Below are 271,861 nucleotides of genomic sequence, written 5' to 3' on the forward strand. Positions count from 1 at the left end.
GCGTGATTTCAAGCTTGTGGATGCTTCACCAACATCAATCACTTCTTCTTTGTTTGTTACTCACATCATGTGTAACTAAACTCTCGTTGTGCTAAGAATTTGATGTAAGTAGCAAAGATTTCAATATACTACCATTAATCTGATTGGTTGTATATGATCTATGCATTCAATATAATCTTTGATTTAAATATTTATTTAATGCTTTTGTCGACGAGCACTCCGTAAACGATATTTTGATTTAGCAAGTGCGAGACATTGACTTGTTGCTTAAAGGGATCTGGTTTAAATCATGTATATATATTTTTTTTTTAGAGGAAACCATGTATATATACTAACTGCCAGACATATGGTTAGGTTTATATTCATATTCAACTATCTGGTCATATCTCATTGAATCAATCGATTATTTGCTTAGCATCAGAAGTTGGTTGGTACAATGGATTTTGCATCGTTTGCCAGACATGGAAACATACGATGAGGGAAATGTGAAGTTATATTTGAATCATAGAAACTTTAGAAAGTATACAATCAATTAAGAGGAACCATTATGTGATAAGTTATCCATGTCTAATCTTGACATAACTTTCTCTTTTATGCTAATTTGTAACCTAAGTTTGATTCCTGGGTGAAACAATTTTTGACCACACTATACTTATCTCACGGCCAAACTCCATATTATCATGGCTACTTTCTCTATGAACCGGAGGTTAAAAGAAAACATTGTTTACAACTTTGCTCCTAACACAACCACATCTCACCTGATATGAACATTGCGATATGCAAGAACCATGCAATATGCAGGGACCAAGGGTTCAAAGTTCAAAGTCTGAACTCCCCACTTATTCATCTCAAAATGGTGAATTTCTAGTTGCTATGCTACTCGACAAAACAAATTCATTTTTTTTAATGTTTTTATTTTTGTAGATAGACGAAATGGCAAAACCATTATAAACTCACACACACAAGTGGAGGTACTAGGGTTCGAACTCCGGTCATGGCATCTGGCCTAACAATTTTGACATTTTGCCAGTTGAGCTAGGACTTCTGGATTGTTTTTTTTATTTAATTAGTACATAGTGTAAAAAATAAAATATATTTTTAAGGCAATTATACAAATATATTATCATTTCTTATATCTTATATGTAGATATATCATATATGTGTCAACAATGTTATACGCGTGTTTGATTCAACGATGATAAAATATAATTTTGACAAATGGATTAATTTTATAAAAAGATCGACAAAAACTTTATTGAATATAAAATAATTTATATTTAAATACAATTATGTAAAGTGGCTTAAGCGATAAATTTATTCCTTAAAAACCTTTGCAAAGATAAAAGTTATAAATTCTAACTAAGTTAAAATCAAATTTGAAAGTAAAATTAATTGCAAACATCTATAATCAATTTTGTCTCTTTCAAGAATAAATCAAACATACTTGTAAGGCTATTAAATTCAGTAAACTCAATTTATCATTATATATTTTTTAATCATGGCATCATTCGCGCGATACTGCAGAAGTTAAAGAATTCAAATATCTATCACTTGTGTCATACCAGGATGATAATATAATATTGTTTTGTCTCGATTTAATTTGTTTTTGGATTTCAAATTTAATTGATATAAGTTTAAAATAAAATTACACATATATATTAATTGTATTCTTTCTACAAACGTGTTTAGGAAATTAATATAACTTTTTTTTTTAAGTTGCATGTTATCAGTATTGCCATTGGATACAAATTATATTGCCCCAATGGTGTTTATTTTTTTGTTGGTACTCTAATTGAGTGAGTGTTTGATTTTTGTTGAAAAGTGGCTCAAAATTAAATTTGGAAGTTCTGGAAAATCATGGTGCGATTTGGTTTAGCAATTTGGAGGTTTTGGTTCGTAAAAAAAAAAAAAAAAAGGTTTGAGGTTTCCTCGGCAGTTAACTGCCGAAGTTTTTAGTTTTTCTCGGTAGTTTACTACCGAAGTTTTCCTTGGTAGTTAACTGCAGCTGGTTCTATAATTCGGCAGTTAACTGCCGAGGGACATTTGGATAAATTACTCGTGTTTCTTGGCCAATGCATATGTGTCAACAACAATTCTCTTGTGCTTTACACTTGGGAACACTTTACCATGTACCCCATCACTTATACCTTCACCCCTAAAAATCATAAAAAATTTCAATTTTGACCCTTTTGTCATATGACTTCACCCTTCTATATCTTTTTTGATAGAAAAAGCTTTTGTAATTAAACACAAGATTTCTGGAAATTGAAATTTAAACCGTGGTTGAACTGTAGATTTCCGTCGATGAAATTACAGTTGTTTAAGTTACCAAAAAAACTTTTTTCGTCTTCAACCTTCGTTCATAATTTCTAATTGTATGAATAATAATCAAAATGAAAGGAACCCAAAACTCACGAAGCTAAAAATAAGCCACAATCCAAAAGTAAAAGAGAATACAACTTTTTCAACCTGGATACAAATAACTAGCACTTAATCGAAAAACGTTTGATTATGATTTACATGATTTGTCAAGGCTGTTCATATTTTCCCATGAATCTAATAGTTTTTGCTTATTTTTTTTCACGAAAGATCTACCATCAAATTACTAAAGGGACAAATTTGGAAATTTATATGATTTGCAGAGGTAAACATAGATTTAACCTCGTGAGTTTGAGTTTGTGGAAGATTTGTTGTTAATACATCAATGATCATGGAATAATTTCTTGATTGAAGGTTAAGTGAGGAATTCTGGGTAACTTTTAATTAGTAGAAATATTTTGTAGGGGTGAAGTCAAATTATAAAAAGGTAAAATTGGAATTTTTCATAATTCGTAAGGTGGAAAGTATAAGTGTAGGGGTATAGGGTAAAATTTCCCATACTTGGTTACTAGATTAGATCTAGGTCTATCATTGTTACTTCTTTTTGCACCATACATCTAAGTTTACTAGGGTGAGTTGAATCCAAATTCACAACAATTAATTTAATTTTTGAGTATTGCCATTTACGACCAAAAGCATGCTATGCTATATTACTCAACAAATTTGGTTGCAACATTAGTGTTCGAAACACCTTAAATAGGACTATCTCATGTGCAGAACCTATGAGAAACCAAAATAGTTATAAAAAGCTATAGTAATAATTATGTTATAGAACAAACAGGCATTAATTTCCTGTTCGTATAGATTGTCAAAAAAGAAATCATGTCATTAGAGTTTGGTAATTCTAATTTTTCTCTGCTAATGAAATCAATGGTATCATTGAAGAAGATATTAACCATTCAAGTAAGATCTGGAGCTCATGAAAAATATACAAATCCTCACACCGAGGGATCCTAAAACTAACATGAATTCCACAAGCTCATCCCTAGCTGAAGACACTGATCTATGTTTTTTCATCTTCAACAAATTTCAAAAGCAGTTCAAGAATGCATATAGGTTCCCCTTCAACTCTTAGATTGGCTCCTAGCAGCATTTCGTCTGGCGCAGCATCCCACAAAGTATATAATAGACTGGTGTTGCACAAAATAAAAGTCAGTGGAATTAATACAAAGCTGAAGAGAGAGTATTGAAGAAATGATTAAGACCATAAAACTATTTATCATATATGGCTACGAGGTAGTTAAATCTCAGTTATTTATAGAATAACACATCACAAGTTATTACCATATTACAAAGAGGCAACAATGTCTTACCAAAACCGCAAACAAAACAACATTGAATATTGCAACAACTCTCCACTCGATTTTCATGTACTGTGCCACGCCAGCCCTAGAACCAACATTGAGAATAACACAATGATAGTGAGATAATGTACTCATCTAGAAAAATATAAACGGAACATGGACAATCAGGAATAAAGATCCTCTCCATCAGTCAAAAGAAATGAAAGACAACATTACATGTTTTTAATGTCGCTAATTCTAGAAATATGTATTTATACACTCAAATACATAGTAATGGATGGAACCGTCTATTTCTTCTTAGAAATGGAGAGGATTGACAATCAGCAATAAGGCATGCTTACTTGCAAGAATCACAATCATAGCATTTGACGGCTCGAGAATTTTTGTACCGCTTGCAATCATGGTTGGGGCTAACTGGTTGAAAGGTCAAGTCGTAGTAGGATGCATTTACAGCAGGATATCCACATCTAAGTTAAATAAATTCCCAGGATATAAGAATATCAGAGACATGTATTGAGTTTCTTATCTGAAAAATAAACTATATTCTAAATTGAAATAAACTTGAGCGGTTATTATAAATAAGGGAATTCTTCGGAAGGAAAGGAGAACCTACTCAGAAGGTGGTCGGCAACAGCCAGCCTCAATTGGGGTCAATTTAGCTAATTTATATTGTTTCGGAGTCTGCATAACCCCCAGATTGGAAAAAAGGGGTAAATAACAAGTTTTGTGAGTGTAGAAAATAACAGTGAATTCAATTTTCTGGAGTAGTATAGATAACACACCTTATATCTTTTGGACAGGTTATTGCAGTCTTCAGTTTTGACTAGACAAGCCCTCAATCGCTTCCAATTATGAGAATTGTTTAACTAAAACAAGAAAAAACCAAGGAAATGAATGTTGCAGTGTCGCTGTGCACCATCATTTCTTTATGTTGAGAAGAGTCTTACCTCTTTGAGAAACCAAGAGCTATAATCTTGAAGTTGATACTCCTTGTACCTAAGCATATAAGTATGCTGTCATTTATCGAACCAGACTATGTTATCAAGAATGAAATAATTGACTCCTTACCTCAAGCCAGTGACACTATGACCTGATCCATTATTAGTCACAATGAATCTGAAAAAATGGTAGAAAATACATAAGAATCAAAACAAGTAACCAAAATCAAAGAAAATAAGTCAACTTTAAAGGACGACCAAAACAACAGATAGGACTCAATTTATGAATTCATGGCAGAGGCAATAACTAAAAGCAATTACAAGAAATGATAATGTAGAAAGCGGAAATAACTGTCAACAAACTTGCACACTTACACCAATACCGTGAAGACCAGGATTCCCACCAAGATGAAAAACAACATGATCAGATACTGCAAGTGCAATGTCAAGGACAATTCCCTTAATCCAAAATTTCTTAGCAGAGTGTTTGGTTTTATGGTTATGAAAATTGATTTTAATTTGCAATTGTTCACATAAAAGTGAGTAGAATCATAAATTTGAGAATAAAAACCATGTTTGCACGCAAAAGCAACAAAGTCTAGTTTCAAGTTAGAACTTAGAACCAATTCTAAAGGAAAAATCAATCATAAACTCCCAAGGATACAACCCATAACAGCATGGAGCTTCTTTTCATGGCACCTAAGAAACCAACAATGGATCTGTATGGTACAAAACAAAAATGTGTTAGAAGACGATAAAGCAAGAGAAAAAATTCAAAAGAAAATAAGGCACCAAAATCATAAAGAAAGTGAAAAAACTGACATTAAGAATATAACAGCTCCAATGCTTAGCACAGGTATAGTGAGAGACTTTCTGCAGGCATCAGGACGAGTGCTCATCCACACCCCAAATATTATCACAACTATGGCCAAAACCTGCACAATGAGAATGTTATCAACATGTAGCACTCACAGTTCAGAATGAAGACATGTCCGATGTCCAGCACATATGATATGTCTAATATAACATCGACACAATGCTGACACAAACAGTTACATTAAATCGCATTTTTTAAATTAGAGTGAAGACACAATTTGGTTTCTCACAATTTTCTCTCGGCCCAATACAGTCTCCAACAAAAAATAATACTCGTACTAGTCTCTGACATTTTTATATCAATTAGTCCATATCTTATAGTAAATTAGGGACTAATTTGTTCTCCGTAAAATAAATTGCCACAAACTAATGTGGTAAAAAATTGTGAGAGACTAAATTGAGCATTTACTCTTAAAATCATTATTGGTGTCTACATGTGGTGTGGGTGTTGTCTCTTGTCTTAGTGGTAAGCACAACATCAACAAAAAATGCTGGAGAGTTCAATTAATTAGTACCCAAAAATAAAAACTTGCTAGAAATAGAAAGGGTTAACAGAATGAACAGCAAGTACAAAACACAAAGTGGGTTTGCAAAAAGAACAGCAAGTACAAACACAATAAAAGCAATGGAAAATGGAACAAACCCAAATGATTTTTTTTTACCGGTTTTGAAAAATTTCAGGCATTTCAACCAGTGTAAGGGAAATGCAACCTAAAATTAACAGTAAATCATAAAGAACATCATTCACAGTAGAAGAAAAGGAATACTTACCATGGTGAGAAAGTTGATCCATCTAGTAACAAAGGTGCTAGTTCCCATCCCCATTTTTTCAGAAGAGGGAAAGGGAAAATTATGAGCTAGCTAGAATGTGTTTATTTTATTCAAATGATTGTTTTTTGTTTGTTTCTAAAACAAGAAATGGAAATTAAAAAAGAAAAAGTAAGAAGAAAGAGTTACTGTTTGATGTTATGATATGAATGAATATTTATGATGATGGTGACGCACACGGTGTGTTTAATGTAACTTTGTAAGCCAAAGAAAACCCAACACCCTACGACACAGCATCCTATGCACACCATGCCGATGAGACCGTAACATAACCATAACCGTGACAAGTAACACCAACATCCAAAAAGCTGTCTTTTTTTCAGTTGATCCGGTAGTTTAGTGACTAAAACTTCACATTTTTTAAAATGAAAAGATAGGTTGTCTAAGCTTTGAATTTCAATCTCTACATATATTACTCTACAAATCACCTGACTCACGAAGACACCAAAAAGTTGTCTTTAATGGATAAATATTAAATAAATCTAGTAATTCAAACTTGTGAGCCTAAACATTGGGTCACAGTCACACATTCCACTTACAACGTTCACTTGTTATTCAAATGTTGGTTTTACTGTTATCAATGAGAAAGAAACAAAAACCAAAAACAAACAAGAAATAAATAAAACTACTCCCTATAGAGGAAAGATAAGGAAGATGGTGATTGATTCAAAATGTGAATATGATCTACACACTAGATTCTTGTTTGTTCAGCTAACCAATCGATACACATGTATGGACAAAACTCAATTCAGACTAATTAAATGCCGGATATATAGGCTACAATTGCATAAACCTGTACTTCCTAGGTTTTAAAAATTAATTTTCGTTTTCTTAATATACTTTTTTTTTAAAGAAGTTTTTTTAATATCCTTTTTTTTTTTCATTTTAAGTAAATACTTTTTTTAGATAAATGTTATTTAGTTTTTAATATATCAGTAATGTTAACTTTCCTTCATAATTTTATTGACATGTTTCAGATGCATGCATTGAGTATCATTAGTTAGAATTGTCAAGAAGATGTTCTTGCTTTAAAATACCTAGTTCGATACGACAAACAGGATACAAAATATTTTTTCTGTTTTCTTGTCTTTTTTACAATTGACAGAACATTGAGTTTTTTCATAGGTTGCACTAAAGTTTGTTGAATCGTCAATCAATTTTAATAACAGTTTACTTGATAAGAGATGACACTTCTTCAAAGATAAGTCATACACTCACTCTCAAACACTCCAATTGCTTAAATTGAAAGCTCTAAGCCTGATATTTGTTTTATCTTCTAAACTTCAGTAGAATTTTAAGGAGAAAAATTCAAATAATGACTAATACCGACTCTGGTAGGGATGACTACAAATATTCATTATTTTAGTCGAATTGGTGGCAATAATCGCACACATTAAATGTGGAGAAATGCAAAATTGCAAATTTGAATTGCACTTCGATACTTCACATAAATAAAACTTGCTGCTATCATGAGTTATACTTGTAGAACGACTACATATTCTATTCTCCAAACTTGTTATAAAGTTCTAAGATGTAATACAAATTTGGTTATTAAATTTCTTAGTTTTTATTTTGTCCAAAAAAGTATGCTTATAAAAATTTAAATTTATACTACAATCATTTAATATTTTATAAGAAAAATATGAATGATAAAAAATATTGTATCCATCTCACAATGAATGACTCATTTATAAAAAATAAAAAGTTCTCTCAAAATGAATGACTCTTAATTTTTCAATTCAACATTAGTTATTTTTTTCTTCTAATTATATACTCTAATTAATGTTATTTGCATCATTTTCAAGTCAATATTTTTCATTTTATATATATAAAGTCATGCTAACAAGAACCTAACAATTATGAATACACCAACACTTAATAATAATTTGGTAAATAATTATACATTATTTTTAATCGATGTGAAGTAATCAAATGAGATACTTATGAGACAGAAGAGATAATAAAATTTCATGTATGTAAATCTTCACAACTTGAACCTTGTCATTAAAACTTTCTTTGAATAAAACTATGTTGTGAGGATGAATTTCCAAACAGTTATTTTGTTGATTTTTATTAGTAGTAGTTTCGAAAGCAACTAATTTTGTGAATTAAATGAACCGATAGTGATACTTGACCAATTATTGGTCCAACTAGCCCGACAGTTGCTAAATAAAATTTTGTTGGGAACGAGTCATACCCTTTTTATTTGTTTATTTTGATATAAACTTAAAAGGTCTTGTACACCAATGTCCTAAGTGCACTCTTTAAGAACTCTTCATCAAGAAAATATTTATTGAAAAAGTTAAATAGTCAATTTTTAATGTATTGAATTGATCAATTTCTATAAAAACTTGTTATTTAAGGTTGTCAAAGAGTGTCCTAAGAACACTCATTAGCATTTTCCAAACTTAAGTAAATTAAATACAAGTTTCAAACTTTGGTAATAAAAATCTAATGGCTGGTGAACACAGCAAACAGAGTTCAATCAACTCATTTTCTTATTAGCCAAGCCTCTGCACAATGCCAGCCTTAATTTTATATGTGCAATTTACCAGAGAGATTATACTACATATATGCAGTAGTTGTTTCAAGAATTGCTACTATTTCATAATATAATATACTCGACCATGAAGATTAAATAATTTCTCAAGTGGTCGCTGTGCACAAAAAAGAACAGAAATATATGACATCATTTTAACCTAGGAGCACGGATTCCACCCGGCCTTTTTTTTCTGGGAAAGAAAACTTCGACCCACGCCACAAACCTCTTGTATAATTAACTTGAAGTGCTCCTATGATTGCAGCCAGCACTCCCCAAAAGAATGTACAATCACCAAAAATCAGGCAATGACTTGTTCAGAGGCACATGCCACAACTATTCTACTCTATTTGCACATGTCATAATAATTGATTTCATCATTTCTTTATCCAAAGACGTTTGAACCATCACCTGCTCAAGATGATTACTGTTTAGGATTAAATTATACTATGCATGAGTATGAAAATAGGTGATTTCCATCAATAGCCAACCAGCAGTTAGAAGAACAAAGATAAGAGAAGAAAACAGAAAGAAAAAATCAAACCGCCAAAAAGCATATACAAATAAGTGAACCTTTCATTGGAAAAACCTTAGATGAGCTGTGTTTGAACATATTTGAGAAAACCAAGGTCGGATTGTGCTTGAAACATGACTTTGGTTCTAAACTAAAACCTTGGAGTGTGGAAATGAGGAAAAAAGGTTGTTTTTCTGTTGATTTGGGCCATGGTTTGCAAACAACAATCCACAAATGCATTGTTTTGATTGAACGTAAGCAACTGTAATATGCAACAAGTGCATTCTTTAACACCCATTTATTGAAGAAATTCATCTACATTCCAACTAAATCAAGTGAATCCCACGTCATCTTCATCCAATAAAAAGATTGAGTTGCTAGTATTTCTAACATGAAACTCATTTAAAAAAGCAATATCATGAAGTGTATATAACTCAAAATTCGTCATTAATATAAAAGAGAAAAAGGAATACTAATGAGAGGGGAGACAATCTTGAATGATACAGCAAAATATGTTTAACAAGAAGCTAAAACAGACTAAGACCAACATTACCTCTTGTATTTTGTTTTCTGATCGGGCAAGCAACTTGTACTGATTCTCAAATATGGATGCCATATAAACCTGGAACAAAATTTGGTTTGCATGCACATAAATCAAGAACTTGAGTTTGCTAACAAATATTAAACTGTTTCAAGAACCAAACATTAAATAGCTTTCCCATACGTTATTTATGAACATGGAAGGTTTCAAAAAAACTAAAAAGAGTTAGTCTACGCATTAGCCAATTTTTTTTAGAATTAAAATAATTTATACGTGTTTTTCAATAGTCTGGTAGTGACAGCTCAAAACAAGAACAATTAATTAAATCTTCAAAGGGAAAATGGAAAAAGAATAATTTGACAGAAATGGTTTTCTAGTTGAATAGTAGAACAGGATTTATATATTTCCAACTAAAGCTTATAAGAGAACCATATTATATCTGACAGTTGATTAATTTTAACATTTCATAAACCATATGTGGAATCCATGATTCACAATGCCAGCTCAATCAACAGAATAAAAAATGAACTAATATTCTTTCAAGTAAAATAATAAAATGCAAATCCAAATATGATTCATTATATTATGCAGAGGTTTGAATATGTGTCCATACCTGAAATGTGGGAGCTAAACCAGGGCTCCTGAAAAAACGGCCTTTTGAAACTGACTGGATGCCCTCAATTTTTTGCAATTCTTTTATAAGAGATTCGACTTCAGACCACTGTCCAAAAACGAGCATAACATGATTAATCATTCGAAGCCACAAATCAACGAGATAGTAAAATAAATGTTGCATATTTATCTTTGGTTCATTGTAGGGCAAGAATAATTATTTATCTACTACATCACAAACTGCGTCTGAACGAAATGATTGATTGAAAATACTATGCACGGAATGCAGGCATAACCAAAGGGCCAAAAGTCAGAACTTGAATAGCTTGTTAAAAAAAAAACAAAAGAACTTGAATAGCGGAACCAAAATGCGGAAAACATTCATTATTTCAAAACTATATTTTGATACTGTACAGCAAATTATGTACCTTCACAGACACTGAACCGGTTTAAAAAATAAATAAAAAACTTGATTTATCAAATGCTGGAAAATCCGCCTTTATTGCGGTCCGCCCCTAGTCGCCTAAATTGGGGCCTTAGGTTTGCCTTCATTGCAGCCTCCAACACCTTCATTGTGTTGGCTTTGAGGGGGGTGGACTTAGTCCCACATCAGATAGATGGGACTCTTGAGAAGAGTTATAAAGAGGAGACACTCCTCATCTTACAAGCTGGTTTTGTAAAGATAAGTTAGGCCCCAAATTTCAACATCCAACAACACATCGGAACCACTACTTTACTTACTTTTACCCTCCGAGTTTTTTACAAAATGTGGTCACAAACTACAAAATGTGTACACTTAGGTATCCCTGTCCCCAAACCCAATGGAGTTCTGGTATCCCTGTACCAATACCAATTCCCAACAGAGGTGAAAATAGAACCCCAGCCCCATACACGACCGGGTTCGGGTATCCCCGCCCCACCCCCACATGAATTTTGACAGCATTTTGTAAAAAAATTAGGAAAGCGCAAACTTACGCCGTTCCAACAATCTGATTTTTGTAAACCAAAAAAAAAGAGAGAGAGAGAAAACGACTTAGTTAGGACACATCTTTAAAATAAAAATAAATATATGAATGTAATTTAAGGGTTTGTTTCAGGGTTTCTAATTTAATAGAGGTAAAAATGTAATTTTGATACAAGCCGGGGCGGGTTTGGGGTGAGCATTAGTGTCCACATTACCGCCCCCGTCTTTTTAAATCGGGGAAAACTCAAACCCTGTCAATTCAAGTTTTCCCCGTCAAAGTTGGGGTGGATACCCATGGGTACGGGTTCTGTTGCCATGCCTACCACCAAGGTGGGTCTTACCATAATCCAAACTCACTTAACCAAAGGCAATGGAGTATAAGTCGCCTTGCCCCATTTTCACACTTCACATAATCAAACCCACTTTATTATCACCAAACTTCATGGGAGTGCACTTGACCATTTAAGCCACACCTATTAGTTGTATTTTGAACTTTATTCAATTCTTAGTTATTCCCACACAAAGACCCGTAGATTTATCACTACCATCAGCAGAAATGACCAAATTCAATCTAGCAGCTTGTTATTGACTGATAGGCCCATTATTATTAATAATAGATCTATTATTAATTCGACGAGCAAACGTACACGTGGGGTAGAAAAGGGAATAATAGAATGGACACTAGATAGAGAGGAGGGTAACTATAAACGGTATCTGTGAATTAGCAATGTGTATTGACGAATTGGCTGGGAAGCTAGGTTGGCTCTCTTAGAGTTCAGATTATTATTCTTTAGTTTTATTTCCATGTCAGGAGACATCCTCTGGTTGTAAGGCTGTTTTCCTTTTAACTCAATAGTCAATATACATATTTCTCTATCTATCCGTTTGGGTATCATTCAATAATTTTTTTTATTTTGCAGGGGTCTGCTCCATCCTTCCAAATAAAACACGTATATAATTTTTTTTTTTTTTTTGTAATATAGACAACACAATTATTTAATCAATTCAATAGGTCTATGATAACACGTAAAATGCACTATTATTTTAGCTCGACTTACACATTTTTTTATCTCGATTTTATAGATTTTTGCAATGTTATGCTGGTATTGTGTGTCTATTTCAGGCATTTGTCGGTTAAAGTTCTTTTTTTGAATTTAAATTTACTTCTATTTTCATGTAAAGATTACCTCTACATCTGTTTGAGCTGCTTCCAATCTCCCATCAAAGGGTTCATGGTCTCCAACTACAGACTCTAAGGAGTTCATCAATGGATCAGGCTGCAATAGGAAGGCAATGATTCATTGAATTAAGAGTCAAATACTGCATAGTTTACATAGATTCTGCCAAAATAACTATATAGATAATTACCGTGACCTCCTTTAATGATAAAAATATGCGGCCAAGAGCAGAGTTTATCTGGTGAACTTTTGCCTCTACAGCCTGTACCAAACAGTAGAAAGATAAACACAAAAGAAGTAATATATAAAAACATCAGATTTCATGGGTACTCAATTGATTCCATCCATATTGAAAGCGCCAAGCCAGTAATAGATTGCAAAATAATGGAAGCAAACCAAATATATTCTCCTGCACTTCATTAAAGTCCAATTTGTTTGTCCTTTTTTCTAAGCAAAAATATTTTTTAAATGTGTTGAAGAGAATTATAACTAGGTAAATTGCTAGAACTAGAAGATATGAAAATGTCTTATAATATCTCAGTATTATTTTAAAGTATCTTAAAGTGTACCGTATCTCAGTCCAATCGATACAAATTTCTAGTGTGTATCTATTTTGGACATGAACCTCATGTTAAATCCCGGTTCACAATAAAGAATCTTGATTCATTCCATTGAGTTGCTACTTAAACTTAGTGTAGTCAGCCACTTCTTTTTGTCAACTTTGTATAATCATCCACCTTTCTTTTGTCATTTGATTTATGACTTGAATCTTTAATTATGATGAGGTTTGAATATGATATACTCCCTCTTGTCCAAAATATAAGCAAAAATTTACATGTATTTGATCTAAATTGGACCAAATACATGTAGCTTTTTACTTATATTTGCGATCAAACGGAGTATCAGCTTACAGTTAAGCTATGTCACTTGTTTTCTCTTAACAATATCAAATTTTTATTAGTAATGTATCTTACAAATCATAATAAGACTGGACTCACGATTCGGAAAACAATTCTTATGTTTCATGATTAATGAAACAGTTCTTATGATTCACGATATGAATCTCAATTTGATAACCATTATCTTATGCGTTTTTTAAAAATACGTGTTTACGAAAAAACTATGTAAGTTCGTTAAAAGCAAAAACGTGTGAAGAAAAAACAGTTTCAATTCTTTTCTCATTAGCAAAAAAGTAAACATATTAACTTCTCCAAAATAAATATAAAATATCTTAAAATAATTGTATTGTGGAATAACATTTTTTGAAGTTTAAACAAGCAAACTTTAATTTGTCACCCCGTCAAGAAGTAATACCTGATCAATCTTAAAATAATTAGATGGGTCCAACGTGGAATCCCACGATATTTCTGATTGATGAATTAGTGCAGAAACTCCTTCAACCTACATTAACAACAGGTCAATATTTAGAATTTTCTACCACCTCTCTGAACTTGATTCCATGAACGAATATCCAGGCACTAGCTAAATACAGAGACTGTGGCACAAAAATAGGCTAACCAAGGAACTTCTACTGGCTTAAATGATGCAAAGCTAAACATGTTTGTAAAAGTGAACTCAATTTACTGAAATCAAATGTTTTATATACCTCAACAAAAATTCCAAAGTAAGTTATCTTTTGGATGCGGCATTTCACAATATCACCAACTTGAAGTCTAGCCTGCCATAAGAAGCACAACGAATCTGAATACCACTTTGTTGCATTCAATCTAAAACACCTGCCCTGGGCTAATTCAAGAATAGTTATGTCACTAAAGCATTTACCATGAGATTTCTCTTCTTTTCAGTTAGTTCTTCGTTCTCTTTTGCTTTTAGTGAAAATATGAGCCTTTTCAATTTCCTGTCTGATAGTAACACGTATGCTTTGATTTGCTGCAAAACAAAGTATTGGCATCTCAATATTAAGAATGATAATATTAAAGTTTCACCTTTTGCAGCAAAAATAGATAAATTTATTTGGGTTTTGTACTTGTGTTCTGAATACCAAACCTGTCCAATAAATGATGATAAGAACTTGATTTTCTCTTGGTCATAAATCTTTAACAGATCTTCCAATTTCATATCTGGTGAAATTTTATCTTCAAGTTTACCATCATTCTCCATATGTGAAGGTGAATCAGCAGAAAAATTACTATTTTCAGCATCATAATTTGTCACAGTGACCAAGTTTTGCTTGTACATTGATGGATCCAAGCCCTTCTGTCTTACCCATGACTCAAAAGCTAAAAATTTCCACTTAGACAGAAGATTTCGGTATGGCAGAAATCCTACCAAGGTACCAAAAGAAACCTGTAAATGGTCAATCCAGTTCAGAAGATAAATAAGACAGACTAATTTTTATCTATAAATGAAAGTCCCTTTTACTGATTTTTAAGTACTTACAACGAAACCCTTGACATTGCAGCTTACTACGTCCACATCAACTCTATCTCCAGTCTTAATCAAATCTTCTGCCTTGGTCCAATCAGTATCTTCGCCTTCCTACAATATCAAAAAACAAAAAGGTAAATAAACATGGAATTTAGGAAAATAGATGCATTGCTAATGTCTCATATAGATATGTAAGTAACTAGGGTAATCCACAAAATCTGACCAGAATATCTAACACATCAACAAGATTTCCTGATTCATCACTGTTTCGACGACTTTCAGGATCAAGGGAAGCAGTCTCTTCTCCAACTGATTTTGAGGTTTGTTTCTCATATGGATCTAATCTATAACAAAATTACATTTAGGTAATGAAACATATTTGCAACCATAATCTGAAATATACAACTGTGAAATTATTATCATATACCTTTTTGGCTTTCCTTGTATTGCAGCTTCTACGGACAACTCCGTCTTAGAACCAACTGAATTTAAATCAGATGGTTGATTTAAATCAAATTGTTCCTGATGGACCTCTGATTGTCTCTGCTTCTGTTGCTCTGATCCCTAATTAATCAAAGCATGAAATAATTTAAAAACTATGCTTCCGTTATCAAATTCCATAATTGCAACAAAGATTGGCACCTACATCAATTGGGACCACGACTCTCACATCTCCAAACTTCTCTTCTTCTACTTTGTCGCCTGCTCTTTGTGGCTGTTGCAACAAGGTTAAATTTGTGACTTCATCACTTGGCTCTCCAAACTGCTCTTCTTCTTCTTCTTCTTCTTTGGCACTTTGTCTCTGTGGCTGTCCCAACAATGTCAAGTTTGCGACTTCCTCACTTGGCTCTTCAAACTGCTCTTCTTCTTTGTCACTTGCACTTTGTGGCTTTTCCAACAAGGTCGAATTTGAGACTTCATCACTTGGCTCTCCAAACTGCTCTTCTTCTTTGCTACTTGCTCTTTGTGGCTGTTCCAACAAGGTCAATTTTGCGACTTCATCACTTGGCTCAGCAAACTTCTCTAGTTCTTTATTAGAACTTGGTCTGTGTGGCTGTTCCAACAAGGTCAACTTCTCGACTTCATCACTCGGCTCTGCAAACTTCTCAAGTTCTTTATTGCAACTTGGCCGGTGTGGCTGTTCTAACAAGGTCAATTTACTAACTTCATCACTTGGCTTTGCAGACTTCTCTACTTCTTTATTGCAGCCTGGTCTGTGTGGTTGTTCCAACAAGGTCAAGTTACTAACTTCATAACTTGGCTCTTCTTTCCGCGTCTTCAACTCACTTTCAACATTTTTACCAATTAACGATCCAGGCTTTCTCAACAATGTCATGTCACTAAACTTCTCCTTCACTTGTCCACTCTGCATTTTAAGAGAAAAATTCGGTTTCATTCTCAACCTCGAAGACATGTCCACATCTTCATCCCCGTCTTTGTCCTCATTATACAGGGACGGCTTTCTCAAAATAACAATAGGAACATTACTTTTTGTAACATTCACCGGTTTCCTCAGGGCTTGATTAGGTTTCTTAATCTCCATTTCAACATTGTTATCACTATCATCAGAATTGGGTTTGGGTTTTGCCCAAGGTCTTTCAACTTCAAATGGAAGTTCCTCAATATCCACAACTTTACCCTTTTTTCTTTTATAAAAGGATTTCTCAATATCAAGATAAGATGCATCAGGGTTGGCCTTTCTTCCCAATACCTAAAACAACAATTATATTATAAAGTTTTGAAACATAATCATTTGATTCATTCCAAAAAAATAAGTCTGTAAGGTTAGGTCAACTGGCAATGCTTATATGCCGATATTATTAGGCAGTATATCTTCATGGGATTCGAGCAGTTATGTGTCTGAGTTTCAAAGTGATGTTTATCACTTCGTATACAGATAAAAACAAAAACAACAAAATTGAAAATTAAAATAATATGCACCTTGGCAAGGGTGAGTTTAGGGTCTTCACCAAGTAAACGACCGAATTTGAGTTCCATGAGGTCGTAATTATCGAGTTGAGGGGTATTTTTGTCTTCATCGCGTGAAGATGAGGCAAAAACCTTGTAGTTTTTTCTCTGGTTCAGAAAAACAGTTGTTGTTGTTGTTGTAGTTCTTCTTCTAGTATTTGATGATGATGAGAAGAAAGGAAATTGAGTTGTAGTGATGAAGAATGAGGATTTACTAGTTAGAGGAAGAGACCCCATTTCGGTATATTATTATTATTATAACAACCACAATTGCTATCATCAATCAAACCAACTTCACTTTTCTAGTTGGATGGAGATACTCACAAATACAATCACAACACAGGGTTATCTCGGTAGCAGTAGCACGTGGTGACGTGGTTTCTTGGCCTTTTATTTTTTTATTTTATTTTAAATATATCTTTCTTTCTTTCTTTTTTTTTATAAATAAAATAAGTTGTGTAGTTAATCAACTAATCATCCAAATATGATTACATTAATGACATGATTAGCTTTAAGATAGTTCTCTTGTTGGAGGAACGATTAGAGGAAGAAGTTTTTTTTGTGGTTACAACTATTTGGACACATTATCATCTAACATATTTGAAGAAAACAAAGATAGGAATAGAAAAGAATTAAATAATTGTTGTAAATTTTTAAAATAATTAAAAGATGGTAAATGTTTTGTTGTAATTCGTGCATTGAATTTGTAAGACACAAGTATTAAGAGAATATTTCTATTTTTAGGTTGCTTAACAAGTACTATTAAGAGAATATAACGTGTATCCTTAAAAAATATATGTTTTGATGTGTGTGCTTAAATATTGTGTCTAAATCATTGTGATAAAACAAAGAATGCATCTTCATCCCAATTTATGATAGAAAGATTGTCTTTCTATTGAGTTAAATAAAAAAGTGTTTACTCAGGAAAGGAAAGAGTATAATGTAAATGACAACAAATTATGACTACAATGTATACTTAATTTGAAGCAAATAAGATATTGGATCATATAAAGAATAAAGTACATATGAAAATGAGTGGGGCATAGGTAGGCATACATCACAGACTTTGGCTTCTAAAACACATCTACTACATAACATGCCCCCAAAGAACATAACTTATTTATCATCATCTAATGTTTGTTCATTAACAAATTAATGAATGAAATATGTGATAGCATAATTGCAGGATAACCCTCCCAAATGATATAATTCCACCAGAACCAACCACCCAATCAAAATGTGGGATATGTTTAAGGCAAATCAACCATATATTCTGAAAGATATCATACAAAGATGCAACCTTGTTGAGTTACTACTCCTTCAACTACTACACCTCTTGTGTAACAGCAGGATCTTGTTCTTCCTTTGTCTCTGTCTCTGTGTCTGATGCTGGTGCTGATTCAGTTTTCTCTGCTGCAGCTTGTTGCATTTCTTCATTTTTCTTTATTGAAGCTTGTTTAGAGAGATAACTATAGCTACCTTTTGCCTTAAACAACTGAGAAAAGTGTGGTTTGCAGTAGATGAATCCATCAAGAGCAGCATAGGATGAAGGGCTGAGAAAACATCCTCCATGTGTACACCTAAAGCATGACTTGTGGTAAAACTCACCTTCCACTGTCAACTGTCATAAACAGAATTTCACAATTAAAGTATCAGAAATGTTTTTTAGACATCAGAATTTGACTCCAGACATTGTGACATTTTATACGCTTGTCGATTTTATATAAAAAAAATTCCTCATAATCTAAACACACTGAAAACCGGTGTATTATATACGGTATCAGTATAAGTTATCGAATTTTTGTGTCCAAATCCAGCGTTGTTGGAGTATATATATGATCAGAAAAAAGGGCCCACTGAAATCATGGTATGGTCCAGCAGTGTTTGATTATATAGTTCTATTGTTTTAGTAGTACAATAGTATCTGAAATTAACCCAAATATATACCTTTTCCAATGGATATACAGTTTTCTTGCATGATGAACATTTATCCTGAGTCCCTGAGAAGAAAGCAGAAAGTTTGCTTGGGGCCCTAGGCTGTAAACATATGAAAGAAATTATATTATATTGTAAATTGAAGACATACTAGAAGAACAATATTCAAACAAAGTAAATGAGTGTTGTATCAAAAGTGAATAGAATACACACCAGTTCGCTGGGCTTTCCTGCTGTTTGAAAATCATGAAACAAATTAAGATTAAGTGATTATTTAGCCCCAAAAACAGCACATAAATTCCTATTATTATAATTTGGTATAGACAAGTATATAAAAAAAAGGATCTTATTACCCGTCTGGGGTTTCTTGGCGGCGAAGGAATCCTTGAAAAGCTGCTCAGCGTGAGTCTTGCAGTATAAAACTCCTTCGATTGATTGATAGTTACTCATCTGCAATGAAAATTAAACCATTTATGTTATTATTAGTGATTATTTGTATTTCGATTTATTTATTTTTACAAGTAAAAGTTTAGGTGAGTTGAATATGTTGGCCTAGAAAAGTACTTATATTGTCACAATCCCATGTCGTTTAAGATTATGCAAGCTCCTTCTTAAGAAGATCATTGAGAGTATAAATTTATATACCAAAAAAATTAAACATGGATAACTATTTTTTGTCGACATGCAATTGATTATTTTTTGCTTATACTTGTGTTTACATAGTGTAGTCCCTATCATTTTGTGTTTCATAAAAAATAAAATAAAAAATACATGTCTTTAGATGCAATTTGACCCATCTTTGATATATATAAAACATAAACGAGGGACCATATAGCAAAAACAAATTGGTAAAACCAGAAAACAAATTAAGGTACGTATGTATACATACCGCGAGAAGGCCATTGCATTGATTACATCTGAAGCAGTTCTTGTGAAAAACATTACCATCAGCAGATAATGTATCAACCAAGTGAACAGTTTTATCACAAACCTTGCATTTCTGTTGGGTTCCAGTGAAAGACATGGTTATCAATTTGTTTAATAAACTTCCCCTCTATCTCGTACTAGCTGATTATTGTTTCTGTTGGAATTATTGAAAGCTAGCACAGAAAATGGTGAGGGTTCGGCTAAAACACCAAAGATATTGAGCTATATATGGTTCAAATAACATAACTATAATATTGTGACCCTTTGAAGTTGCTGTGGTGTGCGAAATTATAGGTCTAGAAAAAGAAAAAAGGATGTGAAATGGGTGGAGAAGGTGTGCACACCTATAATTTTGCAAGCTTCACTGCCTTCAGATTTTGCATGGACACAAATATATCATTGTCTAATTGTAGCTCTCCGAGTCTAAAGGACACATGAGACACAAAGCTAACTCTTTGACCAGGTAATTTTACCCAATGATATGCATGATGCATGAGCTTATTTAGTTTGCTTAATTGGATAGTTTGTGAATATGCTTGTATATCTATGTTTGGCAAATTAGTAGTGAAAAATAGTCCCTAAACTTGCTTTCATTAATTCCTAGCACAAATTAGCAAAATATGTTTCAACAATACCTCGAAGAAACATCTAAGATTACCACAATCACATGTTTTCCTCCACATAAATTGATTTATCTACATTTGCGAAATTCAAACACTATTATAACATTATATTTTGCTAAACTAAATGCAAGGCCAAACCAACCATGAGCCGTCAAATCCTAAATGTTAGAAGAATATTGTTTATTTTTGTTTCAAGCATCAAATTTTAAACCTCACTCACGTCCCCTACAAAAAAAAAAAATAGTACTATCAATCATAAGTAATAAGGCTTTGGATAAATCACCACCTTAGTCTAGCACAAGTTGTTGAGTAAGGACATTAAATATAGAGGATCCTAACTCCAAGTTGTTAGTGTGCAATGTGTGAATGTTATGAATTCCAAAGTTACTAGTTTGATTTCTAATAATAATAAAAAAATATGTTGGATAAATCAAAATATTTCCACGTGTATCTGCAAAAGGTCAAAAAAGCAGGATGTGATACAAAACATCATGATATAATGCCATATGAAAATAAGGAGGTATAACTCAATAACAAAATCCAAAATAATTCTAAACTTTTATTACAAGATGAATAGTAGATTTAATCTCTTGAGTATATGAACTTCATTAAGTACTTTATTTCAATTAATTCAAACTATCGTAGTATTTGTAACCCACTTGAGCCTTTAAAAGAAGGGAGATCTATGAGGTATTCCCTTTCTTTTCCTTTTTCCCAAAGAAGGTCCAGAAGTTCCCTCCTGTGTTTCCTGATGCTGAGGAGGACCCTGGATTGAAGGTCCTGAGGAGGACTCAAGTGGTGTTGTGCTAACTGGATCCTCAGACTCTGACTTTTTTGAAACTGCTTCAACCTGGTGAAAATTCAGATAAAAAAGATCAAACAATACTATTCATATATCGAATGTGCGATGAAAGAGGAAAATAAGAGGTTGTGATTTTCAAATTATAGTCATCACCTTGCAAGAAAGGGCGCAGTAGCGATATAAATCAGGTTCATTCAACTTTTTGTTGCAAACTTCACAGGAGTCTTCAGCATTTGATGCTATCTCACTGAACTGGCGAGGCTTCAAAGAAATAACCACTTTCCTGTTGCTTTTGTAAGTCTACGTCCAAAGAGGAATCAAAACCAACACGTGGTAAAAAAAAATTGGTTCTCAGTTGAATTATCTCACAAGTCTATATCTAACTGTGTCATAAATTTTGATGAACAAATTTATTGAATCAGAGTTATTTGTAATTACTAGGGTGTGTTTGATTTGCTAAAGAACAAGGGACTGGATTTTTTTTTTAAGAGAACAGGGGACTGGATTTGACAACATTTCTTGTACCCTGTTTGATTTAGAAACTGATCATAGCACTGGACAAAACAGAGGGGAAGCGACTGGACAAAAACATGAATTTTTGTCCCTCGCTAACCATGGGACAACTTGTCCAGGCAGGGGTACTGACTATCCAAAAAACCCTTTTCATTTTTCAAACATAAAAAATGTTATTTCTCTATCTCTATCCAGTACTGCTCTGTCTTCTTCTGTACTGTCATGCACTGTTCTGTCAGTAATTGTTGTTTTGCAAATCAAACACACCCTTAAGCTAGTAAAGTCGTTCTATGAAAGAGAATCTCCCAACAATATGAAGGAAAAATAGTGCATTTAAATCAATTTGATGCATTTCACAAGCACAATGATCTCTTACAACTTGCTACGTGAATTTAAGCAACTATGATTAGCAAAAGAAATTCATCAAAAGTGCATAAACTTGCTGTGTTTCACATAGTAAAATTTAAAGTTAAGCTATTAATCATACCTGAACTTCTGAGCAATCAAAATATTTTTCCATAGCACTCAGAGCAACAACATCCTTGTAAATATGTCTATATATTTTCAGTATTTTGTGGTGGCGATGAACACCAGATGATATACAATATTGGCAGCATACCATATTGCAATCTGTACAATACTTTTTCAGCTCATTCCTACGAATTTGATGAGTAGAACATGAGCCAAAATAATTTTCTCTCAAAAGAGCCTCAAGCCAAATTGGTTTTTCAACATTACTTTGGGTTGCCTCCTGCAAATTAAACCATGTCAGTAAAATTTATATTGAAAGTTACAGAAAATGAAAATAAATGTTCATCTTGTTCTCTCTTAGCTAATTACTTTTTAAATATTTAATTTTTTATTTTCATTTTCTCAAGTATTCATGCATATATGTTAATTAGCATACATTGGAAAAGAATGTCATACATTTTGATACATCATTGTGTTCAAAATATATTGTATGTTTAATATGGGTGCCTCCTTAACTCATGTCACCATTAAAACAACAAAAAAACCAGTATTTAATTGTGAGCCAAACACAAATAAATATAATTTATACACAAACCAAAATTGATACTTCCATATTGCTACATGTTTCTTCAATTGATATAAGCTCGTGAGATCTTGAATTATATTAATATGCCGAAATTCCAGGTGATTTCCTGTTGAACTTGAGAATTACTACAACTAGAGGATTAACTAAGCTAAAAGGGCTATTTTGAAAATAAATTATGCCAGCTTATTTCGATCATGATTTATAATGAATTGGTTGGAATGAGATATTAATCAATCAGAACTAGTGTGACAACAAGCTCTAAGATTTTCAAAGATAAACATGGTAGAAACATCTTATTAATGGAGCAGATATTCCATGTAAAAATATGTAGATCATCCAATATTGCGAAGAAATCTGGAAGATAAAGATGCGTAATTGCAAAATCATTTCGATTTATGCCTAATAAAGTACTTCGTATTCAAATGAAACAACACACACACACACACACATGTTGTAATCAAAATTTAAGAGCTTATCTATATCAAAAGAACAGCTTATCGCAAAAAATTGCAATATTTTTTGAGAAAATGAAAAAAGAGTCACAGAGACCAAGGAGTTTTAATTGAATATTGCACCATTTAACACAGAGGAAGTACACGAGCAAAAAATTATGACCACATACCATGCTCATTTTTGTAGAAGAAGCAGCACCCGTCGTTATCCTCTTATACAGATTAAAATTTAAAAATAGGTTTAATATTTGAGAACGAAAAGATGCTCGATGAAGAATTCAGATTTCAATCGCGATCGAATCTGACTAAACGGCCAAGCAGTAGAGGAAAAGGAGAGAAAGAATAACCCTAGGCAGCCATTTTGATACGAGGCTCAGTTTCTGGACAAGAATGAGTTCATATACTAAGTGCAAAAAAGGAAAACCAAATTTGGTAAAGTCTACGTTGCTAGTCTCAACATCAAAAAACAAAATGTCATAAGCAGAGTTTTGATACCGGCCTCACTTTTTGATTATGAAAAAGTTCATATACTTGTACATAGGGTTGTACACAATGAAAAATAAATTTTGTAAAGACTAAATGGATGAAATTGATCAAACTATTCTTCTTAACTTCTTTTTCATATTCACAAGTTTCTAGTCTCAATTTCATAAAAACAAATGCCAATGGAAGAGTTATGTTTCATCATTAAGATCATAGTTACTATCCTTCCATAGAATGATATATTATGAAATCTAGAAAGAACCATTGCAAATTTCTCAACAAATGGCCAACAGAAACAATCTTTATATTTTTCATAATATATAGGATCACAAGGCTGAGTGCAACAAGGCCATTAGCACCGGGACTCAAAGTTAGGGGATCTCAAATTTGGGTTAATATGTTACGGGCCCAATCCACACATCTACTCCCTCTCTTCTCATGCGAGGAAAATAGCAAGCAAAACGAAAAAAGTAGGACGACTCTTTTAAAGTAGCTAGAAGATTGATATGAACTTGAAGTTGTATTTTGATATTATTTATTAAGGCATTGCTCTTTTTGAGCTTTTGGCGTTTCTTTTTATAAGAGACCCATTTTTTAAGACTAGAACAGGGTCTCTAAATTGTTTGAGATTACCCTGAAGCAAACACATTGAGCTTAAAATTTAGCATTAAAGGATGCAATAGGTTTTCTGTAAAACGCCATTACAATCCCAAGACTTGGTATACAAATTTTACATTTTTCGGAAGACCCTAATTTACAATAAACCTACATTGAATTCTTCGTTAAACCTAGAAATAATATCCATGGAAATTTGCATCGATTATAGATTAATTCAAACAATAATATCAATGATCATGTTTTAGTTATTGTTCAAAATCTAACTAACGAAATTGGATTCCGCTAAAATGAATTGAAGCAAATATACAAAAGATTATGAGTGAAATTTTACCTTGGAAACAGAAATCCATGAGAAAAGGAGAGTGAGCTTTGTTGAGAAACGTCATTGCACTGAAGAAGAAGAAGAAGAAGAAGAAGAAGAAACGATGCGACTATCTCATACATAGCAGGTGAAGTGCGAGTGGGTTCGAAGATCGTAGTTGACTGTAATTCATTTTTTCAGTGTGGAGACAAAAAAAAAAAAGGACATGAGACCCACTTTTGGTTGCTTACAAGTTACAATAATTTATTTATTTTTATATAAAAATAAAACTGAAAAATTAAGGCAATGACTGTTAACAAGAGAGAAACCAACATTATGACATTTAAGCGTTAGGGCATCAACACAAGAGTTTGCTTTGTGATTAACCTAGACGTTCCAATCTCATGAAGAAAAGGTTGAAGATGAATGGTAGAAGTAAATTGATTTTGTATGATTGAATTAACTTTTAGGATGACATGAGTATTTCTCTAGTCATTTGACAACCAAATAAAATACAATAACTTACAAGGCAAGACCATGGTCATCTTTATGTGGGAGCCATCCACGTTGATTTTAACAAATCGGGAAGAAGGTTTATCCATTGACTATTGTGGCTAGTTATATTCTCATCCCGAGATACAAGAGGGAAAATTATCTCCTTCTCGATCTAAGAATCCATATTAACCACCTTGGAAGTAATGTAGCTACAAAGTTCAATCTCTCTAGAGAATACTAAGTTATTATGGTCTTTCTAGAGAGCTCTGACCGACACAACAAAGAAGATAGATCAATTGGTGTTGCTAGCTCCAATGTTCTTTGTCATGATGTTACATTCAAGCCATGGTTAAAAAATTTAGCCAATTGTCGTACGTGATGAAGTGATTCTAATACTGTTGAACATCCTCAAGACCTAGAAGCATATACATGATGTTTTCAGGTTGAGACCGACACCTAGGGCACAAGTCACCGTTTGTTATTCGGAGGCGAGCTCTTGTTGCATTTGTAAGCAATAATCCATGAGCTAACTTCCAGATAAGATTATACAAACTACTGATAAGATTGTAAGTTGTTTTTAAACTAACATTTTCGTCATTACAAAGATCTCAATTAGGGATATCACTACCTCAAGTGATTAAAGCGTTCAACTTAAAAATTAAGTTGCATATAGAATCAACAAGTCAATTAGCAATCATATCTCAGTTGAAATTCTCATTTATCGCATAATTTGACATAGAGTACTTGATTTCTCCAGGAGGGACGAAATCCTTGTAATGTTGTTAAAGTTAGTGTTTGAATACATTTGTGTAAAATTGAATTGAATTATAAATTTGTGTGTGAAAATCAATTATAGAATAAAAAAATATTAATTTTGACTCCAAGTAGAATCAATTTTGTGGCAAAATCAATTTTACTTGAAAACACAACCAAATATGTTTGAATTAATTTTATAACTCCATAATCAATTTTGACAACTCTAAAAGTATAACCAAACATACACCAAATTAAAGGAGACACACTCTTGTGTAAGGTCAGGTCAGAGATGATTCTACTTTTGTGAGGAGAAAGTTCAATATCTTTCAACCTTAGTTAATTTTCCAATTTATCATTAAAAATTAAACATATAAACGAAGTTTCATTTGTTTTCAAATGCAAATTTCATTGTCCATCTTTTATTACCAACAACTATTTAGGAAAAAAACGATACAAGAAGCAAAATTTAAATTAAATGTATAACCAAAACAAGCAAGCTAATGAAAGTTTTTCTCTTGCATATTTCTAACTGAAAAACCTTAAACCGCTGAAACATCCAAGAAGTCTTCTTGGCTGATAGCCACGAGTACGAAACTTTGCAGCTGTCTCCTCTACCTTGAGGATTTCTTCCCCTTTTTGAGCTTCTATCATTGCCTTTTTCTCTTCTGCTGATTTATGAATTTCACCTATTTTGTTTTGCATTACTTCAACATATTCACTCTTCTTTCTGTCCAATTTTACCTGTGATTAATTTATACAAACTTTCATTTAAAATTTGGTTCATATAACTATTATTGAAAGAAGAAAAAATCAATCAAATTGATGCAAAAATTGAGCACATCTGACCTCAATTCCTTTGAATTTTGCTTCAATTGATGCTTTCTTATCATCCTCCCACAAATCAACAGCAGATTGCATCTTATATGCCCTAATTGACATTAATTATCATAAGAATAAGAAGATATCATTCACCTAGTCATTATAGAAAATTGAATTGGATATTATTAAATTAATGTCTAATATTGATATTCGAAAGCTTTTATATCTTCCTTTTCTAGCACCTTACCTATTCTCTACTTTTGTCTTCTCATTTTCTTCCCATGCTTTAATTAAAGCCAATCTTTTCTGCGATTCAACCCTTGCTAGTACAGCATCTAAAGGAACTAAAAATTGAGTTAATCATCTCTCAAAACAATTTAAATGATTAAATATAAAAGGGTTAATAGGTATTTACCCTTGTAATATAGGTCATTTTTGGTTTTCCCCTATAAAATTTTTATTTTTATTCACCCTGTAAAATATTTTTATTTTGATATACCACCTTAATAGGCTAAACAAAAACGAAAATTTCTTGAAAAAAAAATAAAATTGGTTTTTGTTTGGCCTATCAGGGGTAAATCAAAACAAAATTATTTTACACGGGTGAATAAAAATAAAAATTTTACAGGAAGGAAAACCAAAAATGACATATATTACAGAGTATAAATATCTATTAACCCAATATAAAAAATAATAAAAAGGGAAAATAACCTCGGTCAACTGAGTCCTTTGTATCTGTTCCAGCAGCAGTAGCTGCAAAACATCAATAAGGAACATTGGTAACAAAAAAAACAAGAACACATGACGGGTTGAATTAATATATAAGTTTAGCTTGTCCCCATAATTTTACTAAATTTTCTATATCTTGCTGATTTTGTGTTTAATGAATTACATACTTAATTTTGTTTCTGAAAAAAGATATATAGTACCATGAAAAGAAACTTGTGCAGTTCATCCAAATATGATCCATATAATTTTTTGCATTGATAAATAATTAAAGTTCAAAGATTCAAAGGTTCTTCCACTTTATAGAGAGAATTAAATATACGCATGAAACGTTCGGTAAAAAAAAATGCATGAAACGGACGTCTTTAGAAATAATAATTAGATTTCTCTCAAAAAAAAAGAAATAATAATTAGACAAATCCTAAGTATCAAGTAAAATAATAAAAGCAAACCAATGCTTTAAACAAAATACACCAAAATAAATTCATACATCTTACACAATCAGTCTAATAACTAAGTAAAATCTTTATCAACTTGAAAGGAGAAAAAGAAAAAAAAAAACTTTCCCATCCGAAAAAGTGGAATTTGATACACAACTCTACAAAATAATTAGCAAGATTATTTAGGATTGTTTTTGTCAATTTCATAGGCTAATCTGACATCATCATACAACTTCATGAATCAAAATAAGGTTTCACTCCATAAAAATGTATATTTTGGGGTTTTTCTTAGAGGACATGTATATATTGGGTTGAAATTTTGCTTTGCTTTATCTTAAATTAAATAGTAAAGATAAATGTTCTTATATTAATATATTTAACAACCAATGCGATCGATAAGACGAAAATTGGATTAATTGAAAATTAGAGAAATATAGATATTTTTTAGATATCAACTAACTAGAAAGAAAGAAATAAAATGAATATGGTAAAAATGGCGATCAACGGTCAATATTTAGAAGCAAATTAAGCAAAAGGATGAATAAGGATATGAATATGATGAATGCAATTATGAGATTCAACTATTGTCATTTTGATTTTGTCATTTAAAAAAAAAAAACGTATATGATGAATGTAATTGTTGTGATATGTGTAATACATACTTTGATCAACTGAAGAAGTAGCATGATCACTCACGACACGCTCTTGTTTAACAACACTGCTTGAAGTTCCTTCGTTCCCCGGTTCCTTTTCTTCAAGGAAGTAGGAAAACTCTCGAGGTTCAGATTCAGATTGAGGTAGTGGAGTTAGGGTGTCAACTAACTCTAATTGTTTGTTTTTCGATTCTTCCATAATGTATTTCTAGGGTTACAGCATTAGAATTTCTATTAAACTTAGAATATGTTTGTGATCACACTTAAATAGAGATGAAATTGTTGTTTTTGCTTACAGCAAGCCAAGCTGTTTGGTCACCACTCCAATGGCCTCAAAGGTTTATGTAAGAGACATTGTGAAGACTCAAACGGGGTCCACTAATAGACAGTTATGCGGATATTCACTGCTTTGTCTTTTATTAATTATTTCAAATATTTTTACCATATATTTTCTATACTTGGGGTTCATTTCACAACTTACATTTTACACTGCTTGTATGCCAACCAAAGTAAGGTATTCAGTTCCATTGAGATGTTGGTCACGAAATGAAATAATTTTTTTTAAGGTATTCATTTTACACAACTTACATTTTTTAATTTTTTTTTTTTTGGTAGATAGACGAAATGGCAAAGCCATTATAAACTCACACACACAAGTGAAGGTACCGGGGTTCGAACCCCGATCATGGCATCCGGCCTAACAATTTCGGAAACCAAAATAGAGGTGATCTAAATCTAAGCAAGGCGTTTGAAGTTTTGGCTAAGACTTATGAAAATGTCATTCAAAATAAAAATTGGTCAAGAATATCATTCAATTTAACCCCTTATATAAACTAACGTAATTTAAAATTAGAATTTTATATTGATTTAAAATTATGAAATTTAGATTTGATTTAATTTAGTTCAATCTTTATCGTATAATATAAATTCTATTTGAATCATTTTTTAAGTTTATTAATTTAATAGCCTCAAAAAAAAGTTTATTAGTTTAATATTTAAAACATTGTAAAATACTTCTTTTATTTTAGGGATTGTAAGATACTTCTAAAAAAAAGAACATTATAAAATAAAGGAGATGTGTTCCTAAATGTATAAATTAAGATTGAAAACTAAAATTAACAATGATGAAGATGATTATTTTTTCAAGAGAATATTGATGTTTATTCTTTGAAAATACTAGGTTTTTTTTAATAAAAAAACCATCACTTTCTTTTAAAATAGGGTAAATTGTTATTCCCTCCGTCTTGTCCTTTCTTTGGTGTTAAGGAGGGCCAAAGTTCCTCTTCCCCTTTATTTAAAATTTACACTCTTCTCACTTGAGATATTGAAGGAGTAGCGTATAATTTTTTTAACATAAGCTACTATATTCTCTTATTGATGGAGTAGTTTATTTAAGATGAACACGTACTCCCTCTCTCCCAAGTAATAAGGAAAAAAAACAATTCACATTTATTAAAAAAACTAAAATATAACAATTTGGAGTATAATTTTGTGTGTTTTTCTAAGAATAAGTTTTAACAGAAGATGTAAAAATAATTTTTATTGGTTATGGAGAAAATGGAAGGGAAAACAAATTTAATTCAATTTCATGTGAATAAGAAAAGTTTTTTTATTTGGAAAAAATGAGTTTTTGAAACAACGTGATTAAATAGGGTAAAAGTTAATCTTTTTTACTTATAATTTAGGATAAAAAATGACTTTTTTTTGCTCAAAACAAGTGACGGGGGAGTATATTTGAGATAAATTAGATAATGATACAATGAATAAAATAGTGGTAGTTAACGAATTTATAATACCAATTGGCCAATTGTAAATGGTGTTAAATCTTTGAGGAATAATCTTTCCATGGTTCTATTCAATTTAAGAGATTAATCTCTACGGTTATACATAAAAAATAGGGTTAATAATGTTTTTCACCCCTGTAATATATGTCATTTTCGATTTTCGCCTCTATAAAGTTTTTGGTTTGATTTGCACCCTTGTAAAAAAAAAATCCAGAAAACATCCCTAGTAGGTCATTTTCAGTTTTTTTTTTTCAAGAAATTTTGGCTTTTGAATGGCCTATTAAGGGTGTTTTCTAGAAAATAAAAATTTTACGAGGGTGCAAATCAAACTGAAAATTTTATAGGGCGAAAACTGGAAATGACATATATTACAGAGGTGAAAAGCACTATTAACCCTAAAAAATATCACATTCACACTAAAAATGTGATCAATTGCAAGGCATCGCTTTGTCCAAGTGAATAGCTTTGGATAAACCTAATTATAATGGATAAAATATTTACTTTTAATTTTTTTAACAAATTAATGAATAAAAAAATTTGATACCTTGTATAAGTATGTAGCACTCATTTTATTATTTTTATTGAATAATAATAATAGATGAATGATAAGGTGTTAACCCTGGCTCTCAAAGAAGAGCCGTTGAGTTTTGAATATGATTATAGGATTGATTCGTTAGTTGATTGAATTGGATCATAGACTACTCTCTTATCACTAAAGAATATAATTTCATTTAAAAAATTCTAAAGACTATTCATCTATACATTATACACCTCCACACACTTTGATGCCGTTAGAACTCGGGATAAGTATAGTTTTACTTAAAAAAATAGTTTGTAAGATGATGAGTGTTTCGTTTATAAATACATGGTCAAACCATTTCTTATCTAAAGTGAAACTTTTAACGCACCTCTCACGTTTAGGAATGGGCATATGCTGCATGACATGGGTGGTTTGATAACGGTGACTTTACCGTAACCGATGCAACATGTCTTAAATAAGTTTTAACGGCATATTACCATTTAAGACGAGTCTAAGTCAACATCACAAAACCGTCTTATAAGATGAGAGATACTACCACATATAAATACATTATCAAATTATATCTCATCAAATTTAAAAGTTTTAACCATTGCTTCACTTTACAGGCTTATAACTTTTGGACGATTGGAAATAATAAACTGAATGCATCCCCTCCCCCACTTCAAACAACAAAACAATGATCATGCCATGTAAATTTCAATATAAAATGTTATAGACAAATTACATCTTACGTTGAAATTTTTACTGTTAGATTATTTTCATATTTTTATCATATAGTATTTTGATACCAATTAATCGATGGTTTTTTTTTTTGGTGAAGGAAGTTATTTAATTAAAAATTATTATTTTTTGTTCAAAGATAAGATGTCAAACTCTGGCGTGTTAGAGGGACATTACGTAATATGCTGAACATGGACCACTTGACATCTAGTCAATTTCGTGGTCGATTTGCACGTATTTGTGTGAAAAGGGATCTTGATAAGAAAATCATTTTAAAGTTCATTGTGAATGTTTTAGGTTTTGTTTTTACTATTGAACATGAAGGATTACATACATATTGCGTGTTTTAGTTGTGGCATTGTGGAAAATATGGCCACAATGCGGAAACTTGCCAAGACCACTACGTGAAGAAGATTGTGTTCACCATAAGAAATGCTAGTTTATCTACGGTTTATGTTTCGAAAGTGTAACAACCAATAAACCTAAATTCTACAAAGAAGAACCCTTTGGCTCATGAGGGAACTTCACATGCAAAGGAGGAAGATATTCCATCATATTTTAGTCCCTCGATGTTGGTCAAAATACATAATATGCATAAGCAATTGAGTAGTGCAGCTCAACCGAAATTTTCGGAGAAAATAAAAATAAAAAGGCTTATTGATGTGTTTAGCCCTTGCAATTAGGCGGCATTTAAAAATTCGTTCCTGTAATTGTTAATCCTGGCATTTTAACCCTGCAATTGTTAATCGTTTAAAATTTGGTCCTTGGACCAAATTAATCACTGCCACGTCACTAATTTGATGACGTGGCAATCACTGTCACACATGAAATTACAATTTTGCCCTTAAGAAGAGGACAAAATATTGAAGAAAGAATTGGAAACCCAGGGGTAAATTTGGAATTTCATGTGGCGTGGCAGTGATTAAGTGGGGAGAGGGACGAAATTTTAAATGATTAACAATTGCAGGGTTAAAATGTCAGGATTAGCAATTACAGGGACGAATTTTTAAATGCCGCCTAATTGCAAGGGTTAAACACATCAATAAGCCAAATAAAAATCATGAATATACTAAAGGTAAAAAGCATGAGGTAGAAACAAATGAATATATTGATATTGGTGTAGTCGTTATATAGATAAAGATAATAGGAGTTGTGATTCGTGTGTTGCATAAAAAAATCATCAGATGAGGGGCCCACATCAAAGCTTGATGGGTTTAAAGTGAATGAAACATCACATTAATATATAATTTTTAATTTTATTTTATAGTGCATATTAGTTTAATTTGATCTATATTTTTATTATTTCACATGTTTCAAACATAATCAATCATTATTATTTTATAATGTTAATTTTTAGTATATTAAATGTTATGGTTTGTGTCAAACTTAAGTACAATTGTATTAATATGAATTTTTTACAATTGTAATTTTGATCATTCGAAAATCGATCCAAAGTAAACCATATTTATTTTGATCGATTTTGATATTTTTAAAAAGGGGTAATTCTAATTTCTAACTTAACAAAACCGCACATGACTTTAATATTTCATTGGAATAGTTTTTGCTCCATAATTTGATCTAAATCGCACCTATTTAACTTTGTAAAAATATAATTTGAAATGTAAACCATTATGTTTCGGGAATTTCTATGGTACACTCACAAAGTGAGATGTACCGATACTCCTGCTTCATAATTTTATAAATTAACGATCATTTTTTATGGAATAAATAGCTATTTGTCAATATTTATATTTTATAGAACATCATTTCATTGTTTATAAGAATTATAGTAATTTTTTTTTACATATTATCATAAAAAATAATGAATGTTCTCGATTATGAGTGATAAAAATTCAAAAAATAAAAATTTTATTTTGTTGACATTTTTGATGAATAAGATTTAGTTATTATAATTATAAATGATAAAAAATAATATTTTTCCTCAAAAAACAACTTATTTAACTATTAATTTAAAAAGTGAATGTACGAATACACTCAAATATTTTGGGTGTACCATAGAATTTTCCTTATATTTCTATTGTTTCCAAACTTAAATAGTTTTTTCTTTGTTCCTAATATCTATAACTTAAATAGTTGTCCGAGCTTCTTCTTAACTTAATTTATACTCCAACTTTGTTAAATAAAATAATACAATATTTGATCACTTAGATTAAATTTATATTTTTTTATCAAGCAGCTTTGTGACTAGAATTCATCTCCTAGTAAAAGACTCCTTATTTGATCTCAAATTCATGTGATTATTGTTCATTACAGTTTTTTTTTTTCTTTTTTCTAAATGCACATAATAAAATACATTTTATTTTTATGAAACATAATAAAATACATATTAGCGGATATATTTAAGGGTTTTTTTAATTTATATCATTGTAGTCGTTAACTCTTTTATAGATAATTTTATTAAAAAAATTATAAATAAATGATGTGTACATGTGAAATTTATTAAAGACTCTTTTTAATTTACTATCATTGTGGAATAAGTAAAGTGTTTAGGTTTCAAAAACTGACCCTTACATATATTAAACAATGTCTTTACTGACCGAGTTAAGTTACGGAAAAAGATTTGTATGTTTTTAATCCTTGTTGATTGGATCACATTTATCACTATACATTATAAAAAATAATAATACATACAAATTAAGCTTTTTAAGGATGATTTTGTTTATCTCTCAAAAAAAAAAAAAGATTTTGTTTAGTAAACATCACCGCAAAACTTACAACTCACATGGCTGTTTTCTATCCGAAAACCATCAAATTATGGGTGCATTTGTTTATGGTTTTTTAGAAGATAATTTATTTTTTATATATTAAAAAACTTATGTGATTTTAAAGTGTTTGTTTAAGATTTTAATAAAACTTACGTCATCAAAATAATTATTTTTTACCTTAAAATAAAAACTATTAGGATTAACTTTTTCTAAAATCTATTTTTTTTTTTAAGATATCAAAAGCAAAATATATCCTTTTAAAGCAAAAGGTGTGCCTAAAAGAGATTAAAATGTGTCAACAATACAAGTAACAAATGCAAAGATGAAAAATAAATCACATAGTGACTAGGCTCATACAAACCAAGAGGTTAAACCACCGAGAATGAAAATCTATGAAAGAATTTGCCATCAAGAGTGAAGTTTGATGCAATTAAGTAGCTGCTGAAAAGTAATCTTTACGTTACAAAAAAAATTCTAGCGCTCCGCTCTTACCAAATAGTTCATATACAAGACAACCAAATTACCTGAAAGTAAGAACAAATATCCTTTTTTAAACATATGTCAAATTGCATAGCATGATCGCCAATGTTGGCTGGGATGATAGAGAATTCTCAACCACCGCAAAACAATATCTCAGACACCACCAAAAAAATCACAATTAGTGAAAAAGATGATTATTTGTTTCCTTTGTTCCTCCTTTCGACATCCTCATACGCAAAGCAACGAATCAGACGGTACCACACCACGGTGAATTAAGTTATCCTTTGTTGAAATTTGTCTATTAAAAATTCTACAAGCAAAATATATTTTTTAAACAAGGAGGTAACACATGAACTAATTAAAACTATTTTTTTTTTTAAAAAGTAATTTTTTGCGTAGTAAACAAACATAAATAGTTTCACTTTTTTAAAAAAATCTTAAAATCTATTTTTTTTCTAAGTTAAAACAAATGCACCCTATAATTCTACGAAAAACTTATATTTGACAGATTTAAACTATTAGTTATATTAAAAAATTTAAACGAGAAATCCTTACCTTTTTTCACGTAAACAGGGTTTTGAGTTTGAACTAATCTATGCAAATATGTTAAAATTTAATTTATTGTTTGTCGGGGTTCTGCAAAATTATTATGAGTGTGCGGCATAAGATGAGGGTATTTGTCCTTCAGACTCATCTTGATGTCTAACCTATCTCTTTGCCTGTAAAAAAAAAAGTTTCACAAAATTCAAAAGATTAATCTTCGTAGTTGCAAACTGATTATAGTTGTTTTAGAAAACTAAATTTATATTCATTTTAAAAATGGCTAATTGTGAGCTTGAGTGTTTTGGAGTTGTGTAGTTTAAATGATTTGAGTTAACGGATAAATATTAAATATCCTGATTCAAATCCGAACAAAGAAGGAAAAAAAAAAATTTAAATAATAGTTAATTTTGTTGGTGCACCGCCATTAGAACTAAAACACTATTCCAAATCGACCAATTTCCACTTCTCCCACTTTGTTAAACCTGAAAAACATGGGACTAAGCCCATGGTATTATTCATTCAACAACAACAAAAAAACCCATGGTATGTATGATGGTAAGAGATCTCTTGCATCCTCCTATTAGTAATAACTTAATATCAAAATACAATTCTTGTTAAAAAAAAAAATGAAAATACAATTACCGTATGTTATATTATATGGGTTTATCTTGATCTCTCACACTCGTTTTCCATCTTTTATATAAAACACGTTTTAATAATACACAGACACGAAATGGCTGGTATGTGACATCAATTTCTTTTATCCCGGAATCTCCCTATAAATATACCTCTTTATCCACCACATAAATCTCAACCTTATTCTTTTTTGTTTCACTCAACTCAACTAAGCAACTTGTTCATTTTTCACAAATTATGACAATTATGGATGTATTTATTCCGGAAGAGTATGTTATTAGGCGAAGGCTTGAGAAGAAGAAGAAGAAGGCATCAACAACATCTAAGAGAAGCTACAAATCACATTCACAAAGGAATGATAACAAAGCAGCTTCTTCTTCATCATCATCTCATTCACCCTTGTCCAACAAAAAGGGTTTTGGCCACCTTGGAGATAATGACATGTTCACTTACTTCTCGGTTTAATTGATTAACTAATTATTCAATGCTTTTATTGCATGTACTAATGTTAGATCGAGTATGCATTTGGATTTAGCTTAGGAAAATGCTAGATATCAAGAATGATTTTATAAGAAAAATTCAAGAATGACATGGCACAATAATCACCTTTAGATTTCAGTCTCATTTATTAATCTTTCATAAAAAAAAGATACATAACATCCACCACCCCATGATTTCCGGCCAGGCTGAGATTTTATTGGTTAACATTAATTTCAGGACTATTTCTTGATAAAATCTAAGGGTGATTATTCTGCCATGTCATTCTTGAAATTTTCTTGAAAAAATCTTTCTTGATATATAGCATTGCTCTTTAGCTTAACTCATTTGTGAAAAAATATAATGGAAGAACTTGCTTGTATTATCAAAATGTCTAGTTATTATTTATGTTGCTGTGTAGAATGCAATGCGTAATTATATACTAGGAGTATTTCACAAGCAAGTTTATTTTTTAAAAGAATAATATTCTGATCATAAATTAGAGCATGGAACTTTCAAATGTATTTTTAATTTCTTTATGGTTGGCGCAACTCATAAGACAAGACTTTGTTTTGTTTTCAAATGAACTCTTTGTTAATGGACAGTGAGACTGATCTCTGAGATACCGATTTTATTTTATTTTTAAAATCTTTGTGTGTTCCGTAAGCTCTATAATTAGACCATTGAACCAATCTCATATAACCAGGACCTAAACGACACATCTACTGAAATATTGAAAAAAATCGGTGTGTTCAGTTTCAGTAAAAAAAAAATTAAGCATTCTTTTCCACTTTACCATGAAATATATAGTTTAGATATCTCTAGGGTTATTTTTGTTGAGTTGATTATGCCGAACCGTGAAAGTTTTGATGTCTCTCAAATTCAATAAGAGTTGATCAAGACTTATTTATATATATATATTTATTGTTTTTTTTTTGAAGGAAAATATATATTTATTGTTGAGTGTTGAATAGATTACCAAGATTATTCAAAGACAACCTACAAAACATCTTGATATATTTGTGCTCTCCAAACATCCTAAACTTCAGCTACGTTTCTTTTTGTCTTATGCCAATAGAAATCGTTTTACACAAACCGATCCAAAGGTGTCCCACCCTGTTTTTATTTTAACAAAACAAAAACGTGATGCCAAACCAAATCCAGTACAACGTGATACACAAATCTAAAGAAAACAGTGGCGCGAATGCAAGCCCAATATCAAGTAACGTGATACACAGCAACAAAGAAAACGGCAGCACAAGTCAAAAAATGTGATCAAAACCGTGAGGGTTAACACAAAACCTAAAGTAGCCAATACCTTAAAATTACGGTGTTATACTTAAAAAAAAAAAAAAAAAAATCATATTTTAGCATAGACAATATTGTTTCAGATTATATAATATGAAACAGTACCATAGAAAAAACAAATTGAACAACAAATCATTGAAGAAATACGGCCTAGCCTTTTTTTTTTGGATGAAAACGGATTGAAATGTGATGAATTCAATCAAGAAAACTTCAAGGGCGACACAATGTTGGGTGCTTCGAATTTGGGGTGTTTTGAAGATTTCAAGGTTAGAAATTCATAATTGTTGAAATGAGAGATTATGAGATTTGCCTATAATATAGATATGTTTCGGATTATATAATTTAAACCATGTTTTTTAAGTTCTGATTATATTTTGAACAAGGTAAAAATGAAAATTCAAGGGGCATGCAAGAAGCTTGGAGGGTGAGAAAAGAAATTCTCATTTTATTGTTTTCGATGACCATAGAATCCAACATTAATGAGTAATGGGCTTTGTTCCAACAGAAAAGATACAGTGGGCTATGCATAAAGAGGATTGCTTTTCTGGCCTCCCAATGTCTCTCACTGAGGCCAGAAAAGCTTTATAACTCATTAATTATTTGCTATATAACTCACGAAGACCTTTTTTTTAGTTTTAAAATATCGGTAGATAAGTCACGAAGATCATTTTTCAGCATGAAGAGATATTTTTCATGAAAAGATAAGGTAAAAGAAAACATAGGGTGTTGTTATGTCCGTGAGTTCAGATATTTTTTTTTCATTTATTAGGAGATAGATAAAAAAAATTAATGGGATCCGCTTGGTATCATTTATAATCCGAACTGCATAGGGAAAAACGAAGGTACCTACATCAAATGATATGGCCTAGCTCGCCAAGTACATGTTGGGCCTTATACAGAACAAGGGGGCAGTTGCCATCTACTAATTGCCCCCCACCTATTTATGAAAAAAATAACAATAGTGCACTCATGTTTGTTTACATTTAGATTTTGGGACTGTGAGTTGGATTTCAATGTGATTTCTCTTCCCTAGCCATGATCCATCTCACCAGAGTCTGTTCAATCCAGACATAAATATTATATATCGTTTCTGAAATGATACCTCATGTCTAAGAAAAACATGTTCACTTTTGCAATTGAATTACATTCTTAAGCAACACATTCGTATGAATGAATTTTAAATTTTAATATTGATTTATTACATAGTATGGTCATATTATTTTTATTATAAGAACATATGTTCATATTAATTCGTGTGATCCTTCTCATTCTAATTATCATAGTCTCTATACATGGATTTAGTTCTTAATTACCCTGCTCAATTCCGGACCCATAACCTTTTCATCCTTATCAATTTTGTTACTTGCTAAATAATTAAAGAAAAAAATAAAGATCAAAGTGAACAAAGGTGTAGGGTTTCTTTCATCACGTGAGAGATCTAAGCCCTTGATTGTATAGCACATGAGAACCCTTTATCTTTTCCCTTTTATTTTTCATCATCTATTCTTTTGGAAAAACACATCTTAGCATCTATTTTTTTTTATCTTCTTCCTTTCTTTCTTTAACATCCTTTTAATTTTTCAGCGCCAAAGGAAGCAAATGGGCCAACACAAATCATGTGTCGTGGAAGTGTGTTAGGGAGCTTCAGGGACCCATTTAAACACTGTGCTTTTATTGCAATTTGGGGCTTCTTGTGAGTATCACTGTGCTATGGCCTATATGGTAGATAATGGATGATGGGGTCGACCATCTTCACGTGACCACCTTCTTCACTATATTGCCTTTCAATTTCATGTCTCTAATCTATGTATCATGTATGTGTGCGCATGCTCACAAACAACACAACCTCATCATGTTTCCTCCTTTAATTTATTGCTCACTCTTAGATAGAAAATATCTTAGTTAAATTAAATTCGATCAAAAACAAGGATTTCACATCTCATCTCATATATTGTTGTCACGTTACTCACATCCTATAAAGTGAAATTAAGGTCTAAACTTTCTAAACCAAATATTTGATCAAAAAATCAAAACTAGCCAGCTATATAATTCTCGGCCCACATGGTGCTTAGATAGTTACTACTATTTGTTTGTTTCCATCTACAGTGCCACTGCCAGGTATATATTACTTTATTTCCTTTTTTCCTCTTCACTAGTTGGTATTTTTTAACCAAAAAAGTAGCATATGAAAAATGTTTTGCTAATATCCCCATTGACGTGTATCACCTTGAGATAAAAAGAGAAAAAAAAAATGTAATAGATGCGATAGATTGATGATGTGATAAGAAGAGAGAAGACATAGAAGAAAAAAAATGATGTGTTGAATAAATATAGAATAAAAATGATATACATATATCATTGTTGTTTAATGATTGAGTATATATTTCGTAAACAATAATTGAGTAATATTGAGAATTATAAGCAAAAGGAGAGTAGTTGACATAAATTATTCATTAGAGTATTTTGTTTGACACTTCATTAACTTTGACAGAAATAGAGACACAAATACTCAATAATTATAGTCCTACTTGCTACTAAAGAAACCAATGCGTGTTCGCTAATTTTTTTTAATTTATATACATAGTATACATACATATAATATATAACACGACGTCCAGATTAGGAAGTTGATAAAGAAAGTTAAACAAATGTTCCCCTCAATTTGATTGACACAATTGTATTTGTATGGAAGTTTGTTTTGGAAGCAAAGGATCTAAAACATAGTCAATGATTCCCGCATGACCGGATCTTGGCATATGATAAAGCTTAAGTTTAATCACATGCAAGAATTTTTGTGCACATTCTTCTTCCCACCAAATAATTTGCTTTATCAGTCACTCACTGCTAGCAATGAAATCTGTTTCATTGATCTGTGAAATGCACACATTAGAGTATATACCTTCCCTACCATGGATTACAATTGAATATGCCGGTGACCATGAGTTGTAAAGGACATAAAGGTGTAATTTTCGAAGATCAACATTGGACTATCAATCTAAATATTAACCACTTCGCCTTGTTCCAAGACTCATGTTTGGGGGCTGTGGACTATCAATATGTAATTAAGGGCATAGCGCCCTCGAGGAGGGCCAAAATAGCCCTAGACGCGTCCTTCTAAGGGCACCGCTTCAGAAGGCTTTTAGAAACACCTAGAACGCTCTAAACATGACATAGGGCCCAAGTTACTTGAGGCCTAAGTCACGCAAAATCAAGCCCAAGAAAGATTATAAATAACCACTCGAGAGCATTTTCAAGTCATGACTTAAACAATTCTAAACCCTAATTTTAGATATTGTATTCACTGCAAATACAAACATTAACTATAGTGCATCGTTAAAAAAATAAAAACATTTTATGAGGTATAACATGGGCACAGAGGAAAACAAAGTAGAGTAACCAAACTGGCAAAACTTTGACTCTCCTGTCAAAATTAGTTAGTATGTCAGTTAGATCATTTGTATAATTGAGTTAGGTGGAGGCTAGGAAATTAACTTTTTCGTGATTTAGCCCTTCCATTTCATTCCTGATTGATTATCAAGAGCATTGGCTATTTTTTTTTAAAGATAAAATGGATCATATTAAGAGCATTTAGAAGTGGCGATGATGAACTAATATTATTAAATTTGTAATTGATAGGTTTAAATATGATAATCGTCCCTGTAATTTGGTCCAGTTTTGATTTTCGTCCCTGTAATTTAAAGATATGTTGAATTATGATAATACTACCTCCGTCCCTAATTATAAGACCTTTTTGAGAATTTTTTTGTCCCTTTTTATAAGACTCATTTGCTATTTCCAACTACATTAATTATTTCTTTACATACATGCCCCTATTTATTATACATCTTTTTCTTCAATCAACATTAAGTAACATGTTGAAAACATAAACCAACTCTCTCTTTTAAAGGATAAAATTGTAAAAGCAATAGTAATTACAAACATATTTAATACAAATATTCACTATCTTAATTCCCGTTATTTTTTCAAAAGGGTCTTATAATTAGGGACGGAGGTGGTACTATTAAAAACTGAACTAATTTAGATGTGCCGATGATGAACTAGTTTTATTTGGGTTAATAGTGCTTTTCACCCCTGTAATATAGGTCATTTTCAGTTTTCGCCCCCGTAAAATTTTCAGTTTGATTTGCATCCTTGTAAAACTTTTTTTTTTCCAGAAAACACCCCTCCCCCATCCAACTCAGCAAATTCGCTTACGTGACGCTGATTTGACATTTTTTTTTCATTTTAATTGACCACGCGTAAAAAAATATTTCCACATCAGATTTTACTTTTAAAATATTTGAAAATAAATTTTAAAAAATAAAAAAAATCATAAAAAATATTAAGATTTTTTCCAAAAAATAGTCATTTTTTTTCAAAAATTTTAAAAATTAGAAAGAAAAAAAACTATTAAGATTTTTTTCGATTAAAAAGATTTTAAAAAATTCTGGAATTTAATTTTCAAAATTAAAAAAAAAGTCAGATTTTTTAAAAAAATTCTGGAAAAAAATTTAATTTTTAAAAAATCTGGAGGGTTTTAAAAAAGTCGTGGAAATTCCATTTATTAAGCTTTTCTTTAGAGGAGGTAGAAATCATAAATCTTATATTTGTAGAATAAAATGATTTTTTTCCAATATTTTATTAAAATTGTGGAAAAAAATTTCCGAATAAAAAATCTGAATTTTTCTATATTTTTATACAGATTTTTAAAAAAAATTCAGAAAAAAAAAATTGACCTCTTTTGTAATTTTGAAAATTTGCTTTTTTTTTATTTAGAAAATTAAATTCCAGAATTTTTTAAAAAATCTGATTATATTTTCTAATTTTTGAAAAAAAAATCTAATTTTTTTTTTCGATTTTTTGGAAACAAATATGACTATTTTTTGTTTTTTTATATTTCGGAAAAAATCTTAATATTTTTTTTGAATTTTTTAAAAATTAATTTTCGATTTTTTAAATTTTTGGAAAAAAACTGAATATTTTTATGATTTTTTGGATTTTTTTTATTTTTTAAAAATAAAATCTGATGTGGATATATTTTTTAAACGTTGTCAATTAAAAAAAATGTCAAATCAGCGCTACGTAAGCGAATTTGCTGAGTTGGATGAGGGAGGGGTGTTTTTTGGAAAGAAAAAAAAAAGTTTTACAAGGATGCAATTCAAACCGAAAATTTTATAGGAGCAAAAATTGAAAATAGCCTATATTTCAGGTGAAAAGCAATCTTGACCCATTTTTTTATGTTAAAGCTAAAAAGTGAAAATCATAGTGAACAAAGTGCATTAAGGGTCCCCCTCGTTGAAAATAATGAATGGGGCCAACTAACTGACCCTATTACGATGGTCTGCTACATCAACATCTTATATATGGTATCCATTTTTGTGTCTCATAATAAATTGGACCTATGTGTCCAACAATCAAGTCTCTCCAAGTTATGAATGAATATTATAAACAGATTATTCATTCATTCAGTAATTTCCAGGGGCAAGGGTATCATACAATTGGAGCAGCCTTGGCTACCCCATTTTCCATTTATTTATTTATTTAACTTTTTCCTTAAGATACTGTATTTTTCTTTTTACTATTTCTAAATTTAGCTACCTCAAATAAGTTTATATATAAAAATATTAGAAATTGGAAATAAAAACCTATCATTTAATATATAAACTTATCTATCTTGTTTTGACCCATTCAACATCTTTAGTATATACATAGAAAATTTTACCACAATGAAATTTGTCAAGACAAAGTTCATAAAAATCTATTTTATTTTTTATTTAAATTTGTTAAGAATTTTGATTAACTTTGCCATTAATCGTAATATTATTTATGTGTTGAATGCGTGAAAGTGAGTAATTAGTAACTGTTGAAAAAATTGTATTACTCTAAAGTAGTCATTTGTCACTCGTCAAATAATATTATCATCAAGTAAATTATAGCTAAAATACAATACTACCAAAAGCCAAAGATTGAACATGCAACCCCACTCAATACGGTTCATCCTCTTGTGTAAAAGATTATTACTAGAAGAAATTAAACATATGAATGACCAACAATAATACCCGAAAGTGATGATATATCCCAATAAGGGAGAATACTTGAGTTATAACTGATCGTTGAATTATTGCCTAGACTACCTAGGCACATGGTCGTTAGTGATTTAGAGTATACCGAGAATGCACTATCGATATAAATTGATTTCACAATCAAAATTCATAACATTGTTTTATAAACTCATTTTGCAACCTCAGTGTAAAGATAACCATAAAATATTTGATTGTAAACTACGCTATTTGAGTATGGTGGATGAGTTTGGCTACCACAACTTAACGAATCAAAATTTAAACCACATCTAAAAGATATATTCACACTAGGATTAATACATCCTATATGAATTCGATTGTCGCTAAACATTAGTGTAAGATGAATAAGGAGACAAACCCGATGTTTAATGTGGATTTGATTCTTCAGCTGCTACTAGTTGGTCAAAACCGAAAATGTAATGTTTAACGCCTCATCGTCAAGGTTACACAACAAGGTCAACATTGATTTGTGTATCCGGAATGATCACAATTGTTTTGTACTACTTGCTAAGACAGTGGTATTCTCGTCTATTTTGCAAGTGGATACCGGTGAAGCTTATGATTTTAAACTGCTCTAAATTTGGTCCATGATTTACAACTTAACGAAGTGAATTTTGAGCTTAATTCCAAGTGTATGGTGGATATATAGTATTTATAGCAATTGATCAAACATCTTAACTTTCGGTGATATTATTTTATTTCGTTGGCATATGTTATTAAACTTCATATTATCTCATGTTGAGTTTGTTGGAAGACAAGACAATGAGGTTGGTCACACTCTTGCAAGGATGATTCCATTTTTAGTTAGTTTCTATCAATATTCCAACATGTAACTTTGGTTTAGAGAAGGAACTATTTTGCCTTTAATTGGATATATACCAACCAATAGGCATACACCCCCCGTCAAAACCGGTGGTGCCATAATTGGCATATCTTCTATCAGCAATCAGTATTCAACAGACAACAAGAACATTGTTTTGTTCGTGTGGAAACAAAAGCTAGTAACATATTACATTGACTTGTATGATTTTCCAAAAGAGGCAAACACTGAAGATCCGAAACACTTACCCTTCCTTGTGATTTGACTGTTCCTGTGCGATTAATAAGAACAGTGTTGCATATACATGATCCAGGTAAAATTGTTGATTGTGATAGCAATAATAGGTTGTTATGGACCCCCAATTTAATTATGTGTGGACTGTGGTTAGGTTTGGCAGTTGTGGTATGTATTGAAAATTGAAATGTACAGTAGACTTTTTTAGAATTGTGATTTTGTCCTTCAATTACATGACACTCCACCTTCTCTTACCAAGAAATCAAATTATTAAAATATAGTATAATTAAAATTTAGGTTGAATCTAATTCAACTCTTACAAATTTTGTTGAATTATAACAAATTTTAATGAAGTACGGGATAGATTATCAATATGATTCATAAATCACAACGTGGTATGTTAGTTATGTGATGATTGATTATATAGAAGAAGGTATAAATATATGAATTGACATTGTAATGTTATAACGTGTGCCTTTAAGGCATGGTCCATTACGATTCGGCATATATATGTCATTTCGAAAATATTATCTAAAGTTTATAGATAGGTTTTTATATAAGTCTACCCATACTTATGAAATTAGTGTGCAAGGTGAGATGAATCATTGTTTATACATAATTTTTAGAAAGTATATTTCTTGGAACATAATCATCTTGTTTAAAAGTGACATGAAACTTTCAAATTTATTAAGAAGAATGTGTTACATGTTGTCCTTAGATTGAGAAGTATATTATGGTAGCTTGTGTCTAGTTTTGAAGTTAGATACGGCTGATTAAGTGATTGATCACTGGTTGTGACTTGGTTGAGCTCACCCCACTCTCTTCATATGATCAAACTTTAAAGCCAAGTCTATTCAAATTTAAATTAAAACCCAAGGAAATAGGCATGGCAATGGGGCAAGGTGGAAACGGGTTTTGTCTTTCCATCCTCATCCCCTACTTCCATATACTTACCTGTTACCCTACCATATCCAACGGAAATGAGAAATTGAATCTCATCCCCATCCCCAATGGGTTTGGATATCCTGCCCCATCCCCGTCCCTGCAGTGAATCAACTTTTTTAATAAAAAAAAAAAGAGTTTTTTTAACCTTCAATGGTAATATTATAATGCATTATCCAAGAATTTGCGCTCATTTTAACATTTCCTTACCAAATAACTCGGTTGCTCCTTTAACCATCAATGAAAGTTCTTATATCATGATAGTTATCAAACCAAATAACATGACATATCATTATCAACCCCCTCAACAAAAACAAAAACATGACCTTTCTACATTCGGGTAGAGTTTGGGTATAGGTTCGGGGTGGGTACATATATCCCTGTTACCCGTCCAGTACCTATATTATGAAATTGGGGAAAACCCAAACTCATATTCAAACTCAGTCAAACGAAAAAATCTGTCAAATCGGGGTTGGTTTGGGCGGATACCCATAGACACGGGTTTTGTGTCGTGTCTACAAGGAAACTGTTCTTATGTAACTGGCTACACAATGGATGGGTGTTTTATGACCGGTTAACTTTTTTTTTATTTAACTAGTACTAAACACTTAAAATATACTAGTACTAGACACTTAAATTAATGTGTCGGTATAATTAACGAATAAAAATGCATTTATATTTAATTTTATGAATGAAATATTTATTTAATATTCTTTAGTTATTTTGTGGGCCCGTAATGAATAAAACATATCATTGTCTGTACATTAGGAAATTTATTTACATTATGAACGGATACACCAACCTAACAACCAAGTCGTGTAATAAATTTAATTCTTTGCTTATAAAAAAAATATGATTTAAGTCATCACTCATCAGCCATATGTTGATTGCCTTCAAGTCTCAACTAATGCTTATAGTTCGATTTTTTTTGGCGGTGAAAGATTTTTTTTGGGGTGAATGCTTATAGTTTAAAGTAAGATTGGTAGCCTAAGGAAATTAATTGACTATATCCATAAATTAATTATTGCACAAATACCTCGATTTATATGAGTGAAGGACCATAAATTAATTGACAATATAATAATCAATATTCAAATATATTGCATGAATATATGATCATTACCATTAGTATCATTTTTTTGGTTTTTACTAATCATTTCATGAAATTGTTTTTCTTTTTCTTTTTTTAAACAAATCAAGATTACTTCATTTCATTAAAAATCAAGGTATTCTTTCAAAATAAATTAAAGATTAAGGTATACAAAGTAGGAGAGACTTCATGAAAAATATAGGACTTGTTTTATAGAGATTTTTATTTTGATTTCATAAGTATTCTCTGTTTTGTAACATAAAGAATACATGATTATTCTAGGTTTTCTAATATAAGTATTCTCTGTTTTAATTTTAATTTTTTTAAAAAGCACATAAGAAATAGTTTTTGCAAAAACAACATAATCTATGCTTTTTCCACATTTTGTACTACTGCAAATAGGATAAGATATTACTCCCTCCGTCCCTTAATGTAAACCCCCTTTATTTTTTTCACATTTCTTAAGAAAAGTTGTCAGTGTAATTAATGCGTCTGTTTGTGTATTAATATTACCAAATTGTCATTTGTTTGTATATGTAATAAATTTGACTATTCATATTTCAAGACAACTTAGTAGTATTAACTAGGGGCATGTTTAAGAAAAAAATAATAAATACCTCTAGTAATTTGAAAAGGAAATTACATTTAGGGACAAAAATAAAATCAAATGGGTGTTTAGACATAGGGACAGAGCGAGTACTATAAAGAGTAAATTACACTCTCATCCCCTCAAAGATGTTTGAATTATACTCTCCTCCCCTCTTATGTTAAAATATACACTACCCTCCCTTGAAAAGTAAAATTTATACTCCCTTCCCTTATAAGATGTTTGAATTACAACCCCCTCCCTTAATAATTAAATATGCACTACACTTTAATCTATTTTAATATAAATAAATATTTTTATGATATATATATATATATATATATATATACATATATATATATATATATATATTAATTTTGAACCACCATTTAAGAAAAACTAATTCATTTCTTTATAATTTAACTGTCAATAATAATTAAATTTAAATATTTTGCTATTGATTTTATAATTTAGAGTATAAAATTAACTTTTAAATAACCATGCTTCATTGTCTTTAGTAATTTTTCACATATTTTAATTTTATTTTGAGTTGTTTCATATTTTATAATAGGGTTTAAAACTTCATGTTAATGAAATTGTGAATAAAAAGTAGCGAAAAATATTTATTCAATTTTTTATTATATTGAAATAGACCCGCAATACTATTTTTCAAAGTGCGTTAGATTATTATTTTTTGCTAGATAATTAGAAATAAAAAAAAAATTGAGGGAGTAAAGTGTAGATTTTAATATAAGAGGGGATGTGGATGAAATTCAAGCTTCTCTTAGGGGAGAGTGGTGAAAAAATTTCTAATATGTTTTGAATAAGAGGTGAGGGGAGTGTATATTTTAACATAAGAGGGGAGAGGAGTGTAATTCAAGCATCTTTGATGGGAGGGGAATGTGATTTACTCTACTATAATTATTTTTTTTTGAAGAAGCTAAATTAGCCCACTTAAATTGACACTAGAGAAAATCGAACCTAAGACTTCAAGGAGGAGCACATTCTGAGGTCCCAGGCCAATACCACCAGGACAACTTACTCTACTATAAATTCATCCCAAAATAGGTGAAAAAAATATATATAGACACCTTAATTTTTTGAACACCTCGATTCTTATTTATCTTTTTTCATATTACACCATCGATAAATATATCGAATCAGATTTTCAATGTATGTTTGATTTTATGTATAAAATTGTTTCGGATATATTTAATTTTAGAATTGATTCTACATTAGTGTGGGTTTGGTTCTACAACGACGAAAATTGATTTTAATAAAATTGATTTTGATATAATTGATTTTGATTAAAAGTGAGTTGAATGCAATTGATTTATATTTGAATATATTTACATAGAAGTGATTTTTACCAATTCAAGTTATTTAGATAATTTGGATCAAAATAGCTTTTGAAAGTATAATTACCAAATTGGACATCAATTATATTATATATAAATGTAAATTTGACAGAATTGTTTTTAACAAAAAATTATAGCAAAATGGAAAAGTTTTTAACACAAAAAAATGGAAAAGTTATAATATATTTTTTTCAAAAAAGAAGTTGCAATCTTTTTTTATTTTTCAAACTTACACCTTTTTTTGGAATATTGATAAACAAAATACATTTTGTATAAATCTATGCATTTTCAAGCCCAAAAATAACAATAACATAGAGCAGCAATAAAACACATATCATAATAGAGGTTGCTGGAAGCTCGGCATCAAAATAAAAAAAGGTTAGAATAGAAACAGAAACAGTTGTTCCATAAGGAGAAAAAAAAACAAGTTGGATATGTGGTAAAAGAGAGATAGAGGTGAGGGCAAATAAGGAAGAAGAAAAGTTATTTAACTGCCATCCAACGGTAAACGTAGAATTGAATTGGAGAAGTTAGGATTTGGAGCTTCTCCTATAATTGTTTTTGGAAGGCTGAATTGATTTTAGAAAATATTGTAGTCAAACATGTTGTAAAATGCAGAAATCACGTTAGAAGTCTGGAAACGTGGGTTTAGAGGTTGCAAACGGCCAATCAAACATGCACTTAACAATGTATGTTTGATTCCGCTTCTAAGGTATAGATTGATTTTAACATGTTTGATTGTAGAGTTGGTTTTGTCATGAATTTTTCTAAAAAATTCATTGATCATTTTTTTTTTTTCCCAAAAAAACAATCAATTTTCACCGTCCCACAACCAAATGCATGCCCATTTTTTTTCTCTCAAATGTATAATGAGTTTTTTTATGTCCATTGATCATTTTCAAAAAAAATATTAATATTTGTTTACACGTCTCTGTTTTGATTGAGCAAAAGTGGCAGCCTAGTGAATGTAACTCAGTCAGATTTGAATTCTATAATTCAAGTCATTGGTACTGTTCCAACGACTCCCTTCATTTATTTTTGTCTGCATCGAAATTCCTTTTCAGATTTTTTCTTTGGTCAAAGAAAAATCAAATTTTCTCTTACTACTAATGGTTTTTTTAATTTTAATTTTAATAGAAATAAAAATACCTCGTTGGAAGTTTGATTCGATACCACGTGTAAAATCTTTAATATAAATATCCGATTGATGTTCTTTTAAATATGAAAATACAAAAAGAATAAGGAATACAGACAACGAACTAATTTTTTAATTTTATCAACTGAGTTAAGCTCACGGGACAAACAACAGACTATAAAATAAGGACATCTACCAGAAACAAAGTAATGTATAATAATGAAATCCACTTGATAAATATATAATAACCTGCCTTCAAAAAGAAAAATATATAATAACCCATTTGGTTCTTTAATTCACCTCATAATATTTTTGTTGTTGAAAATAATTAGTATAAAATTAAAACATCATCATCCAATTCAAAGACTTTGATCCAACAACTATTTATAAGTACCGACAAAATCATACAACAAAATAGTCAAATTACCCAAGAAAAACACATTTAAGGAATCATCGATAGCCATCACACCACTTTCATAGTCTAGCAAAAGTTCTGAAAACAAACAATTGACATAGAGGAGCTTAATGTGGATGATGACGAGGCAAAATCAAGCTATGCATATGTTCATCGGCCGCCTAAATTTGATTGTTAGGAAGTTGAAGAAATTCAACTATATCATCTATCTGATTATACATAATAACAAAATCTAAAATATCTACTTCGTTGCTAGCCAGCAACAGGACATCTTCATCTTCGGACAGATACACTGGCAACAACATAAAACTAGGCACAATATCACCAAATTTAAGATGCACATAAATAACATCCATCAACCGAGTCCAAGATTCTTGAACTCCAAACTCTCTCATTTCCCACAAAACAAAATGTGTTCTCATGTAATCATAATAAAGGCAAAGGCGACCCCTCAAAACAGCAAGAAATCAAGTCAAAAAACCACTAATTGTTGGATGGTAACATTTTCCCATTTATAATCATTACTGTTTAAGTTGTGAAGTGCTAACTAGTTAACACTACCGTACATGAATGGTCCATTGGAAGTTCATGGTAGAAATGGAAAAGTAAGGCAATCAAGAGTCTTTCTCTAAGAACTATCCCCATACAATAAACCCTCCCCTCCATTTTATGTGTTGTATGATCCCAAAAGACAACTGCCACCTTATATATGTCATTCAAATCATCATAGCTGAATCCAAGCCGCATATGGCCATACAATCCAATATTCAAACTTGATGCCTTTTTTGATCTTAACCTTAAAATAGGGTTCCAAAACTTGATAAAAAGTTATCCATTTCGATCTTTTAGCGATTTCTCAACATCTAAACAAACCAAGCCATTAATAGAATCTACTATAAAATAAGAGTGATAGTCAAAACAACAACACTCTTCTTCTAAGAAAGAAGATTGTTCGAGTAATAAACTACGCACTGGGTATGGAGTACCGACCCAAGTATCATACTGGTGATCGAGTGCGGTGAGTATGGTCTGTGTGTTTTTGGGAGATTTTTGAAGGCGGAGTTTTCCGAAATTTGGGTCGAGGATGAGTGATTTTCCGGCGCTTGAAAACGGAAGTGAATATGATGAGAAGCTTTACTGGAAGCCATAAAAGGATTTGCATGATGGGGTCTGGAGGGAGAATCGGAGGAGACGACATTGCCTCCACCGACGATTCACAAACTGATTCACGTTTCTCTCTCTTTTTGATCATCGCCGATCAAACCCTATTTCTTTGGCATTGTAGAAGGAGTGTTATATATTCCTCCCAATTCACCTGATAATTAATTATACAAGGCTCATGCTAATTTAAAGAGCAACTATATATACGAGCAGGGATCAAATTACACCGGTGCAATGTTACACCGCTCAATATCGTTTTATTCGATACATATTTTTCAAATTTGACCGTTGGATTGTAAGTTATATCATATAGATCATTCATGTAAATTTTTACAAAAATCTAAAATCGTTTGATATGTTATTGAGATACACTAAGATTGTCATTGTGAGCTTAACTCAGTTGGTATGAACAATACATAATATATGCAAGGTCCGGGGTTCTAATTCCGGCCACCACAAAAACAAAAAAAAAAGATACACTAAGATTAAAGGTGTTCCATAAAAGAGCATAAATCGTTAATATTGATGTATCTCAATAATATATCAAACGATTATAGATTTTCGTAAAAATATACATGAATGATCTATATGATATAAACTTACAATTCAACTGTCAATTTAAAATTACATAAGGCAAAATTACATAATATTGCAAAAAAATTAACTCTTAAAACTAATATTGCATAGAAATTAAACTTATAATAAATAATCTCACAATAATAATAGTACAACAAAATCTATAAAATCAATTCGTAAGTATCTAAAATATATAAATTTGTCTCATCAATTTATAGCACGGTGTCAATACATTGACCACAATATCTTAATAAATCAAATTTGAAAACTTTATTATTATTTCATTCAAAAAAAAACAAAATTCCCTTATAAAAACTTATTTATCGTTTAGAACTAAGAGATCGATAATTGACGGATCAAATTAGACGTAAGTATCTCATTCATTATTTTCATAAACATAACTTTGATAGCATGTTGCAGGATCTAGAAGTTGGAGTTCGAATCGAGATTCACCTTTTATTTAGAGCCCGTTTGTTAGATATTTAAAAAAAAAAAATCACTTTTAAGAGTTTTACATCCGTTTGTTACATCTTTTAAAAAAAAAAATCAGAATCTAAAAATAATTTAAAAACAGTTTCTCAACAACTCTCAAAAAATATATTTTTTTTAGAGGAGAGAGAAAATATGGTTTAAAAGATTGAACTAATTTTGTAAAAAAAAAATTCATTTTTATATAGCTGTATCCAAACAAACTAGATTATTTGTTTTAAAAAAATGATTTTTATCATAGTAAACAAACGCTAAATAGATTCTGATTTTTCATAAAATCTCTAAATTATTATATGTCAAGATCACTTTTATTTTAATCCATAACGAACGGGCCCTTATTTTAAGAAGTAAATTTTTAACTGTTAAACTATTAAAAAAAATAGTTTGGAGGCAAGAAAGTTGTGGATTATTTCAATAGAGGAAGAAATGACATTTCCGAGTTTGGAGTAATTGTTGATGAATGTAAGAGAAGATGTAGTGTGTATTTTGAAAACTTTAAGGTGAAGTTTAATCGGAAACAAGCAAATGTGGTTGCTCATACACTTGCTAGAGATGCCACTTTATTAGCTAGTCCCTATCTCTTTGATGATGTACCTCTTTGTATTTCGATTTTGATATTTAATGAAAAGCTATAAGCTATTTCCTTTATAAAAAAAAAACTCTATTCATTAAAAGGAGATAATCTTCTCAAGTCTTAAATAAATGAACTTTTATAATAAAAAATGAATTGATTATACAAAGAAGGTTCGAATTGAATAAGGTAAGGCTAGTTTGTTGTACTTGGTAGTAGAAGTAATTTTAAAAAACTGTAGCAAAGAGGCAAAAGACAGAAAGACAGACAAGAGGACACAAAAGCCGTGCTACACAGCAGCGCATGAGAAGTTGATACGAGATCTGCTTCTTCTCTTTCCTTTTATTCTTCTTATTAAACTTTGCTTCTTTCATTTCACTTCATTCTTCCACATTCTACGGAACATCAACATTCAACACTGTATCACCGGAACAGTTCATTTTCCGGTCACCGTCAAATCCTAAGTTTCAGAATTACTTACATGTTTAACTAACTTTGTCGGTGCGAGTGCCTCATTCAAAATGTTCAGATGGAGGAGTGATAAAAACAAAGTCAAAGCTGTTTTCAAACTTCATTTCCATCTCACTCTCACTCAGGTACGGTACTACCTTCACATTTCTTCATCATTCTTTATTTTTTTAACTCCGTATCCGGTATCCGACTCAAGAACCGACTTACCTTGAGACCAATTCAATTGTACATTTGCGGTAGTCAATTGAAGTCTGAACAAAGCTCTGTATGGACTAGTCCAACACAAGAATTGTTCATTATTCATTAAATCAATTTCAATTTTTTTATTTAATTTTGTACTAATGTTTGTATAATTTCAGGTGCTGCAATCTGGTGTGGATTCTTTGGTACTCTCTATAGTTCCTGGAGATAATGGAAAACCAACTACAAGATTAGAGAAAGCCATAGTTCATGATGGAAATTGTAAATGGGAGAATCCTGTTTATGAAGCTGTTAAGTTTAATCAGGACCCTAAGAATGGCAAATTCAGTGAAAAAGTTTATTATTTTGTCATTTCAACGGTATGATTTCTTTTTTTCTTTTCTTTTCTTTTGTTGTTGACTTTTTGGTTGTGTCATGTGAATGTGATGTTTGATTGTGAATTTTTTATATGGTTTCTTGGTTCTATTTTGTGTAGGGATTATCAAAAGCTAGTATCTTTGGAGAAGTTTCTATAGATTTTGCTGATTATGCAGAAGCTACAAAGATTTCTTCTGTTTCTCTTCCCATCAAGAATTCTCATTCCGATGCCGTCTTGCATGTCAGTGTTTGTTCTCTTCAATTTTCTGTTTTTTTTTCTTCAAGTTGTTGAAATTTCTAAGAAAACTAATCAAGAAATTGAGTAGAAATTAGAAAACAATTTTGTGCAACATTGATTTCAGCAGTTCTGATTTTTTGCTTGATGGACAGGTATCTATTCAGAGACTACAAGAAAATAATGATAAAAGGTATGTGGGGATGATTATCTTGATTATTTGACCCTTTTCTGGATATAGATTTTCATTTTGCCTCATACTCAACTGTTTTTTATGACAGATTTTGTTCTTGTTAATTAACATTTGCAGAGAGGAAGAGGAATGTGAAGATGCCAAACAAAAACTCAATGATAGGAGCTTAAGGACCTATTTAAGCACTGGAGATATAGATGGATGCACTAAAAGTGATTCTTCTGAAGTAAGGTTTCACTCATTGGGCCAAAGAATTATTCATTATTGTAAATTTACCTTTACTCAACATATATATTGAACAGTCATGTCCTGTCTTAGAGCAAAAGTTCTCTATTTTTTATCCTTCTTCTATTCTTACGGCAAAAATTATGTTTGAAATTACTAAATTTCGTTTTTCTTTCTAGATTTCACAGGATGTGTCTGCCAGTGCAAACACAAATAGAGCTGGATTGAGTGCTGATTGTAGAACATCTAGTGGATCTGACATTACAATGTCAAGTTCCGATGGAAGCTCTGGACTTGATACTCCCCGAGAACTTGGACTACGAAATACTGGCATCCACCCTGCAACAAATGGTGCTCCTTCAGTCACCAGCCACTCTTCAGAGCTTCAAAATCTTGATGTGGATGGCTTAGCGTCAATGTATGATGTACATCAGAGATCATCACATCTCCGGGACTGCTCAGCTGGTTCAGAACTTGGTCTGAGTATGGACGGTTCAATACATGGCTCTCAAGATGCCCTTCCTCGGGAAAGATCCCATCAAGCAGTGGATATAGAGAATGAAAAACTCAAGGCTGAAGTTGCTGCTTTGGCCAGGCAGGTGGATGTGTCAGACATGGAACTTCAAACTCTTCGGAAACAAATCGTAAAGGAAAGCAAAAGAGGGCAGGAGCTCGCAAAGGAAGTTATCAGCTTGAAAGAGGAAAGAGATACACTCAAGATAGAGTGTGAAAACCTCAAATCTTTTCGCAAACGAAGGGATGAGGCTAAAGTGAGTAGCAGATCACAATTGGAAGGCGGGGATCTTCATACTCTTATTGAAGAAATCAGACAAGAATTGAATCACGAGAAGGACATGAATGCAAATCTCAGACTACAGTTAAATAAGACACAGGAATCAAATGCTGAACTAGTTCTTGCTGTTCAGGACCTCGACGCAATGTTAGAGCAGAAAAATAAGGAAATACATAGTCTTTCCAATAATTACAAACAGACTAAAAACTCCCATGATTTAGGGAGAAATGTCTCTAATTGCGAAACAGACGATGAACAGAAAGAATTGGATGAGCTTGTTAAGGATCAAAGCAGTGCCAAGGAGACACACTTACTTGAGCAAAAAATCACGGATCTCTATGGTGAAATAGAGATGTATAGGAGAGACAAAGATGAGTTAGAGATGCAGATGGAGCAGCTTGCACTGGACTATGAAATTTTGAAACAGGAAAACCATGAATTTGCATATAAGATGGAACAGAGCGAACTGCAAGAACAGCTTAAATTTCAATATGAATGCTCTTCTCCTCCTCCTGGTATAAATGACTTTGAAACACATATCCAGAATCTGGAAAATCAACTCAAGAAACAATCAGATGAATTCTCAAATTCTCTGGCTACCATTGAGTCTCTTGAGAACCAAATCCGCAAGTTAGAGGAGGAACTGGAGAAACAAACCCAAGGATTTGAAGCTGACTTAGATGCAGTGACACATGACAAAATTAAGCAGGAGCAAAGAGCCATTCGAGCTGAGGAAGCTTTGCGAAACACCAGACTTAAAAATGCTAATACTGCAGAGAGGCTTCAAGAAGAATTTAAAAGGCTATCAATGCAGATGGCCACTACATTTGATGCAAATGAGACGGCTACCAGGAGAGCGCTGACAGAAGCAAGTGAACTTCGTGTGCAGAAGAGACTGCTGGAGGAAATGCTGCGTAAAGTCAAAGAAGAGCTTGAATCAGTCAAAGCCGATTATGAGGTAAAACTGAATGAAATTTCCAACAAAAAAGATGCCATGACAGTTCAGATGCAACAGATGTTGTTGGAAATTGACGACAAGTCCATGCAACTTGTAAATCAGAAAAAGCACGAGGAACAAGTTGGCAGGGATTTCTCCGAGGAGATTCAGTTACTAAAAGCTGAGAGTGAAAAGCTTACAGTGGAGATCTCGTGCTTATCTGAGCAATTAAAACAAAATGAAATCTTAAGTTCTGACTTGGAACTTATGAAGAAATCACTCGAGGAATATGAGATTCTTTTAAATACTCGAAAAGAAGAAAGAAATGAGCTTGTGAGTACAGTTGCTTTGTTGAAGAAGGAAGCAGAACGGTCACTTGATGAGCTAAATAGGATGATGCATCTCAAGGATGAAGAGGAGAAAGTGGGTAAACTCTTGCGTTCAGAGTTAGAAGCACTTAAAGCTCAATATAACGACCTGAAACATTCTCTTATTGATGATGAAACTGAGAAAGAAAATCTAAGACAACAAATTTTCCATCTTAACGATGAACTGAAGAAGAAGGACGATGCATTAACCTACATTGAGACTAAAACCATTCCAAAGAACCAAAAAAGTGCTTCAATTCCTCATAACTCCAAAGAAATGACAGATCTGAGAGAGAAAATAAAAATGCTTGAGGTAAATTTTCAAATCCTTTTGGTTTGAGCGGATAGGTCCTTTGAGAAATATGCTTGATAATCAAATGTTAATTCCTCTATAGATATTTTAATCTAGTAATTATCATTTCACTCGACTGTATTTTCCCTTTGATAGAACTAACTTAAGTTTGAGATCTGACAATTGAGCGATGGCATATTAACAAAATGATTTGCTTATGACAGGACCTGATAAAATCAAAGGAGACTGCTTTAGAGGCATCAGCTTCTTCATATTTGGAGAAGGAAAGGGAGCTTCAATCCAAAATCGAGGAACTGGAGGACAAAGTGGAGGAACTCAATCAGAGCATTGCTTCGCCAAAGGTATACCAATTTGTACATCGCAACACTTAAATTTATAAGTAAAATGAAAACATGATGAATTTGTTTAGCATACATATTCACCAAAGCGCATTGATGACTGATAGAAATAAGAGAATGTCAACTATTTTTTCCTGTCATTTATTTCTGATTTGTCTTAGGCAACGATTGATAGTATTTTTGGTTACATGAAGTTTAAATTATAATGTATATCTTGCATGGTATCTTGATTAAGGTTTAATCATGAATTGCTGGTTTATGAATTATGACATAATTGAGCCGTATATCTGCAATAAATATGCATTGTTATGTGCTTCAAACAGGTTGTTGCGGATAAGAGTTTTACTACTACAAGTGACGGATCTGAAGAAGTAAGAGACAAATCAATGGAAACTGAACTGAAAGAGTTGCAAGAAAGATACTCAGAAATGAGTCTCAAATTTGCAGAGGTAGAAGGTGAAAGACAAAAGCTTGTTATGACTGTAAGAAGCCTCAAGAATGCTAGGAAGGGCTAAATATTCCTTCCTGTTATCTTGAGACCTGCATTGTATAGTTGCATCAGTGAAACACTTTCAAATGAATAATTAATGTGTGCTAAGATATATACATCTTATTCTTTTTTCACTCCTTTTCCCCTCCTAAGCCCATCGCAAGGGTACCATATTAGAGTTATCATAGCAGTTTGACAGAGTTTGCAAGGTTTAAGTATTGTTTAGTTACCAATAGTGCTCTTTCTCACCACAATGTTCCAGTAAGATCTGGTGATAATTTTTGTTTTTTGTTTTTGCGGTTATATAATAATATATTCTTTTATTGTATCCTTTAATTGTTATTGTTATAATATACAAATGAGGACATTGCTTTAATTAAATTCAATATGCATACATTTTTTCTGTTGCATTTATTTGCATTATTTGTGTGTGCATTCAAGTGTTTGTTATCCAATACTTTTTATCCTTAGCCTCTATTGGACTAACTTCTCAGCAGTATTAATATTCCAAGCTTTTGAAGGCTTACACTCCCTTTTGACCAGTCACAAAAATCTACTTATTTTGACATAAGAATATACAGTAAGGATGATAATGGTAGACTTCGATACACAGCTCAAGAAAATATAAAATCAGTGGAATAATAATACATACTCCCTCCGTTTCTAAATATAAGCAAATTTTACTTTTTAAGTTCATTCAATTAATGATGTATGTGGTCCATAATATGAACCACATACATCATTAATTGAATGAACCTAAAAAGTGAAATTTGCTTTTAGAACGGAGGGAGTATTGAGCTAACAAACTTCTAGGATTAGTTTGAACCATTGGTTGGAATTTGGATAGAAGTGAGCCGAAGTGTTTTGGTTGTTTTGAAATAAATAGAGGGAAGAAACACTGTATGGACGAACACATGTTATGCTTTAAAAATGGACAGTCTTATATATGCATATAAAAAGGTCACACTAATGAAAGCTGCAATTGTCTATATATCACTTTCACATGCCAGTGTTGTTGTGTTCTAGCAAAAAAACATAAAAAACACAAATGACAAGATGAAAAAAGAAGAGCTACCAACTCCGGTGATGTCTTTATTAATCGCCTGTGTTTCCATTGGAACAAACTCAGGCCTGGTTTTGTGAAATTTAACGGGGATGAGTCGGTAACAAATAATAAAAATTTAGCTTCATGTGGAAGTGTGGTTCGCAATGCTGATGGGAGGTTTTTAGCTGGATATGGGATGAATTTAGGTACTTGCATTGCACTATCACTATGGCTGGGCTATGGGCAATTGCGAATGAGCTTCAAGTGTTCAAGAATCGTGGTTTTATGCATATTGAGATTGAATCTGACTCGATGACAGTCCTATCTCTCATCTCAAATGGGTGTAGTATGTGACACCGTTGCTACAATTTGGTTAGACAAGTTAAAGATTTAATCGAGTTATTTTCATCTTATTCTTTGAATCATGTGCATTGTTGTGAAGCTAACCAAGTTGCTAATGGTCTTGCCAAGTTTGGCCTTAGTTTGCCCCTTAGCATTAGGATTTTTGATGTAACTTAATTCCTAACTTTCTCAAGAGGCTTTTAGTTTGTATTTTTTCTTTCTTTTTGTTGGGGCTTGTCTCTTTATTTTCACCACAAAAACAAACTTAATAACATTTAGCTATATATAAATTTTTTATATGTATTATTTACTGTTAAGAATTTGATTTATGTTTTAAATTTTAATATTGATTTATGTTTCATAACAAGGATCTTATAAGTTCTAACGTGTAGGATCAGATAGTTTTATGTCCAATATTGACAGAAAAAGAAATCTTCTTAAACACAAACATTTGAACCAACAAAAGGCTCAATATTGATGTGCATGGCGTACCAACAATGACTGTGAAATATAGGGATGGACCATTGAAGCATATCTCATAACTGGGGCCACATATATGATGTATATACAGAATTGCAGAAATGCATAGAGCAAGCCAATAAGGAGAATGCATTTTTTGTAGTCTGAAAATGATTATTCACTTTGTCTAGTGGTTAGGGTGGGTGTTCAATCCAAATATCATTATTTTTATGCAACCAATTATTCAGCATATCTTTTTGTCTTATACTTACAATGTGGAACCCTTGCATAGTAGCAAAATTTGGGGTTGCAGTCAAGCCAGCTGTAACTTAATATTAGTTCCTCCTCCTTCACACTTGTGGATTGCCTCTGGTTTCTTATCTCTAACAACTTGACCCAAAATTCCACTGAAAGGGAGAGTGGAAATGGATCTATATACATCATTGAATCGTAGTAGCAAAAGTAGTTTTCACTTGTGGAAAGATTGTTTTAATTCAAATGTGAATAATTAGTCCTGAATTTGATAAGACTTGAGCTAAATAAAGGTCCATATATCCAATATGTAAAGATTTTGAGTCAAGACATTGTCTCAACTCTCACTTCAGCATATTGATTTGAGGCACACATCCTACCATCCTCGTTTTAACTTTGCATTTATGGTAACGGTGAATACATCAATATTTAATAAAAAAAAATGTAGTAAAAATATTACCATTATCTTTCTTTAGCAAACTTCAAGTATTTAGCAATTTCAGACCATCTCATATGGTCTTGATATAACATGAAATGATGGTTTCCAAAACGTTATTTGTGAGTTTGATTTTGAAGGGATCCAATTTCTCATAGCCTAATTTCTTTGCTGCTTGTTTTATTTATTTTCCATTGACATAAAATCCATCGACATAAAATTTGAACATGCATGCATGTCTGGATTCACATTAAGAATGATAGAATCACGGCGAGTCACCACGTTTGGACTAAAGTTGCACTTTGGAGCACATTGTCACTGTGATTTTACCAAACTCACCGTTCATCCAAACATACGTTAAGAGTTACAAAGCCTTTCTTCATGAAAGAGATGTGTATTCGATTGAGGAACTCAAAAGTCTTTGTTCCTTGTAACAATCTTAAGAAATAGTTCAACCAGAAAACTGTAATGATCCAAAATTGAGTTGAGCAAGTTAAGTCATCACGATGATAAGTTAGTTAAGGAACTGGAAATCCAGGAAGCTTAATAAGGCTTGAGGCAAAGGCTAACTAACTCTCAATTTCCTCTCTATGTTATTCTTCTTGTCATTCTTTTACATTCTCACTTGTAATGATTACTATTCCTCCTACTTGTGTTGATCACAATTCCGTTCAATAAAAATAGTAACCTTCTTCAATACTTGTATCATCACAGAAACTCAAATTTTAACCAAACCAAAGATTAAAAATATAATTAATTCTATCTTTTTCATTGTAAACAATATATATATGTATACATAAACATATCTCTCTAATTACATATCCTGATGTTGCTCAGTGAAAATAAAAAAAAATATCCCGATGAAGCTCACGATCTTTTTATACAAACTTAAGCCAAACACTAATTACAAAACTTACAAGACAGCAAACAATGGAAAAAGTGTACAAAAGCGAAAAGTTTTTGAAATAAGGGCCTTCAAATGAATTGTTGCATAGTATGAAGTATCTACAATAAGCCGCATATTGATCCATAGACCGTTATCAAAGCCATTATAAGGGCATGATGCATGATCCGTTCCAGCGGCCAAGTCCAACGTTAGAACATCATTACTTAGAACAACCCCTGACGATGACTGTTTTTGCTTTGCATCTGCAATGATTTGTCCATCTTTGTTTACTATCCGAAAAGCAAATGATTTTCCTATACTGATTCTTTCTATGCATAAATTTTGGCACCCCACTTTAATCTGGCAAGCTATTTTCCCTGTAATAATCTTATGACATCTTTTGACTTGAAACCATGGTTGCTCCTCCTGGCTTCTAATATTAGAGTTGCTGCAATATTTGTGTCCTTCCCAACATCCAAAAGCTAGTAATCTCTGCAAAATACAGATAAAAATTAATTATAAATAAGTTAAATTCAACATTAAATTATTAGTAGATGTCTTGGTGAGAGATATTATTGCTTAACTAGTAGAGTGGCATATATGGTGTACTGTAGATACCTTTTTGATGGTGCAGAGAACGTTTCCTTTTAGATTCATGAGATTTACTTCTCTTCCACCCTTTCTGTCATAGTTTTCAACTCGGTAAACGATGTCACCATTTGAATCATAGGCAGTACAACCATTGGAGTGAAGAACAAGTGATTTCATCCATACAGTATACGTTTCTCTTTTATTAGAGATGCAGTTGATGGATTCTTGATGTGGATAAACTTTGGCCATTTTTTGTTACTATTATGATTGTGATATTCAAGAGGATCAAGCTTCTAATTAATTGGTGACGGTTGAAAGAAGAATATGTGTAAGTGTGTAACCTGCTTATTTATATGCCTATTCTATTTTAGGCCCTACTAAACTAATTTGGCCATTTCATGGAAGCACTTTTTGGAGAGAATTCAGTATAATATCATACCACTTGTGGGAAAAGTGCTTCAAATTAGTTAATTAATTACTAACCAAATAAAAAAGAGTGACGAAGTTCAAACCCCCCGAGTTATCAACCACATTCTTCTTATGCACTGTTTGGTAAACAAAAGTATACACACAACTGCGGAGAATAATTCAATTAGAGATCAATTTAAGGAGTTGGTTTATATCAACACGTGTTTTTCACATGCAACCACTAGAGATCGAACTTATGACCAAATGATTAAAAGACTCAAAGATCTACTACTTGTAACATACCACATTGATAGTTTCTATACCATAGTAAAAATTTAAAAACCTTAATGGATGTTACCGTCATGTTTTATGTGGATTGAACACTTATCCGTCTTCATATCATTACATTATTTAATCTCAAAATTACTGCTGTATAGTAGGAAGCTGCTTTCATAAAAACAGACGAAGATATTGTCACAAATTATGGTTTGACAGATATGAAATTACACATCCCAATTCTTTTGAAGCTAGTATAATTTATATTTGAATTAAGAAAGCAAAGATAATAATATGAAATTACACATTCTAACTTTTTACCATCTGACTATATATCCTATGGCATTAACTTGATCCTAGTAAATTTTATATATGTGTACATGTACATATCTCTCTAATTACAGATCCTGATGATGCTCAGTGGAAAAAAAAGATCCAGGTGAAGCTCATGATCTTTTTATGCAAACTGAGCTAAATACTAGTCAAGACAACAAACAATGGAAAATGTGAACAAAATCAAAAAGTTTTCCGAATCATAGCCTTCAAATGAATTGTGCATATAGTATGAAATAACTACATTTTACCGCATATCAATCCGTAGACCGTTATCAAAGCCATTATAAGAGAATGATCCGTGCCAGCCGCCAAATCCAAAGTTAGAATATCATTACTCAGAACAACCCCGGATGACGACAGTTTTTGCTTTGCCTCTGCAATGATTTCTCCATCTTTGTTTATAATCCTAAAAGCAAATGATTTTCCTATACTGATTCTTTCTATACACAAATTTTGGCACCCCACTTTAATCTGGCAAGCTATTTTCCCAGAGAAAACCTTATGACATCTTTTAACTTTGAACCATGGTTGCTCCTCTTGGCTTTTTAAACTTGAATTATTGCAATATTTGTAGCCTTCCCAACATCCAAAAGCTAGTAATGTCTTTTTGATGGTGCAGAGAAGATTGCCTTGTTGATCCATGAGATTGACTTCTCTTTTACCTTTTTTGTCGTAGTTATCAACACGATAAACGATGTTACCCTTTGAATCATAGACAGTGCAACCATTGGAGTGTAGAACAAGTGATTTCATCCATACAGTATATCTCTCTCTTTTATTAGACCTGCTGATGAGACAATGATCATGGGATTTAGAGGATGTTGTGGATTCTTGATGAGGATAAACTTTGCCCATTGTCTGTTATGTTATTGTGAGTAATGTGATATTTGATAAGAGCTTCTGATTAATTGGTGTGTGTTAAAAGAATCGTTGTGACCATCTTATTTATATGCCCTACAGTAACAGTAACTTGGCTGTTTCTTGGAAGCACCATATGTCGATAATTCAGTTTAATATCATCCATCCCACTCGTGGATAAATTAATATATCCCCTGATCTTTCAACAAGCTTCTCCTTCTCCTTCTCCTTCTTCTTACTGTTTATTTATAAATTAATATATCCTCATGTGCATAGCTGGAGACTAACTGAGATCAATTTAAGGAATTTACATATCTCAACAGCCAACAGGTGCTTTCCTAAAATGCACTGGCTAGAGATTTAACCTCCAACCAAATGATTAAAAAATACTTAAAACCATCCACCACTCACTAGTGCCACACCAAATTTACTACTCCCTCCGTCCCTACATGTAAACCCCCATTTGACTTTATTTTTGTCCTTAAATGTAAACCTCATTTCAAATTACTACATGCATTTAATATTATTTTCCTAAACATACAACTAATCAATACTACTAACTTGTCTTGAAATATGAAAAGTCAAATTTAATACACATATATATAAAAATGGATGGTTCACGCCTCATGGTGTATGAATTTGGTTTTAAAAATGGTATATATATATATATATTATTGGATGCAAAATTTAACATCAAATGTACACTGACTTAGTGGCAACAAAGAATGACAATATCTCATAGGTGCTTAGTTTGACTCCCTCCCGCTACAGGACAATTTTTTTTTTCTTTCTTAGGGTGAGTTGTATATACATGAACACTTAAACACTCACTTTCTAGGGGTGAGTCAAATGTTCAATCCAAAGACTAATCTATTAAATAGGAGAACATCATAATTTAAATAATACTACATTAAACATTTTTATCGATCCGGACTCCTAATATAATCTACCAAATTTTGGGGAGTGGAACAACCTGAGGTGATAAACTATTATGGACAAAATGGATTTTTAATTTCTCCTCTCTTTTATTTTTATTTTTATTGTTATTGTTATAAATAATTTCCTCTGTATTTGTGTGTGTGAGAACTGAGAACTCAGACTCATCAGGCATAAGTGGAATCATATCCCATCAATAAAGCATTTTTTAGGCCATAGATTGGTCGTGGAGTTTAGTATAAAATAAGCAGGGGACCAAAGCCAACACAACACGGCTTAATAGTTCGGATGAGTTAGTTTATGTGTCTCTGACTTTTAATTGAAATTTTTATTTAATTATTTAACTAGATAGCACTTATGAAAACGACCTCCCTTTTTGAAAAGTAATTTGGAAAACATAGTCCTAGATAGATAGGATTGAACTAAAAACAACTTTCGAATGTAGTAACGTATAGTTCATTTTCGATTATTATAAATGGTGGCTGTTGATGTCATGACTGCAGACAAGTGCTTGCCTTTGTTCTTGTGATAAAATAAATGAATTAATTCATTAATGATCGGTGGCGGCAGTGCATGTCATAGACAAAATGGAGTAGCATATTCTTGTTTATATATTGTATTACACATCAAAATTAATCATTATCCTTTTTATGAACAAAGTGGGTGTTAGGTAAACATAACACTAATACTATGCATTATGTGAATAAATTATGCTCAACTTTTGATATGGTAATGCTAGCTGAAATTTTCTATGTACATTTTTATTTATTTTAAAGAATTTGTAAATTTTGATTGGATTCATGACACGTTTGATATTTATGAAAAAAGAGACAAGTATCAAAATTGGGTAAACTCTAGCATATATATTCAGACTTCAGAGTTATCACGTTATTAATAATGAAACTGAGAAAGAAAAATGAGGAAAGCAAATTTTGCATCTTAATGGCGATCGGAACTGAAGAAGAAAGAAGGACGATGCATTAACCAACATTGAGAAGATAGTAATAATGAATGAATTAATGCCCACAGCTTAATTTCAGATGGAACTAAAACCATTCCAAAGAACAAAAGCGCTTAATTAATTATGATATGCTCTTTCTCACTGCAACATTCCAGTAAGATCCCATGATAATCTGTTCTTTTTGTTTTGTTAACAGTCTAATGACTAGATTTCACCCCATGCCACCCCGACATATCACAATTCATTGTCCCGGTTAACTAACCGATCGAGCTATTCATTTATTTACATTTTTTATTTTTAAAAATAGTCAATACAGTATATGGACAAACACGTGGTTGGGCTTTATACATGCATTGACTATATTATTGCAAACTGTTATCTCTATACGTATCATGTTCACATGCCAATGTTGTTATGTTCTATAAAACACAGATGACAAAATGAAAAAAATAGATAAGATGATATATAATCCTGATCATATAACATATTCTCACGTGTATTGTCATATAATTTAAGGGTGATGCCCTAATGACATTTCTTAAGAATAAAAAATGGAAATGAAAATTTGTAGTAAAAATCAGTGTTTTTTTTTTTTGTCAAGTAAATATCAATTTTTAAAGTTTTGGAATATTTTTTTAAGGAATTTTAAATGCACAAATCTTAAAATAAAAATTTATTTTTTAAGTTTTTAATCAATGTTAAAAGTTTTTGAATTTCATGGCCAATATTGACCTAATGAAATCTTTTGAAAAACGAGCTGTAAAGAAATATAGAGACTGATGATTGAAGCATATTTAGACCCCACGCGAATGTGTTGTTCCTCCTGCATATACAACATTGCAGAAAACATGCATAATTATAACACACACCATTAAGGGGGATGCCGCTTTTTTGGTATGAAAATGATTATGCACCTTGTCACAAAACCAAACAAAACAACAAATAATCAAAATATTCATGCACAACTCAAATCAATAAATAATCAAACATTCTTACCCCAATGTCACACCTTCAACTTTGTAATACTTTATCATTCTATATATATATATATATACACACACTTTTTGTCGTGAATATGTTTTCAAATTTTATTGTTTAGCTTTTAGTGGTGATTATTTAGATGAAAGCTTGATTCAAATCATGTTGTTCAAAATAGGTTCAAGTATGATTTTTGGCTTGGTTCATTGAATTAAGGGTGCATATTTGAATCATTTTGCTGAAAATCGCTTTTTAATGTTTTCCGTATGGTATGATTTGAATCACAGTTAAAAGCCTGATAGGCCGATTCGAATCATGTTATTTTTGCCTTTAAAAGTAGAGTCTAAAGTCATATTTTAACACATTAGAAAAGTAGAAATACAAAAGTGAATCGAGACTTTTGTGTTGAGAACTATTTGGTAAGGTTCTAGGGTTGAGAAACATATTGTAAACATCTTGAAAAGTTAGGAATCATATTAGGGAAAGGATTTAAGCTTTTTCTATTAAGTTCTTAAGTGAAAATTATTGAGGGTTGAGAGAAAGAGAAAACTGGAAATTAGAGTTTTTTCATTTGTCTCCCGCATATGTATGTCATTTTCGATCGAACTTCATAAACAATCTCAGTGTCATTTGTCTACTCTCTTCATCATTGTCTTGATTGATTGTTTGGATCATCTCCGCACATATGATCTTTATTTACACAATATAACAGGAAAGTCACACATGGACTAAGTTAGAAAAATAAAACGGTACGGTTATTTGCTAAAAAAAATAAAACGGTTACATCATTAACTGCCAAACAAACTCACAATAACATAATTAACCAACTCTAACACACTTTTTTAATTGTATTAATTAGTAAAGTGCTGCAACACCTAATTTTCTCTAGAGAAACTCAGATTCTTATCAAATAAAATTTCTTTTTATTTTGTTTCCAATTCCTATCATTCATGATTAAAATCATGATCAAGAATTGCCAATGTTCTCTACCAGTCTCTCTCCCTTATCTAGTATTTTTCTAGCCGGCTCTGTATGGGCATCAAATTCTTCAAAGCCTGGTATCTTTGCTACGTGTTGTATTCATTCCCATTGACAAAAAAATATGAACTTAGATGTTTGGATTCATGGTGAGAATGATAGAATCATAGCAAATCATGACGAATTTGACTGAACTACACTTTGGAGCACAAGACAATATAATTTTACTAAACTCACCGTGAATCCATACATACCATAAAAGTTTCATAAAAGAGAAATCTGGAGACTCAAATTCTTATTTCCTTGTAACAATCTTAACTCAAATTTTAACGCAAACCAAAGATCAAATATATAATTAATTCTATCTTTTTTCTTTGTATACAATATATATATGTGTACTTGTACATATCTCTATAATTACAGTTCCTGATGATGCTCAGTAAAAAAAAAGAAGATCCTGATGAAGCTCATGATCTTTTTATACAAACTGAGCTAAACACTAGTTGCAAAACTTTACAAGACATCAGACGATGGAAAAAGTGTAGAAAAGCAAAAAGTTTGCCCAATCAGGGCCTTAAAATGAATTGAATTGTGCATAAAAATCTCTTAGTATGAAATATAATCTACATCAAGCCGCATATCAATCCATATACCGTTATCAAAGCCGTAATAAGGGAATGATCCACGCCGGTGGCCAAATCCAACGTTAGAACATCGTTACTCAGAACAACCCCTGAGGATGACTGTTTTTGCTTTGCCTCAGCAATGATTTCTCCATCTTTGTTTACTATCCGAAAAGCAAATGATTTTCCTATACTGATTCTTTCTATACACAAATTTTGGCTCCCCACTTTAATCTGGCAAGCTATTTTCCCAGAGAAAACCTTATGACATCTTTTAACTTGAAACCATGGTTGTTCCTTTTGGCTTCTAAAAGTAGAATTGTTGCAATATTTGTGGCCTTCCCAACATCCAAAAACTAGTAATCTCTTTTTGATGGTGCAGAGAACATTGCCTTGTAGATCCATGAGATTCACTTCTCTTCCACCTTTCTTGTCATAGTTATCAACTCGATAAACGATGTTACCCTTTGAATCATAGACAGTGCAACCATTGGAGTGGAGAACAAGTGATTTCATCCATACAGTATATGTTTCTCTTTTATTAGACCTGCTGATGAGAGAATCAGAGGATGTGGATTCTTGATGTGGATGAACTTTGGCCATTTTTTGTTACTATTATGATTGTGATATTCAAGAGGATTGAGCTTCTATTAATTGGTGTATGTTTTGATTTTTGAAAGAAGTGTGGTGATCAACAGCTTATTTATATGCCTAATGTTCCTACACTAACTTGGCTGTTTCTTAGAAGCGCCTTTTTGGAAATAATAATTCAGTTCAATGTACTCGTGGAAAAAGTGATTCAAATTAGTTAATTAGTAACTGAGTGACAAGTTCAAACCCCCGGAGTTTTCAACCAACTTGTTCTTATTGATTTTTTTATGGGAAAAAAAATATCCTTATGCACAAATGTAGAGACAAATTATTTGAGATAAATTCCCTTAAAAAAATAAGTAACTGAGATCAATTCAAGGAGTTCATCTCTTTCAACATGTGTTTTTCATATGCAGTTGTTAGAGATTGAATCTACGAACAAATGGTTAAAAGACACTACCATACCACGTTGATAGTTCTGACATACGCACCATCATGCCAAACACATGCTTTATGTGGATCGAGCATTAATCCATCTTCATATAATTAAATTTAATCACAAAAAATGTTGTTGTGTTATGTCTTAAAATCTCAGTTGTCTTGCGCCAGGTAGCTAACAGGAACTGCGAGCGGGTGGATTTTCATGTTTAAGGCTTTTCGCCACTGTCTTATCCGCGAGGCAGGTAAAAATGGGGCATTGGGAATTCAATGTATCATGAGAATAAAGTAAGTGTAGCAGAGATTAGGATGTTGTGTTGGATGAGTGGTAAGACTAGACATAATAGGATTAAGAATGACACCATTAGAGAGAGAGAGTGGGGGTAGCACCTATAGTAGAAAAGTTGGTAGAAAATAGGTTTAGATGGTTTGGGCATGTAGAGAGAAGATCTGTAGATGCCGTGGTAAGAAGAGTAGATCAAATGGAGGAGAGTCAAGTTAAAAGAGGTAGAGGAAGACCTAAGAAAACTATTAGAGAAACCATTAGAAAGGATTTAGAGGTCAGTGAGTTGGATCCAAATTTGGTGTGTGATAGAACACTATGACATCATTTGATCCATGTAGCCAACCCCACTTAGTGGGATAAAACTTCGTTGTTGTTGTTGTTGTTTTCTTTTCTTGAGGTGAGTCAAAGATACAAAAAAAAATATGCTACGAAATTCATGGAAGTGAAATTAGCTCAAGGGATTAACTATTATGGGACAATAATAGATTTTTAACATCCTTTGTCTTTGTGTGCGTGCAATGTACGTGTGTGTGACTGTTTGTGTGTGTGAGAGAGTAGACTTGGGAGGCATAAGTGGAATGTGATATCATATCCCATTGAAGCACGTTTTAGGCAAATAAAATATTAGGCATGGAAACAACACTAAAGAGTTTATAATATACTATATATATAAGCATGGGGCAGAGCCAACGCGGCTCAATTGTTCGGATGAGTTTGTTTATTTATTTATGTGTTTCTGACTTCAAATTTTTATATGAATTGTTAAACAAGCACTTAATTTGAAAAACAACCTCCCTTTTTGTGGCATTAGTTTGAAAAGTTATTTGAAAAACAAAGTCATAGATAGATAGATAGGATTGAAAACTAAAAGAAACTTTCGAATTCAACGTATAGTTCATTTCCAATTACTATAAATGGTGGCTGTTCTGTTGATGTCATGATCATAGTGCAGACAAGTGCTTGCCTTTGCTCTTGTGTAGTTTTCTGTTAAAATAATGAATTAATTAATGATAAATGGTGGAAGTGTATGACATGAACTGAAATTGGTAGCATATTCTTGTTTATTGTAGTAAACAGCATAATTAATCATTATCCTGTTTGGGAACAAAGTGGGCGTTAGGTAAAGATAATACTAATGCTATGCATAATGTGAATGAATCAATCATCTCATGCTCAACTTTTATTTTTAAAAGGCTATCTAAACATTTTATATCAATTTTTTTATTTTATTTTAAAGAATTTATAAATTTTGAATGGATTCATCACATATTTGATATTCATGAAAAAAAGTATCAATATTGGGTAAACTCTTGCACATACTTTTCAGGGTTAAAAGCAAGCACTTAAAGCTCAATTAATATTCTGTTATTGATGATGAAAAAAGAAAAATTAGGAAAGCAAATTTTGCATCCAACTGAAGAAGAAGAACAACAACAATGTATTTAACCAACACTGATTAGTTGTACAAGCTGGATAGTAATAATGGATACACAAAGCTTAAAACTATTCCAAAGAACAAAGTGTACTAATTAGTAAGATCACATTATAGTATTCTTTTATTGTTCTCTTAAAAAAGTATGGTTTTATTTATTTATTTATTTATTTTTTCAGTTAAAAAAAATACTATATGGACAAACACATGTTTATACTTTATACATGCATTGACTATATTGGAATATAGAAAGGTCACATTATTGCTACTCCTATGTCTATAGTCTATACATATATCATGTTCACATGCCAATGTTGCTGTGTTCTATAAAAAAAGAGTTAAGATTACATGTAATGTAAGGACGTATAATTTTGATCATGTCATAAATTCTCACGTCTATGATCATATAATTTTATGGCGAATATTGACTGAGAGAAATATTTTTTAAACATAATAATGGAATATTGAGATTGATGATGATTGAAGCATATCTTGGACCCTACGGCTCCTCCTGGATATACAAAATTATAGAAAAAAATGCATATAGCACGTTAATAAGGGAATACAGTTTTTCCTTCAAAAAAAAAAAAAAAAAAAAAAGGGAATACAGTTTTTGTGGTATGAAAAGAATTGCACACCCTGTCACAAAACCAAACAAAACAACAACTAATCAAATATTCATGCACAACACAACAACAAATCAAAGATTCTTACCCGAATGTCACAACTTTAACTTTGTAATACTATGCGTTATAACATTCACTTAATAGACTTTTTGTGGTGAATATGTATTAAATTTTGTATAGTTTAGCTTCTGGAGGGTGGTTATTTGAATCATGCATGATAACAGAGGTGAAATGTTGATTCAAATCAAGGGTAGCCTGATTTGAATCATTTTGCTGAAATTCGCTTTTTGATGTTTCTTATATGGTATGATTTGAATGTTATATTAAAAGTTTGACATGCTGATTCGAATCATGCTATTTTTTGGCTAAAAAAAAAAAAATTCCCAAACAAATTATTTATTTTAACAAAAAAATTCCATCAATTTTTTTTTTTTGTTGCAAAATGTTGGAAATTTGAGTTGGCCCTCAATATGACCCATCCATAGAACAACAAAAGTGAGGATGAGGTCTAATACAAATTCACTTAAAAGACCAAGAAATATGATGCTTTATATGAGGTCTGACCCATAGGAGATTTTTCAATTTAAGGCTTTTTCGACGGCTCTAATTTTGGTTGCCATTGTTATTTCTTCCATTTGTCTTTTTTTTTTTGGTGTCCGAGGTTCGAATCCCGGACCTTGCATATATTATATATTGTCTACCAACTGAGCTAAGCTCACGGGACATTTCTTCCATTTGTCTTGTTGAATTCATAAGACTTTTAAAACCAAATTAAAAAAACAAAACCTTCTAAAACCATTAACAAATGGCAAAGTGAAAAAAGGAAAGAAAAAGCAAGATGCAACAATCTTATGGGCACATCGCCTCACCCCAAATCTCTAGTCCTGATCGGCGCATAAACAATTACTTTTGTTCCAACATTACAAACATGTTGGAACAAAATTGATCGGACACTACATCACTTAATTAGCGCACACACTACAATATCATAGAGAATTGCGAAGGAATCCTCAATTGCTTTGTTATTCAATTATTTTTCATAATTGAGAAAATGTAGATCAGGAAAGTCCCACATGGACCAAGTTAGAAAAAATAAAACGGTTACATCATTAACTAACTCACAATAACATTCTAACACCTTCTTAATTCTGTTATAGTAAGTGCTACAACACCTAACTTGCTCCCTTAACTAACTCACAATAACATAATTAACTAACTCTCAACACCTCCTTAATTCTGTTAGTACGTATTGGAAAATATATTGCGCCCATTCAATCAGGAAACTCAGATTCTTTCAAACAAAAATTCTTGTTATTTTGTTTCCAATTCCAGTTATATTCATGATTACAAACATGATTAAGGGTTGAGAATGTTCTGTAGTTACAAAGCCTTTATGAAAGAGATGTGCATTCAATCGGGAAACAAACATTCTTATTTCCTTCAAATATATTGCCTTATAACAATCTTAACAAACCGTTCAACCAGGAAACTCAAATTTTAATGTAAACCAAAGATAAAAAATACAATTAATTCTATATTTATTTCTTTGCATACAATATATATGTTTACATATACATACCTCTCTAATTACAGATCCTGATGAAACTCAGTGAAAAAAAAAAGATCTTGATGAAGCTAGCTCATGATCTTTTTATATAAACTGAGCTAAACACTAGTTACTAAACTTTACAAAATTTACAAGACATCAAACGATGGAAAAAGTGTACAAAAGCGAAAAGTTTTCTGAATCAGAGCCTTCAAATGAATCGTACATCATATGAAATTTCTACATTTTTCCGCATATCAATCCGTAGACCGTAATCAAAGCCATTATAAGGGAATGATCCGTTCCAGCAGCCAAATCCAAAGTTAGAACATCATTACTCAGAACAACCCCGGATGAAGACTGTTTTTGCTTTGCCTCTGCAATGATTTCTCCATTTTTGTTTACTATCCTAAAAGCAAATGATTTTCCTGTACTGATTCTTTCTATGCACAAATTTTGGGACCCTACTTTAATCTGACAAGCTACTTTTCCTGTGATAATCTTAGTACATCTTTTAACTTGGAACCATGGTTGTTCCTCTTGGCTTCCAAAATTAGAATTGTTACAATATTTGTAGCCTTCCCAACATCCAAAAGCTAGTAATGTCTTTTTGATGGTGCAAAGAAGATTCCCTTGTAGATCCATTAGATTCACTTCTCTTCTACCTTTTTTGTCATAGTTATCAACTCGATAAACGATGTTACCGTTTGAATCATAGACAGTGCAACCATTGGAGTGAAGAACAAGTGATTTCATCCATACAGTATATGTTTCTCTTTTATTAGACCTGCTGATATGACACTGATCATTAGACACAGAGCATGCTGTGGATTCTTGTTGAGGATAAATTCTGGCCATTCTTTTTTACTATTGTGATTGTGATATTCAAGAGGATTGAGCTTATAATTAATTGTTGTATGTTTTGATTTTTGAAAGAAGAGGAGTGATTAGCAACTTATTTATATATGCCTAATGTTCCTATTATAGGCCCTACTAACTTGGCAGTTTCTTGGAAGCACCTTTTTGGAGATAATACTAATTCATTTGAATATGTATAGAACTCGTGGAAAAAGTAATTTGAATTAGTTAATTAGCAACTGAATTTAAAAAGAGCGACGAGGTTCAATCCCCCCGGAGTTTAATTTCAACCAATTTCTTATTGAAATTTTGGCAAGAAATTTTCTTAAAAAACAATTATAGGATTATAGGACTAATTAATTGAGATAAATTTAAGGAGTTTATTTATATCAACATGTATTTTTCACACACAGTTACTAGATAATCAATCTACAAGTGATTAAGAGACACTAATATCTACCACTTGTATCATACCACGTCGATAGTTTCTTTTGATATAATGACTGTAATATAATAATCTAATTTGAAGTTTAAAAACCTTAATGGATGTTACGGTCATGCTTTATGTGGATCGAGCACTATCCGTCTTCATATTCAATTTTATCTTAAAACAAATTACTACTCAATAGTAGAAGGCTGCTTTCATATACACAAATGAAAACATGAAATTATACTTCTATAACTTATTTAAATTAAAGAAGTTAGTTAATAGAATTTAACTCAGTTGGTATAAACATTTTATAATATAATATATATAGAACCCAATGTTTAAACTCTAAACACTTCACTTATTCACCTTTAAAATGTGAATTTTTAGCCATTACGACAAAAAAAAAAAAACTAGTTAATGGAAATATACTTTTCCTTTTACTCAACCGTAGTATATACTAATTTCTTTCTTAATTAGTTGAAAACTTTATAATATTGATTTTTTAAACTAATATCTTTAATATAAAAGAATAAATATAATAATTAAACTATATATTTTTTAAAAATATACTTTTTTAAATAATTTTTCATTTTAAAATTTTAGATATTGACATTTGTCATCACACAAAAAAAAAAGTTAAAAGAGTCGTTGGAAATCTAATGTGTCATTTTCTTGAGATGAGTCAAAGACAAAGAGTAAACTACCAAATTCTGGGAAGTGGAATTAGCTCAAGGGACAAAGTATTATGTGACAAAAATGGATTTTTAATTTCCATTGTCTTTGTGTGTGTACGTGTGTATGCATGAGAGAGAGAGAGAGAGAGAGAGAGAGAGACTTGGTTGGGAGGCATAAGTGGAAAGTTGAATGATATGATTCATATCCCATTAAAGCACGTTTTAGGCAATAGATTGGTCGTAGAAACGTCCCACAGATTATAAAAATATTAGATTAGCATTGCCAACGCGGCTCAATTGTTCGGATGACTTAGTTTATGTGTTTTTGACTTACCCCCAAAAGGGATAGTACTTAGTAGCACTAATGAAAACAACCTTCCTTTTTGTGGAATTAGCTTAAAAATAATTTGAAGAACCAAGTCATAGATAGATAGGACTGAAACCTAAAAACAACTTTACTAATTAATTAACTTAGTTTATTTCTATTTATATGGTCATGCTAATTTGTGCTTTTAGGGCACATGTTAAGAAGTTTAAAATATAATTAGGTAATAAATTTTATATTGAAAAAATAACATTTGAAACTTTTAAGAGAATGCACAATTTCTAAAAAAAAACTTTCATATTTAGCTTCTTAACTTATGCCCCAAAGATACAAGTTAACATTTCCCTTCTAATTAATATTACTTTAATATAATGGTGGTCGTTGATGTCATTGTAGTGCAGACAAGTGCTTACCGTTGGTAGTCATAGTCATATTCTATGTTTACTTATACTAATACACATCATTATCCTCTTTGGGAACAAAGTGGCCGTGTTAGGTAAAGAGAGGACTATGCATTATGTGAATAAATTATCTCTAAGTTCAATTTTTATTCTGAAAAAATTGTACGTCATTTTTTAAAAAGAATATATAAATTTTGATTGGATTCATCACACAAAAAGGAAGTATTAAAATTGGTAAACTCTTGCATTCAGAGTTAGAAGCATAGTAATGGATGCACACAGCTTACTTTCTGAATTCTGATGATGGAAACTAAAAAACAGTGCTTCAAAAGTCCTCTGCTCTGCTCTCTCTCACACTACAATGTTCCTGTAAGATCTGGTGATAATCTGTTTCTTTTGTCCAATATTCTTTGTTCTTAACTTCTCAGTGGTATTATTTTTCCAAGCTTTTTAGGGGTTACACTTACACTTCCTTCTCAGTCACATACATCTAAGTTACATAAGATTATAATGCGAGGATGATAATTGTGAACTTTGATACTTATCTCCAGAAAATATTAAATGAGTGGAATAATAATACAATCCTTGAGCTAACAAACTTGTATGAGTTGATGATCCTTTATACTGGGGAGTTTTGAATCATTGTTTTCTAATGTGCTTCCTTTATGAAGGGGAGTTCAAGAAAATATTTGAATCCTTGATTGTTACTTTTTTTTATTTTTGAATAATTACTTGATTGATACTTAGTTTTGTGTCTCATGCATTTGTATTTCTTTGTCATGTATATATGTTATGATTTTCACATTTATGTTTATATTTATATTTTACGAAACCAACACATTCACATAATAAAGATATTAACAGATATATTTTTTTATCTATGATGATAAAAAGTAAAAGCAACAATCATCCAAATCTCAATCTATCTATTTTCCATTCGTTCTTGATATAAATTGGCAGAGAAACTTTATGGAAGAGATAAAGTCATAAAACCCTTAAAATTCATCAGTAATTTCCATCAAGTTACCAAAATAAATAGAAACATACATATTTACCAAGTAGAAAATATCTCAAATCGATATTTTTACCCCTGAAATGAAAAGTGGGGAGGTGAGCGATGAAATTGGGGAAAATGGTGGTCTAAAAGGTCACGCGTGGTACTCACACGCCGGGAATTCTGTTGTGAGTGAGTGTCATGCAGAGAGATATATACAATAAAAGTTGAAATAACTTAAAAAGTTAACCTTAGTCGACACATGCAGAGAGATTATTTCCACGCGTGTAAAAATAACTTAAAAAGTTGACCTTAGTCGACACATGTTATTTTTTTCTTCAAATGTATGAGCTAAAAATTAAATCTCCACTAAAAATGGTTAAAATATATACTAAAACATATACGATTTGTACCACACTATGTTGATAACTTCTTGTAGTTTTTAGTTTATTATAATATTTTAGAGTTTAAAGCTTAATGAACGTTACTTACAGTCATGCTTTATATGGATTGAGCACCAATTTGTCTTCATATATCCTTTAAAAATTACTATCCATCAATAGTACGAGTCTGCTTTCATAAAAACAAAACACATGAACAGATGAAATTTAACCATCCTATTTCTATTGAAGCTCGAAAGAAAAATCTATTGAAGCTAGTACAATTTCCTTCAAAAAAATTGAAGCTTCTACAATTAATATTGCAACTATTTTCAGGTCACTTCATATATACCAATTCCTTTCATAAAAAATACTAACATATATCTTCAATAATAAAGAATAAAAGAATAACAATATAAAATTAGTTTTTCTTTATAAGAATAACATTTTTTAATTAATTTTTCATTTTAAAATTTTTAAAGTAATCATACATTAACATTTGTGTTAATAAAAATATGATGCACAATTTTAGAAGCAAAGTTTTGTTGGTGAAAACGACTTTTCGATTTCCTTTTTGTGGCATTCGCTTTCTTTAGCTGAAAAGTACTAATTTGAAGAACAAAGCCACAGATAGATAGATAGATAGATAGGATTGAAAACTAAAACAACTTTTGAATTAATTTATCGCACTTCATTTCCAATTACTATAATGGTGGCTCTTGTTGTCATTGCAGTGCAGACAAGTGCTTGCCTTTGCTCTTGTGTTGTTATCTATTAAAATAAATGAATTAATTAATTAATCTCGGTGGTGGAAGTGGATGTCATGAACATAAAATGTAGAATATTCTTTTTAGTTCTATTTTATTGTATACACAGCATAATTAGTCATTATCCTTTTTCGGAACAAGGTGGGTGTTAGGTAAACATAATATGCATTATGTGAATAAAATATATCATGCTCAAATTCTTGTTCTTGTTTTAAACAAGTTATAAATTTTAATTTGTTTTGTTTTACTCGTAAACTCTACAACACTCATACACACTGCGGACTATTTACGCTAGACTAAAATTGCAGTGAATAAATTTTATGAAAAACTAGAAAGTATCCAAATTGGGTAAACTCTTGCATTGATTGTTAAATGCACGAAAAGCTCATTAATGATGATGAGATTGAGAAAGAAGGGGGATGTTCCATTAAGCAACATTGAGAAGAGGTACCTAGGGATAGTAATGGATGCATAATGGTGGACCATCATTATATTCCAACACAGCTCTTGAAGGCTTACATTCCTCTTTGATCAGTGACAAACATCTAATTACTTATTTTGATATATAAGATTATACGGTGAGGATGATAATGATGGACTTCGATACAAAAATGGCAACCAACGATCAAATAGTAATTATTACATTTGTTTGACTCTTTAAGGGGTGACTTCTTAATATATCTTGTACTTAGGAGGTTTCACCGCCTTTGTTAATATATACTATTTTTGTTTCTTCAAAAAAAAAAAGATCAAATAGTCCCAACAACAATTTTCAATCTAGAACAACACAAATGTAAAAAACATAACAAATAGGAATTCTTGTAACTAATCAAATATAAAAAAAATTGGGCTCCAAATAATTTAAGATTTATATATTTTTCACATACTTGGTTGATATGATTGTTTATTTGTTCTTTTGGCATTCATTAATCAATTTCAGTTCAATGTCTGCAGATCGAACCTTTTTTAAAAGAATGAAGGAGTTGAGATTTGAACTGGCATACATTAAAACTTATGAGGTACACAATCCGCTACGTCAAACTTGAAATCTTGTTAAACGTATCATGCGTTGACTATGTACTACTATAAACATCAACTGGCATATTACAACTCAAAATTTGGGTCTCTAAAAATATGAGGCTCGACACCGTAGAACTGGTTGCACATCCTTTGAGTCGGGACTGTCTAGAACAAATATAGCAACTTTGTGTATAACAAATTCACAATAAAACCAAATAACGTATATATTGTTAAGCGTAACTTAAAATAGTATCATGTTTTATCTAATGGCAAAATATTATCATATATCAAGAGAAGGGAGATAAAAATGTAAAAGAGGGTTTTCAGCACAACCTCACGCGTATGGTGCATGTTGTCCAATGTGAGACGCGTTCCCTGGCTATCGGGATTTGTGGGCATCATGTGCGAGACGCATGACATCGAGATTTGAAACTCAATTAAAGTCGTTTCTTATTCTTTAATGAGAAATCACATGAAATTAAAGGAGAAAACTTTTATGAAACTTAGATGCTAACGATCGAGGATCTTTGGGTGGAATTGAAAGGGTTAGAAATATGTGAATCTTGGGAAATTAGAAGAGGAGACTCTTGAAAAATGACGGGTGCTTTTGAAAAAGATTTATTGGTAACACTTGAGTGTAAGAGATATGTCAGCAACTTGATAGTGAATCTTGATAGACCAAGAATGGGATCTTTAGAAAATCAAATGCAAAGTGCTAGTTCCTTTTAGTATAGATTTTAGAGTTGAGAAACAATTTGTCTACTAAAAGAATCAATAGTAGTTAGTAAAAAAAAAAAATCAATAGTACTAATATGTCAAAAGAAAATCACAATTTCCCTAAAAAAAAAATAAAAAAAAATCACAATTAATAGTCACTTAAAGACATGCTCCCCACCGAAAATGAAAGAAACACACTATATGGATAAACACGTGTTATGCTTTTTATATATGCATTGACGACTATATTGGCATCTAAAAAGGTCACATTATTGTAATGCTCTGTCTATATTATTATCACGTTCACATGCAATGCTGTTGTCCTCCAGCTGCTGCAAAAATAAAACAAATGTCAAAATGAAACAATCTTAAGTACATAAAAATGGAATATAGGGGATTGATTAAAGCATGTGTGGGAAACTTGGACCCCACAGGTATGTCTTCCTGTTCCTGTATGAACGAACAACATTGATTTGAAGCATAGCAAGCCAATATGGTAAATGCAGCTTTTGTGGTTTGAAAAGGATTATACACCTTGTCTAGTGGTTAGGGTCTTAAATCTAAATATCACTGTTTTTATCCCACGTATCATATACTTTTGTCTAATTGTCTAACATTGCAATGTGAATACAGCCGAAAACTAGGGTGCCGATCAAAGTCTATTTAATTAAAAAAATGTAATTAATTTTGTTTGAGAAAGAAATATTATAAGTTATTTTACAAAATTATTCTTAATTGACGGTATGAGAAAGATAAATTAAAAAATTGAAATAATAAATAGTTAAAGATAATAAGAAAAATAACATTAATGTTTCATTGATATTGTAAAACGATATATAATTTAAAACAATTTTTTATCTTCCAAAACGACATATAATTTAGAATGTGAGACATAGATTCCGTGTGTTATTGTTGTAATTCAAGTGTGAATAATAGACCAATGGAAATTGAAAGAACAAATAAATGATACTATTAAAGACACAAAATGGATGCATATGTATCCTATATTTAAGTGATTTGGGTTAAGATGTTGTGTCAACTCTTACTTCAAGCAATTGATTTAGGGCAAATTCTATGGTAAATCCAATATTTTGAGTGTACCGGTACACCAAATATTAAATTAATAATTAAATTGATTATTTTTTGAAGAAAAAATAATTATTTTCTATCATTAACAATTATAATAATTAAATCTTATTTACCAAAAGCGTCGATGAAATAAAATTTATTTTTTTTTGAATTTTTATTGCTCATAATGAAGAATATTGATTATTTTTTATGAGAAAATGTTAAAAATTTAATATAATTCATATAAACAATGAAATGGTGTTTTTTTTCTCATGAGATGGTGTTTTCTAAAATATAAATAATAACAAATAACAACTTATTTCATAAAATGATCATTAATTTGTAAATTTATGAAGCGGAGTATCGGTATACCTCAATTTGCGAGGTGTACTGCTCCCTTGATTTAGAGCTCCACGTTGTTTTCTCTTTCAAAGTACTTCTTCTAGCTGGTTGCCTATTTCCAACAAATGGCATTAAAATCGATGGTTATGTTGAGTCGAGTGTTTGTCGACAATGATCTAATGTTAAAGTTTGCACTACGCATTTGTTGGTAACCCGTAACCGTATAAACTTGACAAGTTTTTTACTTGAGGGTGAGCATACCAGCTTGGAACATGTGGGATTGTGAAAAGTTTTCAAGCCCATTGATTGTCTATAGTCCATTTTTTGCGATCAATATCCATTTTTTGCGAATTTTGAACTGAATTAAAAAAAAATGCAATTCTCTATCATTAACTCATACCAATTAAGGTTTCATACCTCGAATCAGTGTTTAAATTTTGACTACAAAGAGAAGTTTGATTTAGTGCCGCAAGTACCCGAATAAGATTACCTCCAATAAAAAGAAACTATAATAAACAAAATTAAGAAAATTACATGCCAAAGATACGTTAAGAAAAAAAGTCATACCAAAGATCAAATATACAATAAATTCTAGTAACTTACAATATATGTGCACATATACATGTCTCTAGTTATAGATCTTGATGAAGTTCATGATCTTTTTACACAAACTGAGCCAAATACTAATCACAAAACTTTAGATAAGTTACAAAGACATTGTGTCAGAAAAAAAAAAAAAAAAAAAAATTACAAGAGCAAAAAGTTTCCCAAATGAGGGCTCTCAAATGAATTGAATTGTGCCTAATATCTGTCATATGTGAATTGAATATCTACATTAAGCCGCATATCAAACCATAGACCGTGATCAGAGCGATTATAAGGGAATGATCCACGCCAGCCGCCAAATCCAAAGTTAGAACATCATTACTCAGAACAACCCCTGATGAAGACTGTTTTTGCTTTGCCTCTGCAATGATTTCTCCATTTTTGTTTACTATCCTAAAAGCAAATGATTTTCCTATGCTGATTCTTTCTATGCACATATTTTGGGATCCCACTTTAATCTGGCAAGCTATTTTCCCTGATATAACCTTATGACATCTTTTAACTTTGAACCATGGTTGCTCCTCTTGCCTTCTTAAACTTGAATTGTTGCAATATTTGTGGCCTTCCCAGCATCCAAAAGCTAGTAATCTCTGCAAAATTTGATTAAAAATTAATTAATTAACTAATTAATGAATGGTTTATATATCATATTACTATTAGCTAGCAGAGTTGTATGATGTAGTACCTTTTTTATTGTACAGAGAACATTTCCTTTTAGATTCATGAGAGTAACTTCCCTTCCACCCTTTCTGTCATAGTTTTCAACTCGATAAACGATGCTACCATTTGAATCATAAACAGTGCAACCATTAGAGTGTAGAACAAGTGATTTCATCCACACAGTATATGTTTCTCTTTTATTACAACTACGGTTGAGACAACGATTATGGGATTCAGAGGATGTTGTGGATTCTTGATGAGGATAAACTCTTGTCATTCTTTGTGATAATTGTGAGTAATGTGATATTCAATATGTTAGCAGAGTATATTTATATCACAATTGTAGGCCCTTTTCTTGGAAGCACCTTTAATTTTTGAGATTATTAAGTTGAATATGATAGCACTCGTGGAAAAAGTGCTTCAAAATTAATTAGTTAATTTAGCAACTTAAACAAAAAGACTTACGTGGTTCTCAAACTTCATATCCCTGGAGTTTTCAACCAACTTCTCTTACTATACTATAACTATATAATATAATAATTTAATAATTTAAAGTTTAAATCTAATGGATGTTACAGTCATGGTTTATGTAGATTGAGCACTAATCCATCTTCATATCATTAAATTTATTCTTAAAAAATACCGCCTAATAGTACGTAGAAGGCTGCTAATTTCATAAAAAGCACGTATGAAAACATGAAATTAGGCAGTCCTAATTCAAATGAATAAGGCTGCTTTCTTAAAAATACACATGAAAAAATGAAATTACGTAATCATAATTCTATTTTCTTTTTCTAAAAAAACATTCAATCATTTAAATTAGTAGAAAATATGGAAAACAACACCAATTTAATATCGTTGAAATTGAAAAATGATAAATTTGTGAATTAACATAATAAAACGGCAAAACTGCTACAAATTTGATAAAATCAAGCTACTATTGATACACAAGACATTAATTGATATGTCAATTTGAACCAAACAAATACCCCAATAAGATGGATAATCAAACAACATTGCACCATGACAATGAAGAGATGGAAAAGCACCAATGAAAAACTAAATCTATATGAAAATAAAGCATTTATTTATATAAAGAAAAAGATATTGAATAGCTAGGGTAAAAATCAAGGCTTGTGGCAAAAGTTCTTACGTACTTAAGTTGAGGGAATTGAGTACAACAAGATTTTCTCACCAGTGTTAAAACATTGTTTAATAAGGGTACTTATGTTTATATTCAATGAATACAATCTTGATTTGGAATAAATGGATGTGAAGATTGTGTCCTTACATGGATATTTTGAAGAGACAATCTAAATGGAGCAAGGAATGGGTTTTGTGGAGGACAAGGGGTTTTGTGGAGGACAAGTCTAAGTTGCATATTTTGAAGATATCTTTCTATAGGTTGAAGCAAAGCCCTAGGAAATGGTATTGTTAGTTTGATGAGTTTATTTTGAAGATCGAGTTGTGAGAAACAAGTATTTGAAGAGGGATTGAAAATTCAATATCCACCTACTTCTGTATTTGAACAATATTTTGATGGCAAACTCTAGCAAGGATTAGATGGGCAAGCTCAAAATAAACTAAATAGTGAATTTGAGATAAAGGATCTTGGTGCCGCAAAGATAGTACTTGGGATGGATATTGTGAGAAACTAAGACAAGGGTTAACTGTTTTTCATCTCAGTTTGGTTATTTAAAGAAAGTGTTCAAGCATCTTAGGATGAATGATGATATAAGACCACTAGAACACCTTTAGGTCTTCACAAAAAGTTATCGGTTATGTAATCTCCTCAATCAGAAAGTAAGAAAAAGAAGAAGGTGAAGGGTACTCCTTGTGTAAATGGGGTAGGAAGCATCATGTATGTCGTGGTTTATTATAGTAGGTCAAACTTAGCATATGCGGTTAACATAATGAGTCAACTTATAGCAAATTTGGGTCACGTGCATTGGCAAGACTTGAAGTGGATATTGAGATACTGAAACGGGTCATTAAATGGCGGTTTGAAATACACAAGAGCAACTCAAGAGGAAGATGCTTTGGAGGGTTATGTAGATGTGAAACTATGCACGAAATTTGGACACTAGAACATCCTTATTGGGATTTGTGTTTACATTGTTTGGAACGACTATTGGCTTGAAGGAAAATGTTAGGCGTTTGAGCAGGGGTCGTTCAACATTTCTAAACAACTTTTTCACATTTTCAGGGTTGTGGTTGTCACCTCCCATATGGACATAAGGGTCTAACCGCCAAGAGCAGGGTGCTAGGTGTCAGGCATGTTTTCTGCATCATTTAAATTCAGTGTTCTCATTCTTTTCTAGTTAATCTTGTAAGAGCAAAAGAGAGAACTTTTAGAAAACTTAAAGAATAAGATTTGAATGTTTTTGGGTGAAATTAGAGTTGATAAATACATTCTAAACACCTTATATAGTGAGATCCCATTGGAGGATTGGTCGATGTTTTCTCTTTTGATTTCTCTTAAGATCATCTATTGAATTGAGAGGTTTGAAAAAAGGGGTAGAAATAAGGGTTTTCTCTTGAGATCTCTCGAAGATAATATTTGTGTTTTGTTCCTTTACTCTCTTGTCTTTACTCTTTAGTTTGATTGTGGATTTATTTACATACTTTTGTTTGTTATTGTTTGGAGTGTTTGGTTTTTGGCTCACGTTATTATTTACTCCACCTCTTTGTTGTTATTGGTTTTGACAAAGAATTCATGTTCATAACAAAAGCTAATTTTTAAAATAGAAAATACAAGTATAATATGCAATTATATATTTTTCATTTCACTTGTCATGTATATATAGCAATTCCTTTCGTAATTGTTTAAAAAAATTATAATACTTTTTGCTAATAATTTTAAAAAGTATATAATATTGGAAAATATAAAAAATTAATTTTTGTTTTATAATTTACTACTTCTTGTTTAAAAAGAAATAGCTTGGAAGTGATAAAGTATGATGAATATGCGTATTCAAACCCACGCTAGAGCATATCAAAGGTACTTATAGCCCTTACCATCACAATTACAATAACTACACATCATTATATTGTTGAACTTGAAAATTAGTCGAAATATCAACTAATATCTCTCAATCAGTATTCTCTTTCTTCAAGCGATTATGCTAAGAAAGTAACTTTGTTCATCCGATGTGGATTCTTTAGCTACTCCAAATAGTGTTAAATGTGGTGATTTGGGAGTGTTTGAGCTACTGAACCAAAAAAAAAATGCATAAAATAAAAAGATAAAGACAAAAGGCAAAAGAATACAAATGTGTTAAATAGTTCGCTTGATTAACTGTGTGCATTGAATTTTTTTTACAAGTTCAATATTTATAGGTAGACACCAGTTCTAATGGCTAACACTGTACTCTACAGAAATAAACCTTGTTCAGCTATTTACACTGATAATGTGTGAATCCTCCTCTTGCTGCTATGGATACGTGGTACCACACGTTTTGGTTTGATTCTCCAGTTTCTCAACAGTTTTTATAGTTCTTATCCATACATGATCATCTTCCTTGAAATGTGGTTCCTTGCTCTTGGCTTTCTTCGACTAATGGTGCTATAAACATTGATCACGAGTATGATTCTCAATTGTCAAGTTTTATCAAATTTTGACTAATTCTAACACCTCCACAACCTTTTTAGATCTCTGTAGACTTGAAAAAGATTTGATTAACTTGCACTCAACTATATTTCCACCTGCCTATCCTACAATCGGTTGAGGAGAGTTTGTCATACCTTAAATCATTTGTTTGTCGATCTCAGCTAATAAGTTGTTTATTTTTTAGTGTAAACACATTCATTAACACTCGTCTTAACAAAAAGATATTAATAAACAAAAATAGAGTCCTTGGTAACCTAATATGTCATTTTTGTGAGGTGAGTCAAAGACTCGAAAAGTAAGCTACAAAATTCGGGGAAGTGGAATTAACTTATGGGACAAACTATTATGGAACAAAAATAGATTTTTTGTGTGGATGTGTCGTGGGTGTGTCGTGTGTGTGAGAGCTAAAACTTCGGAGGCATAAGTGGAGAATGTAATCACCATATTCCATTAAAGCACATTATAGGAGATATATTGGTCATGGGTAATTGCACACCCAAAAATTTAAAAAAATACTAATGATTGGTCATTCGTGTTTTACGTAACCTATTTGGGGTTGACATTATTGATTGGTTTGAGATTTTGGAGTTTGTTTATTTTAAAGTTTTAGGTTCAATTCTTCTAGTATCAAATTCAAAGAGGTTTGCTCTGCTTTATTGATTAGTCGATTTTTAAATCGGATAATGTCTTATAGTGCAGACAATTGATTTGCCTTTGTCTAGTTATCTGTTAAAATAATGTATTAATTCATCATCGGTGCATGTTATGAACAAAAAATGTAGTATGTATACACTGCATAATTAATCATTGTCTTTTGGGAACAAAATGGGTATTAGGTAAAGATAATATGGATTATGTGAATAACTTATCTTATGCTAAATTTTTATTCCGATAAGGTTATCTGAAAAATTATCTATCAATATTTTTTCAAAGAATTTATAAATTTCCATTGGATTCATGGCACATATTATATATTTATGAGAAAAGAGATAAGTATCAAAATTTAAAATAATGTTTTTTAGGGGAAAATTTAAAATAATGTTATACGATAAAAAAAAAATGTATATTTTATTTTTATTATTATATTTTTACTGTATATGTATCAATGGGTTGTTCATGTCTTTTTTTTAGAAGGAGTTTTTTTTTTTTTTTTGAAATATATATAGAGAGTTATTCATATCTTAATTATGCATATCATGTTTTCAATACATAAATCATAAAATTGCCAAGCCCATATCTCAAGGCATGTATAATTGAGTATTATACTTAAACAGACATATTCGACCGAGTCAATCAAAATGTGTCTAATGTGCAATCAATTATTTGAAAGAAATCGGTACTCCATGTAGATTTGAATCTCCAGATTAAAAGTATACTTGCAACTTGTAAGATGTATATATATTTTTTGGTGAAAAATATGACGAATAGGAACATATTAAATGGTTAAATGATCGGACATTGAAGCAAAGAACAAATAAAACTGATCTCTTGCGGTATGCATACTTAATAAACATAAATTAATTGGCTTGACTCCATTACTCCCAGGTTTAATTGGACAATATTATGCCTATCATATATATTCCCTGATAAAAGAAGGGAAATGCTAACCAGTGCCCGGCACTGGTTAAAGATATGAAAAAGAAAATTATATAGTAGTTAATGCATTGAAATTGTATAATTAATTTATAATAAAGTCAAAAACAATTTTCTTTTATGGTAATAATTTTCTTTTATAGTATGCATAATCTGTACCCTGGAGACACCGGTTAGCAGGACCCATAAAAGAATGACATGCCAAATCATTCGTAAAGGATTAAGTGGGAAACAAATCGAGAACAGGGTTTAGACATAAGAAACGTGTTTTCTGCATATACAATTGTGTTCTTAATATTATCATATAGTAATACCCAGCTCTAAGGTGAAATACATATGTTGTTATCGGTGGAAATAATAAAAGTTAGGTTACAATTTTAAGTTACTTAAGGGCATAAGTTAGCATTTTCTTTTTTTATTACCGGCTTGTTTGTTGCTTAACCGTTGTCAAATTTTAACTTCTCAGTTTCTTCTGGCACGTCTTGTGCTTGAGGAACTCCGTTGTTTTTCATTAATATAATTTCGCTTAGTTTCTTAAAAAAATTGTAAAATTTTATCTGATTCTGATTATTTATAAAATTAGTACTGAATTGTTTGTGGCTTAACCGTTGTCTAATTTTAACTTTTCAGTTTTCTTCTACCATGTCTTGAGCTTGAGGAACTCTGTTGTTTTTCTTTAATATAATTTCGCTTAGTTTCTTAAAAAAAAATTGTAAAATTTTATCTGATTCTGATTATTTATAAAATTAGTACTGAATTGATATAAAATGATAAAATGGTAAAAGGAAGTTTAAATCAAGGTAATATTGACAGAAAAAAGTATTACACCAAATATTTGTTATGCTTAATTTTTAAAAGGCTTAAATGCTATTTTGGTCCTTTAAGTATTTATTTGGTATCGTTTTGATCCCATAAGTAATAAAAGGTCCGTTTAGGTCCCTTAATTTTATTTAAAGTATCGGTTTGATCCTTTATGTTAATTTAATTCAAAAAAAAACGTTAAGTTTAGGGACCAAACTAATACTAATTAAATAAGATAAGGGATCAAAATTTAACGTTTTTTTGAATTAAATTAACAGAAAGGACCAAACCGATACTTTTAATAAAGTTAAGGGGACAAAACGGATCTTTTATTACTTATGGGACCAAAGCGATACTAAATAAATACTTAAAGACCAAAAGAGCATTTAAGATTTTTAAAATAATATATGTATATGGGACCTTATTTAGGAATCAGGATTTATGTGATATGGGGTCACATAAATGGTAAATCAGGATTTGGAGAACTTAGTAATGCCAATGACGAATGGAAGACATATGGGGTCAGATTTATGTGATATCCTCAACTAAATTTGCATCCTGAATTGTTGGCTATTGCAAATGTGCTTGAAATTTTGTAAGATTTAGAGATGCTGGTTCTGAATTAGATTCTAAGAATGATTTGACTTTAACTAGTATTATTTAGTGTTCTTTTTTATCACCCTAATTCTCCTTTGACTAATTATAGGTAGAACTATAAAAAATAAAAATAAGAAGGTCCTCAAACTCCCCCCAAAACCCAAACCTACTTATTAATCCCCCTTAGTTTTAGGCCTTATTGAAATAATATTTAGAATAATATTGTTCACACTTCACTAAATATTAGGAAATACTAGTAATTTACCAATATAACCTCATCGGTAGTTACCTGTCGATGAATTTTAATCGGTGTCGATGGGCTTTTACGTCTTTTTTTGATGTATTTCAGTTTGTAAGAAGTGTATGCAACAATTTTCTAATATTTATCAAGAAAAAACAGGGGAAAATTGAAGGGAAAAGAATTGTGGAAATTTTATTTTTGAAAAAAAAAAAAATGAATCTAGATATTGATTAAGAGTTATATTGAAACAATAAAAAAAAAATAGTGCATTTTGGAGCATTTTGTATTGATGACTTGCTTAAGTGAGCCTTTTAATAGTGTAAATAAGAGATTATCGTAGAAGATGGATGTGGCTAATGGTCAAGGGCGGAGGGTTGTGTTGAATTGGAGTGGCCTTGGCTGCCATGTTTTTGTAATTAATTTAATTTTTATTGACAAGTTAGTGTATTTTTATGTTTAGCTACTTTAGTAATGTAGATTTAGCTACTTCATTTAAGTTTATTTGTCCCTAATAAAAAATAAGTTTATTTGTGAAATTTATTAGTATCAATATGAAAAATAAAATTATCACTTGATAAATAGATTTATATTTTTTGTTTTGCCGCATTCAATCTCTATAGTAATTATATAGAGAGTTTAGTCAACAACGGATATTGTCAAGATAAAATTTGTAGAAATACTTTTTTTCTATTCTATTGGCCCCTCATAAAATTTTTGACTAGCTTCGCGCTAGTTATGGTGGCTCTAGACGGAGATACTTTAGGTTAGTTCAAATGGTGGGAATCGTATAACCTAAACATAGAATCAAAAATATTATGAGAGGCCTTCACATAAAGATTTCAACATGCTCATTTAAAGAGTCCATTACAAGACTAACTCTCAAACAAGATCGGCCGGTTAAAGAATTGGTTACCCCGATTCAAGAAGAACGTTGGATTTGTTAAAGGGGTTAAATGACGAAAATATTTTTTAAAGGATGAAATTTTTGCAGAGTTGAGATTGTACAAACCAAAAAAAATCTTTGATCCCATGAACAAAGTGAGGTGCATTCAAGAGAAGAATAATGCAGTAAAAAGTGAGTAACAACAAGAGAGCGTCCATCTGTCACTAACTTTTAATTTAAATAAAAATATTTAAATTTATTTTTCATTTGAAGTTTTCTTTAAAATAAAATTGTAAAAAAAAGTTATAGCACTTTTAAATAAAAACTACTCCCCCCGCCTCCGGTCCTATTTACAAGAGACAATTAATTTTTTTAGATACATTAAATAATTTATGTATTTGGTTTAGGTTCTTGACTAAATACATACATTATTCAATGTATCTAAAAAGACAATTTTCTCTTATAAATAGGATCGCAGAGAGTATTTAAACTAATTTCTCATTTGAAGTTTTCTTTAAAATAAAATTGTTTAAAAAGTTATAACAAATAGATGAAACACAATAAAAATATTTTTTTTCAAAAAAGCTATGACAAACATGCTCTTAAATAGTCCAAAATTTAACTTTTGAAAGAGGTAAATAAAATATCATTTGAAAATAAACTTTCAAACACGATTTTTTTTAGGAAAAAAAAAATACAAATAAAATTGTTTCTGATTTACTAGCAAAAATATGGGGTGTGAATAAAAGCCCTCAATGTGGTGATATGTATGGAGTAAAGGTGGAGGCGCAAGATTCATGGGCTGCATGTAACTTGTTTGCTGTTTATTAAGTTTTTTTAGAATTTCTTATCGTACCCTTCGCCCATTCCTCTTGCACACCCACTGAAATTCTCATTTTACCGTGTTTGGATTTTATAATCCGAACGGTAATATTACTATTTTGTATTATAGAATTCGAAATTGTTGAGACTTCAGAAAGCAACACAAAATGAAACTTTAACAGTTATTCCACAAAAGACAACATTCATACAACAACATATTTCAAGTGGGTCATAAACTTCATCAAGAGACAAATCGTTTGGAAGAATCCGAGTTTAATTCTTAGATGAAATATATACAAGGACGAACAAACAAAAGTATAATTTTTCGGGAGCTAAAAACGAAAAGCAGAATCTTTTCTTGTATCAAATCCATACAATTTACCTATTCAACAAACTGACACTGCTTGCACAATGAATCCCCAAATAAATAACGTTGCTGCATTACAGGAATAAAAAAATGATATTATTGTACGTGTTCAAACCAGTGATGTCTTTGACTTGTCGTTCTCAAATTAATTCGCTTATTAAGGGTCTGAGACTCATGCCATCTGCACGACAGTTATTTCATATTAATCACATTATTACTATTTCAATCAATATATCCAGTTGTTTTTAATTATGCTTCATTGTTAAACCTAATTGATGTAAAATATTCCTATATTTGGAACAGACTAAGATAATTTAGGCAGAAAACTAGATAGAAACTTAAAAACATCTTGATCCAAAAACAAAAAATTAAAAAAACATAAAACTAAGTTTCTATTTACTTTATTCCAGTCAAAACAGTTTTGTTTACTCTATGTTAGTGATATATATGATCTATGATATGATTGGTAACTTTTAGTATCAAATAAGTAAACACGCGATTTAGTGACGATAACTAGTGAGGAAACAAAATCTTTCACTATTTGCGACGAAATTAGAGATAGAATTGTATCTTTGATGAAAATGAAGTTAAAGATCATTAGTGACGGACTTTGTGAAGGATAAAATGCGTCATCAAATATCCGTCACAAATCCAATTAGATTAAATTTAGTGAGTGATTTTGCAACGAAATGTATCCCTCTCTACCAATTCTGTCATAGTTTTTGTCACTAGTAGCATGTATGTGATAGCATGTATGTGATACTTGCAATCACAAATGTCGTGAGAGAAATATTTTGGTACAAACAATGCCTTTAATTTTTTTTTTAATAAATGTCTTTAAAAATTATGAAATTTATAAATATTTAAAGTTTTTTTTTTACTGTAACTACCTTATACATAATAAGTATGACAAAGTTAAGCATTAAATTAACCAAATGATATAGATAGATACTCTTTCTTAAGTGGAAATATCCTGTCAAAAAGGTGAAATTGAAATATGGGTAATTGCATCCCAAAAGTACTTGGATGATACGGTAAAGAACCTTTTTTTTTTTTATCTTTATCATAATTGTTTTGAATTCAATATCAGATATGAAATTTTGATGAAATTTTTTATCATCTATTGCGATTCTACCCAAATTAGGTGACTAATCTAATATTGTAGTTGAAGGTAATCAATTAATATATGACCACAATGATGGATTAAGCCTTTCCCACCTACCTATCCATCTGGACCATCCTATATGTTCACAAGAGGTTGTTATTTATGCTTATTTTCAGAGAGCATGTAATAATAAACAGATGAATCATTTATATACATCTTATGGTATCGATTATCAACAAAGTATTTAGATGTGCAACTTTGTAACCAAACCAATGATCCAATGAATTTGAAGATTCAAACCAATTAAATTTGAGTGTATGTTTGATTCTTTGATAATGAAAATAGATTTGAAGGAAATAATTTGTAAAATTAACTTTAGATAAAAGTGAGTTAAATGTAAGGTAATTCATGTTAGATACAATAACAATAAATTGAAATGTGAAAATTACATTTGAAGTATGTTGGAATTTATGTTAAGGGTAAAATCAATTTCAATTGATATCATCAAACATGTCAAAAACCAATTTCAGGTGTTTGAAATTAATTTTGGCCCTGCCTTCTCTAAAAACTAACAAGCATTAGTATGTGTCAGAACCTTCATCCGTATTAGCATGTTTAATGAAGTTTAAGTTCCAACCACATGCTATTGTCAAAAATAAGTTCCAAACACAAACTTAAATGTGAAGCTACTTCGATCATTATGAACTAAATGATTCTCTCTGGCTGATTGTGTGACTTTGGCAATTTAAAGATAAGTTGCATTCATGTGATTTTTGAAAGTATAAGAAATATATTTGACTTGAAAACCAGTAAATCATTGTGCACTAAGGAATATTTAAGCTCACCGAACTAAATGATGGTGCTCAAGCATTTCTTTTCTAAACCTAACCAATAATATATCTCTTTATTTTACAGGAAATGACAACTTGTTCCAAGCTTGGGTTCGTCTGGATCTAGTCTGGGTGATTGGGTTATGAGCTCTTGTTGTGCTACTGTTTATGAATTTGATGCGTCTCCGATGCATTGGACCGCATGGCTAGAAATGGTTGTGAGTCTACTGTTGTTGTTTGTCACAGTTAATTGTTGGTACTTGTATTTGTTGGCAATCAGATTCACTCGTCATAATCAAGATCCGGCGGATCCGATGCACATCAAGTCAAACACCTCTAATTTTTTGCAATTTGACTTCGCACATATGTTGGATTGTTGAGTTGTGCTAGAAGTGTGAGGTTGATTGCTATAGATTGGGATTTGGGGCTTCCATACCATCTAGGGTTGTTTTTTCGATTGCTCACACTCGAGGTTAGGTTTTATGTCCCTTTCGACCAATAAAAAAAAAGAAGGTTTTATGTCCCTCAAAATTCTTTTATTCCATTTAATTTTAATTTATTCAACGTGTTGCAAATTCATCTGCACCACATTTGTTTAAAAAATATATCACTTATTAATGCTTCTAAATCAATCCTTTGAATTTCTTGTTTCTTATTCAATTTTGATTATGCAACGGAAAATAAATAATAAACCAACCTCTGATGCTAAAAGCATACACATAGGATAAATAAAATCATTTAACATAAAAAAACAAGAGGAAAGCAAAATTGGCCAGGCAGTGAGAACAAGAAAAAAATACCGCCCCAACACATTATGTCGCCTCAATTACACACACATCATTGCTTAAGAAACACGACAATGTCTCAAAGCAACAAAGTTTGTTTTGTAGATTAAAAAAATCAATATCGAAAGTTACAATAAGAATGACTACTTTTATACTAGTCTTTAATTTGCTTGCAACCACGCAAGATTTTTGGCTTGCTTAGGAAACTATATGTATGTGTATAGTTTGGCCTACTTTTTGTTGTTTCTATATATGCTATAATTTAGGTGAAGGAACCTTGAAATATTCCATGGCTTGCAAAAGAGTAGTGAAAAGATGATAAAGTAGTAATTTGAGTTTGAGGGGCAAACCAATTGAATGAAGAAACCTAAAAATTAACAAAGAATATGATACACACAAGAATTTATCTTAATGTTTTTACTAGCTCTTAAAAGTTCAAATGAGTTATGTAAAAAATTCATTAGGGTCAAGATAAGATTTAAACTCATAAAACAAGATAGAGATATTTATATATTATCCACCAACAAACATCTCAAATTGACAACGAAGTACGAACAGCTTCTAACCGATTAGATTCATCTCCTATTGTGAAGAATATATCTTTCTTGTGCAAAGAGAATATATATTTGAATAAAGAAAAAGCATGTGTGGCCCTTTTATTATGAAGCAAGCACATGGGGGGATTCTTGATCGCAAGCCAAAGGAAGCTGCCTCTAATTAGAAATGGATGTGGATGGAACACTTTGACATAAAGCTACAATAAACACCAACACTTATCTATGATTTTAAAAGTTCTAACCAATTGCTGACCCAACCTGTCTTTGATCTTCAACACATATACTTGATAGCTAATCAATAGCTGACTTTAAAGAGAAAAATAATTAAAAAAATATATGCACTTTATTAAATTCATTTTCATCAATTATATGCTTGAGTTGGGTGTATTTATTTTATTGTAGGAGTCTTCTTGTGCAATTTAATTCAAGATCATAAGGTTCCTTCCTTTAAATATACACCATCTTTTTGAAAAGGTCATGCTTGTGTTAACGATCGAACTTCACTCTTAATCAATATCTCAATTTGTATTTTTCTTTTTTTCTTTCTTTTTTTTAAGAATATCTCTATTTGTCTTTTGTTATATCTATATGTATAAAGAATAGTCTCCCCATTTATAGTTTTTTTGGTCCTTTCACCAACCGTCAGATTAATTCTTGAATCGGACGCAGTGGTTAGGTAAAAATTTATTTAAGATATATGTATCGATTCTTGAATTTGAATGCTTGATGTGACGTTATTATAGGTCAAATTCACATTTTAACTGGAGTCACGTATTTGGACTTGGACATAAACAAAATACATGAAACATAAATTCACGACGCAGATATTCCTAATATGCATGAAAGTAAAATATGAACTAGGTAATATTGGCAACTGAAAATCACAATTTAGTTTTGAAAAACACACTTGCTCAATAAAAGAAGAAAAAACACACGATTTAGAGGAGAATGGTGGGTGGGGTAGGGGTGGGGGATTTATGCCTTTGTTATAAAATTTAGCATAATTGACGCATGACAGTAGCATAATGATTTTAGAATTTAATTAGATGGAGAACAACTGTGAAATGTGGAATTCCAAAGGAATTAATTCCTCTGTTTTTCAGAAAGCACTTAGGATTAGATGATAGTACTACTGTATGGTCCCATCAATTTGAATAATTTCATTCAATGAAAAATTGGAAAATAACATAAGACAAACAGTACTAATTTTTTTAGATGGTAAAACCAATTCTCATAGAAACAACACTCATAGATTTAGGAGACACAATGTTGCTATGCATGTCTCTTTGAACTTTTGGTAGAAGACACGCGACCTCTAGTGCTAGATAGCCAAAAGTACCATATGCAAATGGTCTAAATATGTTGATTGTCATAACACGATTTCTTATGTGTTGGCACTTTGCTTGAAGCGGCTTTGAGGTTGTTTATTAAAAGCCCTAGTCCTCAATCCCACAAGTGGGAAACTCCAATCAAGTCTACACATGCATGTTTTCCTCCTACCCACCCGTATACCAGAACATATGCTAGCCTAAGTGTTGATCATCCCTCTTATGGGTCTGCGAAGAAATTCGCATGAACCTTATTCTTCACAAACACACACTCCCACACGCTGAATATATAAAAAAAAAAATGCACCTAACAAAGTCATGCTTGTATATGAAGTCAGGAAACTCCTTGCAATGAACCGTGTGCTCTCCAAAGTTATCCAAGCACGCCTTACGGCAAATAGGTAAACCTCATAAATAGGAAATAATGGAATCATGTCGATATCTGAGGATAATAGGATATACTCTAGTGGTGACATATGTTGGCTTAACCCATCAATAGGGATAGCTAGAAAAATAACATGCATGTGCTGCTTGCAAACACCCAAAAATTGTTTTGTGTCTTGTGGGCATATTAAATTTTAGTTCCATATCCTGAACACTTTTACTAAAAATGACACTCGTCAAAACATGTTCGGCTTTAAGAGGGACGGTGTCCTTGCTAGTAAAATTGCTAAAGTAAAAAATATGGAACCGTAGAACGAACACTATCTAAAGTACTATCAAAGTCACGGTTCCCACCACTTATTCCACGATCTCTCAATATGTGATCTTATAGCACCCAAAATTCTTCCTGTACTACTGACTACAAACCCACTCCTCCAACCCTAATAAGTGAAGAAGTCGCCCTTTATTTAAAGTCATCAAAGAAAAAGACCTCCACCAACGACGATGTCTTCAACCGCCCATCTAAACTCTTTATCAAACAACACGGTCGTCTCCTCGATGTGAATCTTAACCATTGATTATTATCTTAATCATCTATAAAATCATACACATAATTGGTTGTTAATAGTCGAATAGTGAAAAAAAAAAAGTTATATTGACAATACATGGTGTAACGCCCCGGATTTTGGTCCAAAACATTACACCTAATTCATTTTCATTTTTCAAAAAAATGTACTTTTTTTGCTTATCATCAATAATAAATTCTTAACAAAAACCTATACAAAAATTCTTAACCTAACATAATTAAAATTCTTAAAATGAATATCCTTCAAAATTACTTTTCAAATTACAATTCAATCAAAAATCCAATTTGTCCCCCCGTACGCACTTCAAGCAAAAACTTTAAAGCATAGACCATCTCTTCTTTGGTACATAAAATGTTAGTGTAAGGGTCAATTTCCTTATCCAAATTAGTTCATACTCAAAGCACAAGAAACAATGAGATAGATAGTACCAAAACTTCTCAAACAAAAAGAATTAAGAAAATTACATTCAATTCATATTCTTTAAGTTAAAGTTCACACACATTTCCTTTGTATTATAATAGTTTAATCACTTATCAACACACAAATGCATAGCAGACCCAATGCAATGCGATTATGTGTAAAATGTATGCTCTTAAATACTACATGATCCGGATATAACCCGCCACACAGGCACCACATAGAAATAAGCCGCCACACAGGCACCACACAGATGCATATGCTAATGCATGATCATGAAAATGAAGACTAAATCCCGCAACATAGGCACAACAATGCAATATGATATTTACCCGCCACAAAGACAGCATACAGAAATAATTATATCTCACATCACCAAGAACATGATCAAAAATAGTCTTTTCAATCAAACTCACATTTTCATCTCTTTTCATTTTCCTTAGTTAATCAAAATCTAACATAACTTTCTCAGCATCACAAAAACATATAAACATAATAAAATAAAATACAATTATCATTCCACGTCGCATCATACACAACTATCATATAAACTCAACTAAAATAAAGAAATATTTTTATTGTTTTTCTTTTCAAAAGACAAGAATTGCTACCACTATTTAATAACACAGTCCTAACACTTAGTAAGAACGTATGGGAAAAAGCCCTTACATTAGACCCTTTTCTCCCCTTTCAACTTAGTGTTTTTAGAGAATCTCCAAACGCACGAACAAACACTTCATGTTTCTTTAGGCTTGCACGAAATTGAGTATGCTGCAGATGGGTGGTTTTGCTTACGGTTCCAAGATGATAAATATTCTTCGAACAAAGAGGTTTACTATTAGAACACAAGGGGTTGGTATGAATGTGAGGGAGTGGCGTGATTTCTAGTGTTTGTTCACGGCAGAAAATAACTTTCGTGAACATAGAAAATATTGTAGAGTATTTGAACCTATAAGTGGCATGTGGGTCACCATGAGAAAATAGGGGTCGAGGGAAAAAGAGGAGGAAATTAAGGAGATGTTGATTATAAGAGAAATGATATTTGTACAACCACTTTGTGATAACTTTTTGACAACTTTCTGACAAATGGTTGTATCAAATGGTTGTTCAAATATCACTACTCTAACTATAATGAGACAAGTAATTGAATACTATAAATCTATAATCAAAATTGTAATTGAACAAAGGAAGACTTGGTAGAGAATTGATAAGGAACATTAATTGGCCTCTAGTATAATTTGAGACATGGATTTGGGTATCTTAGAACTTCTCAATCGTGTGGTATATGATTTGAGGGGAGAGAGGAGAACTTACATGCTTAATGCTTTTCAAATTCAATTTACGGTGACTTATTCTTCTATGACTCTAGCTGATGCAGTTTTTGTTTCTAATTACAAAAAATAAGGGAAGTTATGTTGATAGTGGATTGAATACTAATGTTGCTATTATTTATCTCAAGTGCAGCCACTAAGCCAAATAATTAGGAGGTATATTGTGCAACCTACGTGACTGAGCAAGGCACAAGCAAAACGTGTAGCTTTAGTTTTAATAATACTATGACCATGTCAAATAAAAACTAATTAATATAATACAGAATTAATCTTAAAATAACTCCCAAATAAAATACCAAAAGGAAGGAGTAGAATAAAAATAAACGAGAAATACTTATCCTATTTTGTGACATCAAGTTTATTAACAAAAATAAAATAGATGGAATAAAATTCTAATTAATTAACCAAAGTAGGAAATGTCATAAAATAAGTTGTAGAATAAATTATAAATAAAAAAAAAATATTACGAATGACATATATATGATGTATAAAAATATTGGGATGTTACACATAGAAATTAAACTCAAAGAATTATTTTAAAAGTTTAAAATTTTATCAAAATTCAAATGATTTCACTTTATTAAATTAATCTATATTTCATTTTTATTTTTTTGGGTAAAATATATATTTCATTTTCTAATAGTAACATATTTTATTCATATGCATAGAATATGATTCATATATTGACACACATAAGAGGGGTAATGTATGTGGGAGTTGAGCAAGTGCAACGGCCGATAGAAGCTCTCCCCGCCCTTGCCGCATTTGTGTTTGACCCAAACATATGTTAGACCCAGTTATGAGATGGGGGGCGGGGGCAATAGCACTATACGGTACAAGTCAAATATATTATTGTAATCTAGACCATATATAACTCGTAATACTGTAAACTCAATTTCCTTCAAGTAATATACATAATTATAATTATTCTATAGTCCTAGAGGTAGACACAAATCAATCATTTTACAAAGGATTAAATCACACCTTTAAGGTTACAAACAGATAAACTACATACTTAGTACCTAAAAAGAAAAATACATACTATACTTTTCTATAAAATATACATTCTATCAATTCCAATTCCATCCTAGACCACATTTAATCGGATCAATTGTAAAAAAAATACAAATCCAACAAAACCGCATACTGTTTTGATATTTGAACACAGAATTTTTGTAGTATTATTTTTTTGAAGGGGAAATTTTTTGTAGTATTAAAATCGATTTATTCACCAAAAAATAAAAATCGATTTAACACCATCCTCTAATACTACAAGCTATACTAGCAAGTAGTACCAGTATTTTTATAGCTGGCTGTTTAACACCGAAATTCGTGTTTAGCTGATAATTAATCTCTCGATCCATCTTTGACCATTTAATGCAAAAAAACACGAATACTACCAATTTTGATTTTTTTTTTTCTGACCCTCTTGTCAAAAAAAAAATTCCTATGAAAATTATTCATCAAAATGACCCACTTTCTTTTTTTGTCCAACATTTTTATTGTCCTTTTCTCCATTCCCGCCATTTGAAACGGTGGGAATGAGTCGCTCTCTGACACATGTAAAATCCTGACTGGCTATGCAGGTTTGATTTTTCAAATGGCGGGACTGATTTTTTTTTTCTTTTTCTTTTTTGTTTTTTTGGAAAACATTTGTTTATTTAAAATACAAATAATAATGATAAATAAAAACATAGTATTGATAATGATGATTTATTTAATTTAAAAGCACTAATTATTTTATTCATAAGAAATAAAAACAAAAACAAAAACTACTTTTTCCGCGGAAACCATTTACGCCAATGTAAACTATGACCTCCCGTAGCACATAATTTATCTTTGGCTAAAATATGGTTTTAGTCCCTGCAAATATGCTTCGTTTTGGTTTTAGTCCCTGTAAAAAAAAATTGTTTTTGGTCCCTGCAAAATTTTTTGTTTTTGAAAATAGTCCCTGAGTTTTTGAAAATAGTCCCTCAGGGACTATTTTCAAAAACAAAAAATTTTGCAGGGACCTTTTTAAAAAACAAAATATTTTGCAAGGACCAAAAACTACAAAATCGGCTCAATCATCATGTGCCACGTATGCAAATCATCACAAAAATGGGATCAGGGACTATTTTAAAAAACAAAAACTTTTGCCAGGACCAAAAACAAATTATTTTTTACAGGGACTAAAACCAAAACGAGATATATTTGCAGGGACTAAAACCATATTTTAACCTTTATCTTTTTTATTTCGTACGGGTCGTTGGTTTTGCTCTTGCTCTTGCTCTTCCTGTTCCACATCCTCGTCGAGAATTTCAACATCATCATTAGTTTTCATAGTGACTTCATTTTGCACTTGTGAAGCTGAGTTGGTCTAGATTTCATTAACGAAATCATCGTCATTAAACCATGCTGCCAAACTTTCTATGGTATTAGTTTGTGAATTTGGTCATTGAGGTGCGTAGCTTGTTTGGGGTTAGTTTACAATGTGTGGAGAGGTTGTAGGTTGAACGAGGAGTATTGTGATTGGTCTGGGTAACTGGTAATGAATAGTTCGATGTTCGGGAGCTTTCTCCATGATGACTTTGTTGAGAATAGCTTGAATATGGGATTGGGGTGTTATGTAAGATTTGGTTTGTGGGTTGTGGCGGTGATTGGTAAGTTTGGTTGTAGTTGGTGGATGGGTTAAAGCTTTGGTCAAAGTTAGTGGGTGGAAGTGTCATGAATGTTGGAACAAAATGTGTTTAGCAATAACCCTCAAGAGTTTTGATGATAACAAATTATTAAAAATTGTCAATTGGATATGCTAATATTTGTTCAAGTGTACAGGACTATAGACAAAAATTTGACATCTTAAAAAGGTCTTGGAAGAACAAATAAAGAGCAAATACATCAACAAAAAGGGAAGCTTAAAGCGTCTGAAGAAAACTGCTCCTGAAGATAAAGCGCTCCTGAAGACAAAGTGCTCCTGAAGTGATGACGTCATCAGAAGCAAGGTCATCAGAAGCAAGTTTATCAGAAGCTAAGACTCACCAGAAGCTATAGTTCATCAGGAGATGCAGCTTAAAGCTTCAAAAGTTGTTTAAGGATTCAAACTCGTCTAAAGATTGCAGAAGACTGGAAAAGTATAGCAACGACTATTTTGGAAGGATTGGAAGGCATTGGATGCTTATTCTTCAAAGAGCGTTGACATAGTACGATTGTACGAAGTGTACAACCACTATCTCCACTACTCTGTTTTTGTCTCTGCTACAAGAGAAGAAAAACAACTCTGCCTGCAACAATGTTCCTTCTCAATGAGAATATATTTGAAATTGATCCTTCTTAGGACAATAACCATATCAGGCAAAGGATCATTGGTGATTGATCAAAATCTTCAAACGACTCTATTTTGAATGTGCTGACAATCCAACGTCTCTTTCACACCTCTATATAAAGGAGTGAAGACTCAGAGTTTCATAAGAACAATACCAAGAATTAACTAAGCCAAAACTCTGCTGAAATTGTTCTGCATTCAAAGTTCACTTAGAATTTCTTATAAAAACTCATATCTTAGGAATTCTAGAGTCTTTAGAGTCTGTATCTGATTTGTATTGTGAACACCACTGATTGTATATCAAGTGTTCAACCTCAAAAAAATTTCTTGTAATTCTGTTTGAATTAAGAAGTCTCTTGCAGTTGTGCTTGAGCAATAGAAGTCTCTTGATTGTGTTCAGGAGCATAGGAAGTCTCTTGCAGTTGTGCTTGAGCATTTGAAGTCTCTTACTAAGTTTAGTAGTGAGCAATTGTAATCAGATATTACATAGTGAACTCTCCTTGGAAGTGCAAGGGGGACAGGACTGACTTCCGGTTTGTGGAAGAAACTTGTATAAATTGATTGTGTCTTTCTTCTCTCTCTCTCTCTCTCTCTCTCTCTCTCTGTTTTATCCGCTACAATTAGTTCTGAACATCTCCTCATAAGTATAACTCTATCTGCTTCTGATCTGTATTTTCAGTTAGGAGAAAAAAAGAAGAAAAAGCTAACACAATTCAACCCCCCTTCTTGTATTTTTCTCACCTTCAATGAATTGGTTATAGGGTGGAGGTGTATTTGACCACATATTTTCATCTGGCATCGTATAAGTTTCTGGCGCTGCAGGATAGTCACGCGACAATCATGGTAAAATTCTTGCACATGCCTGCCTTGGGTTTGACAATAATACTTCTCTAGAAAGCCACAGATGATCTCCGAAAAATTCCTAATACCATGCAAAATATTGACGATTTGGATAAGCCTCATGGGTGGACAATATTCTGAAAGAAAAATGGACTCAAGCATATGACGAGGGTCGACGATGGGGCCACATGACAAGCAACATCGTTGAGTCGTGGAACTCTATGTTTAAGGGAGCGCGCAACCTACCTGTTACACCTATAGTTCAATCAACCTACTATAGGCTGGAATGTCTCTTTGCTGATAGGGCTCAAAAAGCGTTTGCAAGGGTAGGTTCCGGAGATTTGTTCAGTGAATATTGCCAGAATGCGATTAAGGATGACATTGTTAAGTCCAACACCCATCATGTCGAATAGTTTGACCGAGAAAGGTATACATTCTCAGTCCGTGAGACCGTCAACTACAGGGAGGGAAGGCCAATGGAAACTTTCAAGGTGGACCTACGAGCGGGGTGGTGTGATTGTGGGAAATTTCAAGCTTTACATTTGCCTTGTTCCCATGTCATAGCCGTGTGTTCTTCATTTCGCCATGACTACACAACCCTTATTACAACTGTGTTAAAAAACGAGAGTGTTAACTCCATCTACAACACAACCTACAAAGTAGTCCAGGACAAGAGTTATTGGCTCCCATACGACGGTCCCGTGCTTTGCCATAATCCAAACATGCGAAGACTAAAGAAAGGTTGACCCAATAGTACTCACATAAGGACTGAAATGGACGAGGAGGTGGTAGAGAGGACTCTGACACTGAGACAGTGGGTTGTGTCGGCATACCGGTCATATTAGGAGAAATTGTCCGAGTATAAATAACCGGTAGTTAATAACGTTATGTATTATGTGTTCAAATAAATTACTATGTTTTTATTTATCATTATTATTTGTGTTTTAAATAAACAAATGTTGCCCAAAAAACAAAAAATGGAAAAAAAATAAATTAAAATTCAGTCCCACCATTTCAAATGGCGGTAATGGAAAAACAAATTAAAAAAAAAATGTCAAACCTGCATGTCCAGTCAGGATTTGACATGTGTCAGAGAGCGGCTCATTCCCGTCGTTTTGAATGGCAGGAATGAGGAAAAGGACAAAAAAAAAAGTGGGTTATTTTGATAAATAATTTTCATAGGGGTAAGACATGAATTTTTTTTTTGACAAGAGGGTCAGAAAAAAAAAGCCACCAATTTTTCGTCTCACGGAATTTGAAGAGACACAAGATCTCATTTGTTTCTGCAACTTCAATCATTGCTACAAAAAATACCTAAATTTCATAGGTATTTAAACTTAAATTAGTTCTTTTTTTTTCTTTCCAATTATATAAAGTTTAGCTGAACTGTTGTTTGAATCACTGTAGTTAAAACAAATGGCTCAAAGAATAATTTACCAAAGTTTTTACGGTAACAACAAGAGTTGAATTCACGATTATGAATTGAGGGTATGTTTAGTTTCATTTCTAAAGAGATTAGAATTGATTCTGATATGTTTAGTTGCTATCAAATATAATTGATTTTGTCTTGAAGCTATAATTTATATCTTTTGATTTTAGAATTGATTTTCACACACAAACTTATAATTAAACTCATTTTTATATGAATATATTCAAACACAAATAATTTTTAGTCAACCAAAATCAATTTTATATAATCGATTCTATCAAAAATCAATGAGGAGAACCAAACACAAGCTTAGTCATTTTTCATTTAGTTGGGCAAGAGAAAAAGAATGAATATTTGCACCAAAAATATAAATAAACCGCCATTTTTATTTAACATCACAAGTAGAAATAAAAAGGGGTCTATTTTTCAGGCAAGTGCCATCAAAATCCAATCTTTGGATAAACTCTCTTTGAATCCAAGTTTCTTCCTCTTCTAGGTTGTCTTCAAACTTTATTCTAGTACACTGTCAATGTCTCTGTCCCTCTTCTTCACAATTTGCTTCTCTCTCTTCTTTCTCTCACTAACACTTCATTTTCAAATCTAGGATTTAAAAACTCTTGTTTCTGTTCCTGTTTCACTACTACATTATTAGTAGTGTTTTTTTTTTAGAACCTTTGTGCTTGGCCTAATTTGTATCTGTTTTTAAGGTAGAAAAATCACACCAAATTCTAGGATTTTCAGTTTTTGCTGCAAAAAGTTCTTTGAACTTTGTTGCTTAGATTGAAGCTGCTGAATTGACAAGGAAGAAGGAACAATTAATAGAGTGTAGAAAAAAATGAAGTTGTGTACTTCATTGTTGTTTATGGGTTTGGTTTCTATGCTTTCTTTTGTGGCCTCTGCTATGGTGGTATCAAATGAAGGTACTAGATGTGGCTTTATATTCATTTTCTCTCTCAGATCTTGAATTTTCACTTTGTTAAGCTCTGTTTGGTTGGTAAGAAAAGATAAAGAAAGCATCAAACTTGGTTAATCTGATATTAATGAGTTCTTCTAAATTATAACTTAATGTGTGTAGAGTTAATATGATCATGTAGCAAAATTTCTTTTATGTTTCTTGTTTGAACTTAGAAGTTTTTGAGGTTAATTAATTACTTTTCATTTTTGTCTTGTTTTTTCCAGAATGGAAATTGGGAATTATGGTATTCAGCATTTACATTATTAATTGCTTTGCATTGTGTTTTTTTTTTCTTTTTTAACTGTTGATTTTGTGTTTCTGCACAGTTGGGGCGCTTTCAACCTTCAAAGAAGCTGTTTATGAAGATCCACATATGGTTTTGTCAAATTGGAATACTTTAGATTCAGATCCTTGTGACTGGAATGGAGTTTCATGCACCGGAACTCGAGATCATGTCATCAAGCTGTAAGCTACAATTGGTCCATTTAGCAGATTTTCTTTGGGATGTAATTAGACTTTCTTTGGATAAACAGTTTATTTAAATGTTCATAGCATAATAAATGCTTATGTATATGTAATTCCTTGTGACTGGGGATTCTTCGTTGCAGAAACATATCAGGGGCATTACTAAGAGGGTTTCTTGCTCCAGAAATCGGGAAAATAACCTACTTGCAAGAACTGTATGACTCTCATCCAAAAAACTTTATTTAATTAGTGAGTCTGTGCTATAGTACTAGAGTATCATGGTTGTGACTAATTTGTTGTTCTTATTGTTGTAGAATATTGCATGGCAACAATCTCATTGGAACAATACCGAAAGAATTGAGCGCATTAAAATCTCTTAAGGTGTTGGATTTGGGAAAGAATCAGTTATCTGGACCAATTCCTCGAGAGATTGGAAATTTGACACAAATTGTAAAAATGTAATTCTTCGAGAGATTGGAAATCACCATTATGTTTTTCCTAATTAGAGAGAATTATTGACTATTGGAAACTATTTGAATTCTTGTAGAAATCTGCAGTCCAATGGTTTGACTGGTAGATTGCCTTCAGAGCTTGCAAATTTGAAATATCTTCAAGAACTTCGGCTTGATAGGAATAAGCTTGAAGGGCCTGTTCCTGCTGCTAGCACTTCAAATTTTCCTTCAAATATGCATGAATTGTGAGTAAATATTTTTTTTTTTTTTTTTTAGGGAAAATTATTTAAATTTTATTTAGTATATACTTTGCTTATGGATTTATTTTCCTCATTCATGTATAGTCAAGCTCACAACTAAGTAGTATAAAATTACAAGTAATGCTATCAAAATCTGGATCTTGTTAATCTGATTCCTATTAATTACATTATTTATTCAGGTATGCCACAAATGCGAATTCGACCGGATTCTGTCGTTCGTCGCTTAAAGTTGCAGATTTTTCTTATAACTTTTTGGTTGGTAGCATACCAAAATGCTTGGAGTATCTTCCAAGGTACTTATTCTTTTAATCTTCTTGGCATGTGGCATTCTAATCAACCTCCTTACTTAGAAAATATGAACCCTGTCATACAGAACCAGCTTTCAAGGGAATTGCCTCCGTGTCAAAGATGTAAAACAGCGGACTAAAGTTCAATGTGGTACGTAACATATTAGATATTTTGCATTTCAAATCTAAAAATCGATTAGGATGTATCTTTGTGGACATGTCATAAATCTGAATCATAATATAATTACAGATTTACTGTAATATACTTTTTACCATTAACTGTTACTAACTTGTTTTTTTACATCTAACAATGAATTATTATTTGACAGCTGGAGCTTCACCTGCTCAAGGTCATCCAGTAGTGAAACCAAAACACCTGTCTAAAGCTGAACATGAATCAAAGCATGAAGGAGGTTCAAAACCTGCTTGGCTTTTGGCTCTAGAAATAGCAACCGGAACCATGGTTGGTTCTCTCTTTCTGATTGGTATTTTCACTGCTATCCAAAGGTTTAACAACAAATCATCCATCATTATTCCTTGGAAGAAATCCTCAAGTGAGAAAGAGCAAATCTCTGTATATATAGGTTTGATTTTCCACTTTCTTTGATTCCTACTGTGTATTTATTTACTACCAATATATCTATGGCTAGTTTGAACATATTTAACACTATATCAAATTGCAGATTCTGAGATGTTGAAAAATGTGACGAGGTATAGCAGACAAGAGCTTGAGGTGGCTTGTGAAGACTTCAGCAATATAATCGGATCTTCGCCAGATAGTGTGGTCTACAAAGGTACAATGAAAGGTGGACCTGAGATTGCTGCAATTTCTCTCTGCATCAAGGAAGAGAATTGGACTGGACACCTTGAACTTTATTTTCAGAGAGAGGTAAATAGATCATTCCAATGTTCTCAGTGTGCAAGATACGTGATAAAACAATCAATCAAACCGTTAAATTTTTCTGCTATTGGTACCATTCAGGTGGCAGACTTGGCAAGGATAAATCATGAGAATACAGGAAAGCTACTAGGCTATTGTAGAGAGAACAGTCCATTTACTAGGATGCTGGTTTTTGATTATGCATCAAATGGCACACTTTATGAGCACCTACATTGTTGTAAGTTTATATTCTTAGCTAGTAATAGTATTTTGTGTTTGTTTTACAATTCCTTAAAATATGAAGTTGTGACTGCAGATGAAGAAGGGTTCCGGTTATCTTGGACGCGGCGCATGAAAATTATCATAGGCATTGCGCGGGGACTTAAGTATTTGCACAATGAAATTGAACCTCCATTCACTATCTCAGAGTTGAATTCAAATGCTATATACCTTACAGAAGATTTTTCCCCCAAGGTGTGCATGCAACCTTGTTTAAATTTTCTAGCATATATATAAGAGTCATTTGATATCCATCGATGTTTATGTGTTGTATGTTATTGTTGCATTGTAATGGAAAAATTTAATTGCAGTTGGTTGATTTTGAAAGTTGGAAGACGATTCTTGAAAGATCAGAAAAAAATTCTGGTTCTGTTAGCAGCCAAGGTGATGTTCCAAACTCCCTTCAAGCTCGCCATCTTGATACCGAAGGAAACATTTATGCTTTTGCAGTACTTCTACTTGAGATTATCAGTGGGAGATCTCCATACTGCAAGGACAAAGGTTACTTGGTGGATTGGGTAAGAAATTTCTTCAAGATTATTATAATTATTTTGGAAAAAGCTTAGGTGCGGTTGAGTTGTTCACCAATTATAACTTCCCACGACGCCCTAAGGGCATTCTTTAAAAGTTAAAAATAGTAAGTTTTTATGAAAATATGTATATTCAATGCATTGAAAATTGAAATGTTTTATAACTTCTTAAATAAATAAATTGGAATAACTTTTTTGATTAGAATCCTTAAAGAGTTTCCTCAGGAGCTAAACCCTTATTATTAATACTTCTACTAAAGGTAACACTTAAAGGATCAAATCTGTAATGTTATACTCATATATGTGGTGCAGGCCAGGGATTTTCTTGAATTGCCAGAAGTAATGTCATATTTAGTGGATCCTGAGTTGAAACATTTCGGATCTGATGAGCTCAGAGTAATATGTGAGGTGATAACACTTTGTATTAGTCCTGACTCCAATGGCTGTCCATCAATGCAAGAGTTGTGCAGCATGCTCGAAAGCAGAATCGACACATCGATAAGTGTGGAGCTCAAGTCATCATCTTTAGCTTGGGCTGAACTAGCACTTTCATCATAATTGAGTGCTCAATACTCAAAACTAACAACATACACTGAAGCAGACCTATAACTGAATATATGCTTTTATGAGCACTTACTTTTGATTTATTTTTCTTCCTATTTAGTTATATATATAGTTTACTTGTAAATAATTGCTCAAAAAGGAAATGTGTAAGGATAAATCCATGACAAGTATCTTGTATTGGTGGCTAACAAGTAGAAGTCCATAAATTGATAAATGAATGGAAGAAAAAAGATTGTGCTATAGAAAAGGACCACAAAAGTTATATAACAATATGCTCCATTTTTTTGTTTAAAAATGGTTCTTTATTTTACAAAATTTATATTAATATAGTCTTACTCTCTAACAAACCAAATATAAAGATGAGAACTCAATTTCATATATGTTCGATGACCAACTCTTGCGTGTGAAAAATATTTTGTTGGGAGAGGAGAATTCGTCTTATGTGTCTCACAGGTTCTCTAACAAACATTAATCACTTCGAGGACATGATATAAAAAAAATTATGTTTCTCCAGATCCAAAGACAACCGCCCCAAACACCAATGTCAAAAAGCGTCCCACCAATCACAATCACCGGGGCCATCTCAAAAGTAAAGAAAGAATTCTCAGAATCCAAGAGAAAACCCGGCCACAAAGGATAATCAAAGTCTCATCCAAAACTGAAGATAGTGAGGCAATCACAAAAAGCAGTGAAATAAGTCCTCTTCATGCAAGAAGCATTGCTGACAGAGCATGTGCAGGAAGATAAAACCAAAGTACTATCAACTAAATATACAATTATTTTTTATAATGGAAATGTGTGGACCTCAAGGTACCCTGTACCCATATCCACATTCGTACTATATTGACTTTTAGTTTTGTTGTAAAATATAATGATATAAATATAAATTTTGTATTATTATTTTGTTGTAAATGATTAAAATTATTGCGTGAAGAAATAAGTTTTTAAATTAGTTATATAATAACGTGAATCTTATACAGATGAAGCATGCTTTAAATTACGTTCTTCTATTCCAACAGCAATAAGAAACAAAATTGAGGGGCAGAAAAGCCAGCCAACCAAAGTTTTGAACATCCTCTACTAATGAAAATGGACTAAAAGTGACAGTTCCTCAAGGTGCCACCATTTCCACATTTTGGACAGATAAAATCCTCTCAATTTCAGCAGTAACAGTGAAGCAGGCATGACACTTAAGTATCCATCTGGAATGCAAATTAATAAATATAATAAGCACATAGAATACAATGTCATATTTTGATTCATAGGGTAGCATCATAGAGATTAGAAGAAATGGGCTTGTGAAATTGCATAAGCAAAATAGTGCACAATGTTTAATAAAACATACAAGTTTCAATCCCTTCACACACACGTACAAAAATTTACTTCAAATAGCAAGGAAAGGTGATCTATAATAAAATGGTGAATATTGAAGAAGCAAAACAATTACCTGTATCTGTGATCCTCCAAGTACCAGCAATCGCAAACTTCTTCCAGCTGGGTTTCATTGTTTGCAAATATCATAGCCTTGTCATCTTCACAAACACTACCATCCAGGCTTTCTTCCATACTTTGATTACTGGATAATGCAACATGATACTACGTCTAGCTTTTGTTATTTGCTTTTCTCTTTTCACATTGACTGCATCGTACAGTATGTGTTGGCTTTGTACGTCATTTGTTAATTGCTTAGTCTTCTTATCTCTCATTTGTTGATTGTTTTTTTTTTCTTCCACATTTCTCTTATTTAGTTTATATTTTTTTTTACTTCAAATTCGTGTTACAAAGAACTTGACCTTGTCCAATATTTTTCCAACCCTAACAGGTACCACCACCAAGATATAATTTTCTTGCCAATATGCCCCAAAAACAACTACGGAAAATCAAACACATAAACCCTACAATACCATCCAAGCAAAGTTAAACCTTACTTTCACATCTTTACTCAATATCGTCACTAACGGACCATAAACCGCATTCCTAACTTACAAAACCGCTTTCCACCGTTGTAAGGGAAGGAGGAAAATAAATAAGTAGAATCAAGATATATGCCAAGGATGACCACCAAGCATTCTATCAAATGCGTCAGATTTCATGTGTCGTCGTTGGTAATTGGAATAGAACCCGTTGTCAGCTATTTTAAGTTTTAATTTGGGTGGAGGGCCAGACGCAACTAGTCAGTTCGGTAGAGTATGGGAACTAATACTTTGTCAAACGGACTAGTTGTGTCAGGTCCTCGACTAAAACCAAAACCCAAAAAGACAACATCGACACCATGAAATCTTGCAAACTCAGTAGAATACTTAGTGGGATGAGACAACAGCCGATGAAAAAAACGGTTTATGGGATGTCGGTGACAAGATCGTGTAAAGAAGTAAAAGTAGGGTTACGTGAAAAATAATATTAACCCCTGTCTAAAAAAAAATAGTAATAATAACCCCTTGAAAAAATATTAATAATAAAAAATGTTACACTTTATATCTCCTTAAACTTTATATATAGAAGGTAATTCGAAAAGAAAAAAAAAATCCAAATTAAGTGTCACGCACATTGTCCCTGACTCCACAACAAAACGAGCATTATATTTATAGGTCAGACCATATCTTTTAAACTTTGATTTATTTAGTATGTATTATATTATTAGTTCATTCTTCACACAAATCCTACGCCACAAAATAAATCTTTTTCTTTTAAGAATACAAATACTTTGTAGACTTTTAATCCAGTGCATAATTTTCAGTTGTATGGTAATTACTCTTACCTTAGATGCTTTCCTTCTACCGGCGAGAATTTGACACGAACTCTGGGATCTATAGACGTTGCGTAAGGAATGAACTCAAGGCTTGAATGAAAAGATATTCAAGATTAAGATCAAAAGAAATGATATAGAAAACTATTGAAAGGAAATTATACCCTTAGACCATACACAGAGAGTAGAGTGGATGAGAGTTACACAACTTTGCAACAAAAAAGAGAAATATTGAATGAGCCTTGATAAAGGATGATGGAGTGTGAATTTTACCGAATGTTATGGTTTTGTTTGTTGTGTGTGATACACATTGGTGAACTCACGAGTGGGAATAGGGAAATGATTAATCTCTCTTGATTGTAGGAGATTTGCAAAGAGAATAAATGAGAATAATGAATTTTTTTTTTTTTTTTTTTTGGTGAAATGAGAATAATGAGAGTTGATTTGCCTTGCAGAATTTCCGATCAAGAGTGTTAACAATTACTATCTCCGTCCCTGATCCCTGTTATAAGACCTTCTTGAAAAAAAAAATTATCCATTTTTGTAAGACCTCTTTGTTATTTCTAACTACATTAATTATTTTTTTTACATACATATTCTTATTTATTATACATTTTTTTCTTCAATCAACAATAAATAAACATATGGAAAACATAAACTAACTCTTTATCTTAAAGATAAAATTGTAAAAACAATAATAATTACAAACAATTTTAATATAAATATTCACTTTCTTAATTACCGTGATTTTAGCAAAAAGGTCTTACATATAGGGACGGAGGTAGTAAATATATATATATTTTTTGTTTTGATTATATTAACCTACATAAGGCAGGCACGGCAAAAGGATGATTAATTTTCATTACAATTATTTTGTAATTATTTGACTCATAAGTGTCTTGATTTTTCCATAAAAAAAAAAAAAAAAAAAAAAAAAGTGTCTTGATTTTCTTTCTAGAATAAGAAAAGATATGAATTAAATTTTTCCTCTCCTTCCTACAATGGCTACTCCTAAAGATCAATTTTTTTTCGAAGGAACCTAAAGATAATATTATTCTTCACATCACATCATATAAAGTATATAATATAAAACGAGGGTAAACAAAATCTTTTAAACAATAACCACACACCTTTAAAATTGTGACATTTTATTATAAATAAAAACAAACTCTTTAATAAAAATTCATATAACAACAGGAGATGGAGACGGGTGGACATCAAAGGTACCCATATCCACATTCGTCCTATATGGAGTTTTAATTTTATTGTAAAATCATAATGATATAATTTTTGTATTATTATCATTTATTATTTAGTTATATACATAATTAAAATTATTGCGTGAAGAAATAAGTTTTTAAATTGATTATACCCTGGGGATCCTAGAATATTGCTAAAAATTACCTACTAGCAGAACATATCAAGGAAAGCACAAGTAGCATTTTCAGCAAGCAGAAGACTGCTATTCGCACTCGCTCGTGGGTATTCATTGACATCCGTACTCTCAAATTATTGATTATTAACAGCATTAAAACTCATGAGGGAAACTTATGAGTAAATAGCAGATGGATTAGAATGAAAGCCAGAAGAAATAACCCAAACCATTGATTGGAAGTATTTAAACTTTAAAGACAGATTATCTTGTAGAATGAAGAGGAAAAATTAAACAAAATGTGATTCATAGACATCATTTACTTCAGAGTTAACCGCATCAAAAAAATAAAAGGAATACCCTAGGCAAATAAAATCCAAATCATGATGTTAATCATGTTCCATATATCACCCAAACTAAATCTTATACAGATGACCATGCCTTAAATCATGTTCTTTTATAAATTAAACAACCTTCCAATAGCAATAAAAAACAAAATTGAGGGGGTACAAAAGCCAGCCAAGTTTTGAATATCCACTACTTACGCGGGCGTGAGTAGTGATTGTCATTTGGATTTCTCTTCCCACTGAAAGTTGCTAATGCTCTCCTGACGGGAGGCTGGAAAGGAGATCCCTTAGAATTATGGTGGCTGAAGACATTGTCCACCATATAGAAGTCGTCGTCCTACAAAGTGTATTATTAAGTAGCTTGGTTAGTTTGAAGATATTCAAAATGATTGAGAAAAAAAATAAAAATAAAGAACACCACACTCGTGGGAAACGAACATTAGCTATATATGTATTTAAACACACAAACAACCTTGTTGGCTTTCTTCCTTGTTTTAGGATGAAGTACCCTTTGAGGCAGTTGATCTTCACGGAGAATAACATTTTTTGTGACAGCATCCCTTCCACCTTGAGGTAAAGGCAATGAGAACTGCACATAGTCGTTGAAAAATCATGAACAGCTAAGTGATAGAAAAATAAACATAATATATATCATCCCTCTTGTAAATGGTTTAACCATTCTTAAGATACATGATTATTCCTACAACTGAAAATCAACATCTATCTAAGAGAACTTGTGGTATAAACATGCTCATCAGATCTTATATCTCTCCAGGACCGGTGTAAAATACATTATAATCTAAGTTCCAAATCTATTATTTATTAATTATTATTAGTTACCCATGAATCTAGTATTCAACAACTACAAAGGTGACCAAGTGATGACTGAAAGAACTCATTTTGTTATAAAATGACTAGCATACTAATGGACATAACAAAAATCAATTGATATCTCCCAGTATCTCATAAATAATATACTCACCTTTGTGCCACGTAATGTAACTCGAGGTCGACGGGCTGCCATCATTAATCCATTTTCATTAACAGTGACAGCTACCTTCCTCAAGGTGCCGCCATTTCCGCATTTTGGACAGAAAATCCTCCCAATTTCAGCAGTAACAGTGAAGCAGGCATGACACTTGAGTATCCATCTGGAATGCAAATAATTAAAAGATAAGCACGTAAAATACAACAGCATATTGTGCTTCGTAGGATAGTATCAGAGATTATAAGAAATAGGCATGTGAAATTGCATGAGCATAATACTGCACAATGTTTAACAAAACATACAAGTTTCAATCCCGTCACACATTAAAAAATTTACTCCAAATAGCAAGGACAGGTGATCTATAATAACATGGTGAATATTGTAGAAGCTACTAACTAGTAACAATTACCTGTGCAGCTGGTGTATCTGTGATCCTCCAGGTGCCAGCAAGCGCAAACCCATTTGGAGAAGAACATTCTGCATTGCAAAGTCACCAGTTATACAGGCCACAGTAGATTCAGACAAAGATCTAAGCATCCAACTTTGCTCACTGGCATCATCTGCATATGAAACATCAGCAGCTTCACTTGACTGGCTTGCAATGTCCGAGTGATTCACTATGTCATTGACTGAATCTGTCTCACACGATTTAGCAGCCAAATTTGCACTGCTATCTTCAGGGGACAGACTTGGTTTGTGCTCTTCATTAAGAACTTCAAGTGAACCTTCTTCCAGAGTCATCTGCTTCAGAGTTGCAGAGATGGTTTCACCGTCATTGTTCTCTGCAAATATCATATCATCCTTGGAAACAACATTTTCAATATGTTTCTCATCATCACTTTGGTGCACATCCAGGTTTGAAGTCTTATCATCTTCACAAACACTGCCATCAATGTTTTCTTCCATATCTTGTTGATCTTGATTACTGGATAATGCATCATAGTGCTCACGTCTAGCCTTTCTTCTTAGAAATCTCCTGTGAGTACTACGACTGACAGCAGGCATCCAATCACCTCCATTGTCATCAACTTGTCCTTGAGATGCATCAATTCCATCAGCAACCATCTTCCCTTCAATGTTTATCACCTTTTTCTTAGGAATATAATTCTTTCGCCTCATTGAACCGCCACGTTCATCACCCTCCAGAATTTCCAAAAGAGTTTCACCAGTATGCTCTACCAAACCAACCTCAGATTGATCATCTTGAGGAAGAATGTTCAAACTCAAGTCCTGCAGGGGAAGGATTCTTGAACCGGAATTTGCATTGTCCTCAGTTTCCTGTTCCAATGCCTCCCACTCTTCCAAATTAGGCACATTCAAACCCCATCCCGGCATGTCCTTTTCAGGCAACCTCTTCACATTTACTGTTTGCACAGGAGGTGGGCTGTCCCTGAGATGTTTTGTTCCGTGAATCTGGGCCTCCAAAGTATAAGTTAGGGCAATGAGCTTGATATCAACATCTGATAGAGTCTGTAGATCACCAGTAACCCTAGCAAACTTGACAACTACCACCACATCCCAATGGTAAAAAAGAATTCCAAGTTAGAATCCAAAATATACTTTCATATATTACAAACAAACAGAAACACAAGACATTATATACTAAGGTCCCGTTTGGATAAATAACTTAGTTAACAGCTTATCCTTTCCTATAACTGCTTATGTTTTCATATAAGTGCTTATGAGCCGGTTTGGATTGGCTTATTTGAGCTTATCTGCTAACATAAGTTTTGTGAGGCTGTTTTGGAGACTTATGAAAACAGCTTATGACAATTTTCATAAGGTGTTTTGGATTGGCTTATTTTATCTTACGCTACAAAAATAGCTTATACATAAGCGCTTATCATGATAAGCACTTGTGCTATAAGCTGCTTATCCAAACAGGCCCTATGTATTAATTATTTCTACAACAAATGATAAAATAAAATCAAACTGCTCGCAAATACGCTGTTCTCGTAAGCTATCCTAAAATTTTTGCAGGAATAAGCTGAAAACGAGTTATGGACAAGTCATAAGCTCTTCTACACAAGTATTAATGTTATTAAAAGTTAAAAAAGAAAAAGGATACCTTTGTTGATGGACTCAGGGGTTGGTTCCATGGTTTGGATATCAAAGGGAAGGAAAGAAAGCTTATGACGAGAAACAGGGTCACGAATTTCCTCCATAACTTCGGGAACAGAAACAAACTTATCAGCAATTCCATGAAGCTTTTCGCCAGCTTCAATAACAGCATTGGCATCAACAACAGCAACAGAGATACCATGACGGTTACGAGCATCTTCCAAAACCTGTTCGGTTTGCAAAAGTGGTGGTTGTTGTTGAGGTGGTGGTGCCTCCTTCTTCACCACACTACTCCAGCATGATGCTTTTGGTTCTTCCATGGTACAGCTGCGATGGAAGATCTGTGTTAATTGTGTTGAAGAAAGAAAAGATGTGAAAATTGTTTGTGATGAAAGAATGAATGTTACCTGCGAAATTGGATGATTTGATCGGATGTGTGTGAAAAGGTCTGCCGCCGTTTATGTTTGGGTTAGGGTTCTAGGTGGGTTTCGGAAGACAATGGTGGTTCGTTTGTTTGATTGTGTGACACACTGATTTATTTATTATTTATTTATATGGATGAAATTAAAGTTTATAGTGGCATAAGTTGGGGTGGGAATAGGTCAGGTCAGGCCACGCTTTCATAGACCTAAGTTTGGTCTACAAAAAAGTTTACAGGCTTAAGCTTCACCTATGGTTTATCATAGGCCGTTTTTTTGTCTGGTCTGGCCTATTTAAAAGCCAGGATTAGTCTAAAAGCCTACTTCCAATTCTAATTTACATTAAGGTCATCAAATAGTTATTTGGCCTACTAAATAGGCGAAACAAGTCTTAAAGCATACTTAAAAGCCTATTTCAGTATAAGTAAATTTTAACTAGATTAAAGCTTATAACAACAAAGCCTATTAAGGGACTAATAGATAAAGAAAAAAGTGTTTATATTTTTAATGTATGCAATTATTTTAATATATATATTTTTTTTTTTAATAAATAGGTATTAATAGGCCGGCCTATTAGACTTAACAGACTTTTATAGATGCCTAAGCCTGACCTATTTAACTAAACAGACTTTCTAAAAAACCTAAACCTATGCCTATCTACTAAACAGGTCAGGTCAGACCAAAACAGGCCAGGCCGTAGGCCGGCCTGGCCTATTCCCAACCCTAGGTATAAGTTAAGTGATGATATATTTCCTTAAAAAGAAAAAAAAAAACCACAAAAAAAAACCGTTTACTTAAAAAAAAAACCTAAAAAAAAAAATCATATATAAATTGTATTACAACATTACCCTAAGACTTACCCTCGGGGGTCATACCCCCTTTACCACAAAATATAACGGTTGAATTGAACGCGCATTTGTGACAACGTAAGGGTATGGTCTCACTTCTCCCTACCCATTTTACATTGTATATAAGTCATATTATTAAGTCTATGGATTTTTTTTGTTTCTCATATATATATATGGAATGGAAGACAACCATTGTGCAGACAAACTTGCCAATATTGGCTTGTCTGCACAACAACTCACTATGTTTAGCTATGTCCATAATGATATCAGGGAGGATTTCGTTAGAAACAAATGAGGGTTTCCTAGCTTTAGGTTTATTGCTTGATGGGGTTTTGGTTTATGTCCCCTCCATCTTTTTCTTTTTGATGTACTTTGATTACCTTCTCTTAGGCAACTCTTTGCTACCTTATTGCTAAAAAAAATGTCATATTAAACAATTTCCACCATGTCGAATGTCAAACTACTATGAAGATTTACTTATTGAAATTCACATCCAGACAATTATGGGGTATAACTCCTTCTTAACACTGAGAAACATGTAACAAGTCCATGCAATATTTTAACTTGTCGCTAGTGATTCGCTTGGTTAACATATCAGTTGCATTTTCTGGAGTATTTTGAACTACTTCAAGTAATATTTATTTACTTGAACGAGACATTAATTATTAATTTATGTTCCCGACGATTATGAATTTTTTAAACAATTCACAATTTATTCATTCATGGTTTAAAAACTGTAAAATTCGATGGTGAACGTTCTTATGATGTTTTAACCATACATACAAAATTAGGGTACGAGATTTGACCCGTGAGTATGTCTACTCAAACCAAAATTACAATTTACAAGTTTTGGTTGAAAAATCAAAATAAATGGAGGCATAGTCGAAATGCTATGAAACTTTGTAGACCCTCCCTAAGTATGTTTATGAGTAGTGCTATATCTACTGAGAGATTTTGTAGCGAAGCGCTTGCGAACTATTGTATGCCCGATTAAAATCATACCTGGTCGGACAAAACGGGGTTGATGTTCCTATAATTTTTGGATGTAGCAGTTAGTTAAACAATCGTAATATGAAGGAAAATTCTATAGTGAAGTCACGAAAATAACTTTTCTGGTGAAGTTAACACTATAATATCAAAAAATGTTGTGAGTAACACCCCACTGTTTGTACAATGGCATCAAAAGTTCAGTCTCATGGTATCATCAATTTTTCATACTAACAAAAATACACTTAATCTAATTTTATCCTACTTTGTTCTAAGTGTAACACTCCACAAAGTGTAACACTTAAGACTATCACATAATATTATCAACTATGTTTGTATGTTAAAGATGTCAACGATAAAATAGTACATGTAAGTCCAAGATGTTGCAAGCATTACTAGATGAATTACTATTTGTCATAAATCAGTAATCGACAATTTAAAAAATGAATCAAACATTAAGATTAAAAGTAACTTTTTCAAAAAAGTCAATTTCCTGCATGTAGAAACTCCTTATATGAAATCAAATGGACAAAAAAGGTGCCTTAACAAGTTTTTAAAAACTCTCATCTCTGATCGTTACTTCGTTCAAAAGCATCTCAATAAATCCAAACAAAATTCAAACCTCGTAATTTCTCAATACATTTACGAGAATAAACAAATAGTTGATCTTAGTCTCTTAACCTTTCCATCGACTACCTCCCTATTCAGTGGATGGCAGGTTGTTGGTTCATGCAATGGATTGAAATTGAAAAAATAATAGCCTCTTCACATAGTAATTTGAAATTATATCTTGGTTATGATCTTTCCACTGAAACTTGTAAGCTGGTAGCATTCGGTGTGGAGTTGGACGGTAGGAAAAATAATGCAACAAGCAAGTGTGGTGAAAGTTTTCAGTTTCGGGGATAATATATTCAACACTTACTCGTGTCTCTACTTTTTAGGCTTAATTATGTTCGCAACAATGGTGTTTATTTTAGTGGTACTATTAACTGGTTGGCGTTGACCCCTCATAATGGCTCTGGTTTAGAGCAATATGTGATATTTTCACTTCATCTCTCAACTGAGACAAAGAAAAACCTAAAATAGTTATTAAATTTGGGAGATGGACGTGGGAAACTGATTTATGAGCAAGTGGCATATACTACTTACTAATAATACTAGTAATTGATCTCAAGTCAGAAGCAGCAATAGGAAGGCAATACCAACATTAGCCTTTCAAAGACATAACGACTGTTAGAACATCATATGTTAAGGACTATCAAAAGTCAACCAGAAAGAAAGAGAAGAGAGTTATATATAAATTATAGAAAATGGAACATCTCAGGGGAACAATTGAAATTTCAAAATCTCTACACTACACTCACAGTGTTTGGTTTAATGTTTCGTGAAGCTTTAATGTTGAAACATTTGATGGTTTATTTTCCAGCAATTTAGTCATTCGACACTTTTTTAAAATTTCTATGTTGTAGTTTGCTTTGGCCATATTCAACCACATTTATTGGGAAAAACTTCTCAATTTGGACTTTGTTGCATCTCTTTTGATTTTATGTGTTGTTTTCAATTTTGCATTTCTTGTTTTCTTGTGCCTCCATATTTGTATTTGCTGGTAGTTTGTTAGATTCTTTTATATGTTTTATTCTACTAGGACAGATAGGCTTTAAGTATTTAACATGATTTTCAATCCTTTTCTTAGTCCTGCGTGTAATTTTCTACATGGTAATTTTTATGAAGTTGTTTGATTACATATAAGATAACTTCGATGGATTTCTTTGCCAGTCTTCTCAAATCATCATTGTGCAAAGTGATGAGGTTGACATTCTGAATGCAAATTATTTATTATCTTTTGATGCTGCCTGTCTTAGTGTGTGCAGTTTTGCACTCTTTTAACCAAATAAAAAACTTATTATGTGCCATAAGTTGAAAAGAGTTGGAGATATAATGAAGTATAATCGACTTTTCTTTATCATTGTGTCAACCTGCTCATATGCTAATAGATTGTATTGGTTTTTCATACATGTAAATTACGGCTCTTGAAGTCATATCTATACCAATATACTTTCACAATAAAAAGAGATAGGAAAATGAACATACATTACCAAGAAAAAGAGAGAGAGAGAGAGAGAGAGGACATTACACAAATAACTCTTTTGGTACGTAGCAGCTATTGCACAAAATCTAACCTCAAGTGAAAAATCAAGTGGTCGAATTGGCAAACCTATAAAATAGTATGTTACTAATATTGAACCCACCACACATAATATAGCCCTTCAAGTTCAAACAAGCCAAGAGTCTAAAATCACTAGAAAACCAAACAAGGTATCTAAATACAAGGAAGAATGATGCATATGACACTACAAGATGGCTCCCAAAGTTGCCAATAAGCTAGGAATGAACTCATAACAGTGAAGGAAGGAGAATGAATATATTTAGCAAAAAGAGAGGCTTAGAGGGCTCTCGCTTTCACAATGTCCAAGCTCATCTCACTTGGATCAGTTGCTTGCAGTTCAACTTGAATGCCATCCAATTCTCTCTTGAATCTATCCTTGGAACTTGCATACACCATCTTCATCCTCACCCTTGACGTATCTGGCGACCTACAACGGTACATAATCAACGCTTGACTCAGATACAGCCATGTGGTGGACAACCACACATGACCCTATTTTATGGAGCACCAAACAGTATTAGCATTTTTTAATATATGCAGAGATTTTTTTTAAAACAATTAATTGTTACCGATGATCTTATTGAATGATATTAGTAATGTAGCTAAAAGTAACAATTGATCTAAGTATAATTGTGCATGTCAAATAAAGAAGTGCAAATTTGTCTATATAATTAAGTTACCAAGCGACAAAGTAGATCTTGCTTTTCTGACAGTTCTCATTGGTTGTGAAATCAAAATCATAGACAGCATAACGACACTCATCTGCAGGAAAACTAGCCATAAAATCATCATAACTGTCCGAGGGCTCGCCTAATTTTTCGACCACAACTTGTTGTTCTTCTATTTTGAACACGATGAACCGGTAGCTCCTCTTTGATTTAAGCTCTTGAAACCTCAGTTTGCAATCATCATGCACAGCCATTCCAGACGCCGCATTTGCCTGCCATAAAATTTCAAGCTATCAACATAAGTCTCCAATCATTAGACTAATAATAAAATTAAGGAAAATGCTGAATGTCACGACATAAATCATTCCGTTTACATCGTGAATTAATATGATTAAATGATGTTTGGTGAACAAAAGCTTGAAATGCACTTTGGAATTATAGTTACTGTTATTAATCATCATCATGGATTCATGGATCAGGCAACAGATGTCTGGTTTTGCCCGAGTCTAACGTAGGCTAGGTCATGTGCACGTGTCGATTAGATTGACCTATTTCTACCCTATTCATAAAACAACATCAACTATTGGACTAGAAAAATAGTGTAAAAAAAGGACATGAGAAATCATACCATTTTGTCAGCAATGAGAAAGAAGCACCCTGAGAAATGAAATGTTAATGAAAAGGAAGTAAGAGGGAAATGTAGAATGAAAAATTGGAGCAATAGAATAGACTCAATGACAACTATGGAGAGGAAATAACGAATGAAGATCCTTGTTTTATGGAGCGCGAGAGGTGGAACTTTGACAAGACTAAGATAGTAGTTGAAGAATAGAACTTTAGGGAGAAATTAATGGATGTATGTGTTACAATCTATTTTGATTTCTTTACAATGTATCCACACATTTGTTATGCTTCCACGTTTTTTTTTTTTTTTTTACAAACAAACATGCTTCCACGTTAATATGTTTCTTTTTGTTATCCATAAAAAATTCAATAACCAATATATATATATATGATAAGTATATCATGTAAAGTCACTTCCACAGGTAAGTAACTTTTCTCCATCCAAATTCGTAATAATCACCCAATATATTGTGTTATTTTTTTACAAAAAAATGAAAATTTATAAAAAAAATGGAGATGCGGGGGATCGAACCCCGTGCCTCTCGCATGCAAAGCGAGCGCTCTACCATTTGAGCTACATCCCCATGTTATTCAATTTAAATTATTATAAAGATATCTCTTAGGAAATCAAAAAAATTATAAGTGGAATTCTCTTGTTTCTTAAAATTTTAAGTTAATTCAAATATCTTTTATTTCATGTCAGTAAATACTAGTAAGACCCTATTTGGTAAAACAGAATTTTGAAATTACAGCTTATATATATGCTCATATAACAAAAGAAGACATGTTTGATAACATATTTTTTCTTCTCATGAGCTTGTATATTTTTCTTTTCACTAGCTTATTGTGTTTTTTATAAGCTACATAAGTAGATTATAACTTAAAGGTTGTCACTGTTTTCTCTCAATTTTACCCCTATTATCTAAATAGAAAATATAAATAAATTATTAATTAAATATATTTTCATGTCATTTCATATTTTCAACTAGTTCAACAACTATCTACTATTTTTTATCAAACAAAGCCTAAATAAGAATATAATCACTCTGCATACATATTTCAAAACTTTTTAACCTATATTGATGAAATACAATATTAACTACATTTGACATCAATCTTTTATCAACCATTTCAAGTCACATTAACTTACAACTAGCTTACTAGTTCCCTTGTCAAATAACAGGGACCATCCAGTTCCATATGTTGATTTGTTTGGATTGACGAATCATTGAGTACTGTATGATGATTGCAAGGACACACTATACATTTATAATTTATATCATCAACTTTCTTTTTTACCTTGTAAAAAAGTTGATTAAATAACTATATTGATCAATAAGAGTTCAATCCAAAAGTTAACTAGTAGCATTGAGATAAACTTGTCCACACAAAATCATTACATCAGTAATGAAATAACATTCATCAAGAGCAATCAAAATTCACATAAGCAAAATGAAAAGTCAATTTCATTTGTTCAGAGAATCCCAAAGCACGGCCATATCAACATTTCCACCTGACACTACTATTCCTATATGCTTGCAATCTTTCCAAGCAGGATTTTTCTGAAAAGATTCGGATAGAACAGCTGCAAGGCCAATTGCTCCACTTGGTTCTACAACAATCTTAAGAATTTCATAACACAGTTGCATGGCTTTAACAATTTCACTGTCTTCCACAGTTATTATGTCGTCAACAAGATCTCGTACGACAGGCCTGCTCAATAGCAAACTTGACAAATTAACAGAAGGAGACCACAAAACCTTACTTTCAATTCATGATATGATTACTAAAGATTTGTTATTACCATGTGAAATCTCCAAGAAATGCTCGTAGCCCGTCAGCTATAGTATTGGTCTCGGGCAATGTTATTATCCTTCCAGCTGCTTTAGATTGTGCTGCGTCATCGGCCCCTTTAGGTTCAGCAGCCAAAATACGAATGGCCGGGTTGATAGACTTGGCAGCCAATGCTACTCCTGATATCAAACCACCTCCTGCAGTTTTCATTTGTTGGAAAATCAAGAAGGGGATACCAAAATCAATGCAAATTTTGAAACATTTTGGATGATGGTTTGACATCAAAAAGCAAACAAACCACTTATTGGTACCACAAGTGTATCTAGTTGAGGGGCTTGTTCCAGAAGCTCCAAGGATATGGTACCCTGGCCACTGCAAGATCAAACAAACATGTCAAAGAGCATTGGATTACAAATCACCATTACATATAGCATATATCTATGTTATATGTCATGTTTTTGAAGTAGAATAAACAAAAGTGACATGATGTTGAAGATCATGATCATATATCTCAGCAATAATAGCACGTATCTACTGACACGAGCATTTGTGAGACTGTTTAGGAGTTTATGAAAACAGCTTATCACTTGTCCATAATTATTTTCAACCTGTTTCACTTGTCCATAGCTTATATGAAAACAATTCGACTTTATTTTTTTTATTTACAGAAATAGCTTATACATAAGCACTTACATGTAAGCGCTTAATTAAGTTGTTTACCCAAACTATGTCTAAAGAGTTTTAAGCTCCACTTACACACTAGATGATCAGATTGGTGTACCGCTAAGAAAATAATGATTCCACCCCATGATTATCCTCAGAAAGAGTTCAATGATGGGGCATTTAGTCAAAAACATTAAACAATAATCAACGATTCAACATTCAACAGTGTACCTCAGTATGCGCCCATCATTATAAGGATGTATAAAAATAGCACCAGTTTCTTGCCACACTTTATTCGCAGTTTCCTCTCTTGATCGCATATTGGCCTCAGACCAGATAACCTGACCACCATACCGCTTCACATTCTCAATTTTACATGTTGGCGCATTTTTAGGAATAACAATGTATGCAGGGATCCCCCGTAGTTTTGCTGCCAGAGCCAATGCAGCAGCATGGTTTCCACTGATTTCAGAGAACAACGTCAGAAGAACAATAAAATTACAAAATAAGATTTGAAAAAATAATCAGTTTCTGGAATTACTACTGCACATAACAAACCTGCTGTGTGTTATAACCCCTTTAGACGCATCTTCATCATTGAGAGAGAAAACAGCATTGCATGCACCTCTAAATTTAAAAGCTCCACTGATGGCCATAGAATTTAAAAAGAAATTTATCATCCTCTTTTCTTAAAAAAATCTAAATATTTGTGTAATTCAACAAAAAAATATCATAGCTCACCCCTTTTGGAAGCTTTCACACTTAAAGTAAAGCTGCCTTCCTGATATGGCATTCAGAGAGGTGGAGGAGAGAACTGGGGTCTTAAGAATCAATGATTTTATTCTGGCATGTGCTTCATTTATGGATGAAATATCAGCAGCATATCTTCCCTTTGGTATTTGACTCTCCTCTTCCATTTAAGTAATTGATCTTGAAAGTAAATAAAGATACATAAGACACTTTTTGGAATGTGCCCCATCCTTTTTATACATATTTGAAAGAATTATAACATTACATTATTTATCAACTAAATATAATAACCTCCCTCCCTCCCTCCCTCCCTATTCCCGAGTTTGATTTCTGTGTAGAACAATTTTTTAGTCGGTCTTTAAATGTCTCTCAGCCGAACATCGAATTACTAGTGTAGTGCCCCTTCTCGTAGATAAATAGACAATTCATAGCCTATTTTGATTGACTTGTTTAAGTTTACATCTGGAGAGCCATGAACACTTACACACTTGTAAGATTGATTGAGATAACTTATTATTATTGAAACAACTTAGGACAAGTTGATAAATTAATTTCAGCTTATATTCATACGTTTTCTCAGATAGTTTTCGAAAACAACTTATTTTCATCTTAAGTTATAATCACTTAATTAAAGCTGAAAATTCTCTTAAAGCAAAAAAAAGCTTAAATTGGACAGAGTAAACTCGTATGGCCAAAGTAGTTAAAGAAAACAAATAGGTACAATAACTGATAAGAATATATCAGAACCTACGAAAGACACGAAACTTACTGCTTCGGCCGGAGATGCTGTCCTCCTCTCCTCTCCTCTTTCGTTCGCACTATTTTACTAGTTAGTGACAGACTATTTAAATCAGGTTTGAGTTTATAATTTATTTATTTTATTTTTTTCAATTTTATCCTTAGCATTTTATCAAACAGAAATGAAATATTAATAATATCATTTCATATTTATCGGTCAGTTTTCTTAAAAAAAAATGTAATTGGTTAGTTCATTTGTTATCATTATCAAATATTATAGTTATAATCTACTGTAATTTATTCTTTGTCGGATATATTATTCGTTATCACTTATAAGTTTATCAGATATCATCTAATTTCAAAAATGAAAGTTGGAAGAAGTGGAAAGAAAGTTAAAAAAATTATCTTCTCTTATTTGATTGCATAGAAAGTAAAAGAAAAAAGTATTGTAGATACAAGATGACATAAATATGTCTTTTAAAAGTTAGATACAACAACACAAATTTGGATAAAATTGTCAAAAAAAATGAGAAAAGGGGTTGTATTGTTCTTATTTTCTTTTCATTTAAGAGAAAAATAATTTTTGGGTGCACCCGATATTTTTCTATTCCGCCTCACTATTGGGTGAAACCAAATAATTGAAGACTTTCTAGGTTGCATATTTTCTTTCCTTTCTTTGCTTTTTTCTCTTCCTTTACTTTTTGTTCCAAACAAAACAGAAAATATGCAGCCTAAAATAATACCTACAACATCTGGAATGATTCTTAATGATTAGAAATTGGGGACACCTTGATGGCTTAGTCCTTCCATTTAATTTCATATAAAACTGATTTGTTATTTTGGTGAGGTATGATTGTATACTACAACAGAATTGACATGATTTCCAACGTGTAAAATAACAGTGACATGTAAAAAAAAAATTGGGTCAAATTAATCTTAGATATTCTTTATTCATTGGAATTTTACAAGATTTGTGCGGAAGAGTCGAATTAGGCACTCCTTCAATTGAGCCAAAGTTAGTCCCTCACGATAAGGAAAAAGTTTACATACTTTTATGATCAGATTAAAATATATATAATAAATCATTATAAACTTAACTCACTTCATAAAGATATTATATTATATATGTATGGATCAGGGTTTGAACTCATAATTTTCTACTTATTCACTTTTTTTTTAAGGAACTTACTTATTCACTTTTATGAAATGAATTTCTAGTCAATTGACTATTTAAAATAATAATAGTAATATTTGATAAAGATATTACATTATATATGTATGGATCAGAGTTTGAACTCATAATTTTTTACTTATTCACTTTTATGAAGTGAATTTTTAGCCAGTTGACAATTTAAAAAAATAATAATAATATAAACAACAAAACCTAGTAACTAGAAGCTTTGGACTTGATTTTTATTTTGTCCTTGACCGGTGCAAAAGGAAAAAAAAATTGATGAGAGAAAATAATTGATTAGAAAAAAGATATAAACACAATCATCAATATCATCAAAATTCAAAGTCATCCGATTAAAACTTTTTTGTCCATGAGTCACATAAAGCTTGACTTTTTTGTTTAAAAAATCAAACAAATTAACTTGACTGAATATTTAATGAGCAGAGTTGTATAAAGCACAAATAGATCAGCTCATTTATGGGTTTGGTTACCATGGACTTGTGACATCATGTATGGGTTCACCATGAACTTGTAATGATTGAGATTAAAAAGTGAAACCTTGTTTGTACATAAAAGTGTGTTTTGATGATGAGAATAATTCTTAAAAACATGTAAATAATCAAAGAATGTATAATATAAAAAATTTTGTTACAGCTTTCTTGTATACAATTCACTACTAAGTCGCAATTTCTAATCCAAATAGTACCCCAGCGTGTTTTTGAGCCTCATTATTCAAGAAATGAGTATCCATCATTTTCTTAAATGCATGCCATGTCAACAAACTATCTGATCCAGCTTGATGCGACTTTCCAACAGCTCGACACACATTAAGTGTACTAGCGACTCGCTCGAGACCACCATACAAAGCGTTGCAGAACCTCATCATGTGTTTCATATCATAAACATTTTTTCCAAATAATATTGTTAAAATATTTAAAAAGTCCTCTAAACGGTTCGGCAGATTCCTTCGAGTCAAGATCTTCACTAAATACCCAAAATCATAAGCGCTGTGAAACGTGACCCAAACAACTGATTTGTTGAAGACAAGTCCAGAAGTGAGCATGAATTCAGCAAAACGTGACGAATTCACACCATGAGAGAAATTGCGCTTGAAGTCAATCCCTTGGCGGCAGAGCATGTCAATTGAGTCTTGATTGTAAAGGTCATGCTCAAAATCAAAATCGCAAAAGTTGAACTCCCATATGTAGCGGTTATTTGTACCAAAATGAGGAAGGTTGCCGTTACCATTAGATAGGGTGATACCAACTTGGATGAGTTTAAGAGCATCAACATTGACCTTCAAGTAACGATAGTGGTCAGAGGGTTTAAGATTACAGCGGTCAACTTTGGGTGAATAAATTACGCCGGGAAATTCGGTATCCATGGAGATGAAAGGATATTGATTGACAACTTGACGGATGAGATCAAATTCAACCTCTAAATTGGATGCCCAAACTTGACGGATGATGATTGGCTTTTCCTTCAGCTGGTTCATTTTAAATTGATCTCGATTCAAGTCTTAATTTTGAAGACAAAGAAGTATAAAGAAAGAAGGCTCTGGAAATCAAGTTTGTGTATGATTATGAGAAGAGAATAGATATTTAGGGAGAGTTTTATATTAAGAAGAGTAAACAAACACACACGGCAGAGATATTGCTTGGAAAGTGGTAACGTATGTGTTAATTAAAGACGTGTGTTATTTGTTAATACATGACATGAGTGTGTCTTTTTTGGTGGCTTTGTTTCATTCAACAAATCAGGTCAGTATTACTATTCAGTGTTAAGTGGGATGAATGGGAAGTCAAGTGCGGCGTCCAAGTTCAATGGGTCCACAACAAACTATAACGGACGGCTTCAACTATCTGTCGGTTTTCTTTGTTTAATTTTTTTTTTTTTTTTTTTGCATTTCTTTGATTAAATATTTGATTTTACTTTTGTTTTATTTTTTGATTCAAAATTTACTTTTATAACCCACTTGGGTTGGCATGGTGATATTGATTTAGGATCTTAGAGTGTGCTCCTCTTCAAGGTTTTAGGTTCCATTCTCTCCGGTGCCAATTTAGGTGGGCTAGTTTAACTTCTTAAAAAAAATTACTTTTATAAACAAAATTATATTGATTTTGAGGAATCAAAGTACAAAAAGATTTGATTTTATTGAACAATTTTCAATACTTTATCGAATCAAAATATAAAAAGATTTGATTTGATTGAACGAACTAGTGTCAAAAGTATTGACAGCTAAGTCGGCCATAGTCAGTGTTAGATGTGCTTTGAAATTTTACATTCAGTTTTGCCTATCTCATGACGCGGAGGAATGACTCGCGGCACGTAACTCGAAGAATTGCAGGATGTCCAACCACTATCTATCTCGCAATGCGGAGGAAAAGACTCGCGACGGGGAGACACAGTTTTTTTTTCTTGTTTTCTTGGTCATCAAGTTTTAAGGGCTGGACGAACTCTATAAATACAAGGCTCATGTTTTTGGGTTTTGTTGAGAGAGAGTGGAAAGATGTGAATCTTAGGGAACCAAGAGAGGAGATTCTTGGAAAAAGGTTAGTGCCTTTTGGGTAGGGATTCATGGGGGTGGAAACACATGATAGGAGAGATTAAGGCAAACTAGAGTTTATTAAAAGAGGAGATCATTAGGAAGTCAAAGGCTAATGATTAGTTCTTTTTAAGATAGAAATTAGGGTAGGAAAATAATTGTAACAACTTAGGTAGAGAAATCATTGAGTGTCTTGGTCATGGGAAGAGATTCGGGAAAATTATATAAATTAGGGTTTGCTTTTAAAGCCAGTTGAAGACTAATTTCTTGTAACCCTTGTAACTCTTTGTAAAGAACTCTTTGATAGTGAATTAGAGTGTTGCTCTCTCAGCGATAAAAGTTCAATTTGAACTAAACTTGGTAACCAAAAAAAATTGGTGTATTGTCCCTATTCTCTACTACTCTTTTATCTTGGTGTTCTTCTATTCAATTATGGTCTTACATTACACTCTTATTATTCCTTGCGATCTATTTGGTTATTGGTTGTCGATGAACCCTTGCTCCACGCATAAAGTATTGGTGTGAGTCTAATCGAATTCACAACAATTTGGAATATTTGCCTTCTTGGGGTACTTGTTGATGACTCGATGTCCTTCTAGGTGATATTTGGGTGGGTGGGGGGTCATTCATCCCTGCCACAACAATACCCTATGTTATACTTGGTCTATTGGAACATGATTATGCAGAGAGAAATCTTAGTCACCAGGAAGAAGATGGGTCTTATTGTATTGGAAAAACATATGTGTATTATCAAATATTGGCACTATATTTTGTCGATGATAGTTGGTCTTGGGGAACATGATTCAAGTGGCTAGTACTTGGTTCGTTCAACCTATGTTACTTTATCGATCGAGGTTCTCTTTGTGCAGGATATCCAATTTCTTAGGTCGTTCATATTTAGTCGACCTAACAATATTTCTTAAGTCGACTCAAAATCTGACATAACATGTCAAAACCCGTTATGTCACCTACTATTAGGTAAGGCAAGAAACTGACTTAAAAGTCCTTTTCATCTGACTTAAAAAGGGTTTTTTGCACTAGTGATGGACTTGTGACATCATGTGTTCACTATGAACTTGTAATGCTTGAGAATAACGAGTGGCACCCTGTTTGCACAGAAAAAATATGTTTTGATGATGAGAATAATTCTTCAAAAGATGTAAATAATCAAAGAATGTATATATTTATAATATAGAAATTTTTGTTACAACTTTCTTGTATACAACTCATTAAGTTGCAATTTCTAATCCAAATAGTACCCCAGCGTGTTTTTGAGCCTCATTATTCATAAAATAAGTATCCATCATTTTCTTAAATGCATGCCACGTCAACAAACTATCTGATCCAGCTTGATGAGACTTTCCAGCAACCCGACCCACGTTAAGTGTTGTAGCGACTCGCTCGAGACCACCATACAAAGCGTTGCAAAACCTCATCATATGTTTCATATCGTAAACATTTTTTCCAAACAATATTGTTAAAATATTTAAGAAGTCCTCTAAGCGGTTCGGCAAATTCCTTCGAGTCAAGATCTTGACCAAATACCCAAAATCATAAGCACTGTGAAATGTGACCCAAACAACTGATTTGTTGAAGACAAGTCCAGAAGTGAGCATGAATTCAGCAAAACGTGATGAATCAACACCATGACATAAATTGCGCTTGAAGTCAATCCCTTGGCGGCAGAGCATGTCAATTGAATCTTGGTTGTAAAGGTCACGCTCGAAGTCAAAATCACAAAAGTTAAATTCCCATATGTAAGAGTTATTTGTACCAAAATGAGGAAGGTTACCGTTACCATCAGAAAGGGTGATACCAACTTGGATGAGTTTAAGAGCATCAACGTTGACCTTCAAGTAACGATAGTGGTCAGAGGGTTTAAGAAGGCGGCGATCAACGTTGGGTGAATAAATCACACCAGGAAATTCAGTGTCCATGGATATGAAAGGATATTGGTTGATAACTTGACGGATGAGAGCAAACTCAACCTCTAAATTGGATGCCCAAACTTGACGGATGATGATTGGCTTTTCCTTCAGCTGGTTCATTTTAAATTGATCTTGAATACTTTTGTTTGTTTTTGGTGATGAGAAGAGAAGAGAAGAGGTATTAGGGGAGTTTTATATGGAAAGTAAACACGGAAGGTATCCTGCTTGGAAAGTGGGAACGTATTTGATATTTTTATTATAAAATACCAAATTGGGAACGTTATAGACGTGTTGTTGTGTTTTGGTGGCTTTGTGCATTCAATTAAATAAACAAATCAGTATTCAAGTGGGATGGGATGAATGTGAAGTCAAGTAGGCCGAATGGGAAGTCAAGTTCGGTGTTTTTGGTCCACACACTTTGACAGCTTCAACTATATGTCTAAAGATTATAGTTTTATTAAATATTATTTTATTTTATGATTAATGATTTGAGTTTTTTTTTTTCTTCAAGGGGTCGTGATTTGAGTTTTATAAGCAAAAATATATTTGCTTGTAAGGAATAAAATATTGATTTTATGGAAATAATTTCCATTTTTTATTTTTTTACTTTTGATCTCATATATTCATTGAGTGTTGATTTTAGTCGTCTTATTTTTAAATGACATGTTTTAAGAGTTTAGAACTCACCATTGAATTTGAATTGATTAGTGAGTTATCAAGTCACATGGTGAATTTAAAAATAAATAAATAAATAAAATTGTCACACAGTGATTTTTACCTTTGCTCCGTAGTCACATTGGGATGGGTCAAAATTTGTTAACTCACAAATCATATTAAAGTATTGCTTTAAAATGTATATCCTAAAAATGAAATAGAGCTTACAATATTTGTGAGACAAATTTTGTGAAGAGACTTGTACTTCAATGGAATAAAATATTATAATTTTAGGTCCTGGATTATATATATGGTAGGAAAGAGGCTAGGAGTGACTACTGGACAAGGAAATATGCGTCAAAAATTGTTTGAAAGAAGCTTCATGATAAAAAAGTTAGATACAACAAATAATGTCAGAAAAATTAGTGTTGAAAATTGCTTGAAAATTAGTCAAATTATTGACCTAATAATCTCACAAATTAATTTCTACATTATAATAGATTCGGGATAACCTAAGCGGTCTAGCCAACGATTTGTAAACTTCAGTTTACATTAATATATGATTCATTTGTTGTAATACATTTTGAAACATGATTTGTAAACTTCTGGTTTACAATAGTATGTATTTTATTTGTTCTTTTCTATTTGAAACAAAAAGAAATTTTTTTTTGTCAAAGTGAAGCTATATAATAAATATTATAAAAACATTACCAACATTTAAGACTTTATAAATCATACACATTTATCCTGTGAGTAGATAGACAACACAAACTATCAATAGAATATATTTTTAAAGTTTGACATCTCCGCAGTTTATATTATATATAAGATCAAAATCAAATAAATTTATTTCAAAAGAAAATATACATATCTAACATATAATAATCTTGAAGGATTTAGAAGTAAATAAGAGAACCTAACTCATATAAGATGTTTTCAAGAATTATGTAGAAAAGAGTTTGTGCTTACTTACCTTGTAATTCAGACCTTCTAGAAGTCATATGCAATAGGAAAGAAGAAAATTATAACCAAACTTTGATCATAGAATAAGGAAACAATATTGCACGTTTCAATCCATATAATAGAGACATGATCGTATCAAGAAAATCTTTGATCAAACACTAATTTTTCAAACGATCTAAATCCATACTAAAGAAATTTTATGATCTTGGCATGTATTGTATCAATAGCAGACTCTACTAAATCAATTATCATAACCACAACATTGGTTTGGTTATATGAAACAAATAGCATGAACCATTCACTTCTGGGAATGACGTTCAATGCGACCTTTCACCATTTTGATCAAGAGTCACTCTTTATTCAATTACAAATGTGACTAATCTTTCAAAAATATTCTTGAAGATACTCACTTATTTGCTACATCAGGAGCATTTCAAATGACATAGAAATAGACATATTGTCTCATACTTTCTCTCTTTTATTTTTACAGATCAAATAGATCTTATAAATTTCTATCATGTTTCAAATGTGTTGTTCTTCAGGAACTCAAACACAAACCTCTATCAACAATGACAAAGGAAATCACAACAGTTTTTTATGCAATCTTTCATGAATGCTTAATATTAAGTTATTAATTCTTCTATAACTATATCTCAAATCTTCATAAACAACGGAAAGAAAAAAAAAATCAATCTTTGAGCAATCCTTTAGGGATGCTTTAATATTAAATTTTAGTTCTTCAAGAACTATATCTCAAGTATTTATAAATAATAATTAAGAAAAATCTTTTTTTTTAGCGATCCTTCAAGGATTCTTTAATATTAAGAGAAAATTAGTTCTTCAAGAACTATATTACACGTGATCTTCATAATGATCAAGAAAAATACATTCTTTATACAATCCTATAGTAAAAGAATCCCTCATAAATTGGAACAAAATCAGGCCCAAAAATACGTTTTATTTATCTGACTCTGCGCAAAATCGTACTCCGATTTTTTACGAATGAAAGTGCCAATTCTGCTTCAAAAAATCGTGCTCCGATTTTGACAGCTTCAGCAAACTCAATTTCTCCAATTTTGAGTCACTTTCACAACAAAAATACTTTTACAATATACACATCACATCTCCATCCGTACCTTTAAAGCATTGAGTATATATGTCACATGTCTTATGTATATCCTAAGTCCATTTATAGTCAATGTGTGACGGAATACTTTACACTTTAAATTCAACAATATCTAAAGGATGGCTTGGAAAGAAGAGGCTTCATGGAATCAAGATTTATAAATGAAGTAGCTGAGGTGGCCAGAACAGGTAATGGATTTTTAGATTATATACTCATTAATGACGCTTCTTCGATATTGGTAGTTAAATGTGAAGATCCAAAATTGTCTATCTAGTAGGCTCTTATTTTAGTTAGAGACTTTGTTCAAAGCACTGACCAATGTTCTGCTCTCAATTGAACATTCTTTTATCTTCGGTTCTAGAAATGAGTTATAGTTTCTGTTACTGTGTGTGTGTATATGTTTCTCTTAGTGCGTCATATTGAAAGCACTTGAAATTTTCTGTTTTCACGTTCTGATCCAATGCAAAAATATTACCAAAGCAATACTGTGAGGAGTACTTTTTCTCTTAAGTGTTATTTTTATTTGGTATGAGTCTAATACTTTTTGTGTTGCCAGGTGTCACTCCAGCTGAGAGGCTTTTAGAATTGTGTCATGGAAAGTGGGAGCAATCTGTTGATCATGTATTCAAGGAATTGCTTTATTAAGGTGTATTTAGCTGCTTGGTTTTCTTTCATGTTTATGTGGGGGAAGTTAATTGTGTAAACCGCCCTTTTTGGGTAGAAGAAGAGTTGTTTGTAAAACATTGGCTGCAGTTCTGTTTTTAGATATATATGGAATAAACCCACTTAGGTTGGTACGGTGGTGTTGGAATTTTGAAGTGTTCTGCTCTCAATGTCTTCGGGTTGGTACCGAGGGTACGCAAGCTTATAACACATGATAAACAACATCAATTATACCTAATTTTTGCTATTAATAGTTTTATGAAATTTGGTTGGTATAAATATGAATTGTAGCCTTCTAAATACATTATTTTTTTACTTTCAGTCATTGTAAAAATGTTATTTTAGCTCTAGCAAAATATACACTTGCTTCATTTTTGTCTCTTTCAAACTTGTTTATATAGGAGTTGTTCCCTATATATGTTGTAATATTTATTTTAGTCTTTTGTAGGGCCTAAAATCTAGTATTCTACATATTACTCCCTCCGTCCCAAAGTACACGATATTTTGGACATTTCACACGTATCAAGAACGATTCCAATATATATTAATCGAGCCGGTGTATGCTTTTTGGGTCTAAATTACACCATATATATTTATTGAGGTGTTTTCATAAACCCCCAACTTCCCCTCTCAATTGTCTCAAGCAAAGGTACCACGTTTTAAGAAATGGAGTCTCTCAAATTATTTTCTCTCATTTTTCCTCATCCATTCCCATACACCACCACAATGTAAGCAGAAAACGCAGTTGCCAAGTAAAATCACATTTATTTTCTGACTTCTCGTACTTATTAACTGACAAAATCTTATTAACCTATGAATATGTGTTGGTCTAAAAAAAGATGAAGTCGTGTCTTTCACATTTTGGAATGCCTCTCCATCACGTTGTTAGTCTCAGTCCCAGTTTTAGCTACCCTTGAACGCTGCTGTTGAAATTTCTTTTTAGCTCTATAAAGGATATTATGCACTTCTTCAAAGTGGGGATTTGTTGCAGTTCTTGTATCCTCAATCCACTGAAGAACTTTCTTGTATGGGAACAAAATTCGATCGCGATCCTTCTCATCCAAAACCTAAGTTTATTGACATTTAATTTTAAAAAATCACAGATTTATAAAAAATTAACCATGGAACTAATCATCATTCTGATTTAACCAGAGATTTCAAGACAATAATTTGGTTGGATGCAAGACAGATAACATCAACAATTACAAAGACATATATAGTTACCTCAAGTTGTGTGAGTTCACAAACTAGGCTGAGATCCGCTATAGATGGTTGAAAACCACCAAGAAGGAAGTGTCCATCTCCATTGAGCCAAATGTCCTCTAGTTTTGATAATGAAGATAATAAAACTTTCTCTGCTTCAGCAGCTGCTTCTGGATTCAGTGGACGACCAAGTGCGGGTCCTAATACAGTATTTGATACATAGTTCACTGCAAAAGATAATTGCTGCTGTCAGTTAGACAAAATGTATTCTCTGGCTTGAAATGTGTAATATTTGGCTTGCGGCAATAGTAAAATATATTCTTTTAAATCAATAGTATATGTATCGTTGCATAATTTTCGGATACTAATAAAATTTAAATTAATGACATGAAGCTTCCCACAAATACACAGTTATTAAATCCCTGTCTGATCTATATAAATCAGTATTAAAGATATCACTAAACTTCACTTAATGGACTTAAAAATCCACAGAACAAACTTAATGGTTATAGCAAATATGCAAGAAGTTAATGATCCTAAGATTGAATTTTCTTCTAATTAGTAGTCTGTAGGTACTTTTCATACATTACAAACCCTATCTATCTCACAAGTTTCCCTAGAAGTAGAACAAGTTCAGATGCAACTGCTCAAAGAAAATCACATTACTTAAAGAAGACAGAAGAGTTTCGGCTAGATCTGTAAAACACCTGCTCCATATCGTAAATTAGAGTGATGCCAGTCCAATACTGAGTTAATTTTGACTCTCCTGAAAACATCAGTTGGATACCTGAAACATCAACAAGGAAAGCCGTTACAACTAACTAGTAATTTAGAAATGATGATCTAATTCAGATTGCAGAAAAATGTATACATTTACTAAGCCTTTAATCTGTTCTGATTCATCCTAATTTCAGATAACCATCCAAAAGTGAGGAATAAGAGCATTAGAAATGCATATAAAATCCTTGTGAAGTTGTCATGGTTAAGCCCTTTACTTTAGTTTATGTTTAGTTTCATTTTTGGAGGAGGTAAAATTGACTTTAGAGGTATATAGAATTGATTTTGACATGTTTGCAAGTTCTAAAGTAGAATTGATTTTGCCTCCAGAAATGATTCTATCTTCAAGCTGCAACTTGGAGCTTTTGCAAATACAATTAATTTTTAGTGTCAAATTCACTGTTCAACTTACTTTTAGCCGGAACCAATTTTACAAAATCAATTACACATGTTCAGCTACAGCTACTCTAAGAAATGGTTGGACTAACCAATGGTCAGCAACTCCAGGAAAAGCAGAAGAAAGATAGACAAGGATTGCATGGCTGCCAAAACAAAACACGATTAGTTAAACAACATACATTAAAACCAAAAAGTAAACATGTTTTTTCACAGGGAAGTTCAACCTTTACCTCAGAATTCATAGAATAAAATAACAAGTTATAGTAAATTAGATTAGACTGTATTAATAAAACAAAAGTAGTTAGTAGTTACCTCTCGAAGAGATTGAAGTTTCCATGAAGAATAGCTGGAACTTTGTGCAAAGGGTTTACTTCTGAAATGAAAAGATATACCAACAAGGTGAATCAATTCAGTAATAACTTATAGCACATACATGTTTGTTGTATAGTACCTGTGAATTCAGGAGATAGATGGTGACGTTTTGAAAGGTCAACTTTAATCTCCTCGAAGTCAATTCCATTGAACCTTTTCAAAATTCATTACATATGATCAATTAAATTTAAGATAAATAAAATATATAACTATGATATGATGAGTTAATTACTTGCCTGCAGAATATAAGAACTGCTCGAGATGGTTGGGACATTCGATCTGCATACACCTTCAGCTTCCCCATCATCCTTTTAATTCAACTGCTTCACCTCCACTTTCCTTTTCTGTTTGGGACCCACTTTGGCTTGATTTCTCTCTCTTATCTCATTGTATTCTTTCTTTTAATTAACAAAACTCTTTGAGGAATGAGATAACGACCTAGCAAGGATTCACAGACTTCAAGGTTTAAATTTGACTCATATTGCCATTAATTGTCTTTTATATATATCAAATATAGGAAGCAAGATAAATCAAAAACGAAAACAAAATCTATATACTATATATATACGATGATAAATGATACTCCAAAGTTTATATCAAAAAATAATAATAATCCCAAGTTAGCTACCAAAAACAAGCAATTTCGATTGGATATTTGTTTCGACAAATCAACACTTTGTTTTGTACTTCACAACACAATTCTTTTTCACATTCGAATATAAAAAACATATAATATAACATTTTTTTGAAAACATATAATATAACGTAAAATCAATATATATCATACTATAATATAAAGGAAATACCACAAATTGTTTTAACCCTCTCTTAGAGAAAGAAAACTCAAAATTTAACTACCAATAACTATCAATTTTGGTCGGACCATTTTCTTAACGATGTAGATCAATAAAATCTTGATTGTATTTCCTTCAAAAAAAAAAAACTTGATTGTATTGCTTATTTTCGTAAATAATAATAATAATAAAATCCTGATTGTATTATTCAAAAAAAAAAACTTGATTGTAAAAAAATCTTGACAAAAAAAAAAATGATTTTTTTTGGGTGGATTAAAAAAAAAAAATTGATTGTGCTGGTGTAATTATCACCCAATGATGTGTTGGATAACCATGGATGCTAATTTATACTGTCACTCTTCATGGCTAAATACTACAGCAATTTACCATCACTGAAATATTTTTCATGACAGAGGACAGACAGACTAACATTTTATTTTCGACAAGTGACAGACTAACATATGTAATCTCAAATCTGCACGTAAGACTTGATTCGTAAATCTTTGAATCACAATGAAATTTATTATATGCCAAGCTTAGCAATCTCATAATGGGTTTCAATATAGACATAAATTTCATCTTCAAAGACTCAAGCCTGACAATTGCAACCAACGATGTATATAATGTTAGGCATGGCTAATTGGTCACATTAAGCTGTCTCAGATATGTTACTAGCATGGTTGATTAATCACATCCTTGAAGCTATAGGGGCTTTAATCCCAGATTTCATTTCCCCATCTGTCTGACTAGATTGCTTCAATGAAAGTCTCAATTTGAGCTTATAGAGGACATTATGAACTTCATGAAAATGTGGTTTCGTTGCATTTTTTGTGCTCTCAACCCACTGCTGAACTTTCTTGTACGGGCCAAGAATACGATCATGATCCTTCTCATCTAAAAGCTGCATCCAAAAAAATGTCATTATCACAATATTATGGGCATTCCGTCCTGCGTGTCACATTTCAAGCTAAACATGGTCCTCAATAAAAATAAAATAAATCCTCAATGAGTCATGGCATGAGGAAAAGTTTTATGTTTTAGGAACTCCCCAGTGCCACGTTTACCTGTAATTGCATAATTTCACAGACCAAGCTGAGATCCGCTATGGAAGGTCGGAAGCCACCAAGCAAGTATAGCCCGTCATCCTTAAGCCAAATGTTCTCTATTGTGGACAGAGATGATATCAAAACTTTCTCAGCTTCAGCAGCTGCTTGCTTGTTTAGTGGTAGACCCAATAATGGAGCTAGCACAGTATTTAGAACAAACCCGGCTAGAGCAAAAACAAGTAGACTAGGTCATGGAAAGAGGATACAGAATAAAATTTGCACACAAAGGGAAACACAGTGTCTTCACTAACCCATTCTGATAAAAATACTAATCAGAAACTAATGCAAAAGATGTAATCCAAATGTACATGCAAACAAGAGTATAAGTTAACCTAAAATCCATGGCATTACCAGATTGATACAAAACAATACAAATAACATCATCATAAATGCGCTCAAAGAAATGCTTAACCAACTTTATGCAGTCACCTGCTATGTGAGCATATTCTATGAAGCTTCGTAGCTCAGCCATGATTTTTTAGCTAACTTGATAAATAATATATAAGCACGAGAATTTAAAGCTATCCAGGCCAGAAATTAATCTCTAATTAGTGAAAGAAGACTATATTAAAATTTGATCACTGAAAGAAAATAAACAGAGGGTTGTTTCTGCAGTATAACGCACCTGCTCCACGGCGCAAATTCAGGTGATGCCAATCTAACACTGCTTGAATTCTAGCTCTCCTGGAAACATCAGCTGGGTACCTAATGGAATCAATGAAACAAAAAGTTTTGAAAATAGGAAATAATTTTATGACTGCACTGAATAAGGTACAAACACAGAAAGAAACCTGCAGTATGTAATGACTAGCATACACAAAGGTTAAACTTACACGAGAATGCATGTCTAACATTAGTATAACAGAGGGTGCATTTTTAAGATTGCAAAAGAGGGAAAATACTAACCAATGGTGTGCAACTCCAGGAAATGCAGAAGCAAGATAGATAAGAATTGCATGACTGCAAAGAAGAATATAAAAAAAAATATATATATATATGTGAATACGAAAAAGTCAATAATTGAAGAAACAATTTGGAAAAAGCTTAACATAAGATAAATCATTTTGGATTGAATGAAAATGGAAGAATTGAAGCATGGAAGTACCTCTCGAATAGCTTGAACCTTCCATCAACAATAGCAGGGACTTTCTTGAAAGGGTTAATCGCTGAAATGAAAATGGAATGAATTGAATTGTTTCCTGTGAAAATAAAAAAAAATACATCTAAGAAATTCATATGAAATTGATTACTACCTTGAAATTCAGGAGATAGGTGCTGACGTTTGGAAAGTTCTATATGGATCTCTTCAAAATCGATTCCGTTGACTCTATGGAATTTAGAGTTTAATGTATAGAATTCAATTAGAAAACAAATAGATTAAAATTAAGAAAATAGAAGGAGAGTGAAAATACAGACTTGCAGAAAATAAGAATCGCACGAGATGGCTGGGACATACGGTCCGCATACACTTTCAGCTTCATCTTTCTTTCTTTCTTTCTTCACCACAACGACACACTCTCTTGTTCTTGTTTGTTTCCAACTTTGATGTTCGTGCACAGATTTGGGTGATATCTTAGCTAACGAGACTTTTTATCTTTTTCATATTTACCTTCTGCTCAAACTCGAAAATTATTATAGCCACCTTGTCATAAAAACCATTAACATCAAATTTAGTGTATCATTCTCTGTGTATCTTTATACTAAAATATAATTCTTATTTATAGGACATTAAATGAATAATCAAAAGTAATTAAGGATCACTAACAACCCATTCACTATTTATTGATAACAAGTTCTTTTTGTTAGATATATCTAGATAATATCATATGATCATATCACATCATTTAAAATATGTCAAAACACAAATTTTAGGTTTAAAGATTTTGGCAAGAAACCAAAATTAATGGATTTTAAAATGAGGAGCCATTTTCGCGAGCAAGTGAAAATAGTCATAAAAGATATAGCTAAACTAAAAAAATTATTTCTTTAAATTTTTTATTAATTTTAGTTTTAAAAATGAAAAAATAGAGGATCCAAGACAATTTTTTTTAATGATGGGGATATACTATTTAAATAGTCTAGAACCAGTATAGAAACCCATGTGAAACACGGGTTAGACTTTCGCCAAATTTAATATATTGGATGAAGATGTGGCATCATGCACATTTGTATGGTCGCTTTGTGTTCAATGAGTCAATCCACACCAGTGTTGTTTCTCCCGTACGGTCCAACGACAATACCATAGCCCGATTCAACTTTGTGGGGGAAACAATAGTAGTTCTTGGTGGTAGATTATAGAGATGCAGAGAGTCTCATACTTGAGAGAAAGAGGTTAACATGTCAAGTGTGATTTAAAATTTCACATTGGATGCAATAATAAATGTTGAACAACATATAAGTGATATAACTCATATATTAATGACTTAAGGTTTATAGTGAAGATGTGGTGTCAAACTCACTTGTGTGGTTTCTTTTAATCTAACGTGATGATCAAACTCAATATAGGATCCCCCAAAACTCACAACATTAAATTGTACTGTTTTTTTAGTTTTTGAAAGTCATTTGTTTAATTTTAGCTTAATTGTAGCTTTGGTCATCCCATTTTCACTCACTCAGATAATTTGTCCCTCCATTTCATAATCACCTAGTTTTGGTCTCTCTTTTAGATATTTAAACTTAAAGATGGTGATATGTCATGTTAAAATTGAAACTTATAGAGTTTTCAGATAATTACATTGATATTGATCATTTTACATCATTGGATTGTATGTCATGTCATTTAAAATATCTCTATCAATGTTTTTTAGTCTTAAAATAGGAGAAAGACACCAAAATTAAATGATTTAAAAACGAACGGACCAATTTCAAAAGTTACTGAAAATAGGGGACTAAAATTGCAATTAAGTCTTTAATTTTTCAATTTTAAATTTTAGTTTTTGGATGCTATTCTCTTTCTTGTGATTTTTGGATGATATTTTCTTTTGGTTAATGGTGACAAATGATAATGAAAAATTGAAGATGTTTTATGCTGGGTTGATAAATACATGTTTATTACATATTTAAAATTATGTGGCGTTTTTTAATTGAATCTAATTTTTTTGGTAAAATAATTATCCAAAAATCTCCATCTTCTTCAACAAACTCGTAGATTTATCAACAACTCACACTATTTCCTATACTCTCACAAACAAAACAAACAATACTTTTTTTTTCCCTTTAACTTCTCTCATATTCAAATTCTTTTTTGGTATCCTTGTTTTTCCTTTTAATTTCCTTCCCCCTTCTAATGTAAGAAAGGAACATAAACCTCTTGCAATGAAACCATCACAAACGAACTTTTTTAAACATATTGCATCTTCCTTTGATCTTATTTGACTATATCACATAATTGTGGACACAGAGAGTTGCAAATTTGAATAAGAGGTATAAATGTGTCTAAGTGTGAGTTAAAAATTTATATTTGATGGAAGGGTAGGTTTTGAACAACATATAAGCGAGATGAAAGGATATCATTTTCACTTGTGTATCGTCTCTTAGTCTAATGTGGTGATAAAACTCAAGGTAGGATCCGAAGTCCTGAAATTAAGATGAATTGTTTTGTTAGCTTTTAGATCTCATTTATTTAATTTTTGTATTTTTAATTTTAGTTATTGGAAATCATTCGTGATCATGCAATTTTTTTATTCAACCTCCCTTATTTTAAAACGAGGAGCCATTTTCGCGAGCAAGTGAAAATAGTCATAAAAGATATAGCTAAACTAAAAAAATGATTTCTTTAAATTTTTGATTAATTTTAGTTTTAAAAATGTAAAAAATAGAGGATCCAAGACAATTTATTTTAATGATGGAGATATACTATTTAAATAGTCTAGAATTTGACACGTTTTTTCAAAAAGAAGGTTAAAAATAGTGATGACGTAAGTGGTGATGGAGTTACTCGGTGTGAAATACAGACAGATCGGCACTTGGACACGAGAAGAAGCATCCACGCGTAATCTTCGTTATTCTGTTCACACTCACAATTGTCGGTGGCTCTCAGAACAAAGGTATATACTTTGTAGCACTTTGTGTAAGAACAAAGAAGAAGAATAACGCTTATAAATAAATAATAATAAATAAAATCTCAATGCTTTGTAGTACTTCAACAACAACTCGCATCCGATTCATTTCAACTACAAAACGTCTTTTAACTGCTCCTCTTTCTTCCTTACTTCGCTTCTTCTCAATCTCTACTACTCTTCCAAACAAACCTATAATACATAAACCACTTTTTACAACTCTAACCCCTTCTTTGTATTTCACTTTAAGAAGAACAGATCACACCATGGCATCTGCATCAAACCCTCAATCAATTCATGATTTCACTGTTAAGGTAATATCTTATAACTCCCTCTTCTTCTTCTTCTTCTTCTTCTTTTATATCTCTTACAATATTCATTTTTGTTAATTTCTTTTGCAGGATGCTAAGGGTAACGATGTTAATCTCGGTGACTACAAAGGAAAGGTCCTTATCATTGTCAATGTTGCCTCACAATGGTATACTTTCTTTTTTTATCACATATAATTGATGATATATGCTTATCTTGTATGCAATGATTTCATTTCACCCTAAAGGTTTATATGCTAAACTTTATATTCCAGATCTAACAAGTTGAATTATTGTTTGTTTTCACCTTAATTTACTTCCTTTCTTAATTCCCTGTATCATGTTTTCATGCAGTGGATTGACTAACTCAAATTACACAGAGCTGAGTCAGTTGTATGAGAAATACAAATCAAAAGGTTTTCTTTCCTCTCTTTTATCCTTATGCTTTTGTTTTGTTTTATTTTCCTTATATTTGTTTCTTTCTTGTTGTCTTTATTCTTTGTGTTATCTTATTGATCATCAATTATTTATTTGCTCGAATAACCAATTTTATATCAATATCACAATATACTTGTTCCTAATCGCTCGTGCTCATAAGCTCACATGGAGTACTCAAACCAAAAGACTAATCCATTAGGGTCTTGGAGGGATAAACAACTTAATTAAGCACTTATAGCATATACACTTATCATATATTAGCTATTTTTATAACGAAAGATAAAATGATGTCAAAACTGTTTTGGTATAAGCTATTTTTGTAATTTATCAATCTATCATATGGACATGTCATAAGCTCTTACAAACAGTGCGAAATAAGCCAATCTAATCAAACCCTAGGTGGGAGAACCCTGGAATTATAAGCCTTACTTTATAGGTGATACTACTAACAAAATTGAGAGTCCTTAATATTGGTTATTGTTTTTCACATTCTTTATAAATAATAATGGTTGGTCATAGATTAATTGGACAATTTGGCTATGTATACCAAACTTCAATAATCTCCCTCAACCCACTTGGGTTGTATTGGCTTGGAACCCTGGAGTTTGCTCCTCCTCAAGGTTTTATGTTCAATTCTCCTCTGTGCCAATTTAGCTTCTTAAAAAAAAATAAAAATAATCTCCCTCTCTTTTTAAGGTTCAAGCAACTAACTTATTGTGGCATCCCATCCCATCATCTTTCTAAAATACTTTGTCATCTTTATTCAGGTTTGGAAATTCTGGCATTCCCTTGTAATCAATTTGGGGCACAAGAGCCTGGATCTGTTGAAGAGATACAAAACTTTGTGTGTACACGCTTCAAGGCTGAGTTTCCTGTTTTTGACAAGGTAAACTTCGCTCGTGGTTTATTCTATGTATTAATCATTAATTTCCATGCTGCTAGAACAAATGCTCTGATCATGGCATTGGCCCCTTCAATACCTACTTTTTGGGGGTAGCTCAAACTTAAATCATGTTTGTGAGGCACATGTGCTTTATGTTAACCTCTAAATCTTCAGTTAGGTTCCCTTATACATATTCTGAATTATTACTGCATTCAAATTTATGTGGATATTAGATATAGAACAGGTGATTTGTTCCATGATTTTCCACATGTTCACCCTGGCTGTGTAATGCTTGAAAACCAGTGTTATAAGCATAAACTAAATTCTGCTACGCTGACGCAGTTTAATAGCACTGCATTATATCAGTTTCAGACCTTATATAAACCATAAACTATGCAGAAAAGAATAAACTGATTTCAGGCCTTTGTAGTCAAGCCTTACCCGTATTGCATGAAACTAATTTCAGTAATATGATGATGAATGAACTGTAATGAAAGAGGGGACAGGGTGCTAAGGAGTGGAAGGTTGAAAATCATCTAAACTCTGAATTTTTCAGTTATATGTTAGGTCATCGAAGTATTTTATTGTCGCTGGCTTTCCCTGAATACTATACGAATAAGATTAAACTCAGATGGCGTTATTTTGAACACAGTCCAGCTATAAACACATACTCAGATGATGTTTATTTGGTTTTTAATTAGGTTGATGTGAATGGTGCCACTGCTGCTCCAATCTACAAGTATCTGAAGTCGAGCAAAGGTGGACTCTTTGGGGATGGTATCAAATGGAACTTCTCCAAGTTCCTTGTTGATAAAAATGGGAATGTTGTTGATCGTTATGCACCAACGACTTCTCCACTGAGCATTGAGGTAAGAAATTTGTATGATGAGGCATATGATGCCGCCGAGATATAATGAATTTTTTTTGTGCTAAGTATATTTCTTTTGTTGATGTCTACAGAAGGACTTGCTGAAGTTGCTTGATGCATAAGTTATGAATGATGGGAACATGGAATAAATGTATATGAACGATAAGAATTTTACTATTTCCTATGTTAATAAAGGAATGTATTGCAGATGTTGGTGCAGTTTCCTCCATTTCGTTGTATACTTACCCAAACAGTTGTTTTGTATCTCGGATGATCTTGGTTCATCTTCATGAGATTGTGTACTTGACTTGTTACTTCTGTATGAATGTAAATGATTACATAAGCTTCGTTTAGCCATACACTGATCTTTTCTATTTCATTTTTTATTTCCCGGTTAAAGTTGGGCAAATTTCCCGTGATATGACTGGTATCTGTGCGTAGATAGGATGTGGTTTCTCAACTTCAGCTGCACTCTGTAGTTTGCTAATAAATTATGTGCATGATCTTGTATGAAATACTTATCAACTGGGGCTTAGGATAAGGGGCTCGAGTTGTCTGAAACAACCCAAAGATTCACTTTTTTTACTTGTTATTGGTAGAAAATCATTTTAATAACAACAGTTCGGACCCAATGGCTCCACAGTCCACACAGTATTCCCACAAACTTCAATCATTTGTAGCAGGACTCCTACATCGGGTGCTTAGTTCGCTGTTTAAACCTCTTCCAGCCCTCTTTAAAAACTTGTTATATGGAGATCGATTCTTAATCCTCCCCAACTCAGCACTACTCAACCAATTGAGTCATTATATAACTTTGATATGAAAATGCTACTATGTGTCTTCTTTTTTTTGCTATTATGTGTCTTAAAAGCACCAATTAAAAATCAAATATAAAAAAAATTTAACAAACAAGTACTCCATCTATTTTAGTCTCTAAAAATAAGTACTTCTAAGTACATGTCACATTTATTTTAACAATATGTATTATTCCACGAACTTTGATAATATTTTTTTGGACAAAACTTAGGTACAATTCATCAATATTAGGTGTTTTTCGTACGGTTCTTAACTAAAAATACATATTTTTTGGATATAACAAACTTTGAGAAAATTATGGATTTGAGGAAATCATGGTGAATTTAGTTAAGAACCATACAAAAAGCACCTAAGAAATTGTACCATAAAGGAGAAAACTAAGATACAATTCCTTAGATGCTTTTCGTATGATTCTTAACTAAATTCACCATGATTTCCTCAAATCCATAATTTTCTCAAAGTTTGTTATATCCAAAAAAATATGTATTTTTAGTTAAGAACCATACGAAAAGCACCTAAGGAATTGTACCTAAGTTTTCTTCATATATAAATGCAAATGTTAGCATGATTTTGTTTAATTTGTTTAGATAAGTATTTTCAAAATATCAAATTATTATTAAATATAATTAAAAAATATCAACAGTCAAAATTGTGCTTTGATATGTTTGTTGCGGTTGACTGCCGACATGTATTTTAGAACAGAAGGAGTCGGTAATTGTACAACAAATGAATATAAAAACATATGAGTTATGACATTCATTAATTTACGGTGACAATATATTTGATTCGATAGGTGTACAATAAATAAATATAAAAACACATGAGTTATGACATTTATTAATTGAGGTGACGGTATATTTGATTCACTTACAAAACGATTGTACAACAGCATAACATACTAATCAAACTCAAAAATATAGTAGTAATTTGAAAAAAAAAATGTTCACATCAAATCTTTTTAAATTGACTTGGTTTTTAGCGTTTATGCAAATAAATAAATTATATGCTAATTCTTATGTTCTTATTAATGAAAGTTCTATCTTTATAAACTGCTTTTTCATAAACTATTTTGATTAATTTATAAATAATACATAAAACTTATTTATTTTGTTTAAATTTAATAGATAAAATTTATTTATTTTGCTTAAGTTTAAAAACAAGTCAAAACGAGCCCTATAACTACTCATTTGAAAGTTGCTCATTCAATTTCTTATAAATTTTAAAAGGGAAATGTTATTTAGTGACTCTGAGCACTAGTTAAGGAATTATAAAAGAAAATATTTTTTTGATAATTGTGTATTTTATTTTTTGAAACTTGAAAATGATTTGTTTTTAATGTTGACTTTATTTTTTCTTTCCATTTTTAACTACTTAACGAGTGCCGGACACCGGTTAACGGTTAACACCCATTTAAAAATTATGTTTTGAACGCAATTTGTTTGATTTTTTTTAATTTCTAAAGAAACATGTTAGCGTGAAACTTTTGAGACAAGTTTAGGCCAAAGAAAAAAATTAACATCGGTTTACAGATTAATGAGCATAAAAAACTTAATTGCAGAATTTGAGTTATTTGGTTGTTTCGGGTCTCTTCTTGTTCTTGTTGTTGTGTTGACCTCCATACGGTACAAAACATGAGCACCGAACCCAGTAACAGTAAGGATCCAAAATCGGTCTACGACTTCACTCTCAAGGTTGTTATCTATCTCTTTCATTTCACTTCCTTCTTCTTATCTCTGTCTGTGCGCTTTCACTTAACTACCACTGTTTTGTTCATTTATATATTTAAAACATTTTTTTTTTTGTTTTCTTCAATTCCAATTCTGCAGGATGGTATGGGAAATGATGTTGATCTCGCCACTTACAAGGGTAAAGTCCTCCTCATTGTTAATGTTGCTTCCAAATGGTATGTATATCCGACCATACTCTCTTTTATTAAACGCACTTGTAAAATCACATGTTCATAAGCTCTTTTCAACTTATTCCTATAAGCCCTCCTCGATTGTTTATGAAAATAGCTTATAGAATATACAAAAACTGGCCATAGAATTAACTTATCTGTAAGCCCTTATGCTATAAGCTACTAAGTAAGCTGTTTATTTGTAACTCATGTTTGTTTTTGGATTGATTTCATCGAGTCAGTGGTATGACCAACTCAAATTATGTGGGGTTAAATCAACTATATGACAAGTACAAACTCAAAGGTTTGTATTTCTATTTCTTTTGGGGATCACAGTGTTTCTTTCTTTCTATTGTTGTTTTCCAAATATTATATGTTTATGTTATACACATGAGATGAGATGACTGAATTGGTATCTTAATTAGGCCTTGAGATTCTGGCATTTCCAAGTAATCAATTTGGTGAGGAAGAACCTGGAACCAATGATCAAATATTGGATTTTGTTTGTACTCACTTCAAATCAGAATTCCCCATCTTTGATAAGGTAATTCAACATATAATCTTCAAATTGGAAACCCTAGTTTTCTTGACTTGTTCTCTTCCAAGTTCCTATTTTGTAGACGGTGAAGATTAAATAATTGAGATTTTGTGCCTCTGCACTATGTTTGCTTGCTGCTTGTTTCAATTATGTGTTTGCAGTGGTATGATTTACACTTTGCATTGTTACCTATTGTCAATCCTAAGCCTTTCCGTGTATATGATGATTTAAAACAAGTTAACACAAAATAGCACCAATAGTAATTATTGATCTTCATGCGATTTATAATTTACACCAAAATTTGCGATATATATTTAAAGATAATTCCACTGCTACTGTGAACCGTAATGATCTTCAATTGTTGCTTGACTAGTTGTACTTAGTTGGATAAAGATAATAAGATTACTGCTATTCTGCATAGACTTCTGCTAAATACTTTGCATTGAGGAACTGATATCGATATGCACAAACTTTTAAGTTCATCTCCATGGTTGTGCTAGATTGAAGTGAATGGGGACAATTCTGCTCCCTTGTATAAATTCTTAAAGTCGGGTAAATGGGGAATTTTTGGGGATGATATTCAGTGGAACTTTGCCAAGTTTCTAGTTGACAAGGATGGTCAAGTGGTGGATCGATATTATCCCACCACGTCTCCTCTTAGCCTTGAGGTACACGGAGCGTTATTATTCAAGAAATTCATATTTTTTATATATATCAATATCAATTGATATGGATGGTTTATGTTGCTTATGTAATTCTTCGGGTGTCTTTTCTTGTATTGCAGCGAGATATCTGTAAACTACTTGGTGTTGAATGAATACATACATGGATTAAAGCATCACTTTTTGGCTTTGTAATGTTCCTTTTTGAAGTTGTAATATTATGCATAATAATGGATTAGTTTCTGACAAACTGAACAGACATGAATATCCTTATAGACAACATGTTGCTTAACTTTATAAAGATTGACGAATGTCAAGACTTTTTTTAGTTTTATTATAATTTTACACCAATCATGTAAGATCTAAAATCTTAACTTATCATATCAAACAGCAGAATCGTCACATGTATGTTATTGACAGTACCATGTAAAGCAAAATTATACTAATAGGATACACTTCTTGCCAAACTTTGTTTTGGGGGAGGGGTGTGGTTTTTTAAAACATGTCTAAAAATGTATATCACAATATAAACATTGTGTAATTTACCCTCTATTAATGCACCAGTTTTAATTTTTTTAGAGAGCTTTGTCATTTATTGGTCCTATCCGAGAGATTAATCTTTGTACGCACCAGTTCACCCAAAAAAATAAAATGATTTATTTCTCTTCTACAAAATCTTATGTTCTTTAATTTTACCATAATTAACCGTGTAATTGAATAATTTAAAAATAATTTCAAACCATAACAAATTGCCTATTTTTATGGTTATTTCTTCGTCATTCATCCTTGGAATTTTATTTTCTTTCAACCAAATACTAAGCGATTCAGGTGCTCTTGTTTTTGTTAGACTTGGCCATATTATCCCCTCACTTGGAAGTCCAAAAATTAAGAGAGTTTATTGACAACAATGATTCTTGTGAACCAAAGAAACATCATTGTTGCATTGAACCACACTTGCCTTGATCATCAGCAATCAAATTGGCAAATTAAAATAGTTAAATATAGTCAAATATACATGTTAGTTGAGTGATCATGGTTCATTCTCACATAACACGTCGTGACATCGTCGACACAGATCACAATCACTGAGTAAATTACAAAATTGGATGAAATATGGTACTTGCATCAATATACGGTTGTAATGCATAATAAACAAATATAAAATAAATCTCAGAACTCAATGAACATTCTACCATGTTTCACATTCGTTTCACCAGACCAAACATTATGGATGAATCAAGAATAGTACTCGCTTGAATCCTAAATGATTCTCTTGTTTCAGCATTTGTTAGGGAAAACTTGTTATCCAACAATGGGGATAACAGGCTAAGTCACAATGCACACAAACTCAAATTAATTTACAACAGGTATATATACAAAACTGCAATCTCTTCAATGTTCATCCTCTTGTCAAGTCAAAGCCAGTATGTGCGTGCACGCTTTTCACGTCAGATGGCTGTGATCCGGGCCACATGCCTGTAAGAGAAGAGACGTAGTTTTGACCAGGTGGAGCACTGGCTGGAGAAGCTAGCTTATCATCGTTATGAGGTTCAGAACTTTCACCATTGGCAGCGGTCTCTTGCTTAGTCTTAACCTTCGAGCCACCACCATATACAAAACTGCATACAACCACCTGCAACAAGCAATATAGCACTTTAATATTAGCATTTCTATCTTCGGAGGTAGCTCACGCCTGTTCCTAAAGATCTTGCAGTTGTTTTAACATATTGTTTTGGAATTAACAACATGAATAAGCATGCAAAAATAAGAGTAACAAATATCAAAGTTCTAGTGTAGATTTTAGGGCAATCAGGAATAGACCTGTATTAGACTTCCAGCAATAAGCTTAGCAACACTGCCACCAATAACATGACCATCACGACTAGAAAGAGAAACACTTATGCCTCCTGTTCTATTGGATGGTCCACTGTCTTCAGCAACCAAGTAAGAACCAGACAAGCTTAATATTTGGAATTTTCCCTGCAAAAGCAACAAAAAAAGTTTCTTAATAAAAACCAATATTGGGCACGATAATTAGTTTTTTCTCCAACTCTACCCCTAAAATAATATTGTATGCACTACTTACAAGTCATTATATTCCACTATACTTAATTATTTTTTTCTCCAACTCTACCCCTAAATTAATATTGTGTGCACTGCTTACAAGTCATTATCTTCCACTATAATAAGGGTGATTTTGCAAGATTGCAGCATTGTTTAATTTATAAAGCTTTTCTTAATTTTTGTGAAAAACCTAAGATGACAGTTATTTTGGAACGGAGGAAAGAGTAGTAAGAGCTTAAACCTCATAAGTTACACCAATGTTGGTAGAGGCAGGTTGTCGCAGAGTAACTGAAGTAACTATCCCATTGCCCGACAAGATGCACAGAGCCCTTGGTCTCTGCTGTGATAAAGACAATAGCTTTGCTGCAATGTCCTGAAAATAATGAAAATCTATTATCAATGAACAATTTGACGTGCATCAATAGGTATAACTCTTGATTTTCCATGATGAATAAAAGTAATTAAGCTAACTATTTGAAACATAAAATCAAGATAGATGTTCATATTAAGTAGTATCATCAGTATCGCTTGCAATCAACAGCCATCTTTCTGTGTGAGATTAATCTTCAAATTATATTCTGTTTTGTGTTGATGAATAAAAGTAATTAAGCTAACTATTTGAAACATAAAATCAAGATAGATGTTCATATTAAGTAGTATCATCAGTATCGCTTGCAATCAACAGCCATCTTTCTGTGTGAGATTAATCTTCAAATTATATTCTGTTTTGTGTTGACGAAAACAGTCTGTAAAATTTCCATTCAGGTATGCTTTCAACGATTTCTGGTTATAAACACTATCTATGAGGGTTGCATGACGTGACAATATGCTTTTCAAGTTTGTAGGGACAATTGACCACAACTTCTTAAGTGGAAGAAACCAAATTTCAAAGTAAAAGAATCGATCTTTTCCTATGTTGATATCAACAATGATTTCAGCGGCCCTAAATCAACGGGCGACTGAAAGTTCCCCTCGAACGCAAACCAAAATTTATGACAAGTTTATTACATTTAGCGGTGTGCAACTCAACATTTTAACATTCAGGATTAAGAAAAAGAACAAAAGTATTACACAAATAAGAACAGAAAATCTATATTGTTTATAACAAGAAGAAAATAACAACCTCACCAACCCCAATGGTGATAACATGAGGCGAAAAAGCCAACCCTGCTGAACTGGTCATCCAGTCACCTATGAAATGATGAACCAGGATGTTAATAGTCCACATATTTTATGCAAAAAATAAAGGTATTATTCATTATTATTACTACCACAATTTACAATCAAAGCAGTAAAACAAGTTGCATGATTGGAAAAGGGGAAAGATGCAAAACAGTGTCCATTTTTTCTTGAATTTTAAATCCATAAATGCAAGCCTGGAGTGCATTTAATGAAGTCGGCACATGAGGCCAACATCAGAAATTATGCTGATGGCAACCCGTTTCAATACATCCCCCGAAATCCGCCTATTTCAATTATATTTACTTAGATTTTCAAAGTAGAATTTATGACCAACCAGTAACCATGGAATATACAGAACCAAATCATAGTGTCAGTAATCTAACTTGTGTAAACATGAACCTAGATAGAACAAAATAGTCAAGGATGAAATCAAAAGAAAATCTTCCACCAGTAATGTGTGTAGAAATGGAAAAAGAAACAGGAAAACAAAAGAGTTCGTTATAAAATATATTTTCGCAATATGAAAACACAGCCATCATCCACCTCCTATCATTAGTGTATAATCATGATCATAACAGTAATAAAAACAAAACATAACACCATGAATCTCAACTCAACAAGATATCAGTCCGATATTTGAATTGCGATATACTCTATGTACTGAAATCAAAGCACAAATAGTCAAATAGATTATGAACTAAATAACAAATACAATCAACAAGAACAATCATTCTCACAGAAAAATATACCTAATGCAGCTAGCTGTTGCTTCCTTCCAGATCCACGAGGGCGACCTCTACCCCGTTTCTCAGAAGGTGTAGTTGAATCCTCCTGAGTGGATTTTGCAGGGGCAGACGTTGGAGAAAGTTTCAAAGAAACCGATCCATCCGGACCATATTTCCGGGGTCTCCCTCTTTTCTTTTTCACAGGGTCACTAGAAGGTGCCCCAGAAGATGCACCAATGTTAATGCCATGATTAAAATTGGCATGAGAGTTATGAGACTGAGTCTCCAATGAAAACATGGAACTAGTGTCACCACCCTGACCCCTAGCATTTGGCTGAGCTATAATGCCAGTGTTTGGCAAAGGTCTGAATCCAGGAGGGGGTAATTGGAACCCTCCAGAACCAGACCCTGCAACACCAGCCCCTCCTCTATGCATGTAATATGAACCAGGGCCACCAGAAAATGCCATAGCCTCTCTCCCATCCATGCATTAACTAAGTAATTAATACCTAAGCAACTATGTTAAAGTTAAACCCCTTTTCAATCTTCCGAAATCTAACTTAAAGATGAATATACTAAAAGGGATTAAACTAGATTTACTCTTAATAATGAGATATAGCAAAAATGACGAAACAATGATGTAAAAATTGAATCTTTAACCAAAAATAAGGGGATCTAAATTCTAAAACCCAGAAACAAGCTTAAAGACTTTGTAAGTGTGTTCTGGAACAAGGGTTTTGCAAGGATTTTAGTTCTCCTATACAAATCTAAGAATCCCAGAGAAGAAAGGAAGAAACTTTGTTTAAGAAAACAAAACCCCAGATTTGAAATCTAGGGTTTAGATAGAAGAATGCAGAAGTAAGAGGAGTAAAAGGGGAAAAAAGAAAAGAGAGGAAAAAGACAAAAAGTTAGAGTTGAGAAATGAGAAGAGGAAGGAAAAAAAAAAAAGAATAAAAAAATGGGGTTTTGAAAAGGGGGTAAGTGAAGTGAAGTGTGTGTGAAACAGATGGCTGTAGATAGAGTAAAAAGAGTCTTTTTTAATGGTTTTTGTTTGTGATTGGAGTCACAAGTCACTACAAGTGAGTGAGAATGGAGTGGTGGTGGGAGTATCTTCTGACCAAAGGATGCAGAAAGATTTTATTTTTAGAGGAAAAAAGTAAAACTTAGCAACAAAAGAAGACTAACAAGGACGGCAGAATAGTGGGTATTGGAGGGAAATTGTGGCCTACCAAAGTACCATAACTTATGGACTTTTTTTGTGTTTTTAATTTCTTTTGTTAGTTCATATTTGGAATTTGGAATCACTATCACTATGTGTTAAATACAATTAGTTAGACTTAAAAGGTGTTTGATGAAATTACGGCTTCATTGTGATTTTGTTGAAGTTTTTAACCGTAATTTTTGTTAATATTACGGTGATGTATCATATTTTTATCAAATTTACGGTCAATTTAGAAGTGTATTTTATATGTTTCAGAGCGAATATAAATTTTTTATTTTTTGTTGTTTGCATGTTTTATTTTTGCATTTGGAGATAAATTGATGGGTAATATAAAACAGGTAAAGTTGAAATTAAATGAGGCAAACGATAAATTTCTCATGACCATGTAGAGAGAGGTAGGCTCTGTTTAAGTTGGAGTATCAGTAATCATCAGAAATAGTATGAAATGTAATCCGACTTTTTATAACCAACCGATTCAATGATGTCACAAACTGTGAGAGCAAATTGGTGTTATTTTTTTTATTTTTTTATTTTGAAAGGAGCAAATTGGTGTTTGTCAAGGTGTCTTTTAATAGGGACCCATGATGAACTCATTATTTTGTAGTGTGTTTAGTTAGATTCATGTCACTTTCTTCATGGACCAATATTTTTCAGGAAGCGGGTGCATAAGTGCAAGATGTAAACATGCCATTACTTTTCCTATTCAATGAGTTTTTCGCGCCCTATTCAGATTTTAAAATCTGAAATATTTTAACGTGTTTTTGAAGGTTTTTATGGGGTGTTTATGCCTTTCGAATTTTATAATCTGAATTGTCTAAGACGCGCGAGAAACTCATAAAGTAGGGAAAGAAGCGGTCAAACATTTTTGGGATATGTCCTATGTTAGTTACCGCTCTTCCGAGTTTGTATAATGGTCCATCTAACAACGGCCCCAAGACGAATTCGCCAAAATTATCAAATAATTGTTTTATAGGCCTTTCACATTGATCAAAGTTTTTTAAATTTATCGCATCGTAACTGTCGATAGCACAAAATATATTAAGAGTTACATTCATTATTATTTTTTGGATCGAAGCATAATTTTCAATCGGCTTATTTGAGAGGTTGAATTTGAGTAACTTATAAAGCAATCACCAAATTATCTTATCCATTGCCTGATTTCCAAGCAAGCTGTCTCGGACAGATTATCACCCACAACGAACTCCTTTTAAGCGCTATTAGAAGCTTTTTCTTGAGGCACTACTATTAGTACCCTCCAGAATTAAACGTGGTGAACCAAATGACACATGCAGTGTTGTATCATCATCACTATCGCATTTCAAAAACAAAAAAAATAAAATCGATTGTATTTTGTTTTTTTTTAGGAAAAATCGATTGTATTATAAAGTAGACAAAATGACCAATGTAGTCCGACTTATTGTCATGGATGCAAAGGCAAACATCTAATTACAAAAGGAAAACAATTTCTAATATTAGGAAGTCAAAAGTATCCAACCATAATTGGGACCTGGTAGTTTATTTTGATTTTCAAAGAATTTATCGGCAAAAATTACACACACTAATTAAATATTGCTAAGTGTGGAAATGTAGATTCAAACCAACACTTCAGTGTAATGAAATGTCACTGCAACTTTCTAATTTACATAAACATTTCTAAAAGTAATCTCTAAATTATTTTTAATAAATTTTTTGGTTAGAAAATAACAAGGGCATATAATTTGCATTAAAATTCATTGTCGTTCATGGGTAATTAAAAGAAAAATTTGATATGCAAAAATCAATGATTGAATCTATGACCAACTCAAGAGTGCTTAAATAAAATGATTCGTGTTTTTTCTAGCTTAATCAAGTCATGGGTTCGAATTCGGCCTTAGACATACAACATGGTTAAAACTCTTAAGGAGTTTTTTCCGTCCATTTGAGTCCCACAAGGTTCGACAGATTAGTCTCCGCAATTGCGATCAAGTCATTAGGCACGATGGATAATAGCATAATGGCTAGGACTTCCCTAAAAAATGCAAATCGATTTTATTAGGCACGACTTTAGGGAAGTCATTAGGCTATTATCGATCGTGCCTAATGACTTGGGTCCCACAAGATTAGAACTTCCTTTTTTAAGATGGATAAGTGAAGTGTCGAGGTTCAAATTTGACTTAGTATTAGGTATTGCCTCTAACAAATGAGTTAAGCTCATGATACAAACTTCTCTACTTTTTTCGGTAAACAAATTAATATTTAAGATTGTATGAAGTGAGGGGTTTACCCCAGAAACAAGCAATTGCAAAAAAATAAATCAAAACTTATTCCCCAAGCCATTAAATACAATATAACCTAAAGGTGTAGCCTCGACCTCAACCTGCTCGTACCATGGAGAATTTTTTCCAAAATTTAAAGAGAAGAGTAAGGGAGAGCATCTTGACAGGAGGAGGTGGAGTTGTCAACGTGGAGAGGGATAGCATCTTGACGGGAGGAGGCGGAGGTTCGGACGTTGAGAGAAACCCTATCTCCTCCCAAGACTTTCTTGATAAGGACATGTTTTGTTGTCGACCTAGAGAAGTGAAGTGGAGCCGGTACCGTCCTGGCATTAATATATTCGCTCTTTTACTTGTTCATAACCACAATAAGAAAGAGGTTCTTTTTCTTTTCTCTCTTTTAATTTCGCTTTATTCTTCTTGACGATTAAGGTTAAGACCAAAATAAAATATGATGCATATACTTGTAAAACGTGATGCAGAATGCAAATCTGAAGTTTGTGAATGTGGTAAATGCGGAGTTTCGTAGGTGTGGTGCAATGGGCTATCACATTACACTCAAGGCTAAGGATGGAGAGAACGTGAATGTCTATGATACAGGTATTTTCGTCGAGGCTTGGATGGACTGGAAGGAGATGCTAATTCTACATGAGTTGACGCTCAGCCACAACCAATTGCTAGATTGATCATTTTCAGTTTTCAGAGTCACAAGTTATTAGTTTCCATTGAGCTGAACATGTGTTCTATTTTTCTTTACTGTTTAGTCTTTTGGGATTTTTTCTGAATGTTTTCATTTAAATTGATTTATTAATTAGCTCCGCCCCCAAACCAGAGAGATATGCTTTATTTGATCAATGTTTGTTTCATGTTTCTTAACATTTAAATTGAGAAATTAAGAAATTATTGATTATCAAGTTCAATAACTTGAGTTAGATATTCCTTTTGCATAAGTAGATGAGTGGTATAGAGAGAGATATAGAGACTGTTTGGAAGAACTTAATTATGAAAACAACTTAAGACATTGTTTGTAAGCTGTTTTTAACTTATTTGCTTAAGTACTCTAAGATAGCTTATCAAACCAGCTTAACATTATTAAGAAGGTTTTGGCACCATTTTTTAATTCAAACTGTAATTTGGATTTCAATGCAATTTTAGCAAGAATTGATATTTGCTCAATTAGAAGGGAGGATGATGCTGTTGAAATTTGGGGCCTAACTTATCCTTACAAAACCGGCTTGTAAGGTGAGGATTGCCTCCTCTTTATAAACTCTTCTCAAGAGTCTTGTCTATCCGATGTGGAACTTGGGTTTTTCCCAATAGATGCTGACACAAACTGGTTCGCGAAAGTTGTTGGAAAAGAGATCGGAAACGGTGAAAACGCGTTATTCTAGAAGGAGTTATGGCAAGTGGATCAGCCAATCTGTCATCAATTTCCATACCCGTTCAGTTTAGCTTCTGACAAGCAATTCATAGTAGCACAGAAACTGTCTGCATCCGATGGTGTGCAGAACTGGAAATGGAGTTGGAGTCGAAATCTGAACCATGAAGAAAATCAGCCTGCTGTTGAACTGGTCATTGCCCTGCCTACAGTGCAGCTGCAGGAAGGCGTGACACATACGTTTAAATACGGAAGATTACATTGGTTTCTCAGTTACGTTTAAGTACGGAAGATTACATCGGTTTCTCAGTTAAATACCGTTTATATTCTGCTCTGTGGTTTGCATAATTCGGCAGAATACGGCGATGATTTTATGGCAGCTGCACATCGCTAGTGGGAAACGTTGGTGCCGTCAAAAATCTGTATGTTTGGTTGGAGATTACTTCAAGATAGGCTAACAACCCGGGTAGAATTATGGAGTAGAGGGGTTATTCGCGATGTGCATCAACAATGTTGTGTGTTTTGCTTTTTGCAAAGGGAAGAAAGGCAAGAAAGTGTCCCACTTAGTTTGGCTAACAATGGCTTGGTGTGTTTGGTTGGAAAAGAACAGCATTCTTTTTAACGTGAAAGTTGCCAATGTTTTGGAGGTGGTAGATTGAATCATCAAGGTCAGTGCATTTTAATGCAATAATAAAATAAAGGAATGTAAAGCTGTGAAGATATAGCAGGATACTGCCAATGTGGGTTGCAATACATGGCTGGAAGCTCTTCTTTGTGTAGGCTTATTGCTTCTATGTTGGTATTTAGAACCTGTATTAGGCTTTCCATGCCAAATAGCATTTGAATTAGCTTGTAAGTTGTGTTGGTGTATGAGCACATTATCATTTTGCCAACTACGCATATCTTGTTTAAGTGTGCTATTAATAAAATCAGCTTAAGGGACCAAAATGAAAACCAAAAATTATGTTTTAATGATTCAAATTATAAAGATCAAACATAGATCCAAGTGAATATGCATCTAAAGAAAATATGATGAAAGACACTCTAAAACTCAAGAAAAAGGAAATTGCTATAAAATTTTCAAACTTTTTAATTTTTGTCAAAAAACAAATGAGATCAAAGGTTATGAAAGAGAATATTATAAAAGTGATATTTCGTAACTTTTTTTTTTTTTTGAATTGCTTTAGATTGAGGGAGTCACACGCACAAGAAAACTTCATTTTTATTAAAGGTTTACCATGAAATTGACATATAACATATCAATTGTGAAATTTTGAATTTATAGGAGTGAATTGAATGGAGATTTCGAGATAGACTTTTTTATGATTACTATAAGAAAATTCGGGATTAGCTACGATAGAAATTGTAGCTACATATTTGTTTCAAATTAGTTCTCGTATGGATTGAGCGGCAAGTCATCTAACAAAATGTTTACTAACAAATGTGCAACTACTCTTCAAAGCATGTCACTGCTTTTAAAAGCTACCCCAAATTTTCTCATTGCTTTGTGCTTTTTTCTTCTTTCTTTCGTTTCACCATTAAAATGTCTTTAATGCATGCATTCGTCATTCTTCAACAAGAGTTGCAACATTTTGCTCCCAAAAGATGTATCGGATATTGCTTTGCTTTTTTTTGTGGAAAAAAAAAACATTTTTATGGTATAAAAAATGAAAAAAAATAATTATTTTTATACAAAAGAGTCACTTATTATAGGAAGAAGGGAGTAATATATTTAAATCTCCACAGTTCTTAAAACACTCATTCAACATATTTTTTTAAAGAGTTCAAAACAAATATATATTAAACAACAATCATAACACAATAAGTATTAATATCAAAAAATACAAAAATCATTAAAAAAAAATAAAAATAACACCTAAATATGACGGCATATCCTACCCAACAAAACAAAAATTAAATTCCTAATGTAGTCACGTATTCCATTTATAGGGATTGTAGAAGAAGTCTCTGTGAGCTTAGCTCAGTTGGTATGGACAAATGCATATTATGTAGGGGTTGGGGTTCGAACCTCGGACACCTCACTTCTCCACATTTAAAATGTGCGAGCTTCAGCCACTAGACTATCTGACAAAAAAAAATGTAGAAGTAACTCTTTGCTTTAAATGTAATCAAAATCAAACCAAAAGCTTTACCAAATCAACAAGAGGACTTTCTCTTGATTACAAAAAAATAACTTGATTATGCTGCTTCCAAATAATCCACAAGCAACTGATCCATATCAAATAAAGATACTCATTCACTTTTTTCCCATGAGAAATTTAATTTATAAAATAAGTAACATTAGTGGATTGTTGTTTGACAAAGCATAGCTAAGAGAAAACATTCGATCATAACTTACGGATACATGTCAATCAAAAACAAATGTTTAAATGTTTTATTTATGATACATCCTTCCACACATACACATAAAATAGTATACTATGAACACTCATTTGAATCAAGTTATCAATAGTTGGAAGGTGATCATTAAACATTCTTCAAACAAAGAGCGATTAACCATTTTGATCACGGAATGTATCACCAGTTGAGATCTCAATCTAAATGGCGACCAATCATTTTAAGCCTATACTATTATTTTCTACAATTATGCATTAGTTTGTTTGATGTTCGCATGATGTCACATTAAAATAATAATATTTTTGTTTGTACTTAGTGATTTTTTTTGTCATTGTGTGTATCATCATGCGTGCTTTTTAGCTCATGAGTTTCAGTTTGTCCAATTCAAACGTACAATAAGGCACCGTCTCATTCTCGTTCATATGCAAAAAAAAATCATTATTAAATTTTATAACACAATAAGAGTCATAGATTGATTTAATTTTAAGGTTAAATAAGTTTTTTTTAGAGAGGGTTAAATAAGTTTCTCTTCTATAAAAAAAATACTAGTGAATTTAGTTTGTCTTAGTCATAAAAAAAATATCATTTTTGTGTCTACATAAAATTTCAACATGGATTTTAAGCTTTTAAATTTTTAATAAATTTTTTCAAACATGTTAGGACGTTATTAAAAAAAATCTCCGCAAAAGATAGACTCAAAATTTGATTTTTATGTCTAAATTTTCATTACTTTTTTCTTGAATTTCTAGCATTTTAAAAAATACAACTTTAGCATTTTAAGTCAGATCTTCACTTTGCGATACAACTTTAACACTAAAATTACTAGTGAATTTAGTTTGTCGTACTCATAAAAAATATCATTGTTGCATCTCTACACAAAATTTCAACATGGATTTTAGTCTCTGTTAAATTTAAATTTGTTTAATTATCTTTAAGCTTTTCAATTTTTTAATAAATTTTTTCAAACATGTTAGAACGTTATAATAAAAAATCACCGCAAAAGATAGACTCAAAATTTGATTTCTATGTTTAGATTTTCATTACTTTTTTCTTGAATTTTTAGCATTTAAAAAAAATACAACTTTAACATTTTAAGTCAGATCTATACTGCGATACAACTTTAACACCAACTATTAATTTTATTCCTTGAGTAAAATTCAAATCTACGTGGTTCTAGATGAAAATAATCTTCTTGTTTTACCAATCCCCAATCCATATCACAAACAACCTCAGTCCCTCATAGACACTATATGAGAGAAAAATTCATTTCCTTGTCTCACTCGTATCACACTTTGTCTCACTCGTATCACACCCTAAGAACTTAATTAGAAAAAGTTTTTAGTCAGATTTTCATTGTGATATTACTTTAACGCTAATTGTTGATTCTCTTCCCTGAGCCTCCAATTTCCGATTAAATCTCTTCATTGAGTCTTCAACCCGAATTATCAAACTTCATAAAAAAATTAATGAAAATATACCTAAAACCTAGAACACACGGTCCTAGATGGAAAAAAATATCCTTCTTTTACCAAACCCTCAAAATGATTGAACAATCCTAAATCTATATCATGAAAACTCTACGAGGGAAAGATTCATTTTCTTGTCTCACTCGTATCACACACTAATAACTTGAATCAGAGAAAGAAGTTTTTAGTTTGAGAGAACATCCAAGCCGATATATATAGAGAAATGAAATAAATAATGAAAACAAGAAAACAAATATGTTTTTTAACGGCATAGATCAATTCCCACACACGTGGTTTCAATGCTCATTAAATAAGATAACTTTGCATTCGTGATGTCAATTCAAGCTCTGATGCCTAATTTAGATCAGAAAAAATGATATCAAAACTTGGAAGCTCTGCTTCGATGCCCAAGTTACCTACACGGAACCATCAGAAAATATCATATAACCTCTCTCGAATGCTTATGTAAAAAAAAAAATAACCTCTCCCTAAAATTTTATTTCATCATAGCAAAGAGAGATTTCTTCTTACAAAGCGGCGTCCTCTAAAATTTATTTATATGCTTCCATCATTAATCTCTCCATAAAGAGTTACACGTTAGATATTTTTTGTAGAGAAGTGTTACACGTTTGATTTTTCTTTTTGAATACGAGTTACGCTTAGATGAAATTCAATAAAAGAGTCTTCTTTGTTTTTTACATAATCATTAAAAGGGTTTTTATCATTATATTTTCAACACTCTTTTTTTAAATGAGATGAAATTCATATTCCACCATTATGAAAATGAGTCTCACGTATAAAGTGATTGAATTAGATAAATTTCACCTAATAAAAGAGTGAAAATAGAAAATAGAGTGTTGGTTGTTGCTGGTATTTTTATAGGTGGTGAACAGTTTTCATCTTAACGGAATTTTTATCCTTTAAAATGATTAAAATGTAGAGTGAAAAATCAAGAGTTATTATTTTAACAAACTTTTAATTTGTTATAGTATACATACAATATCCATCTTTAATGTATTAATTAACGATTAATATTACTCGTTTTTTTTAGAAATTAATATTACACGCTTAAGTAAATTATTCACTTTAAAACAGTTGGATAAATCTTAATTCAGAAAAAACGTGGATCAAGAATACATCACAAATGAGAGTTTCAACCACTCACTTTACACTCTTAAGTAAATTGCTCACTTTAAAACAATCGAATAAAGGTGTGTGTTCACATGGGAAAGGTTAATCCTTTCCCACCACGGGAAAGTTGATTCAATGATTAGATTAAGTGAAGAACATATTCTTAACATGTTCTAACACTAAATTTTTCTCCACACTATCTTCTAACAATTTAAAAAATTAATTTTCAGAAATTAAAAAAATATAAAAAAATTCATATAATTTTTTTTTTAATTCTGTAATTCATTTATTGAATGTTAGATTTTTTTTTTTTGCAAAAAAAAATTATTATTTCAATAAAAATAAAATTTTGGAAACTAGGATTAAGGTTGTAAAATTAGTTTTGATCAAATACAAATTCAATCAATAACTTTGACGTCGTCAACATTGCAGAACCGATGAATGAGTATTCTAAACGCATGAATATATACATTTTTGCAGGCATATGTACACATTGTCGTCTTGTGTTTTTAGCATTGATACGTGAGTTTATTCACACATGTTCATCCTTTTTGCTTTTAACAAAATTGAATTAATATTATATCAACACACAGTTAATTTGAATGAATAAATATCATTTTTTTTCAATTTTTTTTATTATTATACCGGCCTAAATTTTAATTTTCCAAAACTTAAAAAGTAGTATAAAATTTGGTGTTTGCCATTGATGCACCAAAGACTAGAAACAACATCGTTGAACAAGACTTTGAGTTTTTGGGTGACTTTCCACTTTTATTAATCTTTCTTTCATTAACTAATGATGTTAATTAATACACTAATATGGTTAAATTAACATAATCTTAAAAAATGTGTATATATATATATATATATAAGTGGAAGAAAAATGAGAGCAGAAAGTCCTTTCACTTTCTTTGTCTCTTTTGAGTTTTGACTGTTTCGAATCCCTTAAGGTTGTTAATGTTTCTTATCCCTTTTTGCTTCTTCTTCAATTTCTCTCTCTGATCTTTGATTTTTCCATAAACCATTTTTGCTTCATTACTTGTTTCTTCTATTGATTTTATGTTCTTCTAATTCTAATGCATTTTTTTTTCTTCAATTTTTCTGCTGAATTTTTTTTGTTGCTGATTTGATTGTTACTTTTTAGCAAATTGAAGAAGCGCCGTTGAATTAAATTGACTCAGCACTACACAGATTCGCCATTGAACAAAAAAGGTTTGATTTTGCTACCTCTATGTATGTGCTGGTTGAATATTCCTTATTGTTCTGTTTATTTTTGGTCGGTGATTGTTTGTTCTTTTTTTCATGTGGATGCTGTTGTTTTGTTTTTACTAGGTTTCTTCAAAAACTAGGTTCTGGGTAACATTTAATTGTGAATTGTTTCTTCATGTGGTTTATTTTTTGTTTACTTGATGTGAATTGTTTTGGGTATTGAAAAAAAAAAAAAAATTGGTAACTGAATCTATGTTAATCACGTTTTAATGCAATTTTGTGATTTTAATGTAATGAGCATGTTCAATTGAAGGTTTTACTAGGTTGAGGGGGCAATGGTTTTAAGCAAAAGGGACTTTGTGAATTGTGATGAATTTGAAAATTTTAGGACTAACAATAATTTTTTTTTTTTTTTTTTTCCAATGGTTATAGGTTGGGATGGGTTGTAATTTCTCAAAGTACTCAACATGCTGTTGTAGTACTGAGCAAGGTGGTGTTCAGGTTCCTGAGGCAAACATTGAGGGTAAGTTGTTGAATTGGTCTTTCCTTTTTGTTCTGGATGCGCTGAGAGTGATTGTTAATTATGTGATGTGATTATATTTTCTGTTCAGAAAATGAAGACAATAATGTTGAGGGAAATGGCTTGGCGTCTTTTCGTGAATATACAATTGACCAGCTTAGGAAGGCTACCTCTGGATTTGCAATTGAAAATATAGTTTCTGAGCATGGTGAAAAGGCTCCAAATGTTGTCTATAAAGGGAAACTTGAAAATCAAGTGCGAATTGCGGTCAAACGGTTCAACAAATCAAACTGGCCAGATGCCCATCAATTTCTGGTGAGCATGCGGAAACTTATGTGTTAAATTCGTGTAGATTTGTTATATTGAATGTTTGTTAAAAGTGTCAGTCGTGCACTTCCTCTTATGCTTCTGCATTTTAATGCACAATTTATAGTTTGTTCCTCTGTATTTTTGTCGGTTTTAAGGGCCTAGTTAATTGGTGTTTTGTTGTGCACGTGAGTCTGGTCTGCAGAGGTCACGAGAAATCCTATGAGAGCCAGGGGAAAGACTGAATCAATCATTAATCTGTTGCATACACACATGTTTGTTGTTTTTGCACATCTGTGATTCTTTATCTATGATAAGTAATTATGCGACAGTTCAAATGTAAGTGTTCTTCCATGATTGAAAGCCTCCTAAATCACGCGTGTGTCTTTAATGACGTCGATTTTCCGTGTTTTCATTGCTGGCTTTCATGCATGCTTCTCAAAATAATGGCCCAATTCTTGTTGGTTTTACCGTACTTTTGTCAGTTTACGCTTTTGCATTTAAATGACAGTGCAATCTCTTGTCGTTTTACTTACTTTTGTCGGTTTTTAACAGCTGAATTAAGTTGTATTTTATTTTGTGCTTGCAAGTCTGTATCCGCAGAGAACAATATTTTTTTGTTTTCATTCAATCTTTTATACTGACGCCCAACATTTTCGCGTCAAAGATATTTTACATGTAATTTACAAGATCTATCAAAATAATTATGGTGTGGAATTAATATCTAGGTCTACTTGCCATTGATAGTTGGCTTTTTAAGCTTTTTGAATTTCCTCTTACATATGGTGGCAGTTGAAAACTTAACATCATTTTGAGAAACTATCCCCCCACATGGTTAGTGATGAGGTTTTCTTTCACTTACACGTGCTTTTCATTATTAGCATGACAAGGAACCTTCTCCCACCATTTCTTTCAGGAAGAGGCCAGAGCTGTTGGCCAGCTAAGGAGCCAAAGATTGGCAAATCTGCTTGGATGTTGCTGTGAAGGTGATGAAAGGTTGCTTGTATCAGAATATATGTCCAATGATACTTTGGCAAAGCACTTGTTCCATTGTGAGTACATGGTTAGCTTGTCATGCATTAGCTTCTTGCTGTCGTTCTTCTGTATACAGATTGATGACTTTTCTTTTAACATATTTTTATACAATTGTTTAGGGGAAACTCAGCCCATGAAGTGGGCAATGCGGCTTAGAGTTGCTTTATACCTTGCCCAAGCTCTGGAGTACTGTACCAGCAAAGGACGTGCTCTGTACCATGATCTAAATGCTTACAGAGTTCTTTTTGATGATGTAAGTTCATTTTTTGTATTTGCAGTGAGATCTATTACTCAAGGCGGCTGGTGGTGCTTAAAAATTGTTAATCTTGGATAGATTTATTACATTTAATAAAGCTGTAAAAGGACACAGTTGAATTGCATAATAATAAATAAATATCATATAATATTGACAACTCACATCCCATAACAAGTCAACTTGTTCATATTTTTCAGATCATGTTTTTGTCTTCAAATATGAATTAAGATCTGATAATACTGCACATGGTAAATTATATAAATGTTCCATTTTGTGTAAATGGAAACAAGTCAGAAGTTTATGTCCACGAAGATATACAATTGATTGTTTTATAAATATTTCCTTTTGGAGTGGGTAAAGACTAAGATGGATAGTCTAGAAGTGCTAGCTCAACTGGCAAATGCCGAAATTGCAAGGCCGGACGTCGTGACCCGGGTTCGAACCGGGACCTCACAACTGTGTGTGAGTTTAATTTCAGTGGCTTACCACTTCATCTAAGATCAAAAAAACTTTCAAAACTAAGATTGATAGCATAGGATAGTAAGCTGCTATAAACTTGATTAAGAAGTGAGGAAAGGGCAATGATTGTGGCTGAAACTATGGAAGCAACTTTCACAAACTTTTGTGTTCTAAGCTTGAATAGTAAATGTCAAATATGCTTATATTTTTTTTTCTTGTTATTCAGGACTTCAATCCTAAACTTTCATGCTTCGGTTTGATGAAAAACAGTCGAGATGGAAAAAGTTATAGTACGAATTTGGCATTTACACCACCAGAGTATCTCAGGACAGGTACCTTAAACAAAATACAATTCATCACATAATTATGTTATCTGTTCTTCTATTTCGGTGCCTAGTATCAAACTTCTGTACATTAATTTTAAATTTTCAGATACATTAGTAACATTTTCTTCTCTCGTAGAAGTTGTTTCTATATAATGTATGTGATTGGGGCATGGCTTTCTCATTGGTTTTTTAAGCAGCATACTATTCTTCCTACTCACTACCTAAGTTTTCCTGTAGAAAAATTATGTCATGGACCTACATAATTTATCTTATTGTAATAGACAGGTTAATATAATTTGCTATGCAATTACAAACTTAATGTGAATGGAGTGGATTCGTATCCCATCCTCTGAATTGGAAAAGAAAACAATTCCCGTACATGGTTATTAAATCATTATATTCACTTTGTACCGTATAACACAATTATAGATATATGACGGCAATGTTTCTTCCTTCCTTTTCTGTGTTCACGCAGGTAGAGTTACTCCAGAGAGTGTAACTTACAGCTTTGGGACCCTTTTGCTCGACCTTCTCAGTGGAAAACATATTCCTCCAAGCCATGTAAGTTTCTTTCCTTCATAAACCATGCTTAGTGTCCCCTGTTGGATAACTTTGTGAGTATCTGCTAGCTTTTCCTAAAGAAGGCTTGTACGATTTAGTTCTTTCGAACTCGGCAAACAGCCTATCCTTAACGGAAGGCCACCAGTTGGTGAAAGCAGCCATCTCTCTGAAAAGAGCAGATATGGAAACACGTGTAGACCAACAGCTGGCTTGAACAGTCACATAGCCAATAATCCAGGCCTGCTATTATGGTCTTTCTTCCTCTTCAATTAGCTAAAACTCTAGCCTGTCATGAATATTAAGTTACCTCCTATTTTATTTTCCCTGTGCACACGGTGTCTCGTGATTGAACAGGGTGTAATTTTATTTTCTTACATCTGACATATTTCACATTTTTTTGTAGGCCCTTGACCTGATCAGGGACAGGAACCTTCAGAGTCTAACAGACTCATGTTTAGAAGGACAATTTTCAGATGACGAGGGGACTGAATTGGTTCGTCTAGCCTCACGATGTTTACAATCTGAACCGAGAGAGCGTCCTAACCCGAAGTCACTGGTCACTGCTCTAATACCTTTGCAGAAAGATTCTGAGGTTAGCTTTCTTAGATGTGGTTCTGTATTATCTGAGATACAATGATAGCTTTGAATGAAGATAGCGTATTAAAGAATGCTTGCAGGCTGATTTTTATAAGATTCTCTAGTTATACATAGTAGTTTTTGTACTGATATGTTTCTATTCGACGTCATTATAATCATCTTATATTTGCAAGTGGCTGGGTTTTGTCTATGCTTAGAACTGAGACCATATTTCGATGAGCTGGAATGGGCTGTGACTGTTTTTATTTTATAGGTTCCTTCTCATGTGCTGATGGGCATACCTGATGGTAGTGCTGCTTTTCCTCTTACTCCACTCGGAGAAGCTTGTCTACGCATGGATCTGACTTCCATACATGAGGTGCTGGAGAAAATTGGGTATAAAGATGATGAGGGGGCAGCTACTGAGGTTCGTTTCTGATCTGTGAACTAACCTATAATAGATCGTTCTATTTTCTGAGTTCTATGTTGATTGTATGTGTACTGCGGAGTAAATGGAAGTTTTTTTCAACCTTAAACTATTCGTTATTGCTTTTAATTTATTAAATCATCTCTTTGACACTTGAATTATAATGGCTCATTTGTTCCATTGAATTGCTTTTAGTTCGTGGGAATGATAAGGAATTTTCTATGCTTATAAATGGTATTCCAAGTAAGACAACATTAGAAGAGCCAGTGCCACATTGTTTTAGTGACCAAGTTTTTCACCTTCAATAGAGCTCTGTAAAACTTTTTCTATGTGTGCACCATTGGTTTCAGTACAAGTTTTGGTCTAACATTATATGTTTGATGTCTTGTCACATGTCTATGGCCATATGCATGTCTTTCAATGTTGGATGGCTAATTGTGTCCACTAATTTATGTCTCTGCATCTATCTCTATCGAGCAGCTTTCATTCCAAATGTGGACCAACCAGATGCAGCAAACAATAGACTCGAAGAAGAAGGGTGATTCTGCTTTTCGGGTGAAGGACTTTAAAACTGCAATTGAGGGCTATACACAGGTTAGTAATTTTCTTGGTTCTTAATTGGGTTATGAAAAAATATATAAAATCATTTGATGTGCTCTTCAATGCAGTTTATTGAAGTTGGAAGCATGGTTTCTCCAACAATTTATGCGCGTCGTAGTCTGTCTTATCTCATCAACAATATGCCAAACGAAGCACTTGGTGATGCAATGCAGGCGCAAATGATATCTCCTGTTTGGTACATTGCATTTTATTTACAAGCTGTTGCTCTTTTAGCTCTTGGCAAGGAGAATGATGCCCAAGTGGCACTTAAAGAGGGTTCTTCACTTGAAGCTAAAAATAGCACAAATTAGTTGAAGTGGTTATTGGCTTATAGCCAAATCTTGAAGATAACATTTACATAGAAAAAAAGTTGTTGGTTTCTCAATGTTTTGGTAAATGTACATGGGGGCTACAGTTTCATCCTATTGGAAAATTATTTAGGATGGTTTTAAGGTTTATACTTGTGCATGCCTAGAAGCATTCTTTTGCACAGGCTGGAAGAGAGGCGTGTTTGTAAAGATTCACCTGTCAGTTTATGTTGGCATTTGTTGGCCGAATATCAAATGCTGTTGTTGTGCTTGTAATTTAATGTACAGAATGGCTACCATATTGACATGTTTTTGTATGATATATATATTGATACTGATATATTCATTTTCCTTCTAATAAATTATTTTACTCCATTCTTTCTTACTCTCGAGAGTTGTTCACTTGGCCTAATAGGCATAAATAAAGTTTGGGAAATGTTAACGAGTACCTTAAGAACACTCTTTAAGGACTTAAAGATAGTAAATTTTTATGAAAATTTGTGAATTTAATGCATTGAAAATTGAAGTATTAGATTTTTTAAATGAGTTCTGTTTTGAAATCCTTAAAAGAGTACTCATAAAGTTTATACAGAGTATTATCCCTCTTTGGAGTCTTTCACCAAGTTATCAATGTTCCAAGTCCAATAGTGTGACTTGTGGATGTTTGTACTTTGAAGTCTTGCATTTAAAAGAGATTAAAAAAACTTTTTTCAAATCAACACTTTTTTTTTACTGGCTATTTCTTGATTTGTGTAAAACAACCGATAACTTTGTATGTATTTAAGAACATATGAATATATTCTTAAAAAAAGAAAGAACATATGAATATATAATTTGTTTTTGAGTAGAATTAATTTTTGTCATGTTAAAAAAAAAGTTATTAATTTTGTCTTAACATTACTGAGATGCCACTTACTCTCTTCGGAAGCATTACAGAGCGTTTAGTATTGAGCGTGTAAATTTTGATAAAAAAAATAAAAAGGGTATTCTTCCGAGCGTGTAAATTTTGATAAAAAATAAAAAGATTATTTCAAAAGGGCCCAACCGGGTTCGAACCGGTGACCTCTTGATCTGCAGTCAAATGCTCTACCACTGAGCTATGGACCCATCGAGATACTTGGTTACTGGAAAGAAGAATTATATAGGTATTTTATAAATTGACAAAAGAACGGTTTCGATTTGATTTTTATCTATATTACATAGAAATTGTCTTCCTAATTACTACAGTATGATGTGAATTTTGAATTCGATTATAGATAATGTGAACTTTAAAATAAACCAGCTTTCATCTCTCAAAAAAAAATAAAAAAATTAACCAGCTTTCAATTTGATGCCCATTTAGAAAATATTAACATTTCATTATTTAAATTTTTGATATGATTATTTTTTTTGGTTATTGATAAAAAAAAGAAAATATTTTTTTGTACGAATTGAAATTTGACAAAGAGCAATTATATATTTGTATATTTTTTTAGAACATTGCTATTTAATCCGAGAGATGTTGTCCTGAATAAAAGTCTTTTTATGAACAAACCCACCTCCCTAAATTGTCTATGTCTACTTTATTCAAAAAATTATTTTTATAGAGACAACGCTATATTTTTACAGGGACAAAAAAAAAAAAAAACCATTATACATTTTCAAACATTTTTTTTTCCCTTTGTGGGTGCAACAACTCCATACCGCTATAAATACATCCGCCACAGGTACTAAAAAGCATCACTATAGAAAATATCTATTCCACCGACTATACAAATTGATCATATCAATTAACAAGATAAGATAGAAGACAAGAACAAACAGACGATTCAAAATAAAAACAACACTCCCATGAGAATTGATAGCCCCAAATCCTATGTACTTTTCACATTTGCAAGCCAACTCATAATATATATGAGTAAATTATTCATGTACACACATTCTTTACCTTCTTTTTTCACCATGCCATTACCAAATATATATGTGTAGCACACACAACCAAACAAACTTATGATATGTGTTAATTTGCCATGACATGAATGATCCAAAAAGAACCTTAAATAATGTTTGTGTCAAAGTCATTGCAACTAGGCAATTTCCTCTTCATCATCTTCATCAAACTCACCTTCTTCCACTCCAGCAGCATCTTGATATTGTTGATATTCAGAAACCAAATCATTCATATTACTCTCAGCCTCAGTAAACTCCATCTCATCCATTCCTTCAGCAGTATACCAATGCAAAAATGCCTTTCTCTTAAACATAACAGTAAACTGCTCCGAAACACGTCTAAACATTTCTTGAATAGATGTCGAATTCCCCATAAATGTCGAAGACATCGACAACCCTGTTGGCGGAATATCACAAACACTTGATTTCACATTGTTTGGAATCCATTCCACAAAGTAAGACGAGTTCTTGTTCTGAACATTTATCATCTGTTGATCAACTTCTTTTGTGCTCATTTTGCCACGGAACATTGCCGAGGCTGTTAGATACCTACCATGTCTTGGATCAGCAGCACACATCATGTTTCTTGCATCCCACATTTGCTGTGTGAGTTCTGGAATGGTGAGGGAACTGTACTGTTGAGAACCCCTTGATGTTAAGGGAGCAAAACCAACCATGAAAAAGTGTAGACGTGGGAAAGGGATGAGGTTAACTGCTAATTTCCTAAGATCAGAGTTGAGTTGGCCAGGAAATCGGAGGCAACATGTTACTCCACTCATTGTTGTTGATATCAAATGGTTCAAATCACCAACTGCATGAAAACAACAAAATACATACGTTAATATACGAGTCTATATATATAGCATATACTAGTACATATATATATATATATCTTTCATATGAATTGTGAAATTTGATGAAAACACTTACAACTTGGATTAGTGAGCTTGAGTGTTCTGAAACAGATATCATAGAGTGCCTCATTATCAAGAACCATGCATTCGTCTGCATTTTCAACTAGTTGATGAACAGAGAGAGTTGCATTGTAGGGTTCCACCACGGTATCAGAAACCTTTGGTGAAGGGAACACTGAGAAAGTCAACATCATTCTGTCTGGATACTCTTCTCTGATCTTGGAAATGAGCAAGGTACCCATTCCTGATCCAGTTCCACCTCCAAGCGAATGACAAATTTGAAAACCTGTCAACATCAAACAATTTCCATTCGCATAAAGCATAAGGTTGTTTACAAATCTTGTCCATGTCACCATTCTTAATATTGTAGAGAATTACGGTTAAATATGTTAGTGACCAAAAAGCATCTCCAATGCAAGAAGGAGATTAATTAAAAACAATGTTTTATGTTCTTAAGTTATTTTTAGTAGGCCCCAAGTTACCACCTATGGCTATGATTTAAGAACTACTCAAATAAAGAAATGGTGAAAGGGAGGAATTGAGGAATTAGGGTTTCTTGTCACTCTAATTAATTGATTTAGATAGATGATGATGATAAGTAATAATAATTTTAAATTTTATTAAAATAAAAAATGTTGAGCCAGCTAACATGTGGCTTCCACATGGAAGCCAAGTCATTTAAATAGGTCACGTCCTCTAAAAAAAATAAAAAATTAAATAGGTCACGTGGACTACTACATCAATAGTCCGTTTACATTTGACCATAGAGACTAATTGTACAAACAACATGAGAAATTTAGGACTAAATATTTGTTAAAATTTAAGTAGGGATTAAATTTAGAAGGACTCTTAGGCTATGTTTGGATGAGAAGAGAAAGTAAGAGGAAAGATAGTGAAAGGAAAGATTGTATGAGGAAAGAAAGGGAATGGAAAGTGAAGGGATTGTTTTGGTTGTTTGGTTTAATAGAAAGTGGATTGGAAAATTGGAGGAAAGAAAGATCTAAGTGAAAGGATTGTTTTGGTTGTTTGATTTAATAGGGGTGTTTTGGACTTTTTAAACAAAAATGGTTGTTTCACCAAACCTTTCTACCCATATTGGCATGGAAAGGTTTTTAGTGTGGGACCCATGTGTCTCATTCTTTCCTTAATTAGTTTCCCTTGTTCCAAACCATGGAAAATGTTTCTTTCCCTTGTCATTCTCTCCCCTCACTATCTATCCATAGAAACAAACACACCCTAATGTATGACCTCGATTCTCTAGTGTATGCAACGATCGTTTCTGTGATTTAATCCTTGGATGCAACCTCAATTGGGACCGCGTCGCAACTTAGGTCTATGTGGTAGAGTTTTTTTAAAAGGTTTAAAAATGTATTTGGTCTATGTAAATATATCTTGTTTTGCTACTCAATCATGTTGTTTTGTTTTAGTCCTTGTGAATTTAATAGGCTTAATTTCACTTTTGGACCCCTATCTTTTTAAAAGTTACGGTTATGGCCCCCTAACTAATTTAAATACAAAACAGTCCCCTATGTTTTGATTCTTTGACAGTTTTGGACCCCCAATCCATTAGTGAGGTGCCACGTGTATTATTTAGGGGGCCACGTGGCACATCACTAATGGACTGGGGGTCCAAAATTGCCAAAAGATCAAAACATAGAGGGCTGTTTTGTATTTAAATTAGTTAGGGGGTCATAACCGCAACTTTTGGAAAGATAGGGGTCCAAAAGTGCAATTAAGCCAATTTAATAATATTGGAATTGATCTCTCTGATATGTAAAATATTACTCCCTCCGTTTCATAATACTTGTCCATTTTAGAGAATAATTTTGTTTCACAATACTTGTCACTTTCAAGTTTCAATGCAACATTAATTATTGTCTTGTCAATAATACCCTTGCATATTTATTGTAGAGAGAGAAAAAAATAAAATGAAATAATAAATGATTAAGGGTATTATAGAAAACACACATGTTTTCATAAAAAATAACAAAATTTATTTGGTTTCTTGGTTAGTGCAATTTCTCCAAAATGGACATGTATTTTGAAACGGAGGGAGTATATCTTAGTCCCTCCCATTTGAGTGAGATAAATGATTAAAATATATATTACAACATCTCACATAGACCAATTTTTGCATGAGCAAATTTTACACAGACCAAAAACAAAACAGCGTATATTCTTTTTTTTTTTTAATGGGTAAAGAGATATTTTTATTAACTAAAGTGATCATAATGGTCATTTTACAATTATCCTTGAGGGATTTCAACTTTATACTTTGAGGTTATAAAGTTAAGCTCTTAATTACCACTAAACTATCACGTCCAGTGTAGAAAACGCGGTATATTTTTATGGACTAAAATAAAATAAATAAATTTACAAAGACTAAAAACTTTTTTTTTTTTGTGGTGGCTGAGTTTGAACCCGGACCTTGCATATATTATGCATTGTTCCTACCAACTGAGCTAAACTTACGAACACAAAAACAAATATATTTATCAGGAACAAATACACATCTAAACTTTTAAAAATACTGTCTATTCATATGCAAAACAACAGTATGTCTCAGTATACTAGGAACCGGGTGAAGTGACGAATAAAATAAGGAAGTACCTTGCAAGCAGTCGCAATTCTCAGCTTCTTTTCGAACAACATCAAGAACAGAATCAATAAGTTCAGCTCCTTCAGTGTAATGTCCTTTAGCCCAATTATTACCAGCTCCATTTTGTCCAAACACAAAGTTATCAGGCCTAAATATTTTTCCAAATGGACCAGAACGTAAACTGTCCATGGTACCTGGTTCAAGGTCCATTAGAACAGCTCTAGGAACATATCTTCCACCACTTGCTTCATTGTAGTACACATTCACTCTCTCAAGTTGAAGGTGTGACTTTCCTACATAACTTCCTGAAGGATCTATCCCATGTTCATCACACATAACCTCCCAAAACTTTCCTCCAATTTGATTTCCACATTGACCTGCTTGTACATGAAGGATTTCTCTCATTATGAACTTGATGATTTCAAGACTCAAGGAAAAAATTGTAACACCGAGTTAGATCAAGTACAAGTTGGAATGAATGGAAATGAAGGAATGAATAGGCTTTTGTAGGTACAATAAAATACAAAAAGGGATAGAATGATAATATTGATATAATCGGTATTTTCTATTTATGTAAAATGAAAAATAAAAATAAAATTAATGAATAAGTTAATGTGGGTCTGTTGGGAGGGGGGCATGTCAAAGTCTCAATAAGATTAATGAGCTGGAAATGGAAGGTGACAAGAAATAGCAATTGCATGATTGATCATTTGATTGTTCTAATCTCAACTCATTTCATGGCATTATTGTTGTTATTTTGATAAAAATTCATTTCATGGTATTATGAATTATCAGTTGTTCCTACCACTTGATATCCCATCTGTCATATGATTTAAAATTGTCTATTTCCCTGTTTGGTCACAGTGCTTTGATTAGTAATTTGACAACGAATTTTCACCTCATTTGCTGAACAATCATGCTTATCATTTAATATTATAGGTTTGAGACATGATAGTGAGTTTTGACAATGATAAAAAAAAATGTGTTGAATGGTTTTCCCTGCTAGAGGCTGTTGTTTTATTTGCAAATTACACCTAGCTTTTGGCTAATGTTGAGATGCATGTTATGGTATATACCCCTGACAAAATAGAATCAATCACATGGGTGGTTTTGAAACTTGTCAATTTTTGTTGGAACATGGAAGTAATTTTACTAATTTTGAATCTGAATCATTCACATTCAATTGAGGTAAAACTATTGTGTACATATGGTCCTTAGTGAATACTAGTATAGTACAGAGAGTATTATGAATTCAATTATAAATGGCATCAGATCTGGGTTTCCGCTGCAACCTGTACCCAACTATACTCGTAACCACTAAAGCAGTAGTTAGTTACACGTGCGGTGTGGGAAATAGAGAAGTTATTATTGATTAATTTAAAACATATAATCTCATATTCTCATGCAGTCCAGTGTAAAGGAATCAAAACACAATATTGCCAATTAACTGGCAAATGCCTATTCATGCAATCAACCGGAATATTTTTACAATATTTTTTGTGCCGTTTATATAGCAAAGAAAAGAGCTGTATTTATAAACAAGAATATCTTTATGAGTAGCAAGGCAACTAGATTGTCACATGTGACTTTTAATGCCCAATTTACATAGTAAAATTACAAGTTACTATTTTATTGGCTTGTAACTAAGTTAATGAAGGGTGGTACCATGGTAGCAAGTTCAGCTAATACGTGGTGATTGCGACGACATGCTTGCAAGTGAACATAGCTTTCATGTGGTAAAGACAAGCTGTTGGACAAATGGTTTTCAAGTAATTGGACGAAGTAAATAAGGTAGTCCATCAGTCAATTATCAATTCTAACATACTAAATAGGCTTAAGATAGAACGTTTTATCAACGCCAACTACCTGCCACCCTTTAGTTGCTTCATTCTCCAATCAGTTGCGGTTGGGTAGTTCTAGTATTGACCAAAGTGATAAAGAATTCGAGCTCATGAGTTCAAACCAGGATAGAAGAATAAATATTAATCTAACAACTAAATATTAACATTTGCACTTTTAAGACATTCATGTTCGGTCAAGGTTGTTCCATGCTATTCCGGAGACCACGTGGCTTTAGTATAACTGTAGAACTGCTTGTAAAAGAGCAGGCGCAAAAGCAGAAATATCCACTAACATTTCATATGCTGCAAGAGTACCTTGTAACCGGTTGATACAAAAGTGAACTTTAATTTGGCTTAATCAAGATGTATCTTTCTAAATACAACATAACTTACGAGAAACAATTAACAAGAACGTAAATAGTATTGCTGAAAAGACTTCAAAACATTGTTATGAAAATTGAATTAGTCTCCAATCTGGAATTAGAGAAAAAGAAAGTTCCTTCAAACAACTTTGGTGAAGATGATTAAGCTGATGTTTATTTTTTTTTGACAAGCTGATTAAGCTGATGTTATTATCAAACTTACGACATGAATTAAATACTAGCTTGATCTGATAATGTTTCCAAGCGAAAAAATACATCAGATATTATTTTCTATATCTAAAAGCAGCTCACAAGAGAGATAACCAGGACTATATAGCCAGAGTTTTACACACGATTCTACCCAAAAAAGGTGGCTTATACAATTAACCTCCCACAGAAATGTGAAAGAAAAGCAAGACGCCGAATACACCTTAGTATAGTAATTCGTCAAATACATGATCTACAGATTGCTCCCACTTTCCATGATACAATTCCAAAAGCCTCTCAGCTGGAGTGACACCTGCCACCATAAAAAATATTAAACACATACCAAAGGAAACAGATAAAACTTCTGACGAAAGCTACCAATGATTGCATTAGTTAAATTGCATTCTACCACAAGTTACTGAAGGTGCAAGTATGTTATGCTTGACACCAAAGTCCATGGATACCAACTCTCAAATATTATAGCATATACGATAAAAAAAAGGCAAAAAAAAAAAATAACTTTGATCCCTAAATCAACCACAAAATATCAACGTTATAAGTACTACTCGTAAAATCACAAACTAAAATTGATTTAAGTGTAAAAAGTATAAAAAACTCCAACATTTTGCAGTGGTAAAAATTTGCATTAGATTAGAACATAAGAACAGAAGATTTCAAGATATTTCAATATGATGCACGGTGAAAAAGATATATGTACTATTAAGAGTCCGGTACCCCATTATAGAGCTATATGTACTAACATGATATGGCACTTATATAAAGTGCTTTGTATAATCACTAGAAGTTAGCTTGGAACAAACACTATATAACTCATCGCTAGAACTGAAGTCAACAACAGCATGTTCGATGAGAGAGCAGCAGAACATTGGTCACTGCTTTGAAAACAGCCTCTAACTAAAACAAGGGCCAACTAGATATAAATTATGAATTTGCACGTTTAACTGAGCCATGAAATAGGGCCATCTGAAGCATGGCACAAAAAACGGAGATGCATCATTAAAAGGAATGTAATCTAAAAATTCATTACCTGTTCTAACCACCTCAGCTACCGCATTTAAAAATCCTGATTCCTTAAAGCCTCTTCTTTCCAAGCCATCCTGTAGATACATACCGATCCATGCTCTTAGCAACATTGATGGTAACAGCAATAACAAAAATAATTACAGCTTACCTTTGCCAGCTCTAGAACCTCTTCAGCAACATGCTTCAGCAAACCATCTCGAAATGGTGTCTTTAGACCAGTTACGGTGACCTACCAGAGAGACTCCGATTGTCAGTATAGAAATTTAGTATGGATAATAGGTGCGTTTGTTTTAGATTTTTTTACAAAAAAGAAAAAAGAAAAAAACAATTTTGTCATTTAAGTGTTTGTTTAGGATTTTAAGAGAAATCATTTTATCAAAAAAATCTATTTTGACGCTAAAATGATTAGCTTTTCCCAAAACCTTTTTTTTTTTTAAAAACAAGGAGGTCACACATGAACTAGTTAACAATCACTTTTTTTGTGTAGTTAACACAAATAACTTCAGATTTTTTTTAGAATCTCTAAAAAAAAACTCTAGATTCTTCTAACACAGAATCTTTTTTTTTAAAGCTAAAAAAAACACCCAATGACTATTTCTGAAATTAAAATTGTCATTGTCATACAGTAAAATGTTAACTAATCCGAGAATGTGTGTAAGAACGTGCGTGTGTGTGTGTGTGTGTGTGAGAGAGAGAGAGAGAGAGAGAGAGAGAGAGAATCCAAAGAAGGAACATATCTCTCCATTCAGGTTTCAAATCATATTTATCCGTCTGAAACTCAAGACCCTAACAAGTAAAAATTGAAATAGTTCCGCTTCATAATTTTTTCAGCTTTGCAGCTAACTTAAGTTTTCAGACGGATTCAAAGCCATTTTGATCAAGTGTTTATCCTCAGTTACCCTTTTTCTAGTACAGAAAGCTGGTGCTGAGCCCATGCTTCAAACCCAAATGGAGAAAAGCTATTTTTGGGATTGTGCCTAGCTTACTTATGCTTCTGGGTTGAATAATACAAATGAAGAAAAAATATTGCAAGGATGCTACCTTATTCCTTAGCATTTCTCTTTCTTCTAGAGTCCAATCTGCTGTCATATCCAAAACACGTTGCAAAGAAACCTCATCATACAATATCCCTACCTGGCACAATCAGGAATATTACAGTGAGCTTATGTTATCAAATTGAAGCAGTTCATAGAAGAACATGCAAAAAAGGGTCTGAATTTCAAAAAAATATTATTAAAAACATTATTCCTTTCGAATATGTTATATGACTTTCTCAAGGACAAAGTGTGACTACAAATATCATGCACAAACTCACCCAAAATGCTGGTAAAGCACATAACCTTCTCCAAGGCCCTCCATCAGCACCTCTCATCTCCAAATACCTCTTTAGCCTAACCTGAAAAGAGTAATGTTTAAGTTTTATAGTAAAAGAACTACAAAATGCTGCAAAACAATTGAAAAATCGACAGATACCAGTTAAATTGTAAAACTAATAAAAACAAACCTCGGGAAATATAGTGGTCAAATGATTCTCCCAATCATTAAGGGTCGGTAATTCACCAGGAATACAAGGAAGCTTTCCTGCCAAGAAGTCCTACAATGAAGAAGAAAAAAAATCAATTCTCTATGCTTAAGAAAGCAAAGCTACATGAATACTGTGGTCTAGGAAAGTAAGTTTCACAATGAAGAATGACAAGGGCACATTAGATAAGATAGCCTAAGATGACAAGAATAATAGGGATAGATGAGAACCCTGAAGGTCATTCCAGTACAGTCGATATATTTCTTTTTCCGATAGACAAAATACATTGGAACATCAAGAGCAAAATCAACGTACTGCTCAAACCTGCATCAGAGAGTTCGAAAACAATGTAAGTGGAAAAAGATTAACCAAATCATTGCATGAAACACCATTGATAAAACTGTTTTTAAACAAGATGTAACATAATTCATCAAATAAGATTGCACAGTAAAATAGTAATTTTGAACTATTGCAGAAAATAACACGATTTTATCTAAATTTTAACTTGATATAAATGACTTCCTAAAGAAAGAGATAACAATATAAACATATGCAAAACAATTATATTATAGTCAATTATTTATTGATTTATTTCCTCTTATTTTTTATGTAGCATTATGAATGTCAGATGTTGATATTGCCTAGCCATTCAATGCGTATATTTCCAAATACGCTTTATATGAAGGATCACTTGATCAGCAAAAGGGTGAAAAGGTCTAAGAAAATCCACGAAGCCTAAAATTAGAAGGCATGGAAATAACTGTTTTAAGACATAATGCTTCACAATTAAAAAAAATCACTTACCCGAAAGAGTCATCAAAAACAAAAGGCAGCATGCCTGTGCGGTCCTTATCGGTATCAGTCCAAATATGGCTGTTTCAGGTTTATGAAAATGGGATAAGGCACCTTAATAAAGCAACATTAAAAAGGAAATAACTGAATGAGAAAGAAGAAGAAGAAAAAACTTCCATGTACCTTCTCATACTAACAAACCCATTGGGCTTTCCATCTGTGAAGGGTGAATTTGCAAAAAGAGCTGTTGCTATCTGTTGTGAAGGTAACAATGATTACATCTTACAGCACTGAAAGAATTCAGCAATAAAATGAATAAAAATATCAATGTTTCTTACTGGCTGCAAAGCTAGGCCAGCACGAAATTTCCTGATCATGTCAGCTTCAGAACTAAAGTCCAGATTTACCTGTATAAACACGAGAACTGATTACATGATTGTGCCAGACGATATTCTTTTCATAGTGTTTAAATTAGGAATGCTTTGTCGATAATCAGCTAACAAATAATCACACGAGTCACCTGTACAGTGCATGTCCTGAACATCATGTCAAGCCCAAGAGAACCAACTTTAGGCATGTATTTTTTCATAATCTCATATCTTCCCTGAGTCACAACAAAAAGACAGATAGCATGTAATTGAATTGAGTTAGTTAAGGTAAAAAAAGAAGCACTGTCATTGTTCGGTTACTAAGTGGAATAGTATCATCCGAATTCCACATGTCATTCCCATGGAGCTCAAATGTTACTAAGAAAAGGTTGTCAGTTGTCACAATAATCTCAAGTCACTGTGGTAAGAATAGATGTGCTATGAAATATTACAACTATTTGAATCCAATAATCTCAAGTCACTGTGGTAAGAATAGATGTGCTGTGAAATATTACAACTATTTGAATCCATTTTTTATTGAAAGTTAAAACAACTATTTAATCCTGATGTCAGAAAATCAAGCCAAAATCACGACCAATGGACTAGAAACAGAGGGCTTTTATCCATTTTAAAAATAGGCTGTGTTATTACTGATACTGTTACCATGCAGATGTGCTCAATCAGTCCAAGGACTTAAAAATGAGGAGAAAGAAAAACTACCTTTGGCATCATAGGTATGTCTTTGCGTTCCCACTTTGGCTGGAAACCAATCCCCAAAAATCCAATTCCCATCTCCTCAGCAACAGCTTTAACCTATAAATAAAAATCTCAAAAGAAATAATTAACAGATCTGAAAGAAATATCTTGGTCAATACTCAGATTACAAAAAATCAAACATGATGAGCTAGTACCAAAACTTAGCCATCTATTATTTCAGAACTCAGAACATACAAAGATTAAATGACTACAACTGTGATGAAGATGCATATTTACTTGTGAATATCATTGAACAAAAAAATCCAAAATTTATTTCCCTAATGGAAAAATAACAGATTATTTTATTATAATTATGAAAGACTAACTTGATAGAGGTGCGAATTAACTTCAGCACAAGTCTGATGCAGAGTTTCCAGAGGGGCTCCACTAAGTTCAAACTGACCACCTGGCTCTAATGATATGCTCTGCTTCCCCTGTTTCACACAATGTGCGCAAAAAGTTACACTTTTGACTCTCCAACAATAGCATGGCAATCCAATGAATGCTGAATCAGAAAGTATTTTATTAAATAAATCAAATTTCTCAAACTAAATGTTTGAATTTGTTGTTCGCAAAAATATCAGCTTACCTGTTTGAGTCCAATAATGTTATCACCTTCCATTACTTTATCCCAGTCAAATCTTTCAGCAATGCCATTCAGCAATTCTGATATTTGCTCATACTTCATAGGACGCAAGCTTCCAAGCTCAAAACCAAACTTTTCATGTTCAGTACCTATTCTGCAAGAGAACATGAATAAATTAACTGCCTGAAGAGAAGACAAACAAATTATGACACAACATAAGAGGAAGTTCAAATTCCATACCTCAAAGAAACTATATAAACTTACTTAAAATACTGACAAACTTAACAAAACAAAAGGACTCCTCGTGAAAAGTGAACACAAAACCCTAGGAAGATGTTCCATCTAACCGCTTTAATCCATCACTTCAGAAAAGTACATTTGTTGCTTTAAAAAATCAGCAAATGGTTTCTTTTTTCAACTTTACCATCAGCATTGATAAATGCTACAGAGATGATTTGAATAACTAATAGTATTACAAGGTATGCTACAACACAATTGATCATTTGAGCCGTTTGAAGCACTATTTAAAAAAAATAAAATATCACATTGAAATGAGACTTGCACAAATCTATAAGAATTTATAGGTGTTCAACACAAATAATTGCATTCTATTGATATCAATAGTCTTAGAATATTGTTAGGAGAACATTAATGCTGTTTTGTCGTATATTTAGCTCAGCTAGGGTAATCACTCAGGCAATACGCACATGCACTATAGTGACGCATTACCTGAGCTGAGTTACATATTTGACGAAATGATATTCTGAGACATTTGATAATTACAAATAATTTTTCTCGCCGCAGAACCAAACGTACACTTTATGTTTTTATTAACTGATAGTAATGTTAGAATGCTACAGTACAATTGATCATTTGAGCAGTTTGAAGCACAATTTTTTAAAAAACCGTGTTGACATGAAACTCGCGTAAATCTAGCTACTCAACAGATATGTACCAGAAGCACACATGCGCTATAACAGCGCATTACCTAAGTTGCGCTACATATTCGACAAAAACAATTAATCTTGTATTGTCGTATATGTAGCTCAGCTAGGGCAATTGATCATGTAATGCACACATGCAGTATAGTGACGCATTACCTGAGGTGACGACAAAACAGCATTAATGTTCTCCTAATGATATTCTTCTGAGACTATTGATAATTCAATCAAAAACAATTATTTGTCTTCATAACATAATTAACACTCTATAATCACTATCTCAAGCCTAATCAAACAAATATAAAGTGACAGATACAAGAAATCAAGGAAATCATAAAGATAATTGAAAACTGCAATCGCAATTGCAAATAGAAACAAGACAAAATCAGATACACTTCACTCCAGCAATTCATAAAAACAGAACAAAAAAAAAAAAATATCTGCATGCAACTATAGTATTGTACTAATAAAAAGTAAAATAATAAGCGTAAATCAGAGAATGAATTAGAATATGAAACTAAAGGAAGCAATGAAAGATGCACGCACCTCCATTTATCCTTGGTTTTGCAGCCAGAAGCGAGATAATCAATGAGATCCTGTTTTGTAAGAGGTTCAGTAGCAACAACAGCATCTTCAGTTGGAGGACTAGCAGCAACGATGAATCTACGACTACCACCGGAAGTAAGAATTCTCTTGAACGACAAAGAATTCTTTGAAGAGAAAGAGAAGGTGTTGGAAATGGAGGTTTTCCGAATATGGAAGTTATGCGGTGTTGCGTCGTGGCGGAGAGAGGGAGAGGATGAGGAAGCGAGTCTAAATATTGTAGTCATGATAGTATTGAAATTACAATTAGAATTAGAAATTGAAAATTGAAAATTGAAAAAGAGAATAATAATTAGGGTTGATGAATTGCTTGAAGAAAAGAAGAAAGGGGAAATGGTATTTGCTTCCTTTGATTCACTCCTTCACACTCTCTGAAAAGACTCAGACACAGTCACCGCTTGTCCCGTTACTCAGTTCTTTGATAATGTTCCTTCTACTTGTGGACTAATATATATATTCGCATTTCATTTTCTTTCAATTAAAAAATGAGCATAGCACTCACGTATTGCATTACATCACCACTTCTCTTTTTCATTCACTTTCAACTTTCACTCTAGCCAACCTTTTAACTTTTCCGTTTACAATAAGGACACTCTATTCTTCTTGGGTTACTTATACCAATTTTACTACTCTACTACCTACCATCCCCTTCATCTCTTTTTTTTTTCTTTTCTTCCTACTATGTTTCCTCGGGAGTTAGTTTTTTTTAATCATATAGTTAGAAATTTATCATTTAAGATGAATTACGATCAAATTTGACGTTTGAACACTAACTTTTGTATATCGTCATATTCCTACAAACCGAGTTATCCTCATGAGAACAATTTTATATGAAATGTTGTGGGTTACTAAATGTGAGGACAATTATAAATAAGGATTTAAAAATTGATACGTCACGTTGTAGATAGAAATGTTGATTGGAAAGTGTAAATGGGACTTTCTCAATGAGAATTGTCCTATTTGGACCACCATGGGATGCAGGAAAACATATTGTAGAGATGAGGATTGAGGGGTTTGAAGACAAGGATGGGGATCCTCTCAAAGAACTCATCGATTGTACGCCTTGTGCGCAGTAATTCACTCTTATTTTTTAATATCATATTCTTTTTTGGCTTATTTTATATATATATATATATATATATATATATATATATATATATATATATAAAGTATTTTGTGTTGCATTTATTTGTCTTTTCTTGTAATATACTAATATGGATAAAAAAAAAATTATATGTAATGTTTGGTAAAGTCTTAATTTTTCATTTGTTAGTATATTTATTTTTCCTTCCACGGCTTCTTTCCTCTTACTTTCACTTCAACCAAACAATATGTAGAAAAAATAGAAGGAATAGAAAAGAAAGAGAGAAGGCTGAAGAGGAGGGTGTGACCATGGAGGCCACGGTATCATCACAATTTGTCTTGAGACTCATCTCCTGATCACTTTTCCACAAACATCACACGACAGATGTATTAATTAAGAGTATTTTGATTAAAATACAAGAGAATCTTTTTAATAGGATTTTTAAGAATAAATGAAGTTCTAATTATCACCTTTTAGATAAAATTAGGTTGTTATCTTACTAGTGGTTGAAAGCAAAATTTGCTCATATTGATTTTGAATATCATAGTCGGTGTCTTAGCCTTTTTGTTTGTGTGACCATAAGTTAAAGAAGGCAAAATTTGGTCATATTGCTTTTGACTATCATAGTTGGTACCTTAGCATTTTTGTTTGTGTGCATTTTTGTTAATATATTTCATTTTGACTTATTCAATAAAAAAAATCATTTTGAACAATTTCTTTAAACGTCGACAATTCAAGTTTAAAAAATGAAGCTTATCGATATTGGTTAGCATTGGCTGCCCCAATAATTATTTTGTTATTTTTCTTTTTTTTTAGAGAAACTACTATTTTGTTATTTGAAAAAATAAGTATATTATATATTTAACTACCTCAAATAGGTTAATTTGACAAAAGTTATTAGCAAGAAGAAACTTATAAATATTATTTAGTTCGTTAGATTTTTGGTCTTATGTTAACACTTTTGTTCTCTTAAACAGCTATAAAAGGAGTTTTGTTGGCCAAAAATAGTTCAGGCACGACTCAAAAATAAATTGAAAAGTTAATTTCTTGCGAATGATTTAATTATCTATGTTAAAAAAAGGTGTTGCTAGTCATTTTAGCACAAAGTCAGTTATAGATGAATCACTTTTTGAAGCAACGTTGATCTTAATTTTGTAGTTTTTTTTTTTTTTTGAAATGGCAAAATATTATTAACCAACAAGCCCGTGCAAGAAGCACTAATAAGCTCGGGTGGAAAAAAATACAAACAAGGGGAAATCGGTTGTCACAAACAACGGCTCGAACAAAAACTCCTTAAAAACCACCCCTAAACAAAAGGAAAAACCCAAAAGAGTTATGACGCAGGCATATACATATGACGAACCGCATGCATAGCCCTGCGTCAACACCAAAAACGGTCGAGCCTGCTGAAGCGCAGCCTAAACACCTATCAAGAGACCAACAGGAACTCCAAAACCCAACCAAAAAACCACCAAACAGCTGCCTAGCAAACAGAAACAAACCGCACGACATGCTGCCAACAACGCCCCAGCAAAACACACCAGTAGCAGCAGCTGCACAACTCAGTCGCAACAAAAACACCAAAGCCCCCACACAGCACGAAAACCACATGCGCTCGCCAACAGAAAGCAGCCAAAAAAACACGAACAGCAGGACAGTCAAGGGAAAGAAAACTACCTCCAGACCTGCTGTTAAAACAGCCAAGAAACAGGCAGGATGCTTAGGCGACATACAAACCCCAACACGACCAATCTCCTGCACACACACAGTAGGCCTGCCGAGACAATGAATAAGATCCCAGCACCACTCATAGTAAAGGCACGCCAGGATTTTCATTCTTTCTAACACCCATCTCCTAGATAAAACCTTGATCTCCTCCACTAACTCCTCCGTCTCACGATTAATCTCCTTGAAAATTTTGTCATTCCTAGCTTTCCACAAAACTCAAATCGTAGTGTGCCAAATCAACCACAAACCTCTCAACATATTCTTGTTACCACCCCTCCCACTCCAACACTCCCAATGGACAAAGAGATTATGAAGGGTTATAAAATAGCACTCCAACCAAACCATCAAACTAGACCACACCCCACATGCCACATTACAATGTAAAAAGAGGTGACCCGATGATTCATCCACTCCATTACACATTACACATAACGTAGACACCTCCAGAGGTAGGACATTCCTCATGGCTAAATTTACCTTTGTTGGGACACGGTTGAGCAACACCTTCCAAGCAAACGCAACAACTTTAGAGGGAGTCGGACTCTTCCACATCTTGTCAAAAACCCGTTTCTCAACCACTCCCCAATACTCTTCCTCCTCACCTAACACTACCAAAGCCTCATAAGCCGATTTTACCAAAAATTTCCCATCGTTTTCTAGCTTCCACCTCCACTTATCGTCATTAACTGACCACAACATGCCCTCCAAATCCTCCCTAAGACTCACTAGCAACTCCTCCTCCCAAACAAAAAGATGCCTCGTCCACGTAAACATCCATTCCGTACCCATCTCGGAGACCACTCCCACTTCCCCCACCTTTGCCTCTCTTTGGTTGGAAACCAAAAAAAAGTCTCGGATACATAAGCCTAAAACACCTAATCCCTTTCCACTTAAATTTACGATTTCTGTGCATGTGAATTAAATTTAATAATATATTAATTTTAATTATATTTTTCTTTAACTAGATTTGGTGTGTGTATATGTATATAAACCAAACTAAGAATCGTGTGTGTATATGTATATAAACCAAACTAAGAATCGCGAACCTAGAATATAACATTCTCAATTCGGCAAAAAAGAAAAATGATTACATTCTCACCACTATATGTTAGGTATTATTTATTTCTAGTCACATATATTGCACATTTTAAATCACATATATTACACATTTTCAATTTTGTTTTTTATGCTAAACTGTAAGAAACTTATATTTCCATAAAAATTAAAGTTACTTTTTACTTTCCCCTTTTACCGATGATTTTCCACTTATTCAACGTCTTATTTTACACATAATTTTCCACTAACTATTCTGGTAATAATACTCTTATCTAGAAGTCATAATTTAACTGACAAATGTCGAAATTGTAAGATTGGACGTCGTGATCCGGATTCGAATCCGAAATCTCACAGTTGTGTGTGACTTTAATTTTAGTAGATTACCACTTCATCTAAAAGATAAAAAAAAAACACTCTTGTCAATTTCAAAATATAAACATTTTTTAATCAGTACTTGTCCACTGCTTATTCTAGCGTCAAAAATATGGGTGTAAGTGCGTGATCCCTCAACCATTCAAAGGAGAGCATAGCCTCCTCTCTAGCAATCTGTTAAGCCAAAATTACATAGTGAAGAGATTAGAGAATATCCATGATTTCTTGATACTTCTACGAATTGCATGAAAAGAGAGGACCTAAATTAAAGGACAAAACAAGCTACATAAAAAAAACTAAGTTTATGGATTTTGATTGTGGTAAATGGTGGTTGTACCTTTGCTTCATAGAAGACATTAAATTTTAGATTTAAATAGGTCTTTTGTCTCTGCAAATATAAGTTATTTGAATTTTCGTCTCTGAAAAATTGTCCTAATTACATTTGAAAAATGGTCCTAATCATTTGAAAAATGATCCTAATTACATTTGATTAGTAATTTCAGAAACAAAAATTCAAATGACCTATATTTACAGAGACGAAAGACCTATTTAAACCTGAATTTTATTTATTATTTCTCCTTTGGTGAAACTTTTTTATTGGGTTTTGATGTTCGCACTAACATATAAAAACCTTCATTGTCTCACAAAACCTAGATCAACCTTCACTTATTGACAATCTCTGAACTTAGCAGCACCAAGACCTCTTTTTCCGTAGGAGTATTGACACAACTAAGACAAGTAAGGTTAATATTATTCCACAAAAACCCACCACACAAATTGAAAACTATCATACTCACTCACTCTCACTCACTTGGCTAAGCCTCCTAATTCATTATCAATTGCAATATTAGCAGCATCAAGATCTCCTTTTCCGATTTCCGCCATTTCAACCAGAGACTTGTCTAGAAACCTCTCCATCTCTTCTGGCCACGGTTTGTTATTGCTTGCAGGACAAGGAGAGTTAAACGGAGTGTTCAACCACGCATCTACGATCTCGACCGCTGTTTCGGCTGAAGTGTACTTACCAGATACGGCGAGGACATTTGAATTATTGATGGATCGGGCGTTGACAGCGTCAGCAGGAGTAAGACAAGTGACGGCAAACACGCCAGGAAATTTATTGGCGAAGATGGAGACGCCAGCGCCGGTGCCACATGCCACGAGACCGCGAACTTCTGGTGAGGAAGACGGTGTTGATTGAGAGACTCGACGACCAACTTCAGCGGCAGCGGAGTAGTAAGAAGAAGTTCCAAGATCTTCAACTTGGATGTTGATGGAGCGGAGGTAGGAGACTAAAGTGTCTTTAAGAGAAATGCTGTAATGATCGGTGCCGGAACCGGTGATGATTTTTATATGTTTGTTGGGTTCCGCCATGAATAATTGAGGGAATATAGATACAGACTTGATTGGGATATTATAGGGTGAGAGTGGTAAAGGTGAAGCAGAGTGAGCAGAGTGAGTGGGTGGAGTGGAGTGTGAACGTGTGGCACTTAAAGAGAAAAATGATAAACAAACAATCATATACAGTATTGGATAATGATTGATTCTGGTTATTGGAGTGTTAATATCGTTCTTTTTATGCTTTGTCTAACATGCACAACAAAATTAGTACTATTGTATTTGCAGTTGCACAATTCACATGTTTTTTTTTTTTTTAAATGACCTACAATGTTGGCGACCAATTTAGAAAGTATGAATTGAAAGGTTAGTGGACCATAACATTAAAATTATTATCAACGTGGAATCTTAACAAATTGCAGAGTGACAGTCAACAAAGTAACGCTGAATAATTGATCATTGGTATTGCTTGTCTATGAAACATCCACGATGCTTCCTAATTGATTCCAAAAGCATAATAAAAATTTAGCAACAAATTTTTTCTTCCACGATTAAGCTTTTGTCCCTGATGCTTTGGTAAGATGCTAAACAGATGTCTTAAAAGTGTTCTGATAATCATATGAACCGCTAAACTAAAAAGATGCAAGATGAGAATATAGAATTGAGGTTGTGAAAAAGAACCAACCCTACATGAACCCCCCACCCACCCTCTCTCACACTCTCACCATCAAAATCTCGCTGAGAAACGCAACACCTCCAATTTCCACCATCACTGCCAATGTCACAGTACTTCAAAATCAGACTACCATCTCTATTCAAGCTACCACATACAATTCACCATCAACGATCTATTCCTTCATGGCAATAACAGTAAACACACTGAGAGAACCATCATACTAAACTTCATCTGAACCTTCCCCAGTCTTCTCAAACCTCCTCTCCTAATCAACCCCTCCGCAAATCAACTCAATATGGCAATCGACATGATTGTCCGCAACTGTACAACTGGGCAAGGTAATGTTAGATTAGCCGCTTAAAGTGCCGCTAATATTATTTTTTTGGTCAAAAATAGCTGCTGCTAAATAAGTATGTTGAGCATTCTTTATAAAACAATATTATCAGCTATCAGATAATCAAATGAAGTTTGGTTCACCACAACAGAAATTTAAGTATCAACGAACTACTGACAGGAAGTGATCCCCTGCCATTATGTGAATATGGATTAAATAACAAACAATTCTGAAGCCTACTACTTAAAAAATGGGGAGAGGGGAAAGAAATTACAAGGATACGCTATTACCAAAATAGACTTCATATATAACCAAAAAAAAAAAACTCATCCTCTTCATTATATTGCAGTGATTCTAAACATGCACCTGAAAACACCTTAATTTGTAATTTTGTATTCTACATTCAAACCTAGGCAACAATTGGTTGTGCGTTTTAATGCTGCAAACATTTGAAGTGGATCACTGGCACAATAATTAGCCCTTCCAAATAAATTTATTTGTAATCATTTGCTTATTAAGTTTCCACGGCTGACACATCTGACTATGACTCCTCTGCTGGCATCATGGGCAGCTTTCTTTCATACCGAGCCTCCCCAACCGTAGATTAATTGTGCTTCTCATCCTTTTACCGCCCTTCCTACTCTCCACATTCAAAGACTGCTTGCCCAACATCACTGCTTACATTCAAAAAAAACTCGTCAAGTTCCCAATAAAAAAAACAACGGACGACGAGTTCATCATCACCATCTTTGTCTCCCCATTCAGAAACCTTCACAAGATGACTACTATTACTATAGGTCTCTAACTATAGCCAGACTCATGCTATGGCTTGACAGGAGCCAGGTCCTTACTGACCCCAACGTCTGTGCCAAGAAATCTCCATGACCCATCATTGCAAAGCACCACCATTCTGGTGTACATGTTGCTTTCAACACACAGTAACATCATCTAGGACCAGCAAGCAGATCCCATTACAAGCAACTAGCAATTCCTCCATTGTTTGCCATAAAACCCATTGCTCCACCACTGCCTCCTGCTCTGACGTCCTTCCTTTCCTTCAACCTCTTGATCCAATCATCTTAGCCCAATGGCAACCTCATCCTCCTACCCACCCCCTCCCAACACAACATAGCTCTCAGAACTCTCTTGCTCCTTTAGCAATGATGACCTCATCCTCCTCGCAGCCACCTCCAACCACAACCTCCACCTAGCCCTTTGAACTTTAACTACCTCCCTCTATCAGAGTATGTGCAGCAAACATCCACGCCGCAGCAAACACCCAGGGAGAAGAAAAATGCAAGTCTGTGCTGCTAGAATTATAGACAAAAGGGACTAAAATGACTAAGATACAATGGTCCATCCATGGACCGCTACAAACGACACATTTCAAACAAATGATCTCTCAATTCTCACAATTCCCATCACATTAAGCTCCTTTATCCCCTAATTCCAATTAATAGTTGGGCTTAGTAATTAGTATGCTTCAATCCCCCACAAATATAGCAGTAAGCATTCTATATTTTAAAAACCAAGGGGATAACAGAGGAAAAATAATTTCAAATAGAGTCGCTTTTGATGCGCGAGTTATCAGTTTTTAGATACAACACCTTATTTATCGGTTTTGCTATCTTCCAAGAGCTAATGGGATATATTGCCACAGCATAAACTTTTTGGATCACATCTACAGATGACACCTTAACTTCATTGAGGTATGTTGTATTTTACCATATGGATGGAATCACAAGCAAATCAAAATTGAAAATTCCATGCATGTATAAACAAAATAATATGGATGGAAACACAAGCAAATCAAATCTGAAAATTCCATGCATGTATAAACAAAATATACAATAGTAGTAACATCATTGTTCATGCAAACCACTTTGGACAACCTTTTTCATTATTCTATTTAGTGTTACCATATACACATGTAACTAATCTGTAACTAATATCATCAAGAATCAGATGAAGTTCAATCGACTGTACATTTATAGGATTTACCAGAAACTTTCGTCAACAGATGATGTATCAGAATCATCTTTTTCCAACTCCATCTCTAACTCAGGCTCTGGAGACCCAAATTCAGATGTTTCAACGGCTGCCAAATTCTTCAAATCAACCACTGAAAGCTCGTCCAGACGCCTCACAACCAAGTCTGCAGCCCCAAGCTCATACACGGGATGCTTGCTAGCCACAGCAACACACTTCATCCGTGCATCATGTGCAGCCTCCACTGTCAGATTTGAGTTTCCAAACACAATGCACCTCTCAGGTATGAAGTTCAAAAGCTGGGCTGCATACTCAAACATTTCTGGATCAGGCTTTCCCCTGTGAACATCCTCTGCTGCAACAATAACACTGAAATTTTCTACAATACCAACTTCCCCCATAGCAGACTCAATAACCTTTCTAGGCCGTGTGGAAACCAAAGCCATCGGTATCTTATAATGCATCAAAACACCGACAAACTCTTTAGACCCAGGCATGAGACTATATATCCCGCCTTGTAAAGCTTGGTAGATTTCTTCCTTTCTGTTAGCCATTCTTCTCGTCTCAGTCCGGTCCCTAGACCAACACAGCACTTCAGAAATTGCCTGTTCATTTTTCATACCTTCAATTCTCTTGATTACAAAACCAGGAGGAGAGAGTTTTCCTTCTTCTTGAGCGAGGACAAGCCAAGCTTGCTTCTCTAAATCAGGGTTCTCCTCAATAAGAACCCCCTCCCACTCAAATATAGCACCCAACCAACCACATCCCATCCTCTCTTGTCGAAGCAAAGGGTTTCTAAGCGAAGGCTTATCTGCTCTATTTTCCGGTGGCCACAAACCAGGTTTTCGATCAAATCCACCATCAATCTTACTATTACCTTTCTTTGGCAACTTATCTTCTCTATAAGCATATGCTTCTCTTGTAAGCTCGACAGCAAGGGCCTTAATTGACGAACACGACAAAAACCCATCTTGTTTCGATTTAGTCAAAGGTAGTGAAACAACAACCCTTCCACCAAGAAACTCAGCTGGTGTAAACCTACAAATGTTCAAAGATTTCCTCTTCGCAGATACATCCCTAATCAAATTTCCACCACAAACAGGACGGTGGCCGAGAAGTGAAGTTGTAGCAATTGAATCAACCATTTTAACAACAAATTTGCGCCAACTAACCCTGATGAAATTGAATCAAATTTTTTATGACAAAGACCCTTCAAGCTTCCAGGGTCGCAATAAATTCCGCAAAAGGAGTACCCAATTTCACAATAAAGCAACCAATTAAAGAAATGTTCAATATTATCGAACTTGAACCTTGATTCCTGAGCAGAAACTAGATTCTTGAAAACGACACCATCTTGAAAGCAAAACGACAAAGACAAGCAGAGTTTAACCACAAACTCGCAACTTTATCGTCAAGAAATTCCCTTCACGAAAAAAACAAGCAAACCCATCACTCAGATGACCAAAAGAAAACGAACAAAATAGTTCAAAGTGTAAATAGAAGGAAAAAAATTGAAAAATTGAAAGAAATTATTGGGAAGTGAAGAAAGAGAAAAACTAACCTGAAAATGAAAGCAAGAGGATCAGAAAATAGAAGAAGAAAGAAAAAGAGACGGTGAATCTCTCTTTTCTCTTCTTTATTAGAGAAGCTTTTTCGATACGTTTCTCTGTTTTTTCTATTATTTTGTTTGATTTTGATTCTGATTATTTTGGAGGAAAATAAAAGTGTGGTTTAAAAATGAAGATGGAAAAAATGGGTAAAGAAGACGGAGAGAACAAACACACGGCAAGTCGGCAACGCTTAATTGTCCACGCTGGCAACGTCTAGTACAATCATTTATTTTAGATAAAAAATAAGACTTACTTAATTCATTCATCTGCAGACTAAAAAAATTAAATTTATGTCTGAAATCTAAATGTTGCGGGAATAAATTTTTTTGGTCAAGGTTATGGGAATAAATTTTATGTGATGTTTATCATTCAGACTTAAAAATTAATTAATTTCTTTATATCAAACATACATTTTAGCATCGCACTTTGATGCTACTGAGGTGAAAAATATATAAAAAATATATATTTGCTGACTATTTTTCTAAAATTAATTCTGAAAAAATTAATTTAAAATATATAAAAAAAAAAAAAAAAAAATTATGTATTTTTAGTTTGAAGTTATCAATAGTAGGAGGCATATCACATGAGAATAACTTTTGTATGGAAAAATGGTGAGAATAAATTACAGCCATTAGATTAAAAATGTGAGCCTAAGATTAAAACAAGTTAAGTGAGCCATGTGCCATACACATGTGCTTTTCTCATGTCTTTCTCTCTCCCAATTTCTTTAGGTTCTCATTCACGTTGTCTCTCTTCAATCCTTTGGGTTTTCTTCATCTCTTATTTCTAAATGATGTTGATTCCTTCCGGCCACCAACAACTGTAATTTTGTTCATCTCTCTCGTGTCCGCTATAATGGCATGTACCAATTATGAATGGATGTCAATACATATTGCTTGTTATAATGACACACAACAATTATGAATGTTCGCTATACTGGGTTCACGCACAAAACAACATAAAAGATCAACAAAAGCAAAAATACCTATTGCTAAACTACGGAACTGGTAAAATAATAATAATAATAATAATAATAAACAAAATAGGAATGGATGCCACAAACTCAATTATGAATTATGAATAAGAATGGAGAGAGCGGTACAGTTGAATCGGAAAAAAATAGTAAGGTGTTAGTTCAAGGACCTGAAACAGAAACAATAGTATGTGTTAGTTTAAGGACCTGAAACTCGTAGGTGTTTGTAATGGATGCCAGAAACAATAGTTCAAGGATGGCAAAAAAAAAACAATCAGCATACTCACTCGTAGGTGTTAGTTCCCTCTTATATTATATTATATATATATATAAATCTAAGCATAAGTAAAAGAAACAATAGTAGAGGTGTTTGTCAAAACCGAAGAAAGAAAAAGCTTAGATCAAGAAGGTTTGAGTTTCGCTTTCTGCTCAAAATATGTGATTACGTGATTAACAAAATCTCATTTATTTATAGTTAAAAAAAATAAACCGAAGCATTTTTTTTTTCTCATTGAAAAAACTAATTGAATAATATGGTGCTAAAAGATTGGATAGTAAATAATTGAAACTTCTTTTCCTAAAAAAAAGAAAGAAAGAAAAAAAGATTTAATGGATAGTATGGAGAGTATTATATATAGTTTGTTGAGATATTTTGGCTGAATAATATATTAGAAATTAAATTAAATAAAATATTTAGTGGATAAGATCAAAAGTTTGTTGAGATATTTATGTCAAATAAAATATAAAAAAGTAATAAAAATATTGTGAATAAACGTGGAAGCGACACGTGGCATAAAAAATCTTAATTTATGTATGTGCATCTAAATCCAATTAATTTTATTTGTATGTACATCTATAAATTTACGAGTATTTATAATATGGTATATTTTTTTATATTTGTGTGTATTTATTAAGATATTCATCATATAGCAATCCGTGATAAATTTTATTTGCGGATATCATACATATAATTTTTTTATCTTCTTGAACATGTCTAATTCGGACAACGTCAGGTAAATACACTAGTTATTGGTTTAAATCACAATCATGTCGCTCCTTTAAATATTTTGTGGTAGTGCTAAAAAATTGTGCAAGCAGAATATCAATCACGTTGTAAACATATCATTCTTATTTCTGAAATGACGTTGTATGATTATAGTATTCAAGACATTCTTAATTCTTAAAGGACATAGAAGGAAAGAGATAAGTGACTCGGGAATGCACGGGCAGAGAGACAGAGAAGAGAGAATAGAATGGGATATTGATAACTTAATATAACTTTTTTTTTTTTTTACAATGAATTTTGCAAGCTCTCTATTTATTAAGAGAAATCGTAATTTATAAAAAAACTTGGGGACAAGTAACACGCGTATTAAATTGAATGTCAAAATATTTCAAATTGAGTACCAAAATATTTTAGATTGAGTACTGTAATATTTTTAATTGAGTACCAAAATAGTTTAAATTGAAATTTGGAAATTACAAAAGCACTTTTAATGTTAAAATTAATTAATTAATTAGACATTTTTGAGTATTAAGTATATATAATTTTTGTGAGTGCTTATTTTATTCACAAAAATGAATATCACACGGTACACGCTATGAGACACACTCTCCGCTATATAAATGCTATCAATGTGTGCAATTGTAATCTATCAAATCTGTAACTTTTTTTTCTTTTCTCGATTCATACAACACTAATTTCATCCGATGTGAGGTTTAATATTTAGTCTTTCTTAACTTCCAGTTTCCACACTTGTTCCCGATAGTCCTCCCTTACGCTGCTACTCAATCAACGGCGGCTTTGAGAGAAAGGTATAGAATTGGCAGCTACACATGTTAATCAAGCACAATTGCTCAGAGATAAAGATAGCAACGGCAACAGGCACAAGTTCTAGAAGAGTCACCAACCAGAGTAACTAATATTCTCCCCACCAATCTAAAGGTGAAACTAGTGGCCAAGTCCACAAGTTGCTACAAACATCACATGAATATCTGATGTCTTTCTTTGCGCACGGGAGATGTTTTATGAATGAGAAATGCTAAAGACTACTCGAAAATTTACATATTCATCGTATTTAAATATTTTTTTAAATATTTTTTACTTTTAAATATTTAAATAGTGTTTTGGAGGTACTCCTAAGCAAAATCCTTTACGATTTTATTGACAAAATTGTTTTTGACAAAAATTATGATATTTTTTTCACAAAAATAAAATTAAAAAATTCAAAAATCTCTTAAAAAAACTTACATCTTCGTTATCTTCGCCAATTTAAGATATTTTTTTTAAGGACCACCAATTTAAAATGTTAACAAATCCAACGAAAAAGTTCACAACCCCTTTCCAATCTAGGTCATGGTTAGCCCATTCCAGGTCAACGATAAACTTCTTCATGGACCTACCTCTTCCTCCAAAGAACCATTTTACTTCTTCATCTTTTGTACCTCTCATTTCAAACCTGTGACTTGGAGCTTTATTCCCTAAACTTGAGTTTTCGCATCAGAAACAACTTTTTCAGCACTATAACATGATTTACTTTTAGATTCCAACATCGTTTTTAGGTTTTTGATTGTCTTCTCAACAGTAGACTTTTTGTTTCTCGACTTCTCATTTTTATACTTCAATTTATTTAGTTTTGAGGCATCGTATACCTCGATCAACTTCTTTTGCAACTCATCTTAGACATTCTTCAATATCTTTATGGAATATACTCCCGACTATGACACCTTTTTACAAACGACGAAAGTCGCATAATGTGTGCACAAGGTAATACGAGAGGACACACACACTTCGGCGTTTTGAGTTTTATTATCTTCTTTAAACATTAGAGTATCCACCAAATCGTAAAAAGTATGATGACCCCGTAACGCCCATAAATTTAGGAAGATCCTTCACCCAATGATCCGGGTTAGGAACATTAATCTTCACTGTCACTTCAGGAGCCACATCATTTCTTCACTTGTGCATTATCAGGTTGGAGGCCGACGATTTTACAGATGTGTCCTCGATCACAACTGAATTGGAGGCAATGAGGGTATGAATTGTAGTCGTATTTTTTAAAACAATGGCATAGTTGTTGGGAAATGAAATCAAAATATTTCAACTTCCTCCAAGTTGTTACTCTAATACCTTGTAAATACCCTAAATGACAACAACATCTTGCTTTTTTCTCCCTCACCGAAGGACTTATTCTTCATTAATGTAAATTTGTCAGATTAATTTAGACATTAATTTTTGCTAGAACTAAACTAACTATGCATCTTACACAAACACACACATACTTCCTCCTTTATAAGATAGACACACTAGTAAATAAAAATTGATATATTTGGTATATATTCTAAATTAAGTGTATCAACTTTCGTAGACCACTTTGTATATTGTAAAAATGACTAAAGAAAGTATATAAATTCCTTTTATTTTTATATAAACGAAATTATAAATAACCATCAAAACTGACATAAACACCAAATGAAGATGTCAAAGTTTGAACTCGACCTAACAATTTCACATTTTTTTTTCTAGTTGAACTATGACAAATGAACACATAAAAACGGTGCGCTACAGTTGTGCATCTCTATATCCGGCAAAAATCCAAAACATAAAACGTGATGCATCAAAACAACAGCAAAAATGGAATACAAATAGAAGAAATATACACTGACGCAGTAAAATTAGTACACTGTCTGTGTGTGGCCATTCCATTTCCATTTCCATTTCCAATTCCATTCTCTCTGAATCTCACAACAAACAATGGTTACTCGACGACGATTAGTAGCAACAACAAGTGACGACGACGAAGACAACGCACCACCGCCGACTACTTCCTACCTCGAAGACAAAAGGAAGATGAAGCTCCAAGAAGAAGAAAAAATGAAGCCGAGTGACGAGGCTGAGAAGGAGGAAGAAGAGGAACAGTCCAGCGAAGAAGAAGAAGAAGAGGAAGAGGAAGAATCTCCAGTTGAAGACGCTAAACCCATTGGTGAACCCGTTAGGTTTTCTGGAAAAGGAAGAGGCAGAAAAAATCATTTTCAGTCCTTTGACTTCGATGGAGACCAATACTCACTCGTATATCATCTTCTCTTCACTTTTTTGTAATTACTTTTCTTATAATCAATATTATCTATCATGTAATTTAAGTTTCTTAATTGAATGTTTAGTAGTGTATCACAACTTTGTCATTATTAGGGTTTGCGAAATGTGTTTCATATTTTCTTTTTGTGTGAAGTGATTCTGCAACTTATTGCTATTATTTCGCGTCACTGTTTCTGCAGGAGGACCCTGTGCTTCTTGTGCCCGAGGTTAAAGATCAAAAGCCGTATGTCGCAATTATCAAGGTCAATTCCTTCTTAAATACTAGTACTGTATTTAACTATGCCTTGTTTTTTGAAGATATATATATGTTGGTTGGAACATTGTAATTCTATGTCTGCTTGCGTATTATGAATTTAGTGATCATCTGGGTATGCTGTTTGTTTTGCATTGGCGAATGAGTAATAAATATTGAGTCAACGTGATATATTCCCTTTGTTGATAATTAATACATTATTTTTCTGTTTCACATTTTTATGTGTTTAATGTTTGTAAAATCAGTGTTGATATGCTGCAAGTGTGAAGATTTTTTTACACTATAAATCAATTATAAACTGTAAAGATTTTTTTACACTGTGAAGATGTTACCTTTAATTCTAACTACCTTGAAAATCACATAAAGGATTATTTGTGATTAGTGTAAAGATTTTATATTGTCATTGATAATGCATTCTAATTAAATTAATTTTTAGATTAGCTTCCATGTTTTGTTCTTGGCACGTGCACATGCTGGATTTGGCATGTAGTGTTGTCCTCATTTCTTGGCTTTTGATAACAAGGTTTCCAAATTTTGTCGCATTGTTATATAATGCAACATATGTTGTGAAGCAGATTGATCAGCTTTGACGTTATAAAATAGAATTATGGGTTTGCTATTCCCCTTTCTTTTCTCCTTTACGTGCGGGGACAGATAGGGTGCTATTACCTTCTCTTTTATAACATGTAGAGTTATACGCACACCTTTCCATTTTCTGATTTCCAGAGTTTTTTTTTGTCAGGACATCACACAATCCATAAATGGAAATGGAAGCTTGATGATCACAGGGCAGTGGTTCTACCGTCCAGATGAAGCAGAAAAAAAGGGAGGTGGTAGCTGGCAATCCGTTGACACCAGAGAGCTGTTTTATAGTTTCCACCGAGATGAGGTTCCTGCAGAATCTGTTATGCATAAGTGTGTGGTGCATTTTGTCCCCATACACAAACAGCTTCCAAATCGTAAGGTACATCCCGGGTTCATAGTGCAGAAGGTGTATGACACAGATGAATTGAAACTGTGGAAATTAACTGATAAGGACTATCAAGACAATAATCAACAAGAAATTGATGAGCTTGTTCAGAAAACTCGTCAACGGTTGGGTGAACTACCTGACATCAAGACTGATGAAGCTGCTGCTGATCAGGAAGATCTTATTAGAAATAGAAGAAACTTTAAGAAGGGTATTTCAGCTATTGATGTTTCAAGGGAGGATGAAACATCTCGAAAGAGTCTCCACTCTCTGAAACCTGGAACACCAGGGAGTTGTCCAGTTATTACCACAGAGCCTCAGCGCATATTAGTGAATTTTAATGCGTTAACAGGAGATAGCCATCGTGACAAGGGTTTGGCGATGTTGCTTCAAAATGTTCAATACTTGTTTGACACTGATGAGAGCAAAAAGAAAGAAAACAAATGCGGTGACCGCTCTGATGCTATTAACAATGAAGGCAATGACAAAAGTGTAGGAATAGCAAATGAATCTAAAGACAAAGTTCCGAAGGTACTTCTTGAAGTACCCAATTGTGGTTGTGATTTCTTGTGTGGGTTTATTCATATTCTCATAATCTTCCATTTGTTTTCCTTTTCCTTGAGGGTTATAATGACTTCAGCATTACCATTTTTCACTCTACAGAATTGCAAGTCTTTTGTCTGGCCAGATGTTGCTGTTCCAGCTGTAGTAGCTCTGGAGAAGGCTCTATACCATACATTTTCATCAGATTATCAAAAGTACACCCAAAAGTTACGACAGCTAGTCTTTAATCTCAAGGTTGGAAGTTACTTTTCAATATGGATTATTAACCTTAAATGTTTTTCAGCGTCTTTGAAACTTAAGAGATGAATAATCACTTGTCACCACGACATATGATTTTGGATAAGGTGGGACAGTGGGACTTTTTTTGTTGTAGTTGAATAGGTTTTTTTTATTATATTACTTATTATTAAAAAATAATTACCAGGAGATTAATGTCTAATAAAATAGTACCATCTAAACTGGGTTATGTATATCCATAGGTCACATACTGATGAATTACTACTGATTTACTATTTCTGTTGTATGGATTGCTTTCTTTTCTATTTCTGCAGCAGTTAATATCATTTCATATTTTGATATGTGAATATGTGCTATAGTTTCTTAAATACATCTGTGCTTGTGTGTATTGTAATTTTTTTTCTTTGAGCTTTAAACAGGGGTAATTTGAGTGAACTTTTAGCATTCAGAATGATGTGGTCAACTAACGGTGGATGCCTTTTAAGTTCAGTGATGAGTTCAAACAATGTGTTTTTTTTGCCTCGATTCACATCATCTAAGGTGTTATCCAAAGTTATCATATTAGGATAGAATTAAGGTTTTGAGGGGCTGGTTCTTTGGGCCTTGCAGACTGTTCTTGGTTAACTTATTTTTACTAAGACAAATTTCGCAAGTTGTGATGGGTTGCCCATATTTATTTTTTCTGACCTCATTTTGCAGAACAATGCATTTCTGTTACGCCGTTTATTAAATGGAGAGCTAGAACCTTCAAAAATATTGAATATGACACCTACTGAATTGAAGGTATTTAATGAATGCCATCTTTTCAGCTTTTTTTATTTTGCATTTACAACTTTGAAGTTCTCTGCTCATATGTTGTTTTTTGTACGCTATTAATTTCTAATTTGATAGCTTCTTGTAAATATTTTGTTCAGTCAATACAATTGGTTCGACCTTTATAATTTTGAACATATTTTATTTATTTTAACTCATTTCAAATGCTAGTAAAAAAGAATATACTTCTGCTTGAATTTTATTGACAGCCATGATGATTATTGCTTACTCTCGTTAACACCGTTTGACAAAAAATTGGTATTATATATTTTCGAACCTTTTCTTGGGGGTGGGAGTTAGAAGGGGTCTAAAAACTTGTTTGACCTTTAATCAGATTAGATCCTAGTAAAATATCTAAAAACCTTTATGTTACTTTCCTTGGCAATGGTGACCACAATGCATTGGATCTAACGTTTTGTTTTTCTTGTAGTATTTTCATGGATGCATCATTCTAGGGTAAATCAGCAGTACGTTAATTTGTTGGCCGTATGTGATTAATGGATGATAAAATAGCACTATAATTAATTGAAAATGAGCTACTTCAGTTGTAAATCTGTCATATATGTTAATTATTTTTTCTGATGTTTTGAAGGTCGATTCTACTGCGCTGAACTTGGTAAATGAATTGGGGTTACATCTTAGAATGATTTAAGTGTTTGATAAGTTTATCAGAACACACTTTTAGAAAACTGCGTGTGCTTTAGAAAAAGGATAGGGGGTGTTTTTGAAATTGAAAACCTCATGTGCTGTTTGTTTTTTAACTGAAGCATATCATGAAATAGCTATAGCTTCACAAAGCACATTCTTTCTAGTAGCTTTGAAAAGATTAATCTGGTTATTCTGTGGTTATTTACTGGATATTTGAATTCCAGGAGGGTTTGACTGCTGAGGAAATATCCAAGGATGAGCCCGATGAGCCACAACACATGCAGGTCACTTTTTGCTCCATCCCAACAATTTTATGTTATCTGTTAAATTGTGTGAATATTATTTACTGAATGTTGGCTTTTCTACTGGTGAAACAGATGACAGATGCTCGCTGCAAAATTTGCGATGAGCAAAAAGTTGGCGTGAGGGATATTATCCGTGCAGGATATGCTGACCGATATATGGTCAGCGCCTTAATGCTTTACTGATATTTCAAATATCAAATTCATCTCCTGTAGTTTTTGTGACTTCGGTTTAATTTTTGCTCTGCTTGTTCAGCTGGAATGCATAGCTTGTGGTCATTCCTGGTCTGCCTCTCGTGATGCGGTGTCTGTGCTAACCTTAGATGCATCAGACTCAAAAAGAAATGTAGGCACAGCCCCATGGGCAACTGCGAAATTTGATGTTGGGAAGAAGCTGGCGAGTCCCCGTGAATCTGACAAGACCAATGACATCTTTATGCCGCCTGTTTCCAGGAAAGATGAAAACATCGAAGTTTCAAGACGTGCTGACTAGGAGGAGTATTCTATCTTTTGGATATCACTTTTGTTTGGAATGATAGTACCAGTAGGTTGTGTATAGTTATCTTTTGGTTTGGACAACTTTTGGATATCACTTTTGTTTGGAATGATAGTACTAGTTGCAAAATTCCGTGTAGTTCGTTATCTTCTAGTTTGGATAACTTTTCGGTGGATACTAGTTTTGACAACAAATGGATGTTGACTTGACAAGGATATATATACATTTGGAACTCTAAACGGGGAATGGATTTTCTCCGGTGTAAATGCCTCCAGTTTTCTCCTGTCAGGCAATCTCAGCCCTTCATTTCCTTTTAATGAAAATCAACGGCTAACAATTAAATCACATGTCTATTTCATTTCCCAACCTTCTTCCCTCACGAGACCCACTTTCCTGTAAAATATTTAAACCATTTCATCTTCTTCAATAATAACAACACAACCCAGTGAACACCATCTATATTGATGTTGCCGTCGCGTGTTACCAGTTGACGTTGTTGTTGCGTGCTATCTATTGGTGTTGTCGTTGTGTGCTCTTTGGCTGACGTCATCATTGTGTTCCGTTGATTGTTATCGTGTGCTCTGTTTGTTTTTCGTCGTCGTCGCCGTTGTCTCTGGTACCGGTGGTTAACGTCGTCTCTCTGTTGCAACATCCATTCGTTGTTTTTTGTCGTCTCTCTTGCCGTTGATTGTTATAGTATTTATTTTAATTGGTCCTTTATCTTTCATGTATTACTTGTATGTATTGCTTTTACATAGGAAACTATTGTTCCAAATAGCATGTATGATGTGTCAAGTTCACAGCCATATTATCAAATTTTTGACATTATTGTAGCAGCTGGTTTCTGTACTGTTATATCAGTGTAGATGTTGGTTTCTGCAATGTGTTGGGTGTTGGTTTCTGCATTGCTGTAGCAGCATTACATGTTTAATTGATTTGGATCTTTCACACATTACATGTTTAATTCCATTTGAGTTGAATAGCAGCAACCCCTTTGGTCAGAATTAGCATGACAAAATAACCAAAACTCTTCCAACAAGCAATTGTCGTGAGGAAGGAGAGAACTTACCTGTGATGTTGATGATTGAGTTAATCAATCAGGTATATATTTTTTGTGAAATATCAAAAATATATCAAAAATAAATTTAAACAAATGTTAATATTATTAGCATCAACATATAATTAGGCATGAATTATCTCAAAAATCATAACCAACTAAATATGAGTATGGTTAACGAGTGCCCCGGAACACATTTTAAAATAAATAATTATTCTTCATAAAAGTCTAATATTTCGATTTCCAATATATTAATTACATGCATTTTTATAAATACTTACTACTTAAGGTCCTTAAAATAAAATCTGTTTCGTGGCATTTGTTAACATTTCTCTATAGATAATAATTAGATGTTATTGAGGATAAACAAGAGAAACAAAAGTAAACTTCTTCCAAAAAAAAAAAAAAGAGATCAAGTAAACTTATTAATCGTAAAAAAATCCCCACGTAATTTGGATAATCTCCGCTGTTATTAAACCTTCTCCTCATGCATTGCCATTCCATTTCATTTTCATTTTTGGAAAAATTCAATTTCATTCTTATAATTGTATGTTTTTGTCTTGTTTGGGTCGTCAGTAAAGAGGAACAGTGAAGACACTTGAGGAGCAGAACTGCAGAAGAAACACACTTGATTCCGTAGATATTAAGGTTCTAATTAGTTCAGGGACCTGCAAATGAATTAAACTCGTTTTTTAAAAGCAAAAACTTATGGTAATTAGTTTTATTTGCAAACAATTTTTTAAGTACTACAATAAAAATGCTTCCTCTAAAAAAAAATACATGTAGCCAAAAAATTACTTAAACTATTTTTCTTAATATTTTAAACAATTGTATTTATGTCATTTTAGTGTTACATGTGTTTTTTTTTTTTTTTTTAAGGAAGTGTTACATGTATTTTTTTCCTTTCACTTTCTATCCACTTTCACTTCTAATAAAAAATTCATCTCACTTTCACTCATTTTCAACTCACTTTCATTCATTCAACATTCTTTCCTCTCACTCTCTTTTCTTTAACTTTATTTTTTCATCCAAACAAAGAATAATGTCATTTTTTAAAATTAGTTCTTAAAATATTTCAACAAATATATATTTGATATGATTGGTTATACGTGTAAAATAATTTTACACTTTCAACATATATAGATTAATTCCATGTATTATTAGCAAGTCTTAAATCTCTTTACACTAAAAGTGTGAAACCTCTACAGCAAGGGGCGGGGACCCTATCCCCTTTGTTTCATTATGACGCTCGTTTGTTGGAATGTGAGGGGCATCAACAAGCCCTTCAAGCAAAAAGAAATTAAAAACTTATTGCATAAGAATAAATTTGAAATTTGTGTTTTGCTTGAAACTAGAGTTAAAGCTGAAAAATTCAAAAAAGTCTCTGGTTTAATGTTTAGAGATTGGTCTCTTATTAATAATTATGGGATGGATGCAGCAAATGGAAGAATTTGGATTGGTTGGAACCCAAAATTTTGGGATGTTAAATTTGATGCATCTTGTGTCCAAGCTATACATTGTGAAGTGATTCATTTAAATTCTAACATTTGTTTTAACCTGGTTGCTGTGTATGCATTTAAAACCCAAGAACAAAGGAAGGGGTTGTGGAAATTTATTAATGACATATGTAATAAGACTTCTGGGAACTTGCTAATTGGTGGTGATTTCAATAGTGTATTGTTGGTTGATGATAGGTTGAATGGTAATCTGGTTACTCAACAGGAAATTCAAGATTTTGCAGATTGTATGCTCACTAATAATCTTTCAGAGGTAAGAACTATAGGTGATTATTACACTTGGTGCAATAACCAAGCAAGCAATGACGGAATCTATTCTAAGATAGATAGGTTTCTTGCTAACACTAATTGGTTACATAGTTTCAGTAATGTAGTGGGTGAAGTATATCCTAAAGGAGTATCTGATCACTGTCATATAAGCTTGGATCTTGCTTATCCTTCTTCCACTAGAAATACCCCATTCAGATTTCTTAATGTTTTGACTGAACATCACATGTTTCCAAGCTTGATACAAGAAAAATGGGGTCATAATCTACACTCTAATCAGTTAATAAATATATGGTTCAAGTTGAAGGCTTTGAAGAAAGAGTTGAAAGAGTTAAATACTAAGTACTTTCAAGGTATTACCAAAAAAATTGAAGATGCGAGAAATGCTCTGGCTACCGCTCAAAAACAACTTAACACTGATCCTCTGAATTCTGACTTCATTGAAGTGGAAAAAGGTTGTATGTCATCTCTTGAAATGTGGCGCACAATTGAAGAAAAGATATGGCTTCAGAAATCTAGAGCAAACTGGATCCAACTTGGGGATTCTAATACAAAATTCTTTCATGCCTATGTGATGAGATAAAACCGCAAGTGCACGGTCTTACCGAAGTAGTATAAAAGAGTATCGTTCCGACAGGGAGTAGTTCAATTTAATTAACCTTTAGGAATGATTAGAAGAGAGAAGAGAATTGTAAGTTGGGGGTTTTCAAGCGTTTGAAAGATAATAATAAAAAGGGCCTTGGGATCGTTGGTCTCCTCTAAATGACAAGTCCTTCTCAAACCAAAACTATAAGCTTATAATGTTACGTTAGACCTAATTTCTCAAGACAGTTTCTCTTATGTTCCTCTAGCAACCAAGCCTATTTCGCTGACTTGCTTACTATTAGATTTTGGTTCCTCTAACAACCAAGCCTATTTCGCTGACTTGATTGTTATTAGTTCCCTTGAAGATCGAAACTATATGTCTCAAAGATTGCAAAGCCTATTTCGCTGACTTTGCAATCCTTGTCTGAATTCACTTGTTCGAATATCAAAGCTCCACTTTCGTTTTATGAATTGATATTTGGAATAATGGATAAACAATTATCAAACCCTCCACTTTCGTTTCCACAGTTTGATAATGGTTGATCCATGTTAAAGCGACGAATTTAGATAAGAAATTAGGGTTACATAAGATTAAGGCTTAGAGCTTGGTTTGATTAGGATTATGTCATTTAGACTTATCCAACAATCCTAAGACAAGGAGAAGTCTACTCACTCATGTTCATCGTAGACATGGGGGAGAAGAGAGAAAGCATGAAAGTAAATGACAAGAAAATAAAGGGAAAAGAAAAGAATTTTAATTAGAAAAGCAATTGTCACTTATTGTATTTCAAGTAAAGATGAATATTTGTGATGGATGGCTACTCTATTTATAGCATTTGTTCGACTTAAAATCTAAGCTATTACATTCGGGCTAAAAATAGAGTACCTTAAAATCTAAGCAAAAGCAGCAAAAGTGACTCTGGAGGGTGGCACAACTGTGCCAAGGCTAGCACGGGCCGTGCCAGGCTTCTGACATAGGGAAGACATATTTTTGTCTCTCAATCTTCATATTTTTGCATCCAATCGGCTCCAAGTCCCTTTCTTTTGCTCCAAGACTCAATCCATCCAATATTCATTCCTGAAATAAAATAAAATGCAATTTAAAGTAAACTATCCTAAAAAGGAAATAATACTAACATAAAATAAAATCTAAATAAAACTAAACTAAAAAGCATATTAAAATAGTCAATAAATGACTCATCACTATGCAAAAGAGAGAAGATGTCAGAACCATATCAAGTATCTCATCTCTGAAGATGGGAACAAAATTCAAAACCATCATCACATCAAAGAAGAGATAAGAGATTTCTACCTGAAGTTGATGGGAAGTGCAGCAGATACATTGCCTATGGTGGACAAAAATGTGGTTCAGAGAGGACCTACCTTAACACACCATCAACGAGTTATGCTATGTTCAGAGGTCACAACTGATGAAGTCAAGAATGCTCTTTACTCTATAGACCCCTCTAAAGCCCCAGGTATTGATGGCTTTAATGTTCATTTTTTCAAAAGTACTTGGAATATTATTGGCGCAAGTGTCATTGATGCTGTTATAGAATACTTTAGAACTGGATTCATGCCTAGAATTATAAACAGTACATATGTGACTTTGATACCTAAAATACCAAATGCCACATCAATTAAGAATTATAGGCCCATAACATGTTGCTCTGCGATATACAAGATTATTTCTAAAGTGTTAACTAAATCTTTGGTGCTCTGCGATGCACCAAAGAGATATGATGAAATAAATCATTTTTCTATCATATCCTGACTTTCCTTTGTAATTTTTATCCTGAGTATAGGCTGGGTTAGAAATTATTATAATGGGATTAGAAGATCATTCCTTATTTATTACCTTGATATTCTGCCCTTTTTAAAATATTGTCATTTTTAAAATAATGATAGCATGTATTTTTTATTATAATTAATAACATGTCATTTTTATAATATTTAATTAATTATGAGAGCAATTTTTTCATTTAATTATGATGATATCATGTTTGTTATCATGTGCGCATCAAACACATGATATGATTAATGTTTATCATGTCGTTATCATATCCTATCTCTATCCAGCTTTATATAATATCATGCCTCTATCATATCCTGACCATCAAATAAACCCTTATTTTTTGGTACATAATCATAAACTATAATTACTCTAATCATTCATGAACTTACTTGATGGATTAAAACAACATAATTAACAAGTAAATAAGTATACAGATCAGCAAAACAAAGTCCTTTATCATATCAATTTATACAACTAATGATTTCTTCGTAGGCCCTCAGTCAAATCAAAGTTTTTTGAATATCATGATTTTTTTATTTATTAAGGAAGCATCTAACTCGATCGATCCCTTTAAGTTGTATTGACCATTGATAGAGAACGTGGTTTCATGTCGTCGTTGTTTTTTAGCTTTATTTTGGTGAACTGACACTTCCAACTGAGTCGGTTGATGGACAACGATACTTAAACACTATCCACCCTCCTTGTGTCTTTGTGGTTGAGCGATAATTAATTTGTTCTAATCGATCCTTCAAGTTAGATAATGTGACATCAACACGGACCCTAAACTTATTATTTTCTCCCCGTTGTAGTAAATAGTAGCTAACTTGGTGTTCATATCTACCAAATAATTGTTTGTAAGTTCTATGATGTGGTTTACAAACGAACCAACCACGCCGATTTATAGAAGTTTATGTGTGTTGTGAACCACGAAAACTGTATATGCATTGTCAAACCTTCCATAACAAAAGTTTTTACACAATCCGAGAATGATTCAGATTATATAATCTGATTTTTTTTTTTGTTGCAATTGTCTGTAAGTTCTATGATGTGGTTTACAAACGAACCAACCACGCCGATTTATAGAAGTTTATGTTCGTTGTGAACCACGAAAACTGTATTTGCATTGTCAGACCTTCCATAATAAAAGTTTTTACACGATCCGAGAATGATTCAGATTATATAATCTGAATTTTTTTTTTGCAATATTTCAAATTATATAATCATAACCAGTCCAGAGCATGGAGGATGACTTGGTCAACAAGGTTGGCTGGTTCAATATGTTTTTCACATGTTTTTTGACTTCCATGGTTGACCACATGTTCAAATTTCTTTTGATGTCGTTACAATCTATGTTTACATTCTTTCAAAAAAAAAAAAAAAGATCTATGTTTACATTTTACCTGTTAATACTCACTCATTTTGTCATTTGGTTGTCAATTTCAAATTATGTCTATTTATATCATGTCATTTTCATCACCAAAAGGAATTATTATGTCATTTTAAATTCGACCATTTTAATACATTGAGTTGAATCCGGACAAAATTAGGTTAGCACAATTCTAATGTTATAATCCGAAAATCATCAAACACACTTCAGATTATAAAATCTAAACGGAGCTAAAATGATAAATTTGAAGGGCGCATGAGAAGTGAATAAGGTGGAAAAAGAATTTCTCAAATAAATATGATACATGTATCCATCCCATATTTGCGTGGGTATACGTTAAACAGATAATCCATGAATTTTGATACATTTTTAGCAAGTGTTATATATTTTTTTGCGTGAGTAATTGTACTAATTTATATCCAAGTAATAATTAAATTTGTATCCATAGGGGACTTTTCCAATCTCTACTTAGCAATTTCATCGATATTACTTATTCTTAGATAAATTCAAATTGAAGGCATGGCGCTCCTCAATTCATATTCCGATTTGAAACGATTTTTGTCGAGTGAAAACTCCTGAAATTATCAGCAAAACTGTGCTCCGACGTACAAAATTGCGACACAATTTTTGCTTCTCTTGTCTCCTCGTTTTCTTTCTTTTTTAGCTTCAGAACCATGCAAATTCATTTAAACTCTATTAACAATGCATAAAAACAACTAACAAAATAATACACGACCCAATGTCATCACAGCCGGATCGTTACTTGCAAATAATTGGTTGTCATTTTAAGTAATACAATAAATTTGTTTAATAATAATAAAAAATATTGCGTTTTCCAATTTTTTTAAAGAAGGTTATTTTTGTCATTTTATAATTACATGTATTTTTTCTTTTACTTTCTAGCGTTTTCACTCATAATAAAAAATTCATCTCATTTTCCACTCACTTTCATTCATTCAATCTACGGTCTTTAAAAAAAAATAAAAATGCATTCATTCAACGGTCTTCCATCCGTAATTATTTTTTCTTTTTCTATTACTCTCTTTCCGCTCTCTTTATTCATTCAACGGTCTTCCTTCCGTAATTATTATTTTTTTCTTTTACTCTCTTTCCTTTCTCTTCATTCATTCAAATGTCCTTCAAAAAAATTCATTCATTCAAAACGGTCATCCTTCCATAATTATTTTTTTGTTTTTCTTTTACTCCCTTTCCTTTCTCTTCATTCATTCAACGGTCTTCCTTCCGTAAAAAAAAAAAAAAGTATACGAACTGAACTTCGGATTGCCGACTTTCTATAAGAATTGAAGGGTTAATGCAAACAAAAATGTATATCAATTAAATATTTTAACCTACATAATTTTTTCTTATTTATTTAATTGGAATAGACCATCAATTTATCCATAAATTACCATTTTCTCCAATTAAATTTTAAATTATAGAAATATAATAAACTATATATATATATTTTTTTTACATAATCACAAACTATAATTAATCTAATAATTAATTATTATTTTTTAAAAATAAGAGTAAATGATATTCATGAACTTACTTTTTGTTTTTGTTGACAGAAATTCATGAACATACTTAATTTATACTAAGCACACCTGTATAAAACAAAATCTACGAGACTATATATACTACATCCTTAGTTCACAAGTCATACCATATTCTTACTCACTCTACTCTAAAGAATAAAACGGGCATTGTACTTTTGTTTCCTTTTTGAAACTGCGACGACGGGACGGTGCGACGGCGGTGAAGTGAACAATGGTAACAATTAGCAGTGACGATTCACCTTCTCCTTCTCACCACCGCAAAAGGAAGAGGCTGATGAAACTGCAAGAAGATGAAGATGAAGATGATTACGTTTACGAGAAGAAGGAGAAAGAAGAAGAAGAGGAGCCGCCTTTGGAGGATGCTAAACCCATTGGCAAACCAGTTAGGGTTTCCAGAAGAGGAAAAAACAAAATCAATCATTTTCATTCCTTTGAATTTGATGGAAACCAGTACACACTTGTAAGTATATTTCTTGGTAATGCATGGAATTTCATTTATGTTTTTTTTTGAATTTGATGACGATGATGATGTTTTTTTGGCGTCACATTGTTTTTCTGTAGGAGGATACTGTGCTTCTTGAGCCTGATGGTAAAGATGAAAAGGCGTATGTGGCCATTATCAAGGTGAATTTCTTGTCAAATACTATTTACACATGCAACCCATTTTTTTTATGCTATCACACTTGATTTCTGCTTAGATATTATATGATGAATTTACTCATCATATGGGTATGCTGTTATGCATTGGTGAATGAATGAGTAATAAATTCTAACAGAATTAAATGTGACACATACCCTTTGTTGATGATCAATACATTAATTACTATACACTTACGGTGTAAAGTTATTTTACACATACATCTAATAATAAGTTGTCACGTTAATTAATGAATATGACAATTCATGTGATTGTCATATTCATAAATTGACGTGACAACTCATTATTGGATGCATATATAAAATAATTGTACGGTGTATACTAATCCAATTCTTTCACAATTTTATGTGTTTAAGAGATTAGTTTTGATATATGTAAGTGTGAAGAGTTTTTTTACACTGTCATTCAATTATAAATTGTCACATCATTAAAAACGTTACCTTCAATTTGAACTACCTTAAAAGTCACCCAAAAGATTATTTGTGATTAGTGTAAAAGATCTTTACACTGTTATTGACAATGCATGCTAATTTCATTATTTTTTTACCTTTTAGATTAGCATCCCTGTTTTGTTTTGTTCTGTTCTGTTCATGGCAATCCTTGGAATGTGCACATGCTGGATTTAGCACGTTGTGTTGTCCTCATTTTTTTAATTTTTGATAACAAGGTCTCTAAATTTTATCGTGTTATTATACAAAGCAACATATGTTGTGAAGTAGATCGATCTGCATTGATGTTATAAACTTATAATATTGAGTTTGGTAAATTGTAACCCCCTTTTCTCATTCACGCGGGGGACAGAGAGGGTGCTATTTCTTCCTCTTTCATGAAACATAGAGTTTTATGCTTTTCAATTTTCTGATTCCGGAGATGTTTTTCTGTCAGGACATTACACAATCCCCCAATGACACCTTAATGATCACAGGTCAGTGGTTTTACCGTCCATATGAAGCAGAGAAAAAAGGAGGTGGTACCTGGCAATCAAATGAGACGAGAGAGTTATATTATAGTTTCCACCAAGACGCTGTTCCTGCAGAATCTGTTAAGCATACGTGTGTGGTGCATTTTGTTCCCATACACAAACAACTTCCAAATCGTAAGCAGCATCCCGGGTTTGTGGTGCAGAAGGTGTATGACATAGAAACAATGAAATTGTGGAATCTAACTGATAAGGACTACAAGGACGATAAACAAAAAGAAATTGATGAGCTTGTTCTGAAAACCATTCAACGTTTGGGTGAACTACCTGACATTGAGACTGATGAAACTCCTGCTGGTCAGGAAGATCTGATGAAAAATAAAAGAGACTTCAAGAAAAAGAGTATTTCATCTCTTGATTTATCAAAGGAGAAGGAAGCATCTCGAAAGAGTGTCCAATCTCTGGAACCTGAAATACCAGGAAAACGTGTAGCTAATACCTCAGAGCATTATCGTGTATTAGTGAAATTTAACGCACTAACAGGAGATGCCCATCGTGACAAATGTTTGGAGACACTCCTTCAGAATGTTCAATACTTGTTTGACACCGATGACAACATGAAGAAAAAAGACAAAGGGAGTGACAATTCTGATGCTATCAACAATGGAGGAAATAGCAAAAGTTTAGAAATCGCAAATGAATGTAAAGGCAAAGTTCTGAAGGTACTTGTTGAAGTATCCAATGGTGTTTGTGATATTTTGTGTGGGTTTATTTATATTCTCATAATCTTCTATTTGCTTTCCTTTTCCTTAAGGGTTATAATGCATTTACCATTTTTCACTCTGCAGAATTCCAAGCCTTTTGTCTGGCCAGATGTTGCTGTTCCAGCTGTAGTTGCTGTGGAGAAAGCTTCGCATGATGCATTTTCATCAGATGATCAGAAGTACAGACAAAAGCTACGACAGTTAGCATTTAATCTCAAGGTTGGGAGTTACCTTTTTAATATGGATCGTTAACCTTAAATGTTTATGAGCAATGTCCTTGAAACTTTAGAGATAAAAAATCACTTGCCACTGCTACATTTTATTTTGTATAAGGTGGGACAGTGGGACTTCTTTTTTCTTGTAGTTGAATACATTTTGTATTATATTACTTATTATTTTTAACGACCAGGATATCAAATGTCTAATAAAATATGTTGGTTTTTTTAGCCATGACCCACATCATCTATGGTGTTATCCAAAGTTTTCAGATGAATACTAGGCAGAATTAAGGTTTTAATGGTGTGGTTCTTGTGGCTTTACAGATTGTTCTTTAGTTAGCTTATTTTTATGAAGACCTAATTTCACAGTTTGGTGGTTTGCCTATAATTTTATTTTCTGACTTTATTTTGCAGAACAATGCATTTCTGTTACCCAAACAATGTGTTTTTTTTTTTGCCTTTATCTACATCATCTACTGTGTTATCCAAAGTTGTCATATTAGGATAGAATTAAGGTTTTGAGGGGCTGGTTCTTTTGGCCTTGCAATTTGTTCTTGGTTAACTTATTTTTACTAAGACAAATTTCGCAAGTTATGACGGGGTTGCTTATATTTATTTTTTCTGACCTTATTTTGCAGAACAATGCATTTCTGTTACGGCGTTTATTAAATGGAGAGCTAGAACCTTCACAAATATTGAATATGACACCTACGGAGTTGAAGGTATTTGATGAATTATATCCTTTCAGCCTTTTTTTTCTTCATTTGGAACTCTAAAGTTTTCTGCTCACATGATATTGTTTTCATGTAAATTTTACACTATTAATTTCTAATCTGATAGCTTCTTGTAATTATTTTGTTCAGTCAATACAGCTGGTTCAACTTTTATAATTTTCAACATATTTTATCTATTTTAACATATTGTAAATGCTAGTAAAATAAAAGAGTATTATTTTGCTTTATTGACAGCACTGAACATATGTCCTGAGAAAATTTGGTATTATGCTTGAACGTTCCAACCTTTTCTTGGGGGTGGGGAGTTAGAAAGGGTCTAAGAACATGTTTAACTTCTAATCAGATCCTAGTGAAAGATCTAAAAACTCTTGTCATATGTTCTTTAGCAATGGTGACCACAGACCACCCTGCATTGGACCCAATGATTTGTTTTTCTTGTATTTTCATTGAGGCATCCTTCTTGGGTTAATTGATCACATAGGGCCAACAAATTATTGAACCAATATTTTGGTGGCCATATGTGATCAATTGATGATAAAATAGTACTATAATCCATATCTTTGGCATATGTGGTCATTATTTTCTGTGATGATGATTTGAAGGTAGACTGTACCAATTAAAAGCGTTGGAGTTGGTACATGATAGGTTCTTTTTTTAGCAGCAAAGAATTTTTTTATTGATTATAGACTGCATTGCTATTAAGTACAAGTAGTACTCGACCCTCCCAAAAAAATCTAACCAACTAAACAAACACCACTAAATTACCTAAGCATACAATGTAAACCATTCGTAAAAGAGGCAAGGTGGACCCGAATTCTTCCCAAAAACAAACTCCAAGACAAACTTTTTATCGCCTCTACAACCTCCGGCACTTTAGATGCTTTAAAACCGAAGATTTTGTCGTTCCTTGCCTTCCAAGTGTTGGATAGAAGTAGTAAAGGAATTGTTGGTACATCTTAAAATGATTCACATGTTAGATAAATATCTCAGAATGCACTTTCAGAAAACTACTTGTGTACCGCAAAAATGCTAGATGTTTTCGAAAGCCTCCTATGCTGTTTGGTTTTTAACTGATGCATATAGCTTCATGTAACTTTTGAAAGATTAATCTGGCTGTTGATTCCGTGGTTGTTTACTAAATATTTGGACTCCAGGAAGGTTTGACTGCTGAGGAATTACCCAAGAATGAGCCCGATGAACAACAACACATGCAGGTCACTTTTTGCTCCACTCCAATAATCTTATGTTACCTATTAAATTGTGTGAATATTATCGACTAACTGTTAGCTTTTCTTCTGTGAAACAGATGACAGATGCTAGTTGCAAACTTTGCACAGAGCGTAAAGTGGGTGTAAGGGATATTATTCGTGCAGGACTTGCTGACCGATATATGGTTTGCACCTTAATGCTTTACTGATATTTAATTAAAATTTAAAAACTCATCTAATGCACTTTTAATGACCCGGGTTTTGATTGTTGCTCTGCTTGTTCAGCTGGAATGTATCGCCTGTGGTCATTCTTGGTCTGCCTCTTGTGATGCGGTGTCTGTGCTGACATTAGATGCATCAGATTCAAAAAGAAATGCAGGCACAGCCTCATGGGTCACTGCAAAATTTGAAGATGCTGAGAAGAAGAAGAAGCTGGTGGGTACTCATGAATCTGACGATTATGACTTCTTTATGCCGCCTGTATCCAGAAACCATTGAGAAAGTCTAGGAAAGATGAAAACATCAAAGCTTCAAGACGTGCTTACTAGGGAGGAATATTCTGTGTTTTGGTTGTCATTTTTGTTTTCATGATACTAGTAGCAAAGTTTTCTGTATAGTTAAGCTCTCTTCTAGTTGGAATTTGCGAAAACTAATGCTAACTTATACTAGGTGTTAAATTATTTTAGTCTTAATCTGACGACAAGAATATATATGATTAAACATAGAATGTTACTGTGACGCCCAACTTCCCTGCTAAAGGCTGGTGTTGGAGGTTTGATGTTCTTGTTTCAGGTAATCAGGTTCAAGGCATTTTTCTTTCTTGTGAAATATAAGAAATAAATCAAAATATTTTTTAAGAGATGTTAAAAGAATTAGTAATAAGTTATTAAATTAGATTAATGATGCCTTTTCAGTTTTACCAAGAAAATTTAATTATGGATTAATAATAATGTTACAGAAAGTAAAATAAATTTAATCAAATAACTAGTTAGTAATAGAGAGAAATTAAGAAGAATAAGATTGAGTGGGAGCATTACATTGCATATATTGATGGTAAAGTCAAGATTAAGATTCCGTGGGTTTGATGTGAGCCAATGCCAATATGGCCATAGTGGTTGTTGTTGAACTTTGAATTTTGGTGTCCCATGCTGTCCCTCGAATCTCTCCAATCCATTCAACATGCAAATTCAATATCTTCGGTTGAGTTTGACGCTTTGACCTCAAAATCATTATTTTTCTCCTTTTCTTTCATATGCTTACACCTGCTATCCAATTACTCCCTCCGTTTTTAAATATAAACAAATTTTGACTTTTAGGTTCATTCAATTAATAATGTATGTGGTTTAAACCGCATAGATTATTAATTGAATGAACCTAAAAGTTAAAATTTGTTTATATTTAAATACGGAAGGAGTACCATTCAATTTGACTGGGTCAAAACATCTCTTGGATAAGTCCGATCTTTTTCTTTTATAGGTAAATATATTTATTTAGTCATTTGGTTACTTAAAAATAAATAGTTAATTAAAAAATTGCAGAGACAGCTTTGTTAAAATAAAATCATATATTTTGATGTTAAAGAAATACAATTTCTAACTTCCTTTGTCTGATTGGGGACTAGCATAAGGGCAAAGTTGTCAATAAAATTCACCAAAGCAGCACTCTTCAGATCTGATTCTGAATTCGACAAAACTGATTATGGTGTTTAAATAAATTATTACCATAAATATTTTATTGTAAATTAATTGTGGGATTCCGTTTTTAATAAATTATTATGTCATATATCTGCCCTTCCCAAAACCATATAATAAGATAATAATTTGTTTCCCCAAAACAACTTTTTTTTACTCAAACAAACAAGATAACTTGTCCTGCAGTGACACTGTTTCAGTGGAGCCATTCCATAAGTTAAATTCCACAATTACCCTTCCATTGTCCCCCAAAGTAACATAATCAAATGTTGTACTTCTAAGGTGTTAATTGTCATTTCACAAAGAGCACCGTCTCTTTTTTCTCTTGATTCTTTCTTGGGTTGCTCACTTACTTTGCTTAGATCGCTGGTCTCATGCTGGCTAGTACTGAATGTGACTCAAATTAAATAAAAAATTAAAATAAGAAAAAGCAAATAAAGAAAAAATCAGCATGATATTGATTATGATGATGTTTGAAGAACATGCATGATTAAGTAGGGACATTTATGTGCATGAGCATGACTATAGTCTCTCTCTCTTGCATTATGTAACTTCTGTTTCTAACATCACTTTTTGGAACCATTTACTGCTTCTTCTGTAGTGGAGATTGAACTGAACTTGTTTTTGTGTCGGTTTCACGTCACTACACTGCTTTTTTTGTGGCTTGTTTTGGATTGGAATTTCTGAGTACAACTACAATACACATGTGCAAGTACTTGACTCTTTACTCAAATGGGTTGGTTTCATAAGTCATTTTCATGCAGTCTTTATGCTCAAGTTTGGAAATTTATGACATTCCATTGAAGTTACTTGTTGGTGTTCTCTTTATCTCCACCTTGCTTCTTCAAGATCTAATCCAGTACGTCCTTTTCCTTTTTCTTCTTTTTTTCTATGCTGCATTTTCCACCGTTTTGGTTTGGTATCAAAATCATAGTGTACTTTATTATTTATTTTAAATAAAATATCACTTATTGATGTCACTTTACTCAAATCACATTTGGGTATTGGACAGATCATACATCATTCTTTCAAGCCTTCTTTTCCTTTTGCATATAATTTAGTGGATCAAATGTGTTATTTTTCAGCTTCTTTTTTTCTCTTCTTCTAATCTGTTGTCTCTAAGTACAAATTTTTAGGGCTCTAATAAAACTTCTTTTACAATAATAGTTGCTTGAAAGGTCATAATTGCCATTTCAAAATTACATGTTTTAGGTGAGTGTTTAGATAATTGTTCTGCAATGCAGGTATCATTTCCTACTAGCAATTGCAATCCACAATTTCTTCTTTGAAGTATCATTTAATGTACCAATTCTGATTATTGTGGCCAATTTTTTTTTACATATATCAATTTTGTTAGATAATAATAGTTACTGACATTTTGTCATAAACTAATTTATGTGCATTTCTTTGTTTTGTTTATGTAATGGTATTGCAGGCCTTAATTTGGATTCATCAATGGGGAAAGAGTTGGGGTTGAATCTCACTGGCAAACCTTCAGAAGGCCTAAGTCCCAATACTGTTCTTCCACCTCAGCAATATTGCGTGAATGTTAAGAAGAGATCTAAAAAAGGAAAATCCACAGGGAAAGGTGAAGTTTTTACCATGAAGGAGGACTTTGCAGAGATTAAATTCGCTCGATTTCGCAGTTCTTCATGTAAGAGCCGTCTCTCTAGATCTCATGCATTAGAAGGTAATAATAATATAGAAACAAGGAGGGTTTCCATGTATCAGAGTTCAGAGGAAGTTAAAAATACAGAGAAAATGGGGGGAAGGAAAAAAATAGAATTTTCAAGGAGTAGTAGTAACATCTCTTTCTCATGTAGCATAGTTGATTCTTTATGTGGTTCAGATGATGAAGATACCAAGCAGAGACCTTCAGATACATCTCAGTATTCAAATTACGGGTCCAGGTCTTCGGCTTGCCATGAGCCGGACAATTCAAACGGGTTTATTGAAATTTGCATGGATTTAGATGTCAAAAATAAAAAATCTACTACATTAGAAGGGAGAAGTTCCATAAATTTGAGGTCCAGAAGTGATAAAGTTTCTGATTCTAAAATGAATGGCAATTTTGTTCCTGAAAAGGACAAAGTTCACTCATTGCAGAAGTCACTCTCTGCTAAGGTGGAAACCTCTCACATGCTATCCCCTTCTTTGAAAAGTGATTGCTCATCAAAAGTGCGATCCACACCGGTCAGGAAAAGGATGAATCATTTCATAAAGTCGAAATCTTTGAGAAGTCCACTGAGTCATATTTCAGAAACTAATGATGAGGTAAAATCAAATGAGACAGCAAACATTATATGCAACAGGACTTATCAGAAGTATTTTCTGAACGACTTATCTAACACAGGAAAACATTCTGACATTATTTCTGAGTTTATCAACAGAGAAATCAAGTATTCAGGTATAGCATCGTCGCCGGTTCACCTGCACGGTAATCTCAAGTTCGAAAACAAAAATGGAATGCCTTTTTTTGAGTTCAAGGTGAAGTGTCCTGAAGATGTGTTTGTGGCCAAGACATGGAGAGTAGGTAACGGTTTCAATTGGGTATATACATTTCATTCCATTGATAATAAAAAGAAGAGCAATGCTACTGGGTTGGAACCTCATGATTTTGACAAAGATTCCTCAATAGTAGCAAAGATGCTAGTTTCCAGTAATTTATGTTCCGAAATAAAAGACAATGTATTTGACAACTCTATGATGACAGAATTTGTTTTGTATGATCTTTCACACTCAAGACATAGCATTTCGTCCGAAAAAAAGTCAGTTTGTGAACAAGGTGCTTTTAAAACTCGAAAAGCTTCCCGTGTTGGATCCATGGAAGAAACTTTTGAGATGGTTGAAGAGAGCCTTGCAATCAAAAACAAACTTCAAGAGTCTGGTGATTCAAAGTTTTTTCCTTTGTTGCCTACTGAGTCTTATTCGAACCTTGAAGTTGCTGCCATTATCTTGGAAATTCCATTTTCTAAGAGAGAAAGCTTAAAGTACAAGAGAGGAGATAGATTATGTGATAAAGAATATTCCAACAAAAGCAATCTTTGTGCAGTAGTAGATCAGAGTAGAAAGAGTCTTCATGACAGAAAAGTTCAGGAACAGCTGAAGGTGGTAATACCGACTGGCTACCATGGTTTGCCAAACGCTGAATGCAAGGGTCCCTCATCGTTACTTGATCGATTGAGACACGGCGGAGGTTGTGACTGTGGTGGTTGGGACATGGCCTGTCCCCTTGTACTTTTAGGCAATCCTAGTATTCAATTTGCTGAAGACCACTCCCTTATAGAGGATTATCAACCACTGGAACTTTTTGTTCAGGTACAAATTGATTTTCACTGAAACTTTTTCTTGAAGGGACTTGTAAGATGAAACACTTTAGTATAATAATTGAGTTAATTAGAGACACATTCATCTTCATGCACTTCTGCATTCCATTTCAGAAATGTGGTCATATTTCTTATGGAGCCATTCATTGTGACAATTAGAAGATGGTTGTGTTCCAGATAGTGGTTCCCCTTGACTTTTCAACTGATGAGAATTGGTTGCTTAAAAGATAAAAAGCAAATAACTGAATTGTGCGATTCATTCGTGATTCATTGTATGACAGGAATCATTTACTTAACAACTCATATTGAGCTGTGTGATTCGAATCATGAATAGTAAGATTGTAATAACTATGATTGATATATAATTAAAAAAAAACTATGATTTATATATTGAGTGCAGGATGGAAAAGGCATTAGTTTCATAAGATATGCATCTATACGGTCGTTTGAAAATCAGTACATCTTATTACAGCTGTGAGATTGGTATTGTTTTTTTTTTTGTTACTGATACTTATCTGAACTTTCGGTGCACAGGGAGCAAAAGAAAGTAGTCCTACTTTCAGCATGAAAATGGTCGAAGCGGGGCATTATGCTGTTGATTTTCATGCAAAACTATCCACATTACAAGCATTCTCCATCTGTGTTGCCATTTTGCATGGAACTTCTGTCTCCAGCGGTCCGGAGCACGAGAAAAACCAGCAGTTATCTCATTGCAGTTCGTTGAAAATGCTTCTTGAGGAGGATGTAGAGTCTTTTTTCAAAACAATCACAACCGAGAAGAAGGCTGTGTGCAAGACTCCAAAAGGAATTCCTAGGTCTTATGTACCAAACCCACCTTTTTCTCCTATTGCGCGAGTATAAAGGTGTTGACTAGGACATAGAGATGTGATTACATAGAGAAGAGATCACAGTGAGTGGAATTCTGCATCAATATGAAGATTTGTTGCTTGACACAGTTCCATGCTTGCTGAAGCTGTAAAACAAGACTCTCAGAATGGCTAGAAAAATATGCAGGGGCTGCTCATAAAGGGGATAGGGATAGAATGTCAGTCATTATTAGTTAGAGGTGTCAAAATCATTTTTTTGTAACAAGATCTTGAAAGTATATGGGACAGAAACCCAAAATTGTTCATATTGTAATAGGATAAAATCAAGAATGGGGAGATGAAGAGAGAGAGGTAGCATAGCAGGCCTTTCTATCTTCCTGTTTGTATCTATTCAAATAAAATTATATTCTGAAATGATAATGATGGGAAGTGGATTGGAATATACCATTTTTTCTTTTACATTAGAGAAGATTTTATGAACCTCCAAGATATATCCAAAATGCATGAAATATGCAGTTACTCTCAGCCTATCAACAACACATCATACTCCCTTCTTCTGTATTCAGAACTGCATCATTAGATAATGATGGTGGTTCGCGTATGGTTACATCAGGATTGCATACATCACTTTCACTAGCCAATTAAGTTGTGCTCGTGTCTATTGAAATGCAGTCTTTGTCAACCAAAGAACTAGTTTTCAGGTTGTGTCAGGCTCAGTAACCTTTGCATTGCAGTTTAGCTCACTAGGAACATTTTCTAATCTTAACGAAATTTGTTCACTCCCAAGTTTCATTTCATTACAATTTTCATTTGCACTTGCCTTCAAATATCTATGGAATAAAAAATGTATATAATCTTGACTTCCATAAGAAGATTCAAGTATTAACATCTTCAGTGTTACCTTAGGAAAATCCAATTTTTCCTGCACAATTTGTGAAACGGAAATACTAGCCCTCGGGTTAACAGAAAAGTAATCGGTGTTATTTGAAGTAACCACACCATTTCTTTTGTCATGAATGTAACCCAAAATTCTATCTTTTGGGAAACCTTTATCATCATCATCTTGGTTTACATTTTCCTTTGGGAGTAATAACGGAAGCGGGTGACTAGCAGAATCCCGTAACTGGCGAACTGTAGAGAGGAGCTGAGGTGTGGTCAGTATCTCAGGGGACTTCAGTTGAGAACTTGTATAGCATTGCTTATTCTCATTATTATTATGGATATGAAGATTAAGAAAAATATTATAACTTGAAGAACTATATCTACATGAGTGTCTCAAAATGAAGATACTTTTACTTTGGCAATTTAAAAGCCTGGCTAATTGTAATATTACCACAAGATGATTCATCTCAATCATCAAGTAAAAGGGCGTCAGTGTTTGCCATATAACCAAACCCTTTGATCTGTAGAAGCAAATTGTCTAAAACTAAAGATATAGGAGCGGAGTCGCGATGAGCTGTGTCTTTGGCAATAAACTTGTGGATTTCATTATTCACTTCAATCCAACTACAACCCGGTTCTTTTACAACTCCACTTATGTCCATTTTTTCCCTCAACCTTCTGACATTTACCCACATACCTTTTGATGCAAATATATTTGAAAGTAATACATATGATCCACTATCTGCTGGGTTACATGATATTGCCATCTCAGCTGCATATGTTCCCAGTTCAACATTTCCAGAAACTCTGCATGCACTGAGTAGGCTTCTCCATACTACTGCTGCCTGTTTTATTGGCATCTTCTCAATAAATTCCTTAGCTTCATATAATTTACCAGCACGGCCCAAGAGAGAAACCATGCATACATAATGCTCAATTCCCGGTTCAATTCCAAACTGAGACATTGAGTCAAAGTGATCAAATCCAAGGTCAAGAAGTCCAGTATGGCTACATGCTGATAGCACACCTACAAAGGTGACATAATTTGGTTTCAGTCCTTCCATGATCATGTCCTCAAACACCTGAAGAGCTTTTTCCGCTTCTCCATGTTGGGCATAAGTCGCAATCATCGAATTCCAACATGCAGTGTCTTTCCAATTTGTGGAGATAAATGCTTTGTGAGCCTCTTCAATGCTTCCACTTTTGGCATACATATCAACTAAAGTGTTTGCGACAAAGGGGTCATCGTCAAAACCCATCTTTATGACTTGGTTGTGAAACTGCTGACCATGTCGCAGACTTGCTATATTACTTGCTGCGGTGATTACAGCAGCAAAAGTGAACTCGTTGGGTTTTAGTCTTGACATCTGTAAACATTTGTAAAGTTTGAGAGACTCCTCATTTTCTGATTGTTGGGTGTACCCAGAAAACATTGCAGTCCATACTACAATGTCTTTGTCTTGTATCTCTTCGAAAACTAGTCTTGCATCCCCAACACGCGAACATTTTGAGTAAACATCTATTAGAGCACTTCCAGCAAATTCATCTAAAGAAACCCCATATTTAATAATCAGACCATGGATTTGGTTGCTTAACTCCAGGTGATATAATGAAGCAGATACCCCGAGAAGGCTTACAAATATCAATAGTGTAGGTGAAGATAAACTTAGCCTCATTTCTCGAAAAAGATCCAATGCTTCACACAACTTGTCTTGTCTTGAGTATCCTTCTATCATTGCATTGTAAGATACTAAATCAATAGCAGCCATAAGGTTAAAAACTTTTCTTGCATCAGTCAAGGAATCGCATTTGGCATACATGTCAATCAAACCATTTTTCACAAAATCATCATTATCAATGTTCACCTTGATAGCATAAGCATGCACTTGTCTTCCCTTTTCCAAAGCCACGAGTGAACCACAAGAATTAAGAACGCTCGTGCAACCAAATGCATCAGGGTTCCAACCCATTCTAGCCATTTCAACAAACAGGTCAAGGGCATCCCGATGGAAGGAATTTTGCATACAGCCAGCAATCACTGTGGTCCACGAAACAACATTTTTATCTACCATCCGATCAAATAACTTCCTACCCAACTGCACTTTGTGACACTTAAAGTAAAAATCTATAAATCCATTGACCATTGACACATCCATGACAATGCCGCTCCTTAATACATAGCAATGAATTTGCTTCCCTCCTTCAAGAAACTTAAGCATCAAACAAGCACTCAAAACACTCGAAAGTACATATTTATCTGGACAAACATGACCCTCTTTCATTTGATCGAACAACTTCAAAGACACTTGACTTCTTCCCTGTTTCGAATACCCTGCAATGATTGTAGTCCATGTGAAACTGGTTTTAACTTGTAGGCCATCAAAAAGCAACCTTGCATCATCAATACAAGCATGTTTGGTGTAAAAATCAATCAAAGAGGTACACACATAAACATCTTGAACATATCCACCCTTAACAACCAAACCATGTATCTGTAGAGCTGGGTTGAGACCACCAAATTGAGTGCAAGCTCTAACGACACTAGCTAAAATGTATTCATTTGGTTTCTCGTTACAACTTCTCATGAACTGAACAAACAACATCAATGCTTCTAGACAGTGACTATGGTGAGTGTACATAGAAACCATAGAAGACCAAGTAACAAGGTTTTTATGAGACATTGTATCAAACAGCTTATTTGCATGATTTACTAGGTTGAGTTTTGAATAAGCATGCAAGAGGGTGTTAACAAGGAAGATATCGTGTTTGTGAAAACCGAAGACGACAATTTTGGAGTGGATTTTCTTGCAGCAAGGAATGTGTGGTGATTGCAATAAGTTGGCTAATTCACGACCAATTTTACGTTGTTCGATAATTGGGGGAATGCGTGGTTCAAGAAATTGATGTAACAGAGTGGAGAAGTGCAACGTTTGGATCACATTGATTTTGTTAAGGAACTTTAGTTTGTATAAAGACATTAGTCGATGGTGTTGGGTTCGCATCATATATGCTACTTACCAGGTGGTTGCATGCTCTATGAGTGGGTTTATATATATTGGTTTTTCTAACCTGTGCAAGATTAATTAATGCACCATATTTTATGGGTTTTCCAAACCTTATTAATGAGTCTTTTCTTTGAAAATTGTTTTTTTTTTTTCCTTCTTCTCTTCTCTAATACATTTTCTTCTTCCCTTAAAAGACACATTCTACAAAGACATTAAAACATTTTATTCTCTTCTCACGTCACTCTTCAAGTTTGAAATATTACAGTTTTTTTTTAAGGGATTAAAGATTGCTTTTATAAGCTTGAAATATTACAGTTTCTTCCCACGTCACTTTGCAGTTTGCTTTCATTCGTTTGAAATATTACAGTTTGCTTTTAAAAGCTTTGCAGTTCCTTCAACAAAAAAAAAAAGAAGCTTTGCAGTTATACGGGTTAGTGCAGTTATACCTTGATTCCGATTTGGTTATTACCTGCATTGGAATGAATATTAGAGAGAGAGCTTTTAGAAGAAAACAAATATGAGAGAGAGAGAGAGAACGGTTTTTTGTTGTTGTTGTTGTTACTTATTGGTGCGGTCAGGGCCGGCCCTAGGGCATAGGCCGCGAGTGCGATGGCCTAGGGCCCTTGCTGGTAGGGGGTCCAATTTTTTTTTTAAGGTAGGGGTATATATAGATATATTTGGATTTTAGGGGGTATATATAGTAAAATTCTCTGAAAAGGCCCAATCTTTGACATGTTATAGAAATGGGTTGAAATCTATTAATGTTTTTGCCCTTTTAGTGAGATTCGTTATATATATTCCATGCAGCACAAAAATTCCTATATACACCCTCTTATAAAAAATTGGCTGTTCTTAATAATATGCTTGAAAATTTATTATTGAAGAAATTAGTGATATTTTTTTGGACCCTTTGTTCTTAATAATGTGTTTCACTAATATTAAAAATATCGACGATATTTATTATCCAAGAAATTGAGATAATTTTCATTACAAAGCAAATTCTATTTTATTTGAAAATGGGGTGCTAAAATTTCAGTCTACTTCACATGTGCTATTTTTCTCTACTTGTAGGATATTTTATATAGAGTATTTAATTTATTTTCAGATGTTGTCTAAAAAACATTTATTTGGTAATGAAAAGCGAAATAAAAAAACAAAATGAAGAGCTAAAAAACACAACAATGAGCTAAAAAAAATTATAATGTATTATGTAAGGGACCCTTTTTTCATATTATGCCTAAGGCCCGTAAAATGCTAGGAACGGCCCTGGGTGCAGTGAGCATGGAAGAGAACGGGTTTTAAGGAAAGGCTAATAAATTTTGTCAACAAAAAAACAAATAAAAAGCTAATAAATTGGCTCATTAATAGGATTTGGAGAAACGCATAAAATATGGTGCATTAATCACTTCTTATCTGTCCAATCTTGCATAGGTTAGAAAGACCCTATATATATATATATATATATATATATATATATATATATATATGATCCATTTTTGAATTATTTTATATTGAATTTTGTATCTTCAATCTTTGATAAAATAATAATTTAATTATGTACAATTATGTAAAAACAAAGACTTCACATATACAAGTTATCCAAGTGCATGTTTGTTTTTAGGGAGCTTCTATGATACACCTTAAAAATTTATAAATTATAAATTAATGATCATTTTATGAAATAAGTTGTTATTTGTCATTATTTATATTTTAAAAAACACCATCTCATGAGAAAAAAACACCATTTCATTGTTTATATTCTTCATTATGAGCAATAAAAATTAAAAAAAAAAAAAATTATTTCATCGACGCTTTTGGTAAATAAGATTTAATTATTATAATTGTCAATGATAGAAAATAATTATTTTTTCTTCAAAATACAATCAATTTATTTATTAATTTAATGTTTGGTGTACCGGTACACTCAAAATATTGAATGTACCATAGAATTGACCTTGTTTTTAAGCACCAATCAAAAACAAAGAAAAAGTAAATTACAAAGACCGATAAAAAGAAACTAAAAACTTTTTTTACGAGACAATTCATAGAATCAACTCACCGTTCAAAAAATAGATAGTGACCAACCTTTGTATTTGACAGAAACCATTTTCAATATTGGATTTTAATGAGCTTGATGGTTCGACAACCGATTCTTAAAATATTATTTGACAATTTCTTAATGTCCGGATCGCCCAAATAACTGAATGCCAAATTAAAGTTAAGACATTTCCCCCTTTACCTTTCACCCCCAAAAGAAACAAATCCCCTAAATAAAGTATGTAAACCCTTTGCCAAATCCATTATCACTCCTCATACCAGATAGAAAAGGAGAATTCACATATTGAGAATTAATGGGGTATTCTAGTGCATGTTTACATGTTCGGGTTTTAGATTGTATTGTGTAATTTAATTGAAAACATCAAGCGCTGGGATTATAATAATAATTATTCAGAAAAGTAAATGGAGTAACATGGTGGCAATTGAATTTTTTTTTTTTTTTTTGAGAGAGCAATTGAAATTTTTTAAAATGGTATACAATCATACATACATTCCTCAAGAGAAAAACAAATTTCTTTAGAACACCAAAAATATTCACAATCAAAGAATTAAGATAATCTTACAAGATTTTCTAACAAACCCTTGTCTGTGTCTAATTTTTTTTATCTTATCACACACTCAAACGATGAAGATAACATTCAAAGATGATACTTGCAATGCAGATATATTCCTGTCAACTTAGGGAAACGTGATTTCTACAATGGTTGATTGCTGTATAACTTTCGCACCTGCATTATACAAATTCTAAATATACATACAACAAATATACAGTTTATGCACTTGCTTGCAGTTTGTGGCACCATTAAACTTTTCTTCCAAGCACTATCTAATCAATAGTGCAAAGTATCAGGACTATGTGATGCTGCTGTAGGTATCCTTGTTGTCGTGGTGAATTTATAAACTAGTGGGAAGTGATGCTTCCAAAGAAAATACACTCTTGAAAAATTCATAAGAAGCAAAGAACAATGATCCTTGAGACATGTACATAATCAACCTCGGAGTCAACCCCCTGAAGTCATACATAATAAACAAATTCAAAAACAAAAGTCATCGAGCAAATTGTATCTGAATCAAGCTCTCGAGACAGGATTCAAAAAGAGGCTCTTGTTTTTCTCATATAAGATATTTTCTTCTGATCTAAATGATAATGGTCGGACTCAGAAAATAGTACCTGTATAAGCCCTTCAAACCTTCAGTCTTGCTGATTTTGTAAAGCGCATGAGGCACACTATCATATTGATTTCTTGATCCAGGAATCTGCAGTACTCGCTTTCATCAGAAGCATAAAGAATAAAATAATTTGGAAATAAATACGTCATACTTTATAAGGAACAGTCTCAGAAACCACTTTAATAGTTGGCATCCTCACTGTTCACTAGTAGTAAAAAAAAAATACATAATTGAAGGACTAGTTAATCACAGACCTGTGTCTGTAATCTTGTCTTGATCACATCAAACGGAGTTGTGAATAAAGCAGCAGTAGTGCCAGCTAATCCTCCACACACTAACTACAGAAATTAGTAAAATCATCTTAGTTTAAATCCATTGTGGTGAGAGTAAAATGATAGTTCACAAGCATCAAGAAATAAGCACCAACTCACAGTCTGAAATGTGTGGGACTGAATACTAGAAGATGGCATCGCTTGCTTCAAGCTTTCATATGTGTAAAACTACAGCGGGTCACAAACAACAATCACAAATAAAAACAAGGGTCTAAGTTGGAAACCAATATGGAAAATATTAAATATTTAGCATGACGGACTATTCAGCAAACACTACCAATTCTATGACAGAAAAACCTACTGGTGTTCAGCTACTTCAACAAGAACATGTATTGAATGTTAAAAACACCTACTAACCTTGATCATTGAATGTGGGATATTTCGGCACAGTACAGCTATCCAACCTGCATATAGCGAGGAAAGACCACCATTTCTAATAATTCCAACCAATACATCCCTGCACGGAGGACAGGTTTTTCCATAACGATGCATGTCAAAGTAAAATAAATACAACAGGGTTTGCACAGGAAAACATCTAGTGGAAGTTGGAAACCACGAGCTTACACAGACATAATAAGGTTATTTGCCATGGTGTAACTATCTAAGACTACCAAACCCATACAGAAAATTTACTAGATCTTCACAACAGGTGAACAGAGCTTACAACAATGGAATACAAATACGGTCGATCCGAAGAACTGTGCATACCAGCAGTTGCGATAATGAGATCCAACTTGCATCTGCTGCTTTATACGCTCGCTAGGAGTAAAGATGAAAGATGTGGCAATGCTTGCACAACCACCTCCCACACAATGGGCAAAAGAATAATACTCCTGCACGAAAAGATGGTTGAAATCTGATTATGCTGATAAGCATTGAAGTTATGGTAAGATCCAGGCTAATCCTAGATATCTATAGCTAATGGTACCATGTTGACAGTGATATTTAACTTGCATAGTTTCTCACAGAGATGATTCCACATAAAAATAAGTAAAATGGGAAAAAGGCAAACGCATGACAGCAAGGATAACTGCCTTCAAATGACTTCATTTACAAATTAAATATAGAGAAAGACAAGTTACCTTTGGAAGATAAGGAAGCAAAGCTGCTTTAACTGATTCATACGTGTAAGTGTAAACTGCAGAAATTGGAGCTGAACATGCAATGTTTGTCGTAATTCCACGATATAGTCCGGGAAAACCTGAAATCAATCCACAAATCAATTTAGAAACTATCTAGTGGAAAATTTAATTCTAAAGGAAAAGTAATTTAAATAAAACAGGACAAATAAGTTCCACAAATATCTAGCAAGAAATCGATTTCTCTTAAAAATCAAACCTCTATCAGAAACAATTGATTTGCCAATGTAAAAGATGGACTTCTGCTCTGCACGACATGATTGAGTAACTGTCTTGATTGTGTCAACAGGATGCAAACAACAGCTGACACATATTCCAGCCAATGCCCCGGAAAAAGCATGTTCTTGCTTGGCTAGGGAATGGGAAGGCTTCTTATTGTTTGCAGAAAAGATCAGAATCTTAGGTTCATTATCACTTCTATCTGACAGATGTCTTCTTTGGATTTCCATTAATTCGTTATCATCATTCTTACATTGGCACTGTACAGAACACGGAGAGTTAACTTCTTCTTTGTTCAGAACTGCATCATTAGATAATGATGGTGGTTCACGTATGGTTACATCAGGATTGCATACATCACTTTCACTAGCCAATGAAGTTATGCTTGTGTCTATTGAAATGCAGTCTTTGACAACCAAAGAACTAGTTTTCAGGTTGTCAGGCTCAGTAAACTTCGCATTGCAGTTTAGCTCACTAGGAACATTTTCCGATCTTAACGAAATTTGTTCCCTCCCAAGTTCCATTTCATTACAATTTGCAGTTGAATTCTCATCACTTGCCTTCAAATATCTCTGGAATAAAGAATGTATATAATCTTGGCTTCCATAAGAAGATTCAAGTATTAACACCTTCAGTGTTACCTTAGGGAAATCCAATTTTTCCTGCACAGTTTGTGAACCTGAAATACTAGCCCTCGGGTTAACAGAAAAGTAATCAGTGTTATTTGAAGTAACCACACCATTTCTTTTGTCATGAATGTAACTCAAAATTCTATCTTTTGGGAATCCTTTATCGGCATTATCTTGGTTCACATTTTCCTTTGGAAGTAATAATGAAAGTGGGCGACTAGCAGAATCCCATAACTGGCGAACTGCAGAGAGGAGCTGAGGCGTGGTCAGTAACTCTGTGAACTTAGGTTGAGAATTTCTATAGCATTGCTTATTCTCATTATTGGAAATAGAAGGCGAAGAATCTACACGAGCAAGATGAACCTTAGAGGATACCCCTCCATGTTGAATCCACGAATATTTGATTGAATGTTGATCGTTTTGAGGTGATTTATTGCATCCAGACATATTCTCAAATATTTTGTGTAGTCTGAGAATGTCTGGACAGAGAAATCAATCCTGAAAATTAAACGGATTGCATTGTGAGTTGCAAAGTAATTAAGTAAGAGTAGAGAGTGGTTTGAGTAATTGTATTATTCTACTACTACTACAAATGTTAGTAATTAAAAATAGAAAACAAAGTCTAGCTCTAAAATTCTTAGTCTTGCACTGTTGACTAACCAATTCAGAGTTTTAGACTGTTCAAATTAATGCTCCAAATAAAATAATTTAATAAAAATGAGATTGTTAATGAAGCATGTGTCTATGAAACTAGAGAGAGGGGGAGGATACCAACCACTGTTAAAAATTTCTCATTTGTGTGACAAAGTAGAAGAAATGAAGAGAATGGAACCCCAATTAAATTTTGGCACATTAGAGCTCGGTGAATGAGGTTTTCTGCAGCAAAAAAAAAAAAAAAAAAAAAAAAGCACGGAATGACACATTGAATTGAATATATCCAAAATAAAAAGATGACGAGTAATATGAAATATAAGCAACCTTGAAGTTGAAAAGAGTGAGAGTTGAAGAGAAGCTCTGAAAATCATCATCGTGTTTTTGTTTTGTTTTGGATTGGATTGGATTGGGGGGAAGAGAAGCAACCTTGGGAGGAGGGTTTTACTGAATCAATGAATACCACCTACACGGTAATTATCAAAAACAAAAACAAAAACAAAAATAAAATTAAAAATGTCTGAGCCCGGGTTCGAACCGGGGACCTCTAGTGTGTGAGACTAGCGTGATAACCGACTACACCACCCAGACAACTTGTGATGAGTTTCTCTTCAGAAGTTATATAATCTCATTTTTATTGTTTTTGTCCAGACTGATCTAAAACAACAGAACCTTTCTTCTCTTCTCAAAATTCTTTTTCATATATTGGAAAGAGGACTTTTTTTTTTTTTTTTAATTAATTCAAGTGTCATAATGGTCATTTTAGGGTCCGTTTGGTTCAACGAAGGGGAGGGGAGGGGAGGGGTTTTAATGGAGGGGAGGGAAAGGGAGGGAAGGGAAAGGGAGATATTTCAATTAAATATATGTTTGGTTCAAATGATGGAAGGGGAGGGGAGGGATTTTAATCAAATATATGTTTGGTTCACGAGGGGAGGGGAGGGATTTTAAAACTAAATTACTGTTTTGTCCCTATAATATTAAAATAGTATCACAATTTTTAAATTATTCACTGCATAAAAAATTAAACATAAAAACTCAGTAACCGAAAACTCCATAAATAATCATACACAAAACTTCTGACAAGATATTGGGTATTCATAAATATTAGAGCACTGACTTATAAAATAATGTAGGAAAATATAAAAATATTTATAAAAAAATTATTGTTAGAACTGATTTATAAAATATATTTATAAAAAATCCAGCACAAAATTTGTTGATAAAGTTTTAATATATAATACTATTAAAAAAATATTAAATAAAAAAAATGAGAACAACGTTAGTAAAAAAAACTTCTCGTAAAAAAAATATATTAGAAGAGAAGAATATGTGGTTCTACTTAAAAAAAAAAAAAAAGAAGAAGAAAAGGATGAGATAGGCACAATAAGAAAAAAATGGTAATAAGCAATATATTGAAAACACTAAATTTTTAATAAGGACGATTTTGTTATTTAAAAATAAATATGAAGATAATTATGTCAACGTAATTAAAATTGCATTAACTCATTTATCTTTCCATCCCCTCCCCTCCAAAAAACTCTAATTTGAGGGGGAGCAATAAATGAGCTTTTGAGGAATTTTGCTCACCTTCCTCTCCCTCCCATCCCCTTCTAAAAATTAAACCAAACACAACAAATTTAAAATATTTTCTTCCCTCCCCTCCCCTCCCCATCAAAACCCCCGAACCAAACGGATAGTACCTCAAGATTAATTAGCTCTCCTCAAGTGTTTAACGGCATCGTAAATTAATCATAATTACATTATCAAGCATCAGTTAATTTTCCTATTCTGCAATTAATAATTAATTTCTGAGACCAAATTTGTACCCAAGATCTCTATGAACTAGGAAAGCTGGGGTAAATTACAAAATAATACTTTTAACTCAAACTAATTGATTGATCCCAATTCAATTCAAGATTGTGATTTTTTAATGTGTTTTTTTACTTTATACATAGGTAGAAAGGTTTATACCATCCACAATGGTGGGTGTTTCACCTATTTAATATTACATTAAATAGACATCATGTTGTGCCTATAGAGGAGGGTGTGGCTATGGAAGCACCCTCTCTCTCTCTTCATTTTTTGGGTCTCATTTAATAAATCTTAATAAAATAAAATTGTTGAAATGTAATGATATAAAATTATTTGTGGAACCTATTTAATAATTTCTTTTGAGGTGCTAGGATGGAAAAAAAAATTGATGCTTATTAAGTATATTACCGTAAAATGGGTGATGTGGACATAAGGAACCCATTTAAACACCAAATTTAGGTGCTATGTTGTGGATGACTGTTAGAGGGAGAAATAGGAGAATAAAACTTTCAATTTTGGACTCAAGAGAATTATATAATACAGGATATAATTCTAGTCTTGAAATATAACACTGTTATTATTTTATTTCAATTAAGATAAATACGTGATATGTCTTTCTAATCTTGAACTTTTTTTTTAATTTAAATCAGTATTTGAATTTTTTTTGTTAAATACTCCATTTAAAAAAATAATAAATTTTAATCTCATCACAGGCTAAAATTGCATGATTTTTTTTTTTTTAAATTCATAAAAACATTGTACTTTGCATTGATTGGGACATACGTTGTGTATTAATAATACAGTATCATGCACAACAAATTTCCACCACTAAATAAACAACTTCATCTGATTTGATTCTACATCCCCTCCAATATTTCCCCATCTTCCTCTCAACTACTCCCACCCTCAAACACAGCTTGCACTGCAATTTTGTGCAGAAAAATTTCTAAGGATGAACCACCCTTTTCGAAAGAGGTCACAAGGAAACGGTGGCTGGAATCCTTCTCCAACTCCTCATAGCATCATAAATCACTGTGCAACATGCAATATCTTTTTCAAAAAGAAAATTTACCCTCCATTCATTAATATCCTAAAAGTTTCAAATGTTAGGTTTGAATGTTAGATCAATTGTGGCATTTCTTCCTTCAGCTACGCTGAAAACATACTGAAAGGAAAGTTATAAATACAACGGATTCAGTGATCAGTAACAAGACCTTGAAACTTACATACAAACTAACTTACAAAGCTAGAGTTTGCAATTGCCTCATTCAATAATAACACATTGAAGCTGAAATCAGCTATAACTCTTGAGCCTTGAGTACAGTATAATAAATATATTTAGCACCTAACGTGAATTAAAAGTTCCTATAGGCTATCTCTACAAACACTCTACAACATCCATGTGGAATCCTAACTATTGCCATCGTTTAGAAGGCCTCGCTGAAGAAGAACTACCGGCTGGGGTTTTTTTAACACCTGCATGTAAGACAAGAAATGAGAAGCAGAACAACCAAGGGAGGCACAAAATAGATATTTAATTTGGAGGCATAACAGAATAAAAGGGATAATTGAATATACGTACTTGACGAAACCTTCGAGGTGCTTCTGTTCAATGATAACCTTGAAGTTCTTGTCTGCAGTTTTGGCTGGACTTGCGGAGCTTTGGGAATTCTTGATGGCATAATGGGCCTGCAGCCAATGAAACAAAAAGCTATATCAGGTCTGATTTCAATGATGGCTTGGTAAAAACCCTACACAAAAAACAAGGGTTTGACATGCAAGAGAATACATTGTACCCCCAGCAATACATACCATAATATGCTAGAATAAATACAATATGGCCTTGAAAAAAAATTATTTCAAAGGAAGAACTCACTTTTCCATGCTCTGAGCATGAAGGCTGTCGAATGTCATATCCTTAACTGGTGTGGATTCAGCTGTCTTCTCGGGATCAGGGAAAAGAGTATACTCTACAATACTGCTGATTGAACCATCAGTTTCTGTTCCCATTGAAAGCCCACCATCAGATATATCACTTAATCTCTCCTCGGAATCTGCATCTCCAAATCTTAAGAGTTCAATGTCGTCATTAAAATTTTGATCGACGTCTTCTCGAGGTAATTTCAACTGAAGGAAACTGGACTTGTTCCTGAAATCATCCAGTGATTGATGAGAACCAGCTTCTGAATGCTTATCACTGTACTCTGAGCCGTTATCCGTGTCAAAAGCAGCTTTTTCATTGACTCCCAGGCTCCTTGCTCCAGTAAGTCTTGTGCTTTTGCGGGGAGTCCCTACGGAATGTCTCCTTGGAGATGATGACGCATGTCTTAGTGATGGAGATAAAGGTTTTGCACCGTTATGATTGGCCTTGAGCAACTGCAGCCGCTCAATCTCTTCATCCTTCCTTGCCATGGCATCCTTGAGAAATGACATCTGCAAGAATAAACTAGTCAGTATGCACTAGTAAGGCCCTGTTTGGATAAACAGCTTATTTGCAGCTTATAGCACAAGCGCTTATCTTGATAAGCAATTACTTACATAAGCTATTTCTATTAAGAAAATGATGAAATAAACTTAAATTGATTTTCTATATGTTAATAAGCTGTTTTCACAATCTATCTTTGAGAAAAGCTTATGAAAAATGTCATAAGTTGTTTTCAAATGTTCTCCCAAACAGCCTCGCAAAACATATACCAGTAGATAAGCCCAAATAAGCCAATCTAAACGGGCCCTAAATAATACAGAATTACCGGTTTAAGCCAACTGTTTTCATTTCACAGGTATCATGCATAAACTAGGCCAAAACATTCTACTGACTACTACAAGGTGATAACAATTCAATTTTTTCCCACTCCCACCCCAAGTGGAATTGGCTGCATGGATCAAACAACTGCCATGATGTCTTGTAATGAATTATATCTAAAGATTGGACTATCCTCCATTCTATCTACCCTCCTTACCAGTGCTTCTGTGGATCTTCTGCACACAATCTCAAGCCACGCAAGACGAGATTCTATCATATTTTCTACAACAGGAGACACCTCTGGTTTTTCTCTCATGGTATCATTGATAATCCTATCTTGTCGTGTATGGCAATTCATCTATAGTAGCATTCTCATATTAGCAACATTAATCTTTCTAAATTTGAGTGGTATTTTTTTTACAAATTAACTGCTGGTTAGAGGATAATGCAAGTCTGATTAATTTACGATGCAACTGAAACAAATTGTATGTTAACACTGTTTCCTGCGGTTAAGCCAGAATCACCTCTGTCAGCTTCCCAAGCAGTAAACGAACTCAGTAAATGGAAAGATTATAACTTTTTCTAGTTTTATTTCCCCAGCAAAACTTACTGATCTGAACAATCTAACAAAGTGCAATTGGATTTAGTGTTTCATAAACTATATGTATGCAACAAACTTCCCAATCAAAAGAAGGTGCATGTTTGAATTCAGCACTTCATGACCCATACGTGCACCAGACCAGATGCATTATATATGAAAAATGCAACAAAAAAATAATAATAACCTGCTCCATTAGTTCTCTCACATCCCTTCCCTCTTTGTTGCTACGAGCAGCGCCTAACTCAACACCAGAAACCCTTTCAGCAAACTTCAAAGTGCTTATAGTTTCAGAGTATGAAGCAACATCAGGATTAAGCTGTACAAACATAAGGGTTTTTGCTTGACCACCTGTAAAGTATGAGTGATAAAGCTACTGCAATTTAGTAAAGCATGACTGCAGTATGCTAAAATCAAAATATGGACTAATGAAACCAAATATAACCGAATGGCAAGTTGTAGCAACAATTACCTAACGAACTCTGAAGAAGTTGAGTCAATTTGCTATTTCTATATGGCACATGTGGGCTCTTTTGAGCCAGAGCAAATATAACATCTCCAAGTGCAGATAGTGATTTGTTTATATGCTGAGCCTCCTTAAGCCTATCTCCGGTAGCTTCAGAGCGATCCACTCTTTCACTTCCCGCAAGATCTACAAGATGCAGACATCCACGCAACAGAGAGTTGGTCTTCACTTCCGTTCCTCGGACATGAATAGAGAGAACACTACCATATGATGATAAAATAAAATTAAGTTGTGTCTGCATAGTTGGAAAATTGACATAGAAGAAAATCTTAAAATGTGAATGTAACCTGTGTGATCTACTACTTCTTTCGTTTAAGGCTGTTGCACTAGTTGCCCGATTCATCATCCCAATGTTCATCAACTCAAGGACATTTTGCATTGAATTCACAGAATGCATACTTGCATCAGGGACAGCCAATCCATTTGGTTGGGTAGTATTCCAAATCCCAAGTGTGTGCAAGTCAAGGAAAAGAAACTTTGTATATTTTACTTTTACAACAACAACAACAACCAAGCCTTTTCCCACTAAATGGGGTCGGCAACATGGATCAAATTAGTATATTTTACTTTTAAACAAAAGTAAATGGATGGTCAAAACTGCAAACACAAGAGCCAAAAAAATAGGCATGAAGCAAATAGATTAACAATATTATATGTCAAGCCTTTAATACATGTGGGTGTATATGCATAGTGGTATGCCAATACATGAATGAAAGTATGAATAAAGAGCTGCTTAACTTAAAATAAAAAGGGAGGCCTGGTGCACAAGGCTGTCACTATTGTTGTGGGGTCTGGGAATAAAAATGGAAAAGGATATCTCTTCTGAGGACCATTGCTTGACAGTAAATCACGAACTTGTTCATTATAAATTTCAACCATTTGAACTCCAACTTCGTAAACAATAGAATTTTTCCTACTCTGGGAGATATGGAAAAGATCATGAAGTGCCCGATAGTTGACTCCCCAGTCTGACTTTGATGATAGGTTAGGTCCACTCTAATAGAAAGACAATTATTAAGTAAACATCTTGAACAATATATCCACTCGTGATGTAAACAAAGTATTAAACATACGAAATGTATACCATGGTGTAAGTCTTTCCGGAGCCAGTTTGACCATAAGCAAATATACAAACATTGAACCCATCAAGAACAGAACGAATTAGTGGTCGAGTGTCCAAGAATACTTCCTCTACAAAGAAAATTTTGATTCATTAGTTGAACATTACTGTCGTTACAACGATCTATAAAATGTAATAATTATAATAATAATAATATGAAAAAGAAAAGAACAAAAATGCAGTACCCTGACTTGTTGCTTGACCAAAAACCTTATTAAATTTAAAAAGCTTGCGGCTTTCTTTTCCTTGTTTAAGAGGATTGCTAATAATTAGTTCTCCATCATCACCAATAAACTCAACTGTTGTATGGTTCTGACTTTGCCCCGAAAGAAATGGTCTAATTCGACAATATACCCTGATATTTCCTATTCATAAATGGTTCAGAACAAAAGGATAAGTAAATCAGGATAGCAAGCAAGGAAAAGGTTCACATTTATCATTAATTACTATAAATAATACGTACCTTTCAAATCTTGAACTTCATTATATAATTTCCTATTTTCTGTTAGAAGAACATGATAATTATCAGCAGCCTCGGCTAGACCTTTGAGCTTGATTCCTACATAAGAAAATCTTGTAAATACATCAAATTCATCATTAAAAAACAATGGATGTTAAATCACGAGAATTTCAAACACTGTATCGTACCGAAGTACTTGTATTCTTCTAAGTAGCTTCTTTTTGTTTTTATCACTTCATCTTTGACAGATTTCATGACAGCTTTCAATTCCTATTAAGAAAGCATCAAACTACATGGTAAATAGCACACCTTAAAAACAAGCAACCATAAAGCAGACAACAAAACATAGAAACAAACCTTGAAAGCTCCAAATTGCTGATTTAAAAAACTTTGATAGGTATGCTCTTTATTCTTCCAATTCAAATATCTGGATTCCGAAAAAGTCTCTAGTTCCTTCACTTGCGTCTTTGCATCAGCAAGCTGGCATTTAAGTTCCCGTATCCTTTTCTCATATTCAGCTTTAGATTCAGAAGCTTGCACTTCTAACTGCAAAACATGTTCTTCATGTGATCTTTTCGCCATTTCCAAATCTTGCTTCAATGCAGAAATTTCAATTTCATTGCGAACTTTGTCTTTCTTTAATTGAGAAAAATCCTGCTCTTCAAGTTTCTTCTTCTCCTCAAATTTAGTTTTTTCAAGCTGCACAGAAAACTGAAGATACAAATTTAGTTAACAGTAATCACATTGAAAGTAAGAAAAACTACCAGTTTTGTAAATTACAAAATCTAAAAATACACTCAACTATATATCAATCAAACCATTTTCAATAAAAATTTATACAATGTTAAAAGGAATGTGATAGGAACTCGAACTCAAAGAAAAGAAACAATTGTATTATTGAATTGAAAATAGATGTATTACAGAAAATAACCCCTGTAACCCCATAGCAAAAGCTCCTAAGGCTTTGTTTGGGAATATAGGGGAAAGTATTAAAATCTTTCATATTTTTTGAAAGTAATTTTTTAGAGAATGATAAATTAATGTTTATGATTAATATATTTTTAATTTTAATAATACTATAACTATATAAATTAAATTTGAAGAATTCATGTAAACCCTCCAAAACCCCTCAAAACCCTCCTCCAATACAATTTTTGAGTTCCCCCAAATGAGGAGGATTTTGTATTATGAATAAAAATGAAGCCCTAAGAGAAGAGACATTTCTCTCTCTGCCTAAACCCTAAGGTTTCTAGCTGAATAATGATCAAAAGATGCTTCCCTCTCTGCCTTCACGTACTCTGATAACAAAATAGATCAAACATGTCACCAATTTCTCACTCACTGCCACATGTGTTTCCCATTTTTCCCTCTAACTAACTTGCCACCTCACCTCTACTATATATTGTGCATCTTTATGGGTCCTACCAGAATGTCTCTTCAACAAACAAGCATTTCATTATATATTAAGGCAATAATCACTCATTTAACATTTGAAGTTGTATAAAATATCGGTAGACCAGCTACATAAAACTAGTTTTGTACCAATGTACTCCTTCTGCTGCATAAGACCCATGCAATAATCACTCATTTAACATTTGAAGTTGTATAAAATATCGGTAGACCAGCTACATAAAACTAGTTTTGTACCAATGTACTCCTTCTGCTGCATAAGACCCATGCAATATGAGTAGCTTCTTATCAATTTAAATTATTTCGTCAAAGTGTTTGTTAGTTATTCACCCAAATTAAGATCATTACTCAAATACGCAACATAAATAAGCCATGACAGCGACAATGCAAATAAAGATCTATATTTGATAATTTCATCCATTAACTTGAACTCAAAGATAGGCATGAGATAGATTTTCACCTTCAACTGCTGAACCCAACCTGTCACAACCTGTAGAAAGTGAAAAGAACTTTTTAAAATTAAATTAGCAGACAATAATAATATAAAACGACAGTAAACATGCCTCTCGATGCACCAACAAAGAAAATACCTCATTCTCTTTAGTTGTCCCAACCGCCATGGTTTCAAGCGCATTTATTTTTGTTTGATACTTTCCCTCACGAGCCTTGAAAATATTGTTTTGCTTCAGATATGCAACACATTAAATTAGTCACTGTTCAATTGAATTTATAAAACAAATACTTTTTGGCAACAAAAAAAACGGCAAAGAATGTTAAACTTACATTTTTCATGCTTTCTGCTTGATTTGAAAAGCGTAACTCAATTACTTGCAGAATTTTCCCCAACAAGCATGCTGCACGTTGAGCCTATAAATATATAAATAAATGGGAAATTGAACAACTGCTCAGTAACACAATTAAATTAAATTTTTCTAGATAGAGCAAAGTAATAACATTGGGCATTGTTTATTGCAAATCCATTTAGTCCACTTACTTGAGGTATATCTCCATTCTTCCTTTCGAAGATATCACTTAGGATCCTATTTACTATGTCAAAAAGAAATTGAGTTGAGACACTCTGCAGAAAAAGATTTAAATAATATATTAGGGTTATAAATGGGATAATGGCAATAACTCAAATTCATATACATATAAAAGTCAAAAGAATTATCTAATGGCAAGAACCGGAACAAAAGGAATATTGATAAGAGACAAACAAATTAAGTACCGTATTACTTACGTCCAAATTGTTTGAAGTTAATAATTCATTAAGTTTTGCATCTGAAATATCCACGCGAAGTCCTTGCTTCAACTTCAACAGTTCATTGGATTTGAATCCAAGATGATCGAGGGAAGCAATTCCATCTGGATAGAGAAAACAAAAGTATAATGTAACAAATAACATAAAAATGTTTGGAATAGAAACAGCAACAACAACTGAGCCTTTGGAACAACAGCAATAACATAAAAATGTTAGGATCAGATACATTGATCACATGGCTTCTTTGGAACAAAATTAAAATTCAGTTAATGAATTGAAATTGTGGTATTATTCAATGGATCTTAATACCTGATTCAACATAACCATCAACAGCGGATTGGAAATTTGAAGCATCCTTGAGACGACTATCAGTTTCTTCAAAGGATGTTAGGACGGGCTGGTCCCACCTCTTCCTGGAACAACCTCGGATATTTTCTCGTGCAGCATTATATACAAAGTGAGCTTTCAGATTCTGAAGGCACTGCAACACGGGCACCATGGATCCCTGCAAAATTTTATAATTAGTACAGATTAACATAGTGCAGTAGAAAAAATGGAATCACAGTGTCATGTTTGGACAGAGCCATTCAATTTATTTTATTATTCAACATTATGCAAGGCCTATGCTTGTATAAAGCTGGGTACTATTTTCACAATCCACAAAAGAAATCCTTATGCAAGGCCTATGCTTGTATAAAGCTGGGTACTATTTTCACAATCCACAAAAGAAATCCAACTGAAGCAAATATTAAGCTCGCAACAATAAAATACTAAACATCTTAATCAAATTATACAGTGGTTCTCCTTCATTGTATGACAAAGGGTGAAACTAAGCATCCATTGCCAATGTACAGACAAATGGGGTATTTATCAAGCCAGCCCTTGAATCAAGGACAGCCAATTACCAAATATAGCAAAAGTCATAACTCAGCATTTTTTTTTCAAATTGCATCGTGCATAAGGAACTTCTTATACCTGCTCCAGGTCTGACAATTCAAATCCCGATAATCCAAGTTCATCCAAGGCCACCAGAAACCTTTCGACGCTCATCGGCTCATTCGAAGAACCACTTCCCTGAAGTTAAAAACGCATTTTTTAGATGAAAGATGACACAAACAATATAATGAAAACAGCTCTAACTTGATTTCAGCTCAATTAATAAACAATGGATGTTAATGTATACATAGCTGCTAGGGGAAAAGAAAAGGCATGGTATATGAGTGTGAGCATATAACACAATAAAATATATTCCTACTACCTCCAGCGAACCAGGAACCAGCTTGTCCAAAATGGTACATAATACGGATCCATCCCTCAAGCATGCCCTTAATTCTTCCTCAGAAATTTCTAGGGGCAGGTTAAAGTTAGGAAGCACAGCATTTATCCATGTTATCAGAGGTGCAAGTCGGCTACCTAAAACCATAAAAAAATCCAGTCAGTGTCGTAGATACGGAATGCAAAATTGCAAATAAATATCTTCAGAGACAGAAGCAAGCTGTTACCTTCTTCTTCAATTTGATTCACACTTCCCTCCTGTTCCCACTGCATGCTCGTTTCGGATACCCTTTTCCCCTTTGATTAACTAATTCTACACTGTTACACCAAGATATAAAATTTCAAAAAAACACGACCTTAATCAGTATCCAAAATCATATACCTAAATCACATCAGCTGCAAAATGAGTATAATAATATGCTACTTTTTAGTAAAATGAACAACTAACAAAAGAGATTAATTACAAATAAGCTATATTAAAGAATATAATAATAATTACAGTGGCATTGTTCGATTAAAAGGTAATATGGTTCAAAGTTGAAAGAATTTTGTCAGAAAATGAAGAAAATCGATATAAGAAAAATAATTAAAAAATATAATGATAGAGTAAATTCGAAATTGCAGCTACATTATAAGCTGGTAATAATAATAATTTACGAAATTGATTAAAAAAAAAAAAAAAGGAGAAAAAGAACGAAAAAGAAAGAGAATGAGGAACAGATCGGAGCAAACCTGGAAGCAATGCGGTGAAGGAAAAGGCGGTGGAGGAGAAGAAACCGATAAAATGTTGAAGAAAATGGAACGGATCGAAGCGAAAATAAAGTGAATTTTGGGTGTAGAGGAAATGGATAACGGAAATTAGGTGCAAGATTTGTTGAGATTGAGAGAGAGAGTGTGCGTTGTTGTTGAAGAGGAAAAGAAAAGCGTTTTTCTTTGTTTGTTACGTACTACTTCGTTTTCAAATTGAAAAAGCGTTCAGGCCAGGCCTGCAATTTTGGAGATAGTAAAGTAAAGGTTGGTCGAATTGGATTTAATTACAAGCCAAATTAGGAAGGAATTTGAATCTTTAATTTTTTAACTCATTCTTTTCTTCCTCTATTTATGTTTAATTTAATTTTTTTAGATAAACGAATGTCAAATAATAATTTAAACTCACACACTTAAAGATTTAAGGATTTAAACTTTGACACGGCATTTTTCCCTAAAAAAAAAATTGATAGGACATTTGACCTAACAATTTTAATATTTTTATGAATTTAAATTGACATTATTATATTTAATTAAATAATTCAGTTGGTGTTCCTTTCATTCAATTTTTACTACAGGTATATTTCTTAAATTTTACTCCTTGTTTCCATTGTCTTTTTCCATTTTTTTGACATTGACTTTTTTGTCTTTCTGCATTGCTCCTTTGAAGTTAGGTGATATCTTTAGATAAATTGAAAGTGTAAAATAGTTTTACACTTTTATCTTGTAAAAATTAATTATATTATCATGTAAATCTATATTATAACTTTTTTTAGAAATAAACCATCAATTTCTTTAGGCTTTGTTTGGAAGTAGTATTTTTCAGATTACATTTCCGCGACCCTTTTCTTAATTATTAACTGGGCCTCAAGTTTTTTAGGGTGGTCCTATCATCCAAAAATTTGAAGGTATATATATGTGTATATTTAGTTATATTTTTAGAGAGGTTGAAAATAACTATGACATTTTGGTTGCTTTTAAATGATACTAGGTATGACATTTTGGTTGCTTTTAAATGATACTAGGTTTGCTTCTGAAATTGATTTTCTTGAAGTTAAAATTTGTAACTTTTAGTTCTAAAAATGAATTTTTACAAACAAATTTATAATGGAAGATGAAGATTTCAAAGGACTCTTGTATGATATGGGAGGATCCTTTCTCATTGTAAACTTTAGTGTATTTGAAATTGTTTTTGATGTATGACTTTGATCTTGATATTGACCTCGAAAGTATTTTGCAATATCTGACGAGATTGGGATTCTAATCCGATCTCAAAATGCACTGCAATCTCATGATTCATGTCTTTGAGCACATAGTCTTTCTGTGTGGAGCCTTTTCAAACTTGGAAAACATGTTAAAAACTTATTGTTTTATCCTTTAGTGCAAGCCTCAAATTTGTTGCCTCTAAGGGTGTGTTTGGATGGAGGGTTTGGGAGAAGAAAGGAGGGGAGGGTTTATATTTCATTTTTTAATTTATAGACACTATGAAATGTTTTTTTTAAAGAGTTAACATATTAACATGATAAGCGATCATATAATACTTCAATCAGACTTAATTTATTTTAAAGAAACATGTTATATAGTCCGTAATTTAAAAAAGAAAAACAAACTCTCTCCTCCCTTCCTCTCCTAACCCTCAATCCAAACACACCCTGAGAATTATAAATAGGTTCCTTATACTTTGAGAAACCGTTGGAACAATGCTATGGAAGTTGTTAACGGTTTAAACCGCATGGCAACTACTGATTTTTCCAATTATTTTTTGTTTTAAATTTTATAATCATAAATAAATAATTTATTTTTTATCTGTTTTTTCACACATTTTTATTAAAAGAAACAAATTTTATCTGTTTTCCATCAACATTTTTACTTTTTACTCCCTAAAAATGTTAAAGATGTTACATGAATTTGTTTTATGATTAAAAAAAGTCTCGTAAACTTATATCAGTTGATAGCGACGCATTGCATAATTTATGCAGAATTTATTCGAATCCAACACCCCATTTCTCCATATTTAATCATTAGCTTCAACGTTAGTAGACCAAAAAAAAAAACTGGGAAAAAAATTAGTCCTGAAGCAGAAAATCTGGAAGTTGCTGGCGACTTTTACTGTGTGTGTGATCGATCGAATTGGTAAAGGAAGTGAAAATGGGAGACACAGTGGAAGAAGAAGAAGAACCCAATTTCTCACAGGATCCTAATCCTAATCCAGAATCAGAAAGAGAAACCCTAATCTTCAATGCTAATAATCAGAGAGAAATATTGAAAGCCATTGAAGTTGTCGAACGCGATTCCTTCGCCATTGCTCAGAGCTTCACTTCTGTTTTCGCTTCTCTCCGCTTGTCCCTCTCTCAATCCACGGACACTTCACTCCATCACATACAATGCTTCACCGATGCCGCCGGTCATCTTCAAGAATCCGGTAGCTGCCAATTCCATTTTTCTCAAATATATCAGAATAGTAATCACGATTTATTCAAATTTATTTATTTATTTATTTGTCGTTTGGTTTCAGTGCTTGATGCAGCAACTAAGGGGAATCGTTATATAAATTCGTGTCTCAAGTAATTTTATTTATTTTTGTCTCTTATTTTATGCTGTTTTGATTTTTTTAATTTTTTTCTCTGAAATTTAAGCAAAATAGATGAAACTTGATGTTAAATGATGCAGATTGAATGAGGAAATGAAGAGCATTGATAGTCTAGCATCCCAATTGTATCCAATCACTTTACTCTTTGAAAATTGCTAAGTTAGTGCATGTTTGGTTTGACTAGTTCATGTTTGGTTATGCGGTAACAAAAATTGATTTTGTAAAAATGATTTTACTTAAAAATGAGTTGAATGTAAAGTTGTTTATGTTTGAATGTATTTAGGTAAAAAAATGAGTTGAATAAAGTCGTTTATGGATGTTGAATGTTTGAATACATTTATGCAACTTGGAAGGCTAAACATTCATCTCATCTACAAATTTTGTTGTGTAGGAAGTGTGAGTTAGAAGTCCCACATTGCTTAGAAAAGTGGAGGTTGAACACTTCATAAGTGAGAGGACCCATAAACCCAATGCCTCAAGGTTTTGGGTTAAGATGTGGTGTCCAACTCACCTGTGTGGTTGCTCTAGGCCCAATGTGGATGATCCCCTAGGCTCCCTCATGTACAACACAAGTTATAAAAATGTTCCTCCATTTTAAAGATATTATTTTGCTAACTAAGTTTATTAGTATATTAGTATTAATATATACTGTATGTCTGAGCTGAACTTGTTTTCTATTCTGCTGAATATTTGATTAAGAACAATTTAGTGTTTTTCATAGTCCTTTGATTAGGAACAATTTAGTGTTTTTCATATTCCTTCTTTGGTCTTAGTTTACAACTGAAATCCTTAACGGTTTGAAGAAAAATTCTGAGAAGGCATGTAGATGTTCTGGATTCGGCTGTTAACAAGCTTCTTCATGTCTCTTGAGTTGACTCATGGGATTCAGTCCTCTACAAGGTTTCTTTCTCTATATCTCATATCAAACTCTTAACTGAAGAAGTTGAATAGTTTATGCATCTCTATATATTTATTGATTTTAGAAAACACATGCACTGTGACTATAAGTCAGTTTTACACTGACATAGAGCAATTATTTTGCCATGTCATCCTACTTTTATAAGTGTATCTTGAAATGGATTGTATGAAGCGATACACTAGTGAACTCTTGCTAGATGCCAATGTAAACCTAATTTACATCAACAGTGTATGTTGCCTTAAACTAATATTTGTTGTTTCATGGATTGTGCTGGGTTAGTGATGTTCAGACAGAGTAACATACTTTTTTCATTATCTAGGCTGTTAATACAAAGGCATAGACCTGGTGTAGCTTAATCATGTTATCAATAAATGCCCGATACAAATTGTTTCATGATTGTTCCCCAAGTTACTACGATCGTTACTAGGTTTTTCCTAGCAGATAGTATGGATTGGTCGAAGTTTCAGAGGTTGATTTATTTCACCTTTATCATGATCGCTGCTCTCAGAGGTGTTGTTGTTAGGCTGAGGCGAGCTTGCCTTTGAAAAGCCCAAGCATGGTCTGATAAAAAAAAAATCAATGTCTATCTGTTATCTGTCAGTCTCATAAGCTTATTTTTAGATCTGAAGACGACCTTTTGTAATTCTGGTTTGCCCTGTTAGCCCACTTGAAAACATATTTCATTTTAACCTCTCTAAAAAAGTAATCTCATATCTTTAAATTGACTAAAAAACTAATAGACCAATGAGATTATGCTCCATTTTTATATATAACACGATGCTTTAGATAATCTAACTTTATATGATATTATTTCAATTATAGTTTATAATAATATATTTGATTTTTTTATTTTAAAGCTTAGTGGTAAAACTCACACGTACGCTAAATGTTGAGATGTAGGAAATTGCGAGTTCGAACTCGCGCTCCCAACATATTAAATCGCCTTGTAGCCTTTAACCATCTGAGTTGTAGCTTATAATAATACTTTTTTCTTTTCTTTAGGGAATATAATAATACATTGCAAAAAATTAATGTAGACCAATATACTTAAATTACTGAAAAAGTTAGCAAATTTATAATTTAATATAATATATAAAATCTAATATAATAATAGTAATAAAAATATTATTCATGTTTACTTAAGTAGGCTGGCCTAATAGGCCTAAAAAACTTTTGTCATGGCATGTACCACGATATTTTTAGCTAAATAGACTTTTCAAAAAGTCTCGTTTTTTTTTTTCCTTAAAAAAATGTCTGGGGTAACATGGATGTAGGCTAGGTCGTAGGTTTATGTTGGTGTGCCTGACCTATTCCCATCTCTATGTACAAGCCACCGTTAGACTTCTTATTATGACAGTTATGGGCAGTTACGAGCAGCTATCACGTCGGTTATGTTAAAATTTAAGAATAAATAGGTAAGTGAAAGGAGAAAGTGACAATGGGATAGTTTTTGAATGATTTTGGGTGGGAGAGACCAAACTCTCAGAATTCTTGGAGGGAGAGACCAAGACTATCAGGTTTCTTGGATAGTAATTGTGTGCCATGTCTCTTTCCTTAGTTTGTGTCTATAATGTGTGTAAATCTGTTTCGGTTGCAAACATTTCTTCCATCAATAAAAGTCAATTTCTAAATTAATTGATATGGTTCGTATTGAAGAAAGTATAGGGATCATCTACAGTCTACTGCACCATGCTATGGTTGTGGAGTATCCGAATCTGTTGCGAAAGCATATACACATCTCTTGGTCCTGGATAGTAATTGTGTACTACATCTCCTTCCTTAGTTTGTGTCTATAATGTGTGTAAATATGTTTCGGTTGTAAACGTTTCTTCCATAAAAAAAAAGTCAACTTCTACAATTAAATTGTATTTTGGTACAGGTTTCTATCAGTCACTTACCCTATGAATATAATGGTTGTTGAGAAGATATAATGGCATCTTGCTGCAAACAATCCATTTTCAAACATTTAATTAATATGATTCTTATCGAAGAAAGTGTAGGGTTCATCTACAGTCCGCTGCACCATGCTGTGATTGTAGAGTGTCCGAATCCGTTGAGAAATCATATACACATCTTGCTGAAAAAGATGGAAAATGCATTCCCTGCCTCCGGTACCATCTCAAACAATTGATAAAATTGGACAGTTGAGATTGATGACCATATAATGTGAGCTGTCCAATTTGTATTTAATGTTTTTAGAATCTTTAGATTAGGTTCCTCCTTGCTCCTTGTCCAAAAAGAGGGGGGTGAGATAACAAAGGGGAAAGGTAAGAAAAGCTAAAAGAAATGAAGATGGGTAACGCATACATTTAAATGTACTAGACATCTTGATCAACTTATCCCGGATGTTTTGTGTGCGTTTTCTTTTTCACCGGCAAATATAAAAAGAGCATTTCTTTTCTCATCCTATGTCTTTCCTCGTGCGTCCTATTTTTTTTCCAAAATTACCCTCGGAGCTTTCCGGATTATATAATCCGGAATGATGTTTTCTTTTGTTAAAGGGTGAAAAATGAGAAACGGGTTTCAAAAAATAGGGCGCGTTACATGATGTTTCCGGATTACATAATCTGAAAACCCCCTAAACACCCTTTATCAAGGTAAAACAGTTCGGATTATATAATCCGAACTGTATCAGCACAAATTCTAAACATGTTTGTAACATGGATAGTCATTTTAGGGACAATATTAATCTTCCTAACTCCCGTAGAAGGGATTTATTACGGGACTCCGCCTCTCAAAATCCAAAATTCCATCGTTTAGACACATTTTTCAATTTTTTTAATTTTTCATATTCTCAGAAAAATCAGAAAAAATTTGCATTAGTTTTATTTGATTTTTAGAATTTTTTTGGTGCTATTTTTATGATTTTATTTGACAGGTTTTTAGCATTTTTTTTTGTTGTTTTTAAAAGCAAAACTCAAAATTGCTGAAATGTGAGAGAGTCTGATGGCTGATTACACATAAGAATTGTCCGAATTATAAAATCCGAAATAGTAAACATGAATTCGGATTTTAAAATCAGGAATGCATAAGGGCATTTTTGAAAATTTTACAGGACGCGGGAGAAGGCCATAGGATGGGAAAAGTAATAGTCATATAAAAATGAAAATTATGAATCCAGGTCCGAAGCATGGTTGCTGCTGATGGAGTAAAGAACCGATTGATATTGGAACATGTGTAAAATGGGCGAAAATAAATGATGAAATATAATTTAATGGTATAAAACTTTTTTACACATGCATCCAATCAAGTCATTATATAGTGCCACCTTTTAATTATTGCCTTCTAAAGTTGGTTTATCTTTACAAATATCTCTTTGACATGATTTGATTGGACGTACGTGTAAAGAAGTTTACGCCTCTTGTGCATAGAAATTAATTTCATTTTGAAATTAAACTAAATACATTATAGCCAAATGAAGGACTGTTATTATAATTTATACATGAATATTGATTAGTGGTTTGATCTTTAAGCATAAATATTTAATGGATCATGTTAACCAGTGCCTCTGAGGCACCGGTTAATGAAACTAAGAAAAGGAAGTTTTAAAATGAAAATAACACTTTTTATGTTTTTGAAGAGTTGACAACACAAATTTCAATGTAATACTTACTACATTTGATTCTTTAATCAATGCTCTGGAAGCACTGGTTAACATTACCCATACTTAATTACGAATAAATTTATACATTTTTTAGGCTTTGTTTGGATTATAGGATGGTAATGGAGAGGCGGGGTTTAAAGGAAAGGTGATGAAGGGAAACTCGGATGAATTTCTAACTTTTTGGGATAGTATTTTTCAAGGGAGTGAGATGAAAACACTTTTTTTTTTTTTTTTAAACATTGTGATAAAATACTTATAAGTAATATTTTTTAATTTTATTTTAAAATATTATACAAGTAAGTAGATTTAAAAAATCTACCGAAAATTCCCCAAAACCCTCCGATGTATTTTTTAGTTTTTCCATATTGGAGAGTTTTTGTACATCATCATCACACAACATAAACAAAAAAAATGAATGAAAGGGTAATTTAATACTCCATCCGTCTCTAAATAATAATCGTTTAAGGTTTATGCACAATTGTTAAGGAAATGATTAATTGTGTTGATTTTGAATGTAAAATTAGTTTCATTTACTAAAACACCCTTATTAATTGTAGTTAGTGAAATGGTTAAGTTGGATGAAATTCAATAAATAAGGGGTACTAATGAAAAAAAATGAATGTTGCATTGGTATTCTAAAGTGACAATTATTTTGAGAAAAAGAAAAAATGGTAAAGAAACAATTATTGTGAGACGGAGGGAGTAATAGTTAGAAAGAAAAGAAATCCTACTATTCTTTATTTATTCAACACTCTCACTTCTTCATACTCTCACTCAAGTTCTCTTTCTAGCATTGTCGGCCACCACATTGTCACCGTCTCTGCCACCAAAGTTCTCTCCCTGCAATGCAACACACGATGTTGTCACCAAAGCTCTCTCCTTGCAACATTGTTTCGTCTCACTCCATCTCAAAAACAAAGATCTTGAATGTTATGTGGTGGAAGTCAGCGTCAATGAGAGAGGAGGTGGTGGTCAAGGACGGTATAAGTTTGTGTGGTGGAGGTCAGATATGGAAGGAGTGAAGACGATGGTGAGGCGAGGACGAACAAAGGTTGCGTGGGGGCGAGGATGAGTTCACATCGGAGATGAGGTCGTGACGGCGACGTGGCGGTTCTCGAGATGTGTGTGTGGGAGAGAGATGACAAATTTACACATTTATTTTTATTATTGGGTTGATACGACGAAACTACCTCTGTGTCAAGAATTTGTCCCAAATTATGTGTTCCAATAACACAACTTGATGACTTTAATCAAGTATTGATAGGGGCACAACAAAACAAAGTTGGACAAAACACAATTGCGATTTCATGCGATTGTCATAGTCGTAGATTGTGAATCGTGAATCGTTTAATTAAAATTGAATAGCTCTCATCTCAACCGCGTAATTTGAATCGAAATATATAGTTAATCCGTGAATCAGTAGATTTTAATTGAATGATCCATAATCTCCAACTGCGAAAAATATGTAAATACACAAAGATTGTGTCCCTGGGATAGCACAGAGGCGGCTATAATATATATGGCTTGTGGATTTGTGGTTATATTTTGTTTTTGCCGGCCATGGTTAGAAAGGTCATTGCCATAGCTATTTGTTTTTGTTTTTATGCTGAAACGTATCTATTTGTTTGAAGTGATTGGGTTTGCATGGACTTCATATCCACCAAACCATATGAAAATTGAATTCAAAAGTGTTGAATTGGTTCAGAAACGATTTTAAAATCCTTTTCAATAATTGTCAAATTTTTTTATTTTGATAGGAGTTGTCAGGGTTTTTTGTTTCCTTTTCAACATTGTCTTCTAATAATTTTTTGACAATTTTTTCTCTCATACTCACATTATATTCTTATTATCTCTCTACCTTTTTTTCTCTCTCTATTGATTTTGACCAATTAAAATAGAGAAAAACAAAATTATCATAGAAATTATTTAGAAAGAGATGTACAAGTATCACTGCTCTATTTATTTCAAGTAGGTTAATATAAATGGTATTCAGTCACCATTATATCATTGGTAAGACACTCAAACATTTTACCTGAATGACCATATGTTAAATATAGAGATTAGTCGCAATTTAAAAACAATAAGTATAATATGGTTCTAGAAAAACCGCACTCATACTAAAATCACGAGACGATCCAATGTTTTTTTTTTTTTTTTGAATAAGACGATCCAATGGTTTGTTAAACATGGTGTAGCAAATTGTCACAAGTTTCCGAATGATTTTGTCAAACACTTTTATTATAAAGATTGAAAATGGAATATTAAATTACAAATAAAACTAAAAGTCATGTTCACAACTAAAATTGAAAGTACTGCATGACATTGAAAGAGTATAGTGGTGGAGCTCTGTGCTCGTTGTCATTAACTCATTGGGTGTGATGTATGAACTAGATAAGAAGTTTACGGCTGATTATTAGCTCAAGTGTACTTTTTGTTGTACGTTAAAAAAATTATTGATCATGAATAAATTGATTTTATAAAATTGATTCTAATTAAAAATGAGTTGAAGATAAAATAATTTAAATTTAAATACATCTATATAAAGTAATTTGAATAATAATTATTTTTTAAGAGTTGAAATCAATTCTAAAATAAAAAATTTTAATTCTGAGATTCAAATAAAACCAATTCTTAAAGTAAAATCAATTATATATCAAACATTAGACTCAATTCTTTTCTTAATATCTAGAATTAATTTTGACCATTTTAAAAACGAAGCCGAACATTCCTTCAAAAAAAAAAAAAACGAAGCCGAACATACATTAAATCTCAATAACAAGCTTCACCAACTCCCACCGTTTACAAAGCATATACACAGAACAATGAATTAGACATTCTTCACACAGTCAAATTGACTACACAAAATTTAGGTGCCACTAATTTAGTCTTTCAATTTGTAGGTGTTTTATTTGAAAGTTCTGGCTCCTGTTAGTATTTTAGATAAGCTAATTTAGTTATTGAAAATTGTCTTTTATCGAATAACAATTATTTTTTATTTAATTTAAATATTTCTAGGATTTTGTAATTTACGACTGATTTTAAAATAACCTTTTAGCGATCGAAATTTTGGTCTCTAAAGTATAAAAATCGGTCTTAAAAGGTTTAGTGTCTGAATTGTCAATCGCTAAAGCAGAAAAATTTAAAAGTCGATCACTATTTCAGTTGCTACTTGTTTAGCCACACTAAAAATATAATCCTGGATACGTCCATGCAACAAACCAGTTACCAATGGACTTCTTATGTTGCAGAACAAACCAATTCCACAACTGATATATATAACAACATAGATATAATTTGAAAAATTCATATAAACTCTCCAAAATGCTCCCCCAATACAAAGGAGTTCCCTAAACAAGGGGTATTTTGTATTATGAATAATAAATTAATCTCCAAAACTCTCTCCTCTCAATGTCTTCTATTTCTTTCATTTGTTGTTCATTTTCTCCAAAACCCTCTCATCTCCTCCCCTCCAAACTCCCAAACAAAGCTTTAGAGTTAAAAGAGCACCGGCTAAACTCAAACTTAAAACCTTCATATATGAGATTTGTCAATTTATCACTAGACCAAACTCTTTAAGTTTAAGGAGAATAGACATGTCAATAAAGGAGAATAGAAAAGTCAATCCCATATTTGCATTTTGAAAAATCATCAATTCTTGGACGTGTATATATGTATCGTCGAACTCCCAAGTAGTCATACTCGTTATTAAACTACATTAATGATATTAGATAAATAATTATTTGATAACGATACTTAAAACATTTTTTTTTCTTTTTCAATTATACAATTTTCTTAACACATGAAATAATTACTAGACTCACTCATAAATGAAAAGAATGGAGTAATAATTTGAGAAATAATTTTTATCCATAAATTTTAGCTCAACTGATAAAATGTCGAAATTGTTAGGCCGGATGCCATGACCGGGATTCGAACCCCGATACCTCCACTTATGTGTATGACTTTATTATAACTTTGCCAATTCGTCTATCTAAAAAAAAAATAGCAGTTGTCATACCTTGGATGGAACCATTATTACAATTATTATTTGAGTGATCATTATCCGTCGCAACTCTACTCAAAAGTGAGAATTTATTAATTTTGTTTTTACATATTTATTGCTAAATCCTTTGACATATATTTATTGCTAAATCCTTTGACATATACTCCTACTATCAATAATATATCCATATATCTAAGTTTTTTTATATGAAAAAAAATAACGTTGGATCATACATGTGTGTGCACCTGTACTTTTTTTTCCATCTTGCAGTCTTTGAAGTGAGTGTCACGTTTATGTTTTGGACGGTTTTGGTAAAAATAATAATGCTAGGTATATGAATTAAAAATATATATAAAATCAACCGCAGTATTTCATTTCAGTCGCAACTCTTTGCTTTTTTTAACCTCCGCTGCATATATATACTTTTACTACCAACCATCTTATCAGAACATAGCATTATTGCAAATTTTCAATCCTCCCTCTCAAGTCAACATCTGAATCTATACCACACTTTTTTGTAGCCATAACAGTTATTGTTTCTAAATCTAGTAACTGAAAAACAATCACTTCTGTTTTGGAAACTTGCTTTTCAGTTCAGACAAAAACATTTTTCAATCAAGCAAACAAGAACTGTCTTTGTTTCAATGAATTCAGATATTGTAGAGTAATCATAGGTTGTGTTGTTGCTGTTGTTTAAGTATACAATGGTGCCACAAAACATGAAGGAACAACTTGCTTTGGCAGTTAGAAGCATTCAATGGAGTTATGTAATATTCTGGTCTGAATCTGTTAACCAACCAGGGTAAGATACAAACTGTTTCATTCATAGTACCTCATTAAATGTGTTTATGCTATTTTCTTATATTTTCCTTCTTGAATATGTTCATGTCTTTCCAATACCTTGAAACTAAGACTTTATATGATATATGAGACATTATCTGCCAAATTTGATTACAATTTTTTTTTTTTTTTTTTTTTTTTGTGCTAATGTAGTTTTGGTTCTATTAATAATCATCAACTCTATTTTAACCACTTATTTGTTATCTTAGATGAATAGTTAACTTTTCATTTGAATCTTGAAAATCTGAATCTGGTATTAGATTTTCTGTTACTACTTGCTGCACTAAAGGTTGTTGCTAAGAAGCTATATTCTATTCAAAATCGATTTGAATCCGTTTTTATTGATTTATTTACGCTCGATTATTGACATAAGCACATATGAGATTATCTTACTCCTTACAGAGTTTATTGAAATAGCTTATGACATGTCATAAATTGTTTTCAGGGTATTTTATAAGCTCTTCATAATAGCTAATGAAAACAGAATAACAGATTATAGCTTATGAAAACAGTCTGACTTCATTTAATCTCTTGTTATAGAAATAGCTTACAGATAAGCACTTATACGATAAGCTGTTCATCAACAAGGCCTTTTTCCTTGACCATTTTTCAGGGTGTTGAGCTGGGGAGAAGGATATTACAATGGAGAGATTAAGACAAGGAAAACAAGTCAAGGAGTGGAACTTAGTTCTGACGAAATAGGCTTACAGAGGAGTGAGCAGCTGAGAGAGCTTTTCCGGTCCCTCAAACCTGTAGATACCAATCCTCAAACAAAAAGGCCTTCTGCAGCACTTTCACCTGATGATCTCACAGATACTGAGTGGTACTATTTGGTTTGCATGTCCTTTGTATTCAACATTGGCCAAGGGTAAATCTTACTCTTTTTTCCTTTTTTGTGTTCCTTTCTAGTTTGATTTTCTGTTTTTAAATTGTACATATATTCATTCGTATTTATCCTCAAGTACGCGTGTTCTTAGTGTGCCAGGAAGAGCTCTAGAAAATGGCCAACCAATTTGGCTGATTGATGCCTATTCTGTTGATTGCAAAGAGTTTAGTCGCGCTCTCCTCGCAAAGGTATATGTTTCTGTTTTTTGAGATGGCTTGTTCTTTCTTCTGGTTTTGATTAAAATAGACTATCTCCGTCCCTTTTTACACTCACAAAAGGTACTTATAAAAAGAAACAGAGATAGTTGTCTTATTGTACTCTAATTGTGATTAAAATATGACACAAAGTCTAAAATTTATCTTCTTTGTTGGTTTTGTTCCATAAACACATTTGTGACACCTGTCTTCTCCCATGCTCAGAGTGCATCAATTCAGGTACCATTCTATTTTTTCTTTTCTTAATTGTCTTTTACTATAAATGAACTCCAATAGTTATTAATAGTTTGCTTAGTGATATCGAAAATAATGCAAAGAAATTTACATGTGCTAAGATAGGTGTTGCTTTGGAAACCACTCTTTAGTGTTTAGTCTAAGTACTTCTGCAATAGTATGCATCCTTGTTACTATTTGGGCTCATGTAGTTTCTGCTATGATAGACTGTTATCTTAGACAATGCAAGACTCTTTGAGGTCTTATGTTCCATGCTTATGGTTATTTTCAAGTCAAGGGACTCATCATGTGTTTGGTATCACGGTGGGTACGTAATACTGCAGATGTGCGATCACATCGAAGCTACACAGTGTAGCTTTTAAGTAGATGTGTGATAAAAGCCTTTATTCTGCATAATCAAACACGCTATTAGTTTCCGAACCTAAAGGCTTACAAGTTATAATCTAAGACCGATAATCATCCAAGTTTTAGAAACCAAAAATATAATCAATGCATTGTGTAATTTGTTTCCTTCCTCTCAACTTTCAGACAGTGGTGTGTTTTCCTTTTATGAAAGGGGTCATTGAGCTAGGCACAACTGATCACGTAAGTCTTTTTGGTTTTTCCCTTGTTTTTTATAACATTAATATTACTATTCTGTTATTGCTCCCTCAACTTCTTGTAATCATGTTGCTGAATTATTCCTCTTTTGTGTGAAGGTATCGGAAGATCTCAGTCTCATTCAACAGATCAAAACTTCTTTACTGAATAGTCTAAGTGTCGATGACCCTATTAACGCTCGAGCTACATTGAGTTCGAGAAATAACGAAGGTGTTGCTTGTGTAGCATTTGATGATAATGATTATGATGTTGAATTAATTCCAGAAGTTGGATATGACATAATCAACACAACAACCTCTCCTAATGGGAGCTCAAATGCATTACAAGCCAATCAACTACGAAATGAAACATTCATGGTTGAAAGCTGGCAAGTTTTGGATGATGATTTGAGCAACTGTGTTCATAACTCCGTGAATTCAAGTGACTGCATATCACAAAATATTTCTTCTGCTCCTAAGGTTGGAGAAGATTGCAATAATAACCAAAAAATGAGTTTAGTGGATCCTCTAAGTGAAGATTGGCATTATCAGAAAATTCTTTCAGAACTTTTAAAAAGCAATGACCAGTTAACAATGGGGATGCATTTTCAAAACTTTCATCAAGAATCAAGCTTTTGTGTTTGGAACAAAGGTGTGCCTGTGAATTTCCAAAGGCCAAGACAAGGGACCTCACAAAAGTTATTGAAGAAGATTTTGTTCGAAGTTCCGCGGATGCATACTGATGGTTTGCTTGAATCTCAAGAGGAGAATGACTATAGAGAAGGTACAAGACTAGAGGCTGATGAAGGTATGAACCATGTTTTGTCAGAAAGAAGGAGAAGAGCAAAGCTAAATGAAAGGTTTTTAACTCTTAGATCAATGGTTCCTTCAAATAGTAAGGTAATATTATATGTTAGTCATCATATTTCTTAGCTTGATCATTCAGCACCACCTATGAAGCACCGACACAAGCACAAACACTAGACATAATATTGTGTCAGACACAGGACACGCCTTCAATCTGAAGCATCAGTGTTACATTTTCATCAAAAACTAACTAAATACATTATTCATGCAGGATGACAAAGTCTCTATACTAGATGATGCAATTGAATACCTTAGAAAGCTTGAGAAAAAGATAAGAGAGTTGGAAGCTCAAAGAGAGCCAACAGGTATAGAGTCTAGAAGTAAAAAATCACATCATGATATGGTGGAGAGGACTACTGATCATTACTATAATAACAAAACTAACAATGGGAAGAAACCTATGGTGAAAAAGAGGAAAATTTGTGACATAGAGGAGACAAGGAGAGAGATTTGTTCAGATGCTTCAAAAGGAAGTTCTAATAAGAATGTTACTGTCAGTATGAGTGACAATGGAGTTGTAATTGAAATGAAGTGCCCTTCTAAAGCAGGAAGGATATTAGAAATTATGGAAGCAGTTAACAATCTCAACATAGATTTTAATTCAGTTCAATCAACAGAAGAAGCTGATGGGAGTCTTCATCTAATCATTAAATCTAAGGTGAGCTCTTGAATATATTTGAGTAAATAACAATTTGCTATCTAAAATTGTAGGACTGTATCAACTTAATGTCCTTAAAGTCCTTGAGAATATCAATTATCTCAAGCACCAATCTGATTAACATTTTGCAATTTCAAGAACATTTTGAAATATTGTTAATGTAGGGGACTAATTTGATAAGGGCTACAATTTAATAGTCTTTTATCTAAATTTATGCTTCCTTTTATTTGCAGTTCAAAGGACCAGCTAATGCAACAACAAAAAGGATCAAGCAAGCCCTCCAAAAAGTGGCTTCAAAGTTTTGATTTTTGTATTTAAAAATAAAAATAAAATGGAGATGTTCAATTTAATTCCTCCCACTGGCGTGTCACACAGAGATTCTTATAGTCACAAATGGAAATTCTTGGAGATGCTTTTTGTTTTCAAGACTTCAGATATAAAGAAAAAGTTAGTCTGTGGAATACCTATTGGTGATGTAACATGGACATTTGTTTCAGCACTTGTAAATTGGTAGATAGGCTAGTTGAAATTATACTGAATTAAATTAACCAATGATTTCACATGAATCTATACTTCTCACTTTGTTTAGAAATTTCTCCCTCATAGACATTTTTAAGTATTCTTGTAATTCAAGAAATGCAAATCAGATAGTATATAGGATCTAGTCATGCTCACCATGTTTTTTTTTTAAAAAACAGGCATCCCACTATGAGCCGATTTTATTGTTTTTTTTTTTTTTTTGTATGAGCTGATTTGGATGAATTTAAAAAAAAAAAAATCTTGCAATGATCCACTAGCTCACTAATAAAGCAACCTACTTTTTTTTAGGCAAGCTATCTACTATAGTTTCTTACAGCATCCACAATGGTGGGTTTCACCATTTAACACCGGAATTAATAAGCACCCTCATTGTGGAGAGAAAATGTTTGATGAAGGGTGGCTATATAAGCATCCTCTCTCTCTTTTTAATTTTCATGGGCCATATGTAATAAATTATACACAAATTAATAAATTTTGTTGAAATACAATGACATTGAATTATTAATAGGATATATTTTCAGAGGTGCTAGGTTGGAGAGATTGGATGCTTATTAAGAAATATCATTGAAAATTAAAAAAAAAAAAAGATGATGTGTACATGCATTTCCCACTTAAGCACAAAAAATGGAGTGTTATGTTGTAAATGATTTTATAATTTGAAATTGACTATCTTCTTTAAAGGATCTACGTTATTCAAAAATTTCATAAAATTTAATGATACATTAATGATTTTTTAACTCATAACTATCTTCTCCCTTAAAAAAAACTTATAACCATCTTCTTTGTACTTTTTATTACATTATCATTCAATTTCATAAGAGAATGGATTCTGTTCTCTTGAGCTTAGCTCAGTCGGTAAGAACAATGCATAACATATGTAAGGTCTGGGATTTTCTCTATTGAAATTTTTTCGGATTTTATCAATTGTGTAATTTCTCAACCATCAAAGTCAATTTACTCTTTTCTCTATAATTTTATCTCTCATTTTCTCTTTATATTTGATGGTTGATATATCGTAATAATTGAGAAAATAAGAGAATTTTAACCGTGACAATCTACTTCTCTTATGCTCGCACTATAAATCATTAGTGACTATAAATAAAATTCATCATAAATCTTTCTTTGATTTTACTCCATCTTTTCTCCCCGGTCTAAATTTATTTTGGACCAATGAGAAGAGAGAAAATAAAAGTTATCATCTAAATTATCCCAAATAATTGTGCATATATCACTACTCATCGTAAATATAAAACAAACGAAAAATAAATGATGTAAAGGATGACAACAAAAGAGTAGGAGGATGAAAGGTATAGGCTAGACTTTCTCCCTTTTTTTATAAAGTACAAATATAACACTAAGACCAGTGCAAACGTGCAACATAAATTAGCAAATTGTATTTACCATATCTCTTCTTTGACTTGTCCATACTACTATGACTATCAACTACTTCAGTCATGGTCAAACTGAGTCTACAGTTTTATAATCTTCTTTATATTCCAAAGCATTATACTTTGCTGGCTTTTGACGTATCAATACCGAGTCGAGCCATCAGATTAAGTCCAAGCTTGCTCTCAAGACATGGTATATAAAGTAATTTAATAGTATATAGTTTTAATATAGTCTCTTTGATTAAAAATTTCATGATTTTCGTTAAATCGTATGTGTTTCATATAAATTTTTAATGGATATTTTCAGATTTTAATATTGAATCTAACTCATCCTTATAAAATCAATTTATAAAGTGAAAATTACTCTTACTTATAATTACATTGTCAGGACATTTTTATCTATGTGGGACTCTTTTTAACGGATATTATATGAATCTTAATTAACAACAAAAATATGCTAAGGAGTGTGTTGTTTTTTTTTTTTGGATTAATAGTAGTTTTCATCCTGTAATATATGTCATTTTCGGTTTTCGCCCCTATAAAATTTTCGGTTTGATTTGCACGTAAATTTTTTTTTTTCCAGAATACCCTCATCCAACTCAGCAAATTCGCTTACGCAGAGCTGATTTGAAATATTTTTTCCATTTTTTATTTTTTTAATTGGCCATGTGTAAAAAAAAATTCCACATCAGATTTTATTTCTAAAATATTTGAAAATTAATTTTAAAAATTCAAAATATTCAGATTTTTTGTTCAAAAATTTGAAAAATCGAAAAAAAACAGAAAAAAAATTAATTTTCCGATATAAAAAAAACAGAAAAATAGTTGGATTTTTTCCAAAAAATTTTAAAATCGAAATTTTTTTTTCAAAAATTTAAAAAATCAGAAAAAAAAATATAAGATTTTTTTTTAAATTAAAAAGATTTTAAAATACGAAAAAAAAAACAAATTTAAAAAAGGGTCAGATTTTTTTAAATATATTCTAGAAAAAATTTTAATTTTTAAAAATCTGGATACAAATTTAGAGGGTTTTTCCATCGTCGTTGAAAAAAGACTTTTTTCCCAATATTTTATAAAAATTGTGGAATAAAAAATCTGAATTTTTTCAAAATTTGAATACAGATTTTTAAAATTAAAATTTTTTCCAGAAATCTTTTTTAAAAAATCTGACCTTTTTTTTATTTTGAAAATTAAATTCCAGAATTTTTTAAAATCTTTTTATTTTTTAAAAAAATCTGAATATATTTTCTAATTTTTTAAATATAAAAAAATCCTTATAATTGTTTTCTGATTTTTTAAGTTTTTGAAAAAAAATCTAATTTTTTTTTTTCAAATTATATATTTTTTTTGTAAAAAATCTGACTATTTTTATGTTTTTTCATATTTCATAAAAAATGTTAATATTTTTCTGATTTTTAATTTTGGAAAAAAATCTGTTTGGATTTTTTTTATTTATTAGAATTAATTTTCAAATATTTTAAAAATAAAATCTGATGTGGAATTTTTTTTTTACACATGGCCAATTAAAAAAAATTGTCAAATCAGTGCCACGTCAACGTATTTGCTGCGTTGGATGGGGGAGGGGGGTATTCTGGAAGAAAAAAAAATTACGAAGGTGCAAATCAAACCGAAAATTTTATAGGGACGAAAACCGGAAATGACATATATTACAGGGGTGAAAAGCATTATCAACTTTTTTTTTTTAATAGAGGGGAGTGTGTTGTTAGTGGTGCAATTTTATCCCAAGAAGAGGTACGACTGATAATGCAATTATTGCTCAAGAAGTTGTCCACCACATGCACATATCTAAAGCAAAAAAAGGTACATTAGCTTTTAAAATTGATCTTGAAAAAGCATATGATTGATTGGATTGGAATTTCCTTGAGCTAACCCTAAATGAATATAATTTTCCTACATCAACAATATCCCTTATTATGAGTTGTGTGAAAGCCGGTAACTTGTCTATCCTTTGGAATGGTGCAGGGACAGAAACGTTTAAACCAACTCGTGGACTCCGACAAGGTGACCCTCTTTCCCCATATTTATTTGTGTTGTGCATGGAGAAGTTGGCTTTGAGCATCCAAAGTACGGTTGATAGTGGTGTCTGGAAACCAATTCATATCTCTAAAGATGGCCCTGGTTTGTTTCATCTTTTGTTTGCCGACTGTAACGCCCTAGTCATTAATTTATTTATTTTGGATTTATTTAGAGTCTTTTATATGATTTTAAATAATATTGATGATTTATGCGGTGTGTTATATTTTATTATATAGTTTATTTTAATAATAATTAGATTAAGTGAGAAATTAGTATTATTTTGGAGTGTGGGGAGTTAGTTAATATTTAATAGAATTAAGGGGAGTTTAATGAAAAGAAAAGGGAAGTTATTTTTTTGGGAGTTAAGAAAAGAGAAAAGTTAGAAAACGTTTTACGTGAAAAACAGTTAGTTTTGGGAGAAAAACCAAGGCAAGGGAGAGGAGCCTAGGAACCGATTTTGCTGTGCATTTCTTTCTGCAATTCTAAGGTAAGGGTGAGGTTTGCTTCATTAGTATAGTTCTGAATTCTGATTTTGAGTTTAACAGATTTTGGTAGAAAATTGGGAATTTTAGATTTATGTTGAATTAGTGGGTTTGAGTGCAGAGACTGTTGTTCTGATGTTAGAAATAGGTTCTGGTTGCATACAACATTTAGTTTCATATCTGTAAACTGATTTGGGGAGTGGAATTGAGAAAATTGGGATTTTGGGTAAAATTATGGGTCCTGGTCGTGCTGATATTCATCGCTCGCCTAGGCGAGTAGACCTTCCCGCCTTGCGAGTGAGCAATCTTCATGGCTCGCCTCGCGAGCAGAACCACTCGCCACGGCGAGCAAGTGCCTGTGAGATCATGATTTTTGAAGTGTTGTTATAAGCTGTAAAATGGATAGTTTTAAGTACCTAGATGATTTTAGAGAGGTATGAGACAATTTTCAGATTAAAAAGATGAATAGGGAACTTAAAAATGAGGTTTTAGTGAGAAAAATGTCAAAACTCCAGAGAGCACCTGTTTTGAGTTCGCCACGGCGAGCAGCCTTTTTCTCGTGCTCGCCATAGCGAGTAGAAGTACTCGCGAGGCGAGTTGCCCAGTTTTCTGAGCTGTTTGTGTTTAATTGATTAATGTTGATTGGTATTGGTGTTTAAGCATGATTATGAATAAATTGTGCATTTTCTGGGATGATTGAATTAGTTATAATGGTTTGTTGTTGACTGGGATGTATGCTTCTATTTAATTAAGTTATACATGATGTTGCATTAAGGAGTGGTGAGTCATATGAATGCATATGCATTGTTGGAGTTGTATGTAGATATACACCAGTGGAGTTAGTTGCATAAGCATAAAAGCGGGAGGGCTTCGGCCCTGGAACGCCTTGTCGTTCAAAGCGGTGGAACACTAGTTGTTCAAAGCGGTGTTTAGCGGTGAGGACTTATGTCCTGAAAATGAATGCTTTAACCATTCAATTAGCGGTGAGGGTTTCGGCCCTGATTATGGTACCACATGCATTGTAGAGGAGTCTTAGTGGAGGTGTCGAGTGTTGCATGAGTTGCAGTTATTGGTTTTAATTACCGAATGTTGTTGATGTTTATAATGATGATATTATATATGTTGATGAATTATTATTATGATAGGGTGTTAGATTCAAATTGATGAATTATTTATCTATATTTTTGTTGTGAATCTCACCCCTTCTGCTTGAAAATGTTGCCCTTCCTATGAGTAACTTGCAGGTGATCCTGAGTAGTAGGTGGTGGCTCAAAGTGTCTTGGGCTCTGATACGTGGGATGGGAGTTTAATGTCACCTTTATTCCTATGTATCAATTTTTGAATATTGCTGATGTAGCCCTATGGTTGTTGAATTTATGTTGTTAAGGCTTTTATGCCAAGATTTAATTATTCGAGAATTAATACGTTGGATGTTGATGTTATTTAAATGTTGAAAACATTCCGCTGCAAGGTTTTAATGAAATGATTAAAGTTGGTTGTTTATTAAATAGTTTTATATACTATTTAAGAAATTTTGAATTAGAAGTGTGGCATGCCCGTTTTGGAAATACTCTGATGTATGACTATTTATTATTTAATTGTTTTGGGTAACGGGGTGTTACACCGACGATGTCGTGCTTTTTTGTGAGGTGACTACTGAGCAAGTGATGGTGGTTATGGAGACTCTCGACCAATTCTGCCAAGCATCTGGGTTAAAGGTGAATTTAACTAAATCCAAAGCTAATTGTTATAGAAGAGTTGAAGAATCAAAGAAGAGAGCTATTCAATCTGTGTCATTGATACGATTTGTTGCTAACCTAGGACATTACTTGGGCTTTCCTTTGGTCCAAGGTCGTGTCTCTAAAGCAACTTATGAGCATATTATTGAGAAAATGCATCGAAGATTATCAGGTTGGAAAGGCAATCTACTCAATAAGGCTGGTAGAGTTTGCCTAGCTAAGTCTGTCACAACAGCAATGCCAATTTACAACATGCAAATCCATCATTTGCCTCAAAATTTATGTGACCAAATCGATAGGATCACAAAGAGCTTCATTTGGGGTGGTAATGGAGTAGAGAGAAAATGGAACTTGGTCAAATAGGCAACAATAACATCACCTAAGAAGTATGGAAGACTGGCTATCCGTGAAGCCCGTTTATCAAATATTGCTCTTCTTGGAAAACTTATTTGGAGCATTCTTCATGACAGGCATAAACTTTGGATTAAGTTGCTTTCACATAAATATATTAAACAAGGATCAATTTGGAACACCGAAGCTGGCAGAAACATTTCCGTAATTAGGAAAAGTATTTTAAAGGCATTGGAAGCATTGAAAAATGGTTTCCGATTCCGTATTGGTGACGGTTCCTCCTCATTCTGGTACCATGATTGGACATGATTGGGGGCTTTATGTCACTTGGTTGATTTTGTCAACATTTCAGATATTCTTCTATGTATTAAGGATGCAAGTAGCTATGGTTCATGGGATTGGAATAAGATGATGACTATTGTCCCTGATAATGTCCAAATGTTGGTAGACCAACACACACCGCCTTCATTCTTCAATAGCGTGGTTCTTGACAAATGGATTTGGGGAGTTTTCAAACAGGGAATTTGTTCTTGTTCGTCGGCCTATGATTGGATTTTGGAGCAACATAGGAGTTGGGATACAAGTGATAATTGGGATTGGATATGGAAGTTGAAAATTCCTAGAAAAATTCAACATTTCATTTGGGCTTGTATGCATAAAGCCATCCCGACCAATTGGCTTAGACACCATTGCAACATGGCTAATGCAGCAACTTATCAACGATGTTCAGAAAGAGAAGAGGATGTTATGCATTGTTTGAGGGATTGTCGAGACTCTCGTTATGTTTGGGCAAACTTGCAAGTACTTGAATCTCCTGGTTTCTTAAGTTATCAAACTCCTAATACTTGGCTAAAACACATGGCTACTGGACCAACAAATTTAAAGTTTGTTGCTGCTATATGGTGGATATGGCGCTGGAGGAACAACATTGTTTTGGGTGATAAAACTTGGAAAGCCAGTGATGTGATCCGACAAATTAACCTCATGGTTGAGGATATGGTTTTGTTATCTACAACTAATTCATGTGCAGCTAATAATAGAAGCAAGGTCAAATGGAAAGCTCCCCCATCGGGTAAATTTAAACTTAATATGGACGGAAGTTGTGACCAAAGTGGTGTCATCGGTTCAGGAGGATTGATTCGAGACGCTACAGGAAATTGGGTGGCAGGATTCTCATATAATGATGGTTGCGGTGATGCGCTTATTGCTGAGTTGTTTGGAATTTATAACGGTTTGATCTTGTTGATAAACAATTCGGTGTTGCATGTTGAGTGTGAGACAGACTCCACTGAGATCATAAACCTACTTATGGATAGACAATCTCACTCATTCCATGCTTATGCTTCTTTATTAGCTAAAATAACAAGTTTGTTAGATCATCTCCCAGGTTTGTTGTTCAAACGTGCTCCGTGAAGGCAATGTATATGCATACTTTTTGGCTAGGTTGGGGAGGAACTCTTCTCTTGAAGTAACAATTTGGATGACACCTCCTGATGAGCTGCTCTCATTGCTCAACTTTGATGCTTTCGATTTCTACTTAGCTTTTGTTTTTTGTTTTTTTATGACCTTCACCAAAAAAAAAAATCCGGTCAATTTATTTTAATGTATTTTTAATTATGTAAATACTAAATAGTGATGTTTTCATTTGATATGAGTGAGTGAAAATATATTGTTCACTCTATTTAAGAAAATAAGAAGAGAAAATTATTATTAATTGATTTAGCAGTAATGTCTTAAAATATATTATTCATTTGATATTAATTAATGTTTTAATATATTTCATAATATTATAGTTTTTTAGATGCAAATTTTATAATTTTCTTTTATTGAGAGGATGAACAATTTATAATTACTCTTAGAAATTTGAAATCCGTCATTTATTTAATAGTGTAAGAGCAAACTCTTCCATTTAGCTGAAAACTCGTGGACATACATACTGTCTGCGCCAACTTAACAATTGGAATAAAAGGAGAAGCGTATCAAATTGAATACATTATTGCACGTGGTAAGTGGACAATTTGGTCGTGATAAAACGCTATTCTTCAAATATTTTAAGCTCTAAAAGTCTTGTCTACCCAAAACAGCTGAGGTATCATTGCCAACACCTCAGGCCCTTAGATTTTCCTTTTATATTATGGAAATTCAAGGTGAATGGATGGTGTTCAGTACAAGATAAGAATGATTAGAGAGGTTATTTAAATTTAAGGGATAAAAAGTGAGGGTTAATGGATTCAAACTCAAAATGAAAGGAAACAAAAAACTAACATTACAACTAATTACTAACATTTGTTGCATAGCGTTCCTATTCTTTTATTTTTAAATATTCTTGTTTGAATTGAGTTGTAACTAGTTTCATCGTTTATATTTTTGGACTACTTTTATAAATTTTTGGATAAAATTTTAAATTTCAATTGTTAACTTATTCTACATCATATTCTAAACGTTTCTACCAAAAATGAAAGGAAAAAAAAAAAAACTAAAACCCCACAAAGTTCCTATTCTTTTATGGGAAATATTAATCGGTGCTTCCGTGCATCGGTTAAGGAATTAATAAAGAAAATTTTGTCTTGAAAATTGTGTATTCTTCTTCTTGAAAGTTAAAAAAATATTCTTTTCAATGCAAAACTTAACTTTTCTTTTTATTTTAGTTCTTTAACCAGTGCTCCAGTGTCCCAGGTTAACAAGACCCTTCTTTTATTTTTAAATATTCTTGTTTGAATTGAATAGTACAAAAATTCCATCGTTTATATTTTTGGACTACATTTATAAATTTTTGGATCAAATTTTAAATTTCAATCGTTAACTTATTCTACATCATATTCTAAACGTTTCTACCGAAAAAATATTATTTCAAACGCTAGGCATGGATGCATTCATAGAACTTTACATTTTTTTTAGTAATTATTTTTCTTAAAGGTTAAACAGTAGTTTGAACACCATTTCCCTACTCACTTGAAGCTATCCTAAATGACAGATTGATGTACAAATTTGCAAAATAAAATAAAGGGATCCCAATAAAATTTCTTTAACTGCCGTAAAAAATAAAAAATAATTGTTTAACTGATATTTATATCCGAAAATATAATTCCTCGCCAGAATTATACATTTCTTCCTTTATAAAATCCGCAACAATCGTTAGCATTTTTCCCCTAAAAAAAAAATCATTAGCATTTTTTTTGTTTTGATATTAAATAAAAAATGACATTAGACACTAACTCAACCACTGTTTGTTTTATCCATTCACATAACAAATTGGAGAACTCAATTAGAGAACAGCAAACTCGACCCATTGAACAAACAGTTTTATGCGCAGTTCAGGTTTCACGTGATCATCGTTTTTCTGTGACTGTGGACAAATCTAACACTAAATTCCTGTCTTTAGGTAGGAAGATTTCTCAACGGTAGAAAAAAAGGAACAACTTGACAAACAAAAATGATAAAGACATGTCACAAGTCCAGAAATATACCTCGTAGACCATACCAAGTTAAAGGACATATTAAAAGTTAAAATTACACGATCAATATGAAAGCAAGTTAAACTAATATGTGATGTGGTCCATTGTAGTCGAGTACCTAAAAATTGTCCAAAACCAATAACTACTAATGATGCCCTTTAAAAATATAAGACGGTGATCTAATCCTAAGAATTTTCCACAAAGTGGTGATGACGGCGTAGAGCTATTTACTCGATTGTTGCAGACATTGGCAGAGTAAGAAATAGTCAATTTTGAATGAACACACTGTAACCCTCTTTCAAATATCCACCTGACAAAACCAAGGGATAACAAATCCTTATTACTCCCTCCGTCCCTAATTATAAGATCTTTTTGAGATTTTTTTTTGTTCCTTTTTATAAGACCCCTTTGTTATTTCCAACTACATTAATTATTTCTTTACATACATGCCCCTATTTATTATACATCTTTTTCTTCAATCAATAATAAATAACATGTTGAAAATATAAACTAACATTCTTTCTTAAAGGATAAAATTGTAAAAACAATAGTGATTACAAACAACTTTAATACAAATATCCACTATCTTAATTCCCGTGATTTTGACAAAAGGGTCTTATATATAGGGACGGAGGGAGTATTATCTAGGCTTAACTGTATTTTTGGATCCCTATCTTTCAAAAAGTTGCGGTTATGGCCCCCTAACTAATTTAAATACAAAACAGACCCCTATGTTTTGATTCTTTTGCAGTTTTGGACCCCCAGTCCATTAGTGAGGTGTCACGTGTATTATTTAGGGGGCCACGTGGCACCTCACTAATGGACTGGGGGTCCAAAACTGCCAAAGAATCAAAACATAGGGGGCTGTTTTGTATTTAAATTAGTTAGGGGGCCATAACCGCAACTTTTGAAAAGATAGGGGTCCAAAAGTGCAATTAAACCTATTATCTAATCCTAAAGTACAATGCACATAACTATTTCAAAACTCTA

General features: G+C 32.6%; 36 protein-coding genes, 1 long non-coding RNA gene, 3 other non-coding genes and 1 pseudogene across 53 annotated transcripts; 12 read left to right on the forward strand and 29 right to left on the reverse strand.

Annotated features, from left to right (window-relative positions):
• Positions 1 to 3,145: 3,145 nt before the first annotated feature.
• LOC25502034 (tetraspanin-10) lies at positions 3,146 to 6,659 on the reverse strand. The gene is made up of 11 exons (XM_024772137.2): positions 6,269 to 6,659; positions 5,444 to 5,556; positions 5,286 to 5,340; positions 4,997 to 5,052; positions 4,752 to 4,799; positions 4,631 to 4,679; positions 4,466 to 4,549; positions 4,297 to 4,364; positions 4,025 to 4,150; positions 3,693 to 3,768; positions 3,146 to 3,509 (listed from the first exon to the last, which is right to left on the reverse strand). The coding sequence occupies exons 1-11, from the start codon at positions 6,320 to 6,322 to the stop codon at positions 3,444 to 3,446; spliced, it is 795 nt and encodes a 264-aa protein (XP_024627905.1). The 5' UTR covers positions 6,323 to 6,659; the 3' UTR covers positions 3,146 to 3,443.
• A 2,146-nt stretch (positions 6,660 to 8,805) lies between these two features.
• Positions 8,806 to 17,358, reverse strand: LOC25502035 (uncharacterized). The gene is made up of 14 exons (XM_013591558.3): positions 17,003 to 17,358; positions 15,708 to 16,772; positions 15,489 to 15,625; positions 15,285 to 15,405; positions 15,074 to 15,172; positions 14,681 to 14,980; positions 14,456 to 14,563; positions 14,280 to 14,351; positions 13,988 to 14,074; positions 12,864 to 12,935; positions 12,683 to 12,772; positions 10,533 to 10,640; positions 9,932 to 10,000; positions 8,806 to 9,275 (listed from the first exon to the last, which is right to left on the reverse strand). The coding sequence occupies exons 1-14, from the start codon at positions 17,264 to 17,266 to the stop codon at positions 9,201 to 9,203; spliced, it is 2,667 nt and encodes an 888-aa protein (XP_013447012.1). The 5' UTR covers positions 17,267 to 17,358; the 3' UTR covers positions 8,806 to 9,200.
• A 712-nt stretch (positions 17,359 to 18,070) lies between these two features.
• Positions 18,071 to 20,423, reverse strand: LOC25502036 (LIM domain-containing protein WLIM2b). Its single transcript, XM_024771907.2, has 4 exons — positions 19,854 to 20,423; positions 19,337 to 19,414; positions 18,977 to 19,114; positions 18,071 to 18,650 (listed from the first exon to the last, which is right to left on the reverse strand). The coding sequence occupies exons 1-4, from the start codon at positions 19,986 to 19,988 to the stop codon at positions 18,357 to 18,359; spliced, it is 645 nt and encodes a 214-aa protein (XP_024627675.1). The 5' UTR covers positions 19,989 to 20,423; the 3' UTR covers positions 18,071 to 18,356.
• A 568-nt stretch (positions 20,424 to 20,991) lies between these two features.
• LOC25502037 (protein RGF1 INDUCIBLE TRANSCRIPTION FACTOR 1) lies at positions 20,992 to 25,073 on the reverse strand. The gene is made up of 4 exons (XM_013591560.3): positions 24,771 to 25,073; positions 22,317 to 22,580; positions 21,470 to 21,616; positions 20,992 to 21,364 (listed from the first exon to the last, which is right to left on the reverse strand). The coding sequence occupies exons 2-4, from the start codon at positions 22,449 to 22,451 to the stop codon at positions 21,182 to 21,184; spliced, it is 465 nt and encodes a 154-aa protein (XP_013447014.1). The 5' UTR covers positions 22,452 to 22,580; positions 24,771 to 25,073; the 3' UTR covers positions 20,992 to 21,181.
• A 1,280-nt stretch (positions 25,074 to 26,353) lies between these two features.
• Positions 26,354 to 29,370, reverse strand: LOC25502038 (remorin). 2 transcript variants are annotated; one of them, XM_013591561.3, is made up of 5 exons: positions 28,639 to 29,196; positions 27,522 to 27,563; positions 27,058 to 27,145; positions 26,838 to 26,919; positions 26,354 to 26,732 (listed from the first exon to the last, which is right to left on the reverse strand). In XM_013591561.3, exons 1-5 carry the CDS (start codon positions 28,826 to 28,828, stop codon positions 26,517 to 26,519), a joined length of 618 nt encoding a protein of 205 aa, XP_013447015.1. In that variant the 5' UTR covers positions 28,829 to 29,196; the 3' UTR covers positions 26,354 to 26,516. The 2 variants fall into 2 exon arrangements, with proteins under 2 accessions (XP_013447015.1, XP_013447016.1); XM_013591562.3 differs by having other exon boundaries at positions 26,363 to 26,732; positions 27,058 to 27,154; positions 28,639 to 29,370.
• A 24,135-nt stretch (positions 29,371 to 53,505) lies between these two features.
• On the forward strand, positions 53,506 to 58,598 carry LOC25502041 (myosin-11). Its single transcript, XM_013591566.3, has 8 exons — positions 53,506 to 53,897; positions 54,132 to 54,332; positions 54,449 to 54,571; positions 54,721 to 54,758; positions 54,876 to 54,984; positions 55,163 to 57,394; positions 57,598 to 57,735; positions 58,056 to 58,598. Exons 1-8 carry the CDS (start codon positions 53,823 to 53,825, stop codon positions 58,245 to 58,247), a joined length of 3,108 nt encoding a protein of 1,035 aa, XP_013447020.2. The 5' UTR covers positions 53,506 to 53,822; the 3' UTR covers positions 58,248 to 58,598.
• Positions 58,599 to 61,504: 2,906 nt separating this feature from the next.
• LOC25502042 (protein LURP-one-related 4-like) lies at positions 61,505 to 63,070 on the reverse strand (annotated as a pseudogene).
• Positions 63,071 to 63,157: 87 nt separating this feature from the next.
• Positions 63,158 to 64,272, reverse strand: LOC25502043 (protein LURP-one-related 4). Its single transcript, XM_013591568.3, has one exon. The coding sequence runs from the start codon at positions 64,106 to 64,108 to the stop codon at positions 63,491 to 63,493; it is 618 nt and encodes a 205-aa protein (XP_013447022.1). The 5' UTR covers positions 64,109 to 64,272; the 3' UTR covers positions 63,158 to 63,490.
• Positions 64,273 to 68,314: 4,042 nt separating this feature from the next.
• On the reverse strand, positions 68,315 to 69,347 carry LOC25502044 (protein LURP-one-related 4). Its single transcript, XM_013591569.3, has one exon. The coding sequence runs from the start codon at positions 69,188 to 69,190 to the stop codon at positions 68,588 to 68,590; it is 603 nt and encodes a 200-aa protein (XP_013447023.1). The 5' UTR covers positions 69,191 to 69,347; the 3' UTR covers positions 68,315 to 68,587.
• Positions 69,348 to 73,510: 4,163 nt separating this feature from the next.
• LOC25502045 (protein LURP-one-related 4) lies at positions 73,511 to 74,433 on the reverse strand. Its single transcript, XM_013591570.3, has one exon. It carries the CDS (start codon positions 74,362 to 74,364, stop codon positions 73,747 to 73,749), a length of 618 nt encoding a protein of 205 aa, XP_013447024.1. The 5' UTR covers positions 74,365 to 74,433; the 3' UTR covers positions 73,511 to 73,746.
• A 7,597-nt stretch (positions 74,434 to 82,030) lies between these two features.
• On the reverse strand, positions 82,031 to 83,033 carry LOC25502046 (protein LURP-one-related 4). Its single transcript, XM_013591571.3, has 2 exons — positions 82,774 to 83,033; positions 82,031 to 82,678 (listed from the first exon to the last, which is right to left on the reverse strand). The coding sequence occupies exons 1-2, from the start codon at positions 83,023 to 83,025 to the stop codon at positions 82,313 to 82,315; spliced, it is 618 nt and encodes a 205-aa protein (XP_013447025.1). The 5' UTR covers positions 83,026 to 83,033; the 3' UTR covers positions 82,031 to 82,312.
• A 21,921-nt stretch (positions 83,034 to 104,954) lies between these two features.
• Positions 104,955 to 109,495, forward strand: LOC11435777 (probable LRR receptor-like serine/threonine-protein kinase At1g63430). The gene is made up of 13 exons (XM_003630488.4): positions 104,955 to 105,476; positions 105,838 to 105,976; positions 106,120 to 106,191; positions 106,291 to 106,434; positions 106,524 to 106,673; positions 106,868 to 106,981; positions 107,062 to 107,126; positions 107,305 to 107,559; positions 107,659 to 107,864; positions 107,958 to 108,093; positions 108,172 to 108,329; positions 108,446 to 108,652; positions 108,977 to 109,495. Exons 1-13 carry the CDS (start codon positions 105,392 to 105,394, stop codon positions 109,220 to 109,222), a joined length of 1,977 nt encoding a protein of 658 aa, XP_003630536.2. The 5' UTR covers positions 104,955 to 105,391; the 3' UTR covers positions 109,223 to 109,495.
• Positions 109,496 to 110,165: 670 nt separating this feature from the next.
• Positions 110,166 to 111,446, reverse strand: LOC120577627 (uncharacterized). The gene is made up of 2 exons (XR_005643598.1): positions 110,676 to 111,446; positions 110,166 to 110,430 (listed from the first exon to the last, which is right to left on the reverse strand). It is a non-coding gene; the product is annotated as an uncharacterized lncRNA (long non-coding RNA).
• A 2,177-nt stretch (positions 111,447 to 113,623) lies between these two features.
• On the reverse strand, positions 113,624 to 117,285 carry LOC11435776 (RNA-binding NOB1-like protein). The gene is made up of 6 exons (XM_003630486.4): positions 117,150 to 117,285; positions 116,750 to 117,069; positions 115,091 to 116,186; positions 114,676 to 114,844; positions 114,166 to 114,282; positions 113,624 to 114,030 (listed from the first exon to the last, which is right to left on the reverse strand). Exons 2-6 carry the CDS (start codon positions 117,060 to 117,062, stop codon positions 113,884 to 113,886), a joined length of 1,842 nt encoding a protein of 613 aa, XP_003630534.1. The 5' UTR covers positions 117,063 to 117,069; positions 117,150 to 117,285; the 3' UTR covers positions 113,624 to 113,883.
• A 3,747-nt stretch (positions 117,286 to 121,032) lies between these two features.
• LOC11412904 (actin-depolymerizing factor 7) lies at positions 121,033 to 122,708 on the reverse strand. Its single transcript, XM_003630485.4, has 3 exons — positions 122,460 to 122,708; positions 121,844 to 122,103; positions 121,033 to 121,590 (listed from the first exon to the last, which is right to left on the reverse strand). The coding sequence occupies exons 1-3, from the start codon at positions 122,460 to 122,462 to the stop codon at positions 121,440 to 121,442; spliced, it is 414 nt and encodes a 137-aa protein (XP_003630533.2). The 5' UTR covers positions 122,463 to 122,708; the 3' UTR covers positions 121,033 to 121,439.
• A 258-nt stretch (positions 122,709 to 122,966) lies between these two features.
• TRNAA-UGC (transfer RNA alanine (anticodon UGC)) lies at positions 122,967 to 123,039 on the reverse strand. The gene has a single exon. It is a non-coding gene; the product is annotated as a tRNA-Ala (tRNA).
• A 758-nt stretch (positions 123,040 to 123,797) lies between these two features.
• Positions 123,798 to 126,524, reverse strand: LOC11444153 (serine racemase). Its single transcript, XM_003630482.4, has 7 exons — positions 126,432 to 126,524; positions 125,654 to 125,842; positions 125,471 to 125,557; positions 125,144 to 125,374; positions 124,548 to 124,621; positions 124,260 to 124,446; positions 123,798 to 124,168 (listed from the first exon to the last, which is right to left on the reverse strand). The coding sequence occupies exons 2-7, from the start codon at positions 125,827 to 125,829 to the stop codon at positions 123,922 to 123,924; spliced, it is 1,002 nt and encodes a 333-aa protein (XP_003630530.1). The 5' UTR covers positions 125,830 to 125,842; positions 126,432 to 126,524; the 3' UTR covers positions 123,798 to 123,921.
• A 1,563-nt stretch (positions 126,525 to 128,087) lies between these two features.
• On the reverse strand, positions 128,088 to 129,168 carry LOC112417480 (probable CCR4-associated factor 1 homolog 11). Its single transcript, XM_024773280.2, has one exon. The coding sequence runs from the start codon at positions 129,067 to 129,069 to the stop codon at positions 128,251 to 128,253; it is 819 nt and encodes a 272-aa protein (XP_024629048.1). The 5' UTR covers positions 129,070 to 129,168; the 3' UTR covers positions 128,088 to 128,250.
• Positions 129,169 to 131,279: 2,111 nt separating this feature from the next.
• On the reverse strand, positions 131,280 to 132,317 carry LOC112417479 (probable CCR4-associated factor 1 homolog 9). The gene has a single exon (XM_024773279.1). The coding sequence runs from the start codon at positions 132,165 to 132,167 to the stop codon at positions 131,349 to 131,351; it is 819 nt and encodes a 272-aa protein (XP_024629047.1). The 5' UTR covers positions 132,168 to 132,317; the 3' UTR covers positions 131,280 to 131,348.
• A 3,656-nt stretch (positions 132,318 to 135,973) lies between these two features.
• On the reverse strand, positions 135,974 to 139,166 carry LOC11429173 (glutathione S-transferase T1). The gene is made up of 7 exons (XM_003630479.4): positions 138,441 to 139,166; positions 138,284 to 138,357; positions 138,145 to 138,205; positions 137,922 to 137,975; positions 137,364 to 137,443; positions 136,678 to 136,883; positions 135,974 to 136,520 (listed from the first exon to the last, which is right to left on the reverse strand). Exons 1-7 carry the CDS (start codon positions 138,509 to 138,511, stop codon positions 136,308 to 136,310), a joined length of 759 nt encoding a protein of 252 aa, XP_003630527.2. The 5' UTR covers positions 138,512 to 139,166; the 3' UTR covers positions 135,974 to 136,307.
• Positions 139,167 to 139,462: 296 nt separating this feature from the next.
• LOC11437562 (glutathione S-transferase T1) lies at positions 139,463 to 141,788 on the reverse strand. The gene is made up of 7 exons (XM_003630476.4): positions 141,521 to 141,788; positions 141,358 to 141,431; positions 141,210 to 141,270; positions 141,011 to 141,064; positions 140,730 to 140,809; positions 140,063 to 140,268; positions 139,463 to 139,899 (listed from the first exon to the last, which is right to left on the reverse strand). Exons 1-7 carry the CDS (start codon positions 141,583 to 141,585, stop codon positions 139,687 to 139,689), a joined length of 753 nt encoding a protein of 250 aa, XP_003630524.1. The 5' UTR covers positions 141,586 to 141,788; the 3' UTR covers positions 139,463 to 139,686.
• Positions 141,789 to 144,056: 2,268 nt separating this feature from the next.
• On the forward strand, positions 144,057 to 147,024 carry LOC11427109 (probable phospholipid hydroperoxide glutathione peroxidase). 2 transcript variants are annotated; one of them, XM_039828881.1, is made up of 7 exons: positions 144,057 to 144,150; positions 144,421 to 144,476; positions 144,564 to 144,640; positions 144,825 to 144,886; positions 145,676 to 145,794; positions 146,493 to 146,660; positions 146,752 to 147,024. In XM_039828881.1, exons 2-7 carry the CDS (start codon positions 144,429 to 144,431, stop codon positions 146,779 to 146,781), a joined length of 504 nt encoding a protein of 167 aa, XP_039684815.1. In that variant the 5' UTR covers positions 144,057 to 144,150; positions 144,421 to 144,428; the 3' UTR covers positions 146,782 to 147,024. The 2 variants fall into 2 exon arrangements, with proteins under 2 accessions (XP_039684815.1, XP_003630523.2); XM_003630475.4 differs by having other exon boundaries at positions 144,121 to 144,476.
• A 1,949-nt stretch (positions 147,025 to 148,973) lies between these two features.
• On the forward strand, positions 148,974 to 150,940 carry LOC11437561 (probable glutathione peroxidase 8). The gene is made up of 6 exons (XM_003630470.4): positions 148,974 to 149,166; positions 149,302 to 149,378; positions 149,615 to 149,676; positions 149,798 to 149,916; positions 150,411 to 150,578; positions 150,695 to 150,940. Exons 1-6 carry the CDS (start codon positions 149,107 to 149,109, stop codon positions 150,725 to 150,727), a joined length of 519 nt encoding a protein of 172 aa, XP_003630518.1. The 5' UTR covers positions 148,974 to 149,106; the 3' UTR covers positions 150,728 to 150,940.
• A 763-nt stretch (positions 150,941 to 151,703) lies between these two features.
• Positions 151,704 to 155,714, reverse strand: LOC11439049 (AT-hook motif nuclear-localized protein 5). Its single transcript, XM_003630469.4, has 5 exons — positions 154,568 to 155,714; positions 153,760 to 153,827; positions 152,878 to 153,009; positions 152,394 to 152,552; positions 151,704 to 152,205 (listed from the first exon to the last, which is right to left on the reverse strand). Exons 1-5 carry the CDS (start codon positions 155,028 to 155,030, stop codon positions 151,972 to 151,974), a joined length of 1,056 nt encoding a protein of 351 aa, XP_003630517.1. The 5' UTR covers positions 155,031 to 155,714; the 3' UTR covers positions 151,704 to 151,971.
• A 2,393-nt stretch (positions 155,715 to 158,107) lies between these two features.
• Positions 158,108 to 159,094, forward strand: LOC120577285 (cysteine proteinase inhibitor). Its single transcript, XM_039828401.1, has 2 exons — positions 158,108 to 158,396; positions 158,500 to 159,094. The coding sequence occupies exons 1-2, from the start codon at positions 158,133 to 158,135 to the stop codon at positions 158,701 to 158,703; spliced, it is 468 nt and encodes a 155-aa protein (XP_039684335.1). The 5' UTR covers positions 158,108 to 158,132; the 3' UTR covers positions 158,704 to 159,094.
• Positions 159,095 to 165,147: 6,053 nt separating this feature from the next.
• Positions 165,148 to 171,308, forward strand: LOC11411181 (serine/threonine-protein kinase BSK7). 3 transcript variants are annotated; one of them, XM_003630466.3, is made up of 12 exons: positions 165,148 to 165,300; positions 165,495 to 165,562; positions 165,992 to 166,082; positions 166,171 to 166,394; positions 167,302 to 167,437; positions 167,540 to 167,673; positions 168,362 to 168,467; positions 168,937 to 169,022; positions 169,426 to 169,614; positions 169,873 to 170,025; positions 170,506 to 170,619; positions 170,694 to 170,936. In XM_003630466.3, the coding sequence occupies exons 3-12, from the start codon at positions 165,998 to 166,000 to the stop codon at positions 170,934 to 170,936; spliced, it is 1,470 nt and encodes a 489-aa protein (XP_003630514.2). In that variant the 5' UTR covers positions 165,148 to 165,300; positions 165,495 to 165,562; positions 165,992 to 165,997. The 3 variants fall into 3 exon arrangements, with proteins under 3 accessions (XP_003630514.2, XP_039684734.1, XP_024628954.1); XM_039828800.1 differs by lacking the exon at positions 165,148 to 165,300 and having other exon boundaries at positions 165,315 to 165,562; XM_024773186.1 differs by lacking the exons at positions 165,148 to 165,300; positions 165,495 to 165,562 and having other exon boundaries at positions 165,998 to 166,082; positions 170,694 to 171,308.
• Positions 171,309 to 171,968: 660 nt separating this feature from the next.
• Positions 171,969 to 172,040, reverse strand: TRNAC-GCA (transfer RNA cysteine (anticodon GCA)). Its single transcript has one exon. It is a non-coding gene; the product is annotated as a tRNA-Cys (tRNA).
• A 589-nt stretch (positions 172,041 to 172,629) lies between these two features.
• LOC11438618 (tubulin beta-1 chain) lies at positions 172,630 to 176,914 on the reverse strand. The gene is made up of 3 exons (XM_003630465.4): positions 176,387 to 176,914; positions 173,793 to 174,062; positions 172,630 to 173,673 (listed from the first exon to the last, which is right to left on the reverse strand). The coding sequence occupies exons 1-3, from the start codon at positions 176,778 to 176,780 to the stop codon at positions 173,000 to 173,002; spliced, it is 1,338 nt and encodes a 445-aa protein (XP_003630513.1). The 5' UTR covers positions 176,781 to 176,914; the 3' UTR covers positions 172,630 to 172,999.
• A 1,802-nt stretch (positions 176,915 to 178,716) lies between these two features.
• On the reverse strand, positions 178,717 to 185,835 carry LOC11441054 (glutamate--cysteine ligase, chloroplastic-like). 2 transcript variants are annotated; one of them, XM_003630464.4, is made up of 15 exons: positions 185,341 to 185,801; positions 183,857 to 184,007; positions 183,594 to 183,701; positions 183,232 to 183,324; positions 182,664 to 182,747; positions 182,482 to 182,550; positions 182,327 to 182,397; positions 182,156 to 182,224; positions 181,582 to 181,675; positions 181,334 to 181,423; positions 181,145 to 181,225; positions 180,871 to 180,963; positions 179,978 to 180,058; positions 179,834 to 179,903; positions 178,717 to 179,098 (listed from the first exon to the last, which is right to left on the reverse strand). In XM_003630464.4, exons 1-15 carry the CDS (start codon positions 185,622 to 185,624, stop codon positions 179,010 to 179,012), a joined length of 1,527 nt encoding a protein of 508 aa, XP_003630512.1. In that variant the 5' UTR covers positions 185,625 to 185,801; the 3' UTR covers positions 178,717 to 179,009. The 2 variants fall into 2 exon arrangements, with proteins under 2 accessions (XP_003630512.1, XP_039684635.1); XM_039828701.1 differs by lacking the exon at positions 182,482 to 182,550 and having other exon boundaries at positions 185,341 to 185,835.
• Positions 185,836 to 190,078: 4,243 nt separating this feature from the next.
• On the reverse strand, positions 190,079 to 191,279 carry LOC11442680 (DNA damage-repair/toleration protein DRT102). The gene has a single exon (XM_024772357.2). It carries the CDS (start codon positions 191,156 to 191,158, stop codon positions 190,445 to 190,447), a length of 714 nt encoding a protein of 237 aa, XP_024628125.2. The 5' UTR covers positions 191,159 to 191,279; the 3' UTR covers positions 190,079 to 190,444.
• Positions 191,280 to 193,794: 2,515 nt separating this feature from the next.
• On the reverse strand, positions 193,795 to 195,723 carry LOC11446398 (5-amino-6-(5-phospho-D-ribitylamino)uracil phosphatase, chloroplastic). 2 transcript variants are annotated; one of them, XM_039828640.1, is made up of 2 exons: positions 195,536 to 195,723; positions 193,795 to 195,377 (listed from the first exon to the last, which is right to left on the reverse strand). In XM_039828640.1, the coding sequence occupies exon 2, from the start codon at positions 195,117 to 195,119 to the stop codon at positions 193,983 to 193,985; it is 1,137 nt and encodes a 378-aa protein (XP_039684574.1). In that variant the 5' UTR covers positions 195,120 to 195,377; positions 195,536 to 195,723; the 3' UTR covers positions 193,795 to 193,982. The 2 variants fall into 2 exon arrangements, with proteins under 2 accessions (XP_039684574.1, XP_003630508.1); XM_003630460.4 differs by having other exon boundaries at positions 193,795 to 195,397.
• Positions 195,724 to 200,096: 4,373 nt separating this feature from the next.
• On the forward strand, positions 200,097 to 205,202 carry LOC11446397 (uncharacterized). The gene is made up of 8 exons (XM_003630459.4): positions 200,097 to 200,626; positions 200,833 to 200,895; positions 201,649 to 202,407; positions 202,540 to 202,674; positions 203,377 to 203,460; positions 204,363 to 204,422; positions 204,516 to 204,602; positions 204,697 to 205,202. Exons 1-8 carry the CDS (start codon positions 200,312 to 200,314, stop codon positions 204,931 to 204,933), a joined length of 1,740 nt encoding a protein of 579 aa, XP_003630507.1. The 5' UTR covers positions 200,097 to 200,311; the 3' UTR covers positions 204,934 to 205,202.
• A 2,219-nt stretch (positions 205,203 to 207,421) lies between these two features.
• On the forward strand, positions 207,422 to 208,360 carry LOC25502050 (uncharacterized). Its single transcript, XM_013591580.2, has one exon. It carries the CDS (start codon positions 207,422 to 207,424, stop codon positions 208,358 to 208,360), a length of 939 nt encoding a protein of 312 aa, XP_013447034.2.
• Positions 208,361 to 213,209: 4,849 nt separating this feature from the next.
• On the forward strand, positions 213,210 to 218,342 carry LOC11437281 (uncharacterized). Its single transcript, XM_024772415.2, has 8 exons — positions 213,210 to 213,563; positions 213,665 to 213,727; positions 214,647 to 215,402; positions 215,529 to 215,663; positions 216,301 to 216,384; positions 217,551 to 217,610; positions 217,703 to 217,789; positions 217,890 to 218,342. Exons 1-8 carry the CDS (start codon positions 213,315 to 213,317, stop codon positions 218,100 to 218,102), a joined length of 1,647 nt encoding a protein of 548 aa, XP_024628183.1. The 5' UTR covers positions 213,210 to 213,314; the 3' UTR covers positions 218,103 to 218,342.
• A 1,317-nt stretch (positions 218,343 to 219,659) lies between these two features.
• Positions 219,660 to 223,907, forward strand: LOC112417536 (uncharacterized). Of its 4 annotated transcripts, none has more exons than XM_024773761.2 (3): positions 219,660 to 220,154; positions 220,731 to 222,613; positions 223,156 to 223,907. In XM_024773761.2, exons 2-3 carry the CDS (start codon positions 220,751 to 220,753, stop codon positions 223,480 to 223,482), a joined length of 2,190 nt encoding a protein of 729 aa, XP_024629529.2. In that variant the 5' UTR covers positions 219,660 to 220,154; positions 220,731 to 220,750; the 3' UTR covers positions 223,483 to 223,907. The 4 variants fall into 4 exon arrangements, with proteins under 4 accessions (XP_024629529.2, XP_039685141.1, XP_024629531.2 ...); XM_039829207.1 differs by lacking the exon at positions 219,660 to 220,154 and adding an exon at positions 220,198 to 220,597; XM_024773763.2 differs by lacking the exon at positions 219,660 to 220,154 and adding an exon at positions 220,198 to 220,539.
• A 764-nt stretch (positions 223,908 to 224,671) lies between these two features.
• LOC11444151 (pentatricopeptide repeat-containing protein At4g39530) lies at positions 224,672 to 227,413 on the reverse strand. The gene has a single exon (XM_024773760.2). It carries the CDS (start codon positions 227,333 to 227,335, stop codon positions 224,798 to 224,800), a length of 2,538 nt encoding a protein of 845 aa, XP_024629528.1. The 5' UTR covers positions 227,336 to 227,413; the 3' UTR covers positions 224,672 to 224,797.
• Positions 227,414 to 229,888: 2,475 nt separating this feature from the next.
• LOC11407602 (mitochondrial substrate carrier family protein A) lies at positions 229,889 to 234,083 on the reverse strand. Of its 2 annotated transcripts, XM_003630456.4 has the most exons (10): positions 233,861 to 234,072; positions 233,658 to 233,758; positions 232,234 to 233,380; positions 231,978 to 232,096; positions 231,604 to 231,728; positions 231,253 to 231,352; positions 230,995 to 231,063; positions 230,818 to 230,901; positions 230,565 to 230,650; positions 229,889 to 230,402 (listed from the first exon to the last, which is right to left on the reverse strand). In XM_003630456.4, the coding sequence occupies exons 3-10, from the start codon at positions 233,327 to 233,329 to the stop codon at positions 230,288 to 230,290; spliced, it is 1,794 nt and encodes a 597-aa protein (XP_003630504.1). In that variant the 5' UTR covers positions 233,330 to 233,380; positions 233,658 to 233,758; positions 233,861 to 234,072; the 3' UTR covers positions 229,889 to 230,287. The 2 variants fall into 2 exon arrangements, 1 of the variants encoding a protein (XP_003630504.1); XR_003007550.2 differs by lacking the exon at positions 229,889 to 230,402 and having other exon boundaries at positions 230,818 to 230,897; positions 233,861 to 234,083.
• Positions 234,051 to 234,124, reverse strand: TRNAV-CAC (transfer RNA valine (anticodon CAC)). The gene has a single exon. It is a non-coding gene; the product is annotated as a tRNA-Val (tRNA).
• A 2,327-nt stretch (positions 234,125 to 236,451) lies between these two features.
• Positions 236,452 to 245,749, reverse strand: LOC11441053 (kinesin-like protein KIN-14J). The gene is made up of 22 exons (XM_013591581.3): positions 245,471 to 245,749; positions 244,966 to 245,056; positions 244,722 to 244,876; positions 244,439 to 244,537; positions 243,773 to 243,968; positions 243,443 to 243,567; positions 243,197 to 243,280; positions 242,986 to 243,069; positions 242,793 to 242,885; positions 242,663 to 242,692; positions 241,150 to 241,503; positions 240,981 to 241,062; positions 240,796 to 240,891; positions 240,518 to 240,697; positions 240,297 to 240,403; positions 240,030 to 240,208; positions 239,500 to 239,664; positions 239,159 to 239,412; positions 238,874 to 239,037; positions 237,222 to 237,778; positions 236,928 to 237,034; positions 236,452 to 236,821 (listed from the first exon to the last, which is right to left on the reverse strand). The coding sequence occupies exons 2-22, from the start codon at positions 245,009 to 245,011 to the stop codon at positions 236,760 to 236,762; spliced, it is 3,219 nt and encodes a 1,072-aa protein (XP_013447035.1). The 5' UTR covers positions 245,012 to 245,056; positions 245,471 to 245,749; the 3' UTR covers positions 236,452 to 236,759.
• A 1,771-nt stretch (positions 245,750 to 247,520) lies between these two features.
• LOC25502047 (uncharacterized) lies at positions 247,521 to 250,925 on the forward strand. Of its 3 annotated transcripts, none has more exons than XM_039829430.1 (5): positions 247,521 to 247,907; positions 248,001 to 248,049; positions 248,156 to 248,200; positions 248,879 to 248,975; positions 250,651 to 250,925. In XM_039829430.1, the coding sequence occupies exons 1-4, from the start codon at positions 247,634 to 247,636 to the stop codon at positions 248,943 to 248,945; spliced, it is 435 nt and encodes a 144-aa protein (XP_039685364.1). In that variant the 5' UTR covers positions 247,521 to 247,633; the 3' UTR covers positions 248,946 to 248,975; positions 250,651 to 250,925. The 3 variants fall into 3 exon arrangements, with proteins under 3 accessions (XP_039685364.1, XP_024627488.1, XP_013447036.1); XM_024771720.2 differs by lacking the exon at positions 250,651 to 250,925 and adding an exon at positions 249,314 to 249,580; XM_013591582.3 differs by lacking the exon at positions 250,651 to 250,925 and having other exon boundaries at positions 248,879 to 249,282.
• Positions 250,926 to 257,027: 6,102 nt separating this feature from the next.
• LOC25502049 (transcription factor EGL1) lies at positions 257,028 to 261,445 on the forward strand. 2 transcript variants are annotated; one of them, XM_024773454.2, is made up of 8 exons: positions 257,028 to 257,403; positions 258,055 to 258,309; positions 258,419 to 258,515; positions 258,747 to 258,761; positions 259,305 to 259,361; positions 259,475 to 260,254; positions 260,433 to 260,879; positions 261,113 to 261,445. In XM_024773454.2, exons 1-8 carry the CDS (start codon positions 257,306 to 257,308, stop codon positions 261,182 to 261,184), a joined length of 1,821 nt encoding a protein of 606 aa, XP_024629222.1. In that variant the 5' UTR covers positions 257,028 to 257,305; the 3' UTR covers positions 261,185 to 261,445. The 2 variants fall into 2 exon arrangements, with proteins under 2 accessions (XP_024629222.1, XP_013447039.1); XM_013591585.3 differs by having other exon boundaries at positions 258,427 to 258,515.
• The last annotated feature ends 10,416 nt before the right edge of the window (positions 261,446 to 271,861 follow it).

This window comes from Medicago truncatula, chromosome 8, assembly GCF_003473485.1.
Source record: "Medicago truncatula cultivar Jemalong A17 chromosome 8, MtrunA17r5.0-ANR, whole genome shotgun sequence".
Taxonomy (NCBI): Eukaryota; Viridiplantae; Streptophyta; class Magnoliopsida; order Fabales; family Fabaceae; genus Medicago; species Medicago truncatula.

Bases quoted from the DNA above. Each gene is read 5' to 3' on its own strand.
- LOC25502034 (XM_024772137.2), bottom strand. From the start codon at position 6,322: ATGGGGATGGGAACTAGCACCTTTGTTACTAGATGGATCAACTTTCTC. The intron at 5,557-6,268 runs GTAAGTATTCCT...CTCATTGTGCAG, and splicing joins GGATCAACTTTCTCACCATG to GTTTTGGCCATAGTTGTGAT. The intron at 4,680-4,751 runs GTAAGGAGTCAA...TTATATGCTTAG, and splicing joins CATAGTGTCACTGGCTTGAG to GTACAAGGAGTATCAACTTC.
- LOC25502035 (XM_013591558.3), bottom strand. From the start codon at position 17,266: ATGGGGTCTCTTCCTCTAACTAGTAAATCCTCATTCTTCATCACTACA. The intron at 15,626-15,707 runs GTAGGTGCCAAT...TTGATTAATTAG, and splicing joins GAGTCGTGGTCCCAATTGAT to GGATCAGAGCAACAGAAGCA. The intron at 9,276-9,931 runs GTAATGTTGGTC...CATCTTGAGCAG, and splicing joins CAGAAAACAAAATACAAGAG to GTGATGGTTCAAACGTCTTT.
- LOC25502036 (XM_024771907.2), bottom strand. From the start codon at position 19,988: ATGTCTTTCACTGGAACCCAACAGAAATGCAAGGTTTGTGATAAAACT. The intron at 19,115-19,336 runs GCCAAGAAACCC...TTGTTCTTCTAG, and splicing joins TTTTCAAGGATTCCTTCGCC to TATGTCTTCAATTTACAATA. The intron at 18,651-18,976 runs GTATATATTTGG...TGTTTATGACAG, and splicing joins CTGTATATCCATTGGAAAAG to TTGACAGTGGAAGGTGAGTT.
- LOC25502037 (XM_013591560.3), bottom strand. From the start codon at position 22,451: ATGGTATGCTGCCAATATTGTATATCATCTGGTGTTCATCGCCACCAC. The intron at 21,617-22,316 runs GTATGATTAATA...CTTTGGACGTAG, and splicing joins TTGATTGCTCAGAAGTTCAG to ACTTACAAAAGCAACAGGAA. The intron at 21,365-21,469 runs GTGATGACTATA...AATTTTCACCAG, and splicing joins ACTGCGCCCTTTCTTGCAAG to GTTGAAGCAGTTTCAAAAAA.
- LOC25502038 (XM_013591562.3), bottom strand. From the start codon at position 28,828: ATGGAAGAATCGAAAAACAAACAATTAGAGTTAGTTGACACCCTAACT. The intron at 26,920-27,057 runs GTAAGGTGCTAG...AATGTCAATTAG, and splicing joins AAGACAAAAGTAGAGAATAG to GGCATATAAGATGCAATCTG. The intron at 26,733-26,837 runs GTCAGATGTGCT...AATTAATCACAG, and splicing joins CAAAATTCAAAGGAATTGAG to GTAAAATTGGACAGAAAGAA.
- LOC25502041 (XM_013591566.3), top strand. From the start codon at position 53,823: ATGTTCAGATGGAGGAGTGATAAAAACAAAGTCAAAGCTGTTTTCAAA. The intron at 54,572-54,720 runs GTCAGTGTTTGT...CTTGATGGACAG, and splicing joins ATTCCGATGCCGTCTTGCAT to GTATCTATTCAGAGACTACA. The intron at 54,759-54,875 runs GTATGTGGGGAT...TAACATTTGCAG, and splicing joins CAAGAAAATAATGATAAAAG to AGAGGAAGAGGAATGTGAAG.
- LOC25502043 (XM_013591568.3), bottom strand. From the start codon at position 64,108: ATGGGCAAAGTTTATCCTCATCAAGAATCCACAACATCCTCTAAATCC.
- LOC25502044 (XM_013591569.3), bottom strand. From the start codon at position 69,190: ATGGCCAAAGTTCATCCACATCAAGAATCCACATCCTCTGATTCTCTC.
- LOC25502045 (XM_013591570.3), bottom strand. From the start codon at position 74,364: ATGGCCAGAATTTATCCTCAACAAGAATCCACAGCATGCTCTGTGTCT.
- LOC25502046 (XM_013591571.3), bottom strand. From the start codon at position 83,025: ATGACAAGAGTTTATCCTCATCAAGAATCCACAACATCCTCTGAATCC. The intron at 82,679-82,773 runs GTACTACATCAT...CAAATTTTGCAG, and splicing joins TTCTCTGTACAATAAAAAAG to AGATTACTAGCTTTTGGATG.
- LOC11435777 (XM_003630488.4), top strand. From the start codon at position 105,392: ATGAAGTTGTGTACTTCATTGTTGTTTATGGGTTTGGTTTCTATGCTT. The intron at 105,977-106,119 runs GTAAGCTACAAT...TCTTCGTTGCAG, and splicing joins CGAGATCATGTCATCAAGCT to AAACATATCAGGGGCATTAC. The intron at 107,865-107,957 runs GTAAATAGATCA...GGTACCATTCAG, and splicing joins AACTTTATTTTCAGAGAGAG to GTGGCAGACTTGGCAAGGAT.
- LOC11435776 (XM_003630486.4), bottom strand. From the start codon at position 117,062: ATGGAAGAACCAAAAGCATCATGCTGGAGTAGTGTGGTGAAGAAGGAG. The intron at 116,187-116,749 runs GTATCCTTTTTC...ATGTGGTGGTAG, and splicing joins CCCTGAGTCCATCAACAAAG to TTGTCAAGTTTGCTAGGGTT. The intron at 114,283-114,675 runs GTGAGTATATTA...GACTATGTGCAG, and splicing joins TTACATTACGTGGCACAAAG to TTCTCATTGCCTTTACCTCA.
- LOC11412904 (XM_003630485.4), bottom strand. The intron at 121,591-121,843 runs GTAACTTAATTA...GTACCGTTGTAG, and splicing joins AAGATCTACTTTGTCGCTTG to GTCGCCAGATACGTCAAGGG.
- LOC11444153 (XM_003630482.4), bottom strand. From the start codon at position 125,829: ATGGAAGAGGAGAGTCAAATACCAAAGGGAAGATATGCTGCTGATATT. The intron at 125,558-125,653 runs GTGAGCTATGAT...TATGGCCATCAG, and splicing joins TGTGAAAGCTTCCAAAAGGG to TGGAGCTTTTAAATTTAGAG. The intron at 125,375-125,470 runs GTTTGTTATGTG...CTCTGAAATCAG, and splicing joins GGGGTTATAACACACAGCAG to TGGAAACCATGCTGCTGCAT.
- LOC112417480 (XM_024773280.2), bottom strand. From the start codon at position 129,069: ATGAACCAGCTGAAGGAAAAGCCAATCATCATCCGTCAAGTTTGGGCA.
- LOC112417479 (XM_024773279.1), bottom strand. From the start codon at position 132,167: ATGAACCAGCTGAAGGAAAAGCCAATCATCATCCGTCAAGTTTGGGCA.
- LOC11429173 (XM_003630479.4), bottom strand. From the start codon at position 138,511: ATGATGGGGAAGCTGAAGGTGTATGCAGATCGAATGTCCCAACCATCT. The intron at 138,358-138,440 runs GCAAGTAATTAA...AATTTTGAAAAG, and splicing joins GCAGTTCTTATATTCTGCAG to GTTCAATGGAATTGACTTCG. The intron at 138,206-138,283 runs GTACTATACAAC...TTTTCATTTCAG, and splicing joins TCTATCTCCTGAATTCACAG to AAGTAAACCCTTTGCACAAA.
- LOC11437562 (XM_003630476.4), bottom strand. From the start codon at position 141,585: ATGAAGCTGAAAGTGTATGCGGACCGTATGTCCCAGCCATCTCGTGCG. The intron at 141,065-141,209 runs GTACTTCCATGC...TCTTCTTTGCAG, and splicing joins AGGTTCAAGCTATTCGAGAG to TCATGCAATTCTTATCTATC. The intron at 140,269-140,729 runs GTGCGTTATACT...TTTTTGCTCTAG, and splicing joins GAATTTGCGCCGTGGAGCAG to CCGGGTTTGTTCTAAATACT.
- LOC11427109 (XM_003630475.4), top strand. From the start codon at position 144,231: ATGCTTTGTAGTACTTCAACAACAACTCGCATCCGATTCATTTCAACT. The intron at 145,795-146,492 runs GTAAACTTCGCT...GTTTTTAATTAG, and splicing joins AGTTTCCTGTTTTTGACAAG to GTTGATGTGAATGGTGCCAC. The intron at 146,661-146,751 runs GTAAGAAATTTG...TGATGTCTACAG, and splicing joins CTTCTCCACTGAGCATTGAG to AAGGACTTGCTGAAGTTGCT.
- LOC11437561 (XM_003630470.4), top strand. From the start codon at position 149,107: ATGAGCACCGAACCCAGTAACAGTAAGGATCCAAAATCGGTCTACGAC. The intron at 149,677-149,797 runs GTTTGTATTTCT...TATCTTAATTAG, and splicing joins TGACAAGTACAAACTCAAAG to GCCTTGAGATTCTGGCATTT. The intron at 150,579-150,694 runs GTACACGGAGCG...CTTGTATTGCAG, and splicing joins CGTCTCCTCTTAGCCTTGAG to CGAGATATCTGTAAACTACT.
- LOC11439049 (XM_003630469.4), bottom strand. From the start codon at position 155,030: ATGGATGGGAGAGAGGCTATGGCATTTTCTGGTGGCCCTGGTTCATAT. The intron at 153,010-153,759 runs GTTGTTATTTTC...CATTATTTTCAG, and splicing joins TCACCATTGGGGTTGGTGAG to GACATTGCAGCAAAGCTATT. The intron at 152,206-152,393 runs GTCTATTCCTGA...TGCTTGTTGCAG, and splicing joins TTGCTGGAAGTCTAATACAG to GTGGTTGTATGCAGTTTTGT.
- LOC120577285 (XM_039828401.1), top strand. From the start codon at position 158,133: ATGGAGAATTTTTTCCAAAATTTAAAGAGAAGAGTAAGGGAGAGCATC. The intron at 158,397-158,499 runs GTTCTTTTTCTT...AACGTGATGCAG, and splicing joins ATAACCACAATAAGAAAGAG to AATGCAAATCTGAAGTTTGT.
- LOC11411181 (XM_003630466.3), top strand. From the start codon at position 165,998: ATGGGTTGTAATTTCTCAAAGTACTCAACATGCTGTTGTAGTACTGAG. The intron at 166,083-166,170 runs GTAAGTTGTTGA...TTTTCTGTTCAG, and splicing joins TCCTGAGGCAAACATTGAGG to AAAATGAAGACAATAATGTT. The intron at 166,395-167,301 runs GTGAGCATGCGG...CATTTCTTTCAG, and splicing joins CAGATGCCCATCAATTTCTG to GAAGAGGCCAGAGCTGTTGG.
- LOC11438618 (XM_003630465.4), bottom strand. From the start codon at position 176,780: ATGAGAGAAATCCTTCATGTACAAGCAGGTCAATGTGGAAATCAAATT. The intron at 174,063-176,386 runs GTACTTCCTTAT...TGATGTTGACAG, and splicing joins GAATTGCGACTGCTTGCAAG to GTTTTCAAATTTGTCATTCG. The intron at 173,674-173,792 runs GTAAGTGTTTTC...GTTTTCATGCAG, and splicing joins CAAGCTCACTAATCCAAGTT to TTGGTGATTTGAACCATTTG.
- LOC11441054 (XM_003630464.4), bottom strand. From the start codon at position 185,624: ATGACTACAATATTTAGACTCGCTTCCTCATCCTCTCCCTCTCTCCGC. The intron at 181,676-182,155 runs GTAAGTGATTTT...TCTCTGATGCAG, and splicing joins GTTTTTGATGACTCTTTCGG to GTTTGAGCAGTACGTTGATT. The intron at 181,424-181,581 runs GTTCTCATCTAT...TCTTCATTGTAG, and splicing joins GTACTGGAATGACCTTCAGG to GACTTCTTGGCAGGAAAGCT.
- LOC11442680 (XM_024772357.2), bottom strand. From the start codon at position 191,158: ATGATTGTTTGTTTATCATTTTTCTCTTTAAGTGCCACACGTTCACAC.
- LOC11446398 (XM_039828640.1), bottom strand. From the start codon at position 195,119: ATGGTTGATTCAATTGCTACAACTTCACTTCTCGGCCACCGTCCTGTT.
- LOC11446397 (XM_003630459.4), top strand. From the start codon at position 200,312: ATGGTTACTCGACGACGATTAGTAGCAACAACAAGTGACGACGACGAA. The intron at 200,896-201,648 runs GTCAATTCCTTC...TTTTTTTGTCAG, and splicing joins CGTATGTCGCAATTATCAAG to GACATCACACAATCCATAAA. The intron at 203,461-204,362 runs GTATTTAATGAA...TTTGAATTCCAG, and splicing joins TGACACCTACTGAATTGAAG to GAGGGTTTGACTGCTGAGGA.
- LOC25502050 (XM_013591580.2), top strand. From the start codon at position 207,422: ATGGATGCAGCAAATGGAAGAATTTGGATTGGTTGGAACCCAAAATTT.
- LOC11437281 (XM_024772415.2), top strand. From the start codon at position 213,315: ATGGTAACAATTAGCAGTGACGATTCACCTTCTCCTTCTCACCACCGC. The intron at 213,564-213,664 runs GTAAGTATATTT...GTTTTTCTGTAG, and splicing joins ATGGAAACCAGTACACACTT to GAGGATACTGTGCTTCTTGA. The intron at 216,385-217,550 runs GTATTTGATGAA...TTTGGACTCCAG, and splicing joins TGACACCTACGGAGTTGAAG to GAAGGTTTGACTGCTGAGGA.
- LOC112417536 (XM_024773761.2), top strand. From the start codon at position 220,751: ATGGGGAAAGAGTTGGGGTTGAATCTCACTGGCAAACCTTCAGAAGGC. The intron at 222,614-223,155 runs GTACAAATTGAT...TTCGGTGCACAG, and splicing joins CACTGGAACTTTTTGTTCAG to GGAGCAAAAGAAAGTAGTCC.
- LOC11444151 (XM_024773760.2), bottom strand. From the start codon at position 227,335: ATGATGCGAACCCAACACCATCGACTAATGTCTTTATACAAACTAAAG.
- LOC11407602 (XM_003630456.4), bottom strand. From the start codon at position 233,329: ATGTCTGGATGCAATAAATCACCTCAAAACGATCAACATTCAATCAAA. The intron at 231,064-231,252 runs GTTAGTAGGTGT...GACCCGCTGTAG, and splicing joins TCCCACATTCAATGATCAAG to TTTTACACATATGAAAGCTT. The intron at 230,902-230,994 runs GTGAGTTGGTGC...TAATTTCTGTAG, and splicing joins AGTCCCACACATTTCAGACT to TTAGTGTGTGGAGGATTAGC.
- LOC11441053 (XM_013591581.3), bottom strand. From the start codon at position 245,011: ATGCAGTGGGAACAGGAGGGAAGTGTGAATCAAATTGAAGAAGAAG. The intron at 240,698-240,795 runs GTACGTATTATT...ATTTATGAATAG, and splicing joins TGAAGTTCAAGATTTGAAAG to GAAATATCAGGGTATATTGT. The intron at 240,209-240,296 runs GTATACATTTCG...TCTTTCTATTAG, and splicing joins CCGGAAAGACTTACACCATG to AGTGGACCTAACCTATCATC.
- LOC25502047 (XM_039829430.1), top strand. From the start codon at position 247,634: ATGGGAGACACAGTGGAAGAAGAAGAAGAACCCAATTTCTCACAGGAT. The intron at 248,050-248,155 runs GTAATTTTATTT...TAAATGATGCAG, and splicing joins TATATAAATTCGTGTCTCAA to ATTGAATGAGGAAATGAAGA. The intron at 248,201-248,878 runs GTATCCAATCAC...AACGGTTTGAAG, and splicing joins GATAGTCTAGCATCCCAATT to AAAAATTCTGAGAAGGCATG.
- LOC25502049 (XM_024773454.2), top strand. From the start codon at position 257,306: ATGGTGCCACAAAACATGAAGGAACAACTTGCTTTGGCAGTTAGAAGC. The intron at 260,255-260,432 runs GTAATATTATAT...TTATTCATGCAG, and splicing joins TGGTTCCTTCAAATAGTAAG to GATGACAAAGTCTCTATACT. The intron at 260,880-261,112 runs GTGAGCTCTTGA...TTTTATTTGCAG, and splicing joins ATCTAATCATTAAATCTAAG to TTCAAAGGACCAGCTAATGC.